The sequence below is a fragment of the Drosophila serrata genome, unplaced genomic scaffold (assembly GCF_035046125.1).
Source record: "Drosophila serrata isolate PLE 108 unplaced genomic scaffold, ASM3504612v1 contig_17, whole genome shotgun sequence".
NCBI classification, from domain to species: Eukaryota; Metazoa; Arthropoda; class Insecta; order Diptera; family Drosophilidae; genus Drosophila; species Drosophila serrata.
The window spans coordinates 1-244,922 of NW_028256915.1; the positions used below are offsets into that span (position 1 = coordinate 1).

General features: G+C 43.0%; 1 protein-coding gene across 18 annotated transcripts; it reads left to right on the top strand.

Moving 5' to 3' along the window:
- Nucleotides 1-113,142: 113,142 nt before the first annotated feature.
- bru3 (CUGBP Elav-like family member bruno 3) lies at nt 113,143-243,133 on the top strand. Of its 18 annotated transcripts, XM_086828487.1 has the most exons (13): nt 113,152-113,487; nt 114,907-115,375; nt 128,733-128,774; nt 142,404-142,452; nt 178,540-178,674; nt 197,066-197,145; nt 233,098-233,241; nt 233,322-233,598; nt 233,860-233,958; nt 234,794-234,871; nt 236,375-236,551; nt 236,611-237,290; nt 237,572-240,958. In XM_086828487.1, the coding sequence occupies exons 2-12, from the start codon at nt 115,316-115,318 to the stop codon at nt 236,736-236,738; spliced, it is 1,269 nt and encodes a 422-aa protein (XP_086684613.1). In that variant the 5' UTR covers nt 113,152-113,487; nt 114,907-115,315; the 3' UTR covers nt 236,739-237,290; nt 237,572-240,958. The 18 variants fall into 18 exon arrangements, with proteins under 18 accessions (XP_020815807.1, XP_086684613.1, XP_020815808.1 ...); XM_020960148.2 differs by lacking the exon at nt 128,733-128,774 and having other exon boundaries at nt 113,143-113,487; nt 237,572-243,133; XM_020960149.2 differs by lacking the exon at nt 128,733-128,774 and having other exon boundaries at nt 236,393-236,551.
- The last annotated feature ends 1,789 nt before the right edge of the window (nt 243,134-244,922 follow it).

The window sequence follows — 244,922 nt, forward strand, 5'->3', positions numbered from 1 at the left end:
TATTATATTATTATTCACTGAATAACAGTATTTTGTAAAGATTATATCTTCTCCTGCGGTAAAAAACAGCTTAAATTTCTTACTCCTGAGAATAAATAACTACCGTTATTTAAACACGTAATATTGGACCATAAACTACTATTAGCAGACATATCATCTTTTTTTATATACACCTTTAATGCAGTATTAATGAAAGGAAAGCTGTTGGTAAAATAAAAGTAAGATAAGCAAAGCCGAAGTTTGTATACTCTTGCAGTTTGAAATTAAACTAAATAAAATAACTACAATAAGACATTTATTTCTAAGTAAAAATTAAAACCGAAATGAAAAAAAAGGTTATATCTGGAAGTATTTGAAAATATAATAAACAAGAAAGGAAGCTAACTTCGGCACGCCGAAGTTTATATACCCTTACAGATAGAACTTCTATGGCTAGGAATCCATACAATATAAAATATATATTTTTGTGTTAAAAACAATGAAGTAATACCTGGTTTCATTTCATTCACCTATACATATTATATTTTCAGTTTTACATTCACAGATTTGCATTTTTGCTCCACATCTAACGATCGTTTGTATTGGACCTATGTGATAAAGGCGGCCCAATATCATAAAATTTGACACAAAATTTAAGACTGATATAAAATGGTTATATCTCAAATTTAGTGAAAATCTGCTGAAAACTGAAAACATTATAATTTTTAATTGTATTCATTTCTTGATCGTTCCTATGGCAGCTACGTGATATACATAGTAGTCCGGTTTTTTTTTATAACTTTACACAAAATTGTAGATTAAAATAAAATGGTTATATCTCATATTTGATGAAAATCTGGTGAAAACTGAAGAAGTTATAATCTTTAATTTTATTAATTTCTTTTATCTTCTATATATGTATATAAAAATGCTCTGTTCGTGTCTACATCCTTCATAGACTTGAAAAGTTCTGAACCGTTTAAGCCCAAATTTTTACACAACATGCGTTGAGGTTCCAACTCGGTTATTCTCTACTTTTGATATTGATAGCTTATCTGCGGTTGCGAATATATCAATTTTTTTTAGCGTTTCCCCGTGTCCCTACTGCTGCGCCCTCTACAGGCAGCCAGCTGAATCAAAGCATTTCCTGTCAAACATTCAAAACATATTGAAAGAAGGAACTTAAAAAGTTCTGAGCCGTTTAAGCCCAAATTTTTAGACAACATGCGCTGAGGTTCCAGCTCGGTTATTGTCTACTTTTAATGTTGATAGCTTATCTGCATTTGCGAATATATCACTTTTTTTTCGCGTTTCCCCGTGCCCCTATTGCTGCGCCCTCTACAGGCAGCCAGCTGAATCAAAGCATTTCCTGTCATACATTCAAAACATATTGAAATAAGGAATTGGAGATACAAATTTTATTTTTTTGTTCAGGTTCAGTAAGAAACGAAGTCATGCCACCCAAGAAGTCGAGTTTGGGTCGTCGTACTCGCAATACAGAAGCAAAAAGACGTAAGATTACGAATATGACTGACGAAGAACGGACCTCCATCCGAGAGACTGAGCGGCTGAGAGCAATGCAGATGCACAACGAAGAATCAGCAGAAAGACGAGCAGATAGGCTTGAGAGAAAACGATTGAGAGTTAGGCAGTCGCGTTCTTCAGCAATCGATTTGATTCACTCTTAAAATAATGAACGCGACAGGGCAAGGGTAGCTGAAGCGCGTTTACAGCTTGCAGAAGATCAAAACCTGCAATACAATCGTCTTGCATTCAGATATAATCCAACTATTGATTACAGCTCGAATCGAATGTCGTTATTGGCCGGATGCATCAGGTCTGCATATACTGTCAGGCCTCTTCGATTGAATCAGACGAAACTTCGGTCCGAGGAATATATCCATTTGCGGGATGCTGTGATGAATGACCGTAATACAACCAACGTTGGAAAGCTCACGATTTTGCCATCCTCATACATAGGTAGTCCACGCCACATGCATGAATATGGTCAAAATGCCATGGCATATGTTCGTTGCTACGGCCGTCCAGACTTATTTATCACCTTCACATGTCCTTCACAATCCAGCTTGGGATGAGATAGTACAGCTGTTATTTCCTGGACAATCGTATAGGGATAGACATGACATCACAGCCCGTGTTTTCAGACAAAACCTCAAGTCACTGATGGATTTTATTGTGAAACACGGAGTTTTTGGATCTGTGCGGTGCTGGATGTATTCAGTAGAATGGCAGAAGAGAGGATTGCCGCATGCGCACATACTGATTTGGCTGTATGATAAAATTACTCCAGATGAAATCGACGATGTTATATGCGCTGAGATTCCATGGGCCGAGGTTGATACGGATTTGCATGAAGTTGTCATCAAGAACATGATCCATGGCCCATGTGGTACCCTCAACCCATGTTCACCATGCATGGTAGACGGGAAGTGTTTCAAGCGATATCCTCGAGCATTTACAGCCAACACCGTAACAGGGGACGATGGATATCCTCTGTATAGGAGACGGTCAACTGAAGATGGAGGCACTTCGGCAAATTTAAACATGAGAATTGGTGATATTGAGGTAGACAATCGTTGGGCGGTTCCATACTCACCACTATTGTCAAAATCATACAAAGCGCACATCAACGTAGAATATTGCAATTCCGTGAAATCGATTAAATATATCTGCAAGTACGTGAATAAAGGCAGCGATATGGCAGTTTTTGGTGTTCAGGCAGAAAATGGTGACAATAATGCAGTACGAGTTGTCGATGAAATATCTCAATACCAGGCTGGAAGATACATAAGCAGCAACGAGGCTGCATGGAGAATTTTTTCATTCCACATTCATGAACGCTATCCAGCTTTAGTTCACTTGGCAGTCCATTTGGAGAATGGTCAACGTGTCTATTTCACAGAAAGAAATGTGCAAGAAAGAGTCCTGAATCCGCCAGCGACAACTCTGACTGCCTTCTTCACCTTATGCCAGGAAGATTATTTTGCCAGAACCTTGATGTATTCAGAAGTGCCCTTTTAACCATAATATGCCACAGAGAAACGTGGCAGGGTACAGCTAGTTTCTTATAAAATGACTATGTATCAAATTTGATGAAAATCTGTTGAAAACTGAAAAAGTTATAATTTTTAATTGTATTAATTTCTCGATCGTTCCTATGGGAGCTATTCGATATATTAGTCCGATTTTCATAAAATTTTACACTAAATTGTAGAATAATATAAAATGGCTATATCTTAAATTTGATTAAATTCTGTTGAAAACGGAAAATATTCTCGCCACCGCGTCAGTCTTCCGACAACAGCCATCGCCATTCTCATTCCTCTTAAATTTCTCGATCGTTCATATGGGAGCTATATGATATAGTAGTCCGATTTTCATAAAATTTAACACAAAATAATAATGTAATAGAATAATATGAAATGGCTATATCTCAAATTTGATTAAATTCTGTTGAAAACTGAAATCATTCCTATGGCAGCTATATGATACAGTCGCCGATCCCGCCCCTTCCGACATATATACAAGTGAGAGTATACAGAAGATTAACTACAAAGTTTCATTCAGATAGCTTCAAAACCGAGAGACTAGTTAACGGACAGACGGACAGACGGACATGGCTAGATCGACTCGGCTGTTGATCCTGATCAAGAATACATATACTTTATATAGTCGGAGGTGCCTCCTTCACTGCGTTGCAAACTTCTGACTGAAATTATAATACCCTGGAAGGGTATAAAAACAGCTTAGTTATAATTTGCTTCTATCAACAGTTACATATTATAGACGTCCGTTTTGGTCCGTTTCGACTTAATACTAAAATAGAAAGATCATCTTCAACTTTTATGCAGATAGCTTAAACTCATCTTCGACTGCTGATGCTAAACAAGAATATATATGTATGCACAATAATTTATATGTATTACCACTTCCGCTGTTCGACCTGACTTCTTTCGTCATTTAAGAAGTGTTTTTGAATATGTTTTCCAATTGCCAAATAAGATTCAAAAATAAAAACATATAGTTATAGTTCTAGCTTAACAAAAGAAGCAATTTTTGAGTCATAAATACTAATACCAAAACACTTAAGGAAACAAATAGAGTCAATTGCTGTGCTCTGATGTACATATATACAACAAAGCGATAGGATGCTTTACCATTGTTTCCTGATATATTTACCTTCTTAAAAATATTTAAAGATAAATCTGAAAGATTAAGTTTGTATACTCTTGAATTTAATCGAATTGGAAATTTAAACCTTAATGGAGTTGTATAAAATGATTATCTGTAAATCCACAACAAACTTATGTTGATATTTTCCTAGATTCACACGCAAATTTATAGATAAATTTTATGGGAGCTGTATTATAGTCATTCAATTTTTATTATAAGATATATTATACAAATATTTTAGAATCGTTAATGCGATTATGTTGAAAATTAGCAAACTTATTCTTATTATTTTATATCCTATCTTTAACCAATCGTTCCGTTATATATTTTATTGTATAAAAATATAATCTTTAGCTTTAATTGGGCAAAGTTTTTTAAGCATAATGACAGTACAACTTTTCTAAAACACCTGAACACTCTTTTGCTTTCGTTACAGGTAAGTGCTGCGCTGTGCCTATTCATTAAGAAACTGTAATTAGTCGCACAATGGCTGGTCTGCGGTTAAATGGATGTTATTGTTATGGCCCTTTCTTGGGCTAAGTATATGCAAATTAAAAGGCAATTGAAAATTTATGACCCAAAGCCCCGTTAAATTTATAGCCGCAGGAACCTATGGTCCTGGTAGCGTTACCCTCCTCGGTGTTGCTCTTTTTAGCGGGAGAGTTTAATTAAAACACAATTGAAAATGGCTTAAGCACATGCGACTGAGGTGTACAATTAAAAGAGTAGCCGGGAAAATGCTGGCAAAATATAAGGGAGCAGGAGCAAGCCAAACAGTCCAAAAGAGACTGATTCTTGGCATGCTTCGAATAAATAAAATATTCAATATACAGAAGTATTTATGGACTTCTACGTGCTTAGTGTCCGAACGTGTGTGTGTGTTTGGGAAATTAATTACTCGAATGTCAAACAAAGAAATGTTGCGGGCTACACCGCAATAAGAGCAAGAGTGATCATTGAATTATTTCGAAGATGAAATACCAAATCTGCGTTCAAGCTTTTGGTTTTTCCAACCAAAATAAAGAAATTGTTAACTTTCATTGCTATGGGTAAAGTCAAGTCAAAGCCAAGTAAAGCTATTGCAATTAACTTGTTTTTCAATCCAATTCAGGCTGCTGTTGTTTCATCCTCGAGAGCCTCCTCCTTCCTATCCATGGTTTTCCAGGTGGCTTGGGCTTGCTTCTTACTTTGTGTTATTTGCCATTGTTTACCTTCCTCGGGGGAGGCGGAGTTGGAGCCTGGGAGTGGGGAAAATCTACAAAAATAATTGCCACGGCAGGCAGCCATTTGCCATTTGGTGCGCTTTTAAGCTTCACTTAAATGAAATTGTAATGAAATAGAAATGAAAATGAAAATGTATTTCTATGGCTTGATGTTTTGCCCCCCGCTTACGACGCTCTTACCCATTCCCCTTGTCATCCACTTCCGTAATTGCTGAGGATAAAAGTTGCATTTAGTTTTAATTCAATTAGTTTTGTTGTGTTTTCCATTCTAAGTTTTTTGGTCTTCACCCCGAGCCATGTAATGTACTTTGTCTAAGCTGCGTTGAGCAAGGAATACAATGAGGATGCAAACTCTGGTGTCTCATTGAATTCAACAGAATAAAAGGTAATAACTAATAATTATATGTATAAGAAGCCTACGTCTTTCCGATAACGTTTTATGTAATGACTAGATTCTGATCAACAAATTACAATTTTACTACATAGAAGAAAAAAATTTGGTGATTAATAAGAATTATATACTTATTTAATAATAATGGCTAGGTTTGAATTATTTTCATACCATATCTTATACCCTTGCAGGGTATTATAAAATCAGTCAAAAGTTTGCAACGCAGTCATCTCCGCCCAATATTCTTGATCAGCATCAACAGCCGAGTCGATATAGCTATGTCCGTCTGTCCGTCTGTCCGTTTCTACGCAAACTAGTCTCTCAGTTTTGAAGCTATCCGAATGAAACTTTGCAGTTAGTTTTCTATATACTCTCACTCGTATATATGTCGGAACGGACGCCAACAGTTATATACTCTTACAATTTTAATTTTATGCAAACGGCTAAAAGACAGTCGTTTTCGATTGAATAAAAAAAAACCAAACTTGCAATTTGAAATTGGATCATTAATAAACTATTCATTCGAACGAAGTATTACATACATAACATATATGTTACATACATATTATATTATTAGTTTTGCATATACATGGGACTATGGCCGTCATGCGATTTGTTAAAATTTTAATACGAATTTCTAAAATATTTAAAAAAAATATATATATCTTAAAGTAGATGAAATTATGTTGTTAAACATTAAATAATAATTTTCAAATTTTGACTTCATACTTTCAAGAATGTTCCTGTGACAATTATATTTTTATGATTTATGATTTTCACAGCAGACAGCGCGCAAATAGACTGATTGATGACTAGATCGCGGCTGTTGATGCTGCTCAAGAATAACTCCTAAATGTCTCCATTATTTCATTGCAAAGTTCTTACTCATAAATCTCTTTGAAGTTTTTAATTGTATTGTATTTTGTTTTAATTCTGTCATGAGTCATTTTTCTGTTAGAAATCATATCAATTTAGTTTCAAAATGTATTAATAATGCTTTCAAATATTGTCAAAGATTATGGATTTTTTACCCCGTTCCAGGGTATTTTAATTTTAACCAGAAGTTTGCAAAGCAGTGAGTCTAAAAAGCCGAGTCAATCTAGCCATGTTCCTCTGTCTGTCCGTCACTATGCTAGATTTTGGAGCTGTTTAATCTGTGTAATCCAATTCCAAAATGCAATGTTACTCAAAATTTTTGGTGTCGTCAGTTTCCTTTCTGGTTTGCTAAAACTTCGATGTATAACAATTGTGCAACTCATCTTTTCATAAGATCACCAAAGATAGTTGGTTTCTAGTCTTTTGTTTATTATTTACTTGTATTTGTATTTTTCAAAGTCCTCAGATTTTTGCTAAAACTTGCAGAAGTTCGATAACTTTTTTGCTCAGGCTTATCATCTTATGCTTGAAAAGCGAGAAAGAGCTTACTAGATTTTAATTGATTTTCATTATTTCCATTGATATATGTATGTATCTGAAGCACCATGGATTATGGCTCGAGAGCGCAGGTTCAATTTAGATTCCAGGGATCAATTGGGACACAGCCTCGGCCATATTAATTTCTGTGAGTTGCCAACGTTCGCAGTTATTAACTCACACTACAAATGTATGTATGTATGTGTATGCTCTGCAGTCGGCCCACACACACGCGTGCCTGTGCCTTACCAACACAGATGCACATCATTAGCACGGCCATTGTTTTCGCACAACAATATGCTTATTATCTCCAATTTCCGGGCAAAATGCATAACAAATAAAAACAACAACAACAGCATCGGATGCCACAGCATCAGTGGGAACGAGAAGGGGAGAGCATGCAGAGTGAGAAAGGGAGACAGGCGATGGTTTATGGATAGTGGCAGTCGAAACGTAAAGTTTGCATTCCATGGAAAGCGCCTAACTTTTGGTACTTAAGCCTAAGCCTCCCTCCCCCCGCCCCCACCTTCGCAGTGGAAACTATCCAGGACCAAGGTCGGTAGTGGTCGGGGGTTTAAGAGCCGGTAGAGAGCCAACAATAAGCGCGCTAATTGAGGATAATATGTGCGCATGCAATCCTGGTGGATCCTCCTACGCTGACATCCAACCGAGTTGGAAAGGACTCGGATTTCCTATTCCATAGCTCCTGCCGCAAGTATGCAGACGCAGATTTACAGCGTGTGTGTGTATTTGGTAGATTTGGGGCCACCCTAATCCGCCTTAATTAACTGCGTTGCGAAGGAATTCGTTTGATGTCAATGGAGCCACAAAAAAAATCTCATTAGGTTTGCTATAAAAATAACGCAAAATAGGAAAATATTTGTTGAGATTAATGTACACACTTTAAAAGGGGTTCCGCGATAAAGCGTGGGAGAGAGTGAAAATTCGTTTCCCTTTTACGTTATATGTGGTTTTTACCAGACTGTGATTTCAGCTAAAGTTTTTTCCTTGTCATCAATATCTTATGTCCGACGCTCATTGTCACCTCAAATGACAGGCTCAAACAGTTGTACAGCTCATGTGACATTTTAATTGAAGTCCATATGCAAATTCGCTTAAAAAAATTGTGGCCTGTCCCAAAAAACTGTGCCCTTGCCGGACCCTGTCATTTAATAGGACACGCAATGTTTTTCTCTTGCCAAACACTATTGTTGTTGTAGTTTTTTATTTTTTAACATTAAATCATATCATTGCGATAAGGAAATAAATCATTAATATCTAGTCTAGTCCACGATCGGAATTTACTGTCAATAAACCTAACTTTCTCTTTCTTTGGGCCGGATTCTCGTGTCACTGTTGAAATTTCTCGTATAGAAAATTATCTTCTATAAACATTTGCTTTTTTTCTGCAGCAATCTGAGATTGTATATCTACTAAGACCCAAGAAATCAAGTCTTTTTCGGTTCGAATATTGCGAGCTCCATGAATTTTGAGTAACCTTTAGGATTAGATTGTTTGATCTTCATCGGATTATCGCAGACTTGAGCTGGAAACAGACCCATAGTACAAAATCCTAGGTAACAGACAGATAAACTTGTAAAAGTAAATTTTTCAATTTTCATTATTTATCTGGAAGGAAAGGAATAGCACCCAAAGGTGCTTAAAAGCGCAGGGCTAAATGCATTCCTCTAAATACAAATAAATTCAACTGTCTCTGTCGAGCCCAAAAAGATTTGAAGAAATTACGTAACCCTTCTTATATTAGCTTTTACTCTAAATAGACATTAAATCACATTTTCTAAATAAAATAGACGAATTTTATATCTCGGAGAATTCAATATATCATCACTTAATTAAAAAACTGAAAATACGAAAGAGACCAAGCTTATTTTTGTCATTGAAAAATATATTGAGCTATTATTTTTGGTTAGTTTTTCATTATTAACTCAAAAGTAAAGCAAGAGGCTTAGCGCCAACAAAAACATCCTTCCCATCCTTTTCCATATTTCCACTTAAACTTTCATCAAATTTAAGTCGATTAGGCTCCGGAGAGACATTACGCGAAATATATCAGACGTGCACTCCCAGAGAACCAAGCCACCGGCAAAAGAAATAATTATTGATATGATTAAGGCAGGCTTGGCCATGGGGGGCGGAAGGAAGAGTTCCTTCCGTAAAGTCGAGTCATGGCACTCCAGGCTGCACTTATCGTAAGGTAAATAAGCCACTTGTACCTCAAGTACAGGCCAGGCCAGACTACTTCCGAATGCGAATCTTCTCGGCCTGTGTGCATGGGCTGCTCATGTATTTTTAATATACCACCAAACCCGAGTGTCTTATTCAAGAGCCACTAGAGGAGGAGAGCCAGAGCCGGAGATGCTCGAACATATCCTCTTTCCCCCTTTCGGCCAAATTTTATCGGCCTTAAAGCGTTTGCAGTTCCCCGCCAACGAATCGGAGATGAAACCTTCGGCCCATTGTTCTTCTTGGAGTGTGCTGCGCCCACGGGACCTATAACCATAAACGCCTCATCTTGTGGGGTCTGTTCGGGGTTCTGTCCTTCCCCGGGTTTCCGCTGAGCAAAATTGCTGCATTTAAAGGCTTATCGAATCGGTCTTAAGATATGTTTGAAGTAATTTGAAGGAAGGTTTAGGTCGCAGCAGTTCCAGCCGAATGACAGCTCCACCTTTTCCCTTTGCGGCAGGAATAGCAAAATGATTCAGGTTTTGGCCCGACTCCAAGACCCCAAACCTGCCGCGGTCTTAGCCCACCTTGACATTTGGCTTTGGCTCTGGCTCCTCGGCAACTCGGCTTGGTAACAATTGCAATAGCTGCAACGAGTGCCAGCAGCAGCTAACAAAAAAATTAAAACCAACGATAATATGGCAGTTGATGAAGGCAATCATCGAGGTAATGATGATGGAGATAATGCAGTTCTCTGGAAAAGCAAGCAACGGCGACGATGATGCCAATTGAAAAGTCTGCTCCTGTCTATTTTTCTTCCCTTCTTTCTTACTCTTTCTTTTTTTTATTCCATCCAGCTCTGCTTTGTTGGGGCAAAATCTCAATTATGAAAGAAACGTTTATGCGAAAATTGCTGGTTAATTGCGCTCCGAAAGCACAGTCATCCCCAATCCCCCCTCCGGCCTCATGGGCCATTAGGAAATTGAAGTGGCCCGAGGAGTTTAGCTCAATTAAATTACTTGTGATTTAAATTTTAATTGTAGACGATGCAAATTGTCCCACGGCTATCACTGTCAGTTTTCTTAATTTTTCCTTTTTTTTCGGGGAGCTCTGGCAAAATTTGCATAATAAGCATTGAAAATGTTGCTGTGCGAAGGATGCTGGGGGAGGGTGAAAATGTTATCCGAAAATATTTCTTATATAGCGACACATGCGGAGAGAGACAGGTTTCCGCAGGAGTCTGGCTCGGCTAAGGAGAGTCCTTCGATTATGGCAGACGACTGGCTGATTTTCCCGTGTACATGCTGCTGCCTTCATTTTCCGGCGGACTGAGCATCTGCGAGGAGCGGGAAGTGCAGCGGAAGGGGCCGTCGGGCGCCTGAGTGGAGTTGCCACTGACAACAAGTGGCTGCTGGAAGCAGGAGCAAATTCATTATAATTTATAATAAGCAACAACGATGACAAGGACGACAGCATCGGCAAAAAATACACACGAATACGCCAACGCACACATGGGCACACACACACACACACACACACAGCAGGCAACGACAACAACAGGGATATAACCAATAATGAAGCTCATCATTATCCTGTGCACAAATCCAATTTGATTATGTTAATACACGTGGAAAAGGAAAATGCTTTTGCAATTGCAATTGCCATTGGCGCACTTCCCTGTCCACCCCGCTCTTTGTAAGCAGACGGAGTTCGCTCAACATGAGTTTCTCTTCAAATTGGCGACTTTGATTGAAGTTAGCCGAGCAGCCGAGCCAATCGAAAATTGCGTCACTCGATCTCCAACGGAAAAACACAATGTTTAAATAAATTCATGAGCCAAAGCCCCTCTTAGAACTGACTCCCTCGACATCCTCCTCCATGCAACGCATGGAAGTGCCTCCATTTCTGGATTCGGGCAACGTCCTCCGTTCGGATGCACCGACCGCATTCTAATTAAACGCTCTGACTTTGGGGCCCAGACACACATCGCAGGATGTGTGACCAATGTGACAGAGCCTTAAATGTCACGCCTACGCCAGACAACAGACAAAAGCTGCAGACTGAATGCAGCTGAATGCATCTGAATGCACTCGCTGCCATTGTGTGCGTGATGGCAAGGCTTATATAACCACCGAGGGTCTCCATCGGCCGGGTCCCTGCAGCCCCAGAGCCTTCTCCGGTCCCTTGCTGTTGCGTAAATAAATTATATTTACGCAAATTCGCACTCCGAAAGCGTGGGATGTCGCAACTGGACATGGCTCATTGCGGAAAAGCTGGGGAAACGGGGGACAACGGGGCAACGGGGGCCGAGTGGCACAATGACGACGACTGCGAGTGACATGATAACATTTTGGCCTAAAATTGGCAACTACAAAGAGCCCAGCTCAGACAATGGAATTGGAGGGAGTTGTGTTGGTGGGCCCCGAGGCCGGGCGGAAGTGGCCTTCATTGTTAGCGCCCGTAATTGGGTAGCAACAATTTATGCGATGGCGGAGGCCTGGAGGCTCTGGAAATGTGAGGCTCTAACATGAATTACAATTCTGCTTTTCACATGTGACTCACAAGTGGAGAGCAAGAGCTCCATCTATTGCATGCAATTTATCTCTTTTTATTTCATGATTTCATTGCGCAATGCATTTAGTTATTTTTAAACGTTTTCTTTTATTTCTATAGTTTATATAGTTCACTTTAGTACACTTCAGTAAAAAAGAAGTAGACAATTCCGAAATTGTATGTAAAATTATAATTTTATTACCATCACCAACCGAATCGATTTAGACATTTCTTTTCGCCCGTCCGTCTGACCATCCATATGAAGCAAAAAAGATCTCAAAGATGTCAAGAGCTTCAGGTATTTGGTGGCAAGACTCATTACTGAATTTCGGCTTAAAAACAGTTGTACTAAACTCCCCGCAGATAGCTTAAGTCTGTCTTGTATAAATATATATTATAATGGGTAATTTTTTAAGAGCTTTATTTGAATCGATAGTATAGTCAATATAATTAAATGTTTAAAGATAATTTCATTAAAATGATGACTTCGCCTAAAATGCTCCTTTAGCGTAGTCAAATTTTGGCATACTTTTTTCCAAAATTTCTTCTGGTGCTTCGAATGCTCAAATTGTTTCGGGGTTGTCCCTATAGACATGAGCCATGACATGCCCTCACAAAAAATAATCTAAGGGCGTAAGATAAAGTATAAAGTGATGAACTTTTTTAACCGAGCACTCACTTTTATAGTAAAATTCATTAATTTGCTACCTTTCTTCGTTTGTTAAATTTTAACCAGGGTTACAAGACCAAAAACTAGTGTTAACTGTAAAAACTAGGGCTGCCAAAAAGAAAGTTGCTAAAAAAAATCACCCTTTTCAATACTGAATTTAAATTGCGAAAATCTAATGGTTTCATTGAAATATTTATAAAATAAAAAATCAAGTATTATAATTTTTAATCCGTGCTATTGTAAAGAGAACTTTGATATTGTTCTCAACACAAATACATAAATATACAATTTCTTAATTGTAGTATGTACATTATATTTCATATCTAAGCGCTAACAAATTAACCATTTTACTTGAATAAAATTAAACTTTATTATTCTGTTAAGATGTTAATTGATGTAATTATAATATATTATTACTTAAATTATTATTTTCTTAAATTTTTTAAAATGCAGATAAACTTATATACAAAAACTAAAACTACTAGTGTCTAAAGATTAATGTTATTATAAAGAAATGTACCAAATCTTAAACCCCTTAGATTTAGCTACTGTTTGCGTTGTTTTTGAGTAAATTTTGCTTGTGACACAATTTCATTTAATCGGTTCTTTGGCGCCAAGCTGCAGTTTATAACGGCAGAAGGGAAGATGCAGGACGCAGGACGCAGGATGCTGGATGCTGTATAGTGAGAGGGCGGAATGGTGGGCAAAGACAGCAATTGGAATAATAATGAATGTCTTCATTATCATAGCCTTTGTTGTTCCTATTGCTCACGCTTGTGCTTTTGGCTTTGTTTACCGCTTTTGGTGGCCTCGTTGGCTCCTTCGTCCTGTTTGCACTTGCCTCGGAGAGGGGAGAGAGGAGTGGGTGGGAGTGTGTGGTGCGAGGCCGCCGGAGTTCCGGTCAATGTGTGTCTGTTAGAGTCCGCCTCTGTGGCGCCTGCCAAAACGACTGCACTGTCAGAAAATTATGTAATAGTCCAAACGCTTAATAATGGAGTTGAGAATCTCTCTTAGGTCCTGAGCTCCCAACTATTTGAGATCTTCCAAAGTCCAAAGTTCCCGTCGAATGTGCTGGGCTTGCCCATTTACTGGGAAGCCCCTTGCGCCCCCCCCAGAGGGTTCCCTCTTTAACCTCAGCTGCGGCCAATGCATTTAATTATAATTCTGCGTGCTCGTGTGCCAGGGCGTGTTGCTTTAGTGGCATTTAATATATGCATGCGATGCATCACAATAACACCAACATCAACTGCAACTGCAACTGAGGTCGGGTGCTTCCAAAACAACGCGAAAGGCGAAAGCGGATGCAGCGGAAACGGATGTTTGGGTGTTGCACATTGTTGTCCGTGGCAGCGGTGAGACCCGTGAGTGTGTATGTGCGGTGTATGTGTGTGTGTGTGGGCGCTTAGTTTCCTTCAGCATTGTGGGTAGAATTGCTTACTAGGTGTTAAATTTATGCATTTCGGATGGATGACAATACAACAATGTAAATGGCGGATAGACGAATGCGCAGGGCCACCATATTATGAGTGTGTGTGGATACGTTAACATTGCCATTTAAAGAATTTAATAAGCAGACAAAGTGGTAGAAATTGGGAGCGTGAAAGATTTCGGTACGTGTGCTTTCAATCATCAAAGAGATAAAAAGCAAAAGGACGCCGGCGTCTGCCAAATTGCAAATAAATTGCAGAAATTGAATCAAATACGCATGCAATTGCAAACAAATAGAGCGGCTGCTAAGGAGGAGGACGGTAGACCGAGGGATGGGAGCACTGGAGATGGAGATGGCTGCTAGACAAACATGCCGAGACTCTCGACCGTCCTGCCTGCCTGCCAGGATATTTGTTGCAAAAAAGCAATTTTATGCTTGCAAAGGCATGAAAAGCCTTTGTTCGTGTCTATTTCACGTTGGTTTGGCGTCTGCGGCGGCGACTCGCATCCTTTGCCCCATTCCGTCTTGTACTGAGAGTGCTACTGACTGTTGCATATGTTGCGCATACGCCACGTAGCCGCAGCAAAAAACGAGGACAACTCGTCCGCTGCTCTGGACTTGGAAATACCCAATTTGAGGAAATCATAAGATTTTTTTGAAGCAATTTACAACATTTTGATATTAAAGCTGGGATTCTGTTTGTCTTAGTAAATATAGTTTAATACTGCTACCTTGGTTTAGTCTATCCTTTCTGTAAAATCTCTATATATTTTTGAGCACACCCCATCTAATACAGGATACTCTCGTAAAAAGGCTGTTCAAGTTAAGTTAGCAGGCGGGAAATGAATTATTTATGAAGTGGTTGCTTTGGTTGCTCGCCTCCAACAGCCAGAGCTGGTGATACTCCCTGCTGTTGTTGTTCTTCAGCATTCAACACTCAACACTCAACACTCGACTCAACTCGACTCGAATCGACTCGACTCTACTCGGTTCGGCTTGCCACGCTCATACTCATTCCCCGGCAGTATTGGGCCTTTGTTACAGGAGCGCCCATGCTTTGGGTTGGTGCAGTTTGAAGTGTTTTTTACTTTATCAATTGGTTGCTTTGCACTTATTTGCTATTTGTTCCTGCACACACTCAGACTCATTCTCACGCACACAAACATACTGCTGCATTTCCGCTTCCGCTGTGTTAGACGAGCCTCATTCTCCCTCGTTCTTTGCGCTTTATTGGCAACTGTTGCGCTCTTCGGGGAAGTTATTTATTTTATTTGCCCTGCCCACAGCCCGCCACTACCGTCGATTGCGAAAAATCAAAGAGGAAATTGAATTCGTTGTGAAAATGTATGTCTTCAAATGGAAATGTTGTTTGCCGTTCCTGCCCTTCCTGCCGTCAATTTCCTGGACTTTGGTTGCTCATATTTTTCCTTGGCCCTTAACCCCACGCCCCTGATTAGTTGGATTAGTCCAGGCCTTTCGCCAGCATCGTCTTGGTTCTGGAAGGACTCCAGGGGATCAAGATAGAAGAGAAGCCCAATGTAAAAGTCGCCAACAATTTTTCATGCCACCGAACAGAGGCATCTTCCTAGTGTCCCCTTTAAGTTGACAGCATAATGTTGGTGTCGTATTGCCGTAAAATGGATGCATGCAAAGCAGCAAGTGCAAGGCCGGGTCACACAGAGCAGCAGAGGGGGGAGGTTTAATGGCTTGTGCCTTGTAGAATGTCATGCGATAGTATGTTATCGATAAGCGGCTTTAGGCAGCTGTGGAGGGCTTAAGACGCTAAAGAGTGGCATTCCCTGAAACAGCAAACAGCAAAAAAAAAAGAAGGAGGACAGAGCACTATGGGTAGAAAGTAGGACATTTTGACATCAGTTTTATTTTAATAATATTACAAAGTTTTGTATTTTTGATTCCTTGATTCAATTTACTTTTGGTTGATAGTTTATATTAATGAAATTTTCATTACTTGCTTGTTAATTACTAAAAGTGGAATGCATAGGTTCGAAATTAATAAACCGTTATCGATTTTTATCGTTATCGTTTTATCGTTTATACGTTTTCGATAGGGATTTCTTAATTAAGAGGTGCTAGACTATTAAATTTATCAAAATTTAATGTTGGAAGTTAACTATAACAAATACGCTTGAACTTATTTCATTTTTGAAAGCTAAACCAATAAAAATATCTGTATAAAAAAAAAATACCAATATATACAAAGCTTTCTACACCATATAAACGTTCCTAATCAGAAGAAAACGTAAAAAACAGGCCATATCTGTATGTATTTATGGCTTATAAGCACTGGTCCTTTTTTTAATCCAATTGCAGTTGCACTACTTTGGACCTTGATAAAATTACGCTTGTCAACAATTTGTCATGTCATTTCTCGTTACCACATGTAGATGTTTTTTTTTTTGTTTCGTTGCTGCCATTTTGTTGGACTTTTTTGAAAACTTAATTAAGCTTAATTAAATTTCATAGCGTTTACGCAACAAAATTACACAACAAAAAAATTAATCGAGTCGACCAACTCTTGCCATATTAAATTAAATTAACGAGAGGCGGTAGTGGCGGAGTGGGAATATATATTAAATTACTTATTTATCATTTTGCTGCAATTTGTAAAATTCACTCATTAATTTAATTAAAACCAATTAAATGAAATTGTCACTGTCATTTCGGGCATCGATTTTCATCGCTGGCTTTTGCCGAATGCGGTTTTTTGGTTGCCTTTCTGCACGCTGGACCGCCTCGCTCCTCTCCTCCGGTCCCTTGTTGGTTTGTGTGATTAAACATGAAGCCAAAGGGACGGACGGACGGACAGAGAGACGGACAGACGGACACACCGTTAGACCGGGACAGACGCCTTGACAATTACATATTTCACATTGTACAAATTGCAGGCGACTGTTGGTCGGTTCGATGGTTGCGGTAATTTAATAACTTTACCGTTTAATGAAGCGACATCAGCGACAAACAAGAGTAAACAGCTGATGTCGAGAGACACTCGTCCCGGGACTGGCGCTGTCAAGGTATTTGGTTCATTATTTATGACGCTGCATTTGCAAAGTATTTAAATAAAATTGAATTAAACATACGTAAGTACGACTGTACTGTACGACTGACTGACTGACTGAGGCACAGGCGGCACCATGGCGCACATTAAGGACATACGCCGCGTGCCACATGCCCCGTGCCCCGTGCAATTCACACTCGATTTAAGTTTATTACGAATGTAAGCGAGTACAAACAATGCCCCGAGTGCAGACTTCGTTTGCATTTTGATTGCAGCGGCAAGCGAAACGTGAAACTTGCTGCATAATTTAATTTCACATGAAACGGCAAAAATGGAAAACATATCAAGAAGGAAAAGCGAGCAAAGAAGGTTTTTTGTCTTGCACATTCACTTATTATTTCTACAACTCACGCTCAGCAAAATAATTCTGATAACCATGAATACCCGTACAGCAGCACGCTAAACAAATTTAATTTATATTATTATTCTTGCAGTCAAAAGTTTGCTATGCAAATTGGTTTAATAACTTTATGAACACATAAAATATTGCTGAAGAACAAGGGATCATCGGGATTAGGAGAGTTTCAATATATTTTCTATTCATTCTAATTATCTATATGTTCCTGCAAAGTATTTTCAAATTCTATTTAATAATAACTATATGGATCTTCATAATATAGGACATCTGAATTGTCATCTGCAAGCAATTTGTAGGCAACGAAAATAGCGATATCTTCACTTGCAATCGAACGAGCTTCCAAGTGTGTTTATCCGACAATACCATTCATAAGTAATTCCTGACAGAATCTTTGGTGTTTTTTATAAATCATCGATGAATAAATTAATGGACATGGCTTAGGCTGTTAATTGTTACAAATTCATCATTAATAACGCTATTCATCATTAATTCAACACTAGTAACTAATAATAATTCATTAATATTTTGGGTCAAAATCTCATCAATAATTAATCTACCATTCAAAGATTCATCCAATTCATCACAACTGCATCGACTATTTATCTTCTTTTTCACATAAACTTAACTTTTTATACCCTTGCAGGGTATTATAATTTCAGTCAGAAGTTTGCAACGCAGTGAAGGAGGCACCTCCGACCATATAAAGTATATATATTCTTGATCAGGATCAACAGCCGAGTCGATCTAGCCATGTCCGTCTGTCCGTCTGTCCGTTTCTACGCAAACTAGTCTCTCAGTTTTGAAGCTATCTGAATGAAACTTTGTAGTTAGCCTTCTATATACTCTCACTCGTATATATGTCGGAACGGGCCGGATCGGAAGACTATATCATATAGCTGCCATAGGAATGATCGGAAAATTTAAAAAAAAAAAATTTTAACTTTTTCAGTTCTCTATAGAATTGGATCAAATTTGAGATATAGCCATTTAATATTATTCTACAATTTTGTGTAAAATTTTATGAAAATCGGACGACTATATCATATAGCTCCCATAGGAACGATCGAGAAATTAATTCAATTAATAAGTATAACATTTTCAGTTTTCAACAGATTTTCATCAAATTTGAGATATAGCCGTTTCATATTATTCTACAATTTTGTGTAAAATTTTATGAAAATCGGACTAATATATCATATAGCTCCCATAGGAACGATCGAGAAATTTGAGAGGAATGAGAATGGCGGTGGCTGTTGTCGGAAGACTGACAATCGCGGTGGCGATAACATTTTTAGTTTTCAACAGAATTTAATCAAATTTGAGATATAGCCATTTCATATTATTCTAAAATTTTGTGTAAAATTTTATGAAAATCAAACGACTATATCATATAGGTGCCATACAAACGATCGTTTGATGTAGAAGAAAAATACAAATCTGTGAATATAAAGCTGCAAATATAATATGTATAGGTGAATGAAATAAAAGCAGGTATTACTTCATTGTTTTTAAACACATATATATATAATTTATATGGTATGGATTTCTAGTCATAGAATTTCTATCTGCAAGGGTATTTAAACTTCGGCGGGCCGAAGTTAGCTTCCTTTCTTGTTAGGACTTAAAATACAAATTTGTTGCGAGATTGACGGTGCGAAAGACATAGAAGCATTTTTTTTCTTAAAGATTTTAATGATCGATGAATTTCGACATCTTATCATAGATTCAATTTAGGTTTACAATAAGAGGAGAAGAATAATTTAATAAAAATGTGTGTGTAAAAGGCCTTAAAAATACCCACTGAAAGTAACTAATATATTAAGCATGTTACTGTTACAGTTTAAATATATATAAACAACAAATATATTCATCTAGAAAAGGTTGTGTGTTTTAATACCCTTGCAGGGTAATATAATTTTACTTTGAAGATTGCAACTCAGTGAAAAAACATTTCCGAACTTGAAAAGTACATATATATTTAATAATCAGCATCAACAGCCGACTCGATATAGCCATATCCGTTTGTCCGTTTCTACAAACTATTCTCTCAATTTTTAACAGAAAAATAAATTGCAACCAATTTTTTTCTACAGATTTTCATCTAATTAGAGATATAGCCACTTAGTTTTATTTCCGAATTTTGGTTTTAATATTATAATATACGAAAAACTATATTACAAAGCTGCCAAAGAACAGATCGTTAAACGTAGAGTAAAATGCAAAACTTTAGTAGTAAAACTATAAATATACTATGAATAGGTGATTATTTTTTTCAACACAGATATATATAATTAATATTATATTAGTTATAGATAGAATTTAAATCTTTATGGGTATATAAACTTCTTCTTTCTTGTTTTTATTGCTTTCAGCAAATTCAACTTAAAGAATTAGACCATTTTTATCTTTAAACACACGCCACAACTGCCACAGGGAGTGCCCTCATGGCAAAAGATCTCCCGACCAGTCCGGCTCTGAGAAGGATTGAAGGGGAAGGATAGCTTTATTTGTTTGGTTACCCCCCAAGAATGGGTTATGCATGCATTTTTTATTACGCTGACAGAACATAAAAGGAAAATATACATAAAAGTCGGCAAAGGTGTTTAGTGATGCCTTCCGCCCGGCTGCCTGCTTGTGGAGTTCCTTGATCCTTGAGGAGCGGAGTTCAGTCTACAAACGCTGGGACAGGCTTCTTTCTGACTCCTCGTGGAGAGGAAGCACACTTCGCTTTTAGCATACACACACACACACACCCACTACACTCGCTACGACACTGAAAATGGCCGCATCAGTTGCACACTTCCGCCATCGGAAGTTGTATATGTTATTAGCCAAGAGAGGAGCCAAGTTTGCCCAGTGACAGCTGGACAGACGGAAGCGTCAAGCTGAAAATTATGGAATGGGGGGCTGGGAGAGGATGATGTGTGCCTCGGAGATCAAAAGTTCAAGTCCTTGGCTTGACGCTTTTGTCAAGCTTCTGGTGCCGCCGCCCGTCCACCCTGCCTGCCTGCTATAAAATTAATATCCGGTGTAAATAAAAAATAAATTTTGGTCCTCCCCCATCTTGGATCCCCTTGCTTTTAAACAAGCATCAGCAAACTTCCGTTGGCGGAGATGCTCGGCTCGCACTTTCGGAGTACATTTGTTTGTCTTAAGCCGGAAATTGAAAAAAATGCACAAATTCTGTGTTGTTGTTGTTCTTCGCTGCTTTTGCCAGAAAGTTTTTTGGCTTCAACTTTGCATTTTTCTCTGGATCGGTGGAAACTCTCTGCAGCCTTCTGCTATATATTTATAAAACCACTTTATTGTATTTTTCAATTACCTTTAAAAATTGACAACAAAGGACCCTCGTGGGAGTTGGGGGGGCGGAGATAGGGCGCCGAGAGTAATAAAAATGAAAGGACGGCGGATGCAAATTACAAGGAATATTTAATTACGAAAAATTCGCATAATTATGTGGACTGGCCAATGTGTCCTGTCCTTTCTACCTCTGCGTACTATACGGACGCATAAATAAAGCGACGTTGCGGCTACTGTCGTTATTCGTCCTTCATCCTTGCTGCTTGCCGTGCGCCTGACATCATCGTCAATAAAAATGAGAAGCAGAACAAATGGCTAAAGGCGGAAGAAAACATATGACCCGAGGCGAAAATCGGGAATCTTTTCCTGCAGCTTTTTCAGCTGCAGAGTAATTACGGTACGGTACACATAATTTTTAAAATAATAAGTTGTAAAACTCTTGTTTTGAATCCAGTTTAATAGATACCAGAATCAGCTTCCGCTTGGAGTTACCCAAAGGGTCGTATGCGTAATATTTTATGAAGTTCGATTGCGGTCCGGTTCTGAGAGCTGAAACTCATTATGATAATTTTGCGGTGCGGATGAAACACTTCGGACTGGCAATTAAAAATCTGCCATTATGCAGACATGTTACAATCTCATTCGCTTGCAGTTTCTTTTCGATTTTTATGCAATTTTAATTTGCGTACACATTGTCATATATAGCCAGCACGGGAAGAAGAGCAAGTAGAAGCCAGAGGAGCAGATTCAACGAAAAGCGGAAAAATTACTTAAAAATTTAATTAAAGCAGCTGCAGGAACCACAACAACGACAAGGAGAACAACAATCACGCTGTTGACGAGACGTAAACAACGTTGATGTTGACGTCGACTCTATTAAAATTTTCGCCTGATCAACAAGACAACGCCGACTTCAGAAAGCCGCTCCCTTCGCTGTTATTGTTACTGTGAGGAGTCTGCCAGCGACGCCATTTCGTTGTTTGTTTGCTCCACCTTGTGAGTGTGCTCCATTGTGTGTGCACAGGGTCACGGGTCACGGGACAGCGCGAAGATGTCAGTGGGGGGGGGGAGACATGGCAAATAATTATGAAATTCCTGTTGCAAAGGGATTTGGCCTCGCCGCCGTGTTTACCTTTACCTTTTGCCGTGTGAAAGATAATACAGCACATGGATCAGCCTCCTTGGGCCTTGATAAGCTAAGCAGCAGACGGACAGTAACCTTAAAACTATCCCAATGGGAATGGAATGGAAACTTGTCAAAAGTGTTGAGCGTTTATACCCAGTGCCACAAACCACTTGACAGCAAATTGTTTTCCTTCCTCTCTGGCTATCGGGGCGCTTAGTTTTCGGCAACATCACCAAACGGTGCAACTGCAGGGCAAAGTCCTTTCCGAACTCCCTCATTACCCAGCCCCCTCCCCGTGAAAAACAAATTCAAAAGGCGAAGCCCGACAAACAACTTCTGGCCAATAAGTAAGCGAAACTTTTTGCTTATGTTTTGCGCAAACAAATGTGGAAGGGAAGTTCTGCTACCTAGTTCTTTGCCTAGCAGGTAACAAAAGTTTGCCAAAGGCCAAATTGATTTGCAAAATTGCAGGGGATGCGAAAACGAGTCTCCCGAATAGAGAGCGTGGGCGTGATTGCGTAAAGGGAAATATTTCCTATAATATTTCTTCATTTCGGCTCTCTCTTTGACATCATGGTGGGTGGCCAATTAAATGGCAGCCATAAGTCAGGCAATCAAAGACAAAGTTTAAATGATGGCGAGCAATGGAACACATGGAGTGGTAGTCTTAGAAAGAGCTTGAAGAATCCTGAAATTGCCTTTTATTGAAAGGTCTGATAAAAAACCTCTTGTAATATGTTTATTACACCAAAAACTATTATTTAAAAATATAGTTATAGTTGGTACTTTCCCTGGTAGATTGTCAAGATCGCTTAAGATCAGAGTCTGCTCTTCGCTTTCTGGAAGTCTTTCAAAATACAGACAAGTCCTTTTTGCAAATTCTTCAACTCCAAGGATACTTTCAGTAATGCAACACCGTTCAGTTGTTTCACTTTAAACGGGTTCTACTGTGGACGGTATTCTTCCTATTTCAATCCATTTAATTAATTTTTAATGTCCCCTTTTTTTTTTTGCAATTTCAATTCAATTTTGAAAACACTCTCGCTTGCCGCGCAGTTTGGTTAGTTGGATTGTTGCGCACCTGGAAATCCATTAAATTGTCGCCTGGGCAAATTGAGAATTACGATGGCTGGGCCCGTTACGGCTCCCGATTCCGCCCACTTCCCTTGACTTTGGCAAAAAGCTCAAGACAAAAGCCAAAGTGCCATAAAAGCTGCCAAGCTATATAAATGTGGCAACAATGTAAACTGTGTCAACTCGGAGGTGGCTTGGCGGTGCACTCGGAAGGGGTCGGGCGGGGGGCAGGCCAAGCCGCAAAAAGGCCAGTGGGGATGAGTTGGGAAAAGGGCACTGAGATGACTGCGTGAGTCCTTGTTGTATTAGATATTAATACTTGGAGATTATTGATAATTCTACGACGATTATGTTTTTTTTTAAAATTGTTAATAGAAATAAACGAATATAAATCTCTCTTAATAAACCAATTATTCTTCCTGTTTGCTGATAATATAGTTAATTAAAGAGTGGTAAAATTAATGTAGTAGTAGGTATCTGACAAACTTTAAAGATATAATAGTAATAATATATTAAATCGTATGTTTTGGTTTCATTATTTTGGAATTCCTAAGCTTTAAAAAGTCGAATTATCCCTTTGCAATTTGCTTGTATTATCACTATTTTTGAATGAGTTTCCAAATGGTCGGAATATAACATTTGAATGGGAATTCTATGTAAAGTATTATACATTTTTTAAAGGAAATAATACAAAAACATTACGTTTGCTATATTATTCCATAGTCAAAGGGTGAAAGACCCTCCCTCGCATATCGCCTCACGCGACCATCCCCTCAGCGGACGCAAAGTAATTTCTTAACGCCGCCGGAGCAATGTGAGGGCGACAATTTTGCAATCGCCATTTTGTTGACTAAGAAATATCGAAGCCATCTTGAAGTGCGAATATGCTGCCATGTCAGGGCGCTCACACACACACACACACACAGCGAGACAGGCACACCCACAGAGGATACTCGTTCCGCAAAACAGAAATGTTGGTCTTAGCCTGGTTCATTCTCCCCCGTTCTGCGTCCCTCGCCTGCGGTGGCTCCTTGCAGAGTGGCAAGCGAGCGGTCTGCGGAGTCCTGCGCCACCAGCCCCATCCGGCACGTCCTGCCACTGGCATACATTTCCTTGGCTTCCGTCGACTTCCTCTTGGCCCTCGCGCGCCTGTCCTTTTGGTTACAAATTAAACTTCCGTATTTGTTTAGAAATCCATTTGTTAAATTACTTTGCCCAACAAACAAACATATTCAGAGAGCCAGGGCCCGGCCAGGAGGAGGGGGAGAGGGATTGGTGGCCAACAGAGAAATTGCCTTTTTGCAAATATGAAAAATGAATTGCATTTGACTGCAGCAGGAGCAGGCTAGGGCCTACACATAAGCCGATTCCTTCAACTGTTGGCTAACAACAATAATTTATTGCCAGGCCATAATGCCTAAAATGCATTTGATAACTCCATAAAAGCTGCCTCTCTCTCTGTCTCTCTTCAATCGATGTGTGAAAATTGATTTTTTCCTTTATTATTTGCTGGATGAAAAAGTTATAAAGCATAACTGTAAATAACAAATAGAGAATGGATATAAAAACAAACACAAAATGTTTACACAAATGTTCACTGAACGCGTGTTTAGGCCCCGATAGCAGACCCGGATGTAGGGCCAACGGGGAGTTGGTCAAAATCCATGTGAAAGAATGTATTTTTATCTGGTACAAAAAAGCCATAGGTCGTGCTGGCATAAAAGGACTTGCTGTAATGTCGAGGAATTTTTGAAAATATTGAAATGAACACCACGGAATTAAGTCATTTACAAACCAATGGAAGTGTTTTCTAATAAGAACACTTTAAAATTAACCCAAAACAAGAGAATATTTAACAACAAGAGGTCAAACGATGAGAGTATCAGCTTTCACTAGTGAGTTTCAAGATCGAGCAAAAGCGTATGTGGTCGAACAGATCTAGAATGCGTGCTTAAAAGAAAGCTTTTTGTCTCTAGGGCACTTTCTCTCTCTCTAGCTTTTAAATAAAAAAAAGCTTATGGCCTCGAGCGCTAAAAAATCGTATTGCGTTAGTCATCTTATTATTATAGTGGTCTTTGAAAAAACTGTACCCTTAGAACGGATCAATCTTACCCTATAAAGTATATGCTCATAATCAGCATCACCAGCAGAGTTGATTTAAAAGGTTGGGGTTAGTAAATAAATAAACAAAGATATGTTTGTATTTAAATTGCATTTGATAAATGCATCGAATAATGTGGAATGTTTGCTCTTGCATTGACAGACAAAAAACAGATCGCGCGTGTGCCGTGCATAACTGAAATGGATTTTAACGGATTTGCACGGCAATCAATGAGAAAGGAAAAAAAAGGGGTGTTAAGCTCTGGTTTGGTGTGATGTCTTCAAAGGATCTCTTACTGTATTGATAGTTCGTCTGACTGGTTAGGAACCGCGTCGTTTGCTTTCGCATAGAGTGCACCTGCTGCTCCGAACCAAAGCCCAGACCGAGAACCCTTTGATGGCCTTGCCAACGAGCTCAGCTGGCTCTCGACTCTTTTTCTTTCCCATCGCTGTCGTTGTCGCCGCGTGAAAATGGTCCGCTTTGTTTGTTGTTTGTTTGTCGACACTACTCCAAGTACAGAGTCCTGCCTCCTTCTCGTCCTTGCGCTACGTCCCTTTCGACTGCGATGGCATTTCACTTAGGGCAAACACCTTGGCTCAGTCCCCGCTTCTGCCGGTGGCAGTGCGCATTTTTATGCTTTGACATTTTTACGGTCCGCCTTTTTACGGCACTGGCAGCTGACTGACTTCAGACTAACTGCTGCGAAACTGTTCCCGGCCCCGTTTTGCGTTTGCCGGAGAGGGGACAGAATCGGACCGATGACTCCGGAGTTGCTCCCCGTTTGCTAATAAAGTCCTTTCAGTGGCCTTTGGATGGGTTTCTTTACTCCTTTGGTCTGGTCTGGTTTGCATTTCTTGTATTTGACTTTAATGCGCATTCAATAAAACTTAATGCGAATTTTGCCTGCATGCAAATTTTATTGTCGTACCGGAGTTCACAATATGAAAAGAAAATAAATAAAAGAAAAAATTACAACGGAATTCATTTTCTGTGGGGGAGTTTGATTCCCTCTCTAGTATTGGTTTTATATGTTGAGTTTTATTTGTGAAGACGTATCCAATAAACAATGAAAATAATTGCAAACAATACAGGGAACACTTTTCTTTTATTTTAATATATTATTATATTTATGTTAATATCTATCTTAATTCTATTATAAAAGTAACATATATATAATAATTTTTGAAATGATCATCTTGAAAGTTTATCAGTCAATGATTTCGTGGTAAAACCTGTTTCCCGGCAACAATTTTCAGCTTTTAAAACTGCGATTAGTCTGATAAATTCTCATAATTTAGTTTTAAAAAGTAAATGCTAAGAAATCTAAGAATCCTTTCGGATATAATGTAATTCAAAGGTTTTTTATTCTCTCTAAAAATTAATACAACCAAGGAAAATAAATTAAAAATCGTACAGAAACCTATAGAGATTAATTTATGTTCATAATTTTTTGTCTACTTCTCGTTGGGAATAATCGCTTCATGAGGATACTCCAAGGTTCGGTTTTCAAGATCCTTATTTATCGTTTTTTTTTTATTTCGTTCTCTATCGCGAACAAATTCATTGCAGTTGTAAACTTTTTGTTATTGTCGCTTTTCTTTCACGCCGTTGTTGTTGCTTGACTGTAAATTGCGCTTGTTATCGATAAATCATGCAACCATTATTTATGGTGTTCGCATATGTGTGTGTGTGAGTGTTTGGATTTGCATCTGTGTGTGTGTGTGTGTGTGCAGCTGCCTGCATATGTGACTGCTGGCCCTTCGCACCACCATGTCCCCCCCCCCCGGAGCTCCGTCCCCACACCGGGCCAGGCTCTCTGTCTATGCTTGAAATTATTTTTCAGTTTTCGATTTTTCGCTTTGAAATACCCATTTCATGTATAGCCGTGTGTTTCGTTGCCTTGATTCCACCTCCTATGCCGCCCTCTTCCACTCTTCCACGCTTACCAGTGTATTTTTTTGTTGGTTCCTTTCTTATTTTATGGTTTTTCCTTCCTCTAGCCCCATCCCCCCTCGCCCCGGAATTTTCCGTATTTTCCGTGCATGCTTTTTAGCATATGCCATTGGCCGTCTGTTGAATATTCCCAACCCCGGCGGTCGCCAATCTCGCAGCTTTTCATTGTGTGTAAGGTTTTTCACTTTGGATTCACCACCTCCCCGCCTGCCTGCCCACCGTTGTTGCTGTTTTTTAGCATTTAATACAGTTGAGTGTCTGGCACAAATGTTTGGTAGAAATCGATAAACTGACAAATTGCTTGTTGCCAGTGCCTCCTCCTGGTGTGTGTGTGCAGGAGTGTGTGGTGAAGAGCCTTGGTCCTTTGGCCACATCGAGTGCAGCTGGAATGCCGAAAGGGGACAAATTGCACAACTGTAATTGTTGTCATATTTAAAATGGAAGGCATTTGTTACATTTCTCTTTCTGTGTGGGTGTGGCCCTTGCAAAGGGTGCTATCGAAGAATGCGCTGCTTTAAACTTTGCGTAGAGAATTAAATGTTTCGTTTTCATTTGATCGACGCCATACAATCTTGGAAAAGGCCATCACGAAATAGTTGAATAGTTGACTCAATCGCATCTCAAATCCCATAAATTTCACTATATATGAAGCATCATTATTAGAAAATGTTCATTGCATATTGCGAGTTGGTTTTTGTATGCGCTTCGGCTCTCAATATTTTCATTAGAATTATATTGAAATTTATTTAGCAGAATCTGTCCGTCTGTCCATATTGGGCTTGCATGCATTTTGCAAATTTTGCATTCATTGCAGCCCAAATCACAATACATTTTCTTGCTGAAAGCCAATAACGACCCAGTTTTGGGGATGGGAGTGGCGTCAGGATTGCCCGAAATTAATATTTCAATATTAAGCACGCTTCAAAAAAGGGGAAGGCATAAAGCAAAATGTGTCCTGCACGTCTGCACTCACACACACTCTGAATGCATCTGCATCCTCGCTGGATCGGCTCTGAATATCTGTCTATATGCGAGTTGTCAATGTTATTGACAGCATTCGATAGCCGCTGGTGCCGAGAACCGGAGACAAATATGATACGTTCGTGAAGGGAACGACTGTCTGCCTTTGCCTTTGGATCAGAGCAAAATTTTAATAAAATGCATGGCTTTCTGCACAGTCGAAGGCCGCAAAGGTAGTACATTTCCTCGATTTCCTCTTTTGCACTTCTCATCGGCTGCTGCCTAATTAAAGTAAGTCTAGACGTTCCAACTTTAATCGAAACTTTAATCCAAGCTCCGTGCTCCGCGTGCCACTTTCGCTGGCGGCAGGTTCAATGCTTCTGCTGGGATTTATATGCCAAACATGCCCCAAGTAGATTAATCTATTATCGATAAGTGCAAGCATCGAAAATTTATAGCCGTAAAAAAGAACCGAGTGGCGGGCTGCCTGCGGCCTGCGAAAGAAATCCCAAGTCAGGCCAGACTGCACTTAAGTGCTCGAAAATTGTTTTCGATATTATTTGGCAACACACACCCCAACCCTCCTTTCTGTGTGTTTGGGCTGGCTTTCAACACATTTGGCCGTTGCCATTTGTCTCCTGTCTGGCCAGTGGCCAAGCGCAAAAAACCATTTGTTGCTCCTGCTCCTTTTGGTCCTTTTGGTCCTGCTGCTGCTGCTTCTCCTGCTGTCTCAGCTGCAGTGGATTTAATTTATTTGAACGGTCAGGGAGTTATCCTTGAGCAATCCAGGACCAGTCTTGGACCGTGCCTTAACTGTTATTTATGTTTATATTTTTGACTTTGCACTGCATTAGCTGTGGCGACTCGCTCCGTCATTGTTGTTGCGGTAATTAGGCAGCTTTTCCCAGCTTGTCCTGCCGCGTGGACTGTAAATCTCGTTCAACAGTTATTGGACAGCCCTCTGTGAGTGTGGTAAATGGACGACCAGAGCTCCAAATAAGTGGATTCCAGATTTTGATGCATTAGCTGCTCGCCTTGGATTAAATAGAAATGGCGGCATCATTGTGAAGGAGAGGAGAATCCTGCAGCAGCTGGTCGGATTAAGATAACACTGCATTTACGGCTAGTAAATTTTTATGGTGCGGCCATGACTTTATTTAGCCATTTTACGATCTTTTCGTTCGGCTCAGCTAGTCCGATATGAGGTGCTGATGGAATGAAACTGGCTTTCTGGATCGCGTTTCAAATTGTTGAAACCATAAACTCCATTTCCCCGATTTTTTCCTGCCTTCTAAGAGCGATTTCAATGGTAATTTTACCTCTCTCCCGGTAGCGGAATTAATTAAGAAATATTTTTAGAGCTTTCAACCCTCCGGCCACTGCACTTATTGATCTCCCAACGAAAGCAGTGCGTAGTCCTGGCTTAACTTTTTTCCACACTACACTTCACTACTTAATTCCTTTGCATATTCAACAGAGACAGGAAGCTGGGAGCAGGAGGCAGCACCGAAAACCAGTTGTCGCTGGGTAACCACAAAACTAGACAAGAGTCAATGAAAAAGGCATTGCATAGATATCCGGGCTCTGGAGGGTCAGGCTAGAACTCCTGGCCAGGCTTCGTGGTACGGATTTGGCTGCACTTTCATTGAAGCTGTGAACTTCCCGTACTCTTTTTTATTTTTTTTAGACCAGTATGTTGAAGTGTTAAAGAAAAATGCAGTCGAGTGTGGCGAAAGGACATTACTGGCTTTTAGCGACCGGTGCAGAATGGTGAAGGGAGCGCACATGGGATGGCTGCAAATAAAATGAATGTTGTATGGCAGTCAGCGAGCATATTGAAGTGTTGAGTCCTTCCTCCTTCCGCTGTCCCACAGCACGTCCCGAATGGAAAGTCCGAGCCGGGGCTCACACAGGACTCGAGGTTCATGGACACGAAGAGCAGAGCTGAAGGGGAACTGGGCCGATGTCGATGAGTCGATGGCGATGAGCACACGCCCCACTGAAGTAGTAAGTGCCGTTCGCCAGTGGATGACAATAAATTTCCATTTAATCGGATTTATTTGAAAATTTTATTCCTTTTCCCGCTCTCTGTATGCTGTTCCTTCCACCTTTCATCGTAAGGTCCAGTGGTTGCGTTTTTTTTTACATCGTCGTTTGCCAGTCGCTTCAAAAATTTCCCTTCCACATCTTTATTGTTTTTTTCCAATTCCTCTTCTCATTATCAAAGACTGGGGAAAAGAGCTGCCCAAATACATATATTGACATAGCTTATGCAAAATTATAAAATCTATGGCTTTTCGTCTTTGTTATTACTTATTCCACAGTCTGCATTAGTAATTAATAAAAATCAAGGTGATTTTATTTACAATTTCCAGGTTAGCATACATAAATAGAAAAGAAAAAGTGAATAGTCTCTTAAAATAAATTAACCAACACTTTTACTGAACCGACACTGAGAAAGCCTTTTGTCAATTAGTTAATTAGAAAGCCATTTTCTCAAGGATAACGCTGCTTAAATAAATTGTCATCCATCAAGTTTGCAAATGAAGGACGGACAAGGAAGGCAGGCAGTCGACAACAAAAGAAAAGAGATCGGAATAACTTGCAATCAACTTGCAAGTTGAACGTCATCTTTTCCACGTGCAAGACAAATGACGAATTGTACTGTAGGAAGTCCTTGGAGTGGGTGTCCCTAAAATATGTCCTGGTCTGATTTCCACTGATTTACAGAGCTTTTCAATTTGATTCCTTTTAGTGGTCAACAGCCAGTGATATGCCTCCTATAGTGCTGTATATACATATGTTCTCTTGCTTTCAGTTTAATTAAAATTGTTGTTTGTACTTGGGCGATGTTTGCTGTTTGCATTAATTACCTCGTTGTCCATTCATTTGGCGAATTATGCACATGGCAAGTTTTTAATTAAAATATATAGTGTAACATTTGATTGGTCGAGGAAAGTATGCATATATCGAGCAAACCCACCAATCCACGCCACCGATCACATGAAACTAAATGAAAACCCATCAAATTGATGGCCTGATGGGCAGACAGACGCACACTGTAATTAAGTCTAATCAGAAATTGCAACAGGCAAAAATCCTGCGTGTCCAGTGCAGCCAAGTCGAGGTTGCGTTTCCGTAGCCATTGCAGCTGCGTTGAGCTCGGCTGAGCTCGCCCCACGGCCAGATCTCTCAGATCTCACACATTTTCCATATCCCCTCATCTCCTGGCCGGCCGGGTAACATGAGCTTCATTAGTGTATGCAATAATGGCAAACATTTTTTGCCTGCCAGGCCTGAATGGCTGCGACGCTGACGAGCAGACTATACAGTGTCCAGTGCGTAACGCGTATACGCAACGATACCCAGAGATGCTGAAAAAAGAAGAATATTCGCAAGTATCCTTTCAGGATTTTTGAATTTCATTCGATATTATATTACAGATTATAGAAAAAACTAAAAATTCTTTTGTAATCAATTGTAATGTAATAAATACAGTGTCTTCTATTACCCATAAGTGGGCAGAATTTACATTTAAAATGTATCCTTCGTGGTAGCAGTTACTGTGAAGCAGTCACTGTATGTGTTTGCCCATCACCAGCGCATGGATTGCATGAGAGTGGACGTGGTTCAGGTCCTGATATTTGATAGCCGAATATGGAAGCTGGAGAAGGGAATCGGAGACAAGAGGGGGTAGGCTGGGAGGGAGTGGGGGATATTGCGTGTGCATTGAGTTGCATGCCACACAGCAGCAGTTGCAGCGAGGACAGGGCCTTGTGATTTTGAATTTCGTACTTTTCGAAATTTGAATTTGGATATGATTCAGACTGATGGACAGCAAGGGAGGGATGCATCCGACGGACAAACAGGGAGAGCCAAAACCAGTCATCGGATTTTAATTATTTTGTTTGGTTTTGCACGGATGTGTGCTTTTGGCTGAGCCTGGACGGGTTTGTAATACGCAGTTAATTGATAGCCAGGCCAGCAGCAGGCAGCACGTGTCACAGCAGCAGCAGCAGCAGCAGCGACTTATTATCCGAGACAATAGCCAGATATCGGATGCCGATTTCCTTGCCCAGTCCCAGGATGTTATGCAGTCTCTTGACATTCGCTCTCCCATTTTTGGACTTCGGCTTTTGCCAGCCTTTTGTGCTCCTCTGTCCAGTTGCCGTTTCTGGTCTCCCATTCAATTGGCAGTCTTTGTTTGCCGCTTATGACTGCCCCGTGCCCCGTGCCCCGTGCCCCGTGCACCTGCCCCTGCCATCCACTCCGAGCTGCAGCTCAGATTGAACATGTTTTTAATTAAGTTCTGCTACTGACAAAATTACTTCACCTGTTCTCCTTCTCCCCTGGTGACCCCGACAGAGTTCCGCGTCCTACCAAGCGGCACTCCTCTCGAAGAGTCGGTCTTGGGAGCCAAAGCGATCAGTTTTCTGTGAGCTGCCAAAGTCTAATTGCACGGAACGAAACAAACGACTTGGATAAGGACTGCAGCAGCAATGGATGGAGCGGACACGAAGCTATTTTACATGCCAAGTGCGTGTGGGTGTGTGAGCGCTGAAAAGAATGCTACGGCAAACTTGCCAAACCCACTTGGCATGTCCCTGCCAGCAGCAGCAGCAGCAGCAGGAGCAGGGAATCCGCGGCAAAAGTGGCAGTGGAAGGAGGAGTTTGGCAACATATCCCTGCTAAGACCCTTAGCCTTCGAGGTTCTCGTTTCGCTGGCGAATTGTTGCATAAAAGTCAAAAATCTTCAACTTGCAGCATCAACTATATAAACGACGGGACTGCGCTGCACAAGTCGTCAATGGCAACGTAGCACTTGAACAAGTGTGTGTGTGTGTGTGTGTGGGGGGTGGCACATATACTTATACACAAAAGTACATACGCGCACACGCACAGTGAGAATCATTGCCTTTCTCCATTTCTGCACTCCGCAATCCTCCTCAATCTTCAGTCGTCGTCGTCGTCTATCATGGCACAAAAAGCGCTCATATTTGCTCAGCCCTCGCATCGCTTGTCCTTTTTTTGTCCTTCGACTTACGTAGCGGTAGCTGTCCTCCCGCTCCATTCCCGGTTATGGATATGCCTTTGAGCGTTTTAAATTTCATATTGCAACTGCATCGTGTTCTTTGCCCATCGAGCTTTTGCCTTGTGTATTTGCACAGAGCCACTCAGGAAAAGGGGAGAGAGCAAAGTCGTTTCGAGCAGTAGTTACCCTGGAGTAGAGTTGGCAACGCAATCGATAGCACTATCCTATACTGTTGATTGCAGTCTGACCTATAATATCCCTTAAGAACACATACTCAAGCTAGCCATTAAAGAAGGATATATTAATCGATACGAAAAACTTGCATACCGATAGTATCGATTCGATATGTTGTCTCAGCACTAACCTGATGCAGGACTCTGGAGTTCATGACCATGGGAAAAGGGGCGTAATCGCTATCGCCTGAAAGGCCCAACGGTATTGGTTCGATCTCCATCCTGTGCGGCCAGTTGTGGGTACATGCAATTATGCTGCCGAACCAAATGAAATCACACTGACCAGGCCCTAGAATCATTTTTCAAAAATCATTCACAGCCAAGTGTGCATTCAAACGTGCACCACTCTCCTCCTCCGCCTCCCTGCCACGCCCCTCTGGCGCAGAGTGCCAATAAAGCGAGTGTGTGTGTGTGGCACTCCCTTGATGTGGACATGGAATATTCAATTTTTCAATATCTCATGCTACCGATCCAACCAGCAGCACCCTTAGGCAGGCTTTGGCAAAAATCAACTGTATCAGTCGAGCCGACTCACTGCAAGGACACCAAGACTTCACTTCGCTCCGGTCTGATCCTGGTGCTCCGGCTCGCTTCGGTTTCGGTTTGCTGCTGTCCTGTCTTGTCCTGTGCATCACAGTGATTAATGTCTGTGGCAAATGCATTAAATTCTGTTAAATGTATTACAATTTTGCCAGTGCTCCCAGCCTCCGTTGCAACTGATTTTGCCACAACGAAGCCACCTCCTCCTCCTCCTCCTGGCCCCCTGTTTTCACACCAATATCTGCGTCTGGCTGATTGATGGTCGCTTCGTCTGCTCCAGTTGTTGTGTTTGTGGGCGGACCTCTTCCATGTAACTGCTCGTCTGTGGCTTCCCTCTCCTGTAAATGTACCCTCCAGTTTACACTCCTCCGCCTGGTTATGAATTTCAACATTTTCAATTTTTGTACTCGACTCCAAAAGAGGTAATAAAATTGGATGCTGTTTGAAGAAGTTTTTTTTTACCTTTCGGTTATAAGAACTGTGTTCAAATAATAAGTATTAAATACTATATATTGTTTACCTGTACTTTTCTTTATCATTCTTTGAATTCTAATTCGAAGGGGAAAGGAATTCTTTTGTTTGTGACTTGAATTTAATTAAAGAGTGAGTTTAATTTATAAATTAGCTTTAGCATTTATTTTCTCTACCAACATTATAAGTTTCTTTGAGATACTAAAATATTTTTAAACCTACACATGCTTATTCATGTTCTTTAACCTGTTATTTTATATATATATAAGTGTTAATTTAAGTGTTTATCCAAAGATGTGAACAATTGGTATTTCGAGTATATTTTGTGAAAGAAGGCTTACTTCAATTTAAAGTTTGCAATTGGATCATTCAGACACGATTGAATAACAAATAGAAACCAAAATTAGGATATAAATTAAAAATACCGAACTTTTACTCATTTTCCCAAGCTCTAAATCTTACAAAAAACGTCAAAGAAACGATAATAGTAACAGTAGCAATTTTTATTTATCACAAAAATTCTTAAACAAAATATATTTTGTATTTATTAATATTATGATTTCTTTTTGTATTTTGGTTATGTTTTTGGTGTATTTTAAATGTGATTTGAGTGTATTTTGGATATATGTTGTAGTGAAATGTAAGTGTTTTTGGTGTTATACGGGTATATGGTGTTATTTTGGGTATATTTCGAATGTTTTGTCAGTGCACTCTTGGCGTGTACTGTACTTTGCATACCGTGAATTTTCGGCGTGTTTTGGGTCTATTATTGTGGTATTTATGTATTTTGAGTGTATATAATCATAATTAACCTCATACATTCTATAAATTTGTTTATTTTCTGATATAATATATTAGCTTGTTTGTTTTTAACACAAGTATAATTTATATTGTATTAATTTATATTGTATTAATTTATATTGTATTAATTGTTAATGATCGCATTGCAATCTGCAAGGGTATGCAAACGTCGGCGTCGTTTTTTAATGTAGTCAATATCGGCTGAATATACTTTTTACCCGCAAAATTTCATACTGCAGGAATAAAGAAATTTTAATTTAGCTCCCTTTCTTATAAAAGTTTCTATTTATTGATAATGAAATTTATTAACATAAAATGGTCGTCTAATGTGTTAATATGACGTAGGTGAACTCATCAAATATCAAAATACCGTACATAAGTTAATATTTAATTTCATTTTGTTAGTTTTTTTTAAAGGCTTAAGTTTAAGAAGTCACCAATTCCGCTTGCTTTAAAAAGTTACAAGGGCTTAACCCATTATTTGCAAAACTAAAATTAACCGGATCAATGTTATCCAGAATTAATAAGATTTGAATTCAAATCCAACTCTATATATGTAGATCTTAACCTGTTTCTCCCTGTCTTCTGGCTTTGGACTCGAAATCCGGCAGCTTTTGCCCTCCGAGCTTACCACCGACCCAAATCCTGGGGCACGCACTTCAAATGGCAAACAGCACGCAAAACATTCTTTATTTCCGACGTGGCACAAACACAATCTCATTCGGGGTTAACTCTTTTTGTAGCATACTTACCAGCGCCGCCTTATGCTTAATGCCAATTCAATTTATAAATTCGAATCTCGGCGAGCACTCCCTTCTCCCTTCGCACTCTCACTCCGCCTGTCCCCCGCATCGCACCACAGCTTTTCTCCAACAAGTTTTGCACACTTAAAATTTTTGTGATTGATGTGCTTTGCTACATTTGCCGCTGTTTGACTTTGATGTCTTTCTCTTCTCCAGCGGCTCTGCCAATTCAACTGCAGCCGCCATCACTCCGGTCGCAGGACGAGGAATTTATTGCATCGTCGGTTGTGTGTGTGTGTGTGTGTCTGTGTGTGTGCATCTTGGAGTTGGCGAAAGTTTTAATTGCTTTTTGCAATTAGAACTATTAGTGAGTGTGGCTAGGTTACAACTGCGTAGCTGCATCAGTTGACTGCACAGCCGCAGAAGAACCCAACTTTTGCCCTCCTCCCGGCTCCCCCTTCCCCCCTCTGTTTTATCTAAGCAATTCATTTAATTGCTTCGCAATTTCCATGCATGCAAGAGTGTGCTCGGGAGTGTTCAATTCGAATGATTTGAGCAAATATTTTTGTTGGCATTGGCTAACAACATTTCGAAGAAGGCCCACCCAACCTTGGCAACTTTGATTTGCTTAGTAGTAGAGCGGGGCTGCTGCTGGATGATTTAATATTATTTTATTTTCCTTTTTTTCACATTTTACACTCGAACCTTTTTGTAATTTTCACACACAAATCATATTGTGCTTGGAGAGCTGCTGCATTGACATGGCCAAAGCGGGGACTTCCTTTTGCGGCGAATGGGAACCCCACTCGACTGAATTCTGTTGTGTTGCGGGCACTTTGACTGCGCCAGTCCATTGCCACAGAAAACGATTTGTTGTTGACTCGTTGCTGGTCCTCTTTTGCCCGTTGCCATCCCGTTCTGCCATCTTTTTGCATGTAGCAAAACAAATCAACTTTCCTGTTTGCTGTTGGCCAAAGGAGAGCGCGTTACAGAATCGAAACGCTGAGCTGCATTGAATGGCAATCACAGCACCAGAACCAGCACCAGCCGGGGGCTCCCATGAAGAGTTCAGGGGTGCAGAGGGTCCAGGGAAGCATTTTTGAAGGGGGATCAGGGACACTCGGCTTTAATAACTCTATCAAATGTATTACCCCCCGTTGGACAACGCCACTGCTTTCTTATTTTAGTTATACACCCCGCTGGTTCGAGCTCTCCTGCCCCGCTGACCAGAGCCCCTTTGACTGTTTGTATTAAAAAATTAAACTAGATTTCCCTTTAGCTTTGCATGTTTCCCAGCCGCCGCGGGCAGTCGCTTACTTTGTGCCTGACCAGAACCAGAGCCAGAACCCTTCCCATCCGCCGCCCTGGACCGATGTGCCTTGCCTCAATGTCGATTGCAATTGGAAGAAGCAATTTCAATACGCCTCAGAGCTGAAGGCGTTCAAAAGCGCCACAAACGCGGAACGATTTTTTAATTGCTGTGTGCCCAGTGCCCCACCAGAGCCAGCTCAGAGCTGGATCCTGGCCAAGCCAACGGCTCTAAACATGAATCATAACTCCGTCCAGGGGACACGGCCAATGCCAATGACTAATTATGAAATGTTTGATTTCCCCGGGGACGGAAAAGCGCGACGGATATTTCCACACCGCTTTCTACCTGACTGGCTGGCAGGACGATGAATATTCTCGATATTGCGCTTTTTTTCTCCATTTTGTTATGCTGTGATGAATTTTTGGCGCAGGGAGACAATCAACAAGGAAGCGCAGGTGGCACGTGCCTTTCGAAGGGAACCACGACCACGAGGCAGGGCGAACAGTGAACAGCGAACACCGAACACAATTTCGTCGCATATAGTAAATTTGTGATGAAATGAAATGAAAAATCAAAAACAAATTGCACAGAAATGTAATGAATTTTAAGCATCCCACATATATGGTAGACGCATCCTGGGCCCGGTGTGTGGGCGGAGGTGCTTTTGACAACTGTCTACTAAGGCCATGTCACACTATACGGTCATGTCTCTTTGCGGTTGCCCACAGGGTGTCTCTGACGGCAGCTCGGGCGCCGCCGCACTGTGGGTCGAGCTATGCAAATTCGTGGATGAAATTCGCCCACCTGGGCTGTCTTCTTTGGAAGAGAAATTCTGCATTGGGCTGGGCACTGTCAACCACGAAGACTCCTTCGTGTGCTGTGCTGTGCTCTGTGTCCGTGCCAGGCATGACAAATATTTTGCAAGTCCTGTGCAGCTCTTCCGCTCCTCCTTGCAGCTCTCCGTGCCTGTGGTTTAAGTTTAAAATATTTGCGTTGAAATTGCACTTGATTTAATTGTTGTTGCTGATGTTTGTACAGTTGTCGCCTGTTGACTCTGCTCGCCTCGGATCGTATCGGTTACAGCAAACGTCTTGTGTCTGACTGCTGTGCGGTGGCTTAAACAAAAGTCACTGGCAGGATTCATTGGGAAACCATTTTCAGAAAAATCGAAACAAATCTGCAGACTTAGAGCCGGATGTGATGCTTTAAGCACGGCAGATCTGGACACAAATCAAAGTGGCAAAGAACCGCAAACAAATGCTGCCCTCGAGGCGTAAGTGTCTAGTCCCCGAGCCTGGAGGACTGAGACTGAGGACTTGACCAGCAAATTAGAGCTCAGCAACTGCTGATTTGCTTCGGCTTTGATTGAATTGTTATAGCCACGACCCCCGGAGCCGTCTCCGTCTCCGTCTCCGTCTCCTTCTCTCCGACACGATGACATTTTCCAGTGACTGAATTTTATGTTGATTACAGATTAAGATTGCAACATTTTGCTCTCGATATGTATTTGTCAATAATGCCTTTGAGCACTGCCCCTTGGACCCCACAGCCCCAACATAGAAGGGCTACCCAATTGCGAGTCCCGTCCTAGTCGTCACCTTGAGACCCCGAAACCTCCCCCGTCCTTGGTGCTGGTATAAAGTGTTAATTTGGTTGAGTGGGTTTTGGTTCCTCGATTTGAATAGGAAGCATAGAACGGAGCAGCACCCTTCCCTTTCCTCGTCATGCCCAAATACCCATTCTCCGGAGTGACGATAATAATGAGCTGACAGCTCGGCATTAGTTGTATCGGGGCGGGGATCCAAGTCCGCTCCCATTCTCTGTCTATATTTAAGTAAATGTCTCCGGCTTAGTTACAATGTTGTCAACATTTTACGTTCGTCTGAAAGGGAATCCTGATGTCGATGATGGTGATGGCACTGCCTTTGTTGCTCTTGTAGCTCTGGTAATTAATTTTAAAAAGAGCCCCAGGCTAGTCAAACAAAGTGTAACAGGATATTACATTTGATGACTGGGGAAAACGGAAGTGTTAAAGTGTGTCTACAGACGATACAATTGATGGAACATCTCGATAAGAGCATCGGGGGAAATTGGGCGCTTGGTGTGAGCTCAAGCAGGTCCGTCTTGCAGGACGTCCTTTGTTTTATCCTTTTGCGCCAGAGAGACAGCTGCCTCCTACTCGTTGACTATTTCGTTTCAGGAGCAAAATAATTGAGTGCTCGCCAGGTGTTTGCATAAATGAAGTGTCCACACACAACTTTAAAATTCGATTATGTCAACAACATATCAACCGCTACAAAATAAGCGGAAAGCGGAAAAACCAAGGGGAGTTACAAAACTTTTACATCTCCCCGTATAATTTTTTTCCTTCAGCCAGAGCGGCGTAATGGAAATTCAGTTTTCATGTACTCAACTGCTAATGACAGTTTTTTAATGATGTTTGGATCCTGCCCAGCTATGCCAACAAGGGAGAGCAACAGCAACAACAAATATTCGGAATTAAATGGCTGAAAGTTCTGCCAGGACCAAAAACAACGACTCACATAACAAAACTCCAAATGGACATTTAATAGGATAGACGTCGACGTCGCTGCTGATGCCGCACTCGCGTAATTCTGTTTTATTTAATTTCCGTATTTTTTCTATAAATTATTTCAAACATAAATCTGGTTGAGTGTTTTGTGCCATGCATTTATTCCACGTGTGCCCTGCAAGGTAGGAGCAAGGCATATCGACTCCTCATGGAAGGTGCTTTGAATATTGAAAATAAATGAATTTACGAGAGGTTCATAAATTTCATCTTTAAACAATATAGATAAATGTTGGACCTGTAAAGTGTTAAGGATCCTGGTCACATCCCTATGAAAACTGATTCAATTTAAACAACCTCATCAACCCTGGCTTAGGGGTCCTTTCGTCTTTCGCTCAACCATCGACGTTGCCAGGATTGCCCGCTTTTGCAGCGGGACGCAGTCAACCTCAGCGCAACTAAGCTGCGGTCCGCACAGCACTTACCCAAAGCAGACCTCAAAAAGTTTTCGCCCCCACACACGGCACCCTCTGCCGAGTTCCGACCGACGCTAAAAAGGTGCAAACTGCCAGGGAAGGACAAGCGCAGGACCTCGATGGCGCTGCCGTCGTCGACCGACACTAAGCCTGAGTGCATTTTCTTGTTGTTTGTGTACGCGCGCGTAGTTTTCTGTTTGCCGTGCGTAAAATCCGCAACGTTACGCCATTTTGTGTGTGCTTTCTTTTGTGTACCACCCCGGCAGTCAGGCACCACCACCCGCACCCCCCGCCCCAGAGTAAACCCATTCCGCTTTCTTTTTATCACGCCTCCAACTACGGTCCTGTAAAATGCAAAAAAGGTGTGAAAAGTGTGGCGAGAGCTGTGACACAGGGGCGAACTGTGAAGGGACTCTGACGCTACTAGGTCCACAAGGGGACCTACTATGGAAATCTGTCATGGACGAGGGTACGAATGAAGAATATCATCGAGATAGGGATGACTGCGTGAGTGAGAGTGTGACCAAAGAGTGTATAGAGTCTTTGGTGTGACTGTACCTCTTTTGAGTCACCTAAAGTCCGAAAATTCCTATCTTCCAGCGGTTAATAATTAGGAACGGGAATCATGTTCCAGGCTCTCTGTAACACTGGATATCAATGGCTCAAACTTTAATTACTATTAATTGAAAACAATTATTCCAATTATATTTTCTTAAAGCTAGAATATAATTCGGAATGTACTCTTGAATCATTCCTGCCATCATCCTTGTAAAAGAGGTTGTAAAGAGAGGTTATTTCTCTTCGGTTCCATATTTTCCTTCTGGTTGGAACGTCCAACCTCGGCCAGGCTTAGGGCCACCTATCTTTCTGGCCGTTTTCCGGGTGGCGCCGTAAAAATAAAAGCCACGTTATTAAGTTGAAAGCACGTGCAACTTGTTGTTGCAAGCGTGAAGGTACTTTCTGCCCGCTGCCTGTGACCTGCCCACTGCCAGAGCCTTCTGGCAGTTGCTTTTATTGTTATTACTACAATACATTTGCCACTTGCCACTATTTTTGCCTGTTCAACTATGAGCTGCTCTTGCCCATGCCCCTAGCTTCGCTTATGTTTCCCAGCTTTGCCTTATTCTCAGTAAATGTATTTCTCACCTTTCCTTATTCGCTGTAAGTGTATGAGGTCGCTTTTTATACCCTTGCAGAGGGTATTGTAAATTTTAGCAAAGGTTCGCCGAGTCGATCTAGTCATGCCCTTCATTCCCATTCAGTCTTTCTGATATCTAAATGAATCTTTAGATTTCTACAAATTAAAGGGGAAAATATGTCTGTATGTAGCTGTAACAGTAAGGGTATATACCATTCGACTTCCCGAAATGATTTTCCTTTCTTTTTAATGTTCTTTTGTCTTTTCTTCATCGCTGACTACTATTCCCTGGCCATGAAGCCGTAGTATTTCATGATTTCCATGGCCACAGTATCGCATTTGGCGATCTTAAATCAAAAATGTTGTTGTTCGTTCGGAACTCTAAATGTTTATGCCTTAGCTGACTCCCATGAATCCATAGGAGTGAGCCAAGTATATGCTACTTTATTTCATTCCCAGGGTATTCCTGGTTCTAGACTGCAAGTAAAAACTCACCACTCGTTGAATAATAAAGGCAAATCAAACGACAGCAGCTAAAAAAGCTGAAATTGTTTCGGGCTTAATAGCATTTTAAATAAACTACACAAAGCACTAAAGGCACCCCCATTTTCTGTATGTGTTTTGCGGCCAATGGCGCACTTTTAGCCATTTTAATGGAGCTAAGTAGATTATGGCCCTGTGTAAATGTGCAAATTTGAGTGCCCTGGATAGGCTCGACCTCAGGAAAAGACTCGACATCAGGACCTGAGAGGAATGCATGAACTAAAACAAATCTCATAATAAAACTTTTAATGATTGCAAGTAAAATTAGGCGGATCTTATACACACACTATACCCATAGCCTTGCTTTACGATCTTAAAACGAACCTATGGATGAATATATATAAATTTATTAGGAAAAAGGAAAAGGAGTAAGTTGACTTGAAGTTTTAAGAGATGGGGAAACATATCCATATAAAAATATAATCAAAATAATATCGCAATCATAAGTGTTTACAAATCTACTTTACTTATATTAAAAATATTTGCAGGTTCCTGTGATACAACACTCATTTTAATTAACATGTAAAAGTATAAATTAATAAGGCATTCAGATCTTGGTCTACCTTTTGTCATTTTAAAAACCTCTTTCATGTACATTCTTAAGCCACTAATCCTGATCCCAGAAACATGCATGTAGGCGGTCAGTTATGATCTTAATCAATGCCACTTCCGCACAGCTCAGACAGTATAACTGCACAAACAAATGCAAGATGCTGATTAAATTGACAATAGCAGCAGCAGTAAACGAAGACAATGATAATGAGCACAACAGCATCGGGAACTGGGCGCCCATCCATCGTCCTTTCGAATGTTGTTATTGCCATTTGCTGATAGCCATCACTGGCCGGCGACAAAACATGGCCAGGAAAACCCAGGGGAGGGGATGGGGCTAGCTGATGACGATGGTGATGAAGTGATAATAATTATATTTGCATAATATTAAGTGATTAAGTTGTTGTCAACCCTGTTTGTCGAATGGTCTGGCGGGATTCGTAATTCGGAAAAGCCGCAAACTGCAAAGAGATTGATAAATCGAAAATGCAAAATCGAAGCAGCCAGCTTGAGAGTCGGTGCCCAATAGTTTTCGCTTCCTTGCCACATGCAACCTAGCCCCAGATCCTTGCCGGACGGGGACTCCCTGTGCGGTGAGTGTGCCGGGTACTACCGTGGGATTAATTTCATGATGTTTTTCTAAACATTTGGGATGCGTTTCCTCGGTTGTTAAGCTAATTTAATGGCGACATTGTCATGCAACAGGCGGCACGGCACTCTTGCCACCGGGAGGGGCACCTGCCACATTATGACTCATCAAATTTTCCTCGCACGACGGCCACCCCGCTTGAGGTCTTCTAATTACAGAGCTTATGTTTAATTGATTTGTGGCAATTTAATTAATTTGAATTTAACTATTTAATGAGGATTACCAGGACCTGTTCCCAGGACACGGCTGCGGCGCACGCATTAGCGGCGCGATGAAAGCCGCATTTTAGTAGCCAGTCAACTAATTAGCTGTTGAATTTTAGATTAAGCCTGGCCAGCCTCTGCCTGAGTCTGTCTGCAAAAAAACTGCCCAGTTTATGGGTTAATTGTTGGCCCTTTGGCATTTCCTCTCCGATATTCTGGAACAAGATTCGTGGGTTTGCTTTAGATATACTACTATATGCCATGTCAGGTTCCACCTGACATTAATTTTAATGAATTTTTGTTGTTTGCTCGCTAAAACATTTTTCACATCATCGATTAGCAAATTAATTGTTATTTAATATGCAAGTTGGTTTTTCCTTTTTTCTCTCACATTTTGTTGAAATCTACTAAATGCATTTGAAAGTACATTAGGCTGGCCATCGTTTTTTGTCAGTGCGGTTAGGTATTTAAATAGATTGATTAGGGCAAAACAGTAATTAACTTAATTAAAATTGAATTACAGTGGGCTCCATTTCAGTTACCTGTAAGTTCTTTTATAGTTGAAATATTGATCAATGCTTGATGTTTTCATGATGTTTAATTAACAGAGAGGCAGGCAGAGCTTTTTTAAACCGAATTTTAAGGCCATGAAACTATTATATCGTCTTGTGAGGGATAAATTTATTAATCCAGCCACAGACAATATCTATTTACATGTCAGCGCACCTATGTCTGCTTGGTCAAAACACAAAATCCCCCCAGAATCCGCAGCATGAGGGAAACAAATAACATTCTTCGCCAGGACAAAGACAGTTGGGGATCTGAATAAACTAAAAACCGTCCAGGCCAGGCCACCCAATCCCAAACCAACCGCTACCCAATCAACCCCTTGCCATTTATTTGCTTAAGTATGAAATTTACATTCCATTAAACAAATTATTTTCTCAAACTGCAAGGCAAGGATACGCAACAGGACACAGTGAGGGCCTGTTGTGTGTGTGGGGGGACATCTAATACTTTTTGCATGGCAATTATTTGTTTACTTCCACCGCTCCCCTCCCCAGAGGAATGCTCTAGTGTCTCCCTATTTTTGCTATCCTTTCTCTTCTGTTTTAATAACTTAAGCCAACACGTCGCCAGGCGGCGTCTCCCCCCCTTGCTCCTTTTCCCGTCCTTCGTTGTTGTCCTTTCTGCGCCATTGAAAACAGCTAGTGCGCTGAGTACGGCGCACCTGTAATGTCAACATGACCACGCCCACCGGGCGCCCACTGCCCCGTGCTGCCCACCTATGTCATGTCTTCGCACGCCTCAACGGTTCAATTGTCTTAATTTCTTGTCTGGCGTTTTGTTTGTTTCCACGTTGCCAACGCCACATCCACATCCACATCCACATCCACATCCACATTCACATTCACGTCCACATTGCCATCTATAGTCCCCGTTCCCAGCCACATTCCCGTCCACGGGCTCGTCCTTCTATGTCATCATCCTTGCGGTTAACGCTGGCATCTGCAGCTGCTTCCTGCACCTCAGCTCATCCTTCTCCGACGGCTGGAGCTCCTCCTTTACTCCTCCACTCCTTCACTTGGTTCGTACGTTTTGTGCTGCGGACAATGCGGCTCCAATTTTGACACATTCAAGCGGCGCCAGTCAGCGGCAGAATCTCCTCCTGGCGGAGGACAGTGGCAAAGGACTCCGAAAAATGTGCTCCAAGGCTGCGAAGGGTTACCTCTCCGGACTGCTCGCCTAACTGGCTGACTGAAGTGATCTGTGGCCACTTTTTTGCCGGAACTACCCACTGTTGGGCTCCTTCTTATGCCCGTGCTGCTGCTGCTGGTGTCCTGGTGGCCATTCATTATTTGTCAATGTCAGTGGGAGTCAGTCCGTCAACTGTCCCTCCTTGGTCGCTCAATGTCTCTCTGCGTTCGCTGTTTGCATTTTGTCAAAATGGAAATGAAGAAAATTTGCACGGTCGCTGCATTTGTGGCATTTTTCCTTCTTCGCGACGTTTTAGGTGTTTGCATGTCCTTTTTAATCATTTTTGTTTTCCCAGTTCCAGTCCCAGTCCCAGTCCCAGTCCAAGTCCCAGTCGCAGTCCGTTCGTGTCCCTGCATTTTTTGTGCAGTTTAGCACATTCCTGTCTGTTTTCACTGCTCCGCCCTTACAGCTCCGCCCTCGCCTCCTTGGCTTCTCACCATTTGTCTTCCATTTTTATGCGTATTTTAGAATGTCCTGCGAGTCCTGCGCTCGTTTGTTGCGTGCAACCATTTTTGAAATGCGACAACTTTTTGCCAATGTACAACAACCAACCGACCGAAGCTGGTGGCTCATCGCCTTGTTGTTGCTACGTGCAGTTCATTTATTATGTTGACACTTTGAAATTAACTAAGGAAATGAAATAAATTGATGTGACTTTATGAAGTGAGCGCGGAAACTGTATTACCTCGGTTCCTTCTCCCGCCACTGCCCAAGACAGACCACTTAAAGTTTCAGCTAAATGCCTGCGGGGTGGTAGAGGTAAAGTGTAATTAAGGATTCCCTCCCGCAAACTCTGGGGTCCAGTTTCGTGAGAAGAACTTCGAAGGGAAATGTTCAGCAGGGATTCCCGGCGAGGCGGCTTCCAATCATATCAATAACTGAAAAAAGTGTCAAGTTCAAAGTCAAAGTTCAAAGAGAATTGATGGCAGAAACTCTCAGCAGGTAAGGCGATGGGTGGTGTTGATGGTTCGGGATGTTAGAAGATCCCCACCGAGGTTCTCCAGAATGCGAAAGCAATTTCCCGTTTTCTCTGCCGCTGACTGGCAGTGCCGAAAAACAGGAAACCGACGGAAAGCACGCGTTACTAATTAAATTCGAACAAGGCGAAGCTCCTCTTGCTGCTTGGGCAAATGTTTGAAATTTAAATTAAGTCAAAGATGTTGAAAGCCCAGCCCCAGGGTCGCAAGGGAGGACAAGGGTGAGAGATTGGTGGGGAGTCGGAAAACCCACACACTCGCAGGACAGACCACGTATGTCTCTGAAGCCCTCCGCCCACGTCTGAGGTTAAGTTTTTGAGCTGACAAAGCAATTGCAATTGCACCGAAGACGGTGCCGAGTTCAACTACAACAACAACGTCGGATATCCTGGCAACGTACGCGGTGTACTCCTCTCTCCCCCATCCACCCGGTAAGTGATTGTCCTGGAAAGACAGAAGACGGGCTGGGGGGGAGCAGCCATTAATTCACGACTTGTAATTTCCTCACTTCAGCCGCACCACGCCTGCGTGCTGGGGATGGAGGCGTCGAAGACAACAATTAAAGGCAGAGGCCAAAACGCAGATCCCCCTCATTCGTGATGGAGAATTTTGCATGTGTCTCCTAATTAAAATTTTGCTCAAGCGACCATTTCAAGTCTATTAATTACCTACACTTCCAGGACGAGTCCAAAGCTATGTTTGAGGAGAGCAAGACAAAAGTGCAGGAGCATCCTTTGTCATGCATCGTGAGTCACGGAGCGGCAGGGGGCCAAATGCAATCACTCGCCTTCAATTTTCACACCCATTGTCAACAAAAATCTGTGCAATGACTGAGCCGACGAATGCCAACTCCGAACTCTGCGACAGGGCCATCATTAAGCCCGTTGATGAATGTGCGAGAGTGTGTGTGCAGGAGCCAGGAGCAAGGAGTCAGGAGTTCGGGTATGGGCAAAGTCAAAACGTCATTGTCCTCGACCCACACACGCACCGTTCTGGGGCTCTCCTCGTGCAATGCATGCAACATTTCAGTCGTCGTCATCGTCACTTGCAGAAGTTGGCAGTAATTTTGAGCTGCACACCCAAGAGGAGCGGCGGAAGTGCAGGACCAACGCAGGCGGGTCTCACACATAGGCCAATGCGTGCAGCCGCAACATTTACGCAGGCGGACAAGGAGCTCAGCCAGTGCATCAAGAGTTCTATCCGTGCACTGCCGGAAAAAGCGGGAAAAACTACAAAAAACTTTGGCAAAAATCAGTTTTGCACTTTTCTATGCACAAGGACTGTTTTAATAGCAAGATGCATAACGCCATGTCGAAGCATATGTTTTGCTTTGGTAGGAATTACTAGTGGACCTTTGGTTTTTCCAGTGATTTTCTATGAAGAGGCCATGCATGGGCCACGGTGTTTTGGTTGCCAGTGGAAAATGTGTCGGTGATTTACAACAATGTCGCCTACACAAATTTTCCAAATGTGTTTTCGCCACGAAAGCAAACCTAGGCCCGGCTCCTCGATGCGGCCAGTCCTCTTTTTCTCTTCCCTCGCATTGACACGCATGTTGCAGTCTGGCTGCATCTGTGTGCTAGTCCTGGCACGATCCTAGCTGCAAGCTGCAAGCTCTGAGCTGCCGTTGTTGTCACCCGCAGAGACAAGGACGAAGGCCTAGACGATGTGAAAGAGGGATAGAGGCAGCTGCCGAGTGCGACTTTATTAGCGGAAGTGCTTTATTTAAGCAACAGAGAATTGGGCAGGCCAGGAGCAGAGGCAAGGCCGGCAACAGGACTCTCCCATCTCCCCGGCAGGAGGAAGGACACACACTCGTTTGTAATACGGCCACGTAGCCGGGGCGAATGGCTGAGCGGCGGGGGAGTGGTATAAAGCTCCGGCTTTGGGGTGGAGACAAAAGCGCATGGCAGGCATTTTACTTGAAGGAAATTGCATTTTCGACATTTTTCACACTTAGAGGAGAGAGCTGCAGGAGACAAGAGTGAGCGCCGGCATGGCAAAAAGCACAACAAACAGCTAAACAAGCAGGAGAAGGCTCTTCTAGATACTTTACATGCAGCTGGGGCTCCAGGACAACGCCAGAGGTGGCGTCGTGACAGGACCAACAAATGGAAGCGTTTACGATTCAGCCGATGGCCTGTGTCACGCGCTCATCTCTAGCTGCGATTCCTTACCTGCCGGTCCCCCCTTTTGTCACACTTTGGCCGAAAGGTGTCAAAGGTGCATTCGTCCTTGTTGCTGTTGTTGCTCCAGGTGCGTGTGTGGCATTTCCGTTCATTTGTTTTACTTTTGCCACACGAGTCAGTTCCAGTTGAGCTCTCCCTTTTCGGGCCGCCCTGCGGAAAAAGCGCAATCAAAGCGGAAATGAAATTTGCAGGAAGTCTAAAAAAAAGCAAATTTCTCCTTCGCATTTTGTTGTTGTTTCCCTTTGAATTTTAAACGCACACAAAGGCAGATGCCTAGCGGGAAAGTGAAGGTCCTTTCAAGACTTAATACAATTGCAAAATGGCTTTGTGCTAGGCCAATTTGCGTACAGCCAAGGCAATTGTTTGCTGCAGACTGTCAGCTGCAGTGCAGCGATAAAGGACTCAAATACCGTCGAACGGGGCAGGGTGCAACCCGCCGCGGTATGTATTGTTACTATGTCACTGTAGTTGCAGTTGCAGTTGCATTAGGATCTAGTGAAGCGTCTTTTTGGCCATTTTCAGCCCCTTTGTTGTGGGCCTAATTGAAATTGGCACGTGGACGATGGCCAGCAGTATTTCTTCAAAAGCAGAACTCATACCGCAAAAGCGGTATATTCGAAAAAGCAACTTGATGCCTGAGGTATGCTGTCAGGAGCATGAAAATTGCATTTAGCTTTTTGTCGGACCAAACAATAAACAATTTTATAATTCTAAGCTAGCTGACAATTTCGCCCTATTATTTTCCCACCCCCTCTCCTTTCCCTACGGAGAGGAGGAGCGAGCACAATAAAAAGTTATAATGAAAATGTCACACGCATTAATGACACTCAAGGTGTCATCCCAATGTTTGTTGTAGCAACAATGCATTCTGTCGGAAAAGCGGAAAATTCCAGTGGGCGGGGTGGATGTAACCCTGTCTCTGACAATATTGCTGCCAAAAGAAGCTTTTTGTGATGGCCCACTCCCCCTCCGTCTTCGGACTGGCCTTCCTTTCTTTCCTCATGTGTTAGCATTAAGCCCAAAAGATAAAAGGATTTCATAAATGCAACATGATGTTGTTGCTGCTGCTGCTGACAACTAAGTTACAGGATGCGCACCTCTCTGGCCCGACTTTCCCTTCTAGAAATAAATAAACAAACGTTGGGGCTCTGAAAGAGAATGTCCGACCGACTTCAACACTGTCTGCCTGTCATCTATCTTCTAGTCTCTAGGTCCTTCTTGAATGTTGTTTTTTTCTTTCTGGTGGCATTCTAGCTTCCCTATCTGTCAGTTTGTTTCTCATAATAAGGAGTCAATTAATTATTGTATTGCTTATTTGAAAGAAACTCTGGGTTCTTTAATAGCAACCAAACATTGAAATGATGACTATTTCAAGAAAGTAATTCTCTGCATTATATTGACATTATTAAGTAATATTAGGACATAACTTATATTGTTATAATTTTTTTTGTAGTAGCATTCTTGTTAATTGTTTTCGAATTCTAAGGGGGTTGACTCATGACTCGTCGCTTAAGTTATTAAGTTAATGTTAAAATGATGATAATGAAGTATAAGCTGAAGTTGAATCTGAAAATCAAATTTTCGTAATACATTAAAAATATGTCAAAAAGATCCCGCAGAAATTCGTAGATCCGAGATCTAAAAAAAATGCCATTATAATCAGCTATCGCATAAAAGCCATCAGTTATATCTTTATAGAGTAAAACCAAAGACAAGAGAGTTTGTAAAGAAATCGTATGACGTTACGCATCTTCAAGCTTCTATTGTCTTTGGTAAAACTGTAACTGTTAACTGTTAATAAAATGTTTCAATACATTATGACTTTTCTTCCGATGTTGAAGATTATTATGGTTTCCGTAATGTCTTACATACTTCTTATCATTTAGAATAATATATACTGGTATACCGAAGCCTTTCATATACATATATTCTACAAATTTATTTACAAATATTATTTGTTAATTTTAATGATTGAATTTCTCTTTTCTTTTCAGGTAAGTAATAATATGATGAGTTTGAAAATATTCGTAAGTACGCAAGGGAACACCGCTTTGTCTGATTCGTTTTTTTATAGATTGCTCACTCATTCATCACTTTAATTGCACCAAGTGTCCTTTAGCCTTGTTTTTAGCTCTTATTTCATCCGTATATATGCATAAAACTTAATTAGCTTTTTCAAAATGATGGATAATAAAGTGGAATACATAAATAACGTATAGTGGGAACATTCAGCTGACCGACCAATTACTCCCCAGCTCGGTCCCGCACCGTTGAGCCCCAGTCAACTCCAGACCCAATTCGCATCCATCTGGATTCATCCATCAATAGGTGAAAGACTTTTCAATAGCATACAAAAGGCATTTAGCCGCTGTTTGGCATCGCCCATTGAACCTCGCATTGAATAGGCTTAGCGACGGCTTCACCACCACCACATCTCCGTTAAAGCCATCTGAATGGCAGTTGGTCCGAGGACGAGAAGTCCGAGGTACCCTTCAGCATTCGATGCACTGCGAATAAGTTAATCGCCCCATTCTAATGGCCTTTCTGGCAACGGCTATTCAAGGACGAGCTGTTTCTCCAAGTGCAGGACCCGCCCGCACCCAATCCCTATCCCCGATCTGATGAATGGTTGTTATCGTTACCCGGTTTGCCTTATACTTTATGATTAAACTATTGACGCCAACAGTTTGGGTTTGGGTCGGTTTATGGATTAACTAGCTGGTTGGGTGACCATTATGTACGGGGCGTCGAGTATTAAAAAAAAGATGGTGCTCGGCTAATTAAAATGGATACGATGTCCCTCTGTCTCTATGTCCAGTGGTTTCTGATCCTGTGAGTTTTTTGCAGTTCCCGCGTTCTGCTTTTTTTGTGCCATTGAAGCCCAGAGACCAGAGCCTTTGCCATTGGCATTTGAAAAGCAGTTTCGAGCTAGAGATATGCGTGCCTTCTCTCCCACTCTGTGTGTGTTATACATTTGTTAATTATTTCGCTTTGATGCGCACAAGAGAGTGCAGCAAACGGACGCGAAAAAAACTGTCGTTTCAAAGGACACAAAAAAGTTGTTGCTGCTAATCAGAGAGTTGAAGCTTAATTAGTTTCCTTATCACGTGCACCAGAGTGTGTGTGGCAGAGTCATGGAATTAATCTGCGATTTTCAGGCTTGCATTGCAAAGGAAGCAATGCAGCAGCGAGGACATTCAGGACATTTAGTCTCCTTTCAGACTCCCAAACCGTATGTACATATATCTGGTCGGTCTGCGAGGCCTTTTTTGGGGGCAACCAGAAAACAATAAGAGCCTTGATTTTGCAAAACGGAAATTTAATTATGACTTGTTTTCTGTGCGGCCCCCGCGCTCATGTGTGTGTGTTTGGTAATTTGTTTATTCAATAAAAGTGCATTCCTCGGAACGAGGAACGCTCGACTTTAAAATGTTGTCGCTGTTGGCTGTCAACCGCAGCAAGGAAGGGAAAACTCGGCTAAAAGAAAAGTTTTTATGCTCGGACATCAGTAGAGAGAGAGAGAGAGCGAGATGAGAGAGAGATGGGATGGGATGGCTTGTCATATGCCACGGGCTTGTCAGATTTTCATGCATTTGTCCTCTTACTCCTCCCACACCATTTCCCTCGGATCCTCTGATGACGAGTCTTTTGTTTTTATTTTCTGCAGCAGCTGCTTCACTCGGTGGGCGTGGCTCCCAGTGAACAAAAAATGAACAAAAATGAAAAGAATGGAGCGGGACGGACAGCATTTTCATAAAAATTGCGGCTGTTAAAATGCTGTGGTCACTCTTCCTTTAAGCTTCCCCCCTCTCCCTCTCCCCAGCCAGCCAGCTTTCCCTGTCAAATTAATAATTTCGTTTTTATTGTCTTTTCGTGGCCAGTCCTGTGTGCCCCTTCCGAGCCAAGTTGGAGTGTAGTAACGCGTAACTGTTGCTGACGCATATATGCTGGACATTTTTATTTCATTTTATTATCACGTATGCAATATATATTGGCATACCCTGTAATCGAAGGGTTCTCACTTGTTGTGCAAAGGGGTGGCGCCTATTTATAAATAATATTTTTTAGCTATAAGCATAATAAATTATGAATACAGAACCATTATGAACACCTGAAAATGATCATTTTCCCTTCAAATTTGCCTTTATAAATATTTTATACAAATCATTTTTATACAAGGGTAGTCAAAAGTATTTACACATCGACCAATTTCATAGCCAAATTTTTATTTTTTATTCTTGTAGTTGTTGACCGTTTTCCCTGAAATTTTCTTCATTGCGTAGATTGATCTTTGCAGAAGCGAGCAAAAAAGGAATTCAAAAATTAACGGATCATAGAAAAAGACTATAAGTAAAAGAATTTGTGTAAATATTACACTGTAGATGCATCTACTGTGTAATATTTACACAAATTTGTATTCTTCTTCATTTTAATGCTATTAAAATATAATATTTTTTTTAGTGACAATCTCATAAGTTACTTTATTAATAGTTAAACAAATTTGCTTAGGTATCAATGAAGGCTTTCAATTGGTTGGAATTGAGTTTATTAAGCTATATCCAAAATAAATAGACATATTTTCTTTGGCTTTTAGAATTGTCCTTTAAACCGTTATCTTTTGTTTTCGTCTTCTGCTTGTTTCTGAATATATCAATTTATGCGATAAAAAAAGTTTTATGGAAACCGGTCAACAACAACACGAATAATAATAACAAGAAAGGAAGCTAACTTCGGCACGCCGATGTTTATATACCCTTGCATAAAAGAATATACCTTTTCATAAAATTTAACACAAAATTGTAGAATAATATGAAATGACTATATCTCAAATTTGATTAAATTCAGTTGAAAACTGAAAAGGTTATAATTTTTTATATATTTTTGTAAAAATTTTCACATCATTTCAATGGCAGCTATATGATATAGTCGTCCGATCCGGCCTGTTCCGACATATATACGAGTGAGAGTATATAGAAGGCTAACTACAAAGTTTCATTCAGATAGCTTCAAAACTGAGAGACTAGTTTGCGTAGAAACGGACAGACGGACAGACGGACAGAAGGACAGACGGACAGACGGACATGGCTAGATCGACTCGGCTGTTGATCCTCATCAAGAATATATATACTTTATATGGTCGGAGGTGCCTCCTTCACTGCGTTGCAAACTTCTGACTGAAATTATAATACCCTGCATTAAATTAATTTTGGCGGTGAAAATAATTGTGAATTTGTGTAAATACTTTTGACTACCCCTGTGCATCATTCTTTTGCACGAAAAGTGTGACATCTTTTTCTATTAAGTATTTGAAAAGCTTAAATTTAAAACAAATTGTGTGTGTCTCTTTGTGTCTCTTTGTAATTTAATCAATCAATCGATACAATTATTGTTGAGATTTGGAACTCGATTTATATGGATTCAGCCAAGGTAGCTACACCTTGAGAGCTTAAAATTGCTCATATATATATTTCAAAAAGAAACTTCTAACATTTTGTGCTAGACTAAGAGCTCTTGAACTCGGACATTAAATGTTTATTAAAATTAATAAACATACAGCTAGATCTTACAGCAAAGTGACTGCAAATACAAGTACCGGGTATCTCGTTGTCGAGGCACTTGACTGCAGTGTTCCCTTCTTGTTTGGTTTGGCGTTGTTGTAGTTATATTTTTACTTTTGCCTTGGTCACTCATACGGCATGTTGTCAGTGGCGTCGTTGTCATCGCGTTGTTGCTTTTGCTGCCTTGGGTTTTATTGAAAAATAATTACATGTTACAGTCATGTCGTGCGTGGGTCCCCCTCCCCTGCCCCCGACTGTCCAGTTCTCCGAATGGCTCCACACTTGGCACAGTCTATGTGCACAGCAGATTTTGCCCCCTCCCCCTGCCGCCGCATCCTTGCCTGTCAAGTGCAGCGAGTGTGCAAGTGCGTGTGTGTGCGGGAGTGTCCTGTGCTGACAAAGGGCTATCATAAAATAAAACACGTTCATATATATATAAATATATATATTATATATGTTTCGTGGCAATTTTTCCATTGGGCCACCGCGTGGCACTCAGACCTCGTCCTGATGTATTACCATTGTGTCGCCTTCCCTTCCCCCTGCCCCTCCCACTTCCGCCAATGTTGAATAGTTTGTAACAATTTTTATTTAAGTTTAATTGCTTGTTGTATATTAAGTTATATTGTCAGCAAAAACGTTTCGCCTGTCAAAGTTTTTTGGTTTTCTTTTTTTTTTGCTTTCCTGAAAATGGTATTTCCGATTTTTATACCCGGTACTCATAGGTTTAATAGGGTATTATAAACCAAGAGTGTTACATGTAGATAGAAACCGACTATATTTAGTATATTAATCTCTTGATCAGCTTGGCAAGATGAGTCGACTTAGCCATGACCATTTTTGATATTTGTTTTGTCCTGAAAAGAGAGAAGATTTTAGGCAATATGAACCAGAGCTAGTAAATATATAGCCCAATTCCACACTCCACTATAGCCTTCAAACTTAACTTCATTCTACTTATTATACATATTTCTAACATAAAGATAAAAATGTGAAACTGTGCAATGAATTTTGTTAAAATGGAAAAATATATTTGGTCTAAGTTTTTAGTTAAACAATCTTATGTTAAAGTAGAAAATAGTTCATAACAAATTTTCTCTTTTTGCTATGGGTACAATTTTGTATTTCATTTAATTAAAATTGGCAAAAATACATTAAAGAAGTGTAATTTGAAAAACTTTTAAAGTAGAAAGATTGAAATAAAATTCTAATTCCCGACTAAATCGTGACATTCTCAAATTAGATATCTTAACAACTGTGGAATGGTTATAATTTCCATACATTTACACATGAGTTTAACAGTCCTTTTTTTTATTGTTTTTTATATCGGTGTTTTAAAAGATGAACTCGATCCAAACAACTTAAATTTAATTAAGTCATCATCTAAAGTATTCTTACTAAAAACCAAGCAATTAAACAAATGGTCGCACACTGTTGATAGTTTTTAAATTAATATGTCTTATGAAACCTATGCTCTAATGGTAAATAACTTTGACTGAACCTTGTCTCAGAACGTAGTTTTCCTGGGGGTAACCGATTTTACCCCTTATCCAACCTTATTTCCATGTTCGTTCTTCCTGTCAAATCTTCCAATACAAAGCCAAAATAAACAGAGGAACAGATAAGTATTATTGCAACCCATTTCCAAGAACTAAATAGGAGATGGGGTGACGAGCTGGCTAATTAATTTAAATGCGTAAAATTGTGAAGCAATGCCAAGGCTTGGCCAACATCTAGCAAAAAGGATTCACGGGAAAGGATGGCGGGAAAAAGTAGGGCAGGTCAAGTGGGAGGGCACACTTTGCTTGGATTGGCAATGGAACACAGGCACTGGCACAGGCACTGGTGGGTTAAGCTGCTTATCAAGTTGAGCATTGAAATTATGGCCGCGAGCTAGACACAAGAGCACAACCCACGGAGTCAGCTCCCAACCAGGATGCCAGAGACTGCAAAACAGGACACAGGACAGAACACAGCACTTTGTTACGGTGGTGGTGTTTTTGTTGTTGCTGGAGCTGCTGGGGCAGCATGGGACGAGCACAAAGGCATCCTTTTAAATTTCCTGTCATTTGCCACACAATACGCCAGAGAGCGGCCACGACGATGACGACAGCGATGAGCAGGACACTCACACTCTCTCCACTCTTTGCTCCAGCTGCTGCATCTTTGGTTGGAAGCTGGGGATGTTGGATGTTGGCCAAATCTTGCATCCAAGCCAAGTCTATTTGTGTACACTTGGATAACAGGATCGGAAGTATTTCTCAAAACAAAATGTAAAATGTTTTTTAACCTATTTGAGTGATTTAGAAGCAAGATTAATTCACAGCTCCATTAAAAATTAAATTTGGTCCTTGGCAGGTAGCGCGGTAGTTCTTCCAGTGTGGCGTGAATAAAAAGAAGAAAAGAAAACACTCTGTTCTCGACGCGGCGCGTCGCTTTGCTTGCTTGTTTGCTAGAATTTAGCCGTTGGGAATTTGCATTTTTCATTACGCACAGACTCTGGGTTTTGGGGAACCAAGGGCACCGGAGAGCGGCAGGCAGCTCTGGGATATGGCTGGGCTGGGCGCCGTATTAACGCCTAGACTCGTTCATGGGGTTAAAAGCTAGTTTCCGCCGGAAGTGGCTGCCACAGCGCATTCCGGGAATCCCTCCCTAACCCTCTTTCCCCCTGCCAGGCCTCCACTTTTGTTGGTGTGTAAATAAATTTCTGTACGAAGTGAAATGAATGTGATTGCCGGAGTGGCGACGCATGCCTCCTCTCATAGCTGTCGGAAGCAGTTATTATGGCAGCATATTTGCCGGTTCTACGAGCTCTTGGACATTCCCTGTGTGAAAAAGTGCATATACTTTACATAAATTAATAAACTAAATACATAAATAATGTGTTAAAATCCATGAAATTATAAATTATATACATTTTAGTTTCATAGAGTATACAATATTCGGGCTCTGTTTCAGCTCGTTTGCTCTGCATTTGTAAGGGGTAGAGAGAGGTCAAACCCTTTATTAATTCTAATCGACTTGGCACTTTTCAATTCATCGCCTCTACTTAGTTTCATTGCATTGGTTTATTCAAGTTCTTGTTAGGTTTAGTAGCCTTCTACAATGTTGGTTCGAGGGGAATATATATCCAATTCTGATTATCCAACACTCTGCCGGAACGCTCCTTCTCTTGGCCTCGAGAAACTAATAACTTGTACCTGGCCTAAAGCGCACATTATTAATCAAAGTCAATGCTGCAATGTAATCCAACCCTCACCGCGTTTTGCGCCATACCGAAGGAGTACTCCCTCCACTATAAGTTCACCCTGTAACAACGATTTTTGCGCCTAATCAATTTCCCCAAAACGTCACAAGAAGACTGAACTGGAATCCGGGAAGTAAGGAGGAAGCACCACGACGTCTGCTCGAGGAAAATTTATTTCATTTGTGTTAGCATTTTGCATTTCATTAGGTTTTCATTAAATAAAATGTTGAATTACACGCATAATTTATTCCCGTGCTGACGAACTCTCCTGATTCTCTGAGCCACAGTTTTCCGAAAAGGTACTGTGACTTGGCCATGGGCTTGGTTGGACTACTGAAATCGTAATCGGAAAGAAAATGCCTCTCTAGGTTCCCTATGCTCGTTGCGTCGTTGGGAAGTATAACTCAATTTTAGTTAGGGCATTCCTCTGTGCGTTCCTGTCGTCCTGCAGGAGCTCTGCACACGCACATTCCCAAATCGAAACAAATTACAATAAAAATGCCAAAGATGCGTGCTAAAAGATTAAAGCTTGACACGAAATGAAGCGTGGCCAAAATCCCCATAGGGGTGGATGGGTGGATCGCTGGGGGTTGGTGGGTATTATTTCCATATGGCATGCCAACAGTTCGGTTTCCTCCCTACCCCCACTGCATCTAAATATACTTTTCCTTTGCTGGTTTCTGTTACTTTGTCGTCACAAAAGCAAATATTTATACAGCTTCCTGCGAATCAAAGGTTGCCTTGGCTGTTTCCTTCTCTCCTCCGTTTGCTTCGGCCTGACCCCAAATGATAAATTGCTTTAATTAATGCCGCCATATTGTCTCAGTGCCATGAGGGAGGAGAGCCGAAATTCGGTCTGCCAGGACTGCCAGCTATTATGCAAGTTCATTGGGCTTAATTTGTGCGTGGGCCACTTTTACTCGGTAGCTGATTTATTTAGTTCCTTCCTTGGCCTTTTGGCTCTGGCATTTTGTTACCTCTTCCATACCTTATTATAAGGGGTACTCGTGAAATTTTAGGGTATATAGTATTTATATTCATAGCGTTCCTAATGGATCGAATTGCTGTAGGTGAATCAATTTAACAACTAAACAGTAAAATTTCATACTGATGGTGGAAAACTATAGAGCATGTTTAGGGTAATATAAGGTCGTTACACTTCCCTGTAGCGTTCCCTCTTATTTCTTTTTGATTTTGCGACGCAAATGCAACAGGCGCAACGAGCTCAATTTGCTTGACATATTTGGTCGGCGAACCCGAAACGAAAGCCGGCCTAATTAATTGGCTTAGTTTGAACTTTGGGGCACAAGGAAATTGGGATCTGGGAAAAACCTTTAAGTTGCTCTGTGTATCTGTGTATCCTTGACTGGACTCGGACCCTCTGGACTCTCTGGCCAACTATCAAATGACACTTTCACCACCAGTCATGAGCCAGGCCTAAGGAGTGTTTGCGGATGGACTGGACACGTGACCGAAATATATAAAAAGGCTAACGTTGATTGCGGTTTTTAGGCCATTGAATGGAGGTTAGGAAAACTTGCGCAGAAAATGGCTATTGGGAGTGGATACGAAATACAGGTAATGTCAGGAATTTCGATGTTCGCCAAATGTGATTTGATTGGCGTAGAAAAGCACACACATTACGGGTGAAGAAGTAGAGTAGTAAGAGCTATCATTGACTTAAATACCTATGAGTTGAAGGGGAAAACTCTTAGACCATTTCCCAAAAACCTTTTCCCACATATTCCAGCACCCCAATACTAAACACTTTCCCTGGCGACCCAAGGCAACATACATTTAATTCGAAATTATGTTCAGCTAATACAATTTAAAATTCCACTGGTGTCCACACAAGGTCCTGGCGCACCGCTCGCCCTCACTTAATGCGCCGAGGGGCAAGAGGAAGTAATCTTGAAATGAGCACTCGAGTGGCAGATGGAGTTGCACCAGGGGGACGAGCTGGAGGAGTTGCACAAGGAGAACCACAACAAAAACGCTCGCTTTCTCACTCCGAACACACATACATATATATAAAAATAAAATTAATATTAAATTAATTCTGAACATGAAGTGTGTGAGGAAAATTGCAAAAGTCGCAACAACGGCAACGGAGAACGGTCAGGAAATTTTCCGATTCCATAAGCGAACTTCAATTTCAATTCAAGTTACGACGTGCCCAGGACAACAAGCAAGGACCAAGGACCGGGACTAAGAAGCCAATTTCATACAAATGGCTGACCATGAAGGTCCTGAACCACGAAGCCAAAGCCCAGCCAAGGACATTACGACTTAAAGCGATTTATGAACCATTTTTCGTTGCCATGACAAGATGCTGTTGCTGAATGCACTTGATTATCCTTTTGGTTCCGTCTTTGTCAGTCACTTCCGGTTGGTAAAAATTAGGCAGCACATAATATCTGGCAGCCAAATAAATCCAAACAAATGTCAGCTGCATATATTTTGCAGATACTGCCCAAGGGCGAGATGGGTTCATGACCTATCGGCCAGGAATTCTCAAAAATCTGAATCTAGGCATGAGTACTTCCACCAGGACTAAGCTTCGGTCCGCATTGGAAGCTAAAACAGCACAAAGCCACGTTCAGACTCCACTCGGCACTATCCTGCCCTCGCCGTCGAATCTAAAAAGGGACAAACAACAACAAGGCAAAGTATTTGCAGCTGCTCGTGCTTCTGGTTGCCCAGGGCGATCCTTAGCCATGTTCACAAAAAGCCCCACTTTGCCCGCTCTCCCGCTCTGCCGTTCTGCCATCGCCCACTGCATTAAAATCACAAGACAAGTGGATAAGCGTTACCAAAAGAGTTCCCATTCCTCACAATCCGGCAAACTGCTGGCAGCGTCAACAACAAACGTAAAAACCGCAGCGTGGAGGAAGCTTAAGAGCTACCTGGTTCTGAATATTCTTCTCCTCCAACCTCCAACCTCCATTTCCTCCGCCAGCATCGGCGGGCGGGCTCAGATTGTGTACCACCTTTTGGTGGCCTGCTACTGAGTTGGTTACCATGGCAAATTATCTTTTGAGATGGCATAAGTTAACAACAACCACTCTTTACTTATTTCCAGAGGACGAGAGGAACGGAGTGGCAAAATAATGACAAATAAAAGCTAAAAACCTTCCAATATTCCGCATAATTCAGCCAGCCCCTCTTGACATTTCAAATTCACAGGAAAATTCGTGGATACCCTAACCAGGAGGTGGTGCGTTTATTGAAACTAATTAAACTTTAAATAGTTTAGATAATATGTCAAAAAGTAATATATACTTGTAAAGATGATGCACCAAGATTTTACTCTTAAACTTGAATACTCTATTTAATTTTAAAGAGACTCTCCGTTTCGACTAGATGTCGCTCTCCTTGGCGCTGTAGTACCATCCACAATTTATATACATAGTATTTTGCAAAAGTATTTGCATTCTGCAGTTGGCATGACAAAACGGCTGTGTAAAATTTAATGCAAACAAATAGCAGGAAAATGCTTGCTTCTACCTTCATATTGCTTTAAAAGTTTTTTGCAAAGAATTCATGGATTTCATGGCATTTAAGCATCTCAATATTTCTTAATTTTTACATAGTTAAATAAATCAGACCCAAACTTTACCAAATTCAATACAGCAACATTGACAGAAGTAAAAGAATCGAAACCTAAGAAAAGTAGAAGAAAGTAAACAACAATATTTCAAGGGCTTTTGTCTCTTTCTTTATACACATGTTAAGTTTTAAATTTAAATACAGTGTATTAAATCGAAAAAACTCCATATACAGCAAAGTGAATGAAAACATTAGTTATTTATGTTTTTATGAACAAAAATCATATACATGATGAACAGGCAACAGCGGGGTAGGTGGAAGGAGGAAAAGCAGAAGGAAAACGGAACACATAATAAAGAGAAAATCGTTTCCCTGAGGGCGGCCACAGATAGAAAACCGAAAAGAAAATACTGCTAAGACCGAAAAGAACAAAAAGTAAAAGCAGCCAAAGCTTTTCAATAATGCGTAAAAATCTTTAAAAATTGAAATTTATTATTTAAACAAGGGATGGGGGCGGCAATCAGCATAAGGAATGCATTGTTTAATGTTCTCCTGTCTGACAGCAGTTGGAAGGACTCTGCCGTTGGAAGGAAGTGCGTGCCAAAAAAGTATTCTATGGATAATAATAAGATATTAACAACATTTTTGCGTGGTACTTTCACCCTGGCGAATCATCCCATCATGTTGGAAATTTATAATTTATGATGATAGCACTTAAATTTCCTTGGGGATAATTCCCACTCACATTATGGCTAATGCTCAACTGAATAATAATGCCTGTGTCTTATGATATTTGTGAAGATGTTAGTTACTAAATAAAATATTGATTTCCCTTTCATGGTACAAAGAAGTTTTCGAACAAGAACTTAAAGGATAAATCCACTTTTGCAGAGTCACGCGCAATAGTAGAAACTAACTAGTAGAAATTGTATTTTACATCACTCGAGTTTGAAATCATAATAGACTAACCATCTACGGCGAGTTTGAGTGGGAAAAAGATTGTAAAAAAGTATAATTTTATTTTAACCGAGTTGAAACAAGCTATAATGTATGCCGAAGACATTCAGTAAATTTCTGCAGGTAAATTCAACCAATAGTGCAGTTGAAATATGCAGACGATCGCAATCGATAGTTAAGTTTACTGTGGGCGACAATAAAAGTTTCATGCTTAAGTCCTTGCGTTATTTTATTCTTCTAAACAGAATTTAGTCAGCAACTTCAAAAATCTTTTAAAAGTATTATTTTTCTATTACTATTTACTATTATTAAACGGTTTTATTTAGCTCACCCCGTTTGTTTGCTTTATTTAGTAATTCAAATTCAAATAGTAATTCAAATTTTACCCTCTTCCTGTCAACCGATTATTCTGAAATTTTGTATACACTTTGGATTTTGTTGACAATACAGTTATGTTTATTCATTATCATTATAAATTCAAGATGGCCGCCGCTACAAAATGGCGGATAACTTAGGTTTTATCAATCCCATCAACATGGGTATCAAATGAAAGGTCTCAACAAGTAGAATACAATTACAACAGAATGCGAAATAAAAACTAAAAACTAGAAAATAAAAATAGGTAAAAAAAACTTTTTAAGTTAAACGGTTTTATGTTAAACATACATTGCAAGGTTTAAGATAAATGTACTAAAAATCAAAAAATAATAAAATAGATACAGTCGTGGGAATTATAAACATATGCATAGACTAGACTAAAATAAAACCGTGGGGCACGTCAATTGTCTACAAATTATCGACTTAATGTGCGATAGAAGAATCGTTTAATTCGTCGTTAGGCACTTGGCCGGCAGACGGTAAGGAAATTACTTTTGCTCATGGAAATTCCAATAATTATACACTCCATGTAAATAAAAGAGATGTTTCAATTAGGTTATCGGTTATTATAGGACATTCACACTGCTGGCTGGCGAGGAATCGTTTCACTGCTCGTAGTTTGTCTTTAATCGACAAAACATATGATAAAAGTAATACTCGCTTACCACTATGATACCCTAAAACTCGCTTATAATCGAGCTTGCTAGCTTGTTTCCACAGTCTAGCCCTACTTATCATACATCCAGCGTTGTCGGTTGAAGAACTGCCTAATTATAGTGTAACATTACAAAACAATCATTTTAATAAACGATTGTAGACAATTGACGAGCCCCACGGTTTTATTTTAGTCTAGTCTATGTACATGTTTATAATTCACACGACTGTATCTATTTTATTATTTTTTGGTTTTTAGTACATTTATCTTAAACATTGCAATGTATGTTTAACATAAAACCGTTTAACTTAAAAAGTTTTTTTTAACTATTTTTATTTTACTATTGATTATAGTAGAGATTCCTTCAAACTGTAACTGTAACTGTATTTTGTAAGTATTACAGCAATTTTACGTTTATAAAGTGCAAAAATATTATTTTCGTATTTCAAATATTTTAGTTGTCTGTAGTGTTTTCTTAGAAATGTTTTGTTTTGAAATCACAATCTTTTTCCTGAAATAGGTTTTGAATGCTGCTGGACAAAAATATGTACAGCATTTTGGTAATTTCGGTAAATAATGTAGTACTATTTATATCGATTTATATAAATGAAAACTTTATTTTTAATTACATAAGTTTTAAATAAATATAAACGTTGACAATAATAATAAATAACAAATATTATCCCAAATATAGAACTGAAAAGGAAGCTTACTTTGGCTCGCCGATGATTGTTATACTCTTGTAGTTTGTATACTCCTTAAAAATCATCAAAGTAATGCTTCTTTCTTTATAATAACCTATGCATACATATATAAAGTTACAAATTAACATTCACATATATAGTAGTTCGATCTTTATATAATGTTATCCGAATTTTTTGAATAATACAAAATGGCTCTATCTTAAGTTTGATGAAAATATTTTGAAAACTGAAAAAGTTTTTTCCAAGAAAAGTGGTCCGCTGGACCATAGTGCGTTCCGACTAGTATATATATACGTATATATGGTCAGAGATTACTTTTTCACTGCGTTGCAAACTACTGACTGAAATTATAATACCCTGCAGGGGTGTAAATAAAGGCTACATCTCTGAGTAGATACCCTTCAGTACCAATCCTTTAGGATTCAGGTCTGAATCAGGTTGGAATGGACTGGACTCTATCCTGAATCATTAGGGAGCTTTCATACAAGCCATTTAGGAATTTGCATACGGTAGGCGTTAGCAAACCTGAATTCGGACTACCCAAGGAATTTTCAGGGAATCATAAAGGAATCCTGCCAGGAATTTGTCGTGAATTTCGGCACGAATTCCCCCCTGAATCAGAAGGGAATTTCGGAAGGGATTCTGAACAGAATAATCCAGGAATTTGGGAAGGAATCAGGCAGTAATCGTAGGGGAATTCAGAGTAGAATCAGGTAGGACTCTCAAAAGAGTACCAGGCGGAATCACCAAAGAATCGTAGTGAAATTAAGAGTAGAATCAGATAGGAATCCCAGAAACGTGTAGAAGATCCCCGGAACCCCCCGCCCCATAGTAAATATCTGACGCAATTTATAATACATTTTTTTAAATTTATTTATTCATTTAAAAAACTTTATAATTTGTTGAATGATTACCACAATTTTTCTTAGCATAACTTCTTGCATTTGCCCTAAAAGAATGTTACGCGTCTTTCCTTCCGGCTGTTGCCTCGTCAATCTATAATTAAAATTCATATGTATATACATATGGATATTAGAATCAAATGGACAATATTTTTCACAAATATATACACCAATTAAGAAGAAAACAAATACTGGATATACAATCTCCATCCGTTCACACCGTCTAGGTTAAAAAAGTGTCCAGGTTCAAAAGCAATTCTGGAAATGAATTTATTAACTGAATACAAATAAGTCACTTACCCTTTAACAATATTTAATAAATTACATTGCAAAAAACTTGTGAATACTTCAGCTGTCATTAGGGCTGTGAAAAAATCGATTTCACTAACGAGACTATCGATTCTTTTAATTGCGTTCAATAATATTTTTCATCATCTCAATCTAATTTCGGAACCACTGCACTATGGTCCAGCGGACCACTTTTCTTGGCCAAAACCCATTTTTCGAATATGGTCAAAATAAAGTGATCTTGGTCTCGATGAATTAGAAATAGAGTGACCATCAACGTGGCATACCCAAAATAATCCTAGGTGGCGCCACTCTAGCGGACGAGGCCATTAAAGTCAGCTGTTTGTACGCAGGCCAACGGGAAGAGTGAAAATGAGTAAAAAATAGCAATTTTAAAATTACAAAAAATTTGAAAAAACATACCGAACAGAACCAAATTTTTTTTTAAATTGAATATGTAACGTTTGAACTACTTGTTTTGTAAAGGGAAATGTTCGAAGTATATCTGTTATTTTTGTAATTTGATGTTAAATTTTGTCTTCAAAAATATGTAAATTTTCATTAAAAACTTGTTTTTAAAAAGCTATACAAAGTGAGTCCCACCTAGTCCCACCTTGAGACCTATTGGGATATTTAGGGAATTGCATACTTGTTCATTTGCATATAGTGAGAAATGCCACTTTTGACCACATATCTTGGAATTCGCCTTAAAAGATCACAAAATTTTGTATGAAAATGACAATTAAAAAGGTGTAAAACTGTCTTAATCCTAAGCAAACTTATAGAAATACAATACAATTGCTGGAATATAGTTATTCAGATAAGACAATGACAAAACAACATTTTTATATCGTAAAAAGGGTTTATAATCAATTTTTCATGCAATTATAAGCAAAAACCTCACTATATTATGATTCTTTTAATGAAAACTATAGTAAATCGTTATCCGATTTTGATAAAATTTTGTGAATTTAGTTAAAAATTCATTATTTTTATGTAACCGAAGTTTTATGAATTTATCCAAAAAAAATTTTTTATCGTTCCTATGACAGCTATAAGATATAGTTTTCTGATCCGGAAAATTTTTATCCAGTATCATCCTATAAGTACTTAATTACGATTGGTAAAGTTTCAAGTCGATATCTTTTAAATTACCGGAGTTATTAATTTTGACCAAAAAAAGTGGTCCGCTGGACCATAGTGCAATGCTCCGAATCCCGTCAAAAACAACAATTAATTGTTTGGCAGTATCCGAACACAGGTAGAATTTTCATTGCCTACTTTGTTTCGGAGTTCTCTTACCGAAACCCATGAGATTTGTTTTTGTTGTTTGAACATGACACCAGGAACCGGACAGGAAAGGAATTTTGGTACTGAAGGGAAAACATCAAAGTTGTATAATTTTTTTGTAAGAATAGCTTGATAGTTCTTAAGTCAGATATATTGATATAGTAGTCGGATTTTTATATAGTATAATCCGAAATTCTAGAATAATAAAAAATGGCTTTACCTCAAATTTGATGAAAATGCGTTGTTAGTCTTTGTTAGTTATTTTAGTCGTCAGTTTATATAGATTTCAAGGTCGAAAATCACTTTATCATGACGAATATTGCATTACAAAATTAAGACTAAGGACTACGACTATAATACCTTGTAAGGGCATACATTCCAGGTCCAAATAGTGTAATCCTAACTAACTAGAGCATCTCTTTATATGTTTATTTTAGTTTGTCTTGTTATTGAAATAAAGTGTCCAATGTCTTCTAGTAAATTCTAAATTTTCAATGTATTACCAGAAATATTTCTAAATTCCGAGTTCTTTTTGAAGATCTACTGGTCCTGTAATATTTAATTTTAAGCTCTTTGCTGGCGGAATGGGTTATTAAAGGTTTTTGTAACCCTATCTATGAACATTACGACAATGGCACTTGTATTTGTTGCTTTGACCTCGATGGCATCCTTTTGAGTTGGTATTTTATTGTATTATCATTGTGCATTGTTTTATGTCTGCTTTTATGTGTGTGTGTGTGCCTCCTTTCTCTGCGTATGAGTGTTGGTATTGCTGAGTTCCTGGCAAGTTATTTCAAGCAAAAGGTAATAAATTTTAAGCAGCTTAACACTGTTGCTCGCTGGCTTGTAAATGCTCGCCGGCTCTGCTCGTCTAGTACAGTTCCATCCGCAAGTTTGTGCCCAGCAGAAAAAGTGAGCACAATTGGTTAAGAGTGTCTACATTTGAATGACTGCGAGTGTGGACGGAAGTTGCACCTGTTTAAGACTCAACTAAAAGTATTTGATGCCATTTAATCCAGTTATTTGCGAGTTTACACAATAAAAACCCTGAAGGGCACCGAGAGCGGGATGGGTGATGGAAAAGGAATGCATGACCCAAAGTCTAGTTAATTAATTGTCTTTTATAGGGGAAGTCCTTGGAATTATCCCAGAAGGAAAGAGTGACTTGGGGAATTTTAAGTGCCCGGGGCAGAGTCTCTAGAATCACTAATCCCGCCTCTAATATTTTCTGGAACTTGAAATTTTAAATTGCTCGAGCTGTAAATACCGGCAAACATTCGAATACACTTTGCCTTACAAATGTATACTCGCTTTTTGCCTCTTAATAATTTATCCTACATACATACGGGTGGGTGTGACTGGTCGTGCAGCTTACCCCTAGTTGGATGGCACTTCTGTGTATAAATAAGTAATAAATACGCTTAGTTGCATCAAAAAGTGGCACTAACCGAAAAATAGTTGGGCAACGAAAAAAAGGTGAACACCAGTGCATGATATCAAACCGGGTGACGCGTGTGGCATGACAGGTGGAGTGGGAGGGGTTCGGTGCACCCAAGCGATAGAAGTGTCGCCCGAACTCGCCCCACACAGGACGAAGCATGGACAACTTTTTCAGTTGAGTTTTCATTGGTTACCGGCTTGTGGCTTGAAGGACACAAGAGGATTCCAAGAGAGAGAGAGAGAGTGGAGGACAGAGTCCCGGACAGAGGCCTCATATAATTTTAAAGTGCTTCCGTTTGTGGTGCCAGCCAAAGGGAGCTTGGAGCCAAAACAACAAACAGTGGTCGAGCATTAAAATATGCTAACGAAAATTAAATTTAAGAGTAGCTTCACAACAGACAGAAATCATTGTGCCATAGCACAATATTACAAACTTTTCGCAATGGAGCACATGTGCTCAGATAAAACTATGAAAAGCAATTTGAATATTACTGAGTTACTATCCGGTTCCTGAGAGTCCTTTCAAAATTAACATGTTCTATCATCCCCACTCTTAGTTATTCAATTCGGAATATGAGGCTATTTCATTTTAAGAAAAGGAGAAAAAAACCCTCTTGGCCATATCGAATTATCGTGCAACAGATATCGCCATGATGCGTGTCACTCTGTCAGTTGGACTGTCACTCATTCAAAATCGAATAATGTTGATCTAGTATCCCCAACTCTTGAAGAACCACTCTCTGGCTGTCCTTGACGCTCTCCGGCGTCCTTTTCGATGTCAATTTGCTTGTCCCTATCCAGGCCCTGACAATCATTTGCTCTCGACCCCACCAGCTGATTTCCATCTAAAGTGTGTGTGAATCCAGGGAATCTCTGCAAAAAATATGTACATTTATATACGTGCCCAAAAAAGAGACAACGCGAGAAGGTGGCAGATGTCAATAAATGCCACAGAAGGGCTCACAGAAAACGAGTGCAAAAAATAAAACGGAAACGCAGTAACAAATTTACGTTTGACACCCAATTACGGCGTAAAATCAAAAGAAAATTTCTTTGGGGAATTTGGGACTGTAGATCATGGCTGACAAAGAGGCGGAGATATTTCCAGAGGTGCTGTAAATAGGTATGAACAAGGCGTGGCCCCTTGGCCGAAAATAAAATCACATAAAATCTTGTACAGTGTACTTCGTAATACATTTCCAGGAAGCACTTACACATCTTGTATATCCGGTACCATAGGATACATTTGAACATGTGTACATACATATATGAGAAAGGTTTCCGAAACCATCTATATATAACTATTAAGTAGGGTATGTTTACTAGGGACTCAAATTAAATTCTTAAAACTTAGTTTAAAGTCAAAGTAAAGTCAACTTATTTGAATTCAGCCTTTCAATTTTCATTATGTTTCTAATTTTTGTCAGATGTGTGAATCGCAATAGCAAAGCAGACATTTAATACCTTTTATGTACATCTATATCTATACTTATCTATATCTGCTGTAAGAGAAAAATATTTTAGATTATATAATTTGCGTATTAATTTATTGAAAATCAATCGAACATATTATATAGGTGCCGTAGGAATGATCGAAAATTAAGATAAATCATATAAACATGTTATTAGGATAAACATAACTTTGTTGTTGATCAATATATTTACAAATAACCTTAGATATAGTCATTTATTATACCCTTGCAGGGTATTATAATTTCAGTCAGAAGTTTGCAACGCAGTGAAGGAGGCACCTCCGACAATATAAAGTATATATATTCTTGATCAGGATCAACAGCCGAGTCGATCTAGCCATGTCCGTCTGTCCGTCTGTCCGTTTCTACGCAAACTAGTCTCTCATTTTTGAAGCTATCTGAATGAAACTTTGCACTATGGTCCAGCGGACCACATTTCTTGGCCAAAACCCAATTTTTGAATATGGTCAAAATAAAGTGATCTTGGTCTCGATGAATTAGAAATAGAGTGACCATCAGCGTGGCATACCCAAAATAATCATAGGTGGCGCCACTCTAGCGGACGAGGCCTTTAAAGTCAGCTGTTTGTACGCAGGCCAACGGGTAGAATAAAACGGATTAAAAAATGGCAATTTTAAAATTACGAAAACTCAGAAGAAACATGCCTAACTGTACCAATTTTTTTTTTAATTGAATAAGTAAGGTTTGAACTACTTTATTTTGTAATGGGAAATGTTCGAAGCTATTCTGGTATCTTTGTAATTTGATGTTAAATTATGTCTGCAAAAATATGTAATTTTTCATTAAAAACTTATTTTTGAAAAGCTATACAAAGTGAGTCCCACCTAGTCCCACCTTGAGACCTATTGGGATTTGTAGGGAATTGCATACTTGTTCATTTGCTTGGAATTGGAATTGCCTTAGAAGATCATCCAATTTTGTATGAAAATGCCAAATAAACATGTGTAACACTGTCTTTATCCTAAGCAAACTTATAGAAATACAATAAAATTGCTGGATTAAAGTAATTTAGACAAGGCAAATGTCAAAACAAAATTTTTATATCGTAAAAAATGTTTATAATCAATTTTTCATGCAATTATTTGCAAAAACAACACTAAATTTCGATTATTTTAATGAAAAATATAGTAATTCGTTATCCGATTTCGGTAAAATTTTTAGAATTTACTTTAAATTACATTATTTTTATGTAACCGAAGTTTTAAGAATTTTTCTCAAAAAATTGTTTATCATTCCTATGACAGCTATAGGATATAGTTTTCTGATCCGGACATTTTTTGTTCAGTATCATCCTATAAGTACTAAGTTACGATTGGTAAAGTTTCAAGTCGATATCTTTTAAATTACTGGAGTTATTAATTAGTGCTTTGTAGTTAGCCTTCTATATACTCTCCCTCGTATATATGTCGGAACGGGCCGGATCGGACGACTATATCATATAGCTTCCATAGGAATGATCGCAAAATTACAAAAAAAAAAGTTAACTTTTTCAGTTTTCAATAGAATTGGATCAAATTTGAGATATAGTCATTTTACTATACTCTACAATTTTGCATAAAATTTTATGAAAATCGGACTACTATATCATATAGCACCCATAGGAACGATCGAGAAATTAATACAATTAAATTTATAACTTTTTCAGTTTTCAGCTGATTTTCATCAAATTTGAGGTATAGCCATTTTATATTAGTCTTAAATTTTGTGTCAAATTTCATGAAAACCAGACGACTATATCACATAGGTGCCATACAAACGATCGCTAGATGTGGAGCAAAAATGCAAATCTGTGAATGTAAAACTGAAAATATAATATGTATAGGTGAATGAAATGAAAGCAGATACTACATCATTGTTTTTTAACATTGATATATATAATTTATATTGTATGGATTCCTAGTCATCGAAGTTCTATCTGCAAGGGTATATAAACTTCGGCGTGCCGAAGTTAGCTTCCTTTCTTGGTTTTTATACCCTTGCAGGGTATTATAATTTCAGTCAGAAGTTTGCAACGCAGTGAAGAAGGCACCTCCGACCATATAAAGTATATATATTCTTGATCAGGATCAATAGCCGAGTCGATCTAGCCATGTCCGTCTTTCCGTCTGTCCGTTTCAACGCAAACTAGTCTCTCAGTTTTGGACCTATCTGAATGAAACTTTGTAGTTAGCCTTCTATATACTCTCACTCGTATATATGTCGGAACGGGCCGGATCGGACGACGATCATATAGCTGCCATAGGAATGATCGGAAAATTTGTATAAAAAAAATTTTACATTTTCAGTTTTCAACAGAATTGGATCAAATTTAAAATATAGCGATTTTATTATACTCTTCAATTTTGTGCAAAACTTTATGAAAATCGGAATACTATATCATATAGCTCCCATAGGAACTGTAGTGTAAATCGTGTTGTAAGGGTTGTTCCCAGTCGGTCTTCTTATAGAGGGTGTTGTTTACTATTAAGAGAGGACCTTGTACTTCCCTTGCTAGGGATGCGCACTCTTGCTATGCTCGGGTCTAGCTCGCCGTGGTCGGGGTTCTTCCTAGCTTAGGATAGTACGAAACGCTACTACATTTAATTAGTGCGTCTTACACAACAAAAACCTACTCGAAAAGAATCGATAAAGGAAAAGATGGATCAAGGTGATACTTTAGTTTCACGCCGACTCGTGTATAGTTGAGCAAAGAGATTCGGACGAATATCGGGAATTTAGATGGTAATTATTCCCGAAAGTCTTTACCCTCCCTACCGTGACAATGGTACGTGTAATTTGGCATTGTCCCTTGGCCAAGCCTCAAAATCTCTACCACATATTGAACTGAGTGTTCGACATAAGTACTCGACAAACCGTATGACCTTTTTATTCAAAATTCATATTCTTCAACTTCAATTTCATTTACTAATCCATTTACCTAAATTTAGTTGCTTCATTTACAATCTATTTAATTTAACCTATCGTCCATTATCCCTAACTATGGCCTAACTTCTACATCTAATCATAATCATTAACAACATAAGTATTTAAGGCATGATTATTATTTAAGCTTAATTTTACAAAGTTTTACTTAGATTTTACCGCAAAATATAGGTTCAAAATAGGGACAGTAGAGCGGCATTTTACATAGATTGATATTAGGTAATTATTGTTGTTGTTATTTATTACTCACGACCTTTTATTTCATCACTCCTTGATACGCTGTAAAGTTGGGCCCAAGTTCACGTTGGCGTTGAGAGCTGCTGGTCAAAAAATGTAAATAACCCTAATCGTCTACGTGAATGCCACACTCATGTCCATCTGCGGGGTATTTGCTTATTAATAAATTGCCAAAATAATCAAATAAAATAAACAAAATCATAATCAAAACAAAAACATTGCTGCACGCAGCGTATACTGCGCCCTGAGATGTGCAGAACCACTAAACTGGGTCTTCGGCCAGATGGGGGGTTTTTCCGCCGCCTCGCGGTGATAATGGTCAAGTGGTGAGGCGATGCATCCGATCTGTAGAATCTCTCACATGGCTTGTTTCGTGGAGCACTCCGGTCCTCTACTTGATTGCCCAGTGCGCATCTGCCATGCGGCAGGTTGCGTAACTGGGCGGCTGGAGGTTAAGTCTCCTTTTGGCCGCTGTCTATGGATCGTAGGACCCAAAAATGAGCCGAAAATATCCACTATGTGTCGGAATTGGCTCGAATAAAGTGTTCACGAGCAGAGAAGGTGCTGTCGTCGGGGACTCTGCCACCGATACGCCTTCGAAGCTGAGCCCTACGAAAATCTGTATTATTATTGGGACTCACAACACGGCACTTATTTACCTTCTATTCTCGCACAAATTCACACAAAAAACTGCCTTTGATAATCACGGCTTTTCTCAACATAACAATTTAAATGATAGTAACTTTGAGATACGTGTGGTCTCCAATTAATATTTGGACGACGTCTTATTAACACAAGCGTTCGTCAAGAGAGATAAGAGAATATTGATTTGGGCTTTGGGAAGCTGCAAGCAAGTAAGCTGCAGTTTGGGAGCTTGTCTTATCTAACTGTGCAATCATACGATCTTAATCTAATGTGATTGGTCTTCAAACGCTTTTTTAGCTATTATTGATTTATTGATAGTGGAAAAGCTCTTATCATTTGAGTGCGCGGGTGGGTTGAATAGTTGTGCATTGCTTAAAGCTCTGCTGGACACTACAGAACGATCGAGAAATTAATACAATTAAAAATTATAACTTTTTCAGTTTTTAACAGAATATGATCAAATTTGAGATATAATAATAATATTCTACAACTTTGTGTAAAATTTTATGAAAATTGGACGACTATATCATATAGCTCCCATAGGAACGATCGAGAAATTAATTCAATTAAAAAGTATAACATTTTTAGTTTTTAACAGATTTTCATCAAATTTGATATATAGCCGTTTTATATTATTCTACAATTTTGTGTACAATTTTATAAAAATTGGACGACTATATCATATAGCTCCTATAGGAACGATCGAGAAATTAATTCAATTAAAAAGTATAACAATTTCAGTTTTCAACAGATTTTCATCAAATTTGATACATAGCATTTTATAAGAAATATAAGAAATTAATAAAATTAAAGATTATAACTTCTTCAGTTTTCACCAGATTTTCATCAAATATGAGATATATCCATTTTTTTAATCTAGAATTTTGTGTAAAGTTATAAAAAAGCCGGACTACTATATCACGAACGATCAAAAAATGAATACAATTAAAAATTATAACGTTTTCAGTTTTCAGCAGATTTTCATTAAATTTAAAATATAGCCATTTTATATCAGTCTTAAATTTTGTGTCAAATTTTATGAAAATCGGACGACTATATCACATAGGCGCCATACAAAAGATCGTTAGATGTGGAGCAAAAATGCAAATCTGTGAATGTAAAACTGCCAATATAATATGTATAGGTGAATGAAATGAAAGCAGGTATTACTTCATTGTTTTTTAACACAAATATATATAATTTATATTGTATGGATTCCTATTCATAGAAGTTCTATCTGCAAGGGTATATAAACTTCGGCGTGCCGAAGTTAGCTTCCTTTCTTGTTTAATATTAATATATATATTTTATATTGTATGGATTCCTAGTCATCGAAGTTTTATATGCAAGGGTATATAAACTTTGGTGTGCCGAAGTTAGCTTCCTTTCTTGTTTTTTTTTTTTTTTGTATACAGTTAAAAAAGTCTTTAAATGTATAAAAATCTGACGACTATACGAGTAGAAATCATTGGAGCTTTAATAAGGGAATCGGAGTAGGCCCTCATGGGAAGAAAAACTGTTTGTCGGTTTTACCTATCCAGTAATTAAACGGTTTCATAGCTACGGCTGTCGTTGCCTGAGCAATAGTGACACATTAATTACGTGGACAAAGAAAAATTCCGAACTGAGGCAATAAGCCAGAAGATTGAGAGCGAAAACAACAATAACTGTCCTCACAGCAACTAGATTTCAACAAATATGATGTGCGAAGTTGGGGACTTGCAGAGAGAGAGCTTCAAAGGACTGCCAAACTAATTTTTACGTAAATTAAACTTGATTTAATTAGCTACAAAATGTTTGCCACAAAGCAAGCTGAGTATGAGGGATGGGCAAGGACCTGACTGTCAGACGTTCAGAGAGAAAGGGAAGTGGCTATATTAACATACTCATAAATGGTTAGCTGACCAATGACTTTGCATCAGTATTTCCGCTTTGGTGCAAACGAAAAAGCCACTAACGATGCTAATCACTTCAACTAACTAAAGCGCTCCAGCTGACAGAACATTCAGGGCAGCCTCTGACCAGAGCAACTGGCCGCACACTGAGAGAAATAACCACCGAGTTAGCAAATCCTTTTCCAGCTCTCTCTATCGCAAACAGGTGCTTTCTGCCAGTGCAGGCACTACGCAAGAATAACAGTGACAAACATTTTCAGGTGGCTGACACTCAACAATCGTTGTCCTATCTATCTATCTGTGTATCTGTGTATCTATGTATCTGTATCCGTACATGTTACTGTGCATTCGAATTCGCCCCTCCAATTCCTCCACTTTCACCTCCATCTCTCCCCTCTCTCTCCTGCCTGGTTACAATCGTGTGATTTTGATGAATTTGACAGTTTGTGGGCGTTTGCGCTGACAGCTGGCTACATACTGTTGCCATGGCAATTGTGGAAGCTGGTGAGGAGGCAGGGATGGGCAGGTCCTGCATCGACAGCTCTGGAAAACCGCAACCGACGACTTCCGTACGTACGCCAGGCTTGTTTGCCCATAGATCGCCATCTACGCAGCCATGTGTCCATGAGAGTGTAGGGATATGTACATACACACACACACACACACATGGGGGAAATTGTTGCTGCATTTGCATTAATTTTGAATTGATTGCTTACATTTTAGGCCCTAATATAATTATAATATCCACACACAGACGCACGCAGCGGACTGCGGTTTTCGGTTGTCATCATTACCCAGCCATTGTTGCTCTGTTGCGATTGCTGTTGTCCTGCACGTTGTGGTCAGCACACAGTTGCACTTCGCCACCAAGGACATGGCAGCGCCAGCGATCCTGGCCCCAAAATGAAAGCCGCAATATTCATAAAACAGCACAATAATGTCAGCTGCTCTGCAGCCGCCCTGATGGGCTCACCAATGAATCACTGACGAAATTAGGTAAAACTCGCTTGATGTGGGAACGGAAGTTGGGTGAACCAACAAACGGATATTCAATAAAATGGTTTTGTGCATTCAAACAAAGTTTGTAAACAAGCCCCTAATCAAAAATGTTGTAAATATTCTTTAAAAGCTGGTTCACATTTTGCAGCATGACCGCAAACGCAGAGAATGTGGAATGAGAGGTACACTCATGTGTGTGTGTTTTTTGATGCCCAGGGGAGTTAATAATAACGCGTAAGCAAATAATAAATAAAGCTCTCGTTGCGCAAAAAGTGCAACAAACCGCGGGGGAGGCGGCCAGCCCAGAGATACAAGTAAATATTGGCCGAACAAGAAATCAATTAAAAAATAAAAATTGCATTTTCATAAGCTGTCAACTTTGCTTCTCCTCTCCTGGCTATCGTATCCCATACGTGTTTTGGTTGAATATTTTAATTAAATTGTTATTATTTTTCCAGTATCGTTTTTGCTGCTGCTCTGCCGTAGTTGTGCGTGCCATTGCAACTGATTTTGTTGTTATGGCTTGGCAAAGATTTATTTATTTATATTGATGGTCGGTCAGTCGCTCCCATTTCGCACATCAATTTGTTCGCACAACCAAAAGGGGAGTTGGGTTGGGTTGGGTGGCAATGGCAATGGGAATGCTCAAGGCAATTGAAGCGTGTGGATGAAATTACATTTTGCCAACCGCTTTTGGCATTCATTCGGATTCTGATTTATGCCACTGCTGATTTATAAACAACCTGTGTATTATTATGAACCTAAAAACCGGCTGCAGAGTTTAATTAAGTGAACCGGAGATGAATGTTCCCTTTAATGCAGCTTAAAGATGCAATTTTCAGATAGAACAATGAATCAAGTCATGCCTCATCGGATGGCTAGTACAAGCACTCATTTGGAGAAACTTTCGATATCCTTCAAAGTAAATCACCTGCATAAAGGACACTCAATCGCAGATTCCACGCTTCCCTTGAATTTGTCTATTTGCAGCATTCTCAGCTTTGCTCGGTGATAAAGTTTTATGCGCTTTCGAGACTAGACTGCCAGAAATGGGTTCTACTCTGCTCTATATGACTCGTATGGGATAGAGCTCTGATTTTCTATTCGCGAACTCCGTGCTCGTGTCTCCCCATATGTATTGAAAGTTTCTAATCCAAATCAATTTGCATCAAGAGCCTCATTTCATTCTATTATTTTGCAGCCAATTTAAGCTTCCTCACTGTCCTGCAGGACACATCATTTTCAATTACTTTTCTTTACTACAAGAATAGAAGCTGACTAAAGGCAATCGAAGTTGGTATACCCTTTAAAAATAAACATGAAATTAGTTTCATCTGTACAAAATTTACGATTATTGTCTCACCAAAATAGCTCTAAATATCTTTTCAACACTCAGTATTTAATTCATTGTTGCTTTACAATAATATTTAGAGTTGTCATCTTAAGACTGCATTGTTATAGAGAGCGATTCCTTGAAAAGTATATTCCCTAGATTTTCCATTCCTGTGCACCCTTGTTGTTGCAATAAAAGTTTATAACGCGCTTGTTGACAATCCTAGTACGACGTTGCACGGTCCTAGTCCTCTGTAGTCCAGTCTGGCTGTCAGCAATTGTTTCCTGCAATTTTATAGCTCTTCCCGCCGCACTGCCTTAGTCTGCATTCGTCGAGTGCAGATTTGTTTGGTGTCAAGTTTTCAAAAACTATTTCAAAACTGTAAATGACAAAATGTTAAATGGACTTTCAATGCCAAAACGAAGTTGACTCCGCCCTGGCCCCGGTCTCTTTCTTTATATATTTCCAGCTCGGAATATCCGGTTACACTTCTACAATAAATCAGCGCCTAGTTGGAAATCCTTTTCACTGGCCCAGCCACCCAGCCACGCCTCCCTCCAGACCCTCTCCTTGTTTGTTTGTCTTGTTTATGCCACTTTTCTTGCATTTCTTGCTGCGGCCAGCAGAAAGTTTTGTTAATTGAGTTTGTTGAAAGTTTTATTAAACAGAGCGACAGCCGCATTCAAGTTTTTCACAATTTAAAGCCACAGAAGTCGACTTAAATTATTCGTCCTGCTTTCCCCACCAGTTTTGCATTGTTGCATCAGGTAGGCGTGTCCTTGGCTGTCCCTGACGGGTGTTTATTATTGCATTAAGGTAGTGTAATGAAACTGTCCCAGTTTATCGATAGGAGAGAGCCTGGGAGCATGATATATTATAACTCTGTGTTTTTAAAAATGAATGTTTCCATATCGAGTGAAGAACCAATATTTATTCTTCTATAGTCTGAGGATCTTTTTGTTTATTCAAAAAACCGAATTTATATTTTAAAATAAACGTTTCTAACTACAAATATATTGATCTGCAAAGTTATACCAGGAAATAGAGCTTCGATTTGGTCGATTGTGGTTAATTTATAATACCCTTACAAATTCAGGTCGCAAAGAACAAGCAATTCTTTTGATTTGAGACTGTTAATGGACAGAATGTAACATAAATTTGATTTATAAATTTTGTGTACGAATTCACCTAAATCTGTTAGTTAGTCATCATTAAAATATTCTTCCTCTGGCTCAGGCATTTATGTATAACCGACTGTCAGGCTGTTAATGCTCTTGCCCTGTTTTTGTTGTGATGTCCTTTCAACACGACTTGACAAAATTATTAATAAGCTTGCCCAGGACTCGCGGGCGAATAAATGGTCAAACAAGAGCAGGAAACGCAATGGGAGGAAAAAACAACTTAAGGACGAAGCACCATGCACAATAATGAAGTACAGCTAGAAAGAAAAAAAAATCAACAGCGGCTAGAAGATGAAACAGAAGTGGCTCCCACATGAGGCAGGACATGGAAGGACACCCCGTTCTTCGCTTAGGGACAGCACCAACAGTCCCAGCAACAACAAACAAACAACATGTCACTAAAGGACACTTGAAAACTACTATTTAATAAATGAGCGCACAGAGGACGGACGACCATGTGAGACACAGGAGTACTGGCAGGACTCTATGACTGTGTGTTAGTGTGTGTGTGTGCGCCCCAGAGAGAGGGAGAGAGAGAGAGCGATGGCGGACGTGCGACAGAGAGCGGCGATTCGTCGACGTCGCTGGGTAAACAAACAGAGTCATTTTGCAATTCATGCATTTCCTGCGGCAACTAATTAAAAGAGTCATTCATCACAGGCACAGGCACAGGCACAGCCAGTGATGTGATGCGGAGCCCCCCTCTGCCACGCCCAGCTTCGTCCTCTGCCTCTGTGGTTTGCACCCCATCCTGTGGTGGTGGTGGTGGTGCAGGGGGTCAGTATTCCTGTATGCTCTGCTGCATGCTTATTACTGTTTGCTACGTGTTTGTGTCCCTTGGCTCCACCTCCGTCTCCGCCTCCACCTTTGGCTTCCCCCCAACTTGTTTGGTTTAACGTTTTTATCTTTTGATACACTCAAATATGACACACACACACTCTCAACTCACACACACACTATGGTCCATGCCAACACACACGGATTGTACACTTTGTGAGGCACATAAACCTGGGGAAAGCTCGGAAATTGTTGTTGTACTTTACTTTTACATTTCTGATGTTTGTTTATCTTTTCAACACATTTATATATGACAACATGACAAAGGTGTGAGTAGCGTCTACAAAAATTTCCAAAAAACATGTTGACTTTTGAAAGGTAAAAGAATACAATTTTCCAAAGTCTAGAAAATGTTCCTATTGTTAGAAAAATTGGATGGAACTGTAAGGTCTTAGCGATCAAGGTTGCAATGTTAAGGTTTGTTATTTTGATCAAATTCAAATGACTTGGAGTAAATAAGAAAATTATATAGTATTCGGAATTGTTTTTTTTTTAAACTCCCTTTAACATGTGATATATATAGTTAATGAGAATTTAATATGTAAAAATATCTCTAAATATACTTATTGTGTACCAATTTAAATCATATAGGTTTCTTTGGTCAATTTATATTCAAATTTTTTGTATATTTGTATACATATTTGTATATTTTAAATTATGTTATAAATAGGAAAGAAAAAGTAGGCATCCCTAAAAAACCGAGAGTCAATGATTGATTTTATGAGCAAACATTTTGATATTCGTAAGGTATACAAGTAAAAACATTATTTGTTTTAATGATAGTATCGAAATATGGTAATTTGAAAAATTGATGCTCCGCTTAATGCAATAGAAACCCTTTTAAAATGTATGTATACCCTGTGACCTGTGTCCAACAAAACTTTTTCTGATATTAAGATACAAGCTTTACTTTTGAAAATCTTTAAGGTTCCTATAGTCAAACCTATAACATTTACTGCAATATTATCCATCAGGCAGTTCGCCAGCTTTGTTACACAAATGCCATTAACCATTGGCCTTATTATAGTATATGTATTCAAAAATCCGGCGGACATTTCTGGCTAGATGCCTTTTACAAAGTTCGACGCCATTAAATTGAGCCTCTAAACGCTGCCATCCTTGGCCCCTTTCCTTCCAGCCCAATAGTTTATGAGCTCAGCTTATGAAAATCCTTTTGTTACACAATTTTACAGTTATTTTAAGACTGGGCAGGAAGGGCGACTGGGAGGGAAGGCTAATTTTGTCGTCTCGGACGTGCCAAAGCAACTGGAGACTGAAATAGAGGAATACTGACGAAAAGGCTGGGCATAGCTGGGTAAAGCCCAGACAATGTTGGCCTTCCTGTCTTGGCAATTAAAAACAGTTGACATTCTGCAAACTGAAGCGGGACGAAGACGATGGCGAGCAGGAGCAGGAGCAGGAGCAGGAGCAGGAGCAGGAGCAGGAGCAGGAGCAGCTGCCTATAAACTAAGCAACGTGAGTTTGCCTAAAATTATGCTAAGCCGTGCCAGCCATGGCTAAGAAAAGCGCAGCAGCTCCACGCCAGTTCTGGTCCCGGACAAGGACAAAGTAGTCAACGATGGCGGCGAGGCGAATGCATCTTCGTCCTGGCTGACTTCCTTCTTCGTCCTGGCCCCTGCTCCGGACCCGACATAAGTACTTAAGGCAACAAAGTAGACTTTTGCATGCGAGCGCATGCCGCTAGCGGGCACTGACAACTTTGTGTACTTTTTAAGGGGTGGGTGGCGGAGACAGGCTATTGACAGCTTCAAACTGCACACAGCATAAATAATTTTCAATTTTTTCCAAGCAATTTTGCAGAAAAACTTACAAAGTTGTTCGCGCTCCTGTTTTTCACTCTGCACCCCCACCAAAAAGTACGCTTTTTGAGTAAACTTCTTGGCTTTAAATGAGTTGCCTTAGAAGCTGCTTCCCGGAAGGATGTTCTCCACTCTCAAGAATGATATTGGGGCAGTGCTGCCTTGTCGAGGGAGGGAAAGCTCAACAAGTTTTCCCACTCAAGCCGGAATGCCAAACCCTACTCACAGCCATTGGCATGCAAGGCAAGTAGGTCTAGTCTCTCGGTGGCTTCAATTGCATTTGAATTTCCTCGGCGTGGACAGGATTCTGTGTGTCGCCGGCACGAAGCTGCTAATGTGTCTTGGGTAATTGACTCGGCACAAGATTCTGCATTGTTGTCACGCCACCAAGCAACCTCTCTGACTGTGCTCCTGCGCCTAGGACTGTCCTGGGAGCTGCGCCCGAGGAGTATGCAAATCAAAGTTGTCGTCAATCCTCGTCCCCATGACGAGGCGACAAAACTAGCGCGCCAACTAGGCAAACACTTCCTGGCCGGAAGCATAAAACAACTCGACAGCGGAAGTTGGCAAAGGCTATGCTTCTCCCCACCCCGAAGTCCCCGCTGCCAGCTCTGCTCCTGGGCCTGGAGTTTATGATTAAAGGTGGTTTAGTTTAGTGGCTCGCTTATTATAATTATTATTTTATGTGCCAGGGTGGGCAGTTGCGTGCCACATTTGCACGTGAGCTGTTTAGCCAAAAAGTGTTAAAAGGCCGTTAAATAGTAAGAGCCTCGGCGAAACGGGGATACTCTATTAGAAAATATGACACATTCTTGCCATGTAGAAAAAGAGTCAAGAGTTTGATTCAAGAGTATCCTTTAAGGTCTTAGTGAAATTGTTGCCGGCATAATGGGCCAAGGACATGCACGGGGAGGAGAGGAGACTCTTCGAGGTGTTTACGAGTCCGGGCAATTAATTTAACTGCAGTCTCAAGTCACGCCAGCGCTAGAAGCCATAACTAAATTTATGGCCAACAACGGTTTTGTCAATAACTTTTATACGCAATCCTCCTGCACCACCTAATCTAGCCCGGCACTTCATTAATCCAAAGCTCGCATTTAATGTCATGCATGTCAGAGCCCCAGACAAATGCTCGTCCCACACCAGATCCTGCTGCTCCAGATCCTGCTGCTGCTGCTGGTGGTGCTCCTGCTGCCTGGCTCCACTAATTTATGAGCCACAGCAAAATGCAACTGCCAAGGCAGCATATCAAATTATATGGGCGGCCACAAAAAATGTGTATAGCGGAGAAGGAGCTGCGACTGGCTGGCCCGGCTGCATAAATTCTGATGAATCACTGCACCTTTTTGCTGCCACGGGAAATCGGACCCGGTGTCTTGTGCATAGAGCGGCATCCACCAAAAATGCTTTCACGTAATGCGGCATCTAATAATAAATTTAGCTTGTGCAACCAACGGACGTGCAACCAAATTTCGCAAAATGCATAATTCAAAGTAATTCGAAACACAGGGATAGGGGAAGCACCGGTTCGTCCTGATTCTTCGGTGTAGAAACGCTTGATCGCATTGTTTCGGATTTTGTATTCGTTACTCGTTTACTCCTGCATTGTAAAGTTAAATACTGATGTCGTCAGAATCAATTTCAGAACCGTAAATATAATCTAGAAGAGTTCACCTAATCAAATTTGTTTGTTAAATAAATATAACTAATATACTAAAAGACTTCTTTAACATCTGATCAAAATCATGAATACTTAAAATTATTTACTAGTTCGTTTACGGAGCCTAGAAAATAAACAAAAGTTTACTTGTGTGGCAAAATATTTTTATAAATTAATTATTTATAAGGTTTTATTATTTTTAAAGGTTGTTGTGTAACTTTATCCCTTGTGTTTTTCCGACAGCAGCACTCAAGTTACCTTCTCCCAATCACTGATTTAATTTCCATATGGCTAATTGTTTTATCGTTTGCTTTTTCCTTTCAGGTAAGTCTGGCAATTTATCCGGCATTCGGCATTCGGGAAATTGATTTTCTTAAACACTTTTACCATTCCCGGGTGAGTTTTCCCCCCCTGCGTGCTCCATCTCGAGCCCCAATTACGAATATTTACAATGGGATCAGAGTAATGGTCGATGATTGAATGAGGGGAGGTGGTTTGCGGCTTGTGGCACGCTGCCCTTTACTTTGATATACTTACTTAATAAAAATTTCCAACAATTCAATATCATTTTTATTTGCGGAGCCATAATATTGAATTTCACCAATTTCAGTGATATTTTTTCCCGCCAACATCCTTCCCTCCCCCCAATGTAATCAAACAAACATACATATAACTTTTCACTCAATTATACACAACAATAAATATTGAATACAAACATCCACGGCGCACAGTGGGCACTTTATTTAATAATAAACTCCTCTGGAAAGCATCCTCGCTCCCCGCTCTCCCGCTCTCTCTCTCTCGCACAGCCTTGTGCCGTGCCCTGGCATTCTTCGCATTCCCTTAATATGCATTAAAGTGCAATTCATATTTATTTGTGCAAATTTTTCACATGCTCTGGGAACCACCGCTTGCCAAGTCGCGTTTCGCTTCACTCCATTCCGTTTCGTTTCATCTGACTCCTGCTGCTCTCCACCTATCTTTTTCTCTCCCCCCTCCCAGCGCAAAAGTATGCTACAATCCAGCGCAAAGATGAGCGAGGTCCTTTATAGCGAGTCGTAAATACCCTTTGTGGTCGTACGTATACGTAATATCACTCATTGACAGGAGAGACTCTGTAGCAACCGAACTTGAGATTAATAATTACAATTAATTTAATGGGGTTTGGTATTGAAAAGCATAAGTGGTAACCTCTGGATTCTATTGGAAAATAATAGTAACAAGGAATTAAGTTATTGTTGTAAAGAAAGAATAGATAGGAATAATATGATATATAATTTAAATGATATTTAATATATATTAATTTAATGGGGTTTGGTATCGAAAAGCATAAGTGGTAACCTCTGGATTCTATTGGAAAATAATAGTAACAAGGTATTAAGTTATTGTTTTAAAGAAAGAATAGATAGGAATAATATGATATATAATTTAAATTAATTTAATGGGGTTTGGTATTGAAAAGCATAAGTGGTAACCTCTGGATTCTATTGGAAAATAATAGTAACAAGGTATTTAGTTATTATTTTAAAGAACGAATGGATAGAAATAGTTGAACTGACTTGACAATTTACAAATTGTTTCATTAAGTAGATCATCTAGCTGATCTATCCAATCCTGGCGTTTAACTGAAAGTGAGTGGACAAAAATGACAAGTTCCCCGCTTGGTCTCTGGTGAGCTATGCGCACGCATAAACAATAAATAAGGCTTCATAATTTTCCTTCATTGAACTTTCCGACCCACACCTACATACATACATACATACGCCCCCTTTCCGCCCGGAGTCATGCTGCTTCCATACGGGCCGCATTGTTGTCATTGGGAGCCCGGACCCGGACCCGGACCCGGAGAGGAGGCAGTCCGCAGTCCGTTGCCGATCCGTGGGCCGTGCCTTGCACCGAAGTCCATGGTGGCCGTTGAATCCTGTGAACGTGCTTTTGTCGTAATCCTTTGAATTTCGTTGCAATAATTCCACTTGAATGTTTATTTGTGTATACAGCACCACGCCCACGCCCACGCCCACACCCTGCACCGATGGCGGTGGGGGTGCGGCAGGGGAGAGGCTTATAAGGTTATTGTTTGCGTCATGGGCGCCAGTTTAAAGCGCACTCTGGCATCGCCTTGGATTCGTAGGCCAGGCAGCACTTGCCGTGTAATCTTAGCCATTTGTTTGTTCTGGCGGGGAACCGGGGCCAATCGGGTGCCGAGTATCTGCAAATACGCCAGACGACAGGTGGCCTCGCAAAGTGCGAGGAATAGAGAACGAAATCCATAAATTTTTTCCATTTCTCTTCGAAATTCGAATCCATAAGCCATTGATGCTTTTTCCATTAGTGACAGCTCGGAATCCCTATACCAGTTATGGTAGTTTGGGCTGGCACTCCTTCTTTTGTCCACTCTAGATTTCTTTTCCTTCGTCATCAGCTCCTAACATAGGTGGGCCGTTTGCGCTCTTTCCATATTCAATTAGCCGGGAATTAATTTTGTAGTGCCTGATAACACCAGGTCACCCAGAACAACGCACTCGCCATGCATGTAATTAAAATTGGTTTAAGTACGACCCATGTATATGTGGAGTCCGAGAAGGCTCGGGAGCGCAACTGAGATTAGGCAACTGAAAATGGGAGATTGTAAGGTTCGGGCTATTCGAAAATCGGTGAATAAATGGCAGGCGCCCGGCCATTTAAGCCCCAGCTCCCTGAGCAGTGCTCGATTTTCGATAGCTTCCAAAGTAGCTTAGTTATCGAAGGTCCCCCGTCAGCCTCTCCAGCCTCTGCCAGCCAAATAATCCGAGTCAAGCCCAAGCAAAGCGCATTCCATGAAAGTTGCCTGGACGGGCGGCTGTTGGACCAAGCAAATTAACAAAACAAAAGCCGTTGCCCAACAATAGGCGCTGCAGACCCGCCTGCAACTCCAACTGCCGCTGTTTTTGCTGCTCTCAGGCCGGTTGGCAGTTGGCGAAACAAGCCAAATCCAAATACAAACAGACAGTCTTGACCAAATACCAAAGCGAAAACGAAGAGCTCCCCCAATGTTGTGGAGCGGGGCTCGATGCCTGAATTTATGCAGTGTTTGGTTTGTTATTACCGAGCGAAGGTTGCTTTGTCCCGACACTGAAACGCAGGGGAAGTGCAACTGCAACGGCAACGGCAACGGCTAGCAGCAGCAGCTCATTTCCTCCTCCATTTCTGGCGACAGCATTCGGTGGGGAATGCAAAAGGGGGGCTTCGTTGGAAAAACCCGCATGCTAAAGTTGGCCCACGGCCGGTGTGAAGGCTATGCCAGCTACAGGCTAAACACTGAAAATCGAATTTTCCAATCTTTAAAAGTCTATTAGCATTGCTAGAAAAACCTTAGCTAATGAATTTCAAGGGAAATCTTTAACTGATGTATTTATGCATTTACAACGCTTCCCTTAGCAACGCCATTGATTGGTGAGATAAATCATAAGCAAGTATTCCACAGGAGTATCATATTCTGAGAAGGATATCCTCTCCAAGTATCCGCTTCAAAGGCTGCTCTTATCCCCTTTCATATCGCATCTATTCTGGGGAACTCTATTCTCTCAGTGTTGCAACTGCAGATTGACTGCCTGTTTGCATCCAATCCCTGCCTGCAATCTCAGTTTGTGGTTAATATTATGCTGCATTTCTCATTTCGCGCAGTTTGTTGTTGGCATGCTTGCTGCATCGTTGCTGTTGTTGCTGCTGCTGGTTTATTATCGCTGGCATTGCCAGAGCAAACACCTTCGCTTCACCCCACATCCCCACTTCCCTACTTTCCACTGCCCATCCCTGCATCCGCTCGGCATCCCTTGAATTGCATTCAAGGGTTTATCTGTTCGTTGGTTTTTGGTTGCCTCTTCCCACTCTGCCGCCCCTATACCCGATCCTGTTTGTCGGGTATCCTTGCCCTGCACTGCCCTGCCCTGCCCTGCACTGGGCCTTGTCCTCGTTGTTATTGCAATGTTTTTGACAAATAGTCAGGGAAATGCACACGGATGTCTGTTTATTGTGCCGTGCATGCGGTTTACGTTTATCTTCAACTTATGCAGACAGTTTGCCTCAGTTTCGGCCCGACTGCTTGTACACAGAAATAAATATTGCAACGAAAATTTGACATCAAATTGGGATTAAATTTAAAACTAAAAGGAGGACTTTCCTCTGGCATACATATTATATATATAGATTCAATTATATTATATTTTGTTTATTATTAGGTAATTCAGACAAAGAGATCGAATTTCTGGATATCTTTGGTATCATAATACAAGCCCAGCTAGATCGTTTTTGGGAAATGTGTTCAATTAAATAAACAATTCACTACCATAGTAAAAATTTTATAATTCTATCAGAAATATAACTATCAGAACTATAACTATAGACTTTAAAGACACTTTGCATACTACAGATTATAGAAAATTGATTTAGTAAAAAACTATAACAAATAGACAGTTGGAGGGAATAACAAATATTGCTAAATCAACCTGCTTAGTGATGCTGATCAAAAAGTTATATATTTATTTTATTGTGTTCAAGATAACTTATTTTATTTAAGCTATAATACTGTTGTAATTTATGATTAATGGGTATATAAATTAAAGAAGTCTACATACTTTTAAGTAGGCTTAGACCGTGTTTTCTATTGAGTAGAATGCCGGCTTTTAGAAAATGATCATTAAGAAGCGATTTTTCGATCCTCCTAAAAGAACATCTTCCTCTTTATACCCTTGCAGGGTATTATAATTTCAGTCAGAAGTTTGCAACGCAGTGAAGGAGGCACCTCCGACTATAGAAAGTATATATATTCTTGATCAGGATCAACAGCCGAGTCGATCTAGCCATGTCCGTCTGTCCGTCTGTCCGTCTGTCCGTCTGTCCGTCTGTCCGTCTGTCCGTCTGTCCGTTTCTACGCAAACTAGTCTCTCAGTTTTGAAGCTATCTGAATGAAACTTGGTAGTTAGCCTTCTATATACTCTCACTCGTATATATGTCGGAACGGGCCGGATCGGACGACTATATCATATAGCTGCCATAGGAATGATCGGAAAATTTTTACAAAAAAAATTTTAACTTTTTCAGTTCTCTATAGAATTGGATCAAATTTGAGATATAGCCATTTAATATTATTCTACAATTTTGTGTAAAATTTTATGAAAATCGGACGACTATATCATATAGCTCCCATAGGAACGATCGAGAAATTAATTCAATTAATAAGTATAACATTTTCAGTTTTCAACAGATTTTCATCAAATTTGAGATATAGCCGTTTCATATTATTCTACAATTTTGTGTAAAATTTTATGAAAATCGGACTAATATATCATATAGCTCCCATAGGAACGATCGAGAAATTTGAGAGGAATGAGAATGGCGGTGGCTGTTGTCGGAAGACTGACAATCGCGGTGGCGATAACATTTTTAGTTTTCAACAGAATTTAATCAATATATATAGATATAGCCATTTCATATTATTCTAAAATTTTGTGTAAAATTTTATGAAAATCAAACGACTATATCATATAGGTGCCATACAAACGACCGTTTGATGTAGAAGAAAAATACAAATCTGTGAATATAAAGCTGCAAATATAATATGTATAGGTGAATGAAATAAAAGCAGGTATTACTTCATTGTTTTTAAACACATATATATATAATTTATATGGTATGGATTTCTAGTCATAGAATTTCTATCTGCAAGGGTATTTAAACTTCGGCGGGCCGAAGTTAGCTTCCTTTCTTGTTTTATAATAATATATTCCTCTTCCTCTTTCTCCACATATATTATATATTCATATAATTATGATTTTGTGATGAAGTTATCTGTGGCTTATTCATGGATTGTTTGGATTGTAAAATTGCCTTTTCTTTTTTTCTGTGTATCTGGCCGCATCTATTGGTGCAACGTCGGAGGACATGCTGTGGTCTGAGACATTTTGGGGGGCGCTTGGCGGTGAGAGTGGCTGTGTGGCAAAGTGGTGTTTGGTCCAGACATATTTTGTTGTGGTTGCCGTTCCTATTCTCTCTCGCCAGGCCACAAGATCAACTCACTGGTGGAGCTGGTTTGGCTTTCGGCTGCTCCTGCACCTGCCACTGGTAGGTGGCTTTGTTTGATTCTAAGCCTGTGCCTGTGCTTATGCAGTTGCAATTGCATTAATAATAATAATCTAATTAAGTCTGCACTTATTGGGAATGGCTAATAAAAGGCCAGCTGAATGAACAAGCGGGAAATCTTCAACTGTTTTTCAGCTGCCAGTGAAGTAATTAACAAATGTGAGGGAAGCCGTGTTAGCAATCAGCATGTGGCATTGGAATGCCTCCTTCGAGCTCAAACAACTGCAATCTCTGGTGGGCTTCTCCTATTGTCTGGGGAAGAACTAATCAAACGGCAGGCAAATCCGTTGGATGGGAAGGCCGAATACGCTTATTAATAAACTTTTAATACTTTTGAAAGCCGCTTAGAGTGCAGATAAGTCCTTGGCTTTTAAGGATGCTAGACCTGTCGGAAGGAAGAGCTCGACTCCTGCTCGGCTGCCTAAAAGTGTGCAATAAATCATTGATGCCGACTAATTGAGTCGGAAGTGTGCGCAGGGAGGGGCAGACTGCAACTAATTGGCAGGTCGAAAGTATGCAGGACGCATCAAAACTAATGCAATTAGCCGAGGAAAACCAGAAAGATACACGTACTCGCACTGGAAATATGCAACAAAAGCCAATTACAGCGGGAACAATGGAGAATTATGCACAGAATTTGACATTAGATTAAACCTCGTGACAGGGCCGTAAACAAAAAGGGATCGAAATTCTTGCCACACGAAAGTATGCTAAAGTAAACTTTCTCTGCTGCTGCTGCTGCTGCTCTTTCCGGCTGTGCCATTTATGTGTGTGTTTGTGTTTGTTTGTGTGTGCGGGTCGGGTCGTAGTAGTGGATGCCTAACTCAATTATGGCAGGGCAAATGTTTTGGCGCAAAAAGCTCAAAAGCCACAGGAACACGGCCCATAAACAGAACGAGGCAACCTGGTCCGCCACCCCGATCCCTGTGTGCAGCAGCTGCGCCTAATTGCAGGCAACATCAACAACACAGGCTCCCCTCCTCCCTTCTCTTCCCTACCCTTCTCCGCACACACAAACACGGGAAAACTCATTTATACATGCAATAATTTGGTTTATTATTGGCCCACCGCCCTTGCCCGTTGCGCAACATTTGCCATAACTTTTAATTAAATTAAAATGCACAGCTCAATGCCGTCGATAAGGGAGGCAGCGCGGGGCATGGGGCACAGTACCGAACGTTAATAACCAATTCGCTTTGTAGCCGCTTGAAATGTAGGCCTGCGTTAACTGCAAACATATTTCTGAATATTTGAGCAAAAGGCAGGCCGGCTGGAGTGGGCTTATTAATCAAGTTAGCGCAGATAAATGGACTGCGGAATGAGCATTCAACCAGCTAGCTGGTGAGTGTGTCAATGTGAGGAAAAGATTTTTTGCTGCCACTGTGTCCCTATACGCTCTGTTATCCTCCCCAAGTCTTGCCACCAAGGCCATCCGCTTCCCCAATTTCTATCTGCTGTGGCAAATCCTGCTTCAATGGCCCCCTCAAACCATATGGTTAGCCAACTTCATAAAAATGCAAACTTATGCTTTTCACAACTTTTTGGTGTGTTTGGGCAACCCTCGACGCCATGGACATTCACCGATTCCGTGTCCGGAGTACGGAGTCCAGAGTATGGAGTCCAGACACACACGCACTGGCATACACCTGTAATCCAATTAAAGGTAGCGCAGTAGTTGGCTTTTAGCGTGCGGGGAGGGGCACCCTCTCACGGTCACACCAACCTCCTTTTATCTGGGCACCTTAAAAGCTTTTACCAATCGACAACTCGCCTTGATTTTCACCAGCGGACTGGGAGATGGAGATCGGAGCTGGCCCCAGAGTCCTGTCGCTGCTCGCGTTTTACGTATACTTAATTTGATTTTTCACACAGCGCCCACTGCTCCCACTCCCCCACATACAGTCAGTGGTCATGCTCTGATTTTCCTGTAAAAAGCGCGAGGCGAGCGAGTGAGCGAACGACCAAGAAAAATCTAATTTTTGTGCAATTTAACGAGACATTTACGTTTTTTCATTTGATTATCTCCACAGACAGTTTGGTAACTGGTCGCCCACTGTCCTATCCCCCCCTGAAAAGGGAAAATGGGATGTCCCAGCACCGCTTTTGACCAAAGCGTTGATTGTAAAGATTTGCCCCAACTTGTACAGCTCACTCATCGTCGTCTTTCCTTTCGTTTATCAGGAGACAGTGGCCTTTGCTCGAAATGAGCTTACCTGGTCATTGTACCTGAACCCGCTTCCTCTTGGCTGAGCGAGAGCGATAGCGAGAGCATTCCATATTCGTTTTAGCCAGGATTCGATAATGCAGCCGGCTCTTGCATTTTGTAGCATACTTTTGTGGACTTTCGGGACTGAAACTTTTCGTGTAATTTGTTTTATGTGATTGTCCATTGGCTCCGCTTTCGTATTCGCATTAGCCAGGCACTCGGCCTGCAAAGCCGCAAGCGCGTACACATGCCACCCCTCCCTTCCCCTCTCACAAACCCGCGCCATTAAACTCACCTACGAGTCCCCAGAAGTATGCAACAAATAGCATATGGACAAGCGAAACAGGATCCAGAAGGGATGGAAGGACACCGCACCGAAGGCACACACACCTTTTGTGTACGTGATGTCATTATGGCCAAAAGGTAAATTTCAACTGTCAGGGACTCTAAACGACTCTTTCGATCTGCTTGCCACCACCCTTTCTGTGGCTGGTTGTGCCACCAAATCGCAACTAACCCCAACGCAAATGCACGTTTAATGTATTTGACATTTTGAAAGTCAAACCGAAAAACACAGAGCGCGCTGCATGCAGGAGGCAACATTTAAACATATTGTTCAAGGGGCGATGGGAACGCAAAGTCCCCTCTCCATTCCTGGCCCCGGACATTTGTCATTTGAGCTGACCCGATTTTAGTGGTCCGCCGTCTGTTTTTGTGCCTGTTTAGAGTTTAAATTTTCAGGCCCCCCCAAATCCCCCCGTTTCCCCCTGCGTTGGCTGCGGCCAGCGGTGACTCCTTCCTGCCTGTATTCGTCCTTGTTGCCGCTGCGAAATTGTAATTTGAATAATGCGTAATTACAAACTGCCCAGTGGAAGTCATTAGAATGGCCAACGCGTGATCTGTGCAGCGAGTCGTGTTTGTACACAGTCTTTTTTGTGTGGCAATGGGAACTTATTGAATGCACTGGGAAAGCTGGTTGGGTTTGGATACCGCCACATACCTCAATTCGAGCCTTCTTATTTGTTTGGCAATGCGTTAATTTGCCCCCAATGGCATTGCTCGTTAGTGGGCCCCATAAAAGGGAAAGAAATGTGAATGGGACAAAACATTTTGTCTTAATTAGAAGCGAACGAAATGCAAAGAACAATTAATAGGCCTCACAAATTTGACATTCATTGTGACCACTTGAGTCGACCTTATCCTGCCCTTTTCCCCCTTGACAACCACCCGACCAGCCCAGGCGATTCCTGACCAAGAAAACATTTGTTTTGTTTATGGCTGGCCCATATAGAACAAGGCTTGAACTTCCATTTGGCGACCCTCCTCCTCTTTGGACGCTTTTTTTTACATGCTGTCATTTATTTGCTTTTATTTATGCATTATTTTTATGGGCCGCGCTTTTTATGGACCAAGTCATTATCCAGAGTTGTTGTTGTTGTGTTTGCTTTGACTAAACAAATATTATGGCCATTAACCAAATTGGTTGAAATGGGTGGTGGGTGGTGGTGGGAGGTGTGTGGTGCTGTCAACCATAATTGTCAGAGACAATTAAAAAGAAGGCAGAACTTCGATCTCGCACATGTCCATAGTTGTCCGGTAAATGAACTCGTTCCCCGGCCTAATTGAGCCCAGAACGAGACACTGAGCCTCGGCCTCGACCTCGGCGGTCGAAAGCAATTAATCAACAATTTTGTCAATTAAAAGGGCGCTGAAAAAACATTGAGCCAACGGCGAAGAAAAATCGGTGCAATTATGCAAATTGGTGACACTTTTCCTTCGTTTCTTTTCTAATCTTCGGAACCCTTGCCTCCAGCTCTGATCTTGCTTTGTTGTCTCATTAGACGCGTAATTACGCCTCTCTCTCTCATCTTAAAAAATGTCTGGGTTGAGTTGAAATTAAAAATAAATTACAAGGAAATCCGTGGGGTGCCATAATCGAAGGAAAAAAGTCAAAGGACGTGAAAGCAACTTCCAAGAACCTGTCAAAATTAGCGAAATTAATGCGGCAGCGAAGCGAAACTGTCAATCGCATTTTGCAATTAAAGACGCGAGATATCCTTCACACAAAACGCAACTCAAAACTTGATGTATTGCAAATTCTGGTATTTTCTTTTTTCTATTTCGCTGTTCAGGATACCGCAGGTTTATAAGGATACACTTAATCCTCTCGTTGCCTTCAAACAAAATGGCGGCTTATATGTATGTCGAGTACTTACCAAAGGCAGGGAGACAAAAAGGTTCTTTCATGAAAATTGAAACATTTGCCGCGTCGCTGGAAAATGTCCTTCTATCATTAAGCGCAACTCAACCCTGACTCAACCCCTTTCCGTGCAGATTGAAATCCAATTAATGCCGCTCAGAGCTTTCAACTGATTTCTTTGGTCCCAGCCTCCTTTTTCTTTCCCTAGCAAACGACTTGGAAAAAGGGAGTCGTCAACACGTCCTCCACCTTGTGCCAGGGAAATCCTTTTTCCCCAAGCTTTGTTTTTTTAAAATGCAAAACACGCTGCGGAGCATTTTTTCTGGCCAAGGGAAACGAGGTCTGCCCCCGGCAATGTCGGAAAGGAAAACCCATCGCGGATACGGAAACTGTCAACGCGGTGATTGCGACCGTACATACAGGAGGCTCTGGCAACCACTTCGGGCTCTGGCAAAAAGTTCGGTAATGCGATAGTCGCGACGAATCCAATTGGGGCTTAATTAGAAGGAGTGTCCGCAGGAGGAGAAGTCCAGGCAAATTGGATGGACAGAAGAGTATAAGCCCCTTTGCCGCATCGAAAGTTATCGAAGTCGGCGCCGTGCGGGAGAAAGTTTCACCGGACGGATGCACGATAGCTATCTGTCATTCGAGTCCAATTACAAAATCCCACCTGTAAATATTTGGATTCGGCACAAATAACTTTGACCACGCCACTCTAATTACGTGTGTATACAGGAGGGAAAGCCACTCCAGCCAGGACGCGCTTGACGCCACCTTGAACCGAACCGAACCCAACCCTCGTTTTTCCCAAAATGTTTTGTTGATTTAGTCAGCGCTTATAATACAAATTTATGTGTGTGCTTTATAAATAAACATTTTCTACGCTATATAAACTCAAATATGCTGCCATATCGTCAGCAACAAAAACCAGGGGAAAACCAGTAGGAAAATAATCCACTTGGCAACAAAAATATTATGCTAAAATAATAAAAACAAAGGAAGAGCCCGCCGAGGCAGAAGCAAATAATTAATAGAGAATGTTTACGTTGCATGCAACTTTACTTAATTATTGACAAATGCATTAGCACAATGTGGAGAAGGGAAAATCTAAATAAATCTAATTTGATTCTCTAAATGTATTTACCTTTTCTTGGAAATGAGACAATTAATTTAATAAAATTACATGAATTTTGAGACTCTTGTGCTTAAAGCCAAAAATGAAGTGATTGAAATCGAATTCGTAATATTTTGTAGTAATGTATAGCTATGACCAAATAAATAACAATTCAACTGCAAAAATTGCTAGATATGGCCATAAATTTAATCAGAAATATGAACCAAATTATTGGAAATATATGAATTACTAAAAGATCATATATTAAAATGATTTTGTACATTTGTTTACACTCTGTGAGCTGACTGACGAGCTACTGCTTTTAGAATTACACACTTAAGATCTGGATATATGCTAAATGGTTTTAATTAAATTGTTGGGGAATTTTTTAAAAAGACCTCTTATTGATTTAAAATGGTGGTGGCCAACTCTCATTTGCATACTCTACGATGTGCATTCATAAAAAACGGATCGGAATATTTGAATTCTTTTTCCGCTAGCCAAGCGTATTAATAAACAGAAATTAAATGCATTTAGTCCCGAAAAACACATTTCATATTTTGTTTGCAGTTTGTAGAGCATAACTTTTTTAACTTTTGACTTGTTCAAGTGTGAAAAATGCTTAAAACAAAAATACAGAACGGCGACTGTATGCGTGACTTTTTCCCCCCCACCGTTCTCGGGTATATATATTTTCAATTAGATTTTATTGTTTTTGGTGCGATTGCAGTTTGAATTGTTTACGATTTCACCGACCTCTTTTACCTATCATAATAATAGTAATGGTTTTGTTGCAGTCAGTGAAGCTTGAACAAATGCCGCTTAATGAATGCCATCCAAAATGTGATAGACAGACAGACATATGTACTTTTGTATTAAAGTCCTGTGAAGCGAGTTCCTTTGATTAAAACTCTTTGGCAACCTTGGCGAAATTCAGTTTGTTTGAGTGCCCTAATATAGCCCCGGGGAAAGCCGCACAAAGACATTGATAGCGATGTCAATACCGATACTGACACATTTACAAATATGGAGCCCTCCCCCCAGTCCAAGTTCAAGAATAATTATTGAGATTGTTTGAGATTTAATTTTAATTACTCTGAGCTGGGTTGAGCCGGACACTCGGCGAGCAGTAGAGTCTTCTGTCGTCGCCCCGGGCCTCTTGACATGGACTGTAATTAATATAAGCGAAAGCCGTTCCGCCAGTGACCGACGTGCATGCGTGTGAGCTGTTTATTTACTTAAGGCCAAGGCTATCTGCTCTCTACTAAAGGTTTCTTGGCTTTAGTTTCATTAAATTTCACCGCTCGGCCGGACAAACAAAAAAGGGCCCAGGGCTCTGGCTTCGATAACTCCTTCCTGCCAGACATGTGAAGGGTAAGACAGGACCTCGTCCTGGGCATAACTGCCTCCCACATGTCAAATATCCAATAATCGCCTGCACCTCTCTCTCTCGGTGTTTGCACTCTGACATTTGCCCCAACCGGTCCAACAACTACTACTCAAATCAACTTATCACAGAACCATTTATCCATCCATCTACGTCCGAGAGCTTGGGCATTTCATTAGGAAAACTTTTCCCTGACATCTTCATTCCATTCTGGGACAGCTGCTGGCCGCCCTTTTGCGTCCCACTTTTTCTGTATGGCCGTAATGAGACCAGGTCCCGGCCTCGTTGATGATGATCAAACATATTTCACTACATTTTCGGCACAAATTTGCTGCAATTTGCACAGACACAACCCTGTTTGGCCCCCCGTCTCCGTTTCTCTGATGAATTATTATGCGTTACATAATTTTCGCCAGCTCATGACAGTCTCATGGAGCGGCACGACCCCAATATTCCTCGATTCCTCCTTAAAAAGAGAAAGAAGGAAGCCAATCGAAAAAAGTTTCGCCTTCGCCTTATTTATGCATGCCTAATTTATGAAAATTTGATGTACTTGTAAGCTATTTCGGCGGGATACTTTTATATTTGTTTGCTCATAACCGCAACACATGCTCTGGGGTCTGAAGCCAGAGCTGGAGCAGGAGCAGAGCAGGAGCAGGAGCCGGAGCTGGAGCTGAAGCTGTCGATGTGCCATCATCCCCTGGCTCCATCTTCATCCGCCTTTTTTCACGGCCTGACCGAAGCGCGCAGAGAGTCTCAAAAACTTGCGCCTAAATAAATTACTTGTGAAACTTTTCAAATACTCGTAATTCTACATGATGTTGTTGAGGTCGTCAACGCAACAGCGTTCGATGCACAGACGGTCCGCCGCCCCCAAAATCGTCCTTTACACTCGCCCTCGCACTCGTCCTGCTCCTGCAGCCGGCTCTTGAACCATTCAGCGTTATCGTCAAAGTTTACTAAACCAACATAAATACCATTTACTGCAGAAAGTTGGCAACACCAACCAACCAACCGAAAGCAACAGCAGCCAGAGCAGACACGGAGGCAACTTTGGTAAAAACTGTGAAAAATGAGTGGCGTTTGTTGGACTATGTAGAAGCTGCTGCTGGGGTATGTCAAACGAGAGTTTATATGTGTACACTCTTCTCTCGCCGATGAATAAAGCCTTTCCGCTTAATTTTCCTTTTCGTCCTTGTTGCTGCACTCTTCTTGAGAACATGAGGCATCATTAATGATGACCTTGGGTATTCGGTGTTCCCTTAAATACCCTAACCCCGGAATCGCATTCCTTCGAGGGAAGGAAGGAAGAAAACTGGGATACGCATGCATGGGCTGCCTATATTTGGGATGCTCCTCCTCCGGGTCTCTCTCTCTCTCTCTCTCCACTTTCTTTTACTTTCTTGTCCCGCAAACATACAGCGTTTATTTTATTGACTCTGCACACACACCCACGCGCAGATATCCTGATTGTGTTGTGTGTGTGGGTGAACTTTCTAATAAGTTGCCGCCATTGCCTGTGACGGCAACAAACAACTGTTCATCAATACTTTTGGGCTTGGTAAACACAGGAGAAAACCCGGGAGGACGCTGTGTGTGAGATGGAGAGATGGAAAAATCGCTCTCAAGCGAGTTTGTATTTGAGGATTCTGCAAAAAGTAGCAACAAACTTGTAAATTTTGTGTGTCAAAATGTCTACATAAGTGTCTTTCCCACTCTCCGCCTCACACTCCTCCCCAGCGCTTCTCTTTCATAGATTTTCATATTTGTATGTTGGCTACCTTTTTGAGAGACCCCTGCCCTCTCGAGCGGGGAGCATTTTATATTTCAGTATCAATATTTCCCATTGTGCTGTGCCGTTCTTGTTGTAAGCCTTGTTTGAGATCCTGCAAACTTTTCCCCCCCAAAGAAACTTTTCCAGCACGCACCCAAAAATGTGAGTGGACAGATAAGGAAAGTGAGGCGAAAAAGAGCTCTCTGAAGCCGAGAAGTGGGGAGCAGAAGATGGGGATAAGAAAAGGACTTTGATGCTAAATTGAGTTCTCAGGGGGAGGCTGAGAAGGTGTGAAAAAATGTGTTCTTGTTGAAGAAAATGCTAGTATTTCCACAGCAGATCAGCAGACTAGTTAATCGTATTAATTTTAATACTCTTTATGTAGTTTGTTAGTAGAAGAGACTTAAATGTCAAGTTGCAGAAATTCTTAACTTTTGAAAGGTTTATTTTTAACACATTTCAAAAACAGCAAAAACATCAACATTTTGTTTCATCTGAGATTCCTACAATAATTGTAAATGATATTACAAAATAGAAAATATAATATATGTATATAGAAGGAGAATCACTTTGATGTTTTAAACCTCTAAAAGTGTGTCTAAAAGGTGTGTCATTCATTCATTATAAATTTTTTGTGCTTAGGAAATACGATTTTGTAGCTTTATTTTTGATACCTTTTGGGGTTTTTCAAAACCATAGCTATTTCTTTAGCACCTTTAATATCTTTACTTATCTTATGATAGGTTATCGGCCTTTTCATTGACCTGGCTTTAATATTTACCATGTACATATAGTCTCATCCTATTGCATAACCCTTGAATGCCTAAAAATTCAATAAAAACCAAACTGTCACCAGCAGATAGACGTTAGGCAAGCAATCCCCTTTGACATTCTTCCTTCAAGTCCCCGCCGCTGTGCCAATAATAACATTAAAACATTTCCTGCATCAATATTGCAGGACGTTCATCAATACATCATTGTTGTGGGGAGGAGGGGGCAGGATGAATAAACTTCTATGTGGCATAAGGCAGTGCGACGGAGGAAGGCACGCCAAACAGATTGATTTACATGGTTTGCCAGGCGCGACTCCGCACAAAGTCCTTTGACTTTGACATGCAGGAATTTGAGCCTGGATCAGGGAAAACTGGGGCGGACTCTGAAGCCTGCTCAGGCGCATAATGAACCTTGGGGGCCGGGGAAGAGCGGCGCAATCTTGGTCGGATTTTAGTTGAATTTGGAAAGTCGCCCATTAAATATCAATTTTCCTTTATCGGTGAACGCGATGGCTCCCACTTAGTTTTATTAGACACACCGTGGCTGTGTAGAGCCACAAAAATTGCCCAGCAATTTCCTTTATTATCCTTCGGCCCTCCTCGTGTGTGCCATCTGCTGCCTTGCCATAGGCGCATTACTACGAATTTTTAAACCATTTCCCTGCCGTGGACTACAGGTGCAAAAAGGATCTTTAAAGGACGCGGGCGTTTGGGTTCACTTTTATGGCTGCCCAAACAATATAATAATCTGTTTTGCTCCCATCCTCCCTCCTCCCCGGCGCTTATCCCACTTCCTGTCCTAAGAAATCACAATTTTATTGACAACTCAAGTTGTTGCTGATTACATGACTGCGTGTAAAAGTGGGCGTGTGTGCATGTGTGTATCTGACAGATTCAGACCTACATACATGCGCACCCTTTTAACTTTATTAAATTTGCCAATTTCTTAGACCCCCAAAGTCTCGAGCTTAAGGTAAACTGCCCAAGAAGCCGGCTCTGCCGACACAGCCTCCGCACCCGGCTTATTCTATTTTGACCAGTCCGAAAAAGACCGAAGGTTCCTCACTCCCCCCCACAAATCCCCAGTGGATGCGTGCCTCGTGCTCTGATGTCCAATTTTTTTTTTTTCAAATTTGATGCCCTAACTTAAGTTTAGAGTACATGGACTTGGCTGAAAAGTAGCTCTTTTATACAGTATTTCATACTATTCTTACACTTTAGTAACAAAAGGTAACAATGTTTCAAGTTCCTTATTGTTAATAAATAAATGTTAATAGAAATAACGATATTGTATGTTCTTTTATTAGGTATTTTGGTATTGTTTTAGGCAAAGAACTTGCTTGTAGAGTGTACTACTCTTTCCTGATATACTTTTGTTTTTCCTTTATTCTATTTATATATACACCTCAGACATTCGACTGAGTGGTTGTGGGGTTGCTTTTGGGCTGAACATTATTAAAAAGGTTTCGCCTGCTGTCATATGTACGTATGTACATCTCAGTCAAACTTCACTTTGTGTTTGATTGATTAACACTTGTCGAATAGTTCGTCTTGCGAATTCTGTCTTGAAGAAAGTGTGTTGGGTTTTTCTTTTTCACGTGATGACAAAGTCATTTTTCTCCAACGGGCCGCAGCAGTGCAATATTGTTGATGTTGTTTCAAAAAACACCTGACGGACTGTCAAGGAGTTTTACAGTCGAAAAAGCTGGTAATGCTAATGTGGCAACACTAATCAAGGACACTGAACTGAATCCTACATCCTTGTTTTCGGTTTGTCTCTGTCGATACCTGTCTTCCGATTTTGACAAATTAAGGATGCGGTTATACATGTGGTAGTTTGCTTCTTAACATTTGATTTAAGTTTGGGTTTTTGGGGCAACTGCTTTAGGTTTTAGTCTACTTCGCATTTAAAAATCATCACAAATGAGAATTAAAGGAATGTCTTTATTTGGTGGTCATTTTAATTGGTAAATCTGGGGAATATTTTCAAAATGTATGCAATCTTTCTCTGTTCAACATTTCGCTCTTTCTCTCAAAAACCCAAGCAGCATAAACACTTAACATAGTTGCGACCTTAGGATATTTCTTAGCTGCTCTTTCTTGGCAGCTTCACATTTTTAATCTTTGAATACAATTTAGTGCAAACAATTTAGAAGCAAATAAAAATAAGCACATTTTCGAGAGAGATCTCTTTATTAAGTGACTTGCATCCGGTTTTGTAAAAGGAGTCGATTGATCATATTGATTGATATGACTTTAAAACTTAAAAGACGTTCTTAAAATTCAAAATAAATTGAAAATGGAATCAAGCAAAGCACTTTCACTTATCAATCCTTTCAAAGAAGTTTTCCAAATAATGTTGGGTTCCTAATTAGCATTTAAAAAGGTGTAAATATCTCCTGTTTCGACTTCTTCAAACCAACAATCAAGTTCCCTGTTTTGTAATTCCTCCATTTGTGTATAATTTTCCTCTCGTCCTGCCAATACCTTTTGCCACTTTCCACATCTCTTTGAAAACCATCCGATTTGGCTCTTTTGTTCATATTTATTTGCGCGTGCTTAGCAGCTATGCAACGTGTTTTTTGGCTTAATAAAGTCAAAATAACCAAGGCTAAGTGGATAGAAGAAGCCAACATAAATACCCACGCACACACTCGCACGCGTTGTCCCCTGCTCCTGCTCCTGCTCCTGCTCCTGCGGTACACAGTTATAAATTTTAGCAATGTTGTTGATGTGATTTAGTTGCACACCTCGCATCCTCCACATAGACACATAGCCGAAGCCAAAGCCACCTACCAAACACCACCACCAGACCCGCTGCCCATCGCCTGTAAGATGGCAACAAATATTACAACAGTCGCAGTCTCTCCATCTGTCTGTGTGTTGGTGTGTGTTTGTGTGTGTTGCTAGTATTGGTGTGTGTGTAAATGACTTTATCTGTGTCTGTGTCTGGGCTTGAACAGCGGGCGGCAGGAGGCAAACGCCGCTCTATGCGTGCAACATGTGCGCTGAATGTTGACGTTAATATTAAGAAAAATAAATAACCAAGCTGTTTGTTATCTAAGTTTATATAAACCGAACACACACAGCGGGAGAGAGGGGGCGGAGGAGGAGGAGGAGTGGGTGTGCGGCGAGTGTGCTTTTGTTTTATTTATAGCAACTACAAGAATTGCGTTTGGGGTCTCCTCTTAAATTACAACAAAAAGCATCGCAAACTGGCGCAAGGCGCTTATAAATTTTGGTGGCACGAAGGGCGGTACCTTCCACTTCATCCGCCCGTCACCCGCACACAGTCCCCTTGCGGTTGTCCAGGTGAAAAATATCCTTTGCCGCCCACTCCCCCCCCTCCGCCCACCCCATCGCCGAAAACAAATGTGATGAAGGAAACTATAATATGAAATGCTGTGGCTCCGTAGACCAAATGAAATGGAAACGGCAATAAATTCAAATGAATGTTAAAATGCTCGAGATGGATATAGTCCGGCCAGCAATGAAAAGGCCTATAAATCGAATTCGGGCATTGCACAGAGGAGACTGAGCACCAATTAAGCGCGAAATGTTAGAATTTAAGATACTAAAGCTGACAGTGCCATTTGAATAAAAATAATCCAATAAGAAAGCCAAAGCCAAAGATGCTCCGAAATGATGAATGCGATCGACATAAAAACTTTAAGAGTAACTTTGAAATAAAAACAAAAACGGTTTAATTTCCTATATTCAACTATCTTTTTGGGAAGAGTAAATTAGGTTTATGCGACGAAGAAGTCATAAATTACGCTACGTAGTATGGGCATAAAAACAATTTTATGTATTTGTGGTAAAAAGAAATGTTGTTGAATGTGCGACTTTAATACATGAAATGGAGTGGCACCACCAACTAACCTATGTTTAAATTAAATGACAACACCGAAAGATAATGCCAAAATAATTAGGAAAATTTCCGAAAAAATAGTAGAATTAAGTTTAAATAAGTATACATGGAATCAAAGAGATTGTGTTGGACCAATATAGAGTGTTTTTGTTTATAATATTATAATATAATAATATAATATAATATATTTTAATTTATTGACTTAATTGACTAAAAAATATTTTTATGTTGAATTCGTGAAAGAGATATTTTGATTTCACTTATTCGGAAATTTATGCAGTCTAACGCATAAACATGGTTTTAGTAGTCGATTTTAGTATAGTAAACATAATTAAAGCTGTTTTGAAAATCGCAATAAATTTATTTACAAGAATGCAAGGTTAAATTCAAAAGGTTCTATATAATATTGAAATAATTCCCCCTTTGAAAAATGATGTATAAATGATTGTTATTTCGGGCTTAGATCAATGTGCTGAGTATAAAGTATAAAGCTAAAGGATATAAAATCATCAAATCAAATTTAGATACCAATAACCCCCAAATTTCGATAAAGATCGATTTCGATAATGTTGCTCTGCATAGCGTTGTGCACACATGTGAACATTCCATAAAGAAGGCCTGAGCAGAGTCCTTGGACAGAGTCCTTTCTACGCCGTCTCAATTTCTAATTGGATTGCCCGTACCTGATCCCCGGCACTTTTCCCCTGGCCAGTCAGTGGGCCCAGTCCCTTCATTAATCTTGCTCACATCGCCTGGAGAATCGCCCGCCCTGGAGGCGCTAACTATTTGCCCACTCACGCATCCATCCGAGAAGCTATCAGGCATGCACAGGCAGGAGCTAATTTTTCATCATCATCAGGAGCTGAGGACGCTGCAGGCCCGGCGATGGCTGATGTGATGCCTGGTGCATGATGCTGGATGCTGGATGCAGTTTCCCCGCCGCCACAGCTCGATACTTTCATTGCCATGTGCAATTCATCAATATCATTTTATCAATTTTCACCGCTGTCCAACAGCAGAAGCAGCAGCAGCAGCAGCAGGAGAGACCCAAGGACAACGTGCCCATCAACTCAACTGTATATCACATTGCAATTTGTTGTCTATTTGCTGAAGGATATGCAGATTTGAGCCCCAGCCTGCCGCCCCTCCACAAAAAAAGAGGAACCGGCTCCACCTCCTGTCGTGCCTCATGTGCGTTGACTTTTTTCCCCCACTGTGTGTGTTTGGGCGTGGCGTGGCTATTTGCTCTTTCAGCATTCAGCGTTTTGCAACTGTAATTCAATTTTAACAATTTTTCAACTTCGTTCGTTATTGACGTGACGCATCGTCGGACGATGATTTGTTGTCCCTGCAGGGGGAAAGGATTCCAGCCCCACTCCCCCTGGTCATTTGTTGTTTGCACCGCCTTTTTTGGTCTGCTCGTGACCTGGCAGGTGTATGATATGGTATAGCTGGCATGCCGCTTTCCATAATCAAATATTGAGTTGCAAAATATTGAATTTCGTGTGACAGATTCGCTTAATTACTGCTCGCCAAAACGGATTTCGTGGCTAATTTGATTGGATATTATTTAGAGTGGAGCATTATATGCTGCACATGCATACGTATGGATATGGAGATATATATTTTTGATGAATGCTTGTCTGCTGCTTTGGTTGCATTAAATACGAATCTGACAGTCCAAAAATTGACTGACCCCCCAATAATTGATCTGTAAGTAATTTGCCCTCCCCGCTCTTCCCTAAGTTTCTAGGCCATCTCACGGCTCATTTCCCGTTTTTTCACGCTTCGCTCTTTCCGGAACAGAACAAAAACACCCACAAAAAGATAGAGTAAACAGATATGGCTTGGGAAAATGACAGGCGCAACTTTGTTACAGAATGTACTGACCCAGCGTTTTTTGCCTGTTGTAGTTGTGATATCCATGCTAAAAGTATCTGCCAGATGCAGCAGCAGCAGCCATATGGTGTGTGCATGCATATGTGTCTCTGTTTTCTCTTCTCCGTTTGCATCTGGGGTCAATAGCAGTTCAATTGCTCTGGCCACCTCCCTCTACCCGCTCCCCGCTTATTAGAATAATTAGTTGCTCCTGCTCCTGCATCCACGTCTCAGCCGTTCCACCTCTCTTACCCTCAATGCCACTCATCCGGCGGTGCTCTGGTGTAAACACAAAACGATCTATTAATAGGCCCGGCGCACTTCCAGCTCGGAAAATGCCAGTGGCCTGCCTCAGTGCGTGCCATTGTTTGTGTCAGTGGCGTACGCCAAGCCGGTTTGGGGGTCAAGAATTTATCTTTATATATATTTCAATTCATTTACAAACGAGATTTGTAGCAAATTCGAAATGGACTCCTGACTTTACATACTTGCTATACATTTTGGTTTCTATTTTAGTTTCCTATCAACATTGTCTTTATTTAGGTGTTGCGCAACATGTTCTTAGCGATATTTGGTTTTGTTGGTAAACATTTTCTTATGCTCTCTGCCCTGTTTCATTTAAGTTTTTCATTATTTTTGGCTTCATTTGACAAAATGAATTAGCTATGTCCACGTTTTTTCTAATAATACCCAGAGGACTGGATTTTTCCTAATAATTATTTAATTATTTCATTATAAACGAAATTCTTTAAATTGTGATCTTGAATATAATCCCAATAAAACCATGAAACTGTTCTTACAAATACCTTTTAAAATTTAAATTGAAATTTGATATACTCCAGCATTTCAAATAATTTTATAAACCCCCGGAAAAAAACTTCATGCACGCCACTGCTTTATTGCAATTCTTTTCTTTGCCACTTGTGAAATAAGAATGTTTCAGTAACTAATCAGAATATATTTGTGACAAACTGATAAGAAACCAAAAATTCAGAGCAAACGAAAGAGGGGTAAAGCAGGAAAATTCCCACAGGGGCATGGGAGTAGTTTTAAGGGGAAATTTCCCCAAATCTATTAACTCAAAGAAGTTTGCTTCCTTTGGGTGTCAAGAGCATCTGCACCTTCAAACCAAGTACTGCTGCGAGAATGAAGGTTATGCATCCAATTGGTTATCGTGATCAGCAAGTGAATCAAGCATGGTACTTCCCCTTTTGGGACATTTTAATGCTCCTCTAAGCTCCCCTTCCGCATCCAATTCGCCGCAACAGAATCCATTCGATTTGCGGCGAATTCAGTGCCATGGCTACAACACATGCGCATTTTCAAAGGATTTCAAGAGCGGTTTTGTTCGGAAGAGAGCGGGTCGACAACAAACAAAAATGAAGGGGAGTCAAAAAGGAAATAAAGGGAAACAAACTTTTATTTTTTGGACGATTTTCTTTGATTTTTTTTGCGTTGGTTTTTTTTTGTCTTTTTTTTTTTTGCAAAATCAGCAAAAACATGAAACGACATAAGTATGTCAAAATGCATGAGGAGATAGCACAACGGCAAGGCACGTACTTATATAAGGGCCTAGGAGTACTTTTCGTACACACACACGCACGCACACATGCAAGCTCCATACATTCCATATCTGTGGGAGCGAGTACGGCACACACACACAAACACATACACTGTAAGGTTGTAAGGACGAAGGGCAAAGTGAAATGCGAATGTTTGGCTGAGGCTTTGGTTGCCGCCCAGATGATTTGGGGCTGCGGGATCTCGGTGGCCTGGTAGCTAAGGCAACGTCAATCACGGGCCGAGAGAAGCAACAGCAACAGCAACAAAAATCGGGAATGTTATGGCCAGGAGCAAAGGCAGGAGCAAAACAAAACACACACTGAGACTGAGACTGAGATGGCGACAGAACTGGATCCTTCGGAGGAGCTGTGTGCGAGCGAGAGCGCAGGCGGGACAAATAAAATAAAAATACGGAAATGTTGGGCTAGGGTGGGACTGAGGACTCAGGACACAGGACACAGGAGGGCACAGACACACATGCTCGGATATATATTTTATTCGGGCAAAAATCCATATAATTCAATGGATTGGCTCCCACAGAGGCGGGGGCAAGAGCGAGAGCGGCCGACAAACACAAAATGAACGCAACAAAAAGCAAACGGCGGATTATGCGACAACCAGGGATGGGCAGGTCCTGGACCCCAGCCAGGACATCAGCGACGACGACGACGGCGGCGCGTCGTGTGGCCAGTCAGACATATTAATGACAAAATGATTATGATGACACTAACTGAGGTCTGTCAATCCAGATAGAGCTCTAAGACGAGGAGGAGGAGCGACCGACTCCGCGTGCTATATGTAAAACAAGATTGACAAACAAACCAAATACTTTAAATGATGCTTAAAGTTGACACAGCTGTCGAACAGAAGGACGAATCTGTTCAAGTGAGATTAATGGCAAAGAAATTATACTGCAAGGATACTTGACGATTCTGCTCATGATAAAGTAGGGGAGATGCCGATGAATAGATAAGGTGTTCCTTAACATTATATCTTAAGTATATTAACTATGTTGAATTTCAGTAAAAATTAGTTGATTATAGATGTTGTATTCAATGATAGAAAAAGTTATAGCATTCAAGAGCAAATATAGGAAGTAAAGTATGTATGTTATGTATTGAGTGATACCTAGTTATGGGTTTTAAAGCATCTATCCTTCTTCCAAAGATTTATGTCTTTGTATCTCGTAGGTATGCAAAGTAGTACAAATTATTAATCAGCTGGTAAAATACATAGCAAATAAATAGTAACTCATAGGTCATTAAAAATATTTCCAACATGAGCAATAAGGACTCCGTAGCCCCGTTTTTGTGATAATAGCACAAAAGTTAGAGACAATACTTTTATGTCATTGCTCATGAAGTTAACTTAATAACAAGTATGTTTCTAAGACATCTAGAATCTGTGAAGAAAAAGATAACTCTTATTTTCCAAAAATGTATTTTCCACATTACGTTTCCTTTTTTTTTGTATCCAGCGACAATAAGCTAGCAAGATTAAACTCTAAAAGTGTCTAAATTTAGTCACAGGTTTAGGTTTAGCTAAAATCAAGTGGTCGGATATTTCTGAATGTTTCTCCCTTCTTAACAGGTTCTTAACAGCAAAATCAAAGTTGTGGCATGGCCTAGGTTGTCACCTGCTTGAAAAACACTTTCCAATTTTCGGTTTGGATCTTAAACGCTCTCCAGTACGGTTGCTTTCAGCTGAGAATTCGCCCAAGGCTTGGCTAAAAAGGAAAACAGGGAAGAAAGGCCCCGTAGCCAAGTGCCAAGAACAGCAAAAGAAAACCCGCGCTAACCACGTCGCCTCACAGAACTACCTCCCCCCACAATTACCGCCCCTCCCCCTTGGTGGCCCCGAACACTCTCCTCCCCGCCCCCTGCCCCGACAATGGCAAGACCAAGACCAAGCGCCCCGTTAATTAGATTTTGCGGTTTTTGTGTTGTGCAAACTTCAAAAGCAACAGCAACACACAGATGATGAGGACGCCACCCCCTACACCCGCCACCCGTCATGCCCCGCACCACTTAGTCAGTGGCTGCCAAACGCCAAAATGTATGCTTTAACAATTTTTGATACAACATAAAATTGGAATTGAAACGACGATGGGGTGGGGTGGGGGTGGTGAGGGGTATTTGGTTGCTGCGGGTCGCAAAACAAAATCGATAAATAAAACTTTTTACAATGCGGCAACACTTTCACGCACTTTGGCCCTCGCCCCATCCTTACCTAACCCATATCATCCATCCCTTTCCTTCTCCCGCTTGCGGTGGCATTGAAAAACCGCCTGGAAGTATGCAGCTACAACAAGTTTTTTACGCAATTAGTGTACAATTTCTTAATTTATACCCTGTCGCCAATTTATCAACACAGGACCAGACCAAGGGGGACGGCGGCGGGTGGGAAGCGGAAACCTCCTCTGTGGGACCAAAGTGAAATATTATTATGAGTACGTGTTTGGGTGGTCGCCGGGTCCACTGCTGCGACTGAGCTGGTGACGACGCCCTCAAGTTTCTGATGTTTCCGTGTCCCCGGAAGGGCTGAAAGGGTTGCTTGCCGGGGCTCTATTCCGCCTAACCCCTTGACACCCATCACCCATCGCCCACCGCCCTCTGCTGGCTTAACATATGCTACTTTGACATAGTTCTTTGGGTTGGTAGTGAAATATGAAATACTATTTATAACTTGATCAGCCCTAGATGGGTCAGATGCAAAGCAGGGGATGACAGCGACTCGGGCCGAGTATCTATCACGCTCGCATCGTCAGTGCTCCGGGGGACATGGGTCAGGGGTGGATTGGATTGGCATTGGGATTGGAACTGGGATTGGGACTGGGATTGGGCTGGCTGGGATTGATATTGGCCTAGGGTTAGGTTAGCTCGGGCTGTGCGGCTGTTAATTAAGTTATGATGGCAAGCCACAAACATTGCGATGGCTTCTGGTGATGCGACAGATATATGTTACATAGGCCCCGTCAGTTTATGAAATTTTCATTAATTTTCGACCGCAGAGAGAATCTGCTGATGTCGCTCCCCCACTCTGTGCCCTCTGACCCCTTTTGGGTTGACAGCGGAACGAAAACTTGACGACGCAGCATCACTGGAAGCCGAAACAGCAGCAATCGTAATGAAATTTCGAGACATGTATGTATGTATGTATGTATGTAGGGGTGACAGGACCACATTCAGTTTGGGCCAACTTTTGACAGGCATCTGGAAAAGTGCTCCTTCGGAGGATGACAAATGTAGTCCGCCGCACAAAAGCCCCTCCTAATTATATGATAATCAGAATCTATCAGCATCGCCTCTCCTTTTTAATTAGGCCGTTCGAAGGGTGCCTAATCATCATAACAATACTCCTTGCGTTCCAGTACATTTCGGGGACAAGGAGAAGGACAAGGACGGGGCGGAGAAGGTGGCGCCGGGATCAGGAGCCAAGGCTGCCCCGTCATGGACTTCTTCAGCCGCTGCTCCTCCGGCCTTAACACTGGCATATAATTTAGATTTATCGCTTGATTTTCGCATAAATATCGACCATGTGGTAGAGGGGCAGCCCGGTCCTCCTGCGCTTTTATGTGCTCGTTGATGCATAAAGGCAATAGCTCTGGAGCAGAGTGCCCAGCCCGGCCCGGCCTAACGACTTGTTGTACGTAATACGTATATCGAAGATGTAAAATCGAAATGACATTGAGTCGGTGAAGGAGGAGGTGTGTGGTTGTGCTGGGCGTGGGCGTGGGCGAGGAAGTGTCTGATAATGTCGAACTGCATAAATGGCAGCCGAATCATTGGTGATTTTTCGTTTTATTGAATTTATGGCCGATCCAGGATTTAATAATGTCATTCAGCCAAGTTCCTGCACATAACTGGCTTAATATACGTTAAAAGCAGTGGCTTCCGTCTTCCGCCAAAAAGGCGAAACCCTCTTGGGTTTAACGTTAAAGAAATATTTTATTAACTAACGAAGGAGGTTCCTTCTTCAAAATGGTTTTGTAAATACATTCCTTGGTTTATATCTGGTTTGAGTTAGTACAAATTAGTTCAAAGGGAAGCCCCTTACCAAATCTTTGATCCATTTCTAAATAAAATTCAATGTATGTATGTATATGCAATTTTGTCATAGAAGCCTTATAGAATTTTGATCTAATAATATGTCTGCCTTAAGCCTATGGATGTCTGATGGATAAACTGAAGGACTGAATTGGCTACACACAGTTGCACGTTTGAAATTGATGGATTCACCGCATATCCTTTTGTTACTACTCATAGCTAGCTGGGAAATCACCGAGTTTTGCTCTCGGAATTGAACAGAGCATTCCATCAACTAACTTCCTATGCGTGTAAAATTGATTTCATATCATCGTCGCCATCTTGACATTGATTATGTGCCTTAACACTTGACTGCCCCCAAGGCGGACTCTTAGGCTTGCGGCACAGGAGAGCGTGAAAAAAAAGAGAAATATCAACAGACCATTTAGCGCTAAATACACAACAAACTCGGTCGCACAAGAGCCTCCCGAGCGGGAAAGCGGAAAAACGGTGGGACGAGTGGGACGATGAGTTCGTGGGGCAGTGGAGCGGGAGGAGCGTCTGTTGCTGTCCGAAAATTAACGCAAAATCAAAGTAAAAATGCGATAAATTGGCGACGACAAGCGCAACGCAGAGAAACAATAACAGCAACGATGGCGACTGGCGATGCTGACAACGCTGTGCCGCGCTTGAAATGAGCGAAAATCGGTCGAGCATATCAAATTGAAAAACTCCAAGTTCCAGGACAACGCAACGGTTGCGGGGATGCTGCTCCTGCTCCTGCTCTGCTCTGGTGGTACATGATGCTTTTGCGTATCCTAGTGACACACAAACACAGCGAGAGATGGAAAGAGACACCCACGCACAAGGAAGCGAGAGGAAAGCGCGTAGCGAAAATATCAGGGTAAAAGGAAAAGCGCTAGCTACAATAATAACGCCTGAATGCTGAGGGGGAGGGAGCTGGCCCATGGTGTGGTGGGGGGGAGGTGGGCTGGCAGAGACAGGGCCAGATGGACAGGCAACTGAGTAGACGACATTCATTGCTGCTTTGGCAGGTTGTTAGGTTTCCGACTCTGTCAAGGGCGGAGATTGTTAGCAGCTTGATTCAATGACTGACTGAACTCAACCGAACTGAGCTCGACTGAATTGAGCTTACAAACTGATGGATTTCGGCATATTAGCTGGCGGATAAAGCGAGCCAAGCATGGTAGAGTCAAGTCAATTAAGCCATTTATCGGTAGGTTACAAGATCATTATACTTTGATCATGCAATCCGAAAACCTCCTTAAAAACATTATTTCAAATATAATATGGTATCAAATCTAGAAATCAAAAGACAAAGTCATAGAGTCGGTTTCTTAAGGTCTAGTTAATGTCAAGTTGGCCTACATTAACTACCAGTTAAACTAGTAATTAAAACAATTCAACTTTAGCAATCGTCAGATTTAACAAACGTCAAATTATGAGAATTGACCTCCCCCCTCAGGCTTGGATCATATTTTGGTTAACTGTTGGAGGAATGTTAACGGTCTCATTTAATAATGTCGGAGAAAAAAGGAGGAAGTTAACAGTTCTGCACCAGAGTTATTTAAACAATTTGTCAGTTGGCAGTTGATCTTTAACATTGACGCTATATTTTAATCGAAGGTCAAGTGACACTAACCTCTCGTGTGATCAAACACCAAGAAATTAAAACTGGTCAGAGCAGGTCCCTTATAACTCTACCAGGGATAAAGGAGGATTTCCTAATGAGTGGAAGTTAAAAGATAAATCTCACATGAAACCGTTTTATCCTTCAGTTAGTTATCTCTTCGAATCGCTGGTGATTATACAGTTGAAAGAATATATAAATACCTTTATATATGAGAATAGTGCAAAACTGTGCTTCAACCATTAGGGGAAAACCCGGGAATAAAAGCACAACAAGCCGCACCCCAAACTTCGCTGGCATTATTCAATGCCTCGCAGATGTTTTCCCGGTTGCCGTTTTGTTGTTATTTTTGCCGGCTTTGGGGAAAGCGCAAAAAGTGTTTCTCCATCTGCCGCTTGTGCTGTTCTTGTTGTTGGTGTTGTTGTTGGTGTTGTTGTTGGTGTTGCTGTTGCCGCTGTAGTTGGCAAAAATTGTTGCGTTTCGCATATTAATTTCTTCCTGTCTTCGTGCGTCGTCATCAACATCAAGCTCATGATGATGAATTTCCCAGCAATTCGGTGAATGGCGTGCGAGTGTGGGTGAGCTACCGTGCGTGTGTGTGTGTTTGTGTGTTTGTACACTCGCTCTTCAGACCGACTCTCTTACACCAGAGGGACTCTCTTCGATGCTCTTATTGGTGTAGCCTTCCAGCCACGTTCTGTGTTTGCCTTTTGGGACCAGCAACAACAATAGCACTAACAACAAGGTGAGTGGGAAAGCCTTAATCACATTGTGAGTCATGTGTTTCATAAATATTCAACAGAAAATTATCATCGCAGTGATGAGCACTTCCAGTCAAAACAGAGCAGAGCGAAAAACATTGCAAAAACAAGAGCGAAACGCACATGTTAGCGGTGCTCGACCCACACCAACCCAACCTATTTCACTCCACGCTCTCGTTCTCACGCCATCACCATCACCGCCACCCCCCGCACCACCCAGCTCCAGAAGGGCAGCAGCCAGCCAGTCAAGCCCGGCACATGGCAGCCACGCGCTCTGCTCTCGCGCTCTCCCACTCAGATGCACTCCGCTCCACTACACAAGACACCTTACATAGCTAGGGCGGAAAACTAACCGCTAGCCGTCTCGCTCGCACCCCCAGCCGGAGAAAGCGAGCGAGAGGGCGCGAACGAGAGAAAGGCTGCGCGTGCTTCGGCAGCACGAGTCACGAGCTTTTCCCTTTAGGCCTTGCTGGGGTTTCCATTTCCAGCCTGCCTGACAGAGTCGCCGCTCGGCGTGATTTGGCCACCTCTTTCGCCTTCGTTGTTTTTGGTGCGCTCCACGGGCAAGTCGGGACCACTACGATTGGGTCCTGCGAAGGTGGGATGGTTGAGGGTGGATGGCGTAGATCTGCCATCTTAAGTCTACAATTTCTAGCGGAGCTGCTGCTTTTTTTTTTGAGGAGCAACATGCCATTATCGGCACCCCATATGTTCAGTCCAGGATCTTGGATTCATTAATGCTGCGTACGCATACGCACCGTCGGCTCCTTCGGCGGCTGGTTCTGGTTCGACGTCAACTTCGAACACGCGCGTTCGACGCGCTCGAGCCAACGTTCGTGCGGGGCTTCCGAACGCAGCCGAACGGCTCGGGCCAAGGAGCAGGGAGCAGTAGCAGGACACCCCCAACCGACCATTCGAACGTGTGTGCGTGTGTGTTGTTGTTTACCATCACCCGTTCTGTGCCGGCGTGTTGGACTGTTGCGTTCGTTGTACAGTGAGCATCGGTTAAATGTTGTCACGCAACAAAAACAAATTGTATTCATAGCTATTTTAACTTAGATGTCAGGACGATGAACTTCAGTTTCCCCTACATTAATTGTATTATTACATGCTAGGTAATCTTTTAAAATGAAAAATTTCAGGTGCCTTAAAATTTAATTGGATATGTAAATTATTTAGATTACATTTTTATAATTTAAGATATTCTTCAATAGTATTGTATTTGTTTATATGGGGTAAACTTTGTGAAAATACCAACAAATTTTTCTGAAATTCTCTTAAATAATTTCTGAAATTATTTAAATTTAAATACACTTGAAGTAATCATAATAATTTTCCTTATATATAGTTTACTTACACTTTTCCAATTAAAGTGTACTTGTAGTAATCATTATGAATTTCCCTATTTAAAGTTTGCTTACACATATCCAATTGTATTGTTGTCCAATTTGAGGTGCATATTTTTGGTATTACTGTACGCTGGCTCGAATTGGTCGGATGCGTCCAAGTTCGGTCGTGCTCGTGTTCCTGCTGCTGCTCGGGCGAGCGGGTAAAGAGCGACTCTAAGATAGTAAGAGCATTGCGAGGGAGGATTTTCCTCCAGCGAGCCCGAAGCACTTTCGGCTTTCACCCGAGTCGCAACTGGCGAGCAAATTCTCGTTATTTACGAAATTTTTCGAAAATTTAAGCAGGCAACACGACTATGCACGACAGCAGTATGATATTGAGTTCTGTGTAGTTAAGTCGGAATATTTCGTATAGTTCTCGTCGACTGTCGTGTGACATTTGTTCTCTAATTCAGAAACGCATATTAAAACACATCGATAATACAAATTACGAATATTCATAAAAAAAACAAGCAACAAAAACCAAAACCATCTAAAAAAAAATAAAATTTCAATTCGCTTCAATAATATATTATAAATATAACAACAACTTAATCAAATCAATTCGCCACAAAATCGCAAACATATTTGAAAAATTCGTTGACTCGATTCCAAAACACGAACAAGCCACATATTCGAGTATTTAACTGTTAAACCTGTAAGCAAGGGCAATTATTACCAAAAAAAAATATCCCGAAAATATGCAGTAAAATATTTCGAATAGATTCCGCAATATCACGCATCCATCTTACCAGCACCACCAGCAAGCACCTGACTCATCAGAACTCGCTTGCTGTTCAATCTCTTCATCGGCATCATTAACATTAGCTCCAGAAATAGCTGCCGCTACTGCCACGATAAACAAACCCCAAAAATAATTAGAAACAATTCGTAAACAATGATTCCAAGTAGAACTAGCTAGCACTACGCGTAGAGGGAAACCCAACTGGCGATCAGGTTCTTTTGCTCCCATTGTCTGGGCCTTACTTTCTGGATATATTTATTTCCACGCTTCGTTTTATTCTTGTTGTATTTTTTTCAATTTGCCCAGATAAACAAACAAACGAAAATTGATTCACGCTCGCAGCACACGAAAACATTTTCAATTAAATTTTTGGACCGAAAAGCCAACCGAACGAGAAAGCAACCCAAAGCAGAGCGGAGCACGGAAAACAGTTTCTGTTTCTCGCACTGAATTTGAATATTTTGAGCATTCCATAATTTCATTTTCATCTCCATGGCATTCCATGGCTCTCCAGCCAGCACTGGACCGAGCCGAGATCCCATTGAAACATTTTCCCCAAAATCTGTTGTGCTTTGCTGTATTTTGTATTTTGTATTTTGTATTTGGTTGTGCCAGTGTGAGCTGCCAATATATTTGGCCATGTTAATTGAATATGCATTGCTCCTAATGATTTTGGCCAGCAGAGCATGATTTTCCTTTCTTTGGCCTGGGTTTTATATATTTGAGTATATAGTGTGCAGTTGCTAAATTATTTTACGGCCGCTTTGATGTGGCCCGTGTTGAACGGAAATCATTTTCTGAACCATTTCGATTTGCAATGAGTGTTAAATCAGTCGTAAATCGTTTCACTAATTTGTTACTTTCTTATAATTCTGAATTTGAGTTGTGGTGCTGAACTCGTCAAGATATTGCAAAGTGTATTATTTATTTATCAGTAAAAAACATATATAGTATTTTTTCAACATTTTATTTAAAGTGTTTAAAATTCGATTACCTGTGAAGTGTCCATTAACAAATTTTAGTGCACTGTGTTGAACAACTTTTAATTCTTTAAAAATTCCTGAAAGAAATTAAATTTGTCAGTTGTTTCTTCTCGATTTATTCGAATTTGAAATTATTGGCAAGAGCATTTTCCTGGCCAAGAACAATAGATATTCGAAATAAATATTTATCGCAAGAGATTTCATTTTTATTTCCGCTCTCACCTAATTTCCAAGCGATTAAATTCACAGTCAAACTGTACCTGGAATATCTCCCGCAATTACCAATTACCCATGCTTACAGAGAACACGAATAATATTCTCCAACACACAAATTTTAATTCGATTTTAGAAACGAGCAGAAGAGATCACATTGAGAGTGAAAAGAGAGATAGATATATATATATACATAGGGAGTACATGCGTGTGTGCTTAAATACTGGAAAATACAGATAAGATAAATACTATAAGCACTAAACCCAGCCGCGTATATACATTAATAGCGGGCTAACCACACAAGAGTAACGCAGAAAATCAAATACAGTCAAATCAATAATAAGTAACAGACAAACAATTCAAGTGAAAATCAGAAACAAATCAGAAACTGTTGAACTTAAAAGTGCTAAAAAAAGTAACGACGAGAAAAACTCGAGCAACAGCCATTTTGAGAGAAAGTAAACCAAAAGCGTCCAGGGAATCGGTGCAAATCGTTAACAATTTTTTCTCGCAAAGGCGCCACGTCCAAGAGCAAATCGTTCCATATGGTTCATATTATCGAACTGGTCGGCCAGCCGAAGGTTGAGTTTGCTCAACAAGTTACTGTGAGTATCAAAAATCGGGGCCCAAATGAATTTCTTCCTTTTTCCGGGGGGTGGGGGTGGTGGGTTGCAGTTGGGAAACGAAATGATAATAAATCTTGTTGTCCGTAGTCACGTAATGACAACTTAATACAAATACATATGCATTCATCGCCGCACACATTGTCACACGCTCACTAACGCACTTTTTATTATGTTGTTGTGGCGCTTTTTCCCCCAGCTCCTCTTTGTTTTTTTTTGCGCCCTTGGCTTTGTTCAACATATTTTGACAATTAATCATTCGCTGCGTCTGGGTGTCCTTCCCCGTGTATGTGTATGCGTGTATGCGTGTCTGCGGCTACATTTTTTGTGGGAATTTCGAAATCAGTGCGTCTGTGTGTAGGTCAATGTGACTCTCGGCTTCACTGTCTGCCTCGCTCGGCCATTAACGCACCGCCACCAGCTTCACACAATGGCTAAGTTATCCGTTTCTGGGCGATGTCCTTGTTACGAGAGCATTGGCTTCGGCTTAAAGTGCTCCTCTTCCTTTGGACCGAGCAGCTTCAGAATGCCCAAAAAGTAGACTACGTTTCGATGAAAGATTAAACGAAGCATGGAAAGAAAATGTATTTGGGGTAAACTTCCAGAAATCACGAGATATGTAGCTTAAGTCTCTTTAAAGTAACGAAATATTTTTCAATGTTCCGAGAAATGTGACATTTATACATTATTACAAATCGGAACTTAATTTTCATTTATCGGCTTAAAAACGAAATTATTGTCTAGCAGAAAAATATAAACCTTTACAAAAAGTCATAAATTTAAATCATATTTTAAGAGTGAAATCTGTGTTTCGTGTTTTATTAATATGGTCTCTGTAAAGGTTTTAAAATGAGCTCTTTTAAAATGCAAACTACGGCAACGTCCGTTTTCATTTACTTATTTATTTGATTTAAGTAAAGTTTTACTACTACTATTGTGATTAACTTACTGGAAAAATAGTTACCACTAAAATTCTTAAAGTGGAAAAAAGTAAAGAGATTTAATAAACCTGAACAGGTGCTAGGATCTGCAGTTAGTTACCATAAATAATGCAATCCAAAAATATTAAAACTACTTCGTTGATAAAAAAAATTAAATTAAAAACAACAATACAAAAAATATATATTTTTTTTGGTCCTTATTACATTAAAAAAATTCAAGTTATCTTGAAAAGTCGGGGCTAACAATTAACGTTTTTAAAGTTATTTTAAAGTTAAAGTTATTCAATTTTTAACAATTATCAATGTATCTGAATATTTTGTTACTTTATGAAATCCTATAGGAAATATATTTTAACAATTGTACAAGACATGATTCAAGTTCCTCAGTTTATATTCCATTTTTAACTTTATAAATCGACTTAAATTATTTGTTAACAATTAGTATTAAAACAACTACGTGAATTCGATGTCCTTTAAAATTATTAATTTGCATTTACAAGTTATTGTTGAACAAATAAATAATTCCCGAAAGAGACGTTAAAAATTTCGTTTGACCTCAGAGCTTGAGGCACTCTTTTGTTTAGTCCTGAAATTAAAGGAAAACTGTTCTATAGAGAGACCGAAATTACTATAATTTAATGATATCATTAGTTACTTTAGTTATAATTCAGATTCATCAATATACCTTTTTTGAGTTATTCCTCTTTCCCCTGATATTTCTCAGTTCCATATGGTAGTATCTCATCCTACATATTGATTTATCTAATCTACTTTTTCATTCACTTGCTCTTTAGTCTCTTGATTCTGCCAAATTGTCAACCAGCTTTGTGGAATTTGCGGCACAAAAAAAATTAAATTCTAATCGGACTTACATTTATTTCTGTTGCGTTGAATAACAACGTCTGTCTCACTCCCGCTCCCCTATCTATCTGTTTCACTTTCTGCTGACTGCTTTATCAGTGTGCGTTGTGTGTGTGTGTCGTGTGTGTGTGTGTGCCCCACATGCTGTTGTTGATGTTGCTCCAGTTGCTGTTGCTGTTGTTGTCGTCCGCTTGTCACCCTCTTTTCTCTTATTCTGTATTTTTTTGATTTTATTACAACGCCAACGCAGAAAAGTCTGTTACTTTGGGATATTGCGTAAATTTCATTGTGTATTTCACTTTTATGGTGGTGGCTGTCTAGGATCTGGCATAGATGGGGGTTGCACAGGACGAGCTCTGAGGGGTGTCGTGCGGCAGGGGGCAGGACGAGGGTGGTGCGTGCTGCTCGCTGCGTTGGATGATGTCGCCGGCGTTCTTTGTTGTGCTTTGTGCGTGCGTCCGTTCTCCCGTTCAATCCTCCAATCCTCCTATCCCCCCCAATCCTTCCCCGCATCCACCCGTTTCCTACTTATTCTTGTGTCTGCTTTTACATTCATCCTTGGCTCGGGGGGAAGTTCACTCTCTCTCTCTCCTCTTATTCTAATGATGACACACGCGTTCTCTGTCGCCCTATCTAGCTCTCTCCCTCGCTCGCCCTATTGTTGTTCAATATTTTGTGCTGTGCCACTTGTTTTGAATTTTTCCACATCCTTTTGTTGCTGTTCAGTTGTTGTTGTTGGCATTACGTGTTAGCTAACTTGCTCGTTAAATGGTTAAGTGGAGCAAAGTCGTTGACACAGTTCTTCTGGGGTCCTTTTCTTTCCTTTCATTTCCTTTCCTTTCGCCTTTGCCGATTGCATTTCGGGCCATGACTAAGAGACACGAATTGTCTCTGCTTAAATGTTATACCCTTTCACAGGTCTTAAGTCCTTGAAGATTTGGGTAGACTGATTGTGACTCCTAATTGGTTTTAATGGGTGAGAAATAAACGAGAAAAAGTCCTCTTATAATAAAGCCAACAAATGTTATGCAATTAAAGTCTTAATATCGTGTTGCCTTTCTTTCGATTATTTCCAATTTCAGTTACAACCCCTTCCGCTCTAGAATCCTTTGTCACCTTTCAATATTTTAACCCTTAATGCTCCTCACCTAATCGCCTTCTCCTTTGGCGGCACTTTCATCCGCACTTGCCACTTGGCACAATCACACACTTCATTTTCCACTTCATTTCATAATTTCACCCTTGAAACCAATAATCTTGAATGTGGCCAGAGGACACCCGAGTGAGCGTTCGTTCGAAGGAGTCCGCTTGTCATCCGCCGGCATAATTTACCTTTTGACGGCCACTCCCCCGCCCACTTACAGCACACCTTGCGCCCACCTGGGGGCGCATTCAACAGCCCGTCGAGGCACACACACACATGCAGCGCTATTAAATTACTTGCCGTTGCAAATTACTTGGGAAAACAAAGCGGAAAGGAGCAAAAAAGCGAAGGGAAACAAGACAGACCGCAGGGCCAGGACGCCTTGACGTATGCAACAATAATAATAACGGGTTGTGGTCGCCGCGCCGCCTTTGTTATGCCTCCTGGCCCGGCATTTTGTAAGCCGTCAAGCATTTACATACCATTAGAGGGGCCTGCGGGAGTGGGTGACAGGCGTATAAATATTGAAAAGCGCCAACGCCCTTTGTTGGCTTGCTGGTAATTGCTTAAGTCGGCAAATTGTCCAGCCTAATAAACATAAATACTAACCGAAACGGGTACCGAAAATGTGTTTGCCCAACGAAAATGTTCCTTAGCCTAATTGATTAGTCATCCCATGTCCCAAAAATAATCCTTTGGAGTCAACAATTACTTTTACCAAAAAATAAATGTGTTTAGTATGTGAACAGGTACATCTGCGAATAATGAAAGTTACTGTTATGACTAAAGGATAAGTAGTTATATTACTTTATAAGAGTATCAAGAATCAGTTTAAGAATAAAATTCATGTGAATAATAATAGGTTGTTGATCAAATATCGTTCAAAATAGTAGGTTGTACTACCTTTGAATAATATATGGTTAATTTATATATTTTCCGACACTTCAGGGGCATTATTTTTAATACAAAATACTTATAGAAATAAAAACAGTTCGGGAAAGTCTCTGTAACGTAGAAAAAATAAGATATATTTCTAAGATGTATTCCCTTAAACATCCTCCTAAAGATTTTAAGCCGCGTTACCCGTGGTAAGTCAGTTAAAAGGAGTGCAACCTTTCGTTTAGGGTTTATTCACTTCACTCATTTAGTTTTAGAGTGACTCTATTCAGCAACTTGTAATGCTTTCCGATTCCTTTATGCTTGGCTGCGAAATGATTTGCATTTCTTATTATGTATGTTATGTCGAAGGGCACGCGACTCGGTCTTGCTCCGGGCTTTAATTTGAGCTTCTCGATTATTATAGGTGACAGTTTTATAGCTTTGTTAACAGGGGAGTCAGGTTCTGTCTCAGCAAGCTCACCAACGCTTTTCCCTTCTTCTGTTGTGCTTGGCATGTTCAGCGCTGATTATGCTTTGTTCCATCGGCGAAAAACTCACCCCCAGAGTGGAAAACTTATCGCCGCAGGCCAAGTCGGTGGAGAGGGCGTCGGGGCGGGTTCGGGCATTAGAATTACTTGCGTGATTAACGCACACCCTCGAGCGTGTCCATCCCCCGGGCGGGGGCCAGGTCTTATCTATGGCTGCCTGCCTTAATTGTGGGTCTTCCATTTGACTATCGATCGATTTTCGATTCCATTCAATTCGATCATCGTAATGAGGCAACTTCAAAAGCTGCACAGCTCATTAGGTTTCCCGTAGCGAACGTTGGCTATATATATATACATATATATATATATTGGCTATATGCCCTCCGACTTTGGACTTTTTCCCAGCTCCGATTTCCTCCTCTTAGTTTTTCCTTTGCCTCGGCTTCTGCACGTTTCTCTTTGTTTTGTTTATGGCTTCTCAAAATAGCTGAATCTAAATGTAAACAAAAGCGCAAAAATACCAAAAATGAAAATGGGCAAAGCGAAGGAAAATCATACAGTTCGCAGTGGCAGCAGCTGCTGTGTGCGTCATGTGAACAAATTTTCCAGATGCTTTTCCCGGGCCACACCTCCCTCCACCCCCTTCCGCCTCTCTCTGATGTACTTTGCATACTTTTTAATGCCTTCGCCAAAGTGCAAAACCGCATGAAGAGGCCTTTAGCTTTCGACTTTTCGCTCTCTGTTTTCGCTGGGAGAACAATAAATTGTATTTCTGTTTATTATTTATGTTCCGGAGCAGAATGTTTATGGTACATACATACTTATATAGGCCATTTTGGTTTCATTCGTTTTTTCCTTATTCCGCTAATTATTTTCACTCTCAAAATCCTTAACCTTATCGATATTTCTCTCTCTCTTGAGTGGCCAGTTCCTCTGGCAGTTTTCCACACGGCAAATAAATCAACTCGCAAGGAGTGAGGGAAACTCCGACAGAGGAAGCCGGGTGTGTACATTATGCAAAGGGAAACTCGGCAAACAAAACCGCTAATTGTCGATAAACAACCAATAAAATACAAATTTCCCAAAAACATTTATCAAAAATAATATAAATAATAACAATAACCACACACACACACACACAAGCACCAGCACTCGAGGACGATAAATAAAAATGGCAATAGGAAACTGGGAATGGGTATCGAGTGGGTGAAAGGCAACTGAAGGAGAAGAAATGTATGGAAAATAGTGTTTGACAGCTCATAAAAAATAATGTCGTATTCATTAAGGGTGGTGGCAGGCAACCTGTGCGCCGGGAGTTGCCAAAAGCGAGTTTCACTTTATTTACGACAGGAAGTGGGCCAGAACAGCAACAGCCACTTGAAACGCACGCATGCAATGCTCCAGGAGAGTCCTGGGGGTGGTGCTGGTGGTGGTGGTGGAAACGGAAGAGGGGCACAAGGGTGACAGTCCAAGACTCAAAGGAAATATTTGGTTGGCATTTAAGGAATTGTCTGAATTCTTGGAATATTCATATTGCAAGTTATGTCCAAACCGATCGATTTCTCAGCTTGTTTCAATGGAAAATCATTTTCAGTTTTCTTCATTTTCCAAGATTTATCTCTAGACTTTATTAAAAGCATTTTCTTTATTGTAACAAGCCGGGATTTCTCTTTAGAGTACTTTAATCATTTTATCTGTTCAGTTCAGAGAGGAACCAATATCCCTTGAAGGGAATAACGCCTTGTGACATTGGCAATGTCAGGGATTGAAGTAATGAGTGAATGAATGAATGACACACTGGCAGAATGACAGTTCTCCTTTCCCAGCGATTGTGCAGGTGTAGTAAATTTGTTGTTGCCGCTCCTGCTTTGTATTCAGCGTTTGTTGTTGAAGGTTTGCGTGCCGAAAGTTTCGAAAGTTGTTCAAGTAAACACGGGACAGCGTGTTGCGGGAGGAGGAAGGGGGGTTTGTTGGTTGAAACATGCAAATGTTACAAGGTGTTATGCTTTATGTACATTTAATTGAGACTTATTAGGTAGTGAAGTGTACAATAGTTAAATGCGGTTGCCGTCGTTGTCGGAGTCGCTTGTTTGGCTTGTTGATAGTGTCGTTAGTGGTGCGAATAGGGTGCGTTTTTCCCCCATCTGCCTCTTTGGAATCGATCAATTTAAAGGTGCTTTCTTTATTGAATTTAGGGGTTTTTTCTTTGGGAGAAAGAACCCCTCAAATATTAAGGTATCTTTGCACCAGTTATTCAACAATAACTTTTCACTAATCGAAATATTCTGGCTAGAATCTTTTGCTAGAATATGACGAAGTTGTTGTGAGAGAACCCGAGGCGAGGCCTTTAAGAACAAACTGGGAGATGTATTGGCAGTCCGTGGTAACAAAATTCCCCTCCCAAACAACTTTGGCTACATTAGACACCGCCGCCGCCGCCTCTGCCACTTCAATGCGCATTTCAAGTTGTGTTTCCCTCGATTTTCTGCGCGCGGTGTTCGAGTTAGTTGCACTTTTCTATTTTTGGGTTCAAAAATACAAAAGCACGAACGGATTCCCTCCTGCGAACAGACCCCTCGCGGACTGCCTTTCAGCATTTTGCTTTCTATTTTCAATAGACGTAGTTCGGCCGTTGTTGTTGCTATTTTCTTGTAGCCGACAAACAATAAAAATGATGCGTTGTGTTGCAAAAGCGCTGCTGTCCACACCAGACCAGCCCCATCTCCATCTCCGTCCGCCGCATTGCCCCTTCCAAATCCCATTTCCCAGCAGCATAGCAGCATATGTTGCAACTCTGTTGGCAAAATGAAAAGCGGAGATGCACGAGGAAAAGCAGAAGGAGGCAGCGGAAGGTGGAGGTGGAGATTTTCGCCCATTGATATTGATGAAAACGACGTCCAGTTACAGTTCGTTGGCTTTTGCTGCATTTTCAAGGGAACAACACGAAACGCGCTCCGGTCGAGAGATAAAGACGGGTTGGCAACGAGAGAGGGCCTGAAACAGCTGAGGATATATGCAAATGGTATATATTTTGTCAAAGCATAAAGACTGTGTTTGGCAGGGATATAAAAAATACATGACACATGTAGCTCACAGATACTACTAATGCCGTTCGTGCTGGAGGAGATGCACAGATGCAGAAGGAGATTGTGATGGAGATGGAGACAGAGATGGAAATGCATATGCATCATTTATCCGCTGACAGTGGAAGCGAGCAGAGACTGATTGAGAGATATTCCAGAAAGATGGAGAAATAGAGAGAGTAAAGTCCCCAATCTCCACTAATGTTTAATTCCCTTTGCTTCAAGTTACTTGGACTAGTATCGTGAATAGATCTAAAGTAGTCCGAGTCCTAATCCGAGCAGTTTTCCATTTTCCAACCTTTGCTAACTGTTGTGGAGTTCTTCCTGGCACCTTCTATTGTCCTGCCTGCCTGGCTGCCTTAATTTAACGCTCCTCGCACACGCATAACCCATTTTCCCGACCCCGGACCCTGGACCCCGCTAAATTGTCACTAATTCGCCGCCTTTTGCTCAACGTTGCATGTCCTTCCACATAATTCCCGGTGCGAGCGAGCAGCCACGGACTAACAACTGCAATTGTTCGCAAGAAATGGAAAACTTAATAATTGCCACGGCACAACACTTTAATGCCACATACCAGGACACCCCCTGGACATCCCTCCACACCTTTCAGAGTCACATGTGTTGTCCGAGCCCGAGAGTTTTATGCAAATCTTTGCCACTCGCTGGCGGATGGCGGGGTGAGACTTGAAAAAGTGACAATGCATAACCCATACTCAGACACAAGTCCTGGGAAGATACACGAAGGGCAGGACACTCCGCCTCCTTCGTTGGCAGACCCTATTTCGCCTTGACTTTTTCCCACACATTTCATGCCTCGGTTTTTTATCTTCTCTTGATTTTTTTTGCTGTATGCAAGTTTGTGCAACTATTTTCCATGCGCATGGGCACAAAAAGGCAACCACCGCATGACTACTGCCAACTACGAGCCGGGGGAAGTCCCCGGCCTCCAGCCCCCAGTCCCCAGTCTCCGACGTAGCCTCTTCCTGCTCCGAACTGCCCCGTCCACAACCCTTAGCCCAGCATGTGGCTAGTGGCAGGCAGCCAACCAGAGCGTAGTAGTGCAAACTGGAGCATTGAAACTATTTATTTGTTGTTGCCTGTCGGCTGGGGGAGAAGAAGGAGGCGGGCATTTTTTTCTATTACGCGCTCGTTTATTACGGGAATTCCAGCTCACGCCTAAATGTATGCAGTTTTTCTGCTCCGCAAAGGCGGCGAGGAGGGGCTCCCAAATGCAAGAAATTCCATTCAATCAGTGAAGCGCTCCCATCGTCCTTTGTCGTCGTCGTCGTGCGGCCTGCGGTCAGAGAAGTCTTGAACCCTCGTCCTTTGGCTCCTTCAAATTCCTGGGCCGCGCACAAATTAAGCGATTCACTCCGCCCTCCGTCACCGCTCCCGATTGATGGCCCACTGTCAATCGCTAAGCTCCTCAGTCAGAACCTGAATCACAATCAGAGTCGGAGTCAGTCTTTAGAAAGAAAGTTGAGGACGAGGAACCGGCGACAGAGACAGATACAGATACAGAGAAAGAGAGAACGACAGAGACCGGAGAACGCAAAGAAAAAAAGCGGAGAAAGCGAAACTTTTTAATGATGTAAAGTACAAAGTTTTCTGTCTTGTCGCTGGCGCAAGTAACTTGAGTAAACTTTGAGTTATGCCCTCCCAGCCTTAACGTAGATGCGATGCGATGGCGATGGCGATGGCGACAACCTCAAAGAGCAGTCGACAGCGACAAGTTGGGAGGACATCCTTTCGCCCCACCCCTTGTGGGGCCCCGATCGATCGATGCGGGGACTGTGTGCCTGCCTGGTGTTTTGTCGTTTGTTAAAAGTTTTCAACACTCATTTTTATTATGACATACGCGAGAAGGACGAGCCGAATTAGTGCGGGGATGCTGCAAGGGATGGCAATGGGTGCGCTAATAAAATGCCAATTTGCTGCCATTGAATGGCTGCTTTATTGGCCGCCATTACAACTCGTACGCATAAAGGGCTCTGCCACATAACAAATATCCTGAGCCCCCGCAAACACACGCAACACGCATACAGCGAGACTCATGCGTGCGCCAGGACCTTCTCTTGAAGGCATTTTATGACGGCAACATTTACACGCATAAAATATGCATGATAAAACTTTGTTGTTGCAATAAATCAGCCACGGCAACGGACCCAGGACCTCGAAAATTGTGCAGCGCCTTGTGGCTCCCCCGCCTGATGTGATTACAAAACCATTCGGAACGAACGTGGAAGGGATCCCTCACATCCGCATAAGGGCCGCTTATTTATGTCCTGCGTGATCTGCGTTCATCGGGATGCGGTCGTAATGAGTTCCTGGCGCAAATCCCTTGCTGCCTGGGTACCCTGTACCGCTGTCAAACTACTTAAACTGCCATTAAACTATCGAAAGAGTGCTGGATGGATGCAACTTTTGCGGGCTCCTCAATCAGAAATATTATAAAAAGGACGCCCGGCTTTGTTAGAGGTGCAAATGCCTCACAAACAGACAGACCAAGTCGCCCCTTGCCGCAGGAGCTGCAGGAACTTTTTGGCCATTGTGTTTTGACTGCCTTTGTTGCATGCATAAAATATTTATGCGCTGGAAAATATGCAGCAACAAAAAGCGGAGGCGGAGGCGAATGCGGTGCTCCTTTGCTGCAACTCCGGCGCCGTCGTCGTCTCCATGTGCGTGCAACTTTTCACACTCAAATGAAATTACGAGAAAAAAAAGGAAAAACTTTGCTACTTAAATGTAGCGCTCTCTCCCAGTGCCGCCCCCTTTCTCTCCATCGCTTTCCCTCCTTTCCTCACCAGCAGTTTATTGCTTTCTGCACTTTATCAACCATTTTTCCATGGCTCAGTGAACGCTCAATTGCTGACTGCCGGAGCGAGAGAGTGCGAAGAACGAGAGAGAAAGAGAGAGAGAGAGACAGTAAACTTTTCATTAATAACGATTTTCCATTAACTATCGATTGATTTCGAGTCCCGAGGACAGCAGCATCCCGGTGGCAACAACAGCAACAACAACGACAAGTCGCAAGTAGCGAACGCACTTCAGACAATGCCTGCAACCGGCAGCTTCAACAACAGCAACAATAACAATAACAACAACAAACAAACACAACAAGAACAACCACAGGCACGCCAACAACACTTGAGTCTATTTAAAACGCAAACAACAATAAACCGCCAGAGGGTGTCCGGGGTGGTCGAGGTGGTGGAAAAGGGGGGTAGGGAAAAGCCGGGGCTCATAACCGAGGACAACGCCACCGACGCCGACAGGAAAAACTCATTGAAAAGTTTTTCTTTTTTACACTTGGCATGCTTCCCCCATCCATCCCCATCCCGCGCACCTAAGCGGTGTATCGAAGGAGGAAGTTTTTAATTTTGTATCGCGCCACAGCCAACTCTGGCTGATGTGCGACGAACCTGGCTACGCTAGGTCGCAGGACACTCCTGTTAGATAGGACTCACTTTTAGAGAAAGATCTTGCAATGGTCAGTTTTAGATCGAAATACTTCCCACGAATCAAATATATGAATTCTGTGCTGAATAGCATTGTTGGAGGGAAATACCTTTTCCAGCGCCAAACCAATCACTTATTTATAGAAATTCTGTATCGCTTTTGGCACACAGAACTTCACTGCTTCACCCTATTTTGCGAATTCTTTAGAGTATGGTCCACCACAACTTTTCACGACTTCTATACCAAGGACAGAGGTCCTTGTTGCTACACGCGTACTGTTCCACCTTCTCTCCGCTGCCCTTTGTTGGCTGCTCCTGCGACTATTACGGGTATTTCCTTTGTGTAGGTCGCCGGCATTGCGTTTTCTGATATTTATTTTTTTCTATTTCTCCCGGTTTTTGTTTTGCTTCCACCATTTTTATATAGCCAAAGCCCGCTCGCGCGCCCAATATATATAAATTATTGCATAAAGTTTGGCGCTAAGTTGCAAAAAGTTTCCTTTTCATTGCTGCTGCTGCTGCTGCTGCCGTGGCGGAGAAGGCAGAGAAGGCTGAGGCAGCGTGAACGACACACAATAGTCTATAAATCTTTATGGTCAACAGAGATTACATGGGCCCAGACGCGGCGAAGAAAGCCTTCATGTAGTTTACTGCCCCCGGGCAGAGGCCCTCCACTCCTTTCCCCCCCTTTGTTTGGTCTTAGCAGCTTTTTAGGCGCTGTGTGCGTTGTTTTGATTTGTGTGCGCTCCTATGCCAGCTGTAGTGGCAGTTGTTGTGGCTTTTCCGATTGTTACGGCGCGGATCGAGGGTCAGAACGGTCAGAATGGTCAGAACGGGGGCGGGAACGAAGCATATGGCCATAAAAATGCGGTGCAGACGTGCTAGATACTAGATAAATCATGCCAAAAGCCACGAAAAGTATGCAATGCTGGCAGCGAATGAATAGAAAATTCTTGTAAAAATCAGCACCGGGAATCCCCCAAAGTGGCGCAACAAAAGCAAAAGCTTGCTGCAAATATGTATATGTATGTGTGTATGTGGCAATAGTTCTCTCGGGACACACCTTTAATTGCTTAAATTGTTCTCGTTCCGTGACGCGACCTTCGAACGACGAACGGACTCACAGTTCGATATTTCGTGGCCCCATAAACAACTTTTCAAAAGTACTATAAAAATAAAAAAAAGGGACAAACGTGTATAGGTTTACCGTTTGGATCATTTTACATAAAAATGCAATAAATAGCTTCAACAAAATTTATGGTGCCTCCTCCGTGGGAAGGACGGTGGAAGGAAGGATTTAAAGGACTGCCCCTCCTGCCGCCTGCCGGACTCACTCGTAAATGTCAAATGTCGTGTGCGCTGGTCTGAGGGCGCCTTAAAGTATGCTTATAAATTGCTCTAAATAGCAATTTTGGCTGCTCCTGCTCCTCCTTTCCACATTTCTCGTTTCAAGGAGTGCTAGAGCGCCGAAGCAGGAGCAGGAGCAGGAGCACTCGCTTCCCGGTGTCGTGTCATTTGTTCGTTTTCTTTATTAGTGTCATGTATTTTTATAGTTCAAAGGACATTTGAATGATTGAATGAACTGTTTGTGCCCCAACCAGCTGCCCCACATCCCATACCATTCCATCCCAACCCATCGCTTCCCCGGGGTGGCTTGCTTGACCGAAAACGAGTTGCGCGCATGATTTCATCCCCTGCAGCGGACGACGGGTTGCCCTTACGTGCGGTCAGCTCCTGCTCCTGCTCCTGCTTTTGCTTCTACTCCTACTCTGGCTCCTGGCTCCTGGTCGATGTCCTGGTCAGCGGCGGCGGTCCCAGGCACGTTTCATCATGGCCAGCTTGTTGTTGGTGTGGCGACTACATCAAATAACGACTATTGACTACGCCTCTGTGGCGCTTCGTGCCGTCGTTTCCCGACCCACTCTCTGCATGCACGTGTAGGGTTACACATAGCTCCCTGCTCCTCGTCCTTGCTCTTCGTAGTCCCCTGACCCAGCACCATCCCTCCCGAGACCCGGCTGATGATGATGTTGTCGCCAGTGTCGCCGTCGCTGGCGATGACGAATGAAAATCAATATTTATTAGATTACTTTCGAAATTTTATACGAAAATAGAATTTTTATGACATTTTTTCTTCTGGTTCCTCGCCCTGGGCCAACTTGCCATGGGCGCTTGGGTGTGTTAAAGTGTTTGCAATAATCAATTTTTGTGTAATCTTGGGCTCAAGTTCGAATCCGGGCTTTAAAGGGGAGTATGTGTGAGGCTTTAAGATGGAAATGTTGGGGTACTAATGCGACTCCCCGAATGTGCGCTCTTATCGGCCATCATATCTAGTTTTAGTTTATGCTTTCCACCCCCCAAAAACTCATAATGACTTAATTATACTGGCAATTTAGCCAATTTTATATCCCACACTCTCTCTCTATCTCTCTGCCGTATCACTTAATACTAAACCCGTGTCCTCCCTTGTCTATCTTTGCAGGTAAGTTGCCATCATCCATTAATACCACCAGCCATCAAATTAGTAAGTACACAAAACGAGCTGCTAACACTTTTTATGTGCGTCTTTAACTGTATGCCCCTCTATCTTGCAACCTTTCTCCATCCCATTGGTGTACATGTGTGTATGGGAATATAAAGCAAATGCATTTTAGTGCCCTCAGTTGACCTCGTTTGGGGCTTGTTTTTATGGCTCAGGCGAAGCCCAAGCGATGATGCTACTCACGTGGCTCGAAACTAAAAGCTCCCCCGAGTGCCTCCTGCCTCCTTAGTCGTTCCTCCTTCCGCCTTCCTCCTTCTTCCTGGTGCCATGTAGTTTTGGGCTGGGCTCATCCCACCCCCGGGAGTCACTTAATTATGAAGCTGCACATGAAGTAAAACGTCATAAAGCGTCGAGTTGAGTTGCGCCGAGCGGAGTTCGGTCGGTTGACTTGGGTACGAGTAGCATCATCAGTCCCCGGTTGTCTGCCAGTGGCTCTTACATATTCTTTTTACACGCCGGAGAGAGGGGGCCAGTGGCTTGGCGGCATTCTGCAGTTAGTTTTCCGTTGCTAAATAAACTGTTTATGGCATTTATGCCGAAAATTTTTGGCCAAAAGCAAGAGGCACGGAGAGAGAGGGAAATCCCCGAATGAAGGATGATCCGTGCGTGTGTGAGTATGTGTTGGGTAAATTGTTGTACAGCAGACACAGGAGCATTGCTCGGCTTCCTGTTTTCCCGTGTATTCCGTTTACGATATAAGCCCTCTGAGCTGTGATTTTCGGACAACTAAAAAGGAGCCTGGAAAAAAGATATTAATGCCTGATAGAAATGGAAAATTGCCGCAATGCAATGGTCTTGTTTTGGAGGAAACTCCTTCCTGATCTTCAGTAGAGTGCCAGAAAATGACTATTTCTGTGTGACTGTTCACTGACCCCTCATTCATGCACCACTCACACCACTCACACCGACATAATGAATATTTACATTTTATGCACACTGTGCACCACACCCACTCATATACACACACACCCCAACGAAACTCACACACACGCGCGCTCCTTTATCCACTGACAATTTGGCAGTCACCGCAATCATAAAAATTTCCACTTCCAAGGAGGAGAGAGCGGGCGGGAAATGAAGCCAGGACCCGTCAGTCAGTCGCCTCTGCGCCTCATTTAAATGCAAATTTTTGACGAGCGGTTTTAACGTTCTCCGCCACCCCCGCCGAGCGTTCTCTGGCGCTTCTCCGCTGGCGGTGAAAAACATTAAAATTAAAAATAAAAAATGTAGTCTGCTTTTAGGCAGAGCTCTCGGGGTATGTTTGTATATGAGAAGGATGGATGGATGGATGTACGGATGTATGTGTGTCTGAGGGGTGCCAGCGCTCGTGAGAATAATTCAAGGTGATAGCTTAATTGAAATATGCTTTTAGGCGCTTTGCCACACCCCACTCCCACTCCCACTCGCTCTCGTTCGCCTTTCATTTTGCATACTTCACTTTGTTGTGTGTGTGTGTGTCTGGGTGCATATTTTATGAGGCTGCGGTCCACCACTGAAACCCACAAAAAGGAAAAGAGCGGAAGCGAATCTGAATCGGAATAAAAAACTGAGCCGAAGCTGCTTAATGTTATGCAAAGTGTTTGAGCCTGCGGCATGCGTAAACCTTGCAGAAACGACGGCGATGGGGAAATCGGGCGCCAAGGCTGTACCTGCCACCTGGTGAGGCGGGGCAGAGACACGCCATCGCCTTTAATTGTTAGCCATTTCAGTTCTCATTACAGTTTCAATTGACTTTGGCCGGATGTTGGTTGAAGCAGAGCAAAATTGCTAAAGGTAAATTCGGATGAGAGAGAGAGGGTAGCACAGGGTATGCCTGTACCCGCCTCCGATGCCTTATCACACCGTTATCCCTCTCCGATCCGCCATAAACATTCATATGCATAAATTTGACATTTGTCTGCTCCATAAAAATACACCCGTCCCAACAATACCGCTGGGCCTTTTGCCAGGCAGGAAGTCTCCTCGGAGCACCGGAGCTGGGGAAATTTATGCACATAACATCCACTTGACTCCTTCGCCAGACAGCACGCTCCTGCAACTCTCCACTTGAGCCAAATGAAGAGCGACAGGAAGGAGTTCAGTTCGAGCAGCCAGGATCTGGTTTGCAATTTACAAATTGCGCAAAGTCGAAAGAAAAACAGAGCGGAACAATGGGAATGCCGCCTTGCTTATATAATATTTTATGCAATATGCCACACCGCGTTTTATTAAGCAAATTACAATGAACGGGGCTCCTTTAAGATTTTGGGGCTTGGGGAATCTCGGCAAGTCCTACTTATGACCTTGGCAAACAGCCTAACGCCTAACGCCTAACGCCTGACGCCTCATCCCCGAAGGCCAGAGCCACTTGGAAAACAAACTCAGGCTACTCCATTCAGCTCGCATTTTGCTGCTCTTAACGCACATTTTCATATATAAATTATTAATTTCGCATGCCTGCCTGGCCCAGTTCAGCTCGGTTTCCCCGGGCCATCCCCAGATGGGGCACAGGACGAAACCGCACGAAGGATCTGCGTCGGCGGCGGCAGGAAAGCAAATAAGCAGACGGGCGGGCGGGCGGTTGAGCGAAATGCATTTTGTGCTCCATTAAATAATAAAAGCAAACGTGGCAAAGATAGCGTCTGTCTCCGAGTTCTTTTCTCTGTGTGTACACAATAAAAATCTCACACGAAGCGCATAAAAATAAAGCAGGAGATACCCCAAAGAGGATACTCGCTCGCTCTCCACACATCTTATCTAATGGCAGAGTCAAAGCCCCCATTGTGATTTTTAAGTTGCTAACCTTTATGCGGACGGGAGTTCGAGTGTTGGGGTGTTCAAGTATTCGAGTATTCGAGCATTCGAGTGTGTGGGCGGAGGGAAAGTGCATAAATAAGTAAACAAATGCCTGTCGCTTAAGATTACATGGCAAATAAGCTGGCGGAGATGCGAGCCGGAGCAGGACAACATTTGAATGCCGGCAAAAGGAAACCTCGCCCGTTTACTTACTTATTCATAGCCAGACCTGAGCGGAAAGTGTGTGTCTTGAGGGGGCATAAAAATCAGCATAAACAGCAATTGTTATGGGCTGCGAATGAAGCCCAGATCAGGTCTCAGCTCGGCTCTGAGCGCACTTCTGTTTCGGCGTAAATTACGCAATTTTAGGCCGCAAAAGCAAGCAAATCAAATCAGGAAATGAGCTGCCTAAGGCTGCAGGATAATGCATTTGCGCCCTGTATATTGCAGTTTAAATGGGGTCAAAAGTAGATAATAATATTTTGTATTTTAATTTGGTTGTAAGCTATCACTGCCACACGAATCCCCTCGGACTCTGACTGAACGTAGAACAACAAGGGTTGCGACGAGGCAAGCGTGATTAGGGGAAGATCTGCGCAGGCTGTTTGACACGCACGTGTCCTTGCCAATGACAAGGGAAATTTTATAACTTTCAAGTTTAATTTGCCAAAAGTAGCAATCAACCAAGAGCCAGGACCAAAAACACAGACGCTGAAGAGCGGCTGGAGAGAGGGTTGCTTGTTTGGGGACGGGGAGGGTGGTTAGGTGAGGACCAACCCTTTCGAGCTAATTGCTTGGAAGTTGTTAAATGTAAAAATTAAAATGTATAAAATGTGTATATTTTATATTAAACAGAGGAAGGACTCTGCCACTGTCAGTCCCACTCACTTTCGCTCTGCCCCGTTCGCTCACTCTTTCAGTCATCCAGTCATTCAGTCATTCAGTCATTCATTTATTCAGCCAGAACGTAGCCTGTTTTATGAGGTGTTAAGTGGGCTTAAATTAAAAGTGGGCGTGGGCGGAATGTGACGAAATGTTTGCATATTTATTTAAGTTATGGCAAAGGCGAGAGGCAGCAGCGTTAGAGAACACTCGTGGCCTCTTCCTCGGTGGGTAGGAGGCAGGGATGGGAGATGGGCTGGAGGGGTGGCTCTCTCATTTGAAGAGGGCGACACAGACTTGACTTTTGTTTGTTTTCCGTTTGACATGAAGGAGCCACATGTGCGTGTTATAAATTTATATTTAATAAACTTTCGGCTTTTCAAGACTCAAGTGGTATCAGAGGGATACGAGCCGGGGATCTCCGATGTGCGAGGGCAAAGGACAAAGGATAGAGGACAGAGGACAAGTACGAGAGCGGCCCGGAAGGTGAAAACGAGACAGTGATTAACTGGGAACTCGGTGCAAGCTGCTAATAAACATAGAAGTTTCCTTATTAGATTAAAATGCGACAACAGGCGGCACTCAAGTGGCATTGTTCTCAACCTTTCCTACCTTGTGCCATGGTTATAGCCACATATCTCGTACAGATAATCTATTTATTCATGTTCCTACAGGACATTTCTGTTTAATTCTCTCGCACATTGCACTTTCCCACCGCCTGTAACTTACTTATGGTCCGCCCCTTAATTATACAGAATTATGTCCGGCAGTGCTGACAGTATACAAAAGGATGTAGATACATATAATAACTCTCATTTAAGGAAATACAAAAAAATAGGGAAAAAGAAATACAGTTTTAGGTTACTTCTCATAAAAATGTAACATTTTTCTTACTTGTTTTGCTTCTTATTGTTTGTAGTGTGTTCACTCAAAGGTAGCCAATGACCTGATGAATAATAAATACCATTCGGGTTTATAAATAATTTTCTAGCTATTATTTGGGATTTTCCTACATTTTATTTGAGTCGCAAACAGCTGAAATTCTGGCAGCACAGTCATCGGTGACGCTATAGGAAACCCAGAGAAGGCAGAAGGCAGTCAGGGGACACGTGGCAGCATTCTGAGTAACAAAATCAAATTGCTTATTAAAATAATAACAAGGCCAGCGAGAAAAAGTGAAATGTAAACATGGGCCGAAGCCAACCCTCAAAGACAAACTAACCCCAACCATTTTCCGGAAAAGCTGCCTGAGGGCAGAAGCAATTACAGATGCGAAAATCAACCCTGGAAAACAAGGCTCAAGGCCATGTGTAAAAACTAAATTAACGAGGCTTCTTTAAGTTTTAAAGCCTCCCATAAAATACTGCCAGAATCTATGGGACTTTGACCATTAAATAAAGTTGTACCCCCCCAGAATTCCATTCTGAAGCAGCTTCCTACTCTTCCGTACTGTTTCGGTTTTTGTTCTCTACTTTTGGACACGAGAAAGCAACTATTAGTGACCCAAGTGGGACAGGACAAGGGACCGGAGACTAAATGAAATCTAAATTAATACAATTTTCGGGTCGCTACTCCCAGTTCAGTGTGCACACAACCTACCATATCGACAGGGCCCGAGATCAAAGATGTGTTAAGAACTTGTGCTTGCAAGGAATTTGCGATTGCTGGGAACGGTCAGGAGGAGCAGGAGCAGGAGCAGGAGGAGCAGGAGCAGGAGGAGGTAAATTGAGACATGGACATGAACCAATTTCGTTCGCATGAAGAAGAGGCCCGGGCAGAATGGCACGGCAAATAGAATAAATGGCAATGAATGACTGAGCAAATGAATAAATGAGAGAAATTTTTGCTTTGAAATTCAAATTTCAAAAGTTGTCATGACATTGTGTTTATGACATTTAGTTGCTACGGCCAGAAAGAGATGACGAGCTGCACAGGGATGTGGCAGGAGACCACTGCTGCTGCTGCCAATTCTCCTTTTTATTTTAATGTTTGGCCGGGCGAGGGAGGAGGGTCCTGGGGGGGGGGAGGGGCTCGGACGGTTGCATATTTAAAATTGAATATTTGCACGCCTTGAGCATTTCAGATTACAAAGATATACTTCACTTATGCGCACACAAATACATTCGAGCATGTGTGTGTGTGCGTGTGTGGGCGTATCCTGTTGTCATTTGCATGCGCTCTATGCGCTTGTGCTATTTGCACTGCTCAAAGCCATGTTAAGCGGTTTATTTTTGAGTTGTGTGCTGAGCACACAGAGCTTCCTGCTCGAAAATTAAATTTAAAGAGCTTTCAAAGGGGGGAGGACTTTAAGGGAGATCTTCCCCAAGTTGTCCTCAGTTATAAACAAAAATGCATGTTTTCTTATGCTCCTCAACTGTACGCTTATTGTTATTGAGTTATTCATCTTCTGAATCAACGTATTGAAAAGATTATTAAAGCTCAATTCCAGTGGCCAAAGAAATACAGGTTTTAAAGAGAATTAAATAGTTCTCTAGATTATTTAAAAATCCTGGCAAAAACCTATTTAAAAGTCAAAACAGATCTAGAGCTAAACCATCTCTCCAGAGAAGTAAATTATATAAATTTAATAATGCTTTAAAGGTACTTTATCTGCGGGATTTTTACTTTGCCCAAGCAATGTGTCCTTTGGCTTGCAACTTGTGTATATTTCATCTCACCCAAGGCGCTTTTAAAATTTAATATGGAATATGGATTTCCATGATTTCATCAACCATCGCCGCTATATAGATATGAGCTACATATCCTGCGTATTTCACAGATACATTTTCAAGTGTAAACACGCTGCTCCCAGCTCCCAGCCGCTTGCTGAGAAACGTACGCGATTGCTATTTACAAAAACACGCTGCCGTATGCCGCACACGATTTTCCAATTGAACTCACACGTGTACACACGGATGCGGAGATACACGGATACGGCTACAAATACAGTGTGCTGCTGGCAGGGCAGGGCCACGGATGCCGGCACAGATATAGATACAGACACAGATACAGATGCAGCTGCAGATACAGATACAGATACATGCAGTGCCTGGCACTGATGCAGTCGTGCATTCAATCGCTGCGTCGTCACCTCGTCGAGGAGAGTGCGGACCGCAGAACGAGCACTGACTGCCCGAAATCATTTCAAGTTAATAATAAATGGAGCATCATCATCAGACATCAAACCCGTAGAGCAAATATCGAGTATCCTTTTGGTCTGTTTGTGTTTGTGCCTGGTGCTTGTGCCTGGTCCTTGTGCCTGGTGCCTGGTGCCGGTGCCTTGTGTGTTTGCCTGCCGCCTCCCAGCCTGCTTGTTTGCATTGCCATTGATTTATTTTTTGTTTTTGGCATGGGATTTTTCAATTTGCTGCAACCCGAACCGAAGCTTCTTCATGACATGTAATGAGCTGCCGCTGATTCCACTCCTGCGGCTCCTTGTGCGGCACGAATCAATTAAAATACGTGCCAGGCATTAGAAGAGAGTGCGGTATGTGGTGTTGCCCGGAGGAGGCGTCCTGACTTGGCAATATTTCAATCAAGTTTTTTTTTCGAAGCCAGCAGCGTGCATGTGAGGCTGTCCAAATGGATATTTATGCCTATCATGCTTATGAGGAATTCACATTAGGCTGAAAGTCAAGAGCTTGCCAACATGCCAACACAATTGACAGTTGGCCAAGGCGGGGGCAGGCTTTTGGCACATGGAAAATATGTACCAATGCCCAAGCATTCAAACATATATATATGTGGGAATATAGGTATATATACTATATAAACTGTCATTCTGTTGACAGGCTAGGTAGCCCACACTCAGACATAGACACAGACTGACACACACACTCGCAAATACACATGAGTGCGTGTTTGTTGCCCTTAACAGACATTTTCACAGTTGAGTGCGTTGCTTGGGCCCAGCCTCCCTTTCCCTTTCCCTTTGGCCACTCTCTGGGCCTTATGTAATTTGGAAGCATTTCTAGCGCGCCTGCTGGTATGCAACAAAAACTCTCCACTCCGGCAGGGCGGAAAGGGATAGCTTCTTCTCCTCGATTGCCCCTAAATGTATGCTTTTAATACCGTTTCGTCTGAAGGCAAAGTAATCAATTGGGTCATCGCCCTAGAAGCACAAGCATTTTACATGACAATGGGGAAATGGGGAGAAATCGGTGTAATGTCGAGTACAATTTTTCCAAAGTAACTTTTTCAAAACTTGCGCTGGGCCATGAAGTCAGCACAAACAGCAACAACACATTACCCAAAGCGAAATCAATAATATTCACCTTGTGTGAGATGTCACGGCCCTCAAGAAGACAGAGAGAGGCAGCTGTCTGTTTTCGGGTTAATTGGTAATTTTTGGAAAAGGTTCGTCTTCTGCCCACGTCGAGAGTCCTGAAAGTATTGATTAGCTTTCACTGGGCCCTTCGGCCAGCCTGCTAATAAATTACCAAAACTAATGTTTGTCTGGCCTGACGTTGGCTCGAAGTTTGCCTAATTAATGGCAAACCTTTCAAAGGGCTACACCTTGTTCCATATTTTGTGTTGCCCCGTTATCTTTCGTAAACAAAGTATTTTTTGTGGGGCAGGACCAGGGCTTAGCTGGTCATTAGCATGCGTTAAAATGGCGTTAAATGTGTAACGGAAACGCGGAAGGCCAGCGCAAGGACATGGTCTGCTTTTACTTCCTTTGCTTTCCTTTTTTTTATAATTTTGTTATAATAAAAATGTCATAAATTTCTGGTATCACTGCGTGTTTGGGTCTATAGCTTTCCCTCTCTCTCTCTCCCGCTTTGTCGCTGTGTGTGTTAATTTTTTCTAATTGTCCGAAATTTAGATAATTACACGCCATTAATTATTTACATAATAATAACGTTCCTTTTTCTTTGCCTTCTGCCTTCTGCGGAACGAATACGCGTTTTACAATTTTGTGGTTGACTTTGGCTGTGGGCGTGGCCATTCGTACTTATGTACTAATATGTATATACATACATATATATGTATATTTATAGAGCGTGGGGGGGGGCGTAAAATTAAATTTACATAATTTATGACTTGCTCAGCAATGTTCATGGGCGTTGTGTTGCATAATTTTAGGCATTTTTGTTTATTGCGGCGTAAAATTTGAATTATGAATCAGGAATAGCTCCCGCTCCATTTTCCGCAGTCCATCCCATTCCCGGCGCTGTCGCTTCCGTGCAAGGGTTACATTCTGAGGTTATTAGTAATTTATTTGCATATTTTGTGCCAGACCAGGGCCTGGGGTGGGGGCTACCGCCGACTGACGGACAGGAGCAGGAACTCAAGTGTCACACGACAGTCAAGTGTCGTGTCTTGAATGAAATACGCTTTGAGTTGGGTTGGGCCTGCCACCTGCCGCATGCCGCATGCCTCATGCCTCCTGCCACCTGCCGCCTGGCAAGGTGGTCCGCAGGTGCGGGGAAGACGTTACAAACGAAAAGAAACAGTAAAGTAATCTTAAATAATGGATAACTCTGATATTTATATGCTTATTATAGCTCTGAAAAAGTAAGGAACTGGAAAAGGTAGTTCCTATCAACCTAATTGACTAGTTTTATATTTTATTATTAGAAATTGTAAATATATTAATTAATATGTTGAGCAAAGTTGGCAGATATCTTTATAGTGCTATCGATATCCAACATTTGTTACTTCATGTCCTTTTTCCTTTCTCCTACCGCCTGCTAGGAACCTTCCCTTTAGCCAATCTGTTGTCTGGTCCAGCGGTTAATATATGAAGCAATAAACATTCTCTGGCCACGCCTTGCTGGGACCAGGTTCAATGCCAGGATCAAACCAACTTTAATTGCCACTTGCTAATTGCAAACTCCCACCAGGAACAGGCGATATATACGGCTGCCATATTTCATGCATCATACAGATACATAAAGAATATATAGATATTTCCCCATTGAACGTGGCCCGGCCAGACAACATAAAAAGTGGAAGAAGCAGCCACTGATTAGTATCTAAAAGGGGGAATGGGGGAGCAAGGATCTGGGAGCCTAGAGCATGGAGCATGTATCACGGTGGATGATACGGTTGCGGTTGCTCGGATGCCTCGTTGCCCGCCAGCTGTAGATGTTGCAGGAGCTGTGGCAGTGAAAAACTTTTGATTAAGCTGCAGTTATGGCAGGTTGTTAGAGCGGAGAGCTGCTGCAGCAAGCTTTTGTTTTGCTTGCTAGCTCGTTAGTTTGTTTTGATTTTACCTCCAGCGACCCTTACCCTAGACAGCCACACATGACAGATGCTTGAGGCAACATTGTCTACCATTAGGTGCTTGCCAGTGACAAATTTCCCCATCGAACTTCCTCCACAGGCAGCAGGAGCGGCAGCTCGAATAAACTTTTGCATACAACTTTAATGATTTTTGTTGAAAAAGAAGCGAACTAAGCAGCGGCGGCGTTTTCAATAAGCAAACCCAAAAACCCCAGCACCACCGATTGCCCTCCGGCTAACCCCATAAAATATTACTTTTCTATCAACAAAAGTTGCCGGGCCACTCAATTCGAAACCATTTTCCAAACTATCATCATCATCGAGTGGAGAAAGCATCATAAAAATCGCTCTTCATGTGCGCCGCAGAGGCGAAGGCCAGCAGGACGAGCTGGGAGCGAGGACGACTGCCATAACAAAGCCATAAAACGTAGTTTTAATTGCATTTTCGTTGTTCCGTTTTATGTAGTTCGACCGGCGAATGCATAAAAACAACAACTGACCATAGTGGAGCAGGACAGAACTGAAAGCTCAGGCTCCAGCTCCGGCTCCGGCTCCGGCTCCGGCTCCGGCTGGTTCGATGCGCCGCATTCTAATTGCACGAGGATGGGCTGGAGGAGTGCCGGAGGGGTGGGGATTTGGGGAAGGCACTTACGGCTTGACTGGATCTCTGGATCCTTGTCCCTGTCCCTGTTCCTCCTGCCCCTGCCCCGTCGCTGGCTCTCTGCGAATTTCGCTTTGCTCACTTAGCGCTCGGGCATCATAAACTAACGCAGTTTATGGGTCCATGCACCCAGCCGCACACCCTCATAGCCACCCCCACACACATTGACAGGGGGAGGCGGGAGGCTGGGACCCAGTGGTAGTGCCCAGAGAGCACTTGGCCAAGTTGGCACTTTCGGGCATTGCATATGCGTAGGCGACACTGCGGCTAGTCTCGACCCCATCATGCCCCCGCTCCTAGTCCGCCATGCACGACTTGCTCTGGCGCTAAAATTTGCGGTTTAACGTTGCCACTGGCGCCTGTCGACTCTCAACTGTCGCTGCAGTATCCTGCTGCTCCTGCTCCTGCCCGCAACTTGGGGTCGTCCTCGGAGGACACTTTGTCATAAGCAATCGTGAAGGCTAATTGTGTCGAGGCAGGCATCTTTTGATTCCAAACGGCGGGCGTCGGACAAGGGGGAGAGAAAAAGAGAGCCAGATTTAATTAACATTTTGACTCTCAAAGGCTTCGGCTTTTGGCAACATTTAAATTTCAAATTATGTGCGCTAATTACGCGGCCAAAAGAGCCGTCTGGGAGGCTGCAAGGATGCGAGGAGGCTGCTGGGAAACCTTTCTGGCGCTAATAATTAGCCAGACTTTTGTGCAGAGTCAGAGATGCCTTAGTTGGGATGCTGTGCCGGCAGTCATGTGGCTGCCGGAGAATGCTTTGCCGTTGCGAACGAAGTTATATTTTCGTGAATTTCCCACATTTTTTCCTCTGCTGGCAGCCGCCTCATAAATGGCCAGAAGTTCATTAACCAACCAACGGAAAGCTGGCGAGACTGGGCCTGGGCTTCATCACTGCATCGGATGCCTGATCAATATGTGTGCATGCAGCCTGCTGCACTGATTTCTGTTTGTTGTTTTTGCAGACAGAAGCCGCAGTCAAAGCCGCCCGATGGACGTGGCTGCCACATCTGCGGGCTTCCATTGATAAACCCTTCAAAAAACGGAGAGAGAGAATGTCGAGAATGAAGTGGAGTGGAGTGAAGTTGCCCAGGGAGAGGATGGATAGCTTTCGTTGGAGAGAATAACCTGCATGATGCTTAGTCGGGCTCTGCCTTTGAGACAGCGCCCTGCTTGAGCTGAAAACATTTTCCAATTTATTAAGCCACGCCACATCAATCATTCATCACGGGGGCGGAGGACGTGCGACTAAATGAACATTTTTCGGTTAAACATTGGTTTAAATTTTGCGGCGTCACAGTGCCCTGTCCCGCATCACTGTCAACAACAACAACATGGCTCTGGCATTGGTATAAAATCCACACGGCTTCAGTTCATCGACCACTTAATTTATCCAGCTGAGCTTTGAGCAAGCCAAAGCGCATTTGTGTGTTGTCTGGCCAAGAGCGATGAAGGGAGCGATTCCAGCATGCCTTTGGTCAGACAGAGAAATGCACTTAATTGCCGCTGGACCTCCTCCTCCTCCTCCTCCTGCTTAGGGACCCAATTGCATTTAAAAAAAAAAAATCCTGGCCAAAAGCGCGCTACACCATTCGCCATTCGTTGGCATTTAGAAGTGGCTTCTGCTCCAGCGGCAGCAGTCGTTCATTATGCATTAATGTAAATACGGTAAATGTTGTCCAATCATTAACATAATTGAATTACAAACAAGTCCAATCGCGGCCAGAGCCCCGAATTTCCAGCTCGGCTCTGCGCCATGCGCGTGCATAAATCGCAATTTTAATTACTCGCCCCTGACTAATGGATTGTTCCGAAAAAACACAAAGGAAACGCGGCAGCGGGGGAATCCCGGGACTACGACATTAAATATTTCATATTGTGGGAGGGCCCGAAAGGCTCACTCTCCCCCCGCCCCTTCTGGTTATATAAAGCAATTGAATTTTGCAGTTAAAAGCTTCAATCATTTTCAATTGCCGCAAACTAATGGCTGATTATAAAATATTCATGCGACAAGCGGCAGGCGATGAGACGACAGACTTCCGAGCGGCGCGGTGGCTAATGACAGGGCCTGGCCAGGCATTCAGACCCGGCTGATGAGCCAATCTAAGGTCGGGATAGGGTCGGGAAGGACGATGGGGCCAGGAAGCCCAGGGGCGTGCTCGAAGCCGCCCCTTTCAAACTATGTCTGTGTGGTGCAAATAAATTACACCTGCGAGAGCAAGCGAAAGGGTCTGTCTCTCCTTCTGGCTGATTATTGATTTGCTCGGGTTTCTGCGGTCTTCTGGAGGGGGGGCCACTCGACTCGAGCATTCGGTATAAAGCCCTCAATTAAGTTTTATTTTAATGCATTTCATTTGAACGTCTTTAAATGGGATTTTTCGTTGCCCTGGCACGGGCATATTACTCATTTGCCATAAACCGAAAGGTGACCACAACACGTAGTCGTCCCAAACCCCAGCCACATCCACATCCACAACCATATCCACAACCATATCCACCATCGCATCCCAACCCGCTCTCGTTGCCGATACCACTGCGAGGAGTGGATGAACGGAGGGCGAGAGAGCGTTGGGTGAGGAGGGAGAACGTTAAGTGTTGGCTGGCCAGAATCGACATGGGTCGCTTGGGTGAGATTTAAGCTTTAATGATGCATGAAGCGGCACAGGATGTGGCTGCCCAGTCGTGGGTAAAAGGCAATGAGCCCAAATGGCCAGGGATGACGGAAGAGGAGGCCAAGAGGAGGCCGAGAGGAGGCCGAGAGGAGGCCGAGAGGAGGCTGGGAGGAGCGACAGGAGCGACAGGAGATGGGCTTGCATATTGAGTGGCATTTAAATGCTTGAAAATGCTACGCTGGCCAAATGTGTTTTGGGAGGTGTTTATGAAGAGGTCCTTGGCCACCAAACGAAAGCTGATTGAATTTGAGGGGGCAGCAACCACCGATTTAATGGACTTTCCTGCTAATACCATTAACGCCAAAATCTGTTTCAGCCAAGCACTCGTCTTAGCCAGATATTACTTTATTTAAGACCCGTCTTTTTCTCTCTTCTTCTCTCTTGCAGATGAACCGTGCTTTACAGCTGAAGCCAGCTGAAAATGAAAGTCGCAGCGGTAAGTAATCACCTGCCATATTCATTTATGACCCCAGAACCGTGGACTCCCTGCCATAAAATCAATTTGCGCACAACAAATCAGGAGGACTCGCTCACCATAGGTGACCCAAAACAAATAATTGTGGAAAAACTTGACCCGTCTTCTGTGCAAAGTTTTTGTGCAAAAGCACTCAGCCGAAAAGTGCAGAGCCAGCTAAAGTTTTTCTCTATCCCCAGCCCCCAGCCCCAGTTCCAGTCCCTCCCCTAGTCCTAGTCCTAGCCATCCACATTCATCCCCAAAGCCCGCATCGCTATTTTCTCTCTGCTATTTTCAACACCTACAACACACGTCAGCAAAAATTACGGGCGCACTTCGATAAACTGTCAAAACTGTCTGCAAAAATTTGACATTTCACAAAAAAAAAGAAAAGCGTACCTCGAAAAAATACTTGGGCACACGGCAGAGAAATGGGGAAGCGTTGAGCAAAACAACGTTGAACTGTCAATGGCAGTCAGCCCTGGAAAATGGGCCAGAAGAGCGGGCGACGCGACGGTCGGCGGACGGCGGACGGCGGACAGGCCTCGATGGCCAGGGCGCCATATTGTTTTTACTGGGCCCATCACACAGTTGTCGTGCTTCACGCTTGTTTGTGACAGCCCATCGACCCAAAGAGCCCCCGCCCACGAACGGCCCCGCATGGCAGAAAAAGAATGATAAAGATTTGCATAATTTACACAGCACTTCAAGTTTGTTTTTTGGGTCAGAGCCGTGGCTCTGCTCGGCTCGAGTAGTTGTTGCTTTGATAAACTTATTGACAGCCTCATTATGCAGCAGCTTCAAAGTAATTTCAATATTTCTCCCCCAGCTGCCTGGCTGGGCTTATTCCCCACTCCTGGCAGCTCCCCAGGACCTCCATTCCGGCCCAGGGGTGCAGTGGCACAAAAGTATGCTACACATTTCGCAATCAACTCTGCACTGCCCCCGGGCCAGAGTCGACTGGAAGTCAGTGCACTCGGCAATCTCCTAAGACATTTCGCAGCTGGCAGCGCTTATCACTGCGGAGCAGAGAATTGCAGAGCGCCCAAAACGTCCATTGCACAAATTGCTTGTGCACTCGCTTCCATCCTCGCTTCCAGGACTCGGAGGACGGACACAGCCATTGCTCATAACAGTCGCTGTCGCTGGTGGCTGTGGCAAAAACCTTGACAAAGTTGATGTGTCAAATCAGCAGCCAGCCAGCCAGCCAGTCAGTCAGTCAGTTAGGACCCTCCTCCGGATGACCTTTAAACTTTGGCAAAGGACATGAAGGCACTAATCGTTACGTTGCTCCCTTCATTCATCCGTTCTCCAGCTCTGGCTCCTGCTCCAGCTCCTGCTCCGGCTTCGATTTCGCTTTGCTGCGCTCCTTTTGGCCCTCTTTCTGGTCTCTCTCGCAGCCACTCGCTGGCTCGGCGGCAACAATTTAAACTTTTCTGATCCGCTGGGTTTGAAAACTTGAAGCAAGTCGACTTGACTCTGAGTCGACGACTCCACTCGACTCAACTTGCCGGCAATCTGTCCGCACAATTGTGGACCTGGACCTAGTGCCTAGCACTAGGGCCGAGCAAAGGCCAAACCAAACCATCGGCGACGCAATCAAGTCGACATTTTTGTTAGTTGCTTTGTTTGCCCGCTCCTTGCCCACTTGCCTCTCTCGAGTCGGAACAAATTTCTAAGAAATTAAAGCGCTAAACTTTTTCGGGCCGCTATCAGCACAGCACTTGGCAACTCAGCAGCGAGTCCTGCGACTTTTGACTTGGACTGTTTGTGCCTTGTGTGTGTAGGTATGCATGAGGAGGGGATCTTCGGCTTTGGCTTTGGCTTTGGCTTGGGCCAAAATGCAATTAGACAAGGACAAGTTTAATTGCCGGCCTCGGTCTTGGCCTCAACCAGAGCAGGGTCCTGCTCCTGCAGGCTGCTGCAAGTTCTTGCCCGCTGACATTTGCATTTTTCAGCCGCACAAAGAAATTTAATTTATTTAAACTCAAATCAAGCATGAAATTCGGGCAAAGTGCGAAGGTCGAAGGGATGGGGGGATATGAATACATTTATTAGTGTTGACAAGTGCTGATTTGGAAGGGATTCAGGCCCGAGTCCCTCGTCGCAGAACCCTTCCGCTCCTCAATCTCGGCCTGCTAACTTCATCAATTTTAACTTAGTGAGGGAAGCAGCATTGTTGACATGTCTACGCTTTGACCAGGCCCAGGACCAAAACCTACATGAACTCGAGTACGATTTGTTGCCTTTGTCTCTTGTCCTTTGTCCTCCAGTCCTTCAGTCCTGTGTGTCCGTCCTCTGTCCCGACAATGTTCGTCGCATTTGCAATCTTCAGTGCCATATCTAAGTCTGATGACTTTCATTTCATTGGCAGGACACACTCCCACACACACACACACACTGGCTGCCTTGCTTAGTTATTTATCTTGATATTCCACACACACACACCACACAGAGACATATACAGGGACACACCATGCTTCATCATTATCAAAACTCATATTGTCGTCTGCCTTTGCTCCGGCTCCTTCCCCACTCTTTGGTCCTCGCGTAATTTGTACTTGTCTAACACGTAATGATGTCACGTAAATTGCATACGTTCGCTCACGGTTACAGTTACGTTGACGTGTTACGTTTGATATTCGTCTGCTGCAGGCGAGCAGCGACTTAAAGTCAAATTAATATCACTCATACCTGCGCCGGTGTACGAAAAGAAGCCGTTTCAGCCTCGTCCTCGGGACACACAAACATAAATTGCGAAATCCCGCCATTTCCGAGCACGCTGGCGAGGAACCCGGCCCAGATTTATGCTCCTAACTACGCATTAATTTCCTTACCTTTATCCATCCCGGCTCGTCTCCCCGCTTGACTCCTTGTCACACGTCAGTAAATCAGATGCCGCTCCTTAGCCACTTCCCGTCTCGCCTCATTCATCATACTTATAAATATTCATTTCCTGCGGCCCTCGGCCTCTGCCTGCGGAGAATATGTGGGGGATGATTGCAAAAGATTAAAAATCAACTCCATAAAAATTTTTTCACAGCATCCTCCCCCAATGATAAATGGCACACGAAAATTAACAAAACCCATACGCATACGCATACAGAAGGTACATTATCGGTGGAGAATGGTTCCCGAAGGGAAAACTTTCGGGGACCTCATTATAGACAACGTCTCATCAAATTGAAAAGCAATGAGCTATGAAACAGAACCCTCCTCCCGGATAGTGTGCGGCCTGCGAAAAGTTTCTGGGCGAAAAACTAATAATAATAATACGCAGTGTTGGTCGCTCCCCGAAAAACTTTTCGCATTTCGTTTGCTGCCACTCACATTCACTCTCAGACTCGCTGCCTTTTACGCCTGATTACGCATTTGAATTGTATTCGCCGCCAATTGGCAAAAGTTCTTCCGCCTCTGACCATAAAAGGCCAGAGTAGACGAGCGGAAGTTCACTTTTTCCCCCACCTGCCACCTGCCACCTGACGGCGACCTTATTAGTGTCAACATTTTTATGGCAGCCCTCGCAATTTGATTAGCGCGAATAAAGAGCGACAAATTCAATTGAATTTGTAATATAGATTGACTGCCGATGATGATTGGCTTCGTCTTCAGCTGCGGCTGTGACCGCGACTTCCTTTCACATGTGTTTCTTTCTCCTGGGGGGTGCAAATTAAAAGGAATCGGGATGCGCGGGATACGCGGGATGCTGGGATATTCGCCACTAAGCCCCAAATAACAAAGCCTTCGAGCCCAGACAAAAGGCATAAATAAAGCCAAGCCAGCGGAGGCAGCATCTACGCCTAACAGCAGACATCAATTTCTGCCTCTCTGCGTTTTTCTTTTTCCTTCCTCATCTTTTTCCCATCCTCTGAGCAGAGGAGGAGCTCAATTCTTTAATCAGCTTAAATTCACACGTACCAAAAGCGACGCACAGCCATTGATTGGAGGCTTACCCCCCAGCTCGTCCTTCCCCTTTCCCCCATCCGCACCTTCCTTTTCTCTGGCTCTTTGCTTTTCTCTTCTCGGAGACTGCGTTGCTTTTATCAAAGCCAGTTCAAAGGCTCGTATGTGTATTTAGGCTTTTATTGTTTTTGACCTTTTTTTCCCTGCGAGACGAAATAAAAATCGATTTTTTTCGCACACAAACACACACACACAGCTGCACAGACAACTCACGCACAAAATTGAGAGGGAAAAAGAGCGAAAAGCGAGGGAAAGCGAAGGAAAAGCCAGCTCAAATAAAAGTAAATCACAAGCATCGCTGCTGGCAGCATTCACAAGTTCAAATAAGCGATAATAAGTATTTATGGGCGGGGCAAACAGATTCCATTCCATTCGTATGTAAGACCCAAAACTGCCTGCTAAATGCGTTTTAATGTTTTTTAAACTTTTGCCCCTGTCCTGCGCTGGCTCTTAAATATTTAAGTATACTCTTAGGCGATTCGGCGATTCCAGCGGCTGTATAGTTTCCTTTTCCGTTTTCCTTTCCTTTCCCTGCTCCTGTCACTGTCCCACTTCCCCTCCCTCTATTGACAGTTCGTTTCGGCCTGCGCATCATTTTTCTTCGTTGCTTGATTTTGTTTTTACGAGCGACTGAAGCCTGTCAATTGGCTGAATGCCTCGTAAAAATGCCAGAGGCCTACAAGGAAACTTCGCTTCAAAAAGGAAAACAAAACTGGGCCAGCAGAAGAAGAGAGGACGATTTGTTATGTTTTCTCAGCGCAGCGCCAACAGGAAACGGAAAGGCACACAACGACTCTCCTCCCATCTCTCTCACTCTCCTCTGTCTCTGTCTCTGTTTTGTTTTTAGTTTGTTATTTTGTTTTCCTTGGGCCGCTGCTTAGGCCTGCCAAATGTCATCATTAGCGTTTCAATTGCCATTTTAGTCCGTGACACTTGAAACATTTGCATAAAATACCAAAAGTCAAGTTTGTTGACGTAGATATATATTTTTGATGGGAAGAAGCCGGCTGGCTCCCTGATGCTTGGCTTACCTGTGACAGTAAGGAGCTGGAGTGGAGTTGGAGTCGCCTAAATAATACTCTAACCTTCGATAATACCCGATGCTGTGTTCATTGATTCCATTCCCTGTTAAGCTCAGATCCTTCGAAGGAAACCATTAAAATATTCTCTTCTGGCATACGATGTCCCTTCATCCAATTTATGAGCCATTCAGCCTTATTGAATAGCGTTGATAGGGCTTGGCCATTCTCATTTCCGGCCCGTGTGGCCTTTCTTCCTCGAGCCAGGTGCTTCCCGCTGGACATGGCACAAAAATATTCTCTTTAGCCGATCTTATCGGGGCGGCAATTGTCTGACGCTTTTTGCCCTGGGTTCAGCTTTTCGGGTGTCTTCATTTTTGTTTTGGCCAAGGGCCAATGATAAGCGACACGCAAACGCGACACTTTCGTGTGACGAGGTCGGGGGTCGGGAGGGAGGTGCCATTGTGGCCGCAATCAATAGTCTTGGATGAGCGAAGGGCACGGGGCACGGAACACGGGGCACGGGGCGTATGTGTAATATAAAAAGTAATTATTTCTTATGCAATATGGGCGCCCGGTCTGGATAAGCATCTGTAACAGCATTTTATTGCAGCGGACGGGGCAAGGGCGGATGGAGGCGCATTGTTTTTAATTGTTTGTCGTGGCAGAGTTGCCAGGCTTCTTTTTGCAACACAGCGAATGCAATATAGATCGTAATCTTAATTGCATTTAGAGTGCCCCGCATTGTAGGTTAATAATCATAAATGTTATGGTAATAGTTACGAGTGGTGGGTCAGCTGGGCGGCATGACTGGGGCGTGGCAGGTGCAGAGCATTTCAGTTATTGTCGAGCGTTTCACTTACAGTTGTTTGTTGTGGTCGCAACAAAGTCAGTGTGGGTAACTTATTAAAAAAGGCTGACGGGGAACGACTGGAGCCATATCAATTACATTAAAAAATAATGCTCAAATAGGACTCGCAGCTTCAAGCAATAAATAAAGGAAGGAAACTACAGGATATATATACTTTTAATAAGATTAATTTTGTTATTCCAAAGTGGTATTAGTTTTAGTCATTTAATTTAAACGCGTTACACATCTTTATACTTTATATTGTCCCTAGTGCTCAGATCATATCGGTTATACTATATAAATTCTTAATCAGAGTCTTTCGTCGATGGCAGCCAAATAAATGTAAATGGTATTAGTTTTAGTCATTTAATTTAAACGCGTTACACATCTTTATACTTTACGTTGTCCCTAGTGCTCAGATCATATCGGTTATACTATATAAATTCTTAATCTGAGTCTTTCGTCGATGGCAGCCAAATAAATGTAAATCCCTGGGGCAGGAACTGATTTCCAAAACATATAAAATATTCAACAAAGTTAAAGCAAGCAGGATCCTTCGGTTCGCTTCGACCAATCTAATTTTTCATGTCCTGCTTTATATCCTGCACCAGCAGCTTCCCTTTGAGTGTTGCCAACCACATTGTCCCTCCTTGCTTTGGCGTGTTGTGGAGTGATTGACCTAGCTCTGGGCCATTTATGCTCACGGGGCGAGGGAGGGAAAGCAAGCAAGCCAGCAGCGCAGCCAGCTAGCAAAACAAAGCAGGACATTGCAGTGGAAGGAATATAAGCTGCACATATTTTAAACGCAGTTAGCGGGAGGAGCGGATGGATCCCGAAATCCTTCGGAATCATGCACATGACTTTGAAGCGACTTTGAGCGCCGCAAACGCTGTGCGGAGCAAGGACAGGCGCAGAACAACACGTGAGGAACATTAATCTTGTCTGCACCACTGCCGCCGAGGCGAGTCAGGACTGTCTCCGAGGCAGGACGAGTATCCCTGCTTAATGAGCTGTGGGTCCGGCTGGGCATTAAAAATTATGAAAGCACTGGCAAAAAACTGCTTTTGCAGAAAATGCATTTAAAATGCAATAATAAAAATGATAATGGCATTATAATACTAAACACAGACCAGCGCTCGTTGTTAGAAACAATGCCCCGAGGAGGCAGCAGAGCGCATTTGATGGCAGAAAGTATGCTACATTACTTGCAGCTCGTTAATTTTTATAGATTTTCCCGCTGCCACGATGCCACGATGCCATGCTGCTGTAGTCGTCCCAATATGATGTGTCGCTTTTTCCACCTCCAACGCCTCCCCCTTCAGCCCCATCACAATATTGATTTCCCCTAAATTAACACACGCAGAGAAAACTTGTCGCGGGAATAAAAACAAAAATGCGACCGAAAACTTGTTTCTCCTTCTAGCTGCTACTGCTACTGCTGTTGTTTTCGCTCCCCCGTTGTTATTTTTATGAGACCTCTCATATTATTATTTTACTTTTGGCTTCGACTCTTGGCTTTAATGTGCCGAATTTCCACGCAAACACCCCAGCGCCAAACTGGCCAAAACATGTCTTTGCTTTCTGGCAAAACCCCCCGGCCTGCGACCCTGCTCCTTCGCCGCTTCTATTAACTTATCAAGATTTGTAAAGTATATGAGCCGAGCAAGCGCCTCCTTTGTGCAGCTCTGCTCAAGTGAGTGGAGCAAGGAACGCATAAAACTGCTATCTGTCTCCTTTACACGTCCCCGTCCGGGAATGGGCCAGAGATATGGCCAAATGGCGTGTTGGCAGGCCACAAGGAGCTGTGGTCGATAGGAGCCATGCGGTCGCTTAATACATTAGAGGAGTCGCCCAGGATATGGAAATTATCGAGGGGCTCCCGGTCCGCTTCTGTGAGTCAGTGATGTAGTTACTCTTCACACTCGGGCGTCACGAACGTGTCACAAATGCACCGACTTTGCACCGACTTTAAGCCAAGTTTCTGCAGTACGCTTACTAGCAAATTAAACTGAATTCGATATATAGTAAGTTGGAACTAGTATGCACATCTCATAGCGCGTTTTAAAGACAATAGAAAAAGTAAGATGTGTAGCAGGCCAGTTAGCATCCGTATGCTCTGGTCACATTAATTGAGAAGTTACGCTCTCATGAGAGATCATGAGAGAGCGACTCTAGTAAAAAGAGGGTTGAGCAGCAGATTACTGTTTAAACGAGAGGTTTAGAAGAAACAACAAACGAAAAGTGTAAATCAGAACTGAAGAAGAAATATAGAATATAAATAAAGAGAAAGAATCGAAAAAACATTCTGTCACAGATGGTTATTAATCTTCTTCATTATAAGATGCATTCAAATATTATTAATTATACCCAAGGACACGATCACTAAATTGCAACCTCCAGCATTTGACACTTTAATTGACATACAGGACCCGGGTTTAATTAAAGGAACATTTCTTTGAGTTCAATTCCTGATTTCCTTGATGCACTGTACCATATTCACTGTTGGCGACCCACTGCAAGGCTATTGTTTTCGTCTAACCCGGATTGAACGTTGGATGTGTGCGAGGTTGTGTTTTTGTTTTGTTTATGCAGGACTATGGAGGGGTCAGTGCTTAGTGGGCTGTGGGGCAGGACACCCAGCAGGCGGTGCTCACTGCTAACTGACTCGACAGCTGCCCGGGCGCCTAAGCCTTCAATAACAGGAGCTCCAGCACCAGCACCAGCAGCAAACTAAACTTTTTAGCCTTTTTGTTATGACCAGGATCAGGGGAGCGTAGCCGAAGCAGCAGCAACAACAACAACAACAGGGCCAGAACAACAAACAGCCAGAAGAATTTATATGATAAGCGTAGGACAGGCAAGCGTTTCGGGGTCCGTCAACGTGAACTCCAGGGCCACAGCTCAACGGGTCCGGCTCCGGCTCCGGCTTCGGCTCCGGTCATGTCCATTGAGTCTCAGTGGGGAAACTCTTTTCGCTCGAGAGAGAGGGATACGAAATATGACAGCAGCAGGAGGCCTTTTGTTCTCCTCCTCAGTAGACAAACAACATCAAAAATAACAACAGACAACAACAACTGTAAGTCCAATATGTACGCTTTAAGCATAGCATATTAGTTTGTTCAGGATGGGGATGGATCGGGTCCTGCTCTGAAAAGTGAAAAAGAGGATTCCCAAACAGCCAGCAGACAGAGATGGAGAGCGGCTCGGCCTGAGCCTGATGTAGTTTGTTGTGTGAAGACAACAACAACAACAACAACGTCAAATATTGTTTGTAAAGCCAAATGCATGCAAGTGGGGGAGGAGCAGGAGCAGGAGCAGGAGCAGGAGCAGGAATGTGGAAACGACGGAGGGCAGACAAAGGCTCCATCGTGCGGGTCAGCGAGCTCCGCTGCATGACTTGCTGCATTGCATAGATAGATGGATGGATGGATGGATGGATGGATGGATGGATAGATGGATAGATGGATGACCGTCTGAATGGATGACTCGCCTGTGTCCACGCCCATTCTCCAAATATACTATATATATGTAGATATAGATGGACGCTTGACTACGGCCATGTTTTGTTGCAGGCCACATTTGCCTCAGGCAAATATCATCGCTGCACACACACACACTGTGGCAGGGTTCCAAAACAACAAGCGATTTGCAGGAGCCGCCAGTTCATCGAAGTGGATTGCCGAGCTTTAAGTTAACTCCTGCAACTCCGGCACACTAAGCTGCCAGGGAGGCAGTCAGATGCCAAGGGCTTCGATTAGCCACCTTATCAGCTCGTTTCGCCCGCAAATTGCAGCACAGTGTGGGAACAGGTCCACCTGGACGGGCAAAAAGTTATTTGATGAATGCCCGTAGTTGGTCCTTGGACTGTAACTTTGGCTATAACTTGCAATTTGTGCCATGCAATTATGAGTTTTCTTCAAAACAGTTTTCATCTTCTCCAGGATATAATGTTGCCTGAACGAGTCTGCCTCTGTGCTTTCTGTCGGTCTGTGTGCATTGTTTTTAATGTTCTCTGGCAGAGCAAATGTAATGCAATATAAGACAAAAAAAAAGAAGAAAATAACAAAAAAGGACGAGGACGAAGAGGAAAAAATGAGCAAACGGCATTAAAAGGAAATGCTCACTTTCAAGTTGTTTGTCTCTCGGTCCCCTCTCCCTTTGGGCACACAATTGTCGAGAAGAAGGAAGGGTCCTGCTGCGCCCCTGCCCGTTGCCTTTCAGCTCTATCTTGTTTGCCTCAAGTTGCACATTTTCTTGTTGCACTGTTTGACGTAATTATAATTGAAGTGAAGTCATGAACGAGTTTCAGTTTCCTATCCCGTCTGGGTCTGGGTCTGCAGCTTGCTCTCTTTCTGCCTTCCGCCATAATGAGCATGTTAACAGGCAGACAATGGCACTCAAATGCGAGTGTGGTCTGAGCCATAAGCTCCATCATAATTTTATTACCCTTCTGTGCACCGTGGACCGCCTGAATGTCGTTTCAAAGTCAAACGCGTCGCCTTGCCAACTTTCAATTAAGCTAGCTCACATATACTATACATTTTCAGCCAAAGGACCCCATCAAATCTAATTTTTATATCGCGTTGTCAGCTTAATCATTTATTTATTAATTGCCAAAAGCATCGATTTTATGATACGGCGGCACACACACTTTTCATTATCTAAGTAGATTCTTAGCAATCAAACAACATGATGGGCATTATCCTGTTTTGTAATTAAAACCATGCGCGTTTCGCCTTCGTATATTTGATGAAGTCTCCATCCTTCACTACAAGGATCTCCCTCTGAGTCACTCTGTGACTGACTAAATGTGCGAATTTCATTACGCTGATGAGTTTATAGTGCCGGCAGCTTGAACAGAGCAGAGCGAACAGTTGTGTTTTATAACCACGAAGCTCTTGGCTAATTATTATTTGGCATTTAGTTTCCGCTGCCAGATTGGACACACGCTCTTCTCATTTGATTGGCGTGGCAGCTGTTGCCGCTCCAAGATTGTCTCCATTATATGGCGAAACTGGGGTCCTGGGGCCCGAATCCGTTTTTCCATCTCATCCCGGTCGCATGAGGACACATGTGGGTGGATGGCAAAGTGACATAAATATGCAAGTAAGCTCCTTAAAGCGCCCCTGCTCCTCCACGGCCAGGCAGCCACAGCCAGAAACGAACTGTGAAAACTTATTAAAATTACACAGGAAGAGGAAGACGGCAGGAGAAGGACTCTCTCTCTCTCTCGGTCCCTTTAAGCCCGGCCTGCATAAGCAATGAGACCCACTGGAACGGACAAACGATAAATTTCTGGCCAAGAGTTACGTCTGCCGGCAATAATTGCAACTGAATTTTAAAAGAATTATGCACGTGCAATTAAATAAGGCGACAGCGCTTGAAAGTGTGCAACGGGATAATGCAATAATAACAACAATAAATGCTGCTCTTAGGGAGCCCGACCGAGCTCCCTGACAGTTATTGTTGTGTATTTAACTGTGGCCGCCTTCCACCAAGCAGCATGCAAATTAACTTTCAATTTCCTAGCTCCTAGCTGAGGGCGCCTCTTCAGGCAGTGACGCAGACGGAGGAGACAATCAAAACTAATTTGCATAAATGTTGCCAAGGCAAAAAACCCAAAAATAGCTGACTACTCCGCTCCAGTTGTTGCCGCTAGTTTGGCCAACGACCCAGAGAGAGGGGGAGAGAGAGAACAAGGCACTCGGTCGGGGGAGACAGACGTGAATTTGCGAAACAAAAAGTCTAAATTAATAAGTTTCTGGCCAGGAGAGGGAACAATAAAGAACAGGGCGCCCGGGCCAAGGAGTTGGCAGTTGGCCGGACTCCCTCTGAAATAAATTACTGCTAGAGATCCTGCCCCGTCATCTCTCACACTGACAGCAGGACAGGACCAGGACAGGACAGCCGTAGGGAAGGGCAGGAACTGCAGGCTGTGGACAGCTTCTCATCCCTGCTCCTCGCTCCATTTCTGGCCATTGTCCGAGTCCACTTTGTCCTGTCCTTGGGCCGGGGAGTGGTGCGGCGTCAGAAGACATCAATAAAATGGCGACCACCAGCGGCATTCGCAAAATGCAAAAATGCTTTAATGCACCAAAGGATGCTCGGGAAATTTAAGAACGCTTGTTTTATTTTCGCATCCCCAATGCCCATGACGATCCCTAGGACAATTCCCATTTCCAGGGGTCACAAATGTCCTTGGCAAAGGGCGAGTATCGACAGCTATCATCATAAATCCGCTCCTTCTTCCTCCTTCCTATTCCCGCTTCTTCATTCATTTTCAATTTTTGCCGCCGTTCGCCGGCTGGCCGTGGCGCAAAAATTTCACAACTAATTGAATATTTAAAACTGCCAAACCGCAATTTCAAATTTATTACCCAGTGCAGGCAGTGCGGCAGCATGGCCAGCATGGAGGCTGTGATGGCCACTGGGCCATTACCTCGCCTTCGGCTGGCCCTGAGCTCTGGTATAAAATGTCACTTAATTGCAATTTAGTAAATTGTTTTCCACGTTGTACAACAGCGGCGGCAACAAGCGATGCGTCGCTGTGGGCGTGGCACTGCACGCACACACATACATACTCGCACGTATATTAAAAACCATAAATTTTGCGGTGATTTATCTTAATTTAAATGTTGCAACAATGCATCGGAGCTGCGGCGGTTTGCTGGTTGTAGTCCCGTCCGCTTTTGTTTAAATATAACAAAGCAACTAAAAGTATGCAACGGTACACGTTTTTTCCACTCCCGTCCTCGAGAGGGGGTGTTGGTGTAATGTAGCGCATTTTGTGCAGAGTGTAAAAGTATGTAGACGTTGGTGTAGATGCGGCCGAAGAATGTTGTAGCTTTTGTTATTTGCCGCCATGCTGTGTGCGAAAAATCAATTAAAAATTCATCAAATAATTAACAAAAGCAGAGCTCCGCTCTGAGTGCCGCTGCTGCTGGGGGTGGGATGGGACCGGGAATGGTGCTGCCACCAAGGGGTTAAACAATGGCCGTCTTTCTCTGGGGAGTGTTTAACTTGTCCTCGACGCTGAGCGCTGGCTGGGATGTAATGTTCTCGCTGCTGCTGCTGCTGCTCCTCCTCCATGTGTGCGACGCGCAAAACAAATTAAATTCAATTTAGTCAGCGGCAGTAGCAAGTTGGAGGAAAGGTGGCAGCTGGAGCTTCTGCAAGAAGGTGCAATTTTGATGGATTGCTTTTGCCTGCCTGCCTGCCTGCCGGCTCGGCTCGACTGCCTCCTGTCGAGTGCACAGGAGTCGGGCAGGACCTTGTTTGTTGCTTAGCTGCAAACTTTGCCTGTGCCAGTGCGAGTGCGTGAGCGTCATTTGCATATGTGTGCTCGTGTACATGGTGCCTTTTGTATGTGTCTGCTTTTCAGGCCCAAGTTAACGCAGCTGCATTTAAACTTTGTTTGCCATTGGGTAACTGCAAGAAATTAAGAACTTTGCCGGGCCTAATGGCATTAAGCTTTAAAGTGTAGCATACTTTCGTGGGTGCAGAGATCATTAAAGTGCTGACTGCAAAGACTCCTGGCCCACATATTCATAATTAATTGCCCGCCTGAACAGACTTCTAAGTGAATTTCGTTCCCTTATTAATGGCAGGCCACCTCGGGCTGTCTGTTTTAGCCTGAGTGGCTAATTAAACACAAAATCAGATCTGGGCCCGGCGGCAAACAATTTTTCTTTTACCTCCGAGCCACGCGAAGCAGCCAGAACCAAAAATCACAAATTTCCGTTTTCTAATGAATGCTTTCGGGCTTAAAGGGGTGGCAAGAACTCAACCCCCAACCCCCAATTCCAGCATTCGGGCGAAGGGCGTGGGCCGGAACGATAACACGTCGTGGCAAAACACAGCCTGTAACTGTAGTCAACCGGCACCAGGATGAGGATGAGGAGGAGGCGAAGTCACCGGCAGCGGCGTGACATGTCAGGTTTTCCAGGCATTCAAGTCCCCCCTTGGCCAAGTATGCAACTTCATTTATAACCGAAATAAAAACCCGTTTTTCGTTCCTGCTCTCTCTTGCCTGACTTTTGGCTCTTTGTAATTTATACGCGCTTAAAGGCGTCATGTTGGCAACACCTACAAAATTCTTTGCGACCCGCTTCTCTGAGCTTTTTTGCATAACGTCAACCTCTGACAAATGTGCCATAAGCAGGGGCAGATGATACACTCGACCAAAAAAAATGCTTCAATTTGTAAAACAGATTTGTTGTATTTATAAATTATAAGAAATTATATATGTATAGTATTTATGTATAAATAATAATTAGAAATTCAAATACTTTCCCTAATTATTGGTGCGTTTTTCTTCGAGTGTGCAAATGCGGAATAGAGAAGAGGTGGCTCCAACTTTTGCGTGCGGCTTTCGGCTGGGCAGCGGTTGAAAAAGATGTGGCCAAATAAATGGGCAAATGGCAAAAAATGACAAATGACCGTCAATCATGACAGGCCAGACGGACGCTTAATAGAGGGGAGGGGGACAAGCGGACCATGGCGGCGGATGATAACGGTAAGCTGTGTCTGAGCGGAAACACACCTGCTGGTCAATGACAGTCGAAAGCTCATCATTGGCTCAGCGCGGCCAATTGCCGGACTTCTCCTCCTGTGTTCCGGTCGCCATCTAAATGAGTGTTTTGAGTTAGATAACCTGACCAACTCGTATTTCGCTGGATTGTCTTTTGGCCAGAAATAAAATATGGCAGCAATTAGGGGTCCTGGCTCGAGCGTTATGATAAAAGTTCGCACACGTACGGAACTCAACTTAAAGCTCGTCACACGGTCTGCCCTCACCCTCTGACATTTGTCAGCTTGTAATGGCGGCAAAATAAAAGAAAAAAATGACTCCCCAATAACGGAGCAGGAAAAAAAAGCGCGGCAAATCACTTTTTAAATTTAATTTGACACTTTCCTTTCTTTTTGAGCTGCGTGAGCTTCAAAGACGAGCAACAAAGTGTAAACTTTGCGAAAAGAAATTTCATTTTCGTTGCCCAAGGGCCTCCGGGAAGCACGAGAAGCCCGGGACGCGGCATTTAAATTCTGTCGCCTCCTTTTTGGCCGAAAGTTAAATGTTTTGTAGTTTTCATTTAAGTGCAAAGTTTTGGTGCGCTGCATAAACTTTGCGTTATTTCACACGCAGGTATTATATTGCCAAAGCAGCGCACAAAAGCAAAAGCAAATGCAATAAACGGACGGCGACGGACGGAGATGGAGATGGAGCTGGAGATGGCCTCGGAGAAGGCAAAATGTTTGCAATCTCATATTAAATGGCATCAACAACTTTGTCTCCGTTTGGCAGAGCGCACAGAAGAAAGTTTCCCCTGCTTATTATATTCAATAAAATATTTTACAGTGGCACTTTGGGGGATAACCAACTACCCACCCACCCGGAGCGTCAGCTTCAGATCCTCCGCGAAAACTTTGCCAGCCGGGCAAAAATTTGATAAGATTTTCTTTTGGCGTTCGGAATTGTCTATCTGCCTGCGAGCTGCTTCTTTTCCATATCTGGCTCTTGGCGAGATTGCGAAAACTAAAATTGTAAATTTTAGCAGGCAAACGGTTTTGTTTACTCTCTGGCTCTGGCTCTCTGCCGTTTTTGTGTCGAAAGTTTTTCGGTTTTAGTGCGCCATTACGCATACGCAACGTTGCCCGTCCGTAGCATACGAATCCATGAATGGAATTTCACTTGGCTCGTGGCTCTTGGCTCTGCTCATTGCCGGGCCCAAAGTTTTTAAAATGTTTCCGAGTATCAGGACGAAAAAAAAACGTCACCACCACCTGCAATCTTCGTCCTTCGGGTGCGTGTGAGTGTAAAGTCAACGTTTTTACGTTCGACATGATTTGAATGCAGTTCCCTCCGACTCATTCATCGATTCATTTATTTCGGTAGGCACTTGCTGCACTTGTGCTCCGTGAACGCTCTCAATAACACTTTTTTCCCCGATGTCGCCGTGGCAGTCGCGTTTGATTGAGTGCCTTTCCCATTGGCAGGCAACAAACTTAATCAATTTCAGCGCCTGTGTCCAAACAAAAGGCGTGCCCAAAGGCTGGAAAATTGCTCCGCTCTTCAGTGCTCTGGTTGCGTAGTTTTTCCACGTGGGGGGAGGGACTGTGTCTGAAGGACTGACTCACCATGTAGCTCCTTTGGCTGTCTGGCTGTCTGGCGACCTGCATTAGTATCCGTGTGTTTGCCCAACGCAAACGCCATAAAATAATTTTGCTTCAACACACACACACACATAGACTGTGGAGCAGCAGGGAGACATATTTGCCCAGCGCAAATACGAAACACAAATGTATATATTTAATTTGAGCAAATAACTATTTTTGGCAGCGACAGACAGCCAGAGAGACAGACACAACACCTACCCTGGCTCCTGCCTTATGTTTGTTTGCTTTCCCGGCAGTTGCCGCCGCCGTCGCCGCATGAAAATATTTGAAATAATTAGTGTAAAATATTTGCATAGAAATTATTTGTTGACTTGCGGCCGGAGAGAGGGTTGCCGAAAAATTCCGGCCCGCCTTAATTGAGCGCCGCCGAGATGGGCGTTCCGAGTAAATGAGATTGTTTGTGACCCCGCAAAGATTCGCCAATACCTCGCATTCGAAATCACTCCGGAGTTCAGGCTGGGACTGGACTAATTCAACGACTTCAACGAGTGTAGACAGCAGGACAGCGGTGACAGTCAGACCTTTTAATTAAAAACTATTTTGCTTTGCATTTTTAGGGCCTGCGGCGGAATGGGGCAGCGGCAGTGGCAACGGCAAAGGACGAGAGGCGTGTGTGCCGACGCCCACAGCTTTAGCTGGGAAATTTTAGCATTTTAATTTTAACTCAAGGTGGGCGTGGCATGGCGTGCAACAGTTTCTGCCGCTGCCGCTCTCCGTGTGTCCTGCCTTTTTTCTCTCCTCATTGCCTGACTGCATTAAGTCAAACGTAATCCGCACATGGCCAGCCACAGCCGAGCAGAAAGAGACAACGGACGGGCCACAGGACAAAGCAGAGCCGGCAAGTCCTGGATATCTCGTCCTGGCACTCGGACTCCTCTTACTTTCTGACTTTGTCGGTCGGCATTGGTGCTGGTTCTGGTTCTGCTGGTGCTGTTGGTTTTCTGGTTAGGACCCTTCTAGTCCTCTGGCTCTTGGGGCTGGGTTCGGTTTGGTTTGCCTTTGGCTTTGGCTTTGGCTTTCGGTCTGCTTGCTGCTGTCCAACTGCTTCTGCTGCTCAACCGACGTTTCATTAAGTTATACAATTTAACGCCCTTTCAGCAGTCGCAGTTCTATTTACATTTGCTTTGGGTCAAATTACACAAATTCTACGGGTGTTGCGGCGACACAGCCAAAGACCATCGACCATCGACAGTCGGCCGAACGGTGGCGTCTGAGTCTGAGTCCTTCGTCCTCGGTCTGCGTCTGTCCGGGTCTCTAAACAAGTTTCATGCGAACTGTTTGCCCAGCGTCTCTTAGTAATTTAAAACTTGGCTCCCTCCTTTTGTTTTATCGTCGAGGCAAATATTATTGAACTCGGCGACTCTGCTTCTTTTGGCCATCTTGGATTTCCGCATTTTCGCATTTCCGCATGCTGTGTCCTGACCCAATTAGGGTGACACCAGGTAGGTGGCCCAAAAAACTTTGCCCGGATGGGAGAGCAGGATACGCTGCTGCATACTGCCATTATAAAATTGAATTTGGAATGCAAATTGTTTTCGGTCTCCTAGAAAGCTTTCAAGTTTTATGACACGGAAATTGGCTCTCGCAAGTTTTAGCTTTGGCATTCCCGGGAATGTCCTGGGAGGAGCACACCCACTACACCACAGTGCAGTGACTCACGTGTCCCGACCAGCCCAGACTCCGCACGTTTTTGCACTTTTTAACCTTTGGCCCGTGAGCATGGCACACTAATTTCGAGCGCCCAATGCTAATTATGATGTCTTTTACGTGCCAACAAACGCTCAAGTGACTTACCCCAGTCAGCCAGAGTCGCAGGCTCCACTTAAATATTTATTTTACTGTAAACTCAACCTAAAAACCCTAGACGGGGCGGCAGGGACAAGGAACGCCGCCGACTGCCAAACCCATTCAAAATTCAAGTGGGCGTGTTCTGATGACATGCTGCCTGCTTACCTTCGGCACGTAATGCGCTGGGGATTCGCCAGTATTAGCCAAGTACTAGCCGAGCACCGGAGGCCGGAGACGGGGGAACGGAGAGACCAGAAGGACTCTGGGGGGGGGGGAGTGAAAGAAAAAGGAGGGTTGGACGGAGACAGAGGGAAAAACAATATTAATAACAGAGAAGCCAGCCCACAGAGCCCAATCTAGAGGGCCATAATAATACATCAGCTGTGGCAATGCCCCCGCAAGGGGTTGTGCCGAAGAACGGCGAGGACATCGAGGACATCGAGGACATCATCCCAACCAGGCAGCTAATAGTCCTTCGTCCCCATTCCCGTTCCCGTTCCCGTTCCCGTCCTCGTCTGTCCCGGCCTCACTGACGAACGGAGCCGGGAATGAACGATCCGGCGAGCTACGAACGCTTCATTGAAAAGTTTCAGCGTAATGGCTTTTGTTTGGCGTCGAGTCGCTGGGGGAGAAGAGCTGTGGGGAGGGACTTTCTTCCATAGCATTAAGTAATTGATTACATCTCGAGGGACTTTTAAGCAAGCCGAACCAACACGAAATGGCACGCCACTATAAACCTCATAAATTTCTATAAAACTTGACTGCTCGGCGAAACACAGGGTAAATATATACATTCCATTTTTTCGCTAAACCTCGCAGAGGAAGGGTTTGAAGGAAGCAGTGGAAAGAGATGCACAGCCAATTTGACTAGCCGTCGACCTTTGCCGTGCTTAACCGTAAACAATAACCATAATTTAACTTCCCTCGTCCCCGGAAGTGTGCGTTAATGTGGTTAGCAGAAGGAGCCAGGACGCAGGACTTTGACTGGACTGTAAATGGCGAAATCTTCAGCGGTGGCAAACTATAGGTATTCAGAGGGCCATAAAGCTGTAATTGTTACAGTATTCATTCATTCATAACATAAATAACATAATTGGATAACGCATTGATTCGGTGTTAAGGAGATCCTGCTAATCAGATATATGACTATATATGCGACAGATCGTAAACAGAACTATTTTGTCAATAGACAAGTGCAAGAGGATGCAGCTCTTTAAGGATAGTACCTTGTCACAGAATCAAGTGAAAGTGTGACTCTGTATCAAATGAATAAAGTTTTCTAAAAAATAAATACGTAATCAAATCTAAGTAAATATACTTGAAGAGTCCCTTGAAATAGATTTAACGTGTTAGGGAAGCATCCCGGATATTCCTTGTAATATATCCTTTCCTTTCTTCTGGAGCTCACGCTTCGTTGTGGATTTTAAATTAAAAATACTGCGAGCTCTGTGCGGGCTGCGGGCTTCCAGTAAACGAAACAAAAATAAAAATAAAAATAAAAATAAACGGAGAGAAGACAAACAACCACGCCCAGCTGGGGCGGTTAGCCATTTTTATGGCGCCTAATTGCACATTGCTCCCTAAGAGAGATGAGTTGGGGGTGGGCAAGGACTCGACCGGGCCTCGGCTGTTATAATCATAAAATTGCTTTTGTGGCAAACAAACCAGTTATATTGCTCCCGTGTGATAGTCGCTCCCCCGTAGCACGGGCGGCTTCTTCATTTTCTATACAAATGAAAAATGTTGCGGTTTATTTTCATTTGGAGTTTTCCCCGAGTCCGAGTCCGCGCGCGCTCTAAACATAATTTGTTGCATTAATGTTGGCCACATGCAGGAAAATGAGGAACAATCCCGGCTCTCTCCCTCCTCTAAATCACACACACACACAGGCACATAGTTTTTGTTTAATTTCAATGTAAATTGCTTGAGAAGGATGCAGAGCGGGAGTGTGTGTGTGTGCTCTGCTAATTGCTTGGAGCCCTTGAGCTAGAAATTTTGCGCATAATTAGTGGCAAATGTGCATATGGAAAATGTGTTTGGAAATTGCCCCAAAACCCGAACTGGTCCTCCGCACATGCCAACAGATATTTTATGTATGTGTTTGTGTGTGGTGACAAGGGTTAAATGCTTTGGCGTACAAGGACGGAAGGACTCCGCTTTAATCAATGGAAATTCTCTTCTCTTTCTTCGGGGGGTTGGGGTAAGATAAAGTTGCCATTTTAATTTTTATTTTAAAGCCAGCACAACAAAATTTTCCTGTCACTCCATAAACCCACATTTTGGGACTTGAAATGCTAAATGCCCCATAAAATATACAGGCCAAGGCGCGGTGGGGCAAACCACCACCAAGGTAAATGGACAAACATAAAAATGAGAAATAATAATGCCATTGACAAATACAAAGCCATAAATTATAAATGCGAAATGCTTACTTATACACGAAATCTACTTTTCTTACCGAGGCACTGCTGCAGGAAAAAAAGTCCAATGACAGCGAGGGGAGGGAAGTGGGAGTGGGACTGGGACAGTCAAGGAAAATGGAAAACTGAAAACGCAACAGAAATACAAGCCGCAACTTGTTATAAAATTAGTAAAATTTTCTCAGCAAACATTTACATTAACTACGAGGCTCACACACACAAACACACACACCGAAGTATTCCCGGCTCATGGGCGGTAAGACCTCCTCCTGCTCCTCCACCCGCACAAGGACTTCAAAAGAGCCATAGAAGCGTAACAAGGAATAAGGAGAAGAAACCAAAGCGGCAGCAAAAATAAATAAAAAGCAAACGAGACCTGAGCCTGGTCCCAAAAGTATTAAGAGAGCAAAGCAATTAAAATATGAAAATGTACAACTTTCATCTTTTTGAGCTCATTGCATAAATCATTTCGAATGCCTGACAGGGCGGGTGGGTTCTCGTCCTTCCGTCCTTGCGTCCTCGTGTCCTCCCCCCTGACATTCAAATTTACTGTGTCGCTTTTGGTACTAATCAGCATAAGTCCTTGCAGAGCGCACAAATGCTGCCCAGCCAAAAACCGAACAAAAAGTGATTTATTTCAAAAATTATTCTTCTTCCCCTGCACTGGGTTCGGGGTTACCTGTAGCTACTTTTGGGCGATGTTAGGAAGGCAGGAAGGCGGACCACGGCCACGACCACGCCCACTGCCAACCGACGACAATACAGAACATAATTATAATCATTGCGGCCGGGGTCTCAATTGTAATTATAAGTATGAAACTAAGCCAGCAGGGAGACCCACCAACCGACCGCCTTGATGTCAGTGGATGTCAGTCCCAGTCCCAGTTCCACGTCTCCTCGTCTCCTCCACCAAATGCCCGCGAGGCTGTGAGCTCCAGTTTTACATACAGCTCGTCCTTAAGTACATAGATGCGTGCGGAGGGAATGTCTCTTCATGTCGTCTTCAATTAAAACTTTGTACAAATTGCTAGCAATTTGTGCGCGACTCGGTTAATTGCCCGGGCCAACTGCTCAACTGCTGGAATGGTATCATTAGAAGGGGGACTGCCAAAGGTGTTTGCCGACAAAGTTGTAAAAGTTGTAACCGTCGAGGTTATATTTCAATTTTCATGTGAAGATCAACTTTCGCTTGGCGTGAAAATTAATTGTTAGAAAATCAAATTGAGAAAATTCAACAAATTCAACAACAATTTGGTAAAAAGCCATCCGGCTCAGACTGTCGAGAGCATTATGAATTTGCATATTTCGGGCCGCTTTTGTTGTAAACTCTCAACCTACACGATGTAACAAACTAACAAACATGGGAATCAAAAATCAAATTTATAACCAAAATAATTGAGGTATAGGCAGCATTTTCGCCGATATTCTATCGTGTTTATATATTTTTACAAATAAATACCATATACACACACGCAGGGGGGAAGATTAAGAGGGGGGAGTGGCGGGTTGATCCAGTCAAACGAGATGTGCGTATATAAACACAAGTATAACCAATCAAAAATCCAATTAAAATTGAGGAAAATTCGATTTGCATGTAAAATATGGCAAAAAAGAGACGAGAAACGAAAAGCGGAGAGAACTCACTCACATCGCACCAGGGGTGAGGAGTTGGGAACATAAAAAATATTTGCTATATGTGAAATTGAAAAGCCTGAAAAAAGGGCAGCTCGACACCCAAGAGAACTCTGTTAGCATTGGATTGATGTGAAGAGGGATGGCACTGGCTCTGGCACCAAATAAAAAGGCAACAAAAAAATGCAAATAATAATATAAAACAAATTTTGTTACCTATAAACGTGCGCCGTTTGCACACGGTAAATATTATTCTGGTAAGCATGTGTGTAGTGCTGCAGATTCTGGGTAAAAGATATAGAAATAAGTTGCAGCGGAATTGATTTAGCTGGCACAATCCCTTTAAATATATATTATTATAGAAAACACACTTAACCAAATTCCTGTTTTCTTCTCTTTTTAGGTAAGTCCCAGTTGTCTCTAATCGAAGTTCACGTTTTTTTTAGATTTAAGCTCGCAGTAAGTTTGTGATCCACTAAACAAAACTATATAGTTACCTTTAATATATGTTTCAACGAATCACCACCTCCTACTTTCGACCCCCTGAAGTTCTCTTCTGATCCTGCATCCTGGTTAGCGTTTGAGATGCCTTCAAAGGGGGAATTGTTACTTAGATAATCTAGATTGAATTGGCTCATTTGTGCCTCCATTGCACCCTCCATTGAATTTGGCCAAAAAGCAATTTACAAATTATTAAGCACATTGTGTATTGAGGCCTGTGTCGATTTAATTAGTTTATTATTTGCATTACTCTCTGTTTATGCTGTGTGTATGTGTGTGTGTGAAAAAGTTTCGAATTATTATGGTTTATTTGTTGTTAATAATTTTAGTGACGGCAATTTTTAGCGCGACTACAATTTTAATTGCATATTTTGTGTGCCCTTCCACACAATGACTGTGTGTTTAAGAGGGTTTGTTGGTCTCTCTGTGTGTGTGTGTGTATGTGTGTGTGTGTGCGGCTGAGTGTTAATTAATTTTGTGCTTCAAACGATGTCAGTTGCATTTGCAATGGACTGCGAAGTGACCTCCGCCGAACCCTTTGCGCCGAGGATCGCTGCCATTGCCATTTAATTAGTTCTCAACTTTCAATTAAGTGTTGCTCTTGCACTAATTAAATTGCCATTTTTTTTTTGTACCTCCACTCCTTCGTTCTTCTCCTGCCGTCATGTAATTGGTACAATATTAATTAGAAATAACTCCCCAATACACCTGTTCCAACCCGGATCGAGGGGAGACGCCAAATCAAATCAGAAACTGTCGCTGAAAGCGTGGCTAAGAAAAATAACTCAAGGCGTATAAATAATTGAATTCATTAGGCAAATGACAAATCCCGACACGAAGAACACCTTCAGATGGACATAAATAGAAGCCAGAAAGACGAAGGCGAAGGAGTAGACCACTAGTCCTTTTGTCCAGTCCTCTCATTGACCCAAATCCGGAGCCTGTCAGAGCTGTTAAAAACGTAAACACAAATAAAATACATTGTTTACCCTCCACACTCACCACCCAGGACTCACGAGACATGAGCCACGCATCCTTGGCCACTGCCCATGTATGTATATCTAGTATTACCTGCGTCACGCCCTTCTCGAGTTCGCTGTCCGCTTTTACGGCTCCTCATTAGTGACGAAAATCGAACAACCGAGCTAAAAACTAACAACGAAAACAACTCACACACACAGAGACACACACAGGACATGGCTCCATCAAAGGCTATCCCAGCCTGTGGACGATGTCGCAAGGAGGAGGCGCTGACAAAAATACGAAAAAAACCAATGGCAGCGACAAGGAAGCAAACAATACGACAAAAATAAAATAATGCTGACAGGGATGGGGAATACACATACATACATGAAAGCTATACAGGCTAGCAGGACGAACGTAGAATAAGAACAACCATAATAATAATGAAGGATACACACACTCTCACATATTGTGGCCACATTAAAGGTGTGTGTGCTGTGGTTAGAAGCCACCCCATCCTCTGCTCTCCTCGTCTGGATTTTGTTAGTTTCAGGTTAACAAAAGCAGAGCCAGAGGGTTGATAGCCAAGCAGAGGTGGTGCTTCCATATATATTATCGATTCTGTGTCGTAGGACGAGAGCGCAGAGCGCGTAATTATTGAGATGACATGTCACAGCAGCCATCCCGTCCGAGGTCGCCTGATGGAAGCTGTCCAATTATCTGGCATAAATATGGCCAGGCAGGCAACCTGTGCTTGCTTGCCACACTTGGAATATTTTAGCCAGAAACTGCATTTTCCAGTGGCGCCCCAAATTAACCAGAAACAAAACAGGACCAAAGGAGCACAGCCAGACGACTACACGCTTCATTATGCAGCAAATTAGGCCCGAGTCGAGAGCAGGAATGCGGCAGCCAGGAGGAAGGCAGGAGCCAGTAGCCCGAGATGATGAAACGAAATTATGCATTATGCATGGAAAATGTGCAATGCCAGCAGGCCAAATCCTGCCAGACCAGGACCCATTACACGTCAGCCAAGACGCGACGACAAACTTACCCCATGCGCCCTGGCCTCCTCTCCCTCAACTTTATTATTAAATCCGAAAACTTAAATGCAGACGGAGGTGAGAGTAGATGGTTGGGCTGAGCTGAGCTCTCCGGAGTGCACTCCGGAGCACAGTGAGTTATTAACACGCTTTGCCACATTTGCTGCCGAGCTAATGTGGCTTGGTTTAGTGGCTGCCCCCAAGCCACCCTGCCACAGTGCCACCCTGCCACACTGCCACCCAGCAGCCCTGTCTCTATTTCGGGCCATGCTCCTGTGCCTGTCATTATGCTAAACTAAACGGCTGGCAGTGCTAGAATTTGCACCCGCAACCAGGATGCCTCGTGCCTCCTCCTGCCCGCCTGCCACCTGCCTGCCTGCCACTTGCCACGCCCCTCTCTGCCGCGCCGCACGTGCTTTTGCCAGGTATAACGGTAACATTTCCGTTGCAGCTTCCGCTGCTGCAAGCGCTTTATAATTATTTCGCCTGGCGGGCCTCCAGTTGATGGCATATGCTGCCTGTTGCCTGGATTGTCAGGACACGTACGTGTTGCACGTTGCAAGTGTGTTTGTGGAGGGGCTGTGGGTGTGGGAGGAAGACGGCGAGAGTTATAAGCTTCATTAAGCATATGTACAGCACGATGTAAGCTCCCCCCTCTTTATGCATGTCCATGCGTCCTTGCTGCGTGCACGTGTATGTGTTGCAATTAAGCATATTTAGCATAAGGATTTGTCATTTACGCTAAAACTGAGAGCCTCAGTACCGTAGTTATGGGGGAAAAACGGGAAGAGATATATAATTAAATGGGGGCCTGGACCCCCCCAGACAAGAGAGTTAATGAAATCTTTAATCATGCGCACTTGAACGTGCCACACGGACAGCTGTTTAAAGCCACTCCGGCTGACAATTCTATTAAAAGCCATCAGCCCATGGTCGCCTCAAATTGCTCTGACCTTTGAACGCCAGATGCGACGCACCTCCCCCGCTCATAACTCTCCGGAGCGGAGGGCGGAAAAAATTCTTACACACGCACATTAAGTCACGTTTTCGCACCATTAACCCATAAAGAACCGAGAGCTTGGGAAGTCAGAAGGCGACAGCGGCAAGAAGCAGGAGATTTACAAATATTGAACTTTTTTGTTGGCTGCCAGATCTCCGGCTCCGTCTCCATCCTCCGTCCCCCGTCCCACTGCAGGCTTTCAAGTCGTAAAGCAGTCACAAGCATATTTTATAGATTTTAATATGCGAGCAACATAGCAAGCCCCCCGAAACGCTCCTTCATACAGCCGGGCTTTTAAATTCATGCCGAAAAGTAGGCGAGGGCAAGACTTCTTCCCGGACGACAGGTTTTTCAGTTACGGTTTCGGTTTTTCATTCGCTCCAGAGGCCGGAGGCCGGAGTCCGGAGTCCGCTCACCCTTGTCAGACTTCCGCGTTCCGTTTAGTGACTTTTTTCCCTCCGAATTGCGCCCTCTGACAGAGTGTCAACGTGCCAGGAGTACAGGAGTGCGGGAGTGGGAGTGTGTCTCAAAAAAGCCAGCTTGATAAGGGTTTATCAATGCGACACAGTAACTTAGTGATTTACTCGTGTGTGCGTTGAATTTTTTTTTAATTTTGAAAATTGAAAAAGTGACTTTTGCTTTTGTGATTCCATGCTCTGGGCCTGTGTGTGCCTTTGGGCCACAGGATGAACTCTGCATGAAGGCGGGGTTAAATGTAATCGAAACGGGCTCAGGCAGAGATCCACCCTCAGATCAACCGTAGAGTTTCGTTGAAGAGTTCTCCAGCTGTCCCCATCAGTTTGTTTTAATTTCTTCGTTCCCGAAGATGGCCTTCGCCCACAGCTCCCAAAGACAGCCAACATTTCAATCTGCCTGTCCACAGGAGTTGCCAAAAATTGCTGTGGCTCCGCCCCAGATAGTTCGGACCTTTGGCAACCACAGCCCCACAAAACATGATGTGGGGAAAAGCGCTTTTCATCTTATGAAATCATTTTTGGCTTTCAAGGATTTCCCTGTATATGCTGAAAGAACCTGTGCAGGAGAGATACACCTACGTATAGCATGGCCTGTGCTATTTAAAATAAATAACAGCATGGCTCCCGCAAATAAATTGGTTTCGTAACCGCAAAGAGGAGCAGTCACTTTCTCACATCAATTCCATTCAATCAGACATCAAGCATATACAATTTTCACTGGCAACACAGGAATTATACAATCAATGGCTTGCCAGCTCACAGACTGCTCCTCCATTCGTCGGATCGGTCGGGGTTGGTCCCGTCCCCGTCCTCACCTGGAGTCCTTCCTATCTGGCTGGAGAGGAAATAAAATGCGGCAGGCACGTTGCAACACTATTACTTATTTCGCCGGGCTCACAGACAGGCAGGCGCAGACGACAAGGACGACGTCTGACTGAAATGAACTTCGTTTGTTTGTGATTGCGCGGCTGTGCGCAGGTGGAGCAGGTTGAGCCCGGGATCCGGACTCAACGGTAGCTCCGAGGAGCTGAGCGGCGGTTGGCAGTCTAAAAATGCAATAATCTTTCAGCGCCGTCGTCGTCAGCGTTTAAACGTGACTTTTAAGCATGATGTTGTAATATTTTAACTCGACTAAGAAAGGCGCGAGGGCAGGCTTTGGGGGACAGGATATATGTATAGAAGGGGGGGGGGGGGGCCCGGCTCCTCCTCCATTGTGTACGGCTGCGAAATTGTTACAAATGCCCCCAGCGTGCATTTTATGGCCAGTGCGATAAATAAAATGTTGCAACAAACAGGGCGCACACACACAAACCCACACTCGCAAAGGGCAAAAATATGTGCAAATAATATGGGAGAGCGATCCTGGGCCAAGGTATGGAGCCGGCTTGCTCCTAGCTATAGCTGGTTGGCTGGCAGGCAGTCAGACAAACAATAACATAAATTTCGTTAGGTATTTTATTTTTTGCCCAAGGCACGAGGGTATGTGCGCTTCTGCCAAGTAATTGTGCAATATGTTTTAGAGGCTGGCAGCGTGATGCAGGACCTGTCCTTGACCAGGACACGGAGTTGCTTACTGGCCGCTAAGTAGTTAAAGTCAACAAGACGGGCTACCTTACCTTTAAGATTACCAAAGGAGACTGGCTTCAGAGCTCCTCGAAAGTGCGTTAAACTGCTAAATGCCTTACCTACTTTGTTGCCCATTACAATTACTGAGGTCCCTTCCTCCTGAACCACTGCGGCTTGGTCTTCCTTCTATGTGTAATTGTAATTGCAGGAGTCCTGCCCGCCCCGAAGGGTTTTCCTCAGCCATGCTCGTCTATCTGTCTTGGGCAAAGGCTTAGACAAGTTTGCTGCTAAGCCAACATAAGTCCCGAAAGCATTTCATATACCAAACGGAAAAGGCAACAAACTGCGAAACTCGTGTTAGTGAATTTGTCCGAGTGTCCGTGCGTACACCTAGCGAAAAAGATATACAAATTCAGATGATTCTTCTCTTAAGTAGGCTAAGGGATAGCGTGGACCATGATTCTATACAAACAATAATCTTGGTATTATCCTTAAGGCCTGACTCCTAGGGCTTCCTATGATCTCAACTCTAAATCCCAAAAAAGGAACTTAAAAAGCTTTATCGTAGGACTTTCTTTCAGTGTACCTGCGTGTGGCTCTGTTCGTCTCTGCTGTTTTCGTTGTGGTGCTTGTCTTAGTTAAATTCCGAAAGGCGTAACGGGTAACGAGCGGGAGCTGGGCTGCATTGAGTGCGGCTTAAGTGTTCATCGACTCAACCGCAGCACAAGCCTTTCCTCGTCCTTCGTGCCGGGAGCCTTGTTCCTTCCCATTTTCCGCTCCCCCGCTCGGCTGTCAATAGTCGGAGTCTGCTGCAAGTTCAATTAATTGCGCGCAGCGAACAAACAAACAAACGACAATAACAACAACGGCCATACCACCAAGGAGAGGCAACCACAAAAATTAAATTAAAGTAGAGCGCACAGAGCTCGCCTTGCTCCCTCGCTCCTTCGCTCTGCCCATCCCTGTTCGTGTAAATGAGTGATGTGCATGAAGAGCGCTAAAACACTTCTGTTTGCCTGTGTCCGTGTGTGTGCATGTGTGCTGTGTGTGTTTGGGGCTAGATGAAGACGTATGGTTATTGTGATGACTCTTAGAAAATTGATAAATATTGCAAGTCGCACCAAGAAAGTGGGAGAAGTATAATTTAATTAAAATGTTTTATGTAAGACATGTTTATTGAACCATTTTCTCGCAAAACTTCCCAAAGCAATTTGATTGACGGAGTGGCTTGACTCAGTGGTTGCTGTTGTTGTTCATCTCCTCGCCCGGTTATTGTTGCCATTACTGCCGTTTGTTGATTTTATTTGTTGATTTGTGGCATCAGCTGCTGTCAAGGTGTTGAAGAGTTTTGCATTGATTTTCCAACAAGATCCAAAGAGCAAAGTCTGGCAATATATTTTCCCCCTTATGAGAGCCAAGGTGTGGGGGGAAATGGATGATGGAATGCTTTGTTTTCCGACCTGACATAGCACTCCGTGCTGTCTTTAGGCTGCTTTCCGATTATTGTATTGCTAACGTAAAGAACACTTATTTATATCATTATTATATATATATATATATTTAGAAACATGTAATCGTATTTATTTCCATACATACTTACGCATATGCCGTGTGTTGTTGTCGTGTACAATATATAATAGTTTCTTAATTCATAAATGCATATCAATACAATATTAGTTATCATCACGCATCAGAATAAATCTAAGCAGATAAGACCACGATAATAATAATATCTTTTAACTACATTTTGGCTTATCTCTGGAATTTTTATATATTTTTTTTCCAGTTACTTTTTTATTTATTTCTTCCTAATAAAGTTTTATACCTCTTTGTTGTTGTTCTTGATGTTGTGCGTACAGTTTATCACTGAAAATAATGGACACAGTTCGGCAAAGACCTAATCGATTATGCTAAATGTTGTGATTTACTGTAATTTGCCTTTGTTTCAAGAGACTTTCATCGTAAAAAAACCTATTTAGCAAATTTTCTATTGTTGTGACGCGTAAACATTTGATGTGCCTTTTTGCAAAGTAAATATTTACAACATTCGCTCTATCAGAAAACAATTACAACAACAGAGAACATAAAATTTTATTTATTCTTACTTTTCTCTTTCTTTTTTCTGCTCTTCTCTTTTTTTGCAATAACTTTGTAAACCGAAAAAATGATCAAATCCAAACAAACACAAAATCTTTAGCTATCGGCCTAAGAAGCAGCCAATCGACGGCGTTCAACTAATGACGAGAGTTCGCTATGGAAGCTTGGAGACTCCATCGGAGCCAAACTAACCAATAACTCGGCGTTCACATTAATCCCAGAGGAGAGCGCCCCGTATCCCCGTAGTTCTATAATCAAACAGTTGAAAATTAGTCCGTGATAATAAACCGTGATAAGTGTCCGCAGACGTGCCTCAAATCGACGGTGCTGTAAACTAAACTTGAATAAAGTGCTGAACTATATACTCCAGGAATAGTCAAAACTCTGTAACGCATTCCGAACCTCTGACTTAGTTTCTAGAGAAAGCAAACCGAAAAGTAAGCATTCATGTCGTAATGTTGTGTATTTCGTACTCCAACTGCTAGAATATCTCTTAGTTTGATACAATCCTGGGGTAACAATCGAGGAATAGCTCCCTAGAGGACTGAAGAGGACGAGTTGCAATAAAAAGACCGACCATATAATTAAACAAGCGTATGCAGGACGAAAGTCTAGCGCACATAAACTTTAAATTCCTTTTTATCGTGAGTTGGCCATTATTTGATATACATGGGCACGGGTGCATACATATTTCTGTGTATATCTGAAATAAAAAACAAATCTCCGCACACATAAACGACAGCCACAAAGGGGACACTCTTCGGTTGACATTTTCCCGCCGCTTTCCCCCTGCTCTCCCTGGCATTTCGCTTTTCCGCTCCTTCCTTAAGCATTTCACGTGGATTGCGGACACTTTTATGCGTTTGAAATGAAAATGCCATGTGCCATTAACATTATCCCTGACGCGTCACTACTTAAAATAAAAATTTCTATATTTTTTATACATTTATATACATATAAAGGAAGGAGCGACAGCACCTTTTGGCCGTCGCTCGCCTTTTATGGCCAATTTCTGGTTACCCACAGTGTGCAGCCAATTTCATGTCAAGCTGCAGCGACAGCCACAGCCAGAGCCACAGCAGAACCAGCGCAAAATGATAATCCCGGGGTCATAAAAAATTTTTACTTTATATTGACTTTTAGTGTGATAGTCAAGGCAGCAGCCAGAAAAAACGGAGACAAGGTGCACATGAAATGTTAATGGCTTGTCAAGATTGCTTTTCCGAGTGGAGGGAGCGAGTGCTGGTTGAGGTGAAGGAACTCGAATTTATCACCGGCTGCAACAAGAAAATGCAAATGCTTTTTCCCTGAAGATAACAAACACACGCACACCCTGGGATGCTTGGGACCCATATTAAAGTGACCGATTGTCTTTTATACCTTCTCTTTGACATTATTTTAGGCCTTATTGTGGGGCGAACGGATTTAAATGAAATTCCAGTCCTCACCACTTTTCCACAATTTACATTAGCCTTTTCTTTAGCTATTCAGAAAGTTCGACAAAAGTTTATTCCTTTCAATATTAATTAACACTTCAATACCACAGCAGCGAGGACAAAGTTTCTGCGTTCTTCTTGATGCCTGCCTCCTTCGGTCTGGCGGTGACTTTTGGCCCCAGCCAAACGCAAAGTTTTGTGCCTAAAAATGTGACTATGGAAATGTCTGGTAGTGGTACTCGTAGTACTGGTAGAACTCGTGCTGCAACCCCTTACGAATTCATGCTGACGCTAATTAACAATTAGGCGCATTTTAGCGATACTCTGGCATCTCGCCTCTGAAACGGAGCTCCAGCAGGCTGTCAGCGGCTTAAGTGGCAACTTTTGAACTACTTACAAGGCTAATAACTAATTTACTTCTAACTTTGGCTTAGGGCTCGGTTCGCTCTCGCCACAATTCGTTCACTGTGCACAGTTTGTCCCCAGCCTATAGTCGAGTTTTACGCTTATTACTAAAGAATTTCAAACTGACAAATAAACTCGGAGCTCGCAGTCGGAAGGAGGCCCAAAGGATTCCCCGCCACAATGGCAACAAAGGCGAAAAGAGCACAAAGCCGGCTTTTGCAGTTTTAAGGGAGTTTCAGGGAGGCACTGAGTTATATCTAGTCATATATAAACGTCAAGACGGGGGAGACTTTTGACAATTGCCACACAATTGTCGGGCGACGACACCAACTGTTTGCCGGCAAAGCCGCTGTGGGACTCATAAAGGGAACATTTAGCTTATTTGCTGTATAAATACTGACACCTCCGTCGGCTGTGCGGGATGACTTTCAGACCGCCAGCCAGTCTGGCTTCTGTCTGTGTCTGAATCTGTGTCTGTGTCTGTATCTGGGCCCAAGTTGGAGGACCATAAAAATGGGATGCTGCGCCTGCAGGCACACTTGGCCGCCAACAATTGCCGGCAATATTGATGGGGCAGCATATCATTTGCAGCATCTGATCCCTGTGATTGGACCCGGCATATGGGAGTTATCGTGCGGCTGAATTGAGTACAGAAAGGCATTTACATTTTAATCAATGCGATTGAGGAGGCGGGGCGCCTTCCCTTCTTATTGCTGAGACGACTTCAGAATATTTTTACATTAGCCTCGTTACATGTCAAATGAGTGTCACTAATTACATATTAATTAGTTTCCCTTTACCAGCCCCATTCCCGGGCGAGAGCATCATCAATCAAAGGCGCAGGGACTAGAGAGCGGACGAGTTCACTAATAAAATAAATAGAAAAATGCTAATGAAACTACTTTGGGCTTGGGCTGCCCTCTTTAATCAGTGTACACATACATATTTATGATTAAATTTTCATTAGACGAAGCAAACAAAATCGAGAATATTCACAAGAACAGACGAAGAGAGGCGAACTCTGGGGCGGCAGTAAGTATGCGATTTGGAGCTCACTTACCCATTTCCTGCCTAAGTAATTACAATTTCAATAATTTATAGCAGAATAAACGTAGCCAAACGCAAGGGCCAGGCGAGATACAGAAACATAAATACAGAATCACAATAAAGGATGCAGGGGAGTGGGCAGGAGTGACTTCGGCTTCAATCAGTTTTTGCCAAGCAAATATTATTTGAAGCCACCACTCGCCTCCCAGAGAGTTTTGTAATTATGCCGAAAGCTTGAAAATCCCCACAAAATAATTAATAGCTTAAACATATTTACATAGCAGTTTGAGCTATCTGCAGTAATCAGATTAAAACATTTTCAGATATGAATTGGTCGCATTATGGCAGGATCTTCATTTGTCGTTCACTTCGCTCTCTTTGGTTCCCAGAATGCTGGCTAAGCTGTGAAAATTAATGGAGTATTTATTTGTTTGCTTAATGATTTATTAGCTGCAATAAGACGGCGAAGGGTTCTGCAGATTGAACCTAATCCCCGAGCAATGGCAGCTCTTGAGCGGAGAAATTTCACCTGATTCAAGTGTGATCTCTCTCCATCTCATCTCTTGCCTCTTGGTCTCTCCACTCGCCGGCTTATTCAAATCGCCGCCACAATGCCAGGAACAAATCCTCAGACGCTCATTAGCAGCCATTAAACGTCAATTTACATGTCAATTGGCAACAGGGCCCGGCTAGCCAGCCAAAGGAAGCCAGCCAGTGCGGCTAAAAGGAAAATGAAGAACAGACCGGGAAGAACGAGGTACTGGGACATGAGCTTTGAGCTTTGACTTTCGCCATGTCAGCGACTTTGTGTTTAGTTTTTTATCCCGCCGGCTCCGATGTCTCCACATTTTTTGTATTATTCATAGACGCGACTAGCTTTTTCACCTCCAGCCAGGACCCAGGACTTAAAATACAATTACTCGGCTCTGGAGGAGCGTTGGGGAAGGCGGTGCAGCTCGCTGCTGGAGAGACAGGACAGGCTGCGACTCAAGGGGAGATAAGCAAAAACATAACGTGCAGCAATTAGTGGCCTGTCCTCGTCGTCTCTTGGCGCAGCACATGCACAGAACTTGCCATGTGGTTAACTAATTTAATTTGGCTTTCTTTTTCCCGCCCACACCACTTCAATCCACTCCAATCCCCTCCAATCCCCTCCATCCCGAGCCCCTTTTGGCTGCGGCATCAAAGACAACGACACGTTAATGACTTCTTTTGCCGTGGCAACAGAGGACAGCCAGGATGAGGGACTGAACGTGGGGCAGGCATAAAAATAAAATCTAAAAACTGCCACACATGGCTAGCAGGGGAATCAAGAGCACGGCAACAAAGACAAGGACGACAGGCAGGCAAGGCTGGGGTGGGAGGAGGACCTGGACCCGGGCTCAGACCAGGAGCCACTTAACTTGTCTATATGAGCCTAATGGCCTTTAATATTATTTTCACTGCTCTTTCCTTTAGCTGAGGACCGAAAAAAGAACAAAAAACGAAAGTAAAAGCAAAAGGAGAGCAGCCAAAAGGGAATCACTGAAAGCCCTGTGTGCATTTTATCCTTGCCGGTCGTCGGTGTCGTTGTGCCCCAGGTAATTGTAGAAAATTGCTGCAACGCCAGGCTAAACATTGTGCAAATCCTTTTGTCCTGACCCTAGCCTGTCTACTTTGTTCCCAGCCCGAATCCCACTTCTTCGCATTCCCCTCCCTGTTATCCTTTTACCTCTTTTTTTCCCTGTTTTTGGCCGCAACTGTTAACAGCCAGTTGAACTATGCCATTTCATATGTACAACAGCAGGCGCCGCAAAGTATGCTGCACTATTTTTACCTTGTCCTGACCCGGCCCAGCTCCTCCTGCCCCTTCAGGTCCAACGTGCTTTACATTTTTATTAAGCCAACCCTTCCACAGCTTCCACTGCCACTTCCCAAGCCCTTCCACCCTTTCGTCCTTCCACCCTTCTGCCCCTGAGCCCTTCTTGTTGTTGTTTAGCATGCCGGGGGCGTTGCTTGGCTTATTGCACGTGCTTGGGACGGAGGGGTGCTCCAGAGTGGGGTAGTGGGCTTGGGAACGGAGCCCAAATGCCATTAGGCTTAACCCGGACACAAGACAATTGCCTGCAGGCCATGTGCATGGGTCCAACGTGTCGTATTAGTTATTTTCTCCTTCGATTGCTTTTGCCACTTTAACGCGACAGCAGCTGGTCTGTGGGTCTGTGGCAAGCAAGTGTTTGGCCAATTATGTGACGCTCCATTTTCGATATGATACGAGTGCCGGGGTGCCGGAGTGCCAGACGGTGTGCCTGAAGAGGAGGCGGCTTAAATGGTTTTTGAAACCGAAAAATGGGAGGTCCTTGCACGAAGGTAGAAGGTGTCCCTGAGTGGCTATTCTTTCGCACATTCATTTACCAGTAAAAATTGATTTCATCTTAGCGAATCCATGTCTGATCACTCGACCGAAATATAATCATAAGGTAGATTCTAAGTATTTTTAAGCCTCACATTCCCCATGCTCGCCCATAGTTTTACCAACTCTTTTTTAAAGTAGTGGCTAGCGTGTTCAATATCCTTTCGATGTCTATCCTTAACTCAGTAGCTCTATGCGTGGCCAGCTTGTAAATGTGTGTGAGATGGTATGCTTGAGTGTGCGTGTATGTTCTATATCTAAATATACATACATCAAATTAATATTATACGTATATGAATAGTTACTTTCCATTCTCGTATATTGTAAGTTAAAAAAAAAAAAAAACAAAAAAACCAATTGTACGACAATTTTAACTAAATATCACCCATTTTTATCTTCTTTTCTTTCCTTTTTATGTAACACTTGTTCGTGCTCTATATCAAATATATATGATTGAAACGAAAAAAAATAAATACATCAAAATTGGCAAAATTGGAAAACTGACAATTCTTCTTCTATTATTATTTCTTAAAACTGATTTCAATTTCTGTGATCTCTTACTCGTATTGTTTTGATTTTGATTTGGTTCATTACTTAACGAAATTTGTACCTTCTCGATGCAACAATTTCAAATAAAATAAAAATTTCTTCCGCTTATAAAATCGAAATTTGTTCTCCTTCCTCCCACCCCAACCTTCCTAACCACATTTATAAATGTTGTAATTGTAATTGCTCTATTGGTGATCAAACTATCCACCCAAAACACCAACAAAATCTCTCGTTAAATAAATGTTGTTGCTTTTACTTTCCTTTGGGTATTTTGCGCCTGTTGAAATTTTAAAAAATTACAAACAAAAAAACAATTACATAAATGTGCCTGCTGCGTTCGTTACTCGTTACAACAAATGTTGCGTAATGTGTAACCCTGTTGCATTTACATCTCTTTTGATATGACACACATGAACATTACGATCAATCAAACGTCCTTTGTTTCCGTATTCATTTTTCGGTTCTCAATCTTATTTGATGCGAAATTTCTCTGGCTATGGCTTCTTGATTGAAAACTTTTCATTTCCACACAACAAAACACAATCAAAAACACTGCCACCCACGGAAATACATTGCCACTTGTCCATTTTGCCGACTCCTTTTGGTGCAACAATTGAAATCTATTTTCAAATTTGAAATAAAAAAAATTAAAAAAAAAACAAATTAAATTCGTAATCAATCAAAATCAATCGGATCGATCAAACCACTGACATGACATCAAACATGAATAAACCCGAAACCAAAAACAGAGCATTTAGATCGCAAGCTGTTCGTTGGCATGCTCAGCAAACAACAATCCGAAGACGATGTTAGACAAATCTTCCATCCGTTCGGCACTATAGAGGAGTGCACCATACTGCGCGGGCCGGACGGTGCTAGCAAAGGTGAGTAGTCTGATCCCCCTAAACCTATACATACCATACTATCTACGGCTATAATATACATATATCTTCCCAATCCTATTTACGATCCCACCAGTATTGCGTATACGTACCGTGTTCGGCTCGTTAACTGTTGTATAATCCAGTACCTGATTAAACCTAAGATTGTGTTGATCGTTCCGTTTTTGGACTTAGCTTGGATGTGTAGTCGTGATAAGCGTTCATTAGATTATTATATCCACTTCGATCCTTGGTCAAAAGAAAAGATAAATGATTCTACGAGTCAATGCGAGTGAGGTTATGATTTCGCGCGCGTTATGCATCTTACTGCCTTCTTGATAAGCCACTCGTCCCGACTAGCTCCAAATGCAAGTCGCATTGGTGTTATGGCAAATGTGGGCAGCTGTGCACTGAGCCAAATAATCATCGCAAACATAACCATAACAATTACACGGCTCAACAGGGCACAGGGCCAGAGGGTTGGCTTCAGGGGGGAGGGTGGCATAAAATAAAAATCGGGTAAACAGTTCAATTAAAGTTGTTTGCTTTTGGCAGCGCTGCTCGTTTCACACGCCGGCCATTTGCATTTGTGTGCGACATTTGCAAGTAAAAACACTCCCACACACACACTCTGGGAAAGCAAAAATAAATGGCGCCTGCGGAGAGAGAGAGAGATAGAGTGGGACTGAGCGAGATAGCGACAGCTAGTGGGAAAGTTTCGTTTGTTTTAATATGCAAGTAACTTTTTTAACAATAACATTCCATTTTATTATGTCAAAAGTTTTGGTTTTACAAATACACACACAAACATACAGACTCACACACAATCACACTGGCAAACACTCATTCAGTGAGTGTAATTGTGTCTCTTTGTTATGTATTCTTATTTTTATTTTGCTTACATTTGCAACATTTTTGACTGCCGCCTTTGTTGGCCCCGCGTGCGTGTGTGTATTTCCATGTTAATGTTTGTTATTGTTGTTCTTTTGTTGGCGTTTATTGTTGCCATTTTGATATGCATGAAATGGCAGCGGCAGCGTCGTCCTGCGGAAGGGGGCGTGGCATACGGCCATGTGACACTTTGCATAGAAAACCAATGTCGGGGGGTGGAGTATTTATTTTTGTTTGTCCTTCCACTCTGTCCCTGCTCTTTATTGTTTTTTCCCCTCGTTTACTTTAGGCTTCAGGCTGCACTTGCCAGGAGGGGTTGGTCTCGCTCCGAGATTTCCAGCCACTTTCGAATCAAAATTTAGTCTGAAAATGAATAGGTAAAATAACAGCGAGAGTAGCATTATTTCCCAAAAAATTTTCAAGCTACATACATACATAATTTGTTAGAAAATCGAATCTAAAACCTTGGGGGGGAAGCCCACTGCCGCTGAGCGAGAAAACTTGTTGTCGATGTTGTCGATGTTGTCGGCGCCCTTCAACTTCGACAGTGGCTGCGTGCAAAGCCGCGAAAACTGTCAGTCGATGTGGTTAAGGGGTGTGCCCCAGAGGGGCGAATGATTGCGGCTGTTGCGGCCACGATGCCAACATATCATTCTTCATTAAATTGCGCTTCAAAGCCAGCTCGCTCAGCTCAACTGGAGCAGAGTCTGCTGCCGCAGCTTTTTTCGGAGACGGAGACGGAGTCGTGGGCGGAGGTGACGGTGACGGGCGCTAGCCTGTGTAAGTGCCAAAATCCATCAACGTCAATGCTTTCCATGCCCCGCGCCGCGAATTATATTCAAAGAAAATCGACTCAGACCGGCGCAGTCCTCATTACTCCGACTCCGACTCCGACTGGGCGGACTGCAAATGTATGCAAATGATGATGCATGTGCCAGCAAAATGCGGTGACGCTGAATTCGAGGGCGAACAATAATAACCCATCCCTGCGCCTGTCGTCCGTCGCTGTCTGTGCGCCTGACAGGCTGCAGGAATAAGCGCAACCATCATGTTAAATTATGCAAATTCGATTTCAGTGAGTGAATGAAATGAAACGAGGTAAAGGAAAGGTTTTTCTGGGCCGGGGACTCTGGCTGACTTTGAAACTTTAGCTCCGCACAGAACACAAAGCATGTGGCAGCACTGAGCGAAATAGTCGATGTAATGCCACATGAAATAGAAGAAACTTAGTTAGTCCTTTGCAAAGCTAACTCTTAGTTTCCCTAGAAGGTCTCGGGCACCGACTGTCCTTGACTGACCTCCGAGTCCTCCTATTCCTCCCAGTGTACTACACATGTGGCGGAGGCGAAAAACTCTACCGCTTGACAATGGATGGGCCGGAGGCCACAGCCGGGATCCAAGAGCCAGGAGCTAGCAGCCAGGAGCCAGGAGCCAGGACAGGCTGGCGGCTCATTTGATTAGAATATTCATGCATGCACTTCATTGTCATCAAGGGTGGCAGGCAGCAAAGTTGTCATCTCGTCCTACGCCTTGTCATCTGTGCAATCAACACAATTGTGTGTCTCCGGGCCGCTTCCCCGCCGCTCCCCGTCCGATCAAAGCGCCTGCTCCAGTGCGTGCAGATGAGCAGCAACGGGTGTCGTCTAGTGGCAGAGCCCAGCATTTTGCATAAGTAGCCGCATGAGTGTGGAGGCGCCTCCTGTTGCTGACAGACAACTGGCGTAAGTTGACGTGAATGCGCATAGTCGGCATTGGCAGTGGCAGTGGCAAGGGCCAGTGGCAAGGAGGCGGCCTCTACGGCTCAAAGCGCTTTCAGCCTAATCACTGCAACTGGAAGCTGTCATTAAGTAATTGGAGTTGGAGTTGGAGTTGGACTTGGATTGAAGTGAAGTGAGGGAAGCGGCGCATCCTTGATAGAACAGTTATCTTCATAAGCATGCAATATGAGATGGCTTTCAAATGTTTAGCCCGGGGCAGGACGACACTTAATTAATATCGAGCATAAAATGCGACTGAAGCGCACACTCAAGTCGCACACCTGATCAGACCTTGAGTCAATCGACCCACTCAATGAATGGCATTGTCAAGTTGTGCTGCCAGAAACATAAATTGAATTAAAACATCGTTTAGACTCGAAATTAATTCGAAATGTCTCGCTTTGTCAAATTAATTTTTAATTGCCGCAAAGCCCAACAAAGAGCCCAGCGGCAAAGCCGAAGGCAGCGGCAGCGGCAGCGGCAGCCTCGACGCCGTCTTTGCAGCTGACACACAAAAACAAATTCCAATTAATACAACCGCACACACATACGAATGCGTACTCGTAAATACTCGTGTCTGTGCGGCTGCCACACACAGAAGCACGCTCTCGAGGACACAACAATAGCGCGCCATAAAGTAGACTTCAAATTTTGGTCGGCATTGTCGTCTATCATATCAAAAGCGGCGCAAACCCCATAAATGCCAATAATTAATGTGACATTTTCGGCGTAATTGAGGCAAGTATGCAGCAGAGCGGCAGAGCAGCAGGCAGTCAGCCTGTCACAACCGCACGCCCATGCACACGGACGTGAAATGTATCTAGGCATGCGGAGAGTATCTGTATCCAAGTGTGCATGCGTGTATTTCAAAGCATTCCCCAAAACTGCATGGCATGCCAAGTGGCAAACTGCTGCTGCTTCCTGCCTGCCCCCCGCCCTCGCTTGGCTAATTGAATTTCTGCACATAGCTCTGGCAAATTCTACGAGTGGGCGGACCCGAAAAAAAGCCCGAAAAAACCGACATCGAGTGTGCAACAAAATTGTGTCGCAGCTCAGGTGCGTGCTGCCGCCGCTCCTCCTGCGAGCCTCCGTCTCCACTTAAAGAGCAAATTTATTGCCTGCAAAAAAGTTAAGTAGCCTTCACATAATTGCTCAGAGGAAAGTTTTTTAATACCTCCGCTCCCTGCCAGCAGCCCCTGGGCTTTGCCTCAAACTTTGCAATGACAGTTTAAGTTGTTTTTCAGGCTGTTGCTGCTGCTGCTGCTGCTGTTGCTGCTGTTGCTGCTGTTGCTGCTGCTGCTGCTGCTGCTGCTTTGGCTGCTCCACTTGTTGTTTGGCCAACAAATTTTTACAGCCAGCCATTGTGCAGTGAGGGACGCAGCTCTCGCCGCCTGTCAACTCTCACTTGCACACATGGACACTCGCACACACACCCAGATACAGATACAGATACAGATACAGAAACAGATACAAATACAGATAGAGATACACACGCACACCCCCTCCCAGATATCACGTGGCAGCTCTGGCATCATCATTTCATTTCAATTTCAATTTATATGAGCAAAGTTTTATGAAGTGCATGTCATGCTGCCTGTCGCCCTGCTCCACTCTACTCCTGTTTCCACACACACACACACTCTGCCGCAGTGCATTTATTAAATTTCATTTCATTTCAGCTTTATACTCATGTTTATTTTACAGCACACTAAAAAGTTCTAACAAGTGCTGATTGAGTGCGCTGCAAAAACTGTCAAACAACCCGAACAAAGCCCGAGTAGCGGTGAAATGTTGTAAAACTGAAATTGAATTTACCGCTTATGACATGCGAGAGCTTTGCTTTATTTGATTCTTTATCATAATGGTGGAAAGTGTGATGAGATTTCGATTGAATCCGAGGCGAGGGCAAAGACCATTTCCGCCCAATCGAGCTCCCATACTCTCTTCGTAGCATCGTAAATCGCACTTAGCCAAGAGTGCTGATAGCTAAAGTTGCAAGAGCATATGCCCCGGCTCCCATAAAGCATGCCTCTTGTGCTCTAATGCCTCTTAATTAATACAAAACTCCCTCCGCGCGCCCCCTCTTTAAGGACTCCCCGCAGTCTATAACTATTTATTGCGCGCCAAGAAGCAGCATTTATGTTATGCCAGCACACAAAAATCGGAGTAATAATAATAATAATGTAAGTTGCGGCATAAGCTCATAAGTGCCATTTAAGCCACAGACATCCTAGTGGCTGCTGCCGCTGGCAAGCCAAAAGTCCTGGACGCCCAACTGCAAAATGGCACACAGGCCAAGGAATTAAAATACATATCAAAAGGGAGAAAGAAACAAACGCGAACTTTTGCGTCTGTAGACCAAAAACCGAAACCAGAAAACCTAACAAACTTTGCCGTCGTCGTTGTAGTCGCTATGGCCACAAGTCTTTTGTGAACCCTGATCCTGATCCCGATCCTATTTCGGCTCCAGCTCCTGCCCCTGTTCCTGAGGTTGTGTGTGTATGGGTCCTAGGCTTGAAGCAGCTTAAATTTAATTGCAGTATGGCCAAAGTTTCACATGCATGTGGAGGGAAGCCCCAGCCGCTGGCAATAAATTTTTATCACAGACCCGTACTTCGGCAAAAGGCTATGTTTAGACTCTCGTCGTTCCGCTTGCTCCCCTGCTTAATGCTAATTAACGTGCAACACGGCCAAAACTATGTACATACACTTGGTCAAAGGTCAGAGCAATTAAGCGTGCCCAAGGAGGCAGCCGGAGCAGGAAGTGGCTGAAACTTGATGCCGGGCCAACGAGTCGTAAAAGCGCCACAAAGTGCCAGCAACTTATGCCACTCGGAGGCCAAGGAGATTACTGTGCATATGCATGTCCTGGCCAGATCAATGGGATCCTTGATCGGGCCATCGCATATACCCTGCCATATAGTGGTGGCAATTTTGTTGCCCCCCAGCAATTTCATTTCATTATGTGGCCATGTTGGTGGCAAGTGTGCTTTATTAACACATTTCGTGGCACGCCCACCCACACTCGCCTCCACATATATACGTTGGAACATAACTTTTTTAATACCCATCGCCTTGGCCATTGCCAGCACCATCGCCAGCAGCCTGGCAGGGCTGAATCGGGCTGGCTTTAGTTGTAATAGTTTAATAAAGTAGTAAAAGCTGCGGAAATTAGATTTGACCGCAGCACACGGGCACAGGAGGCCGCAGGAGACCGGAGTCCGGAGTCCGGAGTCCTGCGCCCAGACCCCAGAGCAAAGTTTACCGCAGCCCAGGAGAGCAAAAAATGTTGTTGTACAAGCCACATGGAGGAGAAGACCGTGGTTTTGCTGTTGCTTCTTTGGGGCGCCTGGATTCTTGTCAATAAAAATGTCAAAAAAGTTTGGGCCAAGCATTAAGCAGAAAGTTTGGGCCAAGTAAAAGGAGGGATCCGGTGAAAAGGGTTGCCGGGCATACACACTTAGAGACCGAGGACGCCGATTATGCTGTATCTGGGGCTGGGTATAAGGGCCAAGGATAAGGCCGGGATTGAGATGTGCCTATTAAAGGCACGGCAGGTCCCAGAGCAGGTTGACGGAGGAAAGCCAGGTCGGTTCTCGGCCGAAAATTTAATTAACTCAGTTGAGCGCGCTGGCTTCCGTTCTGTATCGCATTGGGCATCAATAAAAGATTAGTCCTATCAGCCGAGAGGTATATGCCACTTTAGATATTTGTTTCAGCTTTGCGGGATTATTGAAAAATTAATGCAATAAACGCTAGCGATACACCCGGTATTGATATAGCATCTGATTCTACCCTAAGGTACCTTAGGCCTTCATATTTTTAATATGCGTACAAGGAGCCAGCTCAGCCCATCGCTGAACTTATTAAATTTCAGACAAGGAGCCTGCCTAATGGCTCCTGCTGCTACTGCCACCTGTCAGTTGCACATATTTCGTTATTATCATGGAGGCGTCCCACCGTATGCCACATACATATTCTGCAGCTCATTTTCTAGCTCATTGCCGGGGCCAAGACATGAGCTAAATTAATTTATTCCGCTTTTGTTCTTAGACAATATCCTTTTCACCACCACCACCGGCCCCGTAACGGGAGCCGAGCCGCGAAGGCATTTAATGAAAATGAAAATGTCTGAGGCCATAACCGGAGACAGGAGCTAGCTAACGCAGAAGGAGACTACTATCCTTTTTCAAAGCTCCGACGGCGCAACGCAGAATAAAATAATATAAAACTGACACTGGGCCTGGTCCTGGGCCTGTTTTTCCTTGCGGGTTGCCTGGCTGCGTCAAGTGTCGACAGCCAAGGTTGCCTGGTGCTTGGGCAGGAAGGCAAAGGATGCCTTTCCTAGGGCAAATAAATGTTTATGCACTTGAGTCCCGAGTTAGCGATGGTAAACATGGTTGAGATGGGACAGAAGGGATTGTAAAAGATGCCGATTTAGAGTACCATAACTAGCATTTATTTCTAGCTCGATCTTTTTCCCAGAACTTACTGAGCTTTCCTCTCTTTTTTTGCCCGTTTTAGGTAAGTGTCCAAGGGGTCACCCTTATATAAGAACATGTGAGCCACGTGGCGGTAATCAGAGAAAGTATTGTTAGAATATTCCACTCTACATTCAGAGTATAATCTTAACAGTTAAGTGTCGTTCTTCTTCAAGAGTGAAGACAATTGTTACCAGGAAAAGGTATAGCTATCGACCAATGTACAGGTTAATGGGAACCAATGTTGCGGTCAAAGTTTAAGTCCTGAAATATTAAAAATAATTATAATTAAAAAAACGAAAAGTTGTGTCAAGTAGGTTCATATTTGTAGTTGACAAGAACCGTACTAGAGATCTAGTCGGCTTTATTTAATACATAAATAAATAATCATAAATCGAGACTATACTATGGTAGTCTACCAAAATATCGACAGAGATATCGCAAACGCAAGTCACTATTAACTTATTTGTTAAAGGACTGGTCCTACAAATTCTTGAACACTTGACATAAACGTAGCTCGGTTTTTATTTAAACTAAATGCTCCTTTCTAAGTTTATCTTTTTTCTTAAGTGCATTTATAAACATTTTGCGACAGTTCTGTTTTACAATCGCTTTCAGTACACTGAAATATATTTGAGTACAAATAATTTTTTATCGGATCGGACTTCCAGATTAGCGACACTATACACTATATACATACTGGGGTGTTTCAGAGTTCTGTCTTGGGAATTTTTAGCGCACTGAGACACTTGTACAGGACCTTACAGAATTTGCATGTCGTTTTTTGGCCTGACCTCCTTTTCCACCCGCCTCAAGGCGTTTGGTTCCCCGTTGCTTTTACGACTCTCCTCCTGGGTTTTTGCTACTGTTTGGTCGGCACTCAATCAAAAATCACATTTCCGTGTCGGCTGTTTGGCGCAAAAAGCAAAAACACATATGCCCGCACAGATGAAGCAAATGTAATTAAAATTCGATATACTTGTTTTCGCAAAACGGCCTCCAGAGAGATCGCATACGAAGTGCTTTGCCGGCGGCAGAGGGTGGAAAATGGGGGGAGGGCGAGGGCGTTAGGCCTCTGTTCAACCATATGGACATACATACTATATAGCCCGGGGGGTGGTGGTGGCACTGGGCAGTGGTAGTGGTTGTACTGCCGAAGGGAGGGGCTGGAAAAGAGTTGCATACATCATCATCATCATCATCCTCATGGTGCGTTGCCGGCAACAGCATTTGGCAAAAATTTTAGCTTCAATTTAAATTTTTGGTCAGATTTGCACGTACTCAGCCTCTGTTCGTGTGTTTTTGTAATTACATATACACACACACCAACACACGCACAACCGCACAACTCATGCAAATTGATGTTGCTTTTAGCACACACTCACACATCCTACATGCAGCGTCCTATGTCCCGGGGAAAAGGCAGCATCGGAAATTTTCGGCTGTTGTCTGTGCTACTTTACAGAGGTGCTTCAACAATGAAGATTTATAATGCCCTCTGACCCCCGGCTCTGGTTCTGGTTCTTTCCACCGCCCGCCCCCCATTGCCATGGCAACGCTTGGGGCCTAAAGTACTGTACGCCATAATAGCCATATATTAGGGTTCAGCGGCGATTTGGCAGCAGCCGACAACAATTGAAGAGGGCGGCGGCACGGAGAAAAAAGTGGAAAAACAAGGTCGCCGAGGGGGAGAGGAGCGTTGATAGCTGGTAATTGGAATCAGCTTAGACTGTTGGGGGCCCACAGAACCCAACCGATATCAGTCGGATCAGGAGCATGTATATATGTTCCAATCTTACACTTGTCGTTGCATGAAATACTTTTTAAAGTACTGTATGGATATCTTGTTGGTTTCGGCAGAAGAAATACATATTTCATGATGTCTTTATAAAGTTAGAGCTTAATTTAATATGAAAACAGCTTTGAAAACAAATATATTTAAAATTAATAATTTTTCCCATATATTTCTACAATTAATCAACAATAAAGATAATGTATAGCCAAAGACTATACAAATCTTCCACTTATTCACTCTTTGGTATAGCCATCTCGCTCGCAGGCACACAGAGTTAGTCGAGTCTACAACCGAGGTTTCGACCCAGGGCGATCAGAGATTTTATTTGATTTTTTTATGTATGGTTTTTTATGTGTACGTTATTTCTAAGTCATAATAATGTCTACCCGAGAGATCGAGTCAAAATATGTCTTAGAAAGATACGCGCTTATAATCTATTATTATACACACTGACCTCAAATAGTTAGTCGCTTTTTAAACCACGGTTTGAGTTCCGGCAAATTCAAAATTAAACAGTTGTATTTAGAACTTCAATATTTCTATTAAAACTTAAACACACTATAGTTGTTTAATTTCAGCTTAATTTCTTTATTAAAATGGAAATCTAAATAATAAATAAATGCATGAAAATATGGTTTTGCCAGGCTTGATTTCATTTAAATATGTCATCATTTACCGCATTTAAGACAAATTTAAGTATTTTTAGGAACATTTTACCCAATTTGTATATTATTTTTGTTTTCTGTGTGCCGCGTTGTGTAAGTTATGCCAATCACATAACAGAATATATGTTTTTCGTCGACTCAAATTAAATAAGAGCCGCAGAGCGGCAACAGAACACCACCAGCAGCAGCAACAACAACTAACACACAAATCGCACACTCAAGCGCAGAGCGTAACAAAATTCAATATCGCTTTTAATTGCATGTTGCCCGGGCAACAGCAGCAGCAGCAGCAGCAACAGCAACAGCAACAACGAGCGACAGACATTGTAAGCCCCTTGCAAACAGAACTGTCGGACGGATGAGAGGGCTGGAGGGGCTGGATGCGGGCCACTTATATAAGCTTGAATGCCTGGGACGATCCTGTAATTTAGCAAAATGTTATGTAAACTTTAAATCGAGTTATGCATTTTAATTGGTTGTTGTACAATTTGTAAGCGGCACGTTTTGTTTGCCACATCAGAGAGCACAGAGCCGAGCTGCCGTTATGCATACATAGATCCTGACTGAATATGAATATACTATATATGAGAGCGTTCTCCACAACAATTGAAAATTGCAATGGTTCACAGAGTTTTGCGTAATGCAATTGAAAACTCGTTCAAATTAAGCACATTGCCATATTATTTTAGAAAATTTCTTCACAACCAATTCATTCAGCAGGCCAACTTGGCATTGATGGTGCATCGAGTGGTATCGGCTTTTCTCGGAATCATCGTTTCTCAAGCATGGCAGGGCATGGCAACTACAAAGCGAGTGCCCAGACAGACCCACCTTTCAGATGCACTTCTGGTTTCCAAATTCCGGTTAATTAAATAAATTTCAAGCCACAAAAAGCGACCTGCGGCAGTGCAGCGAGCGCATCTGCCTCGTCAAAGGCAGAGTCGTAGCTTAAAGTTAATCTACTCCTTGGCTTAATTGCCACCGCTGCCACTGCAAATTGCGCCCAAAAGACCAGCAGCAAACTCAGTCTTAGTCTCAGTCTCAGTCTCAGTCTCAGTCTCAGTCTCAGTCTCAGTCCCAGTCCCAGTCCCCAGCCAAGTCCTTCGACTTCCTTCCAACTACGGTGCTGTCTAGGACGCTAACTCATTTTAATGATGCTGCTACCTGGCCCGGCCCCGAGTGCAGTGCCTTGGCCCGGTGTCGTCTTCCGGCCTTTTGCTCCCGACTCCGAGGCAATTATGGCCAACTTGCCTGTGCTTACATGTGGCCAAATTGTTGTGGCCATGGCTCGGCGCCGTCTATGTCCCGGGCGCATTAAAAATGAATAATGTGCGCGAGTTGGGCGCACAATTTATGCACTCACTGTCCGCCCGACGTCCAGATGCTGCCACTGGCTCCGTTCGCCGGCCCTTTTCAATCATGTATAAATCCATGCAATCAAATTCCTTGCACAATACAATTAGCTTCTCCTTGTGTCCTTCCTGCGAGGAAAACAAAAATAAATTTCCCGGCTGCTTTTGGACGCGCAGTTTATTAGGCTTAACCTACCTGTCCAGACCCTGGACCTGGAACTGTACCTCGACCTGGACTTGGACTTGGTCTCGGACCTGGACATGGCCTGCCTACGCTTTGATGTCGGGACTAAGCCCGGCCAAATTGATTTCCCCCACCTGCTGCTGCTCCTGCTGGCTTTACTTTTATTCCCCTGTGCCAGCGCTGTGAGCAATAAAGTTCAAATGAAGCGAGCCGCTATTAAGTTATGCGGCCTTAGAGCGTCCTCTTTTCGAATTTGTTTCGTGCTCCTCAGCTAAATAAGTGGTCGCATAAATCGTCAAAGGATACGGAATGCAATGCTGCGGAATAAACAGAAACAATGGAGGTTGAAGGGCATAAAGTTAGCTAAATGGAGCTATCATGGAAGCGCAGATCCTGCCAGGATTTAAGTTCGTACCGTGCTCCCTTCCTCCCAAGCCGAGTGGGGTTGGAAAAACCTCAGCGCCCCAAACTGTGCTGCGGTTTTAGTTGCATTTGACTTTGCGGTTTGACGTTGCTGCGTTTGCTTGTTGTTTTTATGCTTTTTTTGCCCCGCTCCGCTCCTTTCAGCAGCACACGCAACAGCTTTTTGTTCACACTTTCGCCTGGCAAAACAATTTCCTCCCAAATCTGACTAGGAGGCGGTGTGAGAGGGAGCAGGGGATGGCTCCTGGCTGCCGGGCTGCCGGCGTCGCCTGCCCCGCATGCATTGCGGTTTCTGTTGCATAATTATTATGTTGCGGTTACAGCTGCACCCCGCTGCACCCGCAGTCCATCAGGGTGCAGTTTCCAGTTTCGTGTTGCTGTTGCTGTTTCTGTTGCTTTTGCTGCTGCTGTTGGTGTTGCTGCAAAAGCATTTACCTTGTTTGTGGTTCGCTGAGCGCTGGCAACAGTTTTTCAGGACCTGGCCGGCAAAAGCCTGAAATTACTTTGGTCTGATGGGAGGAAGGGCGCCTTTTAAATCTTTGACGGTGCAGTTTATTTAGGCGGTTAAAGGTACGTTTTTTTTTGTGGCCAAAGGCCTCGACTTTAACTAGTTTTAAAGTGGAATTTGCGGCCATCGCGCTTGCTAAATATATCTATATAATGAAATTGGAGCCAGAAACAATAGTTGCCCAGTCAAAGCGTAGCGACTGTCCCGTCCCAAAGTCCACAGAACTTTCCAGCTTCTTGGATAAATTCCAATGGCGTTAGAGTTCGCTTTTGACATGGGTCCGGTCGGTATGCTAAGAATCCCGCTGCACCCCTTGAAAAGGATAGAAAATAGTAAATAACAGCAAACAACAGAAGGGCAACTGACAAGACAACACCACTACAGCAGCAGCAGCAGCAGCAGCAGGAAGTCCCACCAACAAGAGCAGCAACATTTTTCGGCTGCGCACAACAAATGTTACAAGGCCGGATTCCAAGGGATTGGGTATGGGGGGCAGGAAGGATACAGCGAAGGGCCTGGACTGGAGAAGGGTGAACAGTAACTATTTGGCTTGTCCTGCTCGGGCTTCTTCTTCATCTGTTGGTGTCATTTGTTAAAGAGGCTTGTCAACATGCCTTATAACAAGCTGGCTCGGACTTCAAGCCCAGACCCACGGGCAGGGACTCGAGACTCTGGAGTCCTGGCGCCCGGCGCCCGGCGACCCGGCTCCAGACTGCAGCCGGAAGATTCGGCTGCGAAGAAGTCTTGGGCGAACGAAAGCAATAATATTTTAGCTTTTGTTATAGGCTCTTGGCTCCTTGCCTTCGGATCGTTGGTTTGGTATCGCTGCCACTGGGACTGGGGCCAGTTGCTTGCTTGTTTGTTTGTTGTTCGTATTTTGTAGCATACTTCTGTGCATTATTTGCACAGCACTTGTACAAAACTGGAGACGAACGCTTTGGCGTTGGCTTTTCAATTTGCCAGAGACATTTGTTTGTGTGTGTACACAAAATATTATTTTCTTAATTGGTGTTTATTGTGTGTCAGGCGCACACACACGGAGCGTCAGAGCGAGCGGGCACATACTTTCTGGTCAACTCCCGAAAGTGCCATAAAAATGTCAGCAAACTGACCCTGGATCCTGGATCTGGTTCTGGTTCTGCATCCATATCTGAAGCTGCATCTATTAAATGGTCTGAGAGGGTTCCCCCGAAACTCATGTAATTTTCAGTTGACCTTTTGGCCACCCGTTCCATGCCACAACGGCCCTCTCAGAGAGACAAAGAACAAAAATATGCACGTTAGCAGCCATATCTTGGTCCAGTAGCAAATTGCTTATGAAATTGCAATTTGAGCTCACTCCGGGCACTGATTTTTATTTAATTTGGCCTGCAGTGTGGCCGGTCCCACATCATGGCCATGGACAGCCAGTAAAAAATATATCACATTACACGTACGGGGACTGTTTTGCATGGCAAATCCTGGCCAGGCCAGTCCAGTCCAGTCCAGGGCGGTTATGTCCGGGGTTAGTCAGTGAATTCGGTCTCGAATGTTATTTACTGAAGCTGCAAATCCTCAAAATGCCTCGGGCCTGGAGGCCGAAAGTTTGGTTGTTTATCAACTGGCAAAAGGTAGTCGAAAGTTGCCTCCTCCCTCTCCGCTCGACCCGTTGTCCGACCAAAATCAAGAATAATGGTCCCATCGGGCATTTCAACTACGTGTCGGTGCATTGTATTAGAGTGGGCTCCGGGTGGGAAACTTTCCGCAGACTCGTATGATTTGTATGCAAAGTGCTGGCCTCATGCCTGGCAGAGTTCAATTTCAGCCTCAGCCGCTCGGGTGGGTCAAGTTGTGTGTTTGTGTTTTGCTGCTCGCAGTTGGCCATATTGATAAGTTCTGCCGGCGACGGATTTGATTAGACATGCTGGTCAAACTTTTAAGGACACATATCTATGCTCTCTTTGGCATTACCTGAGTCACCTGCCCGCCAGGACATCATATGTTGCATCCGGATGAGTTTATTTGATTTCTTCTGCCCTCTGACGAGCATGCGTTCAACTGCGAGTGTCGTGCCGCAAATGCAATTTACCGACATGGAGCGGAGCTCTTCCCATGCCCCAAAGGCTTTGCTAGCTCCAGACGTTGTCCCCGTGCACATGCATCAAACAAATTCGATAGCTTTGCCATCGCATAATAAGCGTAAACGTTGGCTAACAAGATTCATGCTACGCTCTTGCGCCCAAGAGGCAAACATGCAATGGCCATCAACGGCGTCCAGTCGACCGGGGACCTGTCCTCGTGCCTCTCCGGCTCCTCCCCGAGCTCATTGCCATCGTGCTCCTGGCCAGCAAATGACTATGACGCGACCGGTGGCCAGCGAATGTCGCGCGCTTAATGCAACTTTGTTGCTGATGCTGATGCTGATGCCTGTCCAGTGGCCCCTTCCCTGGTCAGCAGCGATTGAAAAATCCCACTAGGGCGTTTTTAATTGGATTTTAAAATACTTGTCCCATGCAGCGGCAACGGCAGTGGCAGGCAACATCAGGCATCACAGGCGAGCGGAGGAATCGGAGGATCGGAAGGACCTGCCTCGTCTGGCCTGGCCATAACATGGCCCTGTCCCCCACTCTGCTCGCAGCACTGCAAGCGGGCAACAAGGCCAACATATCGACCAGAGCCCCATTCACAGTTTTGTGCCGTGGGTTTGAGGGGGCCTCAACACGCTCGTTATCCTTGTTTCCGGCTGTAGCTGCTGCTGCTGCTGTTGCTCCTGCTGTCCTTCTCCTCTGACATAGCTCCTGGCCTCCTGCAGCTGCCCCCACATGCTACTCCTTCTTCTGCCGCTGCTGTGCACAATTTGGTTACGTGTTTGACCGGCGGCGATTTTTCATGGTAAGGCTTTTTTGTGGGGGCCTGCATTGGGGTTTCCAATACATTAATGGCACTGCAAATTTGTATTGCAAATGTGGGAGTTGTGGCAAGGCATGGACACAACCATGGTTCCACTTAATCGCAAGTGCTTCCCGAAATCTCGTCGTAGCGTGCCCCTTTTTTGTGTCACCAAGATTGACCCATTAGTTGGAAGTGGGGGGAAAAATCACATTGTGCTGTGATATCACTGGCTCTGGCTGAAGTCGGCATTAAAATAATTGAATCGAGCTTTAAGAGGCAGCCAGCCGACATCCATGGCTCACTCTTAATTTTAATGACAGCTCAACTTTTGCATTAGCATTAGCATATTTGATTAAAAAGTGTCATTAGGCTGCTCTGCAGCTCCAACAGCTGGCTGCGTCATTTCACGCTTCACCGGAAGTTGCACAAGACGCTAAAAACTTGCGCACTTGCTTACATTTTAATTTCAACTAATTGCCGGGAATGGGAGACTCACCTCTCACCACTCACTCCTCCTCCTGCTGTTGCCCGTTAAGTAATTAAGGCGTTGCACTTTGTTAGCTTTATGAAGAACGAGAAGATGTCCTGCAAACTGCAAACTGCAAACTGTTCCTTCGCTGATTGTTGAAAGTGTTGTCCGTTGCCTTGACTCGATCTGCATGCAAATTCAATCTTGCCGCTTACATCAAAGGTAACATCGACTCAACTTGGACTCAACTGCTCCTCGGACTCACCTCTTTGGCGGGCTAATTTGCTTTTAATTAGAATAATGACTGCAAGTTCGACAATTATCCGAAAGGCTGACTGCCAGCGACATCCTTGAAAAGGTAAATAACCAAATGGTTCCTGAAAAAGTCCAGTACTTAGCTCAACGGAAAGATACATAATTACCTGTGTAGTTGGGTGGACAGAAAATCCACATTGTTTGTCCAGGATACTAATGAGTGTCCAATGGAACTTTTCCACAAATATCAAGTTAGACAAGGACTTGGGCACTCTCAAACATTAAGCTGATGTAACAATAAGGACATTTATGTCTCTCTCACTCTGATATCAGGCACCTTGTTAGAGGTGTTCAACATTTTTGGCCAGAACAAGATTCCAAAACTTCCCGTTTTCCCCGTTTCCCACCCAAAGTTTGCTTTTCACAAAGTTATGCCAAGAAAAATACATTTCATGTAAAGAGAAAAAGCCTGGCTAAAATATACAAAAACAAAAAAATAAACAAGCACAAAGGAAACATACAAAAAATAACACAAAAGACACAGAAAAATGGAAAACAAAATCAACTTTGATTTAAGTTTACAAAAATGCTTAGCAATGCCTTTTTTTAACTTTTTTTGTGTGTGTGTTTCCCCCGTCGTTGTTGTTGTTCTCTTTCATTTTTTCAGCTCTGTGGATTAACTGGCAACAAAATATTTTATTTTTTATTGCTTAGCAGCGCTGATTTGCACTCTGGTGTCCCTTGGTCCCCGGCACCCTCCGCCTGCCGCCGGCGGCCTGTCCGCTGGCTGGGACAGAGAAATTCTGGATTTTGTTGTCACTTCAACACACAAAACATAAAATACACAAGAGTCGCGTCGAGTCAAGCCGAACAAAAATCCACTTGAATTTTTTACACTTTATTTTTTGTACATTTCCAGCAAGAGGAATAAAACCGAATTTTTTCCACACAGTCCAGGCCCACTGTTGCTCCTCGCGCTGTTTGCACGCGAAATTTGTGCTTGTCTGCCTTTCGGCTTGTCAGCTCGCATGTTGCATGGTTTTAGGCGGGATTTGTTTTGTTCTGCCCCTGCCCCCTGCCCCCTGCCCTGCCGCGGTGTCCCTTCTGGATATCGTCAACTACAAAGGCGGCAACAGCCAGCGGAGCCAGCGGAGAGCAACAGCCCAAGCCGCAATTTGGACACGCAGCCAGTCCGAACCCTCGGCAGGCGGACGACAGGAAGGGTTCGGGAATGATACATTTGAAAGGGTTTCCAGGGGACCCTTGCTCAAGGGTCTTAATTTCCAGCATTGTTCAGAGAGGGAGAGCAGAAACGGCAGATGAAGAGCCACGGAGCAAAGGTTAAGTTGGCCCTAATTAATTCCTTGCCGGCGAGACTGATTTCCTATTTGTTCCTTAGTGAATCCTGCCTTAGAGAGGGAAGTACTTGCTCCCTTTGTCTATGTAAATAAAAGTGTACTCCTTTTGATACTTAAAGATGCTATATATACCTATATGTATCGATTTAATATTTGTATTACTTCCTTGACTCGTAGGGGAACGACGAGTTTTACATTGGATTAAAAAAAATATATTTGTTTTAGTAATTTTTACATAATAAGAGAATCCTACATCTAGGTTTATTCCCGGAAACCTTATTTAAACTCTTCAATAACAGCCCCTAACACAATATTTATCTAAAAACTTTATAAAAACACCGATTATTGTATCAAATGTTTAAAACTATCCATGAATTTCACACACTTTCCAGTGCATAAACGGGTATTACAATCTTAATTCCCATAACGCCCCCTAACACTATATTTTTCTAGTACTGTATAAAAGCAAGATTATTGTATCGAATGTTGAAAACTATTCATGAATTTCACACACTGTCTGGCGCATAAACGGGTATTACCATCTTAATTTGTTCTCCATTTACAAATGTTGAACAATGCTCGAGGCCATCGAGCATTACCGCATTTTTAAATCGTTTCGAGCACCGGCTTACAAACCGTATAAGCCCCGTTTATTTCAGCCGTACTACATACGTCCGCCGTACCCTGCGCCCCTTGAAAGTCCTTACTTTTTGTGGTTATTACTGTATATTAAATTAGCATAAATGATTTTTAATAATTATGCCATTGAAGCCGGGGCCCCCTTCGCGTACCGCTCCAGCTGCGCCATCTCTATTGTTGTCCCCGCCCCACGCCCCCTTCCGCCCAGCAGCTGGCACACAAATTACAATATAATGAGCGAGCAAGTGCAGCGGAAATTTTTTGTATATTTTTCGGTTCAGTTTGAATTTTACATTCCATCCAGTCGCGGCCCGCCCCCTGGTCGAGTATTATTTTTATATAATGGGCGTTGATGGGCGCCGATTCGGAATCGCTGATGCCGCCCATGTCGATGTTGATTTTCATGCAAGAGTGCACGAAGCGATTCTTGCAAAAATGTTTTTTAATTGCACTTAAAATTTTATTTAAATGCTCCGCACACATGCCGTAGTCACAGCTGGCCAGGGTCGTCGCCAGGGTCCGTCGCCCCTCTTCGATTGCATTGGCATTTATGGAATGTTTACTGATTTTTAAATTCAATATTCAATATTCAGTGTGGTGAAAATTCCCTCGAATTTCACGTAGAGGAGAGCTGGTATCTCTGGTGTACACTACAGAAAACAACTCTGAATATTATGTTATTATTAACGAAAAGACAAAGGCTTTGCTAATTGCTAATCCACCTGTGTTCTTTTTTCCATTTGCAGGCTGCGCTTTCGTCAAATTCGGTTCGCAGCAGGAGGCCCAGTCAGCAATAACCAATCTACACGGAAGTCAAACTATGCCGGTAAGTGCGGGGAAAGGAATGTCCTTGTTTGCTTGTATCCTGCTCTGGCTATTTTGAGTTTCGGGTTGCTCTGCCAGCTGGCTTTTCCCACGCCGCTCTCTTAAATTAGAAAATTGTCCTCGGCCAAGGCAGTGTGCCTTTCCAGCGCTTTGCTTTTTCAAGCACACGATGGCACTTGTGTGCGAATAATACGAAAATAATGAAATTTCAAACCTGAAGTATGCGCACTCAAGTTGTTGTTGATGTTCCTGCTCTCATCGTTGAAAAGTACTTAGCAAACTTCATTTAAGCTACAAGTGCCCGCCTCGCTCGCCCCAACTTTGCACGATTTATAAATAAAATTAGAATTAAATTAAATGCCGACCGTAACGTATTATTATTGTTATTATTTTTCCTTTTACGCCGCACTTCAATGGCAAATCAAGAAGCTCGTTCTGCTCTCGTTCTAATTTTCCAAAAAAAGGGAATGTGGAATAAAGAAAAATAAATCAAAATGGCTTTTGGCACAAGGGAAACTCGAGAGGGAAGCCGAGACTGAGGCCAACAAGAAGGTTTCCCGCCAAGTGACTTCATTATGCCCGAATTTTGTAAGGAATCACCATGTAAGAGACGAGACGAGACGAGGCTGTGGCGGAGCTATCCTGTTCCTATCCTGTTGCCAAACAGAAGAGCCGTTAGCTCTATGACAACGTAGCCCGGGAATTATTTCGCCTTTTTTCTTGCTTTGCAGCTTGCGAAAAATAAATGAAATTTGCATGACACTTGAGTTATTTTGCACGTAAATTGCTTCTTTTGACAAACAAACAAGCAAATACACAAACCAGCTGCTGGGGCGGGCGAGTGGCTGAGAGAGAAGCGCTGCTATTGTTGTATTTTTGGTGTTTACAGCAGCAGCAGTGCAATCCCAGTCGATCTAACCAGTCCCAATCCCATTCCCATTCCCAGTCCCAGTTCCAGTCCCAGTCCCAGGTCCATCCGCCTTCACCACTCTTCACTCCTTCAGCAAACGAATTTTACATTTCGGGTTTTGTGTATTTGCGGGTGGTTGTGCCTCCGTCTCCGTCTCCATCGTCCGCGTTCTTCGCAACTCGTTGGCGCATTTAAATTCAAATTCAAATATTGTTGATGAAATTTGTTGCTTAATTTGCAATTTAGATGCGTTTTTAAGCAAGCTCCGCTACGCTGCTAGAGAAATCATGTGTTTACTTAGGCGGAAGTTGATGACGATGCCCAGGACAGGACAAGGCAGGCCGGAAGTGAGGTGGAAGGCCTGGAAGGCAGCCGGAGTGGCAACTGCTGGCCCGTAATTACAGTTTTCTGCCTTATCCGTTTGACGGGAACCGGGCCCCAAATCAATGACACTTGCCGCTAGGCAACACTTCAAGCAGCGAATCCATCCCATTTCGGGCCATTCCATCAAACAGAATGAATGTCAAACACTGGTACTGGTTCTAGCTCAAACTTCAAAAATATAGCCGCAAGTGGGGCGCAGCCACAAACAAGTAAACAAACAAATGGCGACGGTAAAAACCCCAATTCCAAGGCAACGGCAAGTGCAAACAGAGCTGCTCAAGTCAATTTCAATTCCAGGACCTTCAGAAAACCGTCACATTTTATAGCTGATTGCAGTCGATACACACAGCAAATGAAAGCCCAGCCCCGGGCACTCGATTGGGTACGAAAGGGGACGGAAAAGAGCTGCTCCGCCGAAGATGAAATCAGTATAAAATACAATCAGCTCGAGCGTTTTTCCATAAATTTGCCTACGGCCTAGGGCCAACTGCACTTAGCCACAAACTCGGAGGAAAGTCTCATCCCACTTGCCCCACCACCTTCTGAAATGGGTAAGCTGTCCCGCTAACAGGGCCATGAACATGAAGGACTAACAACCGACAGCTGCAATTTTTCACCTGGCCAATTTTTAAGATGAGCAGCAAAATTGCGGCCCCTAAAAGTGAAAAAAACGGGGAAATCGTGTGGAGGCTGCCAAAGAAAGTTGTACATTTTTCTACCTGTTTTTTTAATTTTAAGAGCGCGTAATTTTTTTATACCTGCCTGCATTAAGCATTTTAATGTCAGTTGCCCCTGCCCCCACTACCATTCTTCGTGGCTGTAATTGCAATTTGGCATTACGACTACTCTCAGGATTCAGGACGCAGGACGCAGGACTCGGGTCTCCGAGTTCCCGTGCAGCTGGGCGGGACAGGGGAGGGGTAATTAGCGCAAAATGACGCCAGCTGCTGTGTTGTATAAAAATTTTAGCTGCCACGCAAACGTATTCTACGCTTTTTCCGCTGCCTCCACCTCCACGCCCGGCATATACATTAATTATACGGCCAAGTGCAACGACCAGAGTGGGGTTGATGTGTCAGGTGAGGGAGTGGAGTGAGGGGCGCCGAATTGATTGCCTACCTGCAGGCGTCAAAGTTGCGCCAGACAAAACCGCAAGTTAATTTTAAGCTTAACAGAGTCCGCTCCCAACACCCCGGCCGTGTCGCTGATGTACCACAGAAAGCTTTTAAAAAAGCGAGAGATGCAGAGGAAGACCGTTTTTTGATTACGCCAAACCTTAAGCAGCTTATGAACGCCCGGCCCAGGAATGGACCCAGCGACCAGGCGCTCATTAAAAAGGAATTTACCAGGGCCAAAATAGACCAGTCCAGTCCGGTCCAGTCCGGTCAGGACGAGACTTCATCCCCACAGATCTCGCACGTTGCCTCCCTTGTTAATCTCTTGGCACTCAACATGTTATAAGTCGCTTTTAGTGCGGTCTGCAAACGTTTTCTAAATGCAAAAAATACACACGCTGTGTGTGTGGGGGGAAGAGGGAGACAGAGCGCAAAAAGTTTACAGTTTACAGTTGTAAACAATAATTTCGTATTCACTCAACACACTCACACCCTCACACGCACACCGACATTTGCATAAGCCGCTGATGCGATTTTTTGCTGTCCATGCTGTGGGCGCGGCTTAGAAGTGGGCGTGCCCCGAACACTTGTTAATGAAAGCGCGCGCATGCATTAAAGCTGCCTTTGGATGTAAATGCTTTTGATTGCCCAAGTGCAAAAGCTTCGCCACATGCATAGCGTGGAGAATGTGGAGAATGGAGTTTAAAATAAAAAAAACGGTACTGTCGCCATCTTTCTTTTCCAACACAACTACTTTAAGTTAGACATCAAATTACTTTAAACGCCATCGTACTACGAACGCAGAATAAATTAGTCAATTAACATTTCCATTTTGTATTTGTTCAGTGGTAGGAGTCCCACAAATAGTGGCCAAAATGGTTGGGACAACATTTGTCACACCTTGCCGAGGACGAAACACATGTCCCAGCCAGCTAGCGCCAGTCACCATCATCATCATCATCAAAGACATTCTGCCCAGCTTGCTCCGTGCGCATTTAAATTTCAAATTAATTTCTCGCCATGTGAAGCATACTCGTCGCACACAAAAAGAAAAAAGAATAAAGATTGAAAGAAATAAGAAATCTGCAAGCTGCCAGCGCACATTGGGGAGTGGGAGTGCCAGTGCCAGTGCCGCGCCAGATAAATACGAGCAGAGTCCGCGCTGTCCCAAAAAATGATATGCGAAGCGATGCCGCCAGCGCTCCCTTCCAACCCATCAAACCTGTTTTCACAGTCATTTCGCAGAACGGGCGCCGTAAAATATGCAAAAGAAGAAACATTTCTGCGCGCAGCTCTCTCCATTTTTTCTTCTCCTACTTTTTGGCGGCGTCTTGGTCGTTTTGTTTGCGCTGCTCATGGCTGGATTGACGCAACATATGCCATATGCCAGCGCCATCGCCATTGCCATTGCCAGAGCCACTGTTGTTGTACCCCCTCGCTTTTTGTTTTTCTTCACTCTCTGTGTGCTGTGTCTCGCATCAATTATGCTTTTATTTATACAACAATTTTCGTTTTGCTGGCCTGGCCGTTCAATTTTCGTCAGCAGTCGTCGGCGGCGAGCAGAACGAACACGTCGAACGGCCACTGCCTTAATGCGACTTGACAAAAATGGCGCCCAACGTGGGACAGAGGTAGCAGTGGGCGGTGGGCGGCGGTTGGAGGGAGATTCTTCTTAACGCTTCAGCGCCGCCCACACACGCACACTCGGATCGCACCTTGCGCGTCAAGCTGACGACCACGATAGCCTTGCTGCTCCGGTCCGGGCTGGCTTTCTATTTTAATTCACACGCCATTGTTGCTTAGCGCCATCCTAAGGAAGACGAGGCGAAGTTGAATTTCTAATGTGCAGCAGCTGCTAACAATGGAACTGGGAAGCGGGGTAGGAGTACGGGGCAGAGGCAAGAGGTAGGTGGCAGGTGGCCCAGGCAAGGCCTGATTGTATTTTGGCAGCTTGTTCTTATTGTTAGCTGTTGGGCGACTAGGTGCGTGTGTTGGTTGTACGTGTTGGTTGTATTGTGTTCTTTATCCTTAAGCATACTTAGGTGCGCATTTAAGCAATTTTTAAATCGCTGTCGTGTGTGTGTGTAGAAATGGTCGAACAACAAGCTCTAACACCATAAGGAGTCGAGGGAATTTTCACGAGATGAAAAACGGGTAAATTGAAGCTAGCTAAATTGGCATATTTATAGAAAAATGTTTGAAACAAACAGAGTCCCATGCATATAAAAAGTAAAGAGAGGGACGAGGACTAAGATTTAGGGTTTCTTAATATTATATCCTTAGCAAGCCTGCTTAGCTTAGCTTTGGATTCCTGTGTCCTACCGTGTTACATAAATCATTACTGGATCGCTAAAGCCTGTTAGAATCATCCACCACTAAATCCTGCTTGATGCTTAGCATATTAGACACATGCACAGGGCGGGCATCCTCTGACACCCTTGCCCGCACTGTCTTTATATTGATTTGCAGCCAATCCGATATTTACTCGCTCAGTGGCTGAACTCTCCCTCACGGCTTTCAGGCTCCATCAATTTCAATTTCGATCCAGCGGCAAATCCAAACAACGCCTGCCATATACAATTTCTGCCACAGCCTGCAGATAGGTCCCCCCACCGCAGACCTTCTCGTTTCAGCCTTTTCCTCCGACGCCACTTCTGGGCATCGGCGTTTTTCGGTAAACTAATTTTCTTGCTCAATATCTTGACAGTGAAATTGGCACGCGGCAGTGTTGCCAATCAAAACCCACACGGCCAGAATGGAGCTCGGGAGCGCGGCAGCTCCCAGAGGAGAAGGGAGTTCCTTCGGATGTGTTGCCTTCTGCCTCCGGTGGCACCTGTTTTGCTATTGACATCACGTTCCACGGTCCAGGCGCCTTCCATCGGAAGCAGCCCATACTCCGGTAGCGAAATCGCAAACTGAAGTGGACATAAATTTTTGGTTTTTAGTCGACGGAAATTGAAGCGATGTGTCTTGCCAGTGCAACTTCGTTAGAGGAGAAATCTTGCATTTCCTTACCACATAAAAGAATCAGTGGTAATGGCTTTCTTTCGGGACTTTCCGGCCATAAAACGAAGTCATGGCCGCTAAAAGCACAAAACTTCCGGCTTTTTTGTGTCCGAGTGCGCGTGCATCATTAAAAGGACATCGGGCCGCGTTGCTCTTCCAAAAAGTGGGTGCAACATTAAACTGGCTGCAGCTGGGGCTCTGCTTCCCCAACGGAAAGCGTGTTATAAACAATTTTAATAGACTTGCTTAAGGGCAAACATTTGCAGGTGACTCCGTCACCGTCGCCGACGTCGCTTCTTATCTCCTGGTTCAAGTCCTGCCGCGAAACACTGTGAACTTGCAGCTGCTGCATCTCCATCATCACTGATGGACCCCCATTGTCTTTTGCATTTCTTCGTCTGCTCCGGCTACGTGCCGCTCTGCATTTCTGCTGCAGCTGGTCGTCCTTCGTCCTCCGTCCGATGCGGCGGCTACTTAATTTAATGCACGTCTGTTTGCATAAACCCAAACCTTATTGAATCGGTGGCAGCAGCCTGAGCGGAGCAGCTTGCAGCTTGCTTCTTGCAACTTGCAACTTGCAGCAGGAAGCAGCCAGCAGCCAGCAGGCAGCAGGCAGCGCAACATCATCAATGTATGGGCACGTTCGGGAGCCAGCGAATGATGAGCAAACTTCAATTCGCTTCCCTGCGCCCCGCCCTCGGAGTCTGCAGCATAAACTTTAATGAGCCACACGAACTGGCCAAGAGAAATTGAATGCTGACGTGATTTTCGGCACTCGGAACCCCGGCATACTCCGGCACGGAAAAGTCGAAGGAAATGACTGAGGAAACGGCAAAGGACCCCACCCCACTCCGCCCCTGTCAGTCTCCTGGCTTTGTTTGTTGCATACCTTGAGGCGCTGTCAACCATTTGGCTTTTGCATTTGCCTTCCATTTAGGCGGGGAAGGAAACCCTTTCCCGAAGGGAGATGGCTGCTTTAGATTTCTATCGCACAGAGCGAAGGACGAAGGACGAGGGACGAGGGAAAAACCAAACCAAACACTTCGGGCAAAGGGGAAGCCGGGCACAGCCTTCTTCCGCTTTACGTGCCAATGATGACAATTGGTTTTCTTTCTTTCTTTCCCTGGTCGCGGCTTCGATTTTTGCAATTTCTTCGTTTCGTTTCGTTTCGATTCGTTTCGTTTCCTCTTTGGTGTTTTTGTTTTGCACGTCGTCGTCAGTTTTTCGCCGCTTGTCTACAATTTCAATAAAATTTTATTAACGAATTCCGGCGAATGGTCGGCGGAATCGTCGATGACAAGGCAAGCCGAGGCCGGAGAAATGGAGAATCGGAGAAACGGAGAACCGGAGGGCAGACCAGACCAGACTGTACCGACCGTGGACACTTTTATACCTCTGCACGAATCGATATTATTATTACAATAACAGCAGTGGCAGTGGCAGTGGCAGCAGCACCAGAAGCCGGCAAGGATGGGGAGTAAGGGTTCCTTCGAGGCGAGGAACTGTAGCAATTGCCTGTCAGCATTGTACTTGTCGATTTTGCAGCTTACTTTGCTGCCATTGCATACTTTTAAGGCGCTTTGACAATTCTTTTTATCTGCGCCCAGGACGATGCCAAGGACTTGGCTTGTTTGTTTGTCATTTACGCCGCCTCAGCCACTTCCCTCCGCAGTCCGCAGTCCGCAACTCCCAGTTCCCTGGCGGTTTGGCCAAGTTGAAACCGGCAGTTCAATTCTCAATGGCGCAGCAGTTTTTCTTTCCTCCTAATGGCGACGTTTCCGCTCCGTGCCCTTCGTCGCCGTCGCTGAGTTTGTTTTCCCCCCGCCCCAAGCTTTTCTTTTTGCCACCCCAAAGTTGACATCAATTTTTGTTCAATTTTATTATTTTCATCTTCATTTTCACAGCGCGAAATCTATAATTGTATTTATGTCAAGTTTTTTTGAATAGATGATGTGCTTAGGATCTCCTACCCCCCGAGTCCCTGTGGGCGCGGCATTATAATAATGACTTTGCTTTTGTGATAACGACTTACGGAAATGTTTGGGCATGTCATTAGCGTTTGGTAAGAAATTTGTCTTCAAACGATATTATTAATAGAGAAGAGGAAGCGGAAGGGATAGATCGTGCTGACTTGACTGCCTGGCAAATTTATGTGCAAAGTTAAAAGTGCAATATAAATTAAATAAATGTTCAGTGCAAGAGTAATGTGAGTGCAATTTAAGGGGATAGATATATGTACATATATCTCATATAGGACGAGATGCAATTTCGCCCCGTCCACTTAACCAAGACCCACAAACTTTTTAACGCTCTCAGCCTAGGTCTAAGGATTTTTGACTTTCAAGGGGAGGAGGAGAAAAAACTTCCAGCAAAAAGCCAAACAAGAGCAGGGCAAAAACTATCAGCTGTAATCAAGTTGGCTAGCCTCCCGAACTACCAGCAGCAGCAAAGGAAAAGCTGCTAAAAAGCATTAGGGCGCTGCACCTCCGGGCAGCCGAAGGACGAGACATGGGAGGAGGAGTACAGACGGAAGTCGGCAGACATTAGTGCCAAAAGTGCGTCACAAACAATATTTCCGTATCAGGCGGTAAAACTAAAACGGAGGCATAGCCTAGACACTTTTTAAGAGATTACATTTTTCGGTCCCCAGTTGTTATTTACATCCTCCTCGAACGAGGCGAAACTGTAGCGAAACATTACATGCACACACACAGCGGCGGAAGTTTTCTCGAAACAACAATGCCAGGACTACATACATGTACATGCATACATATACATAGATGTAGGCGAAGGGAGCGAACGTGCAACTAAAATAGCCAGCAGCATTTTTGCGTTTGCGTTGTTTAAACATGCGCAAAGTTCAGGACTCTGAACTTTTATCAAACATACGCCAAGCCAAGGCAAAGCCAAACCGGAGTTGGGTCGGAACGGCCCGAGAGCAAGGCGAGACATGCAGCACACTTTTGGGATGGCCCGCAAATCTATACCTTCCCCTGCCCGTCCTCCCCTGCTGCAGGATCACAGGATGTAAAAAGCAACTATCAGCGCCCTGGGGCCGGCCGTTCGCTTGTTATTCCAGCTTGGCTAGCTTCCTTTTCGGGGCCGAACAGCAGAACACCAGAACAGCACAACAGCTGAAAGGACATTAAGGAAATTACCAAAATTAGTAAAAGCATATAAATAACCCATCGGAATGGCTACAAACCCATAGAAATTAAAACGTTACTCTACGCATTCGCGGCGCTATAAATATTTCATGAGACTCGCGGCTGTTGCCGCAAAAAACTTGACAGCTGTCAAAACTTGCCACGCTGCCAGTCGCTCTCGTCCCAGCGTGTCTGTTCGTGTTCGAAATTTACATTGCATTCATTTCTGGCCACCACGGCCTCAACTTTCATTTAACTAGACGAAGACCCAGTCCTTCACGACTGCCAGGAGCTGCTCCTGGACCCTCCTGGGGTGCAACAAACAACGAATTTCACAACGGAATCTTTTAATCCCAATGAACTGCGGAGGTCCGTTTTCGCCCAGTACCGGAGTCTGAGACCGAGACCGAGCCGGAGTCCAAGTCCCTCGTCCTAGTCGTGTTGTTCCCGTCTGCTGGCTGGAAAACAAACGTTACAGGCATTTACTTAATCGACAAGGGATTAGTTCTGGCCAAGAACCATCCACGTAGCCTCCGTCCGCTGGCTTTGTATCCATTTGATGCCGTGCCCACTTTAAATAGAGAATTATTGTCGCAAACAACAGTCCAACTGTCTGGGATCGGGGCGCCTCCACCGCTCTGAAGCTCCGGCAGATTCCAGATAAGGATATATTGTGTCTCACGCAGTTTGGACAGCTTTAATCTCGGACCAAGCTGCGGACTGGGCGCGTACGTGCTTAATTTTGTTTGCACTTTTAAGCCAGCCTCGGCTTTGGCTCGGACTAGCCACGCCTGCAGTTGGCAAAAATCACGCAGCAATCGTGCAGGAGGGGAGTGTCCTGGGGCCCAGGATGAGGCCGCCGCATGCGCTTGGCCAGGGATTAGCGCTGATTGAAATTGCAAATGAAAATTTATTTTTACTGCGCCCGGGTCGGGACCGGGACCAGACCCCAGCCCCAGCCCCCAGCTCAATGTTAGTTCAGCTTAGCTCTGGGAAGGATGGTTGGTTGGAATGGATCCTGGGTGGACCGCCTGCGGGTCAGAGAGCTCGCCCCTCCCCGCATTGTATTAAAATTTAATTGAGTTACTGACATTTTATTTTTGTATAATTAAATTAAGCCCCGGCTTAGCGTTTGATTTTAATTTGTGCGACATTTGTCCGCTCAGTCACCCGGCGAGGACCAGCTCCTGACTGCGAGCTCTCTGCTCTGCTCTGCTCTGCATTAATGTGTGACAACAGATGCACCGCCTCGCCTCGCCCCCTCCAATTATTTCACCATAAATTTGTTTTGTATAAATATTAATGCGACTGCCGCAGGATTAGTTGCAGAAATTATGTTCGCCGCTTTTTTTTCATCGCTGTTTAAAGCCTAAGCGTAGGCGCTGTCGCATAATTTATTGGCCAGCCAGTCAGCCATCTAGACAGCCGCCAAAACTGGTCATCTGATTGGTGTTTGTTTGCACAGCTGCGTCCTCGGACAGGAGCTTAGCAAATTGATTGCCCCGCCGGAGCCCCGTCGGGGGAAATTAATATTCTCTCACTGTGGCGATTGGAATCTTCATCGATGGTCGTCCAAGTTTTGCTAATTAAGAAATTTTGCAGCTCACTGCCCGCCAGAATAATGGGAGAGAATGTCGGTGCATTAGCTTGGCTGGCCTAAGCAAATATTAACCATCCGCCATGTAAGCCGCGCTTTCGCTCAGCCACTTTTTTAATAATAAAAATTTCATTATTTCCACCAGCAGACGGTGGGGGGTTCCCTTCTGCATGTACATACAACGGTTTTAATTAAAAAATCCTTTGGTCAAGCAATTACCGGGGCACATTAAAATAAACACAGGCCATGGACCCCCAAAAAGAAAGCGGAGCAGGACCCTTGTTGGCACATTATTAAAGCGAAATGTATTACAAGCTAAGCTTTCATCTTGCATCACGAGCTTGAGGGTGGGGTGGGGTGGGGGAAGCGGGTCGTCTGACCTAAGTAAATATTAATAATACATATTAATAACGGCAGGCGCTGCCCTTTCGGCTGTTTGCACGTAATTCCTGTAGTGCATAATTACAGCGGCCACCAGATGCCAGTTGCCAGGGGCGGGGCAAGGCTTATTGAAGCATTAGGCAATTACAAATATTTGGCCGTTGCAAGTCTAATGCCATCTAAGCCCCCCATAAGAAAAACGGACCGCCTTCCATCTCCATATCTCACGCGAAGCCCCCGCCTCTGCCAGCACCTGGAAATTTATGGCTCACTTTTAGGCGCACTGTCATTAAAATCGGAATTAAGCCTACGCAACGTCATTGCCTCCGTCGGTGTCGGTGTTGGCCTCCGTCTGCAGCCATTGCCTGGCTTACTTAAAAATTACATAAATTTTGCTTTATGTTCCTCGGTGCCGGGCCTAAGCTCGGGCAATCTCTTAAAAACCCATCCATAAAGTACGCAATTAAATTTTCACTTAAGCGATTATCACATAAATCCCCACATAGCAAACCGAGGCGAGGCGAGGCCAGCCCATAGTCAAACGTGTTTGCATTTAAATTAAAAGAGCCATTTTTCTTCGACACGGCTACGATTAGAGCTGAGTGTGTGTGTGTGCAGAGGACGGGTTGGAGGTGTAACGGCCACAAAGAGCCCGCCCACCTTATGATAAGGCCATTACAGCCCGGCCGTCTTCTTCCGAGAGGCCACGTATGTATGGCCCGAACCGCAGAACGGCCCGCACGTACAGGCAGCAGCACACACTGAACACTGAGCACAGAACACTGGAGCGACCCAAACCGAACCCGTTGTATATATATTTGCTTATGTTAATTGCCGTTGAATCCATTTCCATTAAGATGCAAGTCCTGCCGCCGACGATAATTCCACACACACACACACATCCGGGGCCAGGACGAGTGAGGCAGGACCCGGGCGAGTCGCATAATTGCTTATGGGGCGAGGACCGAGTGTACGCCTTGACCAGGGAGCGAGCGTTAAGCCCGCCTCGTCCTGGCTGCCTTCGTCGCTTTTCAATATGCACAGCAATATCCTTGGGTAAACACAGATCCTGGGCTCTGGTCCTGTGGCCCTGCTGTAGTTGCGCCTGTGCCTGTGCCTTTTTATTATACACACAATAGCAAAGGCTCCGGCATACCAAGTGGCACACTAATGCCGACCCAAGACCGCCTTGGATCTGCCGGAATCTGCGGAACGTGCTCTTACATATTAGTAAACTTCATAATTTTTAATTGATACATTAAATTCCGTGCAAATATTGATCGAGCTGAGTAGCGCCGGGTGCCACTTGCCAGGATCCAGGGAATCGTCTTAGTTGAGTGACAGCTTAACGATGTAAAGCTCGGTTTATTATGCATGGCAGGCTTTTGCCGGCTAGGATTACTTGGCCTGGCCCAGGACCAGGACCAGGACCAGGACCAGGGCTCAAAAGTAGGCAATGTTTGCCGTAGTCCTGGCGCTTGGATATGGAATGGATGTATTAATAAACTGACCCCTGAAGCCTTCGTAATCTTTCACGTCATACTCTCTGTGTCTGTCGCCCAAGACGTTTGCATGAAGTTGGGATATTGCCACAGCGGTATTCCCAACGCCCCAACGCCGTCTGTCTGGGGGCAAAACACTCAAAAGCAATTTGCCCGCATTGACTTTGCCGGCCACGATTCTTTTCTCTCTGTTTTTTAAGTGCAATTTTTTCAACATTCCGCTCCTTTTACTGCGCTCCTTTTTCGGCAGTCTCCCTATCATCGCCAGGCAACGTTTGGCACTCAACCGCAAATGCATTTCAACGTAAAGTTTTTAAACAAATATTTGCTCAACTTGCAGCCGAGCCGTGTTTGCTTCGTTTTGGCCGTTTTTTCTGACTCTCCGACCCCCCTCCGAGCTCTGGCATTCAAACAATGTGCAGGCCAGGCCGGCTGGCAGGAGTCCTTGCTAGACCAGACCGGAGCAGTCCAGTCCTGCCAGTCGGCCAGCCGTAAAATGAGCAACGGTGCGCCGTGCGGTGTGCAACAGTTTTTTGTGTGTGTATCTGTGTGCACGCTCCTTTCATATTTGCAGCGGAGTGAGGCTGAGGCCGGGCAAACAAATGGCAAAAGAATTTATTTGCAACTGTGGCGGCAGGTCCTTCTGCCTGCCAGGCAGCCAGGCAACTCTATAAATGAATGTCCTTTTGATTTTGTTCAACGAGCCTAGCGAGTGACTCAATTCAGTGGCTCCCAGCTCGCAGCTCGCAGCTCCTGGGGCTCACTCGGTTCTTTTGTTTTGGCCTGGCCCGGCATTCTTTTAGACCGCCTACAACCTCCAGTTCCACTTCCCCAACTGCCGCAACAGCGCTTGTCCTGTTCCTTTCCTTCCCAGCTGCAGAGTGAGTGTGTGTAGGAATGTTTTAATTTGTTTTCCTATCCGCCAGCTCAGTGTCGCTTCTTTTTATTGCCTAGCCGCAGGCTCTGTTTGATTGTTTGCCTCTGCCACTTGTTTATGTGTGGCTGCTTCCTGCCACCGCCGCCGCCGCTGTTGTGTTTGCATTCATGACACACGATACAAGGAAACGCGGCACGCTATGGATATTTCCCGCTTCGGCCTCGCATTGTAGTGTGCCGTTAAATGTCTTCCCTATTTACACTCGCATATTTCATTTATTGTTTGCCAGGATGATTTATTGAAGTCATAGGGATCTGGCGGGAATTTCAATTTGGTACACAATATTTAATTAAAACATTGGTTCAACCCCCACTCACTCTTTCTCTCTCTTCTCGTTGCAGGTAAGTGACGTTACGTCCTTCGAGTCCTGGCAGAGCGTAAGTCCATTCGCCTAATGAACAACAATATCAGTATCCCCAGCAGATCTATTGGCCGGGGATTGTGGGTAGCGGGCTCTGTAGTCACCGCACGCTTTTGTATTTAATTACAGAAGCAACTATCTTTCAATTATTTACACCTGCAACAAAAACCGTGTCTGCTTCTGGCCTCAATGGAGCTGCACTTCTTAGCGAAACAAAATATATATCCGCTCTTTACATTGATTACCCCATGGACTCTAGGTCCCAGGACCCTTGGTCCTTGGCCCTTGCTTACTTACTCTCGCCCACTTGACGACCGCGCCCACTTTCGATAATTAATTGCAGACATCAGTTGCAGTTGCGGGTATTTTCGGTAGTGGGAGTGGAAGTGGGATTGGGCCCAGGTTCAGATTCAGGTTCAGGTTCAGTCTCGGTCTCAGTTTTTGTTAGTTATTTTTGGGGCAAGAGGAGGACGAAGGAGGAATGAAGCATGCCATCAATTTGTCTCTCCGCTTGCAGCAATTGTTTTGCAGACGCGAGTCGCGAACCAAACCGAAGCTGAACTAAACTGAACTGAACTGAACTGAACTGGAGTGAAGTGCAATTACAAATGCAACTCAAGTAGCAGCAGCAGCTCAAGACAATGGACTATAGACGAGGCAACCAGAGGATAGAGGATGCCTTAGGAGGAACACTGCTAGGTTGGAATGACACAGGCAAATAAGGGGAGCTCTTTGAAGTTGCTTCCTGGGCTAACCAACCATAAAACTGGCCCTCGAAATGGACAAATAAAAAAGCAAATACAAGTTCATCGTCCTGTTCGTGCAGTGACCGCAAGGGCAATGTAAATAAATAACAATTAATAAATACTTTGCGCCGTGGCAGTCTTGGCGCGCTTTTTAAAAGCTTAAACGTGTGCAGGGGATCCCCCGGCCAGCAAGGAACCTCTGAAATTAAGTTGGAATTTCAAATTACCCTCACTGAATAAGCAGACGTGCTGGAACGCACTCCTCTCTACTCTACTTTGCGCTCGCGGAATTTAATTAAAAGAATTGCAAACGCTGCTCCTAGTTGGCCAGTTACCAGTCTAGTTTGTCCAGTAGCTCATAACCAGTGCGAACCGAACCGATGTATCCTATCCGCTGACTAATTTCATTTTACTTTATGAATACTGCACTCGCTCGGACTGCCCAAGACAAATGACAACCACTGTTGTCCTCATTCAGCGGCTAAACTTCAGGTGTGTCCTGGGCCAGTGCCAGTGCATTAGATTAATGAAACGCCAAGGAGCGGGCAGAGCGGTTAGGTCGCTTAGGGAGGCCTGGGCAGAACTTCGGGGAACCCTTTTCCAATAAATGCCAAATTAATTAAAAAATACAGCAGCTAAGTAAAGAGAAAGCCAAACTCAAGCAACCCGAAAAGGAAAACTTGAGACACACAATGAGGTTTTGCTCCTTTCCGGTTGCGCTCCTTTTATCTTCGTTCATTCTCTTCCGTTATATATATGGTATCTGCGTGTATTTGCGCTGTATTTTCTTTCTTTCGCTGCCGCTGCTCAACTCGAAAGTGTTAATTAAAAATTGTTTCACAGTTTAGCTGCGAAAATGAAAATTGAAAAAGGCAAAAGGGAGTCAGTGAGTCAGACCCAGACCCAGACCCAGACCCAGCCTTCATATTTCCCAGGGCTTCCGTTTGGCTCTGTCCTTGCCTCATTTTTTCATTAGCCGCCTTAATTTAAGGCAGACTCGAGCGAGAGCAAGTGTATTTATCTTGGGACCCCTTGGCCAACTTGTAGACGTAATTGGAAGTGAACTGCAGCGGCTCACTTGTCCCTGTCCACTCGCTGTTGCTCCAAAAATCTCGAGAAATCGAGAGAGTCCTTCTTCCTCTCTATATCCATGGGCCAGGATCTATCCTCTATCTGCATCCGTTGTAATTGCAGCAACTTAAGCCGCTTCGCTGCCCGCTTGAGATAGCAGTTCAACTGGCGATTGTCCAACAATTATGTTGGATCTGCTCCACTCGTGAGCGACTGAGGGATTCAATTGCTCCAGCCACTGGTTGGGTCGCTAAATCCCGAAAAATATCTATGCTGCCGGGTTGGACTTTCTATTTGAGTTTTTCATTTGGCGGCGGTTTATATGTACATACACACATAGGTATAGGATGAGGGAGGATGGATCCAGGATGGATACTCCAGCTCCGTTTCGACTTGGTTGTTTGGCTTGCACTGCGTGTTTTTAATTTTGCGCGTTTCGCTTGTTCTAATTGAAAGCCGCGTTGTTTGTACTTGATGTCGGGGATGTCGGAGTCGTCGGGATTTTGTGTGTTGGGGAGGATGTATGCCTTGCCTGTCTTGTGTTTGTCTTAACATTTATACGACGCACACACACAGAGCACTTGCTATTTCCTCCTCCACTCGTAGATAAATAATATACTTTTGCGCACTAAGGCAGAAACAAACACTGAGGATAGGACCAGGACAGGACCTCTTCGGGCCGAAGGACGAACTAAAAGCGACGACGTCGGCATATCTTTTCTTACGGCAAATATTTATGTGCATGTATATGTGTTTACTTATAATATAATATACATACAGAAGCGGCAACGGAAGACGGCTAAGAAAAGCGAAATTTTTACCAACATTTTTGTATTTGTTGATTTTGGGCAAACAAAACTTTGCACTTCCTCCCCGAAAAAGCAAAAACCCTTTTCTTACCTCCCCCAGGGCCCCGGGGCGCCGATGGAGGGAGAGGGTTCGGAAGAACTTAACGCATTTTTCTTTGCTTTCACTCTTCATATTTTTGTTTTCCGCCTCGTCCTTTCGGGGGCTGAAATTAAAAATTAAGTTTATTTAACCCTGGTGGCTCAAGGGGAGGCGCCAAGGGTTGGCAGACACATCAATTTCCGTTCGGCTTCCCTGGCCGCCCTTTGCCCTTGAGCCGTGACCTTGTGGGCGTGGCCAGAACCAGGATCTTTGGGCGTTTAAAGCATGTCAAGGCATGCAAATGTTGCACATGCATACACGGCCATTGAATGGGGGACAGGAAAAAATTTGCCAGCATAATTTATGGCCACCGAGTTGGGGCAAAAAACACAACAGACAATTTGCCCTGTATAAAAGCTTGTGATTTGTCTTGGTTTCGCGCTGAACTTTGCCATGCATCCAAGGCTCCGCAACAAAAAAGAGAGACACGCCAAAATAGAGAGGAGTCTTCTCCTGTGTTTGGTTTGCCCGGGAAATGTCAACAGCAGACGACGCCCTGGACTCGCAGGCTCGCTGGCTGCCAGGCTCCTGGCAACTGAAACCCCAAACGCCTGTCGACCGTTTTGACGAAATAGACAAATTTGCGTTTTGTTGCAGCCAAATGCCCTGAAACTGGCAGGAATCTGCCACTGCCACTGCCACAGCCACTAGTCTCCTCCCGCCTCCCGTCTCCTGCTGCCTGGGCACATGCATTTCCCCCTGCAATAAATCATATGCAGAGAGACAGCAACAATAAGAACGCAGGAGAGCAGGGCAAAAACAATGTTGCGGCAAAAAGCTGGCTGCCCCCACCGAGCGTTTTTTATGTTTGCTACAACAGCAATGTGACAAATACATAAATTTGCCAAAAATGTCGCCGCCTTTCAAAAAATTTGAGCTGGCAATTTGAAATTGTTGTGCTGGTGCTGTTGCTGGCAGCACACTTGGCCCCTCTCCCTCGTCCTGCTGCCGTCGTCCTGCGGCATTTAAAGTAAAAAGCCTGACGACGACGACGATGGCGATGACTCCTTTGGGTCATAAATCAAACGAAAACGGCAAGTGTGAAGGGTATTCGCCTGCGAAAGGTTTGCCTCGATTAATTTTTAAACATTTAATCTACACATGGCCCGAACGCAGGAGTTATATTGGTCCCGGATATTACATATTGGCGTCGGTCAGTGGTCCCGAGTCCCAAGTGGATGGATGCGTGTTTATTAGCCAGATTTTTCGATGGCTCGAGCCAGGAAACTCATATTTCATCTCGCTCAACATTAAATTAAGCAAGAAGAATAATTTCCCGCCTGCTATGCAGCACCAAAGAAGCGAAATTCTGATACATAATTCACATGCCAAAACAGCACGAAATGCTTTGCATAGGGATGCAACATCGCCGGGGTGTCGCGCCGGCGACAACAACAAAGTGGGTGCCATTAAATTTCATGCATGCAACTGGTAAAAAAAGAGGACGACGATGGTATCTGCCACGCCCACGGCCGAGAAATGAGCTTGCACTTTTGTTATGCAAAATGCGACGACGGAGCGAGCGACGGGGGATGATGCACCTGCAATGCTGCAATGTTGCACCTTAAAAAATGCTGCTGAGACAGCAGACGCTGTCAGGACAACGCAGGACGGGGCGGCAAGGGAAGTGTAGTGCGCCGGGAAGACGTTGCCCTGAAAGTTTTAGCATGTTTTTCATATTTATCCTGGCACAAGGAGTCGGGCAGACATAAACAGGCAGACAGGCAGTGAGGCGGAGAGACGGAGAGGCGGTGAGGCGGCCCAGCGGGCCGAGGACACAGAAGGGTTAAGATGCGTGTGCGAAATTATTTAGCCAGAGTGTCAGAATGCCAGCTAGCCGTCTCCCTCTTGCTTAAGTACTGCCCCCGCAGTCCTGAAATATCCGTCTGCCTTATTTATTGCATACCCTCCGGCGCACACACACGGGCCCTGTGTCTGCGCTTGTGTTTGTGTTTGTCTGTGTCAGGTGTCAGTGCCTGCAGTTATGAAAATACTTTGTAAACATTTCCTATTTCTATTAGCGATCCTCCTGGCCCCCGCTGGCCCACAAAAAACTGCATCCCCCCGTCCCACGCCACCCGGCAGGTGCCCGAAACTATGCAACAATGTTTTGTCAGACGCAGGCATGTGGGGAAAAAGTTCGCCCATAAGTGCTTGGGCTCCCCAGAAAAGAACAAATATCTTGCCACTTCAGCCACCTTATCGATGGTCGGGCTGAACCCGCGGCTATGGGGCCATAAATTATATTTTTGAAGTCGCAGCCAGAGACAACCACAGCAACAGCAACAGCAATAACAGCATCAACAACATCGGGTGGGAAGGTGAAAACTTTTTGGCAGTTATTACCCAGTGTTTTGTCGTCTCTTTCGCACCGAGCCACTCCCCCCCTGAGTTGCATATCTGTAAACATTTTTTGCGAGTTTGAAGCGCACCTGAAAAAGTTATCCCGCTCTCGCTTACTTGGTCCCAAACTTTGACTGCACTTTGCGAGAAAGTTTTTGAAGGTTGCTAGACCTTTAATTATTTCGTGATAAATGATGACATTCGAGTGCTACAACGCTGCTACAGCGGTGGAAACAATTACAAAAATATAGCGAAAATCCGCAGAGTCAGGGGCGAACACTTCATTAGCACCTGTCAGTTGAGAGGAGATCTTGGCCCAAGCTCGGCATCTTTTTGACAAAACCAAACAAGGAATATTAGAGCAAACAGCAGCTGACACTGACATGGCCCACGGAAAACAAAAGGGGGGCTCATCTACTTAGTTAAAAGCACTTTAAACTGAGCAAAACACAGCGTCCCGGTGTCCACCTTGGATAGTCCAGTCGATGATTGATGACGGCATGTGACACTAATGGTGATTGTTGCTTTTTTGTCACACATCCTTGCAGGGAACGAGGCGGGCCACCTGCAATTTGTTGCCGCGCTTGAGCAACTTTTTCAACATTATCCCTTATCCGTTGCCGGAGCAGTATCCTTTGGCAAGTCCTTGGTTTAATTTTACATTCTAATGGGGCTTTATGCGCGGGCGCCTAAAACTATGCAACGGCCTCCATGATGATTTATGATTGGTCCTGACATGACCCCGAAAACAATTACTCAAATTTCATATTTACTCCCTTGCCAAGGGACTCGCAGCAAGTGTTTTCTGGTAGATTAAATGTATACATTCTATGAGCCTCGTTTTTATTATTTTGGATTGATTAATGTTTGGCAAACTGTACAGGCTCATGGGCCAAAGGACAGATGGTCAGGAGGAAACCGAAAGGGAAGCGGTGGGAATCGGGAGATCCGAGAAGCGAAGGTTTTAAAACATTGCATTTGCGACTTTATCCAGTGCCTGCCCCACTGGCCAATTGCTAATCCCTGACAAACAATCCATTAAAATACATTCCGAATGAACCACAACAATCGCTCTGTCCCTGGCTCTCTGTCCTTGTGCAAAACAATTGTTAATTAACTTTAGTGGAAAACATTTCTCCGACCGGCTGAGCATTGGTTAAATTCCAAAAATTGTTTCGCTCGCCACTGAACAATTCACACAGGCGGAAGTCATGGCTGAGCATTGAACAAATGCTATTAATGTAATTTGGCATTTATTTATGCATTCCCATTAAAACAAATAGACATGCGAGTGGCGAATTGTAATAATAATATAATAATTATAATTGTGCTGACGGACAAATGATTTCGCACCGCAAATAACAAAAACTGTCCCCGATTGATGAGCTGCGCATTTGATGAACACTGGAAATCCATTTTCCAGGATCATTTGCATTGACTACCGAGCAGGATGAATGATGATGGGGCGCAGTGTAATCTGCATATAAATAAATACATCTATGTATATTTTTTGCCACTGAATTTGTTTAGTATTTTCCACACACTTTTTCACCGACTCTCTGCGAGCTAATCTTGTAATTGGCAGCTTTTCCTTAATGGACTTTCTCCGCCTCGCCGATGGCCATTTTAATTTTAATTAAAAATCAAAAATAATTAGCTATTTGTATAATTACATGAAAATCATTTGCGCCTGGTCTCGCAGCCATTAATATTTATTTGAAATATACATATTTCTCCGTCGCCCCCTTGCCGGGTTCTTTGCTGCCTGTTTGTTTGCTGCATTATTTATTTACGATTCAAACATGTGTCAACATGGCCGCTGGCTAGAAATATATGCAAATATAAATGAGAGCACAGATAAATATATTGAAAATGGCATAAGCATGTATCGGATATACATTAACATATACGAGTGCTCGTGGATGTGGCAGATGAATTATGTTCGCGCCAGGCCATAAATGCATATTTAATTACAAAATTAATTAACATGAAAAATAACTATGGCCAAAGGTACGGGTAGTGTAGAAGCAAGAAAAACATCATATATTTACCGTATAGGAATAAAAATATGAAAAATCGGCTATAATGCTCAGTTTAATCAGACATGCACAAATTAAAGACAAATAACGCTTTTTTTCTGTTGTGCCTTTCAAAACTGTTTAATTAAATTAAACGCGTTTATAGAATAGAAATTATTTCCCATCGACTTCCTAAAATCGGCATTGAATACAGGCAGGACGCCTGTCACCAATGTTCTCTAATCAATTTTAATTAAATTAATTCCACAAATTGAACCCACATCTCCCGAGCTCAGCCCGAGAGGTAAAGTTTTTCGGGGTCTGTCCTTAAGCCGAAATGAGTTAATATTTGGTCTCTGCCGCAAATCCCTCCCTTATCTCCGCTCCCCTGGGCAAATATCGCTTACTTATGTTTAGTCGATAGTAATAACTCCTGCCCTGCCCTCACCTCGCCCACTCGTCTTGACGGCTTGCCCAAGGGCTGTGGATGTGTATGTGGATGTGGATGTGGCGCCTGCTGGTAATGACACAACCGCAAACAAAGTGCGAAGCTCACATACACACACACGCACACGCATATGAGGGGAGAGAGCTTGTTGTGTAATGGCAAAGCTCATTAGCTTTGCAGGCAAACAAGTTTTAAAGCATGCATTTAGGCGCGTTGCGGTTTGACAGCCGCCCGCCCGCTCGCCTGCACCCGCCCCGTATCTCCGACTGTGTGCTCCTGCGCCTGTGTGCGTGTGTGTGTGTGTTGACACAACAATTAAAAGCATTTAAAATAAAGCAAGGCACACTCGTAGGCGGCTGCAGGCCAGACCGACAGCAGCAGCAGCAGCAAATGCATAAATTCTGCCTTACAGCATGCGGCTGTGCCGGGTGCGAGTGCGTCAGTGCGTGCGTGTGAGCCACTAATTACCATGTCTTTAGCTCTGGCATGGCTTATGGCATTGGCATTGGCAATGCTGCTGCTTGCTGCTGCTGCTGCTACTGCTATTAACTCTATTAGAGGGTCCCAAGACTCCGACTGCAGCATCACACTTGCCGCGAGGCAGGCACAACCAGGCTGGGCCTGTGTAATTTGCCATGAAAGAGTATCCGGTGCTCGGCTTTTGGGTAAGCGAATGCCATCCGCAATTGTTATGGCTGATGTCTAACCAAATATAGTTTGGCAGTCGTAATTATGTCCTGCCAGGAGCCATTTAAAATCGAACACTCAATTAATGCCCCGAGTTGCCTGAGCCATTCCACCCAAAACAGCCCACCACTGAGCACCGAGTCGCCGCCGGGCAGACACATTAAATTTTCAAGCCATGACAAACAGCAAATTTCACTTCAAACAAAAGACAAATTGCCACAGGGCCAGGACTTTTTCACCGCTTCCTATCGGGCGGTGGCAATCTGCCGTCCCACCTTGGTGCAACTCAACTCGACTCGACTCAAGTCAGCGTCAAGTGTTTGCCGAGGAGAATGAAGCGAACTTATCGAGTTTGCCCCGTTGTTTGCTAAATTGCAAACACATGCTGCTGCCAAGGAGTGGAGCTGCTCCTGGGCGGAGCAGGACAATGGCCAAAGTTAAATCAGGCGTGAAATCAAGCAGGTGTTTCAATTTTTATCAAATTGACTTGACTCTACCTGACTGCCTTTGTACTGTGCACCACACCCCGCTCTCTCTGCTCCTTCTTCAGGGGAGTCCCCGTATTCCCCCATTGCATTGACGGACGCTGATGAATCGGTCTTGGGCGGGGCTCGTGTCGCTGTCAGGTCGTCTCATTAAAGCGATTATTATGCATTGCACTTCTGATTATGAAACCAAATTAAAACTTATTTATGCAGTGGACTGGACTGGAGGCGGTGTATAACAAAAAGCAATCATTAAAATTATTTTAATGTTTTATTTCGTATTATTTTACTCTGCGGTATATAATTTTTCATATTTACTTTCTGACAATGGCCGAAGGCGAACCGGTGGACCCGAGCCGACAATAATGCTGTCAGTTCAATGTAAAAATCAAACCAGCAGGCGACAAAAAAATTAATTATATAAAAAATACTCAATAATAATAATAGCAATAATCTGGTCATGCGTGTCTCGGCACACGCACTGATTTCGGATATCCCTCAATTGAAAAAGTGTAATTATTATATAATCATATATATATTCTGGCAGAAGAAGCAGACACAATGCTTGCCCACACGAATATACAGCAGAGTTGATTTATGAACGAGAAATGTGGAAATGAAAGCAAAAGTTGAATGGAATCATCCTCGATTTCACTCAACCGATCGGTCATTGCAATTGTCCACATTATTGTGCCTAGCACTGTGTGCATACTGCGTGCGGTATCTGTTTGCTGTTTGTTGATTCCTTTTTTCTCGGTATATTATGTCAAGCATAAATTGGCATTTTCAACTGGATTTGCATGTTAATTAAAATAACGTACGCACGGACAGTTGAAAACAAATGCAGACAAGCCATTAAAGCTCCTCACCCACCATGCCACCATGGTACCATCCCAGTGGGAAGCTGACCGAGCTGGGTGGGGATTCCCCTGCTCTGGCCCGGCTCCTACCAGATCGATGACAGGCAGCAGAAGCCCCTGCACTTCACTCGCGGCTGGTTGCATTTCATTTTGAACTCTATTTACTCAAGTCTTCGCCGAAACCCGGGTAAGACGAAGCACAGCCCGGGAACAACAGCTCCAGCTGAACCCATTGGGGGAGCGCGACCCGAACAACGACCTACACTTGACTTAACCAGCATTGTCGATTGCAGGGCCACGCCCCCAGCTCCACGCTCCAAAGCTGCAACTCCTCCTGGCAGAGGCGAGACTTTAATGATGATTTCTTTGGCGCTTAAGTCGTTTAAACTGCGCTCCTGCTTCCACTTGCACAGTGTCCTGAAGTTGGCACTGGGACTGGGACTGGGCTGCCCGATGTCGACGTCGTCATGGACTTGACGAGTGCCTTTTTGTGTGTCTGACGGGAGGCGGGAGACGGAGTTCAGCTTTCTCTGCTCTCCTTTTATTGCTCAAGTCTCCTTTCATGTGCATTACGGAGCACTCGTTCTCGCGCTCATGCTCATCCTCGTCGCTCCTTGAGCTGCCTTAAGCACTTGACTTGGCCTAGAGGAGGCGGCAGCCACCAGGAGCCGATGCCGAGGCTTCACTTGGTTGACTTAAAGATTGCGCTCGTCCTGATGGAATTATGGCCAAGTGCAGAGTCGTAAAATTCAATATTTTTATAGCTCAGTATCGGTCGCCGCCTAAAAGCCTTCCTCTATCTCGGATCCCTCCCATTTCTGCCCGTGCATTTATCAGCTTTTAAACAAACTTTCGGCTTTATTTTATTTAATTCATGCAACAGCTAACTTTTTTTTGTTTATTATAAGCAGCCTCTGCCTGTCAGTGATTGTCGGCATTGCCAATTTACCCCGTGCTTCCCTACTTTTCCACCATTTAATTGACATATTAAAAATATTAAATTGCATCCGTGAGCACAAAAATTTGGAGGGGGAAATGTGAGTTTGAATTCTAAATAACTATGGTTCTGGCAATGAATGCATTCAGAGATCGTACACTGTCCGATATAATAAATTCACAAATTTAACACTTGGGTTATCCGAAATCTCTGAACAATTAGCGCTTTAATAATAGGAATACAAACTATTCAATTGATCAAAATAAGGCTTTGTAAAATTCTTTCAATTCGGTGTATCAGTATACAGATTACAGCTCCTTGTTGCATCTTCATAGGATCTGAGAAGCATCCAAAGGACATGACCAGTCGTTCATTGAGCATATTTCTTCACCTTAGTATCCAGCAGCACCCAAAGACAATATAATAATAAGATGTTTAGAACTACACATTTGTTGTTGCATTCAAACTTTTTGGGTTGCCTTCACAACTGTTTCCAAATTCTAAGACAAAAGTCTGAAAGATTTTGGCAATTTAGATATAAGTATGGGCGTTATATAAACTATTTAATATTTTATATCTTGCTAAGGGACTGCACCCATTTGTGCGGACTTATTGTTCTTCAAGTCTTTTAAAATATCTTGGAATATAAATGGTATTTAAGCAAATAATTGTCATAAAAGGACCTAACTATCGTTAGCCGTGAATTTTCACACGAGTAACACAAAATCTGTTGTTTTGAAAAAAGGAAAAACCCGAATTCGCAAAGCCAGCGACATGACAATAATAACCCTGATGACAGTGGCTGTGCTCCCGATGTCAGCCGTGGGCGGAGCAGAATTATTAATTAAATGACGCTTAAAGGTTCGCATACAAAAACGCGCTTAGGGCATTCGAAGAGGCAGTCGACTAAATGTTTATTTTTTCACGTTAGTTTTTGTTGTTTGAGTGGTGCCGGGAATGCATTATCAGTGACAGGCAGACAAACAGCAACGGCCTATAAGCAAAAAGACCCATTTACAAAAAATTAATAAACTAAAAGCCGCAGGATATTTACACTGCACTCGATTGGCACTCGGCCTCGCGCCTGTGCCTCTCTCTCTCTTGTCTCTTGTGATTGTGTCTGTTTCGCATTTCGATTCGAATTTTCCCTAATCAATGTAAAATTAGTTGGTCTATTTTTGGTGAATTTTATTTTTTATATTTTCAATGCGTTTGCAAACAGGGCACAGCCTGGAAATTAGTGTACTGTTTATCGCATATTTATTCATGCATACAATTCAGTTTGGTTGCATATTTTTGGCGCTCGAGCTGCTTAATTAAATGCTTTGAAAGTGCGACAGGCAGTGGATGCTGCGGCTGTGATTTATTATGACGAAACTTGACACTTAAAGCTTTAAAATTAAATGTTAACCCAAGAGAGATTAAGATAGATTTTAGCACAACAACTCACTTTTTTAAGGAACCATTAATTACTATTTTATTCCATGCTAATTTAAACATTTCTTATTTTTGATTCACACCCCTTTTATGTTCTCCCCTGAAGATCGCTTAGATGTTTCAGCCTGCTTTAAAATTCAGAAACCTTTAGCTTAAAGTTGCAGAAGCAATTAGGGCATGCTTCATTGGCTGCCAAAAGGTACATAAACTACGTGAGAGTGACTCTGGGGCTTGTGTGGGTGTGTGACCAATGCCCCATCTCCATCCCCATGCCCATGCCCGTCCTCATCCCTAATACAGCACCAGCTCCAAACCTTGCTGCAGACCAACTCGGCTTTTCATGTAAACGCTTGCTTTGCCATTCGTTCCGAGTCATTTCATTTTCACTTTGTTGTTGGCGCACCCGCAGAGGGAAGGAGGAAGGACGAAGGATTCTACAATGCCATTTGCGCCGGCTGCCTTTGGCCCATAGTTCCACCTCACTAGCTTCCCATGGCACTGACTTAAAATGACAAACAACATTGGGAGTCGTCGTCGCTGGAGTCCTGGGAAGCGAAAAATGCTTTTCCAGCACACACACACAGACGCGGGGGAGAGACAGACGCGTACATGCCATTGCACAATCATTGGATTCCGAAACATTTCTAGAATATTTAATAAGAAAACTGAAAATCGTTGAAATGCCAGCAACACTCATAATATCTTCCCAGCCCGGACTCCTCCGCCCAATCGGTGGGTGAGAATGTTTCGTCTGCCCGCCCGGGCGGGACTTCTCGATAGAAGGCTAAGGTCAAAGACAATATTGAAATGCCAATTGAACTTTTTGCTATTATTAAAATTTTCCGAGTTCTTGGTAGAGTGGGAAAATGCCCAGTTAAACTGTCGCGAGGATCCCAGCCTATTGGCTTTAAATCACAAGACAAGGAATACTTAAACACAATAGAGAAAAGAAACGAATTGAATAATAAAAAAAGAAAGCTATAAAGTTGGGGTAAATCTATGTATATACCATATGCCAATCAATTGAAATTTAATTTAATGTCTTTCCTTTTCTTTGTCTTTGCAGGTACGTATACACAAAACCCAGGGATAATCAATCCTTAAAGCGTTTCGTAAGTTCAAGTGCCTTTGTCATCCTGGCCAGTCCGGCTCAGTCCAGGACGAACCCTTCGAAGACACTGAAAAATTTGTATAGCTTATTATTAATAACATTGTAAGGAGGGAAAGCCCCATCAAGTAGCTAAATCTTGGGAAGCATTTAAGCAGCATGTCAGAAACAAAACGATGGGTAAAAACCGCCAGCGATGGCTGCTCCTCGCTGGCTGCCGTCTTCGTCGACGACATTGACAGTGATTACAAGCTAAAAGTATGAAAAACAGCAGAAACTACTTAAGCACAAGAAATAACAAAAGCCCTGACCGAACCAGGCCAAGACAGGCCAGTCCAGTCCAGTCCGGTTCAGCTCTGGCGGAGATGGAAACGGAGACGGAGACGCGAAGATGAACGCAGAGCGTAGACAAATTTTTTGCATAAACACAGACGACAAAGCCAACTACTGGCTGCACTTAAAACAAGAGTCAGGCGGACGACAAGGGGGAAATGGGGACAGGGGGACAGGGGGACAGAGCGGAAGGACCAAGGAACCAAATCGATGGAAAAAGCCGAAAGCCATCGAAGCCAAGAGATAGCCATGAAGATGGAATTTCCTCAATTCCTGATGTGAGATGCGAATTTTTCAATAAGTGCAACCGATGAGAACGAAGAAAGGCGACGCCGGGCCAACAAGGGATCGAGGATCGAGGACCAAGGACCAAGGACCGGGCGTATTATAATTTCGGACGGGACAGGACAAGCATCGTTTAAAATATGCCTGGGCGGGGCGGGCCACGGACTGAGTCCGGGACTAGGAGCAGGAAGCACATAAGTAGAAACGGCTCAAAATGCAAAGTAGACGACATCCGCTTTGAGATTGGATGACGTTCGTCCTTGCTTCGCCTTCGCCTTCGCCTTCGCCATCGCTGTCGTTCTCTCGGAGCCACAGTCGCCGTGAAGTATTAAAAGCAAATAAGTAATAAAAATAATAATGGAGCATTTTTACCATTTTTTTGCTCCTGCGAAAGGGAGCAGCGGCAAAAAGGATAAGCATCTTAGCGCAATTTCTTGCTGCCTTCTCAATATAACAAAAGGTCCTTGCGCTCAGGCAAATGTGCCGAAAATGGGGGCGAGGCAGCGAAGGGGAGCAAAGGCAGCCCAGCTGCTGGCCCTCGTCCGCCGTCGCCGCTGTGTTGTCCTTTATTTTCCCTTTTCGCCCGCTCATATTTCCCATCTCCCGCCAGTTGAAGTCCCCAAAAGGGACAGCAACATAAATGCAGGAAATTTGAATGGACGAGCGCAGTGAATGAAATTTGCAAATATTTTTCAAAAATTGAACTTTTCTGGCAAATTTTTTCCCCATGATGATGCCAAAAAGAAGAAGAATGTGGGGTCAGGAAATAGCAAGTGGGGAAAAGGGGCAGCGATGGGTTTATGAAAATAAGTGAAGAAAATTGATTTGAAGTACTTTGAAGTGCAAAAACGCGTAGCTGAAATCACTGAAGAATGCTTTGGCATATTATTTATATACATTTTCTTTTTTTAGTCAGAGTTCCGAGCTGGCCTCTCTCCAGACAACTTTTGCCATGATAAGCAAGTCGACCAGAAGCGGCATGTTTATAAGAAAATGTGTGCAAATATGCTGTTGCAGCTGCATATCTCCTTATGTTTGAATAATGTTGAGAAATGGAAAAATAACGAAGTCCTGTGCAGCAGGCAGCAGCCTTAAAGTCAGTTTAGTGACAGGCTTAAAGCCCGCGTAAGCAGGTAAATTGCTTTCTAGGCTTAGCCACATCCCTGCTCAGTGCTCAGACAACAAAGGAGCGCCGGCAAGTGTATAAATCGGCTAGAAAACAACCGACTACCGACTGCCGTCTATCATTTCCTTTGGCAATTCGGCGGCAGCGACAAAAAAGAAAAACTTTACCTGCATGCGGAGCAATTGTCAAAATATAAACCGCCGCATGGAGAGGCAGATGGCATTGTATGCGACGCGTAGCAACGACGACGGTGCAATTCCGGGCACCCAGGACCACTCTCGTTTATCAGGCAAGGAGCAGCAGGAGCCGCCGTCCTGGGCTCGGTGCCTTTGCCTTCTTTTCCTGACAAAGTGAAACGATTCACGCCGCCAACGCCTAGGAGTATGCAACATTTTTGTTTCCCGGGATCCTTGGCTTCCTCCTGCCAAATATATTCATTGCTAGATTTGTTGGCCGTGGGTGGAGCGGCGAGGCTCTCAGCCAACGGTTTGCATATAAGGCAAGACTCCTTGCAGGATTCTGGGTACATATACACATGTGTGGGAGCCGGAGAGACTTTCGCTTGAATTGCAAATAGTTAGAAAAGATTTGCAATGATTTGGACTGCCACTCCGTTCTAGGAATGCACTTCGTCCTGCCCCAGACCGCAATTCCAGGCTGCGGGCTGTCTGTCGTCCTGCGTCGGGGCGAGGCATGCCAGCGATTTGTGCTTACTCCATTTGGGCGGTTCTCCGGGCTCGCCAGGATGATTAAATCGAGGCAGTTGCCAGATGCCAGACATTGATGGCTTCATTTCTGTTTAAGCGGTAACGGATGGGGCTCTTGAAGGTTCCATTTGGCTGACGTCTCTTTCGTTTCCAGCGGGGCGAATTGCGGGGCTCTCTTCCATTTTGGGGCATTAAATAAAATGTGAAACAATCAGAAATCAACGCATAACGCAAGCAAATAAAAATATAAAGCATTTGTGGCCACTGGCCAGTTGCCGTTAGCCATTTGGCCGACACACACGCACACACACAGAAACCGCTCACATCCGCACACACACACAAACACACACACATATTAGTGTGCAATTTGGCCAAATGTCGCCAGCGTGGCAGCCTGTCCTTCGTTCGAAAACTTTCACAATATTTCCGCAAAACAAATTGCGCGTAAAAATGGCAATGCAATTTTTGGTCGTTTGTTGCGGCGGCCGTTGCCAACTGGACGCCACATTGCATCCACACACTCGCATATGCTCTCCTCCATCCTCCTTCTGCCATCCCTCTCTGTGCCCTCGCCCACTAGCCACTGGCCAGAGTGCGTGTCCTGGTCTGGTCCATGTTTCTGTAATGTTTGTCCAATTGAATTTAATAATATTTTCATTTGGATTTTAGTTTAGTTTTTAGTTGGGAGAAAATATATTTTTGGAGCCATTTGCACTGCAGGCAGTGGCGCTGAGTGTGCAGTCCTGCCCCTGACATGTCCTTTCTAAAATGTTTTGTGCGTTCTGCGGCTGCCAATTGCCAGGGGAACTGGCTGCAATGCATCCCGTGCATCCTGTGCATCCCGTTTCGAAGCTAATTGGGTTCGCGTGCAGCGCGGTTAAATGTGATTTCGATTCGGATTGTAGTTCTGATTATTATGTTTTCTCCCCAACTGATGATCCTGTCTGCTGCTCACCCACCTTGCCCTTCAGAGGCTAGTCTAACAAAGAGTGCCTGGCTTATCCTCAATCCACGTCACGTCACGGACCAACTATCGTCTCAACAGCTCATAAAACCAAAGCAGCAAATTAAACTGCCACCATAAAAGCACTCTCCGACCTCGGTCAGACCATTTCCCTGACCGTAAATACAATATTTGATAATTTTATTAACAATTTCGGCTGTAAATTGTTTACGACTGAGCAGTGGTCGTCCTTCAGCCAAGGGAGCCAAGGGCTGAGGGCTTTTTAGGCGTCTGCCGGCTTGGTGCACTCTTTTTGTGCTGCCACAGAGCAGATGAAATATTCATGTTCCCCGACTGTTTCTGCCCTTATTCCCAATTCCCCAACCCCTTCGAAGTCGAAGTCGTAAATTAAATTTAGCTTCCCCCAACATTCTGTTCAATCAAGCGCAAAAAACGCCGCAGACATGGACTTCCAAGGAGGTAAAGGGGGCTTTATCCTTACTATCTCTCGGCAGTGGTTTAGTTTTTGAGTGAGAGAGTGTGTGTGCGAGAAGACTGTGATTTTAACTGCATTAGAGGCCCAGTCCTTGGAGCCGGATTCAATTTTGTAGCAATGCTATGCTAAAAAGCTGAAATCAGGCGGCCCAAGTCCGGGGCCAGCGCACAAGGAAGGATCTGGCAGCCAGAGGTCCTTTTTGTGCAGCTTTTCGCATTAAATTTATGAAATTGTGCGCTTCCTCTTTTTCGGTTATGTTCTCTCAAAACTCAATCAAGCTTGCATGCAATATCCTGCCGCCTTCTTCAAAGTCCTGCCAGCCAGCCCATTTGTTTGAGCAAGTCCCCTGTGCCCTGTCTCCTGTCTCCGCCCATCTCCGGTGGATCTCCTGGAGACATTTATACCCAGCAATAACAACAATGTTGACACAAAAACATTCACGAGCTTGGCCCCTGGCCCCTGGCAAGCTATACAGCCAGGACCTGGCACAAGTCCACAATCGTAGTCCTTAAAAGTACGGAAGACAAATGCAGCAGAGGACCGTGAGGCTAAAGAGGAATGGAAGGAGCCTCAAACTATGCCGTACCCACTTCAACTTCTTCAGGGAAAATTGCCCTTAAACTTTTCTTTCACATTCCGAGCATATCTTCGCCGGAGTTCGCCGGGCCAATTTCCAGCCTGTTGATTGCCCATTTAGCTGAGCGCACAAAGCGATGCAGGATCGATCCCACGACCCTTTGCCGCTCGGCCCATTAGAAACTGCTCGCCGTCAAAAGGACACTCCGCCGGGTGATCTGCTCGCGATGTCTTTGACAAATTTCTACCCCGTTAATTGCTTTATTAGGCTGCATAGGAAAACGGCATAAATAGCCCTCGAAAAGAACTCTCGGCGGGTAATTGAATTAAATGGCCGGCGCTGTGGCAAAAAGCAAAGTAAATTAAATAAGTTTTTCATTTCGGCCGCGGCCAAGTTGCATTGTCAACGCCATCGTCTGAGAACAGGCCCTCCTGCCTCGTCCTGCCCGGGTCGTGCTTTTTGCTTGCCCGCATTTTACGCTTCGCCGGCGGCCCTTTGTTGGAGCAGCGAGGCGGAGGGCCAGCGAGAGGGCCAGAATGCAATGAGCCAAAAGTTGTTTAATGTATGCATTGCCTTGCCGCCCCTTTAACGCCCACTGCGGTTAACGGGGCGTCGCAACTTTTTGGGGCTGGTTGGGGGCAAAGTAACTTTTAGCAGAGTACGTAAATTTCCGGATTTTTTGCGGGCTCCCTGTTAATGCTGAGCATACTTTTAGGTAGCTTAGCGGCATTTACACTAATTTCGACTGCAGTCCCGGCGACTCTACGGGCGATGGTGTGATTTATTCGCCGGAAAAGATTACTTACTCTTCTGCGGTTTCCAGTATTCCCCCAGTATTCCAACGGAATATATCGGGGAACGGGAGTGCGGGGTGCCTTTTCAGTCACCGTTTTGACAGGACTCTGCGCAGCTTCAGACTGCCGCTGACAGCGGAATTGAAATCTGAAAACGAATTCGTAATTAGTTTTACTGCCACTTTTACTGGCTCCTCGGCGGCTGCCGTTGTTGTGAGCTCCGGCGGGAGTTTTTTGGGCTCGGTCCAGGTTTGTCTTTTAAATGGAAATTAATTGGAAAACTCGTTGAGAACTGTCATTGTCATCGAAGTGAGCTACGAATTTTCCATGCAAATGAAGGGTCTCACCAAGTTTTTCCCTTTACTTTATGGGTTAATCTATTAAAGAGGCCCGCCGAATGGCCGGTTTTCCAGGCCGGATTTTAAAGAACGAACATCAAAGGAGCGGCAACCAGAACCGGCAGGAACGAACGTTAATTGAAGTGCACTTCCTTTTAATTTTCACCCAACAACAGAGCGCCATAAAAGAGGAGGCATCGCGTTCGTCCTGGCGTCGAGCACTTCTCCTGTTAACACTCCTGCTCCTGCTCCTGCTCCTGCCTCTGCCTCTGCCTCCGCTTCTGTTAATTTCATATTTCGAAACATGACACTTTCACACTTTGGCTAATTTAAAAGCATACAAAATTGTTGGCCGACACACGCACGAAGAGAGCTGGCTGCTGCCTGCCTGCTTCCTCGATTCGTGACGAATGTGCTTTGTCCGCTGCTGCTGCTGGTGCTGGTGTTGCATGTGGCACACAAAGGCCAACTGCTTTCCGCGCATACGTGTATGCAACGCTGTCGCTCGTTAAATTGTCGCCTGACACCTGGCTAATGTCATCATCGTGGTGGCCAGGTCGGAGTCTCTGCCACATTATTACTGTAATTATGTTGGCCGTGTAAACGTCATTAGGCGTTTCGGCGGCAACTGCCGGAACGTGCCGCAGCCCCAGTGTGGAGCTCAGGAGTGATGGCGCTGTGAAATCCCTCGAAACTGACACTAGTGAAATTATGGGGTCTCGACGTCAGTTGGCAAATAGTAACCGTGGAATAACAACATCACACGTCGCTCCTAACAGCCAGTCTCTAAATCAATGTTACACTTTCGAACGGCTTCAATTTCCGCTCGGGCTTAACTCGCCAGGACATGAGCTGAACCACACAGATGGCACTGGGAAAAATAAAAGAGATGTCCTTTGCCATTAGGCCAGAATTTATGTGCTCCCATTTGGAATGCTTTTCGCTGTCGCCGGCTTTAATTGATAGATAAAAATTGCTCACCATTCATTAAGCCACGACCAGGCCAATTCATTTTGCAATTAAAACAAGCTGCGGCCGAAACTAGCAGCGGCCGAAGTAAACATGCAGAGAAAAAGCTATGCCAGCCGTGAAATTGAAACAGTGAGACCATAAAATGCAAATCAGTTGCAAATAAAAATATATATAATTCATTTGTTAAATCCATTTGCCGGCCATTTGCTGCCAGCTTTTTTACAATGCGCCATGGACAAGAAATATGTTGTCCTTTTAGGTGTTGACAAATCGCCGCTCACACTCATGCCTAAAAGTATGCAACAAGCAAAAAGCAGCGTCAGCGGCACAGATGCAAAGCCAGTCCCAGGGCCAGAGCCAGAGTCAGAGCCAAAGGCAATGCCGGAGCGTACGTGGCGAGGCGGGAATAATAATTTTTGGCACGACTGCCATGTTAACATGTCCCCAGACACGTAGTGGCAGCCCCCACCGACCTCATCCAGTCCCCACCGCCGATTGAATTCGGTAACCGGTGCATACTTCCCGGCGCGAGTTTATTATGTGGCGGAGAATGTGTGTGTGTGTGAGTCCTGGCTGCATTTCATCGCCCCTGTGCCTGTCCCCGAGCTCACCGGCTGCCCTTGCGGCTTGTAGAACCATTAGTGAACACGGGTTACTGTGATTACCCCGGGCCAGCCCCCGAGCCGATACGACAGGTTCACCCTGGGATAGTCTTGGCTGCATATACATTTCCATTTCCATTTGCATTTGCATTGAAATATACAAATACGTGCGCGGCTTTTGGGGCGGCAGACAAATTACTTTTTAAATGCACTGTAAGCCCTTCAATTGTAATTGGCCGCCGTGCGGTCTGAAACTTTGCCAAAAAAAAGACCAAACAAAGTGGGAGTAAAAAACCCGGAACCGAAATCGAAGAGAGGCGGAGAACTCTGAGCGAGTCGCATTAAAAAACAATAAAAAATATTCGGCCGAGGAACCAGACGGCAGACGGGCAGAGGAAAGGCTAAGGACTCTGGCCCGTCTAATGGCGTCACGTTTGTGCCACCCCGAAAAGTGGCATGCAACATGCGATTGCTGCCAAAAGTGCCGCCTGGCACGAGTCCAGCACCAGGCACCAGGCAGCAGGCACCAAGCACCCAGGCCCAGGACCAGAAACAGAGCCTCTCCAGTTAGTTGGCTTGTTAGTTGGCAGTATGCTGCCTCCTTGCCGCCTGTTGCATTTCCCACTGAGGCAAGACGACGATTCGTTCTGGTTAGGCGTGCTGCCAACTGGATCGAGTCCTCGCAAGGATGTGTCTGTGTGCGGTGTTGAATTTTTCATTTCATTTGGCGGCAGCAATTCACTTGAATGGGAATTTCGTGTCGTCGTTGCAGTGCCGCCAACGTTGTCGTCTTCGTCAAACGGAAGCGGAAGTGAGCAGGCCAAACAACTGCACATATAGAGCACATAATAAACGTTCAAACCGAGACTGAATGACTGCCTCCTGGCACTGAACTCTCAGCCTGTAATTCCATGCCCCATAACTCCTCCGGCCAGCCTCACGAAAATGCTGTTCTTTTTATCCGAAAAGCTTTTTGGCCATCAGCCATCAAGCATTGGCCATGGGCAGGACTGACATGAGCCGGGGATTATTAGACAATTAAATTGACGTTAATGAATTAATTTATGAGCTTCCAAGGCAGTCACTGCCTTCGGTCGGGCCTGTTGCATAGTTGTGCGAGAGCAGGCACAATTAGGACCACAGATTAGTGACGGATAATGGAGGTTTATCGCTTTCAATGGAGGGCAATTCACGATGGAATTGCATTGGGACACCTCAAAAGCATTGATCACACTCACCTCAAACGTGGGTCATCTACGCATTCTGACGGAGTAGAATCTTGGGTTCGACTGAAGCCATATCAAATTAATTTTCATGATATAGGAGCTTTAGCAACGCGGACTTCACAGGAGCTCATTAAAACCCAAGGAGCACCTCAACCCCGTAAGCGGGAATAGTTTTCCTCGAACCCTCTGCTTATGGCCTTTTGCATAAACTCAAGTTTCATATTTCATTAATTAAAATTATGTTCAAGGCAGGGCAGATAACGGTTGTACATGAGGCACCTGTTCTGCCTTAGTCTCATTAACAGCATTCACACACACACACACACATAGCCTGGGGGAAGAATTATGCCACACAATATCTTTGTTACTTTGATTAATGATTTGCAAAATCATAAAAGCGTTTCTGCCTTCTGCCTGCTCCCCCTACTGGAGCACATCCCCACCCACTGTTGCCATCCGTCATCATCATCTTGAGCAGTGAAAAGGTTTCCAATTACAAAAACAGTCTTAATTAATACAAAAACACATTGTTACCGAATATTGGAAATGCCTATTCAATTCAAATTGTCATACGTAATTCGATAGCTCTCGGATCGGAGGAGCGGCGGCAGGCAGGATGGTTACGAAATGTGAAGCCTGCCATTATTATGCTAATTAATTGACATCGCAGGCAAAGAAAATGTAAGAGCCCAGGCCTAGACCCGGGTCCCGGTCTTTGTTAAATGTATTTATTTCGAAATCAATGACAGACGACAATAGATAAAGGCTCAGCAGGTGGAGAGGGAGGGGAAGCGAAGCCCATAAGCTGCTTTGAATAGAAATGCAAATTGAAGTGTGCGTATGCCAATTATTTTGATATATATTTTTTGTATATAATTGTAATAAGATAATAATGAGGTGCCGTCGAACAAAGGAAGCGAGGCAGCAACCGGGCAGGTGCAGGGCGGGCAGGTGCGCAGCGCTGTCTTTGCAAAATAATGGCCCCTAATAGGATTTCCTGTTCCCGAGAGACACAGAGGCACAGAAGGCAAAGCGGAAAAGCCGCCTATAAATATGCAATGCCAGGCCACTCGACACCCGCTCACAACCCTCTTCTTAACTCCCTTCCCTCCTTCCGTACTTTACAGGGTGCATCCTCCAGCCTGGTCGTCAAATACGCCGACACGGAGAAGGAGCGACAAATAAGGCGTATGCAGCAAATGGCCGGTCACATGAACCTCCTGAACCCGTTTGTCTTTAATCAGTTCAGTCCGTATGGCGCCTACGCTCAGGTAAGTGCTTTCATCCCCTTCGAACCCCCTCGAACTGCTTTCACCTGCAGGTTTCTCTTCTCCCCCCTTCTGCCCCGCAGCAACAGCAGCAAGCCGCCCTGATGGCCGCCGCTGCCACGGCACCCGGCTCGGCAGCCGCCTACATGAACCCGATGGCGGCCCTGGCAACGCAGATACCTCACGGCCTCAACGGCACCGGCCAGCCGCCTTCGCTTCCCTCGCCGACCATGCCCAACTTCAACATGGGCGCCAACACGCCCAACGGCCAGCCCGGCGGAGCCGCCGCCGCCGCTGCTGCAGCCGCTGCTGCAGACGGTGTCTTCACGAACGGCATTCCTCAAACGGCATTCCCAGGACGTAAGTTGTATCTTAGATCTTTAAATAACAAGATGAGTAACGCCAAACGATTTATTTTGCACCCAGAGCCTGGCTCTCTTGATTTTTTGTTTCATAAGCCAGTACCATTCTACTTCGTGCTAGCGAATGAAAAACTTTAATTCAAATGTATGGGCGTTACTCATCTTTGATTTTATTAATCACATTGAATTCAATTTAGTAAGACTTAATATTTGCCCTGAGTCCCCAGCTAACTCTCTTCTACTGAACTGATCCTTGCAGATCCGCTGCACTTGACTATACCGCCACAAGGTTTGCCAAACGGCGATGCTGCTACCCTGCAACATGCCTTCCCTGGTCTGCCACCGTTTCCAGGAGTTGGTGAGTGCCCCATTGCTAGATCAGATAAAGAGTTAGGCCTACGTATACATAAGTATAAGTATATAAGGAGGAGGCAGACGAAAGCCTTAAATTTGAAAACTGCATTCAGCAGTTCATCTCTAAAGCCCAAAATCTGCATCGCCCAGGGCATTATCTGCCATTATGTACCATTTTTTTATTAATAGCATCCTTCATGTTTCGAATAACGCCACCACAAACAGAAAAACCGACCACTGATTCATAATTGTTTTTATCGAATAATTTATAATTGTTGTGCCATGCCATAAATATTCATTGTTAGTAAAGTGTTACAAACCTCTAATTTCTAAAAATAAACCTTTTTATTTATTGTGCAGTTGAAGCACAGCAAACCTTCTTACAAACCGTAATCCTTCGTTTCGCAAATAAACCAAGAACTGAGTGTCTATCTGAGCTTCTTAATTGATTTGCCATAAGTGCAGCCTTCCGAGTGTTGGCTGCATTTTGACTCATTTCATTTTGTTATAGTTCACAAAATATCTGTAAACTACACTAATTTTAATTGTAGCTTGAACAGCCCCTACATTCATAGATAATTCCCCAATGAGTGCGCTGATTTAAATTGTATCAGTTCTCAGCCGTTCTCAATTCCAGTCCATCTACTATGACTGGCTGAAGATGTTTAGTTTTGTTTTTAGAAATTTGTATCATGGATTGCCGATTACTTACATATGATATCGATTTTAATCTATTAATCTGTTATACATATAAACGTATACATTATTGTTGTGTTGTCTTTATAAATGTTTCGGACTTTGTGTAAAAACAAAACAAAAATTATTTATATATAACGCAGCCTTTCCCGCCGTCTATGGACAGTTTCCACAAGCTTTACCACCTCCCCTAGCGGCGGTTGCACCCACTCAGCGTGAAGGTAAGCTTTTCATTATTATTTCGTTGATCACTTCCCAATCCCCAAACCCCAAACCCCAAAGCCCAAACCCCGAAACCCGATAACCGATACCCGACTCTCTATTCCCGATTTCCGATCCCTACACCCGATATCCGATTTCCGGTATATGTACGTTGGATTCCGTTCTTGTTAAAGTATATTGCATTTGACTTTGCATTTGCAAATATCGAATGATTCCGGACAAACCCAAATGCTTACCTTACCTGTTTACATAATGTAAATGTTTCTTCTGATTCTCCATTTTATTTGATTATTTGTCATTGTAAACATGTTACACACACCCCTACACACAGACAAAGAAGTGGGATATCTCTTTCGATCGAGCCGGCCCTGAGCAGCAATTAATTTCCTTTTCTTTTTTGGTTGTTTGTTACGGAAGAAATTAAATTTAAAACAAAAGCTCATAAAAATTAATTACTTTGCATACTGTATTCCGTTTGGCCTTATTGTATTTTGATAAACATTTTGTCCCAGCGCAACCCACTCACGAAAGTAGAATGAATGGCCAGTCGGGATGGGACGGGATGGGTTTTGCAACCCTTTTGAGCGGGGTTGGCGAGCAAGGCGTAAATCGTTTTTAATGGCTGCATTCAACGGCATTTTATGCGATCGTAAAAATTACATATAAACTGCTTAAAATCATATAAAGAGCGTCGGCGTATTTCCAAGACATTGGCTCATAAAATTTTATGTTTCTTTTCGGTTCGTTTTGCTCATCTTTTTGCCTTTTGCCAGGAACTGAGACATAGGCAATCCATTGTCTCCGTGTAATGTAGTGTGTGTGTGTGTGTGGGTGTGGGTGTGGTTGTACTTCTGTGAGTGTGTGTGCCACATTAAATTCTGTTCGTGTGTGTGTGTATACTACCAACTATATATATCCTAACTATAAACCTAACTTCAGTGTAAAGTTCGTTTGACTCCACCTCGATATCTGTTGCGCCGTAGTCTGTTGTTCTCTGTGTATCCTCTAGAACTTACCTGCATGCCCTAGTCACATACCGTTCTTCAATCAAACAAAGAGTTTCTATGGATGTGTACTTCATTTAAAATATTATCATATACATAATTGTCATATGGTGGAAACTGGGGGCGGGGTCAAGGCCACTACCTAGAGTCCTAAGATAGATACTTAAGTACAGAGCGGCAGATTCAGTAGGCACATCTATAGTCTAGACTTCACATATACACTTGTATGACATTATGTCGTTTATGGTTTTGGTTTTGGTTTCCTATTTTCCGCAGACTTATATTGCGCCTTAGCCTTAGTTGATTCGTCCAGAAACAAGATCAGCCACACAGATCAGAACACGGATCCAATCAAACCCAAAACAAACGAAATCAATGTAATACAATCGAGACAGAAATGCAGACATAACTCATAAAGCTTACGATTATTATTTTCCTCATTGTTAAATTTAATTTGTTCTCTACTTTGTTTCTCTCTTTGAAATGTCTTCCTTTAAGATTTTCTGATGTTCCCAGGATGTTCAATATCCGGACCCGAGGGCTGCAACCTCTTTATCTACCATTTGCCCCAAGAGTTTGGTGACGCCGAGTTAATGCAAATGTTCCTGCCGTTCGGCAATGTGATCAGCTCCAAGGTCTTCATCGATCGTGCTACAAACCAGAGCAAGTGCTTCGGTAATGCCTAATCGGTTTTCTCTATTGAATTGAAACTATAATGCTTACTTTCCTTGCAGGTTTTGTTTCTTTCGATAATCCCGCCAGCGCTCAAGCGGCCATTCAGGCAATGAATGGCTTCCAGATTGGCATGAAAAGACTGAAAGTTCAATTGAAGCGGCCAAAGGATGCCAGTCGACCCTATTAACAATCGGAGTTCCTTAAACGCAATTCACACCAACAAACTGGAGCCCCAACATCAGCAGCCTGCTTCCCAGCAGCTTTGCCAACTACTACAGCATTTTCCGCAGCACCTTCGACAGCAGCAGTCACCACAGCCCCCGCCACAGCAACAACATCAGCTCATTACAGCCATCTTGGCGGCGGCTTTGGGCCAACATTCACGTCTGAAAGCTCCACCCATAACGCCCATAATGCCCATAATGCCCACAGCGCCATGCCCTACACGTTCGCCAGCTGGCGCAGCGGTACCTACTGCTATCGCTACAGCAACGACAGCAGCAGCAGAAACTCCAACGACAACTGCGGAGACAACAGCATCAACAACAACACCCACAATAGCAACAGCAGCATGACCGATCCAGAGTCGCAGTCCAACGATCCACCCAATACCAACTGCTCCAAGGTGGAGTTAGTCGAGAAACTATTCATGTGGCAGCAGCAGAAGCGAAAGGCCTAGGAAAACAGATCGATCGCTTCAACTGCAGCTGCAACAGGGAAAGGAGCAACTATTGATGGGGTGAGCAAATACTTGCACAACTCAGAGCTGCTCACACAGTGAAACCGATTCACCATTCACCTTTAACTCTCTGAATGGACAAATACTTATCGGTACTACTGTGTGAGCACCGCTGAACTAAAGACAATATAATTGAATAAGATGCGTAACGCGGTACGATTTGTTGGTGTTCGATTTCATTTTATTTATATTTACTCGCAACTAACATAAAGAAATCGAGGATCTTCTTGAAATCATCATTAATGGGCGTATACTCATGCAACTACATTCCTTCATTTCAGATGGTCTTCAGCCCGGCTAAGAAAAAAACGATTATAGAAATTAAATACATGCAACGTGTATGTAAAAAAAAAGAAAATAAAAAATAGTAAACAAAAAAATGTAAATGAAAAAAAGAAAACACATTAGAGCTGAAAATTGAATATATTTATATATTTATCCGATTGTACATTCAACTGAATGCAGAGCAGCAAACTAATAAGAGAAACCCAAACAAAAAATTATGACAAACAAAATTATAAAAATGCGATGAACAGAAAGAACAGATTTTTTGCCAAAATATCGATTTAATATAAAATATATATTTATATAAGCAAGGAACAAACATTGATATTGATAGTTTTGTTAACAGCATAAACATTGCACACCTACACACAACCCTACACAGAACACAAAACTTGAGACAAAAACTGACTGGCAAGAGACCAAAATTATCTGGGTTTTCAAATAAATAAACAAAAAAAAAAAACAAAAATTAAAACAAAAACAATTAAGGACGATAGGTGCAGAAAGCATTTTATAAGAGTAACTTGAGATGAAAATTTATAAAAAAAAATTAACAAATCAGAAGAAGAAATACTTAAAAAACAAAACCCAAGAGAACAACTATTATAAATGAATTTGTTAATCTGATGATGACGTACTGGAAGGGATTTTTGCAGTTAACCGAGTAATTAGAGGGCAGTGGTTCTTGGGAAGAGTTAAAATATATAAAGAAAATAGAGGAAGCTGGGTGAGAAAGGAGACAAAGTAGGTCTGCAACTTTTTAGCATTTAGTGGTAAGCAACAAGGCAAACGATTTAATGGGTGGATAAGAGAACGCATATATCTATATATATATGTGCGGATGAAAAATTACACAAAAATTCGAATTTAATTAATTTTAAGTAAAACAAAACGGATATAGGAAGTTAGAACTAAACGGGACAAAGCAAGCCACCTAATATGCGCCATGCTTTTAAGGCTACGTTGGATGACAAGCAGATATATCATTTTTTATAAAATATAAATGAGTACTAATTTAAGAAATATTATAATATAAATTTGTTAGAACTATTAAAGAGAATCAAAGGGGAGAAAGCTTAAGAGGAAAACTAGAAAAGATAAATGAATTACCATATATACAGCGATCCTTTATGTTGGCCTATAATTTCTGATGGAGGAACTTCTTCTACTTGTTTACAATTCTCAATTTCTTAGTTTCGATACCATTTGTTTTAAGATTGTATTAAAGAAATCGTAAACGATTTTATAGAATAATAAAATACATTTTAAATAAAATCAAAAACTTTACACTTAAACTTAGCTGCTTGCAACAAAAACAACTACAGGTACTTACAGATATACATGCATATATATATATAGATATATAAAATAATAAAAGCAAGAACAAAAACCAAACCTAAATAAAAAACATAAAGAAAGGATAACAAATATTTAAATGAGCGAGTAGGCTTCAGAAAAAAAGGAAGAAGAAAAAAATAACAAACATTTTGCTATGAAAGTATTACTATAAAAATATATACAAAAGTATATACAAAATAGATATACAGAACAGCAAATAAATTAAAGTTTTAGTCCCTTATTTTGACAACCACCAACCTTGGTGAAGGATACCGATCAAGTTGACTATAGCGCCCTAACCAGATTAAGCAACTATTTATCCCTAAGCCCATATTAATTATTATTTAATTTATTATTATTATTTCAATTTAAGTCCCAATCAGGAAACAAGGCAACATTTTCACAAAAATATACAATTTTTATGGCCTATTCAATTACTTAAATTCCCTTCGTTTACGTTACTTCAAAATCCGACTAAATATAATTGTCAGTAAAAAGAAAACGTTTATAATGAGATCTTTATCCAAAATTATCTAAAATGTCTGTTAAATGAACTTAATCAATTTAGCAGCAAAATCTGTACAAAAGATGGAAAACAGAGAGAAGGACCGAAAAGTCAAATCTACAGCTAAATATGCCAAAAATAAGGTAATGGATAAAGAAGTGAACGAGAAAGTGGAGAAAGAAAAAAAGGGAAAGGGAGAAAAATCAACAATTATTTAGAGTTTGTATAGTGAAAATTATAAGTTTAGAGTCGCCTAGTCTGTGGGTCCCGCAGAGGAATCTCTATCTGCGGGACATATTTGATACTAAAGATATAACATTTAATTATTAACAATTACACTATAAAAGATAAACACAATATATATAAATATGGAAGAAAATTGTTAGCAAAGTTAAAGTTAATTCTGTTACCAGTGAAGCACATTCGTTGGAGCAGATCTTATAGGTTCCCCTCTCTCAAGCATTGCAAATATCAATTTTTGTTACAGTCTACGCCGATGTTGAGAGAATCACCAGTCGGGTCACTGGGGCAGTATTAAAATTCCGGATAAATAGGATATGCGAGCAAGTCGAGCCAGGAGGGAGAATTATAATCAATGTCAAATCGATTTAATCTGATTCATTTGGTCCTATTTTTAACACACACAAAATGTTAAGTCTCAGCAGGAGTAATATTGTAAATATAGAGAATGAAACCTTAAGGCGGATGAAAGTCCCACACAGAAGAATGAAACGAATGAGAATCCCAGTTATTTAACGACACTTGCATACATATATTATTATATACAAATACAACAACAAATACAAATACAAATACATATACAAGTACATATACAAATATGCAAAATTATCAAACTGATTTTAGCGCCTATTAAAAGTAGTTCAGCAAGAAACACCCAAGAATTTTGACAGCTTTGAATGAAAATGCTAAGCTAGAATTTTACTTCTGACAAAATCATCCAAATACACACACACAGACACACACCAACACACACACACACACTATATGTATTTACGATCTTGTATGAATCGATCTAGTCAAATTCAAGTTAATTATTGGATAAAATAACGAACTTAAAACCTTAATAAATAATATGAAATATAATGAGAAAGTCCAACTATTACGATAATAATAATTTACCATTATTATGTAATATGATTATGATTACCAATTATGATTTCTCCCTGTATTAAAAATACGAACACATAAGTATTGAAATGAATAAATATTATTACAGTTATTATTACTATTATTATTATTATTATTATCATCATCATTATTATTATAATTATTATTATCTGCTATTATGCAAAATATTTTAAATCATATATCTACAAAATGAATCAAGCAACTAATAAATTTAGTGAGATACTGATTTTGGCAAAATATGCAATTATATACCAAGAGGAAAGATACTAAACCCCGAAATTATAGTAACTATTATTTCCAAAGCATAACACACAATAAACTAAACTAAAACTAAATAAGCAGAACAAATAAAAGCAAAAACCAATTAAAAAAGAAAAAAAATACAAAGCAACCAAACTTGTTTTATTTTCTTCTTATTTTCCGAGCCCGTGTCTAACGGCTTTTCAATTTTAATTGGCAGATACCAGGACAGAGACTAGGTCACACAACCCAAACTCACCATCCTTTCCCATATCACAGGACTGAGAATTTGGCATAATCCACTTACCTCCGATTTTACTATGATTTACGGATGTCTCCCTTACGAATCATTTTAAACAAACTAAAATAAAAACTAAAACACATAAGGGCTGTGACACGAACGTTTAAAAAAGTGAACAAAATCAAATTTATTTATTGCTTGCGCTTATTTCATTATTATTGATTATTTCGAAGAGCGGTGATAACGAGCAACCACGAAAGCCAAATCAAAAATAAATCGATAAACGAATAAAATACAATATAAACGACCGTTGAAGTCGCTTAATTGAAATTAAAAATGAAATGTGATGATCGAAGAGTAAAACAAAATAATCGACATAAATAAAAACAAAAAATAGAAGAAGACAATTGTACCTTGAGCATAAAGTGTAAAAATTGGAACTCGTAAAAATTAAAGCATTCCTAGAAATAAATACCATAGATAAACCACCAGATAAACCGAAAATGGACAGGTTTCGCCCATCTCGATGGAGAAAAAATTCAATTGGCCGACTCTTTGCAAATTTTGCCAAAATCAATAGGTCTACAATACGCACTTGGCGTTAGCACACACACCGTGTTTTTCCCCGTCTCCATTGCATGCACACACACCGTACACCTGTCATATCAAATAGGCGGATATCCGAACGACAGTTTCGGAGCTTGGCACCCTTCTCGGTGATTCTCAAGCTGTTTAGCTGCCAGCACCGAGATATGAAATCGATGGGACCCCATTGGCTTTGCGTTTTCCGTTTGTTTCTTTGATTTCTTGGGATTTCAATTAACGGTTTGAAGCCAGCTAAGAATAGCGCTAACCTAAGAGCTAAGAATAAGCATTGTACATTACTAATTGAAAATGAAGTCTCTTATCGATGATCGTTCCTTAAACTTAATCTGTGCGTAACTCATTTATAGGTACGTACAGATCTATAAATATATGCGAATAGATTTTGTCCTGCGCATAATGTATTTTTATTGTACAAAATGCGAGGGTGGCATTCTTATAGAATGTTTATTACACTATGCGAACCATTACTAATACAAACTAACTTCTTTATTTATTATATAAACTATACACAATTATATTATACTAGTCAAGGACAAGGTTAGACAAAGTAGTGAAAGAAGCTTACGACACTGACACAAGAACAAGAACAAGAACAAGAACGAGAACATGAACAAAGAACATGAAGAACAACCAAAACACTGGAGTCCAAGTTTAGAACTTACTAATCAAAAATATATTTAGATACACTTTTCTGCAGGTATTTAAGAGGAAGTAAACGTATAGCCTATACTAACGATAATGCTAACGATAAATAACGATAGAGACAAGCACTTAACCCCACCATAACCAAGGACTTACCAAAATTGCATACACTAGTTTTCTAACTACACCTACACACGGACACCTAAGCCACTCTTCAACCAACACAAGGACACAGTTACACGGGCCCAACAAGTAGGGGAAAGACGGGGGGATAACGCTAGGGATTGATTAGAAGGGGCGGGAAGCAGAGGGCATTTTTTTGCTAAGCCTTAAGCACTTTGCTTTCAACATTTTTTTGGTTTTGTTCTCTAACATAAACGCAAAATACATATTGGATACAGGGTAATACATGCAGTTAAATTTAAATAGAAAACCGAACTTATCGATATATGTATATGATAACTCCATACTGATAGTACATCATTCCTATTCATTCGATATAATTTCACCAAAAGCTTTGCACTGGCATCTTATTCGGTACGATACTTTTAAGCTCGAGGCACATTTTTGAAGCTTTGCTTACCAACTAGATTTTGCTTGGATAGGCTTAGAAATATAGATCACTAGAAGAGTATCATCAACCAAGGGCATAGTCGGGACAAAGGATGGAGGAGGCAGTAGGCAGGTATACATATAAGATATTTATATACACCCATAGGAATATAACAAAACAGCAACAATAATTGGCGGCGCTTGTAAGAAAGCTCAGAAAGTGCATTTAAAATAAAACAAAAAAAAACAAAATAAAATTTAAAAAAAAAACTAAACAAAACAAAATGAAGGAAATGGGGAAAAGAGGAAATTTAAACATTTTTAAAAGCAGAACATATTATACTATTATTATGACAATTATTACTATTACTATGAACAAAGAAAGATTTATTAGCGAGCTAAGGTCAACCGAGAATTGTAAACCAATTTTGCAATTAAACAAATCGAATGGGATGAAATGGTATAATGGGAAGAATTAGGGATACGGTCGGAGATATTGGTGTTGAACAGGCCCAAAGTTATTTTTTGTAGATAAAACTGTTATCTTTTAGTACTTAGCCAAATGTTAGATCGAGGTACGAGATACAAAGATATAACCCATGCAGTCGGCTGCAGGCTAAGCTAATAAAAACCGAATGGTCAAAGCGAATTTATATTGTATATAGAATATTGCCCCTCAAACAGAGCCTCGAACCAGAGGGTTCAATTATTGCATATTGAATACATACATACTGAGTAAAACATAAATAGTTGCTAGTATAGATTTTAGCATCGGCACACATCAGAAGGACACACACACACACACTTACACCTGGACTTTCTTTGTGTAGCTTGGGATGCGTCTCAGAACCTATTTCTCAGATGCAGCAACGACAGCTTTTTTGTACACTCTATATGCGTTCCGTTTAGAAATCCGTCCGTATTTAGCATTATGCAAACACACACACACTCACTCACACGTAAGCAACTGCATGTAGTTCGATTTCGGTACTCAACCTCACTTTTAATTGATTTGCAATGGTCAAGGTTTTATGCAACAATATATGACTTTGCCGCTCCGAAGCCAGATGAAAAAACCCACATGAATACAATTAAGAGCCATTACTACTACATACATACATCAATCCATTATTTGAGATTTTTGAAGAGCACCTTTAACGAAAACAATAAGATATTAGCAGAGAACGCAATGAAAAGAACAAATTAAATCTAAATCAAAAACCGAAAATTGAAATTCAGAAAATGACGTTTACAAATAAGAGAACTTGCACTTCATATTAGTAGCCTAAATGTAAAGACAAAGGAGCAGATAAAGGATTCTTATTGAATATCAGTTTAAGCAAAACTTATTTCAAATTTCAACGCAATTAGCAATCAGTTGCTTTGAAAACTTTAAAGGACGACTTCATAGGTGAAGAAAACCAATCGATACGAAATCAATATGAAGAACTCATGATTAAATGTTAAATGCAAATGGTTTCAGAATCAAAAAAGAATAAAATATAAATAGCGCATAAACAGGATCACTTAGACTGTGAGCCAGGAGCCGTTCGAGAGTTTTTCTCCAGATTTCCGTTACTTTTTACATTTCCCATTTCGAACATCCTTTCAAGTACAGACATTTAGGATCAAACATCATGCACCACCCAGCTAAAACACTCATACTTAAATATTATAAAAAATTGTAAAGTAACATAACAAATGTTTATTTACACAATTCAATTGCCGAACTAACGGGGAAGATAGCGGGGAAGGTAATAAAAAAAATAGTCAAAAGTAGTTGATCGAGACAGCAGGCAGTTAAGAAAAAGTACAGTACATTATTTATAATACCAAAAAATGGTCTTTGTATAACAATATGAATAAATATACGCTATATACAATACATACATAGGTGTACATTAAAATCTATGAATAATGAAAACCAAAATGGCGAAAAGTGTAAAATTGTGCATTCGTTCATGAAAAAAAAGGATGAAAGTAAACACCGAAAAAACATTACAGATATATATCTTATATACTCAATCGGCACTCCACGCGCCTCTCCGCCCCGCGGAAGGCAGCCGGATGCCCA

Bases quoted from the DNA above. Each gene is read 5' to 3' on its own strand.
- bru3 (XM_086828487.1), top strand. From the start codon at position 115,316: ATGGTTCATATTATCGAACTGGTCGGCCAGCCGAAGGTTGAGTTTGCT. The intron at 197,146-233,097 runs GTAAGTGCGGGG...CGTACTTTACAG, and splicing joins ACGGAAGTCAAACTATGCCG to GGTGCATCCTCCAGCCTGGT. The intron at 233,242-233,321 runs GTAAGTGCTTTC...TCTGCCCCGCAG, and splicing joins CGTATGGCGCCTACGCTCAG to CAACAGCAGCAAGCCGCCCT.